Source organism: Corythoichthys intestinalis, chromosome 13, assembly GCF_030265065.1.
Source record: "Corythoichthys intestinalis isolate RoL2023-P3 chromosome 13, ASM3026506v1, whole genome shotgun sequence".
NCBI classification, from domain to species: Eukaryota; Metazoa; Chordata; class Actinopteri; order Syngnathiformes; family Syngnathidae; genus Corythoichthys; species Corythoichthys intestinalis.
This window is the reverse complement of record NC_080407.1, coordinates 17,303,889-17,592,246: the sequence shown is the minus strand read 5'-3', so window position 1 is coordinate 17,592,246 and position 288,358 is coordinate 17,303,889. Positions and strand designations below refer to the sequence as shown.

The following is a 288,358-nucleotide window of genomic DNA, read 5'->3' as shown; positions in this document are numbered from 1 at the left end:
GTATGGTGTTCTTCGGATGCAATTCAGTATTCTTTCTCCTCCAAACACGAGAACCTGTGTTTCTACCAAAAAGTTCTATTTTGGTTTCATCTGACCATAACACATTCTCCCAGCCCTCTTCTGGATCATCCAAATGCTCTCTAGCAAACACCAGACGGGCCTGGACGTGTACTTTCTTCAGCAGGGGGACACGTCTGGCAGTGCAGGATTTGAGTCCCTGCCAGCGCATTGTGTTAATGATAGTCACCTTTGTTACTGTGGTCCCAGCTCTCTGTAGGTCATTCACTCGCCCCCCCCGTGTGGTTCTGGGATTTTTGCTCACCGTTCTTGTTATCATTTTGACGGCACGGGGTGAGCTCTTGCATGGAGCCCCAGATCAAGGGAGATTATCAGTGGTCTTGTATAGAGATGTCCCGATCGATCGGCATCCCGATCGATGGGGTCCGATCACGTCATTTTCAAAGTATCGGAATCGGCAAAAAAATATCTGACATGCCTTTTTAAAATATATATATATGTATGTATTTCAATTAAAACTTTTTCTAATTGTATTTGACGTTACAGACATAATATGTTACACTCATCCAGAGTCTTTAGTTTAGGCTTAAGGTAGGGTTATCAAATTTATCCCGTTAATGGCGGTAATGAATTTTTTTTTAAATTTATCACGTTAAAATAATTAACACATGCGCTGCACGACCCACTCACGCATTGTCGCGTTCACTCTGTAATGGTGCCGTTTTACCTATATATAGAACTAAAAGACAGCGTTAAATGAGTAGAGTGAATTTTGGCAGCCTTTGGAGCCTTTTTTAATTGGCTAAAGCCTTACAATCCCTGTCCCTTCGATTGGAAAATCGTGGGAAGCAATGTGGGGAAGGAAGGTAGTCATTGATCTATTTCTTAACACGCTATGTTATTTCCCAACGCAGAGAATATATATCAATTGGTACCACTACGCACAATCATGGTTGCACTTCCCATCATGCATTTGGGCAGAACAGTTAAATGGCTACAGTATCATTTACTGAAAGCTCAACAAATACACTAGATGGCAATATTTAGTCACAATATACAAAGTCACATTTCTCCTTTAAGAATTACAGGTCTTTCTATCCGTGGATCCCTCTCACAGAAAGAATGTTAATAATGTAAATGCCATCTTGAGGATTTATTGTCATAATAAACAAATACAGTACTTATGTACTGTATGTTGAATGTATATATTTGTCCGAGTTTTTTTCATTTTTTTCTTAATGCATTGCCAAAATGTATATGATAGGGAAAAATTATCGGGAATGATTGGAATTGAATCGGGATAAAAAAAAAAGCCATCGGATCTGGAAATATCGGGATCGGCAAATACTCAAAGTAAAACGATCGGGATCGGATCGGGAGCAAAAAACATGATCGGAACAACCCTAGTCTTGTATGTCTTCCATTTTCTAATAATTGCTCTCACAGTTGATTTCTTCACACCACGCGTTTTACCTATCGCAGATTCAGTCTTCCCAGCCTGGTGCAGGTCTACAATTTTGTCTCTGGTGTCCTTCGACAGCTCTTTGGTCTTGGCCATAGTGGAGTTTGGAGTGTGACTGACTGAGGTTGTGGACAGGTGTCTTTTATACCGATAATGAGTTAAAACAGGTGGCATTAATACAGGTAACGAATGGAGCCTTGTTAGACCTCGTTAGAATAAGTTAGACCTCTTTGACAGCCAGAAATCTTGCTGGTTTATAGGTGACCAAATACTTATTTTCCCCTCTAATTTGGAAATAAATTCTTTAAAAATCAAACAATGGGATTTTCTGGGTTTTTTTCCCACATTCTGTCTCTCATGGTTGAGGTTTACCCATGTTGACAATTACAGACCTCTCTACTTGCACAATTGGAGGTTGACTAAATTCTTATTTGCCTCACTGTATCGATTTGACGGGATTCTAAAACTACAAATTCTGTTAAGCTCAACATACTAAATTGACTAAGCTTAAAATGCAAATTAATGTAAAATTAAAGGGTGAACATGAAGGAAACTGTAGCATGCCAACGAGCGTTTGACGTAAAAGCTAACATTTAAACAGATTTGCAAACCCGCTCAAATACATTTTGGCATATTTGTTGTACCATCGCTGAGCTAATCAAGCTTTTGCTAGCATGTAGCATAAAATCAGAAAACGAAGCCCCTTTTACACACACGCCACGCCACACCCGCTCTCTTTTATGTGTCTGAACCTTCGATAAAAGGGTGCCTTGGCTGCGTCCCAGTGTGCAATGTGTGGCTTTGGTAGTAAAAGCTTCAGACGGTTCTGATCCGCAGACTATTTACTATCAACCTCTCTCTGTTTCACTCTCTCTCTCGCACTGCTGTTGTTGTGCATCCCGTCTGACAGCTTTGGCGGCTCGTCAAGTCCACTCCGCGCACATGCCAATCATAGCCCAGCCTAGCAAATAAGCAATTAATCATTAGTATTCACAAGCAGCTGACGCAGGGTGGAGGAAGGATGAAGAGAAGGAGGAGGGAAGGGGAAGGAGTTCATACGTCCTAATATGACCCCACCTCGCTTTTAAACAACCCCCTCCGTTCCCTGGTGAATTCCTCAGTGGCGACCGTGTAACAAAGGGATTATCCTCTTAATAAGTCAGTGAACGAATTATGGAAATGAGAACGAGGGGTGTTTAAAAAAAGGAACAAGTTGACAGCATCTGTTGACGAATAAACAAAACAATTGTCCCCGTCCTCGCCGTAATGGCCATCGGATGATTAGTGCGCGACTTGGGATGATTAAATGAGCCACGGGGCATCGGTGTGTGTAATTCCGACAGGATGGGGGTATTTTAAGCAGCGCTAAAATAATTTTACAGCAAAGGTCAAGCGAAGGCGACGCATTAATAGCACTGATGACGGTTACGATTAAAGGCTAAGCTTTGCATTGAAAAGCATTGTCCTAAAAAGATTGCACCGTGTGGATTACTGTTATTATTAATCCAAATAGTGATATAGTCCATGACTGTGAGCTCTGTACAGACTTGAAGTATTGAGAGGGAGTGCCTCAAAATCTGTAGAAATTTGTGTTATTAATAGAGTAGCATCCAAACTGTCTGGAAAATGCACCAGGATGGACGATGGAAAAAATTAGCTTCACATTAGCTTTAAATATTTACATAAAATGGATGATAACTGCGCGGTTTTTGCTTTTAACCAAGAATCTAGACTGTTTTACGTTCATATCGATGGAAATTCTGGGATTTACGCAGTTATTTACGAGAATTTTCAACCTAAAAAGCTCCTTGTGACGCCGCCATTTTGGATTTTCATCCTTAAACAATAGCATAACTTTAGCTTGAAATATTTACATAAAATGAATGATAATTGCCCGTTTTTTTGCTTTTAACCAAGAATCTAGACTGTTTTACGTTCATATCTATAGAAATTCCAGAATTTACGCATTCATTTATGAGAATTTTCAACTTCAAAAGCTCTTTGTGATGACCACCATGTTGTATTTTGCATCCATACACAATAGCCTAACTTTAGCTTGAAATATTAATGTAAAATGAATGATAACTGCCAGTTTTTTTCTGCTTTTAACCAAGAATCTAGACTGTTTTACGTTCATATGTATAGAAATTCTCGGATTTACGCATTTATTTACAAGAATTTTCAACTTAAAAACCTCTTAGTGACGGCCACTATTTTGGATTTTGCATCAATCCACAATAGCGTAACTTTAGCTTGAAATACTGACGTAAAACGAATGAAAACTGTCCAGTTTTTTTGTTTTTAACCAAGACTGTAGAATGTTTTACGGTCATATCTATAGAAATCCCAGGATTTATGCATTTGTTTACAAGAATTTTCAACTTAAAAAGCTCTTTGGGACGGCCGCCATGTTGTATTTTGCATCCATTCACAATAGATTAACTTTAGCTTGAAATGATAATGTAAAATGAATGATAACTTCCTGGTTTTTTGCGTTCAACAAAGAATCTTGACACTCATATAAATAGAAATTGCGGGATTTAAGCATTTATTGACACACATTTTCAACTTAAAAAGCTCTTTGTGACGCCATGTTGTATTTTGCATCCATACACAATAGCCTAGCTTTAGCTTGAAATAGTTGCATAAAATGAATGATGACTGTGCGTTTTTTTGCCTTTAAACAAGAATCTAGACTGTTTTACAGTCAAATATAAAGAAATTCCGGGATGTACGCGTTTATTTACAAGAATTTTCAACTTAAAAAGCTCTGTTTTGTGATGGCCGCCATGTTGTATTTTGTATCCATACACAATAGCGTAACTTTAGCTTGAAACTTTTATGTAAAATGAATGATAAATGCCCAGTTTTTTGCTTTTAACCAAGAATCTAGACTGTTTTATATTCATATCTATAGAAATTCCGGGATTGACGCATTTATTTACAAGAATTTTCAACTTAAAAAGCTGTTTTGTGATTGCCGCCGTGTTGTATTTTGTATCCATACACAATAGCGTAACTTTAGCTTGAAATTTTTATGTAAAATGAATGATAAATGCCCAGTTTTTTGCTTTTAACCAAGAATCTAGACTGTTTCATATTCATATCTATAGAAATTACGGGTTTGACACATTTATTTACAAGAATTTTCAACTTAAAAGCTCTGTTTTGTGATGACCGGCACGTGGATTTTGTATCTATATACAATAGCCTAACTTTAGTTTGAAATTTTTATGTAAAATTAATGATAAATGCCCTGTTTTTTGCTTTTAACCAATAATCTAGACTGTTTTATATTCATATCTATAGAAATTCCGGGATTGACGCATTTATTTACAAGAATTTTCAACTTAAACAGCTCTTTGTGACCGCCGCCATGTTGTATTTGCATCCATACACAAATACGTAAAATGAATGATAACTGCCAGTTTTTTTTGTTTTTTTTGCTTTTAACCAAGAATCTAGACTTTTTTACGTTCGTATCTAGGGAAGTTCGGTAATTTACGCATTTATTTACAAGAATTTTCAACTTAAAAAGCTCTTTGTTTTGTGAGGCTGCCATGTTGGATTACACAATACCGTAACTTTTGCTTGCAATATTTACGTGAAATGAATGATAACTGCCCGTTTTTTTTGTTTTGTTTTAATTTTGCTTTTAACCAGGAATCTAGACCGTTTTATGTTCATATCTTTAGAAATTCAGGGATTTGCACGTTTACTTACAAGAATTTTTCACTTTAAAAGCTCTTTGTTTTGTGATGGCCTCCGTGTTTTATTTTGTATCCATACACAATCGTGTAACTTGAAATATTTACGTAAAATGAATGATAACTGCCTGTTTTTTTGCTTTTAACCAAGAATCAAATTAGCTACAAAGCTTCATTGCTTCAAGAACTTTCATTTGGCCATCCCTGCTCTTTTGGGCAAGACAGTCAACCTCTTTTGCCTCCTACTGTCAACACTGTTGGCATACAACATGCCTCCTAGCATGTATTGCACCGTGACAGATGTAAATAGCAATTAAAATTAATGTCTGTGCTAATTATTTCTTCAGTTACTGTTCTAGTTGTTTCATTCATTGCTAGCTATGGTATTTCATAACACTTTATTTGACATTGGCACCATAAAACGGTCATAAGACCATCATGACACTGCCATGAGCATTAATAAATGCTTATGACATGTTGTATGTTGTATCCATACACAGTAGCGTAACTTTAGCTTCAAAATTTTACGTAAAATGAACGATAACTTCCCCGTTTTTTGCTTATAACCCAGAATCTAGACTTTTTGACTTTCATATCTTTAGAAATTCCGGGATTTCAGCATTTATTGACATGAATTTTCAACTTTAAAATCTCTGTTTTGTGATGGCTGCCATGTTGTATTTTGTATCCATACACAATATCGTAACTTTACATTCAAATAATCAGGTAATTTTTGGCCAGCTGCCCGTTTCTTGGCAAAAAAAATAGATTAAATTTAGACATTTCTGCGTCCATACCAAAAAAAAAAAAAAAATCGGCTTTTACATGTTTCCTGTTAACCACTAATTAAGTCTATGACATCAGCACATTTATGTATAAGTGAAACGATAAATTTAGCTTGGCTTTAGTTAGCTTAATTTCGTTCTTCCTCCTCGCGGAACATGTTTGTTTACATGCAATTCCTGAAATACTAAGTGACTTAGTGATTGGAATTCCTGCGTGGGCGTTAGTACATTTTACCACCTTGAGTCACTCTCGCCAAGTTGCTTTTTACAACCTCTTATCACTTCCTCTTTCTGTTTGCGCGGCGTCACATTGTTAGCAGCCTTGCTGATACCAGCGCCATTCCTTAACTAAGCGACCTCTAATTGGTCGCGTCGGCGCGCCCTCGTCCCGCGTGTCACCGGGGGCCGCCGTCGCCCAAGGTGCCTCGGGAGGAACTCTGACCCTTGCAGATAATGTCCCCGATCTAATTATATGCATCTGTCAGGTAGTCAAGTGGGGATTTGATGCGACGGAGGAGGATAATGATTTTGCCGTTGTGTCAATGAGACGGTCGAGAGGGATATCGATCGTTTGTGGTTTGCTGGGGTATAGAGAAACACATTTGTCACACTTCATTAAGTACGCTAGACTAGAATCGCGAGGTGCTAGAAAATACCGCAATACCTCACTGTAAAATTACCGTAATTTTCGGACTATAAGCTGCCACCCACCAAATTTGACATGAAAACGGCATTTGTTCATAGATAAGCCTCAATGGACTATAAACCACAGCTGTCCTCACTGTATTATTGGATATTTACGCAAATATTAACCAGTAAAACTTTATTTGACAGTGGCATCATAAGACTGTCCAAGACTAAATGAACCACCATGAAGCTTTGAACTGATTTGCTTCAAAGCTTCATTGCTACAAGAAGCTTCATTTGGCCATCACTGCACTGTTGTCGTCCAACATGCCTCCTTGCATGCATTGCAGTGCTACAGATGTAACCAGCAATCAAAATTCATGTTCTGTGCTAATTGTTTCTTCAATTACTGTTCAAGTTGTTTCATTAATTGCTAGCTATGGTATTTCATAGCACTTTATTTGACAGTGTCACCATAAGACCATAAAAATTATGACATGACACTGCCATGAGCAAATGATCTAACTTTTGAATGGCTATAAAAGATCCGAGCTGGACATAAATGGAGTTAATGACTTAATGACATCTGTCATAAGCATTCATTAATGCCCATGATATAGTCATGACATAATTAGGACTGTCTTATGCCAGTCTTATGACGCAGCCGTCAAATAAAGTGTTACTTATTACACCAAATCAACAGACATGAAGCTTTGAATCATTTTTCTGCAAAGCTTCATTGCTTCAAGAAGCTTCATTTGGCCATAAGTGCCCTTTTGGGGGAGACAGTCAACCTTTGCTGCCCCCTGCTGTCAACGCTGTTGTCATCCAACATGCCTCCTAGCATGCACTGCAGCGCTACAGATGTAAATAGCAATCAAAATTCATTTCTGTGCTAATTATTTCTTCAGTTACTGTTCTAGTTGTTTCATTAATTGCTACCCACGGTATTTGATAGCACTTTCTTTGACATTGGCACCATAAAACAGTCATAAGACCATCATGACACTGCCATGAGCATTGATAAATGCTTATGACAGATGTCATTTTGTGTCATCCGGCAAATGATCTCACTTTTGAATGGATGTAAAAGATCCAAGCTGGACATAAATGGAGTTTCATAATTTGCCGGATGATACTTAATAACATATGTCATAAGCAGTCATTAATGTCAATGATAATTTCATGCCATAATTATGACGGTCTTATGGCAGTCTTATGATGCCGCTGTCAAATAAAGTGTTACCTATTGAACCAAATGAACCACCATGAAGCTTTGAACCAATTTTCTGCAAAGCTTCATTGCTTCAAGAAGCTTCATTTGGCCATAACTGCTCTCTTGGGGAAGAGAGTCAACCTCTGCTGCCTCCTGCTGTCAAAACTCTTGTCATTTAACATGCCTCCTTGCATGTATTGTCGCGCTGCAGATGTAAATAGCAATCAAAATTCATGTTCTTTGCTAATTATTTCATCAGTTACTGTTCTAGTTGTTTCATGAATTGCTAGCTATGGTATTTGCACCTTTTTCCGGATGATACTTAATGACATAAGCATTCAATAATGCCTATGATTGTGTCATGTCATAATTATGATGGTCTTATGGCTGTTTTATGGTGCCAATATCAAATAAAGTGTTATCAAATACCATAGCTAGCAATTAATGAAACAACTAGAACAGTAACTGAAGAAATTAACCCAAATCAAGAACTAAACTGCACTGCAGGATTCAAAACGAGGGTAAAAAGTAGCGGCTTATCGTCCGAAAGTTACGGTAGACATTAATTTAAATCTGTGTTAGCTTTTGAAGGGCGAACAACGGCTAAATCAGGCCACCCAATGTGTTTGTGACCCCCACCTGCCAACACACACGATTAAGTCAGTGAACCCAGTGACAGTGCCACATCTCTTAGACGTGATAACTCCGGATAGGCGGCTTGTAACAATGACTTCCTCCTTCCATCCCCCTCCCAACGCTACAGTCATGCCTGTCAGCTATCAGGGCCAGGAGTGTGTACGCGCACAAAGAAGGCACAAATTGATGTAAGAAAACACAGCTCTTACACTTAAAAGGACATTATCTGTCTAGTTTGTCCCTCGAGTGTCGTGACACATGACAATGCAGACGGGTGATACCGACAATCTTAAAATCGGCTTGTTTGCGGCATGCAAAGAATGAAGCTCATCTCTTGTTTGACATGCCTGGGATGAAGACAGCAGATAAGGTGGGGGGGCGACATTTTTGAGGAGCCATTGGGATTTGCAACATGTATCAAATTCCAGAGTCTATGTTCAGATTTATACTAATTTATACTCAGGTGAGACTTGTAATCTGTAAAATATGTTCGAAATTAAGCAAACGGTTATTTTATGATTTTTTTTTCCCCCCTAAAATTTTTGGAACACCCAAAAGATATTTTAGTGGTTTTGGTTGCCCAAAACACAGCTGACTATCTAAGTTATGCTGTTTCTTTTAAGATATGACGCATCTCCTGTTGCTTTAACCTTCAACCGCCTGATGTGTTCGCGTACACAGGGCAGACATTTACTTTTGATATGGGGCTTTGCCAATTTTTGACCAAATTACATAATTTGGACATAAAAAATTCTAGCACGGTGAGAGGCATAAAAGTTCTATGCAGAATTTGGAAAAAAAATTACGGTTCCCCAGAAATTTGCCAAAAACAGTCCCATTCATTTCTAATGGGAAGCCATTGACAGCCATGTATGTCCAAATTTTCCGTTTATTTCCAATGCCATTTACATCGCATTGACCCCAAGGTACACACATTCCAATGAGGTCTATGCACGTGCATGCCATTGACGGCAAAGTTTGTCGACTCTTGAAATTTACTTGGACTCCATTGACACATATTTAAGTCGATGCCATTGACAACCATGTACGTCCAAATTTCCCATTCATTTCCAATGGCATTTAAATTGCATCGACGCCCAAGTACACAGATGTCAATGAAGTCTATGCACGTGCATGCCATTGACAGCCATGTATGTCAATTCTATTGATGCCAATGTACTTGGATTCCATTGACACATATATAAGTCGATGCCATTGACGGCCATGTACGTCCCAAATAACCCATTTCAAATGGCACTTACATCGCATTGACGCCCTTGTACACGATGCCATTGATGGCCATGTATGTCAATTCTATTGTTACCAATGTACTTGGATTCCATTGACGCATATGTAAGTCGATGCCATTGATGGCCATGTACGTCCAAATTTCCCCTTCATTTCCAATGGAATTTACATTGCATTGATGCCCTTGCACACAGATGCCAGTGACGGCCATGTATGTCAATTCTATTGATGCCAATGTACTTGGATTCTATTGAAGCATTTGTAAGTCGATGCCATTGACGACCATTTACGTCCAAATTTCCCATTCATTCCCAATGGCATTTACATTGCATTAATGCCCATTTACACATATGCCAATGAGGCCTATGCACATCCATGCCATTGACAGCCATTTATGTCAATTCTATTGATGCCAATTTATGTAAGTCAATGCCATTGAGGGCCATGTACGTCCAAATGTCCCATTCATAACCAATGGCATTTACTTTGCATTGACGCCAATCTACACGGATGCCAGTGACGGCCATTTATGTCAATTCTATTGATGCCAATGTACTTGGATTCCATTGACGCACATGTAAGTCAATGCCACTGATGGCCATGTACGTCCAATTTTCCCATTTTTCAATGGCATTCAAATTGCATTGACGCCCTTGTACACTGATGCCAGTGACAGCCATTTATGTCGATTCTATTGATGCCAATGCACTTGGATTCCATTGATGCCTATGTAAGTCGATGTCATTGATGGCTATGTACGTCCAAATTTCCCATTCATTTCCAATGGCATTTACATGGCATTGACTTGATATCACCAGGACATCCCAGAAATGTCCCCAAATCAACAGGAAAATACCTGATATCAATAAGAAGTGTCCTTCAAATGTCCCCATATCAACCTGATATTGTCCCCGAAATATCCCCAAATAAACCTGGGCGGGACTTAGATCTGTTTTCGACCACAGCAAAGGCCCATCGTAATTTCTCCAGACATTGCAGTCTTGATATTATTGGACCAAAAACTGGAGCGACAATCATGATAATAAGTTTTATCTGGACTATAAGTCGCACCTGAGTCATCTGAGGTTGCAAAACATCATCACAATAAGCGTATAAACTTGTTCAACTGCATTCTCCATGTTACATATGAAACTCGTGACCCTGCTGACGCAGCCAATTTCCATCAGATCAATTCAAAGCGATAAATGTCACAATAAACAATGAATCCGAACCTAATCCCCCGCACACATTCGGCTCGGTTGCAGATGAAAGTTTTCTTGAAGAATTGACATTCAAAGGCAGAAGCCGCGTAAAATATCGGCTGCCGCCTCTGTGGTCTCGTACCCCGCCCCTCCCCTTTCGTTCTCCCTGAAGCAAAGGGGACATCTGCTTATCCCAGATAAATGCCTGGCATTTGGCGCCAAGAGACAGGGGCGAGATAGGGGAAGAGGAGGAGCGACGGAAGGTTTAGACGGGCGGCGTGCATCGATCAAGACGGCGAGGAGTGAAAAAGGCAGTGCGGGATTAAAGATTTTTGGCAGTGGTCACGGCAGGAGTGGAAGGAGAGAGGGAGGGTGGAAAAGATGAGGTTGAATCCTGACCTAGATTCCAAGATGCTCAGACATAATAGGCAGGGCCTTACCCCCATCGTGAACCCGCTCACCCCCCCACCCGAACTCAGTCAAAACAATAACAAGGGAGGAGAGGAGCTGCTGGAGGAGAGAGGGGCCCCATTCTGGGATGCTTCCAAGCCACAGCATCGGGCCCTCTCTCTTTCTTTCACTAACTTTCAACATCTGTATGCTGCTGTAGTCCACAAAAGTCTTGGAGGAGAGTCGATCCAGCAAAACAACTCCACGTGAAAGCATTCAACTGTCAACTTTAGGTTCTTTATTTAACTGTTTTCCCAATGTACAGTGGGGCAAATAAGTATTTAGTCAACCACCAAGTGTGGAAGTTCTCCTACTTGAAAAGATTAGAGAGGCCTGTAATTGTCAACATGGGTAAACCTCAGCCATGAGAGACAGAATGTGGAAAAAAACAGAAAATTACATTGTTTGATTTTTAAAGAATTTATTTCCAAATTAAAGTGGAAAATAAGTATTTGGTCACCTACAAAAAAAAGCAGGATTTCTGACTGTCAAAGAGGTCTAACGAAGCTCCACTCGTTACCTGAATTAATGGCACCTGTTTTAACTCATTATCGGTATAAAAGACACCTGTCCACAATCTCAGTCAGTCACACTCCAAACTCCACTATGGCCAAGACCAAAGAGCTGTCGAAGGACATCAGAGACAAAATTGTAGACCTGCACCAGGCTGGGAAACTGAATCTGCAATTGGTAAAACGCTTGGTGTTAAGAAATCAACTTTGGGAGCAATTATTAGAAAATGGAAGACCACTGATAATCTCCGTCGATCTGGGGCTCCATGCAAGATCTCACCCCGTGGCGTCAAAATGATAACAAGAACGGTGAGCAAAAATCCCAGAACCACACGGGGGGACCTAGTGAATGACCGAAAGAGAGCTGGAACCACAGTAACAAAGGCTACTATCAGTAACACAATGCGCCGCCAAGGACTCAAATCCTGCACTGCCAGACGTGTCCCCCTGCTGAAGAAAATACACGTCCAGGCCCGTCTGTGGTTCGCTAGAGAGCATTTGGATGATCCAGAAGAGGACTGGGAGAATGTGTTATGGTCAGATGAAACCAAAATAGAAATTCTTGGTAGAAACACAGGTTCCCATGTTTGGAGGAGAAAGAATACTGAATTGCATCTGAAGAACACCATACCCACTGTGAATGGGGATGGAAACATCATGCTTTGGGGCTGTTTCTCTGCAAAGGGACTAGGACGACTGATCTGTGTAAAGGAAAGAATGAATGGGGCCATGTATCGAGAGATTTTGAGTGAAAATCTCCTTCCATCAGCAAGAGCATTGAAGATGAGACGTGGCTCGGTCTTTCAGCATGACAATGATCCCAAACACACAGCCAAGCCAACAAAGGAGTGGCTTCGTAAGAAGCATTTCAAGGTCCTGGAGTGGCCTAGCCAGTCTCCAGGTCTCAACCCCATAGAAAATCTGTGGAGGGAGTTGAAAGTCCGTGTTGCCCAACGACAGCCCCAACACATCACTGCTCTAGAGGAGATCTGCATGGAGGAATGGGCCAAAATACCAGCAACAGTGTGTGAAAAGCTTGTGAAGAGTTCCAGACAACGTTTGGCCTCCGTTATTGCCAACAAAGGGTACATAACAAAGTATTGAGATGAACTTTTGGCATTGACCAAATACTTATTTTCCACCATGATTTGCAAATGAATTCTTGAAAAATCAAACATTGTGCACATTTTGTCTCTCATGGTTTAGGTTTACCCATGTTGACAATTACAGGCCTCTCTAATATTTTCAAGTGTGAGAACTTGCACAATTAGTGGTTGACTAAATACTTATTTGCCCCACTGTATATGAATGGTCTGCTTGCAAAAAGCACATAGAAAAACAACTTTCGGATGCAAACTCTGAAGTGAAAGTTTCTGAGGTGTTAGTTTACTCGTAAATGGTTTTACATTATCAATTCTTTATTTTTTTATATATACAATACAACAAGTGTCATTTAACTCAAGTACTTTACTTGTTTAAATGATATACTATTGTAAATATAACTATCAGTAGCTAGAAAGTAATTACACCGTCTCTCTGGGACGCATCACGTGACCAGAATCCGGCCCCCATGAGGTGTATCCTCATTTCGAACCCAAACAGTCTCGCTTTGACCTCGGAACTCTGGTCTGGTGCGTGAACCCAACAAGCTAACATTCAGTTGCCCCTTCTTTAATGTTAGCGCTGTAATATTCAAGCGAATATAATTACAAAGAAAATCAAAGCTTTGCGAATGTTTATGCAAACGCTGCTATTTTGCTTCACAGACTATTTACTCGCCCACTCACCGCCACTATGCAGCAACAACTAGTGTTGCCGCCCACTTCCTTGACTGGGAGCAAAAGTAGACAACCACATAATGAAGATGGGACGAAAATGTGAGAACGTCTACACGCCCCTCACGCTTTTATAAATATCGTAGAATTGTCTGCAATGTGGTTTCAGCAAGGCTTCTGACAGAACTATGGTACTTCAATCCAAACTGGAAGCACAAATGAAGTGCTATGCTATGGTACGGTCGAGTGTTGATCTTTTACGAGGAAATATTGAACGAAAGAAAATGCAAAAACATGCTCACAATGCTAACTAGAAACTGCCATTTCTGGAGAAATTACAATGAGCCTTTGCTGTGGTATGTACAGATCTATCAGGTCACTTTGCGGACATTTCTGGGACACGTCTTGTTGATATCAGGTCATTTCAATGGCATCGACTTACTTGGCCGCCAGCTGAATGTCAAGTTTTGGTCAAAAATCATAACCACACTGGTTTTCCTGCCATTGAAAATGAATGGGAAATTTGGACATACATGGCCGTCAATGGCATGGACGTGCATGGCTCTCAATGGCATTAACTTACTTGGGTGCCAGTTGAATGTCAATGGGCTGTCATGGTAAATGGTGAAAAATCACAAGGACCTAAGATTTCCTGCTATTGGAAATGAATGGGAAATTTGAACGTACATGGCCGTCAATGGCATGGACGTGAATGGCTGTCAATGGCATGGACTTACTTGGGCGCCAGTTTAATGTCAATTAGCTGTCATGATAAATAGTCAAAAATTACAAGGACCTAAGATTTTCTGCCATTGGAAATGAATGGGAATTTTTTGACTTACATGGCTATAAATGGCATCCCATTAGAAATGAATGGTAGTTTTTGGCGAATTTTGGGGGAAATCATAGGTTTTTGCCAAATTCGGTATACAACTTTATGCCCTTACCGTCTTGGAATTTTTTATGTGCAAATTATGCAATTTGGTCAAAAAATTGTCAGACAAGATACATTTTGAAAAAGAAAATTTCACAAAAACTGCGTTTACGAGTGAAGGAAAAATACAAATAAAATTTTCTGTTCACCCGTAAACGCGTTTTTCGGGGGGGGGGGGGGGGGCGGAATTCACTGGCTCAAAATTGGCCAAAAACTTGCCCATTCATTTCTAATGGAGATGCCATCGATGGCCCTGTACATCGTTCCATTCATTTATAATGGCAAACATTCCCTCTACCTTTTTCAATGGCAGTCAAACATAGGTGGTTGTGATTTTTGACTGCTTATAGCCCATTGACATTCAACTGGGGCCCATGTAAATCAGTGCCATTGACAGCCATGGACGTCCAAATTTCCTATTCATTTTCAATGGCAGAAAAACATGGATGGTTTTGATTTTTGACCATACACTTACCATTACAGCCCACTGACATTCAACTAGCGCCCAAGTAAGTCGATGTCATTGGCAGCTATGCTTGTCCATGCCATTGACAGCAATGTACGTCCAAATTTTCCATTCATTTTCAATGGCGGAAAAACCTATGTGATAGTGATTTTTGACCAAAAACATACCATTAAAGCCCATTGACATTCAACTAGCACACAATTAATTTGATGCCACTGGCAGCCATACACGTCCATGCCATTGACAGCAATGTAAGTCCAAAATTTTTCCATTCATTTTCAATGGCGGAAAACTTATATGGTTGTGTTTTTTTTTTTGTTTTTTTTTTACCAAAAACTTACCGTTCCAGCCCGTTGGCATTCAACTACCGCCCAAGTAGGTCGATGCCATAGACAGCCATGCAAATCCATGACATTTACGGTCATGCACGTCCAAATTTCCTATTCATTTTCAATGGCAGAAAACCACGTATGGCTTCGATTTTTGACCATACACTTATCATTACAGCCCACTGACATTCAACTGGCGCCCAAGTAAGTCGATGTCATTGACAGCTATACATGTGCATGCCATTGACGGCCATGCACGTCCATGACATTGACAGCCATGTACGTCCAAATTTCCTATTCATTTCAATGGCAGAAAAACATGTATGGTTTTGATTTTAGACCATACGCTTACTGTACAGTTAATGTCAACTGACATTCAACTGGCACACAAGTAATTTGATGCAACTGACAGCCTTGCACGTCCATGCCATTGACAGCAATGTACGTCCAAATTTCCCATTCATTTTCAATGGCGGAAAAACCTATGCCGTTGTTTTTTTGTTTTCTTTTTTTTTTTTACCAAAAACTTACCATTCCAGCCCATTGGCATTCAACTGGCGCCCAAGTAAGTTGATGCCACTGACAGCCATGCACGTCCATTCCATTGACAGCAATGTACGTCCAAATTTCCCATTCATTTTTTAATGGCGGAAAAACCTGTGTGGTTGTGATTTTTGACCAGAAACTTAACATTAAAGCCCACTGGCATTCAACTGGCGCCCAAGTAAGTCGATGCCATTGACAACCATGCATGTCCATGCCATTGACGGCCATGTATGTCCCCGAAATGTCCCCAAATCAACAAAGCGCCCAAGTAAGTCAATGCCATGGACAACCATGCATGTCCATGCCATTGACGGCCATGTATGTCCCCTAAATGTCCCCAAATCAACAGGAAGTGATCGAATAGATCTGTATCTACCACAGCAAGGCTCCATCGTAATTTCACCAAAAATTGCAATTTTTAGTAAACAATGATGACTCCAAAATGTTGGTCATTGGCTCGCATGCCACGGGCGGATCAGAGGACTATACACAAGGCCGAGGTCAGTGGGTTGGTTTGGGACAGAACAGAATTTGGTGTAGTGAGTCAGTGACGGGGAGTTAGTGAGTGCAGGCGTGGGAGGATTGCGGCTGTGTTGCTCCCAGAGGGGGCGAGCGAGCCAGAGACAGTGACCAGCCATTGGATTTGAAATGTGCAATCATTCCAAATAGACGCATCCATAATAAGCACTCAGGCTAAGGGATCATTTGCAAGCGTTGGACAATACGAGGTTCTGTTTTTGACTTGCGGTCGCACCACGGCGCAAAGGATTGTCATACAAGTGGATAAGACAGTGTTAATATTAACGGCCAAAAAACTAGGTGACCTTAGGGTACACTGCTAAGGATGTGTCCAGAAGCGTTAGAAGAAAAACTAACATGTCAAATAAAATCCAGCGTGCAGAACATCACATCCAGAGGCTTCCACTGAGAAGCCATTATGCAACAGGGAGAGAGAATCTGGCACGAGTCGGAGTATCAAACTAAAAAAGCGAAAGATCACGAGGATCGCGAAGGGAATCGGCCCAGCTCGCTTGTACAATAAAACTCTGAATAACCCCAACGAGTCGCGCTCAAAGCCAAGTGATTGTGCTCCAAACGACAAGCTCCTCAACAATCACCCGCCCCGTGGTTCACATCTAAATCTGGCAGAATAGCGCTGAATATAACCCAAGGACTAAAAATAACTTTGTAAGAAGCTAATGGCAGGGGCACTTCCTCCCTTTGTTCGACGCTGACATGCCTTTGGGTAAAAATAAAGCGCGAGTAGGCCGGGAAAGACTAACTAAAGAGGAGGGCACTGACTGCTAATGATGCTTGTGTCAATTTTTTGCCTGAAATAAACAGCTAGCGAGCCAACCGGGCCGGGCGCGCTCTTTAATTAGATGAAACAAAGACCGGCTCGAATGATGCCGGTGGTCTGCAGCAGGAGCTTGGCTGGATATGTATGTATTATCCATTCAAAACCACATGAGCATGTCCGCTCATAAAAACAGACACGCTGGTGCTCATTCGACTCCGCCGAAAGCCAATAAAAGTGACAACATGCTGGCAGTCAGCTGACGATATAATTTGACCGGATTTGAAGCCAGCCGGCGGACCGAAATAGCGCCGCCAAATAACTAAAACTGCTCCACATGCCGATTTTCTTTGTCTTGCGTTGCCTTAAAATAGGGGAAAACAGTTTTCAAAGTAAATTGAGTCCAGAACTGAACAACATAAGCATTTTCAACAATCCTATGAACTGTTTATAGTGTGACAACCTGGCTAAAAGCTAAGCTAATAGTTAACTCATTCACTCCCAGCCATTTTCACCGGAGCAAGGCCCTTAGCTCCCGGCCGTTTTACTGGATTTTGACTGATTTTGCAAGGCCCACAGAAAATTCTGTTCTATTTCTATATAAACATGGAACTAGGGTTGTTCCGATCATGTTTTTTTGCTCCCGATCCGATCCCGATTGTTTTATTTTGAGTATCTGCTGATCCCGATATTTCCCGATCCGATTGCTTTTTTTTGCTCCAGATTCAATTCCAATCATTCCCGATAATTTTTCCCGATCATATACATTTTGGCAATGCATTAAGAAAAAAATGAATAAAACTCGGACGAATATATACATTCAACATACAGTACATAAGTACTGTATTTGTTTATTATGACAATAAATCCTCAGGATGGCATTTACATTATTAACATTCTTTCTGTGAGAGGGATCCACGGATAGAAATACTTGTGACTTTGTATATTGTGACTAAATATTGCAATCTAGTGTATTTGTCAGTAAATGATACTGTAGCCATGCCCAAATGCATGATGGGAAGTGGAACCATGACTGTGCGTAGTGCTACCAATTGATATATCTTCTCTGCGTTGGGAAATAACATAAGGTGTTAAGAAAAAGATCTATTGCTACCTTGCTTCCCCACATTGCTTCCCATGATATTTCTAATCGTAGGGAGAGGGATTGTAAGGCTTTAGCCAGTTAAAAAAAAGGCTCCAAAGGTTGCCAAAATTCACTATTCATACTAATTTCACGCTGCCTATATAGGTAAAACGACGCCATTACAGATTGAGCGTGAGTCCTAAACTAAATACTCTGGATGAGTGTAACATATTATGTCTGTAACGTTAAATACAATTAGAAAACAATTTAATTAAAAAAATATATATATATATTAAAAAAAGGCATGGCCGATATTTTTTTGCTGATTCCGATACTTTGAAAATGACGTGATCGGACCAGATCGATCGGGACATCTTTAGATGGAACCAACCAAAAAAAAGATTAGACTCTCTTCGTTCAACAGGAAAAAAAGTAAGTTCATATCTTTTTCAATTCTTTAGAAATCAGCATTAGAAAATAACTTAGTTTGAGTAATTTTCCAATTTCTAATGAAAAAAACGGAGAAATTGAGCTTTTGTGAAAGCATACATTTCAAACATAAATTTGACTTATACACAGCGATTTTTTGCTTTAGTTACATCCCAAACATCTGAATAATGTTTTCCTTTTACAAAATAAGATAAATAACAAGACAAATAGAGCTTTTGATCGTGTTGAAATTCACTTCCCCTGACAAGCCGCACGGAAACAGCGACAGCTGAACAAAGTGCCGCTCTGCCGATGCTGCCTCCACGCGCGCTAACCGGGAAGGCGGAACTTCGTGCGTTCTCTTCTTATTTTAACCCTTTGTACTGACTCCATGTTTCAAAAGTTGGAAGAAGACTCGCCGAAAGCAGGTTGACAATTTATTCCTCAACAATGGTTAAAAACAACGCAAAAATAGACAACGGAGGGACAATTCTGTATCCAAAACAAGGCGACATAGCAAATGTTTTTGAGCAGCAAAATCTGTCTTATCTCGGTGTCCAGTGTTTTTTCAGTCTGTGGGCCGGCCGAAGGTGTGTCCGGGCGTTGCTTTGGGATCATCCCTCTCTGGCCGGTTTCGGGCTGTTTAGGTTCGTGCGTGGATGGGATGTGGTTGCCACAGCGACCGCTGGTCTTGACGTCACAAGCGCCTGCTATCAACTCTGTTATCCGGGCTGGCACTACTTGTTTTAGGACAAAGCCCGCTGGTCTTGTTCGTTTGTCGGGAGGACTGATTGCCAGAGTTGGTGCTTCAATCATGCTCGCGGCGCACACGTTTGGGCTTCTGTGATAAGATGGCGTTGTGTATCTATTCTGTTTCTTTAAACTATGGTGTGCTATTGATTTTACATTAGGTGTGTTAGAGTAGTGCAGTCCTACAGTGAATATGAGAAATGATACTATTCCCTGATTGATTATATTACGTGTGTTCGAGTAATGCAAACAGTTAGACGGTGCCTACGAGAAACGATACCATTTTTCCTTTTCCCCCTCATGAGCGCCGATAAGGTGATTAACTTTACTGTGTCAAGGGCACTGAGTGAAGTCTGCCTAAAATATAGTTCGATGAATGTGTTAGACTAATGCAAACAATAATATGGTGTGTGCGAGAACGGTACCTTTTCCCTTCAATAGCAAAGTAACAATTTATTTACACATAACTAACTGAAAGATGACGCTGTTCTGGCTGTGACAGTCGGTTAAACTTTTCCCTCATCGCTGTCTGTCTCATAAAGATGAATTTTTTTGAGTCTCTGTAGGCTCTGCTCGCGAGCAGCACGGACTCAAAGGCATCGTCCGCTGCACTAGTGGTCCCGGTCGTTCTGCTCGGTTGTCCAGCGCCTGGCATCCTTGGCGTCCTACCGGTTGTTCTGCTCGGTCGTCCGCCGCCTGGCATCCATTCGGTCGTCTTCCGCCGGTGCCCGGCCGTGCGGCTTGGCCGTTCGTTGCCGTTGAATCGGGTTGCGGGTCTTACCGAATGCGCTACTGCCCTCCAGTGGCCAGTTTTATTGCTTTAAAATGAAATTTTAGCTTTGTGCTTTGGAGCTAAATTGAATCAGAACCCAGAGATGTCTTTTTTGAAATAAATAAAAAAAAAAAAACATAAAAGACGTATCAATACGTCTTTGGGACACTGAAACAATTAAAAATAGAACATATTTATTGTTATAGTCATTTGTAGTTATATGTTTTTGGGAGCAAATGAGTTAGCAAGCAACTTGGTAGCTGTTAAACACTACCCTAATTTTCTGACTTTAAGCCGCTACGTTTTTCCTTCATTTTTAATAGTCCAGTGCGGCTTATTGGTTGATTTTTTTGGGGGTGCTAATAGGTAACACCTGCCTCCTAGCATGCATTACATGTGTAAATAATAGGGCTACCGGAACATATTTCCTCCACACCCTTCTCACCTTTTTAACCCCTGACCCATTTTCATTCCTGGTATTACGGTTAATTAATCGTTTCATTTCAGATTCTCGAGAACTCCTCAAGTCTTAAAGTGCGCAATCGGGTCACCGCGATTCTGCAGCGACTCGTTCTGGGTTTGCTGGTTAACACGGGAATGGGCTCGTCTGATATTCTGCTGCTGAGTCATGGTCTCATCAGTCAGAGCTTGCCTCTGCTTACTAAAAATGACAGGTAAGCATTAAAATGCATGACGACTCTACAATTTGTTTTGATTTGTTACATTACAACTAGGGCTGTCAAAATTATCGCTTTAACGGGCGGTAATTAATTTTTTAAATTAATCACGTTAAAATATTTGACGCAATTAACGCACATGCCCCGCTCAAACAGATTAAAATGACAGCACAGTGTCATGTCCGCTTGTTACTTGTGGTTTTTGGTGTTTTCTCGCCCTCTGCTGGCGCTTGGGTGCGACTGATTTTATGGGTTTAAGCACCAATTACACCATTGTGTAATTATTGACATCAACAATGGCGAGCTACTGGTTTATTTTTTGATTGAAAATTTTACAAATTTTATGAAAACGAAAACATTAAGAGGGGTTTTAATATAAATTTCTATAACTTGTACTCACATCTATCTTTTAAGAACTACAAGTCTTTCTATCCATGAATCGCTTTAACAGAATGTTAATGTTAATGCCATCTTGTTGATTTATTGTTACATTAAACAAATACAGTTCGTCTGTACAGTATGTTGAATGTAGTATATATCCGTCTTGTGTCTTATCCATTCCATTCCAACAATAAAGAAAGATATTTATATATTTTATAGATGGTTTGAATTGCGATAAATTACGATTAATTAATTTTTAAGCTGTGATTAACTCCATTAAAAATTTTAATCGTTTGACAGCCCACATAAATAACAATCAAAATTTATGTTCTGTGCTAATTATTTATTCAGTTACTGTTCCAGTTGTTTCATTAATTGCTAGCTCTGGTATTTTGGTAACACTTCATTTGACAGTCTTTCCTGTCTGCCAGCCTAGCTTTTTTATATCTCTGGGTCAGAAGTGGGGTCTTCCTGGGTATCCTACCACAGAGTCCCTTTTCATTCAGACGCCAACTGACACTGTTGTACCCTCGGACTGCAGGATAGCTTGAGCTTGTTTGGATGTTATTCAAGGTTCTTTATCAACCATCTGTACAATCTTTCATTGAAATCTCTCGTGAATTTTTCTTTTCCGTCCACATCTAGGGAGGTTAGCCACATTGCCATGGGCTTTACACTTATTAATAACACTGCCCACGGTAGACATAGGAACATTCAGGTCTTTGGAGATCGAGTTGAGGTTGCCCGTGCTTCCTCACAATTCTGCTTCTCAAGTCTCAGACAGTTCTTTGGTCTTCTTTCTTTTCTCCATGCTCAATGTGGTACAACGACACAGGACAAAGGTTGAGTCAACTTTAATCCATTCTAACTGGCTGTAAGTGTGATTTAGTTATTGCCACCACCTGTTATGTGTGACAGGTAAGTAACAGGTGCTGTTGATTACACAAGTTAGAGAGGCATCACATGATTTTTCAAAGGGTGCCAATACTTTTGTCCGGCCCTTTTTTGGAGTTTTGTGTAAAAGTATAATGATTTTTTTTTTTTTTTTTGTCATTCTGTTTTGTGTTTTTTCAATTCAAGCAAAATAAATGAAGATTGCAGGGGTGCCAATATTTTTGGCCAGCACTGTAGGTGCATTTTATTCTGAATTAGTTCAGTGTAGAATAATAAAACGGGAAAGAACAAAGGTGCTTTTACATGTACACTCACTCACGCTGGCTTGTTGAACCCAAAATCCGAAGGGTATAATCAGGACATTATGTAAATCTAATGGCGCTTCATCAGCGAAGAGTGACGCTAAGCCTTCCACCATCTACCTGAGCAGCCATGTGTCCCATCAGTAAGCGATGGATGCTGATTGAAGGTCATTACTTAGCTACCCGCTGAACTCCTGACCTGAAAGCGCCCACCGTTGCAAGGTCGGGCGGCGGAGTTGTCTCTATCCAGGCACAGGGACCCCCCTCAATCCCCCGCTGGGGCAGCTTTAAACACTCACACAATAGCTACAGACCAAAGAGGATTCAATATCATATGCCGTAATCGGCCTCTAAGCCTGAACAAGGGGAGGGGGTTCCTACGATAGATGGGCTTAGAGCACAGCAATCCTATTTTATCTGCTTATATTTCCTACACTCATAACTTTTAGGACTTATAACAAGCTTGGGTCAGTGTCAGGTCAACCTGGAGATGACCCCACTCACAAGTGAGTCAGCAGTTGGTGGGGGTGTCCTGACTCTATTTGCTTCTGTTTACCCGCAGGATAACATCCACTATTCTATTTCTCTGTTTTGAATTCTAGGAAATGAAACTGCTGTTTGTATCTACTCGCGCACTCACGTTACCCTGCCACACCGTAATCTACCGTAATTTTTGGGCTATTTACCCCAAAAAATATGAACCGGTAACACTTTATTTGACAGCGGCATCATACGACTGTCGTCATACAAAATGAACCACCACGAAGCTTTGAACCAATTGGCTGCAAAGCTTAATTGCTTCAAGAAGCTTTATTTGGCCATAATTGTTCTCTTGGGGGAGATATTCAACCTTTGTTGCCCCCTGCTGTCAACACTGTTGTTGTCCAACATGCCTCCTAGCATGCATTGCAGCGCTACGGATGTATATAAGTATTTAGTCAACCACCAATTGTGCAAGTTCTCCTACTTGAAAAGATTAGAGAGGCCTGTAATTGTCAACATGGGTAAACCTCAACCATGAGAGACAGAATGTGGGGGGGGAATCACATTGTTTGATTTTTAAAGAATTTATTTCCAAATTAGAGTGGAAAATAAATATTTGGTCACCTACAAACAAGGAAGATTTCTGGCTGTCAAAGAGGTCTAACTTCTTCTAACGAGGCTCCACTCGTTACCTGTATTAATGGCACCTGTTCTAACTCATTATTGGTATAAAAGACACCTGTTCAGAACCTCAGTCAGTCACACTCCAAACTCCACTATGGCCAAGACCAAAGAGCTGTCGGAGAACACCAGAGACAAAATTGTAGACCTGCACCAGGCAGGGAAGAATCTGCAATAGGTAAAACGCTTGGTGTAAACTGGGGTGCCCAAACTTTTTGCAAGGGGGGCCAGATTTGTTGTGGTAAAAATGTGGGGGGGCCGACCTTGGCTGACGTCCTTTATGTAGAACAATATATTTAAGCAAATTTTAGCAAGCCATTCAGTGTGGCACATTTGCTTTATTTTATTTTTTTTTTAATGAATGATTTCAACAATCTTGCAACTAGCCTTTGTGGCGTTCTCTTTCGACTCTCGAGCATTTGCGAAATACTGCTGCTGTGAAATCAAACTAGCTTCAAGTTGCTTCAATTTCTCGCTGCGTACCTTCCCTGTAATCTTGTCGTACATGTCAGATAGTCTTGTTTGGTAATATCGCCTAACATTGAAATCTTTAAAAACAGCGACTGTCTCTTTGCAAATGAGGCAGACGCAGTTGTTGCGTATTTTAGTGAAGAAATAGTCCAATTTCCACTTGTCTTTGAAGCGTCGGCCGTCACAGTCAATTTTCTTTTTTTTGTTGATTTTTGCTATTTTAGAAAATGGAAGTAATGGGTCATACGGGGTCATGTTGTTTAGCCCTTAAATAACTGCAGCATGAAGCAATTATCAGAGAATCCCAAAATTTGAAAAATAAGGTCCTAATGAAACCTTTTTTTCAAATTTGTAAAAAGAGAAGTCAAAATGAATATGTGTAATAAGCGCTCTAATATCTATAACCCATGCTAAATCATGTTTTTTTTTCTCATGGAACCTGCAGATGCATGTGTTGACTTGCATCCATCTTTTTTTTTTTTTTTTTTTTCAAAAAGAAATGTCAAAATTCTAAATTAGTCTCAAAATCATTCAATTTTAGGTGTATCAAATGTGATATACCTAACAGGCAGTGCTGCTGCCTTTTAGTGGGTAAATGAGAAGCAGCATTTCATGTGTAAGTTACTTCATATGCTGGTTGCAGTACTGCTGACCAATTTATTAAGTCTGTGTGCGGGCCAGACATTATTGATTTTATGACAGAGGCTGGGGGCCGGATGAAATTTGACCACGGGCCGCATTTGGCCCCCGGGCCGGACTTTGGACATGCCTGGTGTAAAGAAATCAACTGTGGGAGCAATTATTAGAAAATGGAAGACATCCAAGACCCCTGATAATCTCTCTCGATCTGGGGCTCCATTCAAGATCTCACCCCGTGGCGTCAAAATGATAACAAGAACGGTGAGCAAAAATCCCAGAACCACAAAGAGGACTGGGAGAATGTGTTATGGTCAGATGAAACCAAAATAGAACTTTTTGGTAGAAACACAGGTTCTCGTGTTTGGAGGAGAAAGAATACTGAATTGCATCCGAAGAACACCATACCCACTGTGAAGCACGGGGGTGGAAACATCATGCTTTGGGACTGTTTTTCTACAAAGGGACCAGGACGACTGATCTGTGTAAAGGAAAGAATGAATGGGGCCATGTATCGAGAGATTTTGAGTGAAAATCTCCTTTTGACAGCCAGAAATCTTGCTTGTTTGTTGGTGACAAAATACTTATTTTCCACCATGATTTGCAAATAAATTCTTTAAAAATCAAACAATGTGAGTTTTTTCACACATTCTGTCTCTCATGGTTGAAGTTTACCCATGTTGACAATTATAGGCATCTCTCATATTTTCAAGTGGGAGAACTTGCACAATTAGTGGTTGACTAAATACTTATTAGCCCCACTGTAACTATCAAAATTTATGTTCTATGCTAATTATTTCTTCAGTTACAGTTCCGGTTGTTTCAGTAATTGGTGGTTATGGTATTTGGTAACACGGAATTTGACCCATTAGTTACAAAACTGAATTTGTCCACTGCAAGAAAACGAAACAAATTTTGATGTGTACCGTAGTTTTCGGACTATAAGGCACACATGACTATAGCACTTTATTTGACAATTTGACTGTAAGACTGTATTAGGCTGAGGGTGCCAATACTTTTGTCTTTTAGGACTTATAACAAGCTTGGGTCAGTGTCAGGTCAACCTGGAGATGACCTTGCTCACAAGTGAGTCAGCGGTTGGTGGGGGTGTCCTGACTGTATTTGCTTCTGTTTACCTGCAGGATAACATCCACTATTCTATTTGTCTTGTTTTGAATTTTAGGAAATGAAACTGCTGTTTGTATCTACTTGTGCACTCACACAACCCTGCCACACCCGAATCTACCTCAGCCTAATACTTGTTAGTACAACCTTTAGACAAAATAACGGCGAACTGCGAAATTTGCCAAAAACTTTCTCATTCACTTTTAATGGGATGCAACGTTGGTTCAAATTTCCCATTCACTTCCAATGGAATTTACAGTGCATTGATGCCATTGACGGCCTGTATGCCGAATCTATTGATGCCAATGTACTTGGATTCCGTTGACATATATGTAAGTCGAAGACATTGACGGCCATGGATGCCCAAATTTCCCATTCATTTTCAATGACAAAAAAATTAATGTCCCCAAATCAACAGGATATGACCAGATATCAATAGGGCGTTTCCCCCAAATGTCCCAGATTCCATTGACGCATATGGAAGAATGTTTGTCGATTGTATTGATGCCTATTTACTTGGATTCCATTGAAGCAACTGTAAGTCGATGCCATTGACGACCACAGACGTCCAAATTACCCATTCATTTTCAATTGCAAAAAAACAAATGTCCCCAAAACCCACAGGAAATTACCAGATATGATTAGGACAAGCCCCCCAAATGTCCCCAAATGACCTGATATAACCAGGACACCCCCCCAAATGTCCCCAAATGACCTGATATGACTAGGACACGCCCCCCAAATGTCGCCAATTGACCTGATATGACTAGGACACGCCCCCAAATATTCCCAAATGACCTAATATGACCAAGCCACGTCCCCCAAGTGTCCCCAAATGACCTGAGATAACCAGGACCCCCCCCAAATGTCCCCAAATGACCTGATATGACTAGGACACGCCCCCAAATGTCGCCAATTGACCTGATATGACTAGGACACGCCCCCCAAATGTCCCCAAATGATCTATGACTAGGACACGCCCCCCAAATGACCACTTATGACCAGGACACGCCCCAAATATCCCCAAATGACATAATATGACCAGGCCACGCCCCCCAAGTGTCCCCAAATGACCTGATATAACCATGACACCCCCCCAAATGTCCCCAAATGACCTGATATGACAGGACACGCCCCCCAAATGTCCCCAAATGACTTGATATGACTAGGACACGCCCCCCAAATGTCTCTAAATGACCTGATATGACCAGGATGTGTCCCCCAAATGTACCGAAATCAACAGGAAGCGACCTGATATTGTCCCCAAAATGTCCACAAATCAACCTGGGCGGGGCTAAGATCTGTACCTTCACACAGTAAAGGTCCAAACTAATTTCTTCAGAAATTGCAGTTTCTAGTTATTTAGTTTTTTCATCACAAGCAAAATAAATGAAGACATTAATACCAAAGCATTTGTAATTGCAATCATTTTCTGGGAGAAATTGAGCATTATCTGACAGAATTGCAGGGGTGCCAATACTTTTGGCCAGCACTGTAAATGTCACAGAAAACCCAAACGGTTTTAGTCTAAGCCGGTGTTTAGCCGTAAACACACGGTACAGGTTGGTCTGACACTAGAGGCGGGCTTTTTCGATTTGGCAGACGCCGGCGTACGCTGACTGATTTACAAGGTTATGTCACGCTCTTGTAAACTTTAAAATGCTGTAAAAGCGCCTGATTGACAGGTCAACTTGAACTCTTGAGCGGTGACACCTTTTTGTTTGAAACGTTGCCATCTCAACTGAAATACAACGGCGGCCAAGTCATGACTCGCGTTCGGAGAGGAAAGTTTCAAGTTTTACTATAAAACGGGAACAGAAATTTGGAAACAATGACTGAGTTTGCTCACTTAAGGTCTTACAGCAATAGTTATTGCATTGTAAAAGAAGAGAAAGCGGAATATGTTAAACCGGTGACCTTTATATCGACTTCTTTCAAGAGGCGTTTTGTCTTTCCTGGAATTTAGCTGGAAAATAGAGTTAGCGTCTCTGCTCTTCATGTGGTGGTGGGCAATTTTTTCCTACACGGTCCCCTTTGCTTGGAAGATAATGTATGGGTGGGGGCGAGGAGGCATTACTGTGGTTAAAGAGTGGCCTGGTTTTCAATTTCAGTCCTGCAGCACACGCACGCTGAACTTTCCTGCACCTGTTGCTAATTGTTGACCAGTCGCTCACCAATGGGGGTTGTGTGTATACAGATCGTCGCTTTGTGTGTTTCTAGCTAAAACATACGCCATTGCAAGGATTTGTAGGTTGATGAGCAGTGATCGTATGACGCCGTAGCCTGGTTTACGTGACGCTTTGGCTAAAAAAAAATGAACTCGGGCGGCCAATCATCCATTATTCAGTGCCAACCTCTGTTTAGCCAATAACAGCCTGTACAAACTCCCGCCCTGTAATAAGAGCGTTTACTGCAAAACACATGTCAAACTATGTCATGCCACACATACATCAAAGTCGAACCATTTTCAGGAAAGAAACTCAACTTTATTACCATGTGTTTAAATGCCAGCAGGGTTTGATGAGACATGACCAGAATATCAGTATTGAAATGATCAGTGAGGGGACAAAGCTAATTTTGATTACCGTAATTTTTGTACTATAAGGCGCACCTGACTATAAGCCGCCACCCACCAAATTTGAAAACTGCATTTATTCATAGACAAGCTGCACTGGACTAAAACCCAAAGCTATTATGGGATATTTACACCAAAAGATATTCACAAGTAGCACTTTCTTTGACTGTCATAAGACCAAATGAACCACCATGAAGCTTCAAGAAGCTTCATTTGGCTTCATTTGGCCATCACTGCTCCCTTGGGGGAGACAGTCAACCTCCTGCTGTCAACACTGTTGTCGTCCAACATGCCTCCCAGCATGCATTGCAACGCTACAGACAGAATTCATGTTCCGGGCTAATCATTTCTTCAGTTACTGTTCCAATTGTTTCATTAATTGCTAGTTATGGTATTTGGTAACACTTTATTTGACAGTGGCACCATAAGAAAATTATAATTATGACATAACACTGTCATAAGTGACATACCGTAATTTTCGCACGATAAGGCGCACCTGACTGTAAACCGCAACCCACCAAATTTGATGTCAAAACGACATTTGTTCATAGATAAGCCGCACTGGACTATAAGATGCAGCTGCCCTCATTGTATTATGGGATATTTACACCAGAAGATAATAACCGGGAACACGTTATTTGACAACGGCATCATACGACTGTCCAAATGACCAAATGAACCACCATGAAGCTCTGATCCAATAGGCTGCAAAGCTTCATTGCTTCAAGAAACTTCATTTGGCCATCACTGCTCCTTTGGGGGGGGGGGTCAGTCAACCTCCTGCTGTCAACACTGTTGTCGTCTAACATGCCTCCTAGCATGCATTGCGGTGCTACAGATGTAAATAACAACCAAAATGTTCTGTGCTCATTATTTCTTCAGTTACTGTTCCAGTTGTTTCTTTAATTGCTAGTTATGGCAGTAGCGCCATAACACAATTATAATTATGACATGACACCTTCATGAGTGACATGCCATAATTTTCGCGCTAAAAGGCATACCCAACTATAAGCCGCCACCCACCAAATTTGTTCATAGATAAGCCGTATTGGACTATAAGCCTCAGCTGTCCTCACTGTATTATGAGATATTAAGACCCAAAGATATGAACCGGTAACACTTTATTTGACAGCGGCATCATACGAATATCATAAGACCAAATGAACCACTATGAACCACCATCATTGCTTCAAGAAGCTTCATTTGGGGGAGACAGTCAACCTCTGCTACCACTTGCTGTCAACATTGTTGTCGTCCAGCATGCCTCCCAGCATGCTTTGCAGCGCTACAGATGAAGCTCACAATCAAAATCCATGTTCCGTGCTAATTATTTCTTCAGTTACTGTTCTGGTTGTTTCATTAATTGCTAGTTATGGTAGTTATGGCACTTTATTTGACAGTGCTGCCATAAGACTGTCATAAGACCAAACGAACCACCACAAATCTTTGAACCAATTGTCTGCAAAGCTTCATTGCTTCAAGACGCTTCATTTGGCCATCACTGCTCCTTTGGGGGAGTCAGTCAACACTGTTGTCGTCCAACATGCCTTCGAGCATGCATTGCGGCGCTACTGACAGAATTCATGTTCTGTGCTAATAATTTTTTCAGTTACTGCTCCAATTGTTTCAGTAATTGCTACTTATGGTATTTGGTAACACTATATTTCACAGTGGTGCCATAAGTGTTAGGTTTTGTGTTTGTTTTCTCCTAGTGTGACTTGTCCCTGTGATTGCCCATTGCTCTCACCTGTGTGTGTTCTCCCAGTGTATCCTGCAATCTGCATCCACCTGTCTTACCCAGCTGTTCCTCATCTCGTTACCCCTTGTCTGCGTGTGTGTATATAATGACCCAGTTTCTTGTCACTCCTTGTTGCGTCATTGTCAATGTCAGCGTCTATGTATTGTCAATGTCAATGCCCATGTGCTTGTCGAATTCAGTCTCCGTCAATGTCTATGTCAGCGCCAGTTTCAAGTCCTGTCCAAGCCCTCGTGTTCGTCTCAGTAAGTTTTTGATATCCAGCCTTTGTTAGTGACCTGAGTTATTTGTTGATAGTTTTTTGATCACCACAGCCTTTGTTTTGTACTTTGTGCCTTTTGTTAGTTATCATTAAAGCCTTTTTGAGTTCTCTGCCACCTGCCTTGCATTTTTGTTTCACTGCTTTTGGGTCCACACAACCTGCCTGCCCACGCCCTCCCTGACAATAAGACTGTCATAAGACAATAATAATTATGACATGACACTGTCATGAGCATTAATTAATGCTTATAACATGTCTTTTAGTGTCTTCCGGCAAATTATCTCACTTATGAATGGATGTAAAACATCCAAGCTGGACATTAATGGAGTTAGTGACATACCGTAATTTTCGCACTATAAGGCGCACCTGACTATCAGCAACCACCCACTAAATTTGACACCAAAACAACATTTTTTCATAGATAAGCGGCATTGGACTATAAGCTGCAGCTGTCATCATTGTATTATGAGATATTTACACCAAATGACATTAACTGGTAACCCTTTATTTGACAGTGGCGTCGTACGACTACTGTAAGACCAAATGAACCACTATGAAGCTTTGAACCAATTGGCTGGATAGCTTCATTGCTTCAAGAAGCTTCATTTGGCCATCACTGCTCCCTTGTGGGGGACAGTCAGCCTCCTGTTGTCAACACTGTTGTCGTCCAACATGCCTCCTAGCATGCATTGCGGCGCTATAGACAGATTTCATTTATTGTGATAATTCTTTCTTCAGTTACTGTTCCACTTGTTTCATTAAATGCTAGTTATGGTATTTGGTAACAATTTATTTGACAGTGGTGCTATAAGACTGTCAGAAGACAATCATAACTATGACATGACACTGTCATGAGCATTAATGAATGCTTATAACAAATGTCTTTTCATGTCATCCGGCAAATCTCACTTTTGAATGGATTTGAAAGATCTGATCCGAACATAAAGGGAGTTTGTGACATAATTCCGGTAGACACTGAACGACATATGTCATAAGCATAAGCATGACATAATTATGACTATCTTTTGATGCCACTGTCAAATAAGGTGTTCCCTATTAACGCAAATAAATCCACAAATAAGATGCACCAGACTATAAGCCGCAGGATTCAAAATGAGGAAAAAAGTAGTGGCTTATTGTTGGAAAATTACGGTAACCTATTCTTCCAGGGTATTGAATTTTCATATCTGGGTCTTCAAGTTTATGATGTATGTAACTCAGTGTCTCATTTCTCCTCTCCTCATTTTGATTAAATAACATAGACTAAATAAATCAACGGGGTGGAGGAGCCAATCATTGAGAATGAAACCCAGCCCCGGGTCAAACCCATGTTAAATTGTCCAAGCACATAACCTGCATGAGAGGAGAGAAACAAACTCCCTCCATTGCTGGCGTTTTTCAATCTGCCTGTATCAGACAGCCAGCTGCTCACAGCAAGTTGCTAATGTAAGCGAAGCAACAGCAGCTAACACTAGCCAGCTAGTTGCTAGTGCTATATACTCCTGCAATCCAGCCCAGCTACGATTGCTCGTGAATTTGCAGGAGTGGATCATTTGGGTCCACAGCAACCATGAAAGCAGAGGTGTTGTTCAAGATGACGCTCGCCACGCTAAATGCTAATGCTAACGAGAACACCTCTACTTGGCCTGTAGTCTGTGTCTGCACTGAGGTGGTGTCGTCTATTCAATACGCTGCAAGTTTATTCGGTCTTCGCTTCGCTCTTCCTGCTCACTCACCCTGCTCTGCCACACCCTAATCTGACCTATATTTTCTGTGACTTTGTTCAACCTCACATAGGCAGCTTGTGCCATCCTGGGAACCTGTTTAAACAAAACAACTGAAAATAAGCTCCCAACTTCTTCATTTCCTTATCTATTTTTTTCTCTTACCCCACTATAAGCTCCCTTCACGTGAGATAGCGGGACTTGGGTTAATCTGACTGCGGACCCCCAAGAGGAGAGCGGAATATGATGGGGGATAGTCAAACATGGGAGTTGGAGCGATATCAAAGGTATCCTCCCTGAGCTGTTTATCAAAGCCTTTCTGTCTTTTAGGAATACCTTTGCAATACTGTATCTTATTCCTGCCGCTTCTCCTCCCCCTTAATGGACCTTGGGATCATTTCTTTCCCCTAAATAGACAAGCTGGCTTCCCTGCATACTCACCATTTACTCAAACACACTCATGCAGACCGCTGCATACTTAGTGGCTATATGGCCAGAGACTGTAACAACATCTCATTTCTCTCCCATGAGACACTGCCGCTACCTTATAAGGCAGAGAGAGGTGAGCCAGGCTTTCCATGATGCATCAGCCTAAACAAAACTCCCCCTATACATGTTCGCACACAAAAAAGCTTTGCAGGAATAAATCAAAGATCCAACAGTTCCAATGATGCACGTGTAGGAGGCACTTATGCAAGAGGTAACCTCACGCAGAGAGAGAGTTGCGGGGAGTCCAGCAAAATATAAAATGTCTAGACTGACCAGCGGGCCTCTATTTTAACGTTTGGTGTGGTCATGAGTTCCAATAGTGCGTGTCATCACGGCTATGAGCAGTGTAAACAAGCGAGTGTGTGTTCTATTTCTCTTGTATTAGTTTACCATTACTAGAGAGAGGTGTTCTCTGGTCCAAAAGTGCAAGGCCCATAGATGTAAGGTTGTTCCTTGCAGAACTACAAGATCAGACATGAATCATTGCTCAGTGATGTCATACTTGATAGTTGGAAATCTGAATTTTGAATTACCACCAGTCAGCTTTGAACCAATTGGCTATAAAGCTTCATTGCTTCAAGAAGCTTCATTTGTAAATTTCCTGCTGTCAACACTGTTGTCGTCCAACATACCTCCTAGCATGCATTGCAGTGCTACAGATGTAAATAACAATTAAAATGTATGGCCTGTGCTATTTATTTCTTCAGTTGCTGTTCCATTTGTTTCATTAATTACTGGTTATGGTATTTGGTAACAATTTATTTGACAATGGCACCATAAGACTGTCATTAGACAATCATAATTATGGCATGACATTGTCATGAGCATTAATAAATGCTTATAACTAGGGCTGTCAAACGATTAAAATTTTTAATCGAGTTAATTACAGCTTAAAAATTAATTAATCGTAATTAATCGCAATTAATCGCAATTCAAACCATCTATAAAATATGCCATATTTTTCTGTAAATTATTGTTGGAATGGAAAGACACAAGATGGATATATACATTCAACATACGGTGCATAAGGACTGTATTTGTTTATTATACAATAAATCAACAAGATGGCATTAACAGTATTAACATTCTGTTAAAGCGATCCACGGATAGAAAGACTTGTAGTTCTTAAAAGAAAAATGTTAGTACAAGTTATAGAAATTTTATATTAAAACCCCTCTTAATGTTTTCGTTTTAATAAAATTTGTAAAATTTTCAATCAAAAAATAAACTAGTAGCCCGCCATTGTTGATGTCAATAATTACTTACACAATGCTCATGGGTGCTGAAGTCTATAAAATCAGTCGCACCCAAGCGCCAGCAGAGGGCAGCAAAACTCCATAAAACACAATTAACAAGTGTGCGTTTCACTGTACCGTCATTTAAATATGTCTGAGCGGGTCATCTGCGTTAATTGCGTCAAATATTTTAACGTGATTAATTAAAAAAATTAATTAACACCCGTTAACGCGATAATTTTGACAGCCCTACTTATAGCAAATATTTAGTGACATCCGGCAAGTTATTTCATTTTTTAATGGACGTAGAAGATAATAAACTCCATTTATGACATACCATAATTTTCGCACTATTAGGCGCATTTGACTATCAGCCGCCACCCACTAAATTGGACACAAAACGACATGTGTTCAAAGATAAGCCGCACTGTACTATAAGCCGCAGCTGTCCTCATTGTATTATGGGATATTTACACCAAAAGATATTAACTGGTAACACTTTATTTGATAGCAGCCTCATCAGACTGTCATAAGACCAAATGAACCACCATGAAGCTTTGAACCAATTGGCTGCAAAGCTTCATTGTTTCTAGAAGCTTCATTTGGCTATCACTACGGGGAGACAGTCAACCTCCAGCTGTCATACAGCATGCCTCCTAGCATGCATTGCAGTGCTACAGATGTAAATAACAATTAACATTTATGTTCTGTGCTAATTATTTCTTCAGTTACTGTTCTAGTTGTTTCATTAATTACTAGTTGTGGTATTTGTTAACACTTTCTTTGTAACGCTTTATTATTCCATAAATGGAGTTTATGACAAACCATAATTTTCGCACTATTAGGTGCATTTGACGATAAGCCGCCACCCACTAAATTTGACACAAAACGACATGTGGTCAAAGATAAGCCGCACTGGACTATAAGCAGCTGTCCTCATTGTATTATAGGGTATTTACACCAAAAGATATTAACTGGTAACACTTTATTTGATAGCAGCGTCATAAGCCTGTCTAAAGACCAAATGAAACCCAATGAAGCTTTGAACCAATTGGCTGCAAAGCTTCATTGTTTCAAGAAGCTTCATTTGGCTATCACTGCTCCCTTGGACGAGACAGTCAACCTACTGCTGCCAAAACTGTTGTCGTCCAACATGCCTCCTAGCATGCATTGCGGCACTACAGACAGAATTCATTTTCTGTGCTCATTATTTCTTCAGTTACTGTTCTAGTTGTTTCATTAATTTCTAGTTATGGTTTTTGGTAACACTTTATTTGTAATACTTTATTATTCCATAAATGGAGTTTATGACATACCATCATTTTGGCACTATTAGGCGCACTTGACTATAAGCCACCACCCACTAAATTTGACACAAAACGACTTGTGTTCAACGATAAGCCACAGCTGTCCTCATTGCATGATGGGATAATTACACCAAAAGATATTAACCGGTAACACTTTATTTAACAGCGCTATCATACGACTGTCAAAAGACCAAATGAACCACCATGAAGCTTTGAATCAATTGGCTGCAAAGCTTCATTGCTTCAAAAAGCTTCATTTGGCCATCACTGCTCCCTTGGGGGAGGCAGTCAACCTCTGCTGCCATCTGCTGTCAACACTGTCTAACATGCCTCCTAGCATGCATTGCAGTCCTACAGATGTAAATAACAATCAAAATGTATGTTCTGTGAGAATTATTTCTTCAGTTACTGTTCCAGTTGTTTCATTAATTACTACTTATGGTATTTGGTAACACTTTATTTGACAGTGGCACCATTAGACAATCATAATTATGACATGACACTGTCATGAGCATTAATTAATGCTAATAACAGATGTCATTTGGTGTCATCGGGCAAAATATCTCACTTTTGAATGGATGTGAAAGATGGAGTTAGTGACATACAACGCTGGCCAAAAGTATTGGCACGCCTGCAATTCTGTCAGATAATGCTCAATTTCTCCCAGAAAATGATTGCAATCACAAATGCTTTGGTACTAATATCTTCATTGATTTTGCTTGCTATGAAAAAACACAAAACAGAATGGGGGGGGATCATGATCATTTTACACAAAACTCAAAAAATGGGCCGGACAAAAGTATCGGCACCCTTTGAAAAATCATGTGATGCTTCTCTAATTTGTGTAATTAACAGCACCTGTTGCTTACCTGTGGCACATAACAGGTGGTGGCAATAAGTTAATCACACGTGCAGCCAGTTAAAATGGGTTAAATTTGACTCAACCTCTGTCCTGTGTCCTTGTGTGTACCACATTGAGCATGGAGAAAAGAAAGAACACCAAAGAACTGTCTGAGCACTTGAGATGCAAAATTTTGAGGAAGCACGGGCAATCTCAAGGCTAGAAGTCCATCTCCAAAGACCTGAATGTTCCTGTGTTTACTGTTCACCGTGTCATCAATAAGTGTAAAGCCCATAGCACTTTTGCTAAACTCCCTAGATGTGGACGGAAAAGAAAATTTGACGAGAGATTTCAACGAAAGATTGTGCGGATAGTGAATAAAGAACCTCGACTAACATCCAAACAATTTCAAGCTGTCCCGCAGTCCGAGGGTGCAAGAGTGTCAACCCGTATTATCCGTCAGAGTCTAAAAAGGGACTCTATGGTAGGAGACCCAGGAAGACCCCACTTCAGAGACATGAAAAAGATAGGCTGGAGTTTGCCAAAACTTACCTGAGAAGAATGTTCTCTGGTCAGATGAGACAAAAGTAGAGGTTTTTGGGAAAAAACAAGGCCATCAGTCAAACACGGTGGAGGTTTCCTGATGTTTTGGGGTTGCTTTGCTGCCTCTGGCACTGGACTGCTTGACCGTGTGCATAGCATTATGAAGTCTGAAGACTACCAACAAATTTTTCAGCATAATGTAGGGCCCAGTGTGAGAAAGCTGGGTCTCCCTCAGAGGTCTTCTAGCAGGACAATGACCCAAAACACACTTCAAAAGCACAAGAAAATGCTTTGATAGAAAACACTGGAGACTTCAAAAGTGGCCATCAATGAGTCCAGACCTGAAACCCATAGAACACCTGTGGAGAGATCTGAAAATGGCAGTTTTATAGCCTTATAGTCCGAAAATAACGGTAGTGAATAACTGTAATTGAAGTACTAGTTCCAGATTTATGACATTTAAAGTAATTTACCTTACAAGACTACTCGTTGTGTACTTTTTTGCAAGCCCAGAAAGGTACAAAATGTCCGTGAAGAGCAATATATTGTTGTGGATTTGGGTTGTTCTTGCATTTCAGTCTTGCTTCAACTGAAAATCAGTTGGAGGTGTACTGAAAAAAAAAATAAGAACAACCTTAATCCCGACCAAGAATACCATATGCTGCATGGTGGGGGTGTTTCCACGATGGAAGAAGAAAAAAATGGCAACATACTCGCGGGAAAAAAGAGTCGAGAGACAAGTGAGAAGAGATTAAGATAAAAATAATAGACAGAGAAAGGGAACGATAAGGGGGAGGAACCACAGGACGACTAGCGAGAAGAGGCTTACGATGCAGAGAGATAAGGTCGAGCAACACCTCGGGTTAGATGGGGTTAACTAATCCGCGCCTCAGTTCCTCCCCAGGGAGATTGACCACATTCGAACCAACCCTCACCTGAAATAAAGCTATTGAACCTAACGAGATTCCGAGTGATTTCTCTCCAATTCGCTCTTTCCCCCCGATGCATCCTGACTGACGGATGAGGGAGGGATCAGGGATGATGTTCTGACGGCCTCAGGCTGGACGGTTCTCCGCCTGTGGATTGATTCCAGGCCAAAAGAAAATTTGCAAGCTGTAATTGCACTTTGCAAGATCAATGGAAGGTTTTAGGACATATCTTTGCACGTTAAATCACACTTAGAAAGACGGTTCAGGGATTTTAAAGGCGTTGGTTTTGAACATTTCCTTTGATGCTGATAATTAATGTATTCTTCCAGTCAGTGTTTTAACACATCAATCTCATTTTGTTTGTCTTTGGAGTATATCTCAGATGATTTAGTGTCGCGTGAAGTCGTTGCAGCATATTTTTAACACGTTGTTTCAATTTCTTTTGTCCATAGTGTCATCTCAAGACAAACTCAAGACCCAAACAAGACCAAGACCTTCAAAATGCCCGGTCTACGGCTTAAGGTAAATTGTTATCAGACAACCTCCTGACGCTTCTGTTCAAGCAGAACATTTAGACCATTTACAGTTGTATGAAACAGTATCTGAATTTTTTGGAATTTATCAGATTTATTGATAAAATCACAATCAAATTTGATCTGATCTTTGTCAAACTCACACAGATGAAAAAACTGTCTGCTTGAACTAAAACCACCCAAACATTTATAGGTTTTCCTATTTTAATGAGGATACATTCAAACAATGACAGAAGGGGGAAAAATAAGTAAGTGAACCATCACATTTAATATTTTGTGGGGCCCACTTTGGCAGCAACAACTTCAACCAGACGTTTCCTGTAGCTGCAGATCAGTCTGGCACATTGATCAAGACTAATCTTGGCCCGTTCTTCTCTCCAAAACTGCCGTAGTTACATCAGATTTCTGGGATGTCTGGCATGAATCGCTGTCTTTAGGTCATGCCACAGCATCTCAATAGATCTCAAGTCAGGACTTTGACTTGGCCACCCTAGAACGTGTATTTTGTTCTTCTGAAGTTGATTTACTTCTGTGTTTTGGATCATTGCATTTTGATCACTTTTTAGCTTCAACTGTCTGATAGACAGTTTCCTGAAAAATATCCTGATCAACTTTTGTATTTATTCTTCCATTAATGATTGCAACCTGTCCAGGCCCTGAGGCAGCAAAACAGCCCCAAATCTCATTAAAATTTTCATATTTCAATGAGGGCGGCACAGTTCTGAGATCAAAGGTTCAATCCCGGGGTCCGGCCTTCCTGTTTGGAGTTTGCATGTTCTCCCCGTGCCTGCGTGGGTTTCCTCCGGGTACTAAGTTTTCCCTCCACATCCCAAAAACATGCATTGATAGGCTGATTGACTGTCCTTAGGTATAAGTGTGTGCGTGACTGATTGTTTGTCTATTGTGCCCTGTGATTGGCTGGCAACCAATTCAGGGTGTACCCTGCCTCCTGCCCGTAGTTAGCTGGGATAGGCTCCAGCACCTCCGCGACACTCATGAGGATAAGCAGCATAGAAAATGAATGAATGAATATTTTAATAAGGATAGCATGCAAACAATGACAGAAGTAAGTGAACCCTCTGCCTAGGGAGACTAAAAGAGCAATAGAAACCAATTATAGACAGTAACTGAAGAAATAATTAGCACAGATCATGAATTTTTATTGTGATTTACATCTGTAGCGCTGCAATGCATGCTAGGAGGCATGTTGGATGACAACAGTGTTGACAGCAGGTGACAGCAGAGGTTTACTGTCTCCGCCAAGGGAGCAGTGATGGCCAAATGAAGCTCCTTGAAGCTTTTGAACCAATTGGCTGCAAAGCTTCATGCTGCTTCATTTGGTCTTATGACATTGGCGTCATAAGACTACCATAAAACTGTCATTATTATGACTTTTGGTGTAAATATCGCATAATACAGTGAGGACAGCTGCGGCTTTTAGTCCAGTGTGGCTTATCTATGAACAAATGCCATTTTGGTGTCAAATTTGGTGGGTGATGGCTTATAGTCAGGTGACTACTAACAGGTAATAGCTGACTCCTACAGGTCAGTAAAGATGGTGGAGGGATTATTATGACTATCCATTGATGATAATCATACGTGAATGAGCTCAGCTCCTGTACTCATCTATGTGTAAAGTGAGAAACACAGCTGATGCTCCAGAATGAAGTCACCCCAAAAAGTGCACACTTAACTCTACTAGGACCTTCACAATGCATTTCAGACTAATTAGCAAGCAGCAGCTAAGTAGCAGCGTTATTTAAGAGCTGGGATGTAACTTTTGACCGCAAAACAACAAGGTAAGACGTGCGCAGGGATTGTCTTTAGTGTGCAAGCCAGGTTTTTATTTGTCAAACACGGAGCATTTTGTTTTATTAATTACAGTGGTATGGAAAAGTATCTGAACTTTATGGAATTTCTCACATTTCTGCATGAAATCACATTTAAATGTGATCTAATCTTTGTCAAAATCACACAGATGAAAAAACAGTCTGCTTTAACTAAAACCACCCAAACATTTATAGGTTTTCATATTTTAATGAGGATGGCATGCAAACAATGACAGAAGTAAGTGAACCCTCTGCCTCAGGAGACTTAAAGAGCAATTGAAACCAAGTTTTACCAAACAACAGAAGTCAGGTATGTTCTCACTCACTAATGAGTGGTTTAAAGCTGCTCTTCCCACTATAAAACACACACCTGGTAAAAATTGTCTTGATGAGAAGCATTGTTTGATGTGCATCATGGCTTGGTTAAAAGAGCTGTCTCAAGGATCAAGGATTGTGGATTTCTATAAAGCTGGGAAAGGATACAAAACCATCTCTAAAAGTCTGGATTTTCATCAATCGACAGTCAGAGAAGTTGTCCTCAAATGGAGAGAGCTTGACACTGTTGCGTCTCTCCCAAGGAGTGGACGTCCACCAAAGATGATGCCAAGAGTTCAGCGCAGAATACACAGAGAGGTAAAAAAGAACCCTTACAGAAATCACTGGCACAGTGCAATATCTGCACACATCAACTAAATATAAAACTATGCCCAAGAATGGTGTACATGGGAGGACTCCACTGAGGAAGCCACTGCTGTCTAAAAAAACATTGTTGCTCGTTTCTTGTTCGCAAAAAAGGCACACGGACACTCCACAGATGTGTTGGCAAAATATTTTGTGGACTGATGGAACCAAAGTTGGTTTGGGAGGAACACACAATGTGGAGGAAAAATGGAACAGCTCACTAACATCAGCATCAATTTGAAGCATGGTGGAGGGAGCATCATGTTTTGGGGCTGTTTTGCTGCCTCAGGGCCTGGACAACTTGCAATCATTAATGAATGAATGAATTCAAAAGTTTATCAGGATGTTTTGCAGGAAAACCTGAGGCCGTCTGTCAGACAGTTGAATGACTGATGGATGCTGCAACAAGACAATGATCTAAAACACAGAAGTAAATCAACCTCAGAATGGTTTCAGAAGAACAAAATAAACGGACCGATGAAACCAAATTTGAATTGTTTGGGAGTAACACACAACATCATGTGTGGAGGAAAAATGGAAAAGCTCACCAAATTCAACACCTCATCCCCATTGTGAAGCATGGTGGAGGGAGCATTGTGTTTTGGGGCTGTTTTGCTATCTCAGAGCCTGGACAAACTTCAAACTATAAATTTGTGGGTGGTTTTAGTTAAAGCAGACACTTTTTTTTTTCATTAGTGTGACTTTGACAAAGATCAGTTCACATTTGGTGGTGTTTATGCAGAAATGTGAGAAATTCCAAAAGGTTCAGATACTTTTTCATACTACTGTAGATCTCTGTCAGTCAATTTAACTTGTACAGCTCATACCGCCAACTGTTTTAGTCCAAACAGCATTTTGATGGTCCCACTCCGCCTCTCTCATGCCGTAATTTGGCTGCCTTGCTTTATCCTTCTGTTGTGCACACACAAGCGAGAGTTGACCAGACGTAGAGTCACCGACCCGGAGCGAGACTGCGAAAATAAAGGGGGAGTGGTAGTCACCGGCGCCTGGTCACTTTCTACTGTTGATCTTGGTCGTGGTTGTACAGAGCTAACAGCTGAGCACATACAGTGTAAACGTCAGCGAGACATGAGCCAGTGTCATGCCTCCCAGTCACAAATGAGCAGAGAGCTGTTTTGACGCATTATTAGCAAAGACATGAGCGCTCCCGCAGTGGAAGCCTGTCCAACTGCTGTATTAGCTCTTCATAAAGAACCAGTGGGCAAATAACATTAGAGGCAGCCTCGTAATAGCCCAGGAAATTCAACATGACAGATGGCTGCATCTCTCTACCATCCATGCTCAATAAATTGAATTGCCCCATAAATGTTTTTATTGGCTGTAAACAGTCACGTAGAGCTACACGGTAAGCATGATCTTCTTCCTATATATCTACAGGATCGTGTTCAAGTCCGTCCAAATCCAGATTGTGACGGCTCAAGCGTGCCAGATGAACTTATTTAATAAAAGCATCCACGGATAGAAAGACTTGCAGTTCTTCAAAGATAAACGTTATTATGAATTCCAATTATATGACTTTAAAAACCCTCTTGATGTTTACGTTTACATTGTTGTTGACGTCACTAGATTACGCTCCCAGCGTCCAGAGTATGACTCAAATGACATAAAAAACATGTCATCTGTTCAACCCTTTGAAGGAGGGTCACCGCAAACAGGTTGACAATTTATTCGTCGACCATGGTCAAAAAACAAGGCAAAAACAGACGACGGAGGGACCCTGCTGGATCCAGGGTCAGCAAACAAGGCTATATAGAAATGTTCCCGAGCAGCGACCGTGTTATCTAAATGTTCAGTTCTTTTTGAAAGCTGCGGTGGAGTGGGCTGGGCTGAAGGCGTGGCTGGGTGTTGTCTTGGGATCATCCCTCTGTGGCAGGTCAGGTTCGTGCGCCATCCTTCGTGGCTGGGACATGGTTTCCACGGCGACCGAAGCAGGTCTTGATGTCCAAGGCACCCGCTCTATCAACTTGTTATCCTGGTTGGGCGGCCGATGCTACTTGTTGTAGGACAGAGCGCCCTGCTCTTTGTCCTGGAGTGCCCGGGAGAACTGATCACAAGAGTTGGTGCGTCAATCTTGCTCATGACGCGTGGGGCTTCTGTGATAAGATGGCGTTGTGTATCTTTTATGCCCTCTATTCTGCTTCTTTTCATTAAACTATGTTGCAAGCAGGGGTCGCGTTAACCGAATATTTTCCGTCGTTGACCGGTTTTTTAAAACGGTGACGGAAAAAACTGAAGTCTGTCCGTCATTTTGACAGGTTGCAATTCACACCCCAGACCACAGGCTGGCGAGCGAGCATATTAATTAGCTATTGTCTCTCTTAATGCATGACGTCGTTGACTATTCTGTCAGAATATTGTAGCATCACCGGGGTCTGGCGGCAGCACCGTGATTGACACATCAACGCGAGGTTCTTATTGGTGCACCTGGTGTGCCAGCGCGTCATCCAATTGGTGGACTAGATTGCCGCCTGTGTATAGACAAGTTTCCGAGGTACTTCCGGTTTACTTCCTTATGTCTTCCTTCCCCTTCCGTTTCCGCCTGTTTACCATTGAAGTCAATGGCGGTGGAATCGAAGTTGTAAGGTCTTTATACAAGATCCCGGGAATGTTATTTTGATGTAGGCGGGTGGAGAACCAAGCCAAGGCCTCCATGCTTCGTACCATGTCGATTTCCAAACCATGGGTGCTTGTACTCGTCATACAGGAGGGAGGGACGGAGATGTACAAAACTGACAGCTCCTGCAGTCATGCCCCCGCTGTTATGGAAGGTAATGTGCTCTAAAAATACGAAACCTAAAATCTGGCGCATGAAACGACTTGTTACCTTTGCTATTGATATTACGATGATGATTGTAATTACGAAGTTTAATCATTTTTACAACAACTAGCTTCTGCTACTGCTGCTAGCCGCCTGTTGCTAATCGTGTTTGAATGCACTGCATAAATCCAAGTGTTGCAAGTTTTTATTCGTTTGTTTACAGCTGGGAAACGCTGTTATAAAAGGGAAGACAACTTGGCTTGTACGTTGATGGACATATATCGAACATATATCGTTTGCGTTCCACAATGATGATGACAGCTCGACTCCCGGGACAGGCCGAGAGAGAGGCAGGAATTGTGACAGACGGTGGTTCGCCGAGATCGCCGTGATCCAACTACGAACTTGTGAACGGTAGCATCTTTAAATATATGCTATTGGAGCTGGAATTACCGAGAACGGGAAAAAAGCACATCTAAATGCCGCCGAGGGCCTCCGTGATGTCGCTATTTGTTCACGAGGCTCCGAAGCTCTGCGGTCTGATATCAAATTCTCGTATGCTATTTTTGCAATACTTTTATAAATGTGATTTATTGACCTGTTTTGGAGTGCACCAATCGTTTTAAATAAAACAAGAAATGGAATTATGTCTAAATGTTTTATTGCGATCAATGCCTGCAATAAAAAAAAGAATGACATACTATTTGTGTTTACATCATATGTACATAACCTTGTAGCATTTCCTTGAAGCAAAACAATCCATGTCAGCCCTTCTGCAGTCGGCAAATGTAATATAACTTGTAATTTCACCATATTTTGGTCACTAATGGCCGTAGTATCAATCCATTCCTCACGTTAACACAGGCTGACCGTTGTTAATAATTTTGTCCACGAATGATCAACGAAGTGACACGAACTGCCATCCAATCTCATCTACGTCATCTAGGTCGTGCTGAATCAATTTTTGAAGATTCCATGGGTTGCTCTGGCTTGATTTCGTAGTTTTATCATCGTCAATACACTGCTAATACACTGATACTCAACCGGACCGGAAGTGCGAAGCCCATATTTCGCTCAGGAAACTTGTCTATAGACCCCAATCACATGACGTCACAACTCCGCCCCCTGACTGGAGCAGCCATATTGTCCGTCAGCTCGTCGTGTTTACACATTACCGCTACGTACATGCCTCCTATTACGGCGTGTTTTTCTGCTCGTTAACATTAATAATCAAAATGGCGAAGGCGTGTGTGGCGGTTGGTTGCAGTAACAGAGAAGATAGACGGAGAGACTTGAAGTTCTACCGTATTCTGAGAGACCCGAAGAGGAGAGCGAGATGGACTGCTGTAATTCGACAAGAAATCTGGGCACCAAACGATCACCACAGACTATGTAGTAGTCATTTTATATCTGGTAAGATGCATTTAATATATATTTAGAAGATTTTGGGCTGACAACCACAATTAAGATCATTGTGTGACGTTGGTGATTGGGGTCTATATAGTTGCCTCTTTTTCTTTGGGAGTGGAGTTGTTTTGTTGGTGTTGTTGGCAGTAAGCAGAGTAAAAAGAGGGAGAAAAATACAACTTCCGTGTCTAATTTTTTGCCGCCAAGCAAGCGTTACAGTATTAATTAAAAATGAATGAAAACTAAATACTATTGAATATGTCATCATTATCATTTTAAAAATTTAAGTGACTGGTAAAAATAGATTATGACCGGATTTTTATGACCCTGTCAGTCAAAATGACAGACAACGAAAATGTCTAGCGCAACCTCTGGTTGCAAGTGCTATTTATTTTATATTAGGTGTGTTAGAGTAATACAAACAGTCCTACAGTAAATATAAGAAATAATACTATTCCCTGATTGATTATATTACGTGTGTTAGAGTAATGCAAACAGTTATATGTTGTGTCCGAGAAAGGTAACTATTCCCTTCAACAGGAAAGACGGGATGAGACGAGACGAGAGTAGGACCAAATCAGTGTTCTGCCAAAATGTGCTACACCGGCGAAATGTACTCCAAGAGGCAAATTTGACACCCAGGGTGAGAGTATGAGGGAATACAACAGACAATTGGGCAGCATGGTCTTAAATTTTGACCTGGGAGAAAGCGAGAACCAAAAGTGGTATTTACCATGTGTTAAAATGGATTTGCCATGTGGCAAAATGAATTTTGCCATGTGGCAAAATGGATTTTGGACGTAAAATGAATGTAAGGTGTATGGTCAAAAATAACAGCTACACATTTTTGTGCCATTTAAAATGAATGGACAATTTGGATGTGCACAGCCGTCATTGGCATGGACGTGCATGGCCTGCAAAACTACCATATACCCCTCCAAAAAAAATGCCACATGGCAAAATCCATAACGCCACGTGGCAAAAGAATGCCACATGGCAAAATCCATTTTGCCACCTGGCAAAAAAATGCCACATGGCAAAATCCATTTTGTCACATGGCAAAAAAAATGCCACATGGCAAAATCCATTTTGCCAAATGGCAAAAAAATCCAACATGGCAAAATCCATTTTTGCCACATGGCAAAAGAATGCCACATGGCAAAATCCATAATGCCACCTGGCAAAAAAATGCCACATGGCAAAATCCATAATGCCACATGGCAAAAGAATGCCACATGGCAAAATCCATTTTGTCACATGGCAAAAAATGCCACATGGCAAAATCCATTTTGTCACATGGCAAAAAATGCCACATGGCAAAATCCATTTTGCCACCTGGCAAAAAATGCCACATGGCAAAATCCATTTTGCCACCTGGCAAAAAAATGCCACATGGCAAAATCCATTTTGTCACATGGCAAAAAAAATGCCACATGGCAAAATCCATTTTGCCAAATGGCAAAAAAATCCAACATGGCAAAATCCATTTTTGCCACATGGCAAAAAAATGCCACATGGCAAAATCCATAACGCCACGTGGCAAAAGAATGCCACATGGCAAAATCCATAATGCCACCTGGCAAAAAAATGCCACATGGCAAAATCCATAATGCCACATGGCAAAAGAATGCCCCATGGCAAAATCCATTTTGTCACATGGCAAAAAATGCCACATGGCAAAATCCATTTTGTCACATGGCAAAAAAATGCCACATGGCAAAATCCATTTTGCCACATGGCAAAAGAATGCCGCATGGCAAAATCCATTTTGCCTTATGGCAAAAAATAAATAAAATGCCACATAGAAAAATCCATTTTGCCACCTGGCAAAAAAATGCCACATGGCAAAATCCATTTTGCCACCTGGCAAAAAAATGCCACATGGCAAAATCCATTTTGCCAAATGGCAAAAAAAAAATATTGCCACATAACAAAAACAAATGCAACATTGCAAAAAAACATGGCAAAAAAATGCCACATGGCAAAATCCATTTTGCCACATGGCAAAAAATGCCAGATAGCAAAATCCATTTTGCCACATGGCAAATACCACTTTCGGTTCTCGGCCCTGCTGCAAATTTTGACCTGTTTATAAAACATGCTGTCAAAATGAGAAGAATTTTGAACAGGGATTTGCTAGCTTATAAATATCGGTTTAGAATTTGGAGGGAAAAAAACGCTTCATTATCTAATTCCGAAGAGTTCGGTGAATCCACATGTGAAACTTGTGTGGCTCAGTACCTTTAATAAGGTTAAGAACCACTGGTCTAGTGACAGTGACAAACTACGTCATCACCCTGAGCGTCCATTGCGCGCATAAAACATGGCGCCCTCCGTAGATCAAAACATTTACTACTGTATATATTTTAAGATTTTTAAATCAACGGCAATATTTTATGTGTTTCTAATAACATATTAGAGCCTACAAGTCTTCATATCCGAGATTCCCTTTCACTTGTTTTGCATGGACGAACTTTGCCAGAGTGTGTTTGAAAAGCACGACTTCTTGGCCTAGATTTGGATGCCCTGGATACACCAGAGGGGGCTTTAATGGGAGCATAATGATATCAGTGCAGATTTACCTGAGCAGAATCCTGCAGTTAAATGGGTCGTGGGGATGAAGCATAGCCGAGGGGTTGCAAAATGGGGGGAAGGAACATCAGGGCGGGATGGTTAAGCAAGAAATCACATTTCATATTGATGGAATTAGCGTTAGTTCAGCTCTTTTGTTAACACTTACACTTATCCACTGGAATCCAAGTGTTGTCGTAACACTTTTTTGATGTCAATTGTGTTGTGAACATGACTGAGTACTCAAGTACTGAAACAAAATTCACTAAACTCAGCAGCATGTGGTCATCATTAGCCGCATTGCGCAATCTTTTGGCAAAATACTCTTTTGATTCAAGCAAATTTTCCCCTCCAAGTCCAATTGGATTTGTTCGATTTAGCCCATCGCATCTCAATTCCCTCTTTGATGTCAGCCAAAGATAGCATTATTTGAGCCGTCAACTCAAGCTGTGTTAGACACAGGGGGTCTTTTATGTAACATAATCACAGCCTCTGACTTGTTGGCATGCCTTTAAGTCGGTCAGTCTATCTGTGTTGGGCCTTGTTATGGCCCACATTGGTGCCATTCCAGACCCCGTTCTCCGGGAGGACAGACAGAGACATTGTGCGTCTCAGATCGGTTAAATATAGTCGTGACATTTACAAAGGCCTGTCGTTTAGCATGTCAATTCATTTTGGCAGGCGCGGGACAATTGCAGAATGAATAAAAAACACTGAAATGAGAGAAGGTTGCATAATAAATCAAACTAGACTCAAGTGGGGTAGAAATACAGGAATCGTATAGACATAGTATACCTGGTAGTAGAAACAAAGTGAATGTATAGGAAACACACAAAGGTGTGGGTTTGTTTTACAGTCTTGGGAAATCACACATGGCTTGTACAAACATGTGTCTGTAGCGTGTTCAATTTGGCAGTAGATGTGAGAGAAGCTCACGAGTGAAGTTTGTGAGTGTTAATGAGTTATGTGCGCAAATTGAATACAGCTAACAGAGGACAGGCAGAGACGACGCCAGCTTACAAAACCACTTTTTCTCGGTATCGTAATTTTTGGACTATAAACCACTACATTTTCCCCTCATTTTGAATCCTTGGCTTATAGTCCACTGCGGCTTTTTTTTTTTTTTTTTTTGTAATACTTAATACGGTCATAAGATTGTCATAATTATGACAAGACACTATCATGGGCATTACTGAATCCTTATGACAGATGTCATTCAGTATTTTCTGGCAAATTTTGTCACTTATGTCATTTATGTCCAGTTCGGATCTTTTACATCCATTCAAAAGTGAGGTAATTTGCCGGATGACACGAAATGACATGTGCTATAAGTAGAGATGTCCCGATCGATCGGGTCCGATCACGTCATTTTCAAAGTATCGGAATCGGCAAAAAAATATCGGACATGCCTTTTTTCAATATATATATATATATTTTTTTTTTTTAAATAAATCATTTTCTAATTGTATTTAACGTTACAGACATAATATGTTACACTCATCCAGAGTCTTTAGTTTAGGCTTAAGGTAGGATTATCAACTTTATCCCGTTAACGGCGGTAATTAATTTTTTTTTTTAATTATCACGTTAAAATATTTAACGCAATTAATGCATGCGCTGCACGGCCCACTCACGCATTGTCGCGTTCAATCTGTAATGGTGCCGTTTTACCTATATAAGGAGCGAAAAGGCAGCGTAATATGTGCAGAGTGAATTTTGGCAGCCTTTGGAGCTTTTTTTTTAATTGGCTAAAGCCTTACAATCCCTCTCCCTACGATTAGAAACATCGTGGGAAGCAATGTGGGGAAGAAAGGTAGTATGAATTGATACCACTACGCACAGTCATGGTTGCACTTCCCATCATGCGTTTGGGCAAAATAGTTAAATGGCTACAGTATCATTTACTGATAGCTCATCAAATACACTAGATGGCAATATTTAGTCACAATATACAAAGTCACATTTATCCTTTAAGAATTACAAGTCTTTCTATCCGTGATTCTTCTCACAGAAAGAATGTTAATAATGTAAATGCCATCTTGAGGATTTATTGTCATAATAAACAAATACAGTACTTATGTACTGTATGTTGAATGTATATATTCGTCCGAGTTTTATTCATTTTTTTCTTAATGCATTGCCAAAATGTATATGATCGGGAAAAATTATCGGGAATGATTGGAATTGAATCAGGAGCAAAAAAAAAAGCAATCGGGGCGGGACATATCGGGATCGGCAGATACTCAAACTAAAACGATCGGGATCGGATCGGGAGCAAAAAAACATGATTGGAACAACCCTAGTTATAAGCGTTTATTAATGCTCATGACAGTGTCAAAATTATGATTGTCTTATGGCGCTACTGTCAAATAAAGTGTTACCAAATACCATAACCAGCAATTGATGAAACAACTGGAACAGTAACCGAAGGAAAAAATAGCACAGAACATGAATTTTAATTGTTATTTACATCTGTAGCCATCTCTCGTGCTGCAATGCATGCTAGGAGGCCTGTTGGACAGCAACTGTGCTGACAGCAGGTGGCAGCAGAGCTTAAACGTTTCACCTAACGGAGCAGTGATGGCCAAATGAAGCTTCTTGAAGCAATGAAGCTTTGCACCCAATTGGTTCAAAAGCTTCATAGTGGTTCATTTGGTCTTATGACAAATGACAGTCGTATGATGCCACTGTCATAAATAAAGTGTTACCGATAAATGTCTTTCAGTGTAAATATATAATTGTACAGTTAGGACAGCTGCGGCTTCTTCTCGGATCTTTTACATCTATTCAACAGTGAGATAATTTGCAGGATCTGTTATAAGCATTCATTAATGCTCATGACAGCGTCATGTCATAATTATGATTCTCTAGGTTTTATGGCGCCACTGTGGAATAAAATGTTACCAAATACCATAGCTAGTAATTGATGAAACAACCAGAACAGTAACTGAAGAAAAAAATAGCACGAAACATGAATTTTGATTGTTATTTACATGTGTAGCCATCTCTAGCGCTGCAATGCATGCTCGGAGGCATGTTGGATGACAACAGTGTTGACAGCACAGGTTGACTCTCTCCCCCAAGGGGGCAGTGATGGCCAAATGAAGCTTCTTGAAGCAATGAAGCTTGGCAGCTAATTGGTTCAAAGCTTCATGGTGGTTCATTTGGTATTATGATAGTCGTTTGATGCCGCTGTCAAATAAAGTGTTACCAGTTAATATCTTTTAGTGTAAATATCTAATAATACAGTAAGGACAGCTGTTGCTTATAGTCCAGTGCAGCTTTTTATTTCTATTTTTGTTTTATCTGTCCAGCTCGAATCTTTTACATCCATTCAAAAGTGAGATTATTTGCCGGATGACACTAAATGACATCTGTTATAAGCATTCATTCATGCTCATGACAGTGTCATGTTATAATTATGATTGTCTAATGACAGTTTTATGGCGCCACTGTGGAATAAAATGTTACTGAATACCATAGCTAGTAATTGATGAAACAACCGGAACAGTAACTGAAGAAATAATTAGCACAGAAATAAATGTTGGTTTTTATTCAAATCCATAGCGCTACAATCCATGGTAGGAGGCATGTTGAACGACAGCGGTGTTGACAGCAGGAGGTTGACTGTCTCCCCCAAGGGAGCAGTGATGGCCAAATGAAGCTTCTTGAAGCAATGACGCTTGGCAGCCAATTGGTTCAAAGCTTCATGGTGGTTCATTTGGTCTTATGATAGTCGAATGATGCTGCTGTCAAATAAAGTGTTACCGGTTCATATCATTTGGTGTAAATATCTCATAATACAGTGAGGACAGCTGCGGCTTATACTCCAGTGCAGCTATGAACAAATGTTGTTTTTGGTGTCAAATTTGGTGGGTGGTGGCTTATAGTCAGGTGCACCTTCTCGTGCGAAAATTACGGTATGTCACTAATTCCATTTTTGTCCAGCTCGGATCATTTACATCCATTCAAAAGTAAGATAATTTGCCGCATAACACTAAATGACATCATTTATAATTATATATAATTATACAGTATATATATAATAATTATATATAATTATACAGTTAGGACAGCTGCTGCTTCTTCTTCTTCTGTCCATCTCGGATCTTTTACATCTATTCAACAGTGAGATAATTTGCAGGATCTGTTTTAAGCATTCATTAATCCTCATGACAGTGTCATGTCATAATTATGATTGTCTTATGGCGCCGCTGTCAAATAAAGTGTTACCAAATACCATAACTAGCAATTAATGAAACGACTGGAAAAGTAACTGAAGAAATAATTAGCACAGAATATTAATTTTGATTTTTATTTACACCTGTAGCAATCTCTAGCACTGCAATGCATGCTAAGAGGCATGTTGGACAACAACAGTGTTGACAACAGGTGGCAGCAGAGGTTGACTGTCTTCCCAAGGGAGCAGTGATGACCAAATGAAGCTTCTTGAAGCAATGAAGCTTTGCAGCCAGTTGGTCATAGTGGTTCATCTGGTCTTCATCTGGTCTTATGACAGTCTTATGACACAGCTGTGAAATAAAGTGTTCCCAAATACCATAACTAGCAATTAATGAAACGACTGGAAAAGTAACTGAAGAAATAATAAGCACAGAATATTAATTTTGATTGTTATTTACACCTGTAGCAATCTCTAGCACTGCAATGCATGGTAGGAGGCATGTTGGACAACAACAGTGTTGACAACAGGTGGCAGCAGAGGTTGACTGTCTTCCCAAGGGAGCAGTGATGACCAAATGAAGCTTCTTGAAGCAATGAAGCTTTGCAGCCAGTTGGTTCAAAGCTTCATAGTGGTTCATCTGGTCTTACGACAGTCTTATGACACAGCTGTCAAATAAAGTGTTCCCAAATACTATAACTAGCAATTAATGAAACAACCGGAACAGTAACTGAAGAAATAATTAGCACAGAACAGGAATTTTGATTGTTATTTACATCTGTAGCGCTGCAATGCATGCTAGGAGGCATGTTGGACGACAACAATGTTGACAGCTGGAGGTTGACTGTCTCCCCCAAGGGAGCAGTGATGGCCGAATGAAACTTCTTGTAGCAATGAAGCTTTGCAGCCAATTAGTTCAAAGCTTCTTGGTGGTTCATTTGGTCTTATGACAGTCTTATGACAACGCTGTCAAATAAAGTGTTACCAAATACCATTACTAGCAATTAATGAAACAACCGGAACCAGAACTGAAGAAATAATTAGCACAGAACATTAATTATCATTGTTATTTACATTTGTACCGCTGCAATGCATGCTAGGATGCATGTTGGACAACAACAGTGTTGACATCAGGTGGCAACAGAGGTTGATTGTCTCCCACAAGGGAGCAGTGATGGCCAAATGAAGCTTCTTGAAGCAGTGAAGCTTTGCAACCAATTGGCTGCAAAGCTTCATGGTGGTTCATTTGGTCTTATGGCAGTCGTATGATGGCGCTGTCAAATAAAGTGTTACCGGTTAATATATTTTGGCCTAAATATCTCATAATACTGTGAGGAAAGCTGCGGCCTATAGACCAGTGCGGATGATCCATGGCGCCGCTGTCAAATAAAGTGTCACCAAATACCATAACTAGTGATTGATGAAACAACCGGAACAGTAACTGAAGAAAATAATTAGCACAGGACATGAATTTTGATTGTTATTTACATCTGTAGTGCTGCAATGCATGCTAGGGAGCATGTTTTATGTTGGACGACAACAGTGTTGATAGCAGGTAGCAACAGAGGTTGATTGTCTCCCCCAAGGGAGCAGTGATGGCCAAATGAAACTTCTATTAAGCTTTGAACCAATTGGCTTCAAAGTTTCATAGTGGTTCATTTGGTCATATGGCTGTCGTATGATGCCGCTGTCAAATTAAGTGTTACCGGTTAATATCTTTCGGTGTAAATATCCCATGATATAGTGAGGACAGCTGCAGAATTGCGCAAATTAGGGTATGTCACGAACTCCATTTGTGTCCACTGTGCCACTGTCAAATAAAGTGTTACCAAATACCATAACTAGCAATTAATGAAACAATTGGAACAGGAACTGAAGAAACAATTTGCACAGAACATGAATTTTGATTGTTATTTACTTCTGTAGCGCTGCAATGCATGTTAGGAGGCATGTTGGACGACAACAATGTTGTTGCTTGTGCAAATTCAACTTAAAATAAGCTAGGCTGATGCCCAGCTTCCCTTCACTGAAAGATTCATAAAACATCACATAAACCTCCATGCTGATACTGTCAATACATAGGAAAATTACAGTAACAGTGTTAAAGCGAGTCGAAAGCTGAATATCAACATCACGTCCGAAACCTATGTTTGTCATCCTTTGAACTGTTAATGGTGTTACAGCCAACGCTAACTGGTGTTTTTTTGGCTAAATGCTAAAATAACAGCTAGCGCGGAACACACTATCTAGAAAATGTCACGCTCGCATAACTCGAAATGCATGGGTAGCATGTAAAGTGAGTGTCACTGAGAGGTCTGACTAAAGCATACATAATTGAGGTCAAGGCCATTTCACGCTGTAGCCTTGACGTAAAGTTGACACAAAGCTAATTCAATTTGCGCACATGACTCATCGGATGGATCAGCATTGTATGTATATGCATCAGTCAAACAAGTGCTAGTGTTTCATTATTGGTAAAGGTGAGTCATAGTTTAGCTACTGTATGTTTATCCAGCTAGCGCTGACACTCGATAGGGATATCCCCAGGAATCGGGACACTCCTTGGACCAACTTCTCCCCCTCCTCCTTCACCACCCGGCGGCTTTGTTTTACTTTATTTATCCTGGGAGGGTACACATGAGCACGCCCAGCACACACCACAACTGCTTAGCTGTAGACATAGCTGAGCTAGCCATAAAATAGGACATAATGCAATAAACGATAACTGAATCATCTTGAAGGAAGTGATTAATCTTTGACTTTAGATAACAACAGGTAAAACAAATAAAAACGTTGCTAATTTTTATTGAGATTGCCATGTAAAACAATGAACTGTATTTTAACTGTATGACAAAAGAGAAGGAAAACGGTGTGTTTTGTCGTCCATTGTGTTTTGTTAAAATATCGTAGTGGAATATTTGCGTCGTAAACGTCATGTCATGTCAACATGGGCTATTGTGGCAGCAGTTAGCCCAAGGCTCGTATCTGCATCACTTGGTGCAACCTTTATGTAGTCCCTGCTTGTTTGTTGCCACATCACACATGGGAGACAGTGTTTTATTGACATTCAACATTACTTGGAGTGGAGATGTCGTCAATAGGTCTCTTGGAGAAGTTTGATCAATTTCTTTCCAACTTTCTGGACCTTCTGTGTGCTTGAGTGCCAGTTCCAGTCCCTCAAGGTTGACTAGATAGCACACATGCCTCAGCGACATATAATCGAGGGTTGTGCCAGTGGCGTTGTTAGGGGGCTTCAGCTGACAGTAATAGTTACAGTGGTATAAAATTTCTCAAATCACCATCAAATGTGACCTGATCTTTGTCAAAATCACACAGATGAAAAAACAGTGTCTGCTTCACCTAAAACCACACAAACATTTATTGGTTTTCATATTTTAATGCGGATAGCATGCAAACAATGACACAAGTAAGTGAAGCCTCTACCTAAGGAGACGTAAAGAGCAATTCAAACCAATTTTTACCAAATATTTTCAGTCAGGTGTGTGCCCAATCACTGATGAGTGGTTTAAAGCTGCACTGTCCACTCTAAAACATACACCTGGTAAGAAATGTCTGATGTGTGCATCATGGCTCAGTTAAAAGAGCTTTATGAAGACCTGTGATCAAGGATTGTTGATTTGTATAGAGCTGGGAAAGGAAACAAATCCCGCCATCAAATGGAACCTGATCTTTGTCAAAATCACACAGATGAAAAAACTGTCTGCTTCAACTAAAACCACCCAAACATTTATAGGTTTTCATATTTTAATGAGGATAGTATGCGAACGATGACAGAAGTGGGAATTATAAGTAAGTGAACCATTACATTTAATATTTTGTGCCCCCCCCCCCCCCCCCCCCCCCCCCCCCCGTCCCCCTTTGGCAGCAATAACGACAACCAATTTTTTCCTGTGGCTGCAGATCAGTCCGGCACATCGATCAGGACTAATCTTACCCCATTCTTCTCTACAAAACTGCGGTAGTTCAGTCAGATTCCTGGGATGTCTGGCATGAATCGCTGTCTTTAGGTCATGCAACAGCATCTCAATGGGGTTAAAGTCTGGACTTTGACTTGGCCACTCCAGAACGTGTATTCTGTTCTTCTGAAACCATTCTGAAGTTGATTTAGTTCTGTGTTTTGGATCATTGTCTTGTTGCAGCATCTATCCTCTTTTAAGCTTGAACTGTCTGACAGACGGCCTCAGGTTTCTCTGCAAAACTTTTGAATTCATTTGTCCATTAATGATTGCAAGTTGTCCAGGCCCTGAGGCAGGAAAACAGCCCCAAATCATGATGCTCCCTCCACCATGCTTCACGGTGGGAATGAGGTGTTGATGTTGGTGAGCTGTTCCATTTTTCATTTGCACATGACGTTGTGTGTTACTCCTAAACAATTCAACTTTGGTTTCATCAGTCCAAAAAATGTTTTGCCAAAACTTCTGTGGAGTGTCCAAGTGCCTTTTTGCAAACATTAAACCAGCAACAATGTTTTTTTGTTTTTTTTTAGACAGCAAGTCCTCCGGGGAGTCCTCCCATGAACATCATTCTTGACCATCGTTTCACATATAGTTGATGTGTGCACAGACATATTGGACTGTGCCAGTGATTTCTGTAAGTCTTTAGCAGACACTCTAGGGTTCTTTTTTATCTCTCTGAGTATTATGCGCTGAACTCTCAGCGTCATCTTTGGTGGACGGCCACTCCTTCAGAGAGAGGCAACAGTGCCAAACTCTCTCCATTTGTAGACAACTTCTCTGACTGTCGATTGATGAACATCCTGACTTTCAAAGATGGTTTTGTATAGTTTCCTAGCTTAGGGTTAGGGTTACAACAACAATTCTTGATCGTAGGTCTTCAGACAGCTCTTTTGACCGAGCCTTGATGCACATAAGACAATGCTTCTCATCAAGACAATTCTTACCGGGTGTGTGTTTTTTAGTGTGCAGGGCAGCTTTAAACCACTCATCAGTGATTGGGCACACACCTGACTCAAATTGTTTGGTAAAAATTTATTTCAATTGCTGTTTCAATCTCATTAGGCAGAGTGTTCACTTATTTTCCCCCTTCTGTCATTGTTTGCATGTTATCCTCATTAAAATATGAAAACCTATAAATGGTTGGGTGGTTTTAGTTTAAGCAGACACTGTTTTTATATCGTTGTGATTTTGGCAAAGATCAATCACATTTGATGGTGATTTTATGCAGAAATGTGAGAAATTCCGAAAGGTTCAGATAATTTTTCATACCACTGTAATTAATAAACCAAATGCCCCGTGTTTGACAAATCAAAACCTGGCTTGCACACTAAAGACAATCCCTGCGCACGTCTTACCGTTGTTGTTTTGCGGTCAAAAGTTAGATCCCAGCTCTTAAATAATGTTATTACTTCGCTGCTGCTGCTGCTGCTAGCTAGTTAGTCGGAAATGCATTGTGAAGGTCCTAGTTGAGTTAAGTTTGCACTCTTTTACCTCTTTTGGGTTACTTCCTTCTGGGGCATCAGCTGTGTTTCTCACTTTACAAATGGATTAGTACAGGAGCGTAGCTCATTCATATATGATTATCATCAATGGATAGTCATAATAATACACTAATAATAATTCATCCACCACCATTATTGACCTGTAGGAGTCAGAGCAGAGGAGCAAAGACGGTGACAGGGGAGAGGTGTCGACTGGTGAGTAGAAGAGTAATGATTAAAAAGTGGAGAAAGCCAAGAAGATGATTATATATAGCATAGAGACACACATATACTGCGATTTTGAATGTATGTCTGGATATATGTTTGTGTGCATGTGTGTGTGTAAGGCAAATTACCCTCACCCAGATATTACTAAAATGTAAGTAACGTAATTTTCGGACTATAAGGCGCACCTGACTATAAGCTGCCACCCACCAAATTTGACACGAAAATGGCATTTGTTCATAGATAAGCCGCACCAGACTAAAAGTCGCAGCTGTTCTCAATGTATTATGCGATATTTACATCAAAAGATATTACCGGTAACACTATATTTGGCAGCGGCAGACTGTCATAAGACCAAATGAACCACCATGAACCACCATCATTGCTTCAACAAGCTTCATTTAGGGGAGACAGTCAACCTCTGCTGCCACCTGCTGTCAACACTGTTGTCATCCATCATGTCTCCTAGCATGCATTGCAGCGCTACAGATGTAAATCACAATCAAAATTCATGTTCTGTGTTAATTATTTCTTCAGTTACTGTTCCAGTTGTTTCATTAGTTGCTAGATATGGTATTTGGTAACACTTTGTTTGACAGTGCTGCCATAAGACTGTCATCAAACCAAATGAACCACCATGAAGCTTTGAACCAATTGGCTGCAAAGGTTCATTGCTTCAAAAAGCTTCATTTTGCCATCACTTCTCCCTTGGTGGAGACATTCAACCTCTGCTGCCACCTGCTGTCAACACTATTGTAATCCATCATGGCTCCTAGCATGCATTGCGGCGCTACAGATGTAAATCACAATCAAAATTCATGTTTTGTGTTAATTATTTCTTCAGATACTTTTCCAGTTGTTTCATTAGTTGCTAGTTATGGTATTTGGTAACACTTTATTTGACAGTGGCCTGCCATAAGACCATCATAATTGTCATAAGACCATCATAATTATGACATGACACCATCATAGGCATTAATGTGCTTATGACAGAGGTCATTTTGTGTCATCTGGCAAATTATCTCACTTTTGAATGGCTGTAAAGATCCATGCTGGACATGAACAGAGTTACTGACATGATTCATCATGTTATTAATTCCAATGATAGTGTCATGTCATAATTATTATAGTCTAATGGCAGTCTTATGACGTGAATGTCAAAGAGTTATTTTTGTTACATACAGTATGTGCCCAAAATGTATGTGTTCTTGAAACCTAGTGACGCCCCTGTGTTGTACCATAGCTTTTCACACCTCAAACATAAGAGCTTATGATATCGTAGTAGGTGTGGAAAGAGGTAATGGGTTTATATCGGGGCAGGCATCGTTTTTGGATGCCTGTTATGGATGTCTGGGTTCTATACATAGTGACATCAAGCCATAGAAGGTAGGTCGCAGCTGTTGCTTTTCAGGGAATCATCAATGTTGCATGTTCTACTATTGAGCAGTCTACGGGTGTTGGCCAAAATGAGCCAAGCATAACATACTGAGTGTGACAATATCTCGTAATGGTGATGTATCGCAATACATCGAATCCCAAAAGGTTATTAGTATCTATATATGGTTTTAAAAAGGCTTTACTGTATGAAAATAATAATAATAAAACGAACTAACAGTTTGCGATCAAAATCTTTCACTCAAAAATTGTCTGTGTTAGCTCATTAGCCGCCATTGACGGCGCGAGACGTGCAATCTATTTTGACTCAGTGGGCCAAAGATTAGGTCGTCGATAACGCCGTGGCACTGAAACAGAGCATTCACAGCCGGTTTGCCTGGTTTTAGGGGCATTTCTAGGTCACTTCATGTTCATTTTTGGCATTTACAGGTCACTTATTGTTGATTTTTGAGTCACTTCCTATTCATTTGGGGACATTCCTGGGTCACTTCATATTCCTTAACCCCATATCAACAAGAATTGACCTAGAGATGTCCCAAAATCAACCGAAAATGACAAAAAAAAAAAAAAAAACAATTGTACCGTCATATCGTTATTGTGAACTTTGTATCGCAAATCGTATCATATCGTGAGGTACTCAAATGTTCCCACCACTAGTAGAAACCAAACATACTATAGCACAGAGTCAAAAACTAAATTACTGTAATTATGGGAGTATAAGCCGCTACTTTTTTCCTTCATTTTGATACCTGTAGCTTATGGTCCAGTGTGGCTTATTTGTTGATTTTTTGGGGGGGTTAATAGGTAACACTTTATTTGACAGCGGTGTCATAAGACTGTTATAAGACCGTCATAATTATGACATGACACGATCATGGACAATACTGAATGCTTATGACGGATGTCATTAAGTATCATCCGGCAAATTATGTCACGAACTCCATTTATGTCCAGCTTGGATCATTGACGTCCATTTAAAAGTGAGATAATTTGCCAGATAACACTAAATAACATCTGTTATAAGCATTTATTAATGCTCATGACAGTGTCATGTCATAACTATGATTCATCTCATGGTGCCACTGTCAAAAAAAGTGTTACCAAATCTGATAACTAGCAATTGATGAAACAATTGGAACAGTAACTGAGGAAAAAATGAGGACAGAACATGAATTTTGGTTGTTATTTACATCTGTAGTGCTGCAATGCATGCTAGGAGGCATGTTGTATGACAGCAGTGTTAACAGCAGGTGGCAGCAGAGGTTGAATGTCTTCCCCAAGGGAGCAGTGATGGCCAAATGGAGCTTCTTGAAGCAATGAAGCTTTGCAGCAAATCCGTTCAAAGCTTAATGGTGGGTCATTTGGTCTTAGGCAGTCTTATGATGCCACTGTCAAATAAAGTTTTACCGGTTAATATCTTTTGGTGTAAATATCCCATAATACAGTGATGACAGCTGTGGCTTATAGTCCAATGCGGCTTATTTGTTCATTTGTTTTGGGTTAACAGGTAACACTTCATTTGACAGCGGTGTCATAAGACTGTCATTAGACCGTCATAATTTTGACATGACACTATCATGAGCAATACTGAATGCTTATGACAGATGTTATTAAGTATCATCCGGCAAATTATGTCATTAACTCCATTTGTGTCCAGCTTGGATATTTTAGCTCCATTCAAAAGTGAGATAATTTACCAGATAACACTAAATGACATCTGTTATAAGTACAATTAATGCTCATGACAGTGTCATATCATAATTATAATCGTCTAAGGACAGTCTTATGGCGCCACTGTCAAATAAAATGTTATCAAATACCATAGCTCGCAATTTATGAAACAACTAGAACAGTATCTGAAGAAACAATTAGCACAGAACATGAATTCTGATTGTTATTTACATCTTTAGCGCTGCAATGCATGCTAGGAGGTATGTTGGATGACAGCAGTGTTGACAGCAGGTGGCAGCAGAGGTTGACTGTCTCTCCCAAGGGAGCAGTGTTGGCCAAATGAAGCTTCTTGAAGCTTTGCGGCCAATTGCTTCTAAGCTTCATGGTGGTTCATTTGGTCTTATGACAGACATATGATGCCACTGTCAAATATAGTGTTACCGGTAAATATCTTTTGGTGTAAATATCCCACAATGCAATGAAGAGAGCTGTGGCTTTAAGTCCAGTGCGGCTTATCTATGAAAATAAACCAACAAATAAGTCGCACTGGTACGATTCAAAATTAAGGAAAAAAGTAGCGTCTTATAGTCCGAAAATTACGGTATTACATAATACAGTGAGGACAGGTGCGGCTTATAGTCCAGTGCGGCTTATTTATGAACAATTGCTCTTTTAGTGCCAAATTTGGTGGGTAGCGGCTTATAGTCAGGCGTGCCTTATCAAGCGAAAAGTGTTACCAAATACCATAACTAGCAATTAATGAAACAACTAATGACAGCACAACATAACTGAAGAAACAATTAGCACAGAACATGAATTTTGATTGTTATTTACATCTGTAGCGCTGCAATGCATGCTAGGAGGCAGGTTGGATGACAGCAGTGTTGACAGCAGGTGGCAGCATAGGTTGACCGTCTCCCCCAGAGTAGCAGGGATGGCCAAATGAAGCTTCTTGAAGCAATGAAGCTTTGCAGCAAATCGGTTCAAAGCTTCATGGTGGTTCATTTGGTCTTATGACAGTCGTTCGGCGCTACTGTCAAATAAAGTGTTATCAAATACCATAACTGGAAATGAATGAAACAACTAGAACAGTAACTGAAGAAAGTATTAGCACAGAACATAAATTTTGATTGTGATTTACATATGTAGCGCTGCAATGCATGCGAGGAGGCATGTTGGATGACAGCAGTGTTGACTGCAGGTGGCAGCGCGGTTGACTGTCCCCCAAGAGAGCAGTGATGGCCAAATGGAGCTTCTTGAAGCAATGAAGCCTGCCAGTTTATAGTCAGGTTTGCCTTATAGTGCGAAAATAATCTGTCTAGGAGGATATTCAGCTTCTCACCCACAACCTAAAAAAAAAAATCACTGTTCTAGATCCATCTCAAATTGCCTATGATCATAACAAACTGAAATTAGCTCTCATGTGGGCTCCGTTCATAATTCAATTTGCGAAGACAATCCATTTTTTGCTCATTAGGGTGATGAACAGAGTGATGACGCTCAGATGATCCGAGCACGTTTTACAGGGTGACCGAAGACACGTGTTAGCGACGAAGGACGGTGCTACACGCGTATGTGAAAGGTCACCAATGCCGGCCCCTGTTCAATAAATACATGAAGACCGTGGCATAATCGCGCGCTTGAAGAGCTTCACTCAGCGATACGGCGGCTCACCAGCTTGCCTGTGACATCCGCGACCCCTTTATGCTAGCGTCTGGGGACACAGAAGAGGCACTTAAAGGCAGACACAGTGTTTACAATGCGTCTTTATGAAAAAGGGTGTTACCATGTTCTGTCAGATGTTCACATGATGGATAGAGGAGGCACATGAGGTTAAACACATGCTCTAGACATATAGTACACTCTTGCACAAAAATAAAATGTACAGCATGTTCTTTTGTGCTGAAGCACAGATAGGATGGTTCATTGGTTTTAAATTAGCAGGAGATAAATTCAAGTTGTGGCATCAAGATGCTCATATACTGTATATATTAGGGTTGTGACACTATACTGGAAAGGTGGTACTATATATAATGATACTTTGTAGCCCAAAACGTTGAGATGCTAACACCAAGAATCGAAATATTGTTATGAAAATGTGTCAGTTTTTTTTTTTAAAAAAAACAATGATTGCTATCAAAATCTTATCCATTTGAAAAGTGTCTAAGTTAGCTCACTAGCTGCAATTGACGGCGCTAGACAATTCATTTCGACTGGGTTAGACGTCTAGCGCCGTCAAAGGCACTGACCCAGAGCTTCCTATTCACTTCCTATTCATTCGGGGGAATTCTTGAGTCGTTTCCTTTTCAATAAGCCAAAATTAACAGAATGAGGCCTGTTAATGTCCGAAAAATTAACAGGAAGTGACCCTCAAATGCCCCAAAAGGAAAAAAAGGTCCAAAAATCAATAGGAAATGTTGATTTTGAGTCACTTCCCATTCGTTTGGAGACATTCTTGAGTCACTTCCTTTTCAATAATCCAAAATCAATAGGAAGTGACATGTAATGCCCCAAAGTCAACAGGAAGTGACCCGTAACTGCCCCAAAAATGGAAAAGGATGTAAACGAAAATAAATCGGAAATGTTGATTTGGGACATTCTTGAGTTACTTCCTTTTCAATCACCCAAAATTAACAGGAAGTGACCTGCCAATTGCCCAAAATCAACAGGAAGTGACTCACTAATGCCCCAAAAGGAAAAGAAAGTCCAAAAATCAATAGGAAATGTTGATTGTGACAACACTCTGTGTTGAGTGATCATCACACACTAAATGTAACTCGTAGCGTTAGCATAGCATTCACGTTCGCGTTAGCATCAGGCTATTGCTAACGGTAAGCGTCCTCTTAAATTCTCTGTGTTGAGTGATCATCACACACGAAATGTAACTTGTTGCGTTGGCATAGCATTCACGTTCGTGTTAGCATCAGGTTATTCCTAACGATAAGCATCCTCTTAAACTCCCTGTGCTGAGTGATCATCACACACGAAATGTAACTCCTAGTGTTAGGATAGCATTCACATTAGCATCAGGCTATTGCTAATGGCAAGCGTCCTCTTAAACTCTCGGTGCTGAGTGATCATCACACACTAAATGTAACTCGTCGCGTTAGCATTGCATTCACGTTCGCGTTAGCATCAGGCTATTGATAACGGTAAGCGTCCTCTTAAATTCTCTGTGTTGAGTGACCATCACACACTAAATGTAACACGTAGCATTAGCATAGCATTCACGTTCTCGTCAGCCGCAGGCTATTGCTAACTGTAAGTGTCCTCTTAAACTCTCTGTGCTGAGTGGTCATCACACACTGAATGTAACTTGTAGCATTAGCATAGCATTCACGTTGGCATCAGGCTACTGCTAACGGTGAGCGTCCTCTTAAACTCTGTGTTGAGTGATCATCACACACTAAATGTAACTCATAGCGTTAGTATAGTGTTCACATTAGCATCAGGCTATTGCTAATGGCGAGCGTCCTATTAAAATCTGTTCTGAGTGATCATCACACACTTAATGTAACTTGTAGCGTCAGCATAGCATTCACATTCGCGTTAGCATCAGGCTATTGCTAATGGTAAGCGTCCTCTTAAATTGTGCTGAGTGATCATCATACACAAAATGTAACTCGTAGCATTAGCATTGCATTCACGTTAGCATCAGGCTATTGCTAATAGCAAGCGTCCTCTTAAACTCTCTATGCTGAGTGATCATCACACACTAAATGTAACTCGTCGCATTAGCATAGAATTGGCGTTCTTGTTAGCAGCAGGCTATTGCTAACATAAGCGTCCTCTTAAACTCTCTGTGTTGGGTGATCATCACAAACGAAATGTAACTCGTAGCGTTAGCATAGCATTCACGTTCACGTTAGCATCAGGCTATTGCTAACAGTAAGTGTCCTCTTAAACTCTGTGCTGAGTGATCATCACACACGAAATGTAACTCGTAGCGTTAGCATAGCATTCACGTTCGCGTTAGCATCAGGCTATTGCTAACAGTAAGTGTCCTCTTAAACTCTGTGCTGAGTGATCATCACACACGAAATGTAACTCGTAGCGTTAGCATAGCATTCAAATTAACATCAGGCTATTGCTAACGGCAAGCATCCTCTTAAACTGTGCTGATTGATCACCACACACTAAATGTAACTCATAGCGTCAGCATAGAATTGACGTTCTTGTTAGCAGCAGGCTATTGCTAACGGTAAGCGTCCTCTTAAACTCTGTGTTGGGTGATCATCACAAACGAAATGTAAGTCGTAGCGTTAGCATTGCTTTCACGTTCGCGTTAGCATCAGGCTATTGCTAACGGTAAGCGTCCTCTTAAACTGTGCTGAGTGATCATCACACACGAAATGTAACTCGTAGCATTAGCATAGCATTCAAATTAGCATCAGGCTATTGCTAACGTCAAGTGTCCTCTCAAACTGTGCTGAGTGATCATCACACACTAAAAGTAACTCGTAGCGTTAGCATAGCATTCATGTTCACGTTAGCGGCAGGCTATTGCTAACGGTAGGCGTCCTCCTAAACTCTCTGTGCTGAGTGATAATCACACACTAAATGTAACTCGTAGCGTTAGCATAGCATTCACGTTCTCATTAGCATCAGGCTATTGCTAGCGGGTGATGTGTGAAGCACAGAACCAAGAATATGAATAATATGTCAAGGGCTTTTAATTATATTCCGAGGTGTATAATCTAACTGGACCCGCCCGTATTTATTAATCCAAAAGACATATTTACTCAAAGCAGGGTGAAAAAGAAGCTATTGAAAAGTGTCTGTTGGTTTTGTTACAGTGAATTTTTTGGTCAGATTAAAAAGGAAACTTTGAACAGTGTGATACAATTAATAGGACATCTCGTTCTCTGCAGCTGGTGAATGGTTTGTCAGCTATCTCTCGACATTCATTTTGATGAGGCAATGTGTTCTCATGACATTTTAACAAGGAATCTTGGAGATTCACCAGTTTGTGAACATTGTTTTACCACTTTTCTTCCCCCCCGGACCTAAAAGTAGCCTGGCTTTTATAGAGAAGAGAATGAATGAAGAAATCAAAACCTCCGTGAGGCCGTCACTCTTTTTACCGCAGCATCAAACGACACGGTGGCGCTGCGCGAGCTTTGATCATGAGGCCGGAGGTGAGGGAAAGGGGTTTCTGGCGGGAGATCTCCCCTGCAATGAGCTCATAAAAAGACACTAACACAAAGGTGCGGGGACGTACCGTGAGAGGACACTTTTTGGTCCTGCTCAGAACATGTGGCGTTTGCTTTGATGTCCATGTGTGTGCTTTTACCTGAGGCTATGTCCTGCAGTGTAATGGTTCGCTAAGGACTGTTAATCTACCAAGGGTCGGCATGGTCTTGATTAAATGTTGTGCTAAATGGTGAAAAAAGTACATGAGATGTTTTAGGACAGATTCAACATTTTAGTTCAGAAGGTCTTTTTGACCAATTTTCTGATCTGTTTTTTCAATCACGTCAGCCTCAAGTCAGAATTAACCCTTTAAGTCCTCCAAAATAACTATCAAAAAACTCCAAAAGTATTGTATTTTGCAGTGTTGTTTTCATCAACGAAAGTGGATGCCAGCTGTCATCTGACGACGCGAGAACGAGATGAAAATTTGCCATAGTTTCCGTCATCAATTCACAATGTGTGGTGTTTTTTTTATTGTATGTGTAATTAGAACGCGTTTAGCAGTGTTTGGTCGTGTCACTTATGTGACATTCTGCGCCTCCTGTGCCCATTCCAGGCCATTTTGTGAAAGATATGTGTCAAATGCTGCTTGGTAAGTTTTGCTTTCTTATCTTGGCTAGATATGCCATGTTGCTTTAGGCAATGTCTATGCTGAGTGATCATCACACAGTAAACTAACTTGTAGCGTTAGCATAGCATTTCGCGTAGTGACTCGGTGTCTTCTGAAACTCTCGGGAAAAAAATTACATACAGTTCGTGGCGTCCAGGTGAATTTAATTAATTGTAAATAAAACACAAAACATTTTGAGAATCGGCGAATAAAACTAGACGAAATTCGTCTGAGTTTTCGTTGACTGAAACTAGACGAAGATGAACACATTTTGAAATGACTGAAATATGACTAGTAAATATTTTCGTCCAAAAGACTAAGACCAAGACGAATTTTAAAATGGCTGCCAAAAAAACACTGGTATTTTGTTTAATGATGGAGGATACACTGCCCACTGGTGGCAGCGTTGGGCCTCGCTAGACTTTCGCCTTGTATGACTTAGCTGACTCCAACATCTGACATGTACTGCACTCTGATTTGGTCCGCATCAGGCTGTAAGTTGTTTCTGCTAATATATGTTTGTGTATGCATTTGTAATTAGGTTCAGAGCTACAGTTTGTGGAGTTATGTGTGAGCGATTTGCTATGAGAATTGTAAATAGGTTAGCATTCGTAGCATTCAAGCTAGCGGACTTTTGTTCGGCAAATTAGGCTAATTTACAACAATTGACACTTTTCAAATATTCACACCTTTGAACAAAAAAATTACTGGCAAGCATGAAACAAGCATTGTATATTTAACAAAGAGTACGGCAACTGTAATGCCATACCAGTTCTTATGTTAAAGCAACACAAGGTAACTTTTCAGTTTTAGTCAATTTTAGTGACTCCGGTGGACAAAAGTGTCGTGTTTTGCCCAGTGCTTAATTTGTAAATGGAACGCAAAGTACATATAACAGCACATGGATGACGAGACGGGCACAGGTCCTGGAACATACGCAGAAAATGGTGCTGAAAACAACACGCAAATGCCAACTTGCCATGCTGTGGGACTTACAAGCCTCAATTTCAGATAATATCAACGGTATAAATGTTATGACAACAATTGACAACTATTTACGCAATTGCCCACGTAACCACAGGTGGGACTTACAGTAATGTACAGTCTAATTTGTTAAATAAAAAAATAAAAAAATCTGAGATTACAATAAATAACACAAACCCATTCTTTTGCGAGTTTCATCCTCCCGTCTTCTGTGGCCCCAAAGTTCCCACCACCTTAAAAATTGTGTAGCCCAAACCCGAATTTCCTATAAAGGTACTGGCCTGTTTCCAGAACCTCACCTGTTGGTCCACCTGGCTGACTGCTGGCGCTGTAGCCGCCTCCCACTCCGGGTGGCCATGAACCTGTCCAGCTGCTGCTACGGTAGCAGCCTCCTGCCCCGGCTTGGCTGGCTGTCCGTGAACCTGGCTAGCTGCTTCGACGCTAGCTTCCTACTGCATCCGGTTCTGCCCATCAGCATGATCGCTGCAGCTGCCCTCATCGCCGCTTGTTGCTTTTCTGACTCGTTTTGAACCATTTTCCTTCTTTTTGAAAAAAGTAAATGCAACTTTCTTTTTGGCATGTTGAAATACCATTTGATCCTGGCTGCTTGCTCCCCCGCATTTTGTGTGTGATTATCACTCAGCACAGGGAGTTTGAAAGGACACTTAATGTTACCAATAACCTGATGCTAACGCGAACGTGAATGCTATGCTAGCACTATGAGTTACATTTAGTGTGTGATGATCACTCAACACAGAGTTTAAGAGGACGCTTACCGTTAGCAATAGCCTGATGCTAACTGGAACGTGAATGTTATGCTAACACTACGAATTACATTTAGTGTGTGATTATCACTCAGCACAGGGAGTTTAAAAGGACACTTACTGTTAGCAATAACCTGATGCTAACGCGAACGTGAATGCTATGCTAGCACTACGAGTTACATTTCGTGTGTGATGATCACTCAGCACAGAGTTTAGGAGGAGGCTTACAGTTAGCAATAGCCTGATGGTAACGCGGACGTGAATGCTATGCTAACACTACGAGTTACATTTAGTGTGTGATTATCACTCAGCACAGAGAGTGCTGATGCTAATGCTATGAGTTACATTTAGATCCAGCAAATTTCCAAGGTTTTTTTTTTTTCTTAATGTCAGGTGCGTGATTTGTTGGTCCAACTTTTCAGTGCATCAGCAAATTTCTGACTCTTTCAAATGACGTTAATTTTTTTATAAACAACATACAATTCTTGGGATTTGTTCTGTAAATGAATATATGCATATTATTATTTTATTTTATATTGTAATGTCCGTAACTATGCACGGTCCCTTTAAGAGACACTGGGACTGGAGAGCTGTGAGGTAGTAGGAAGCGAGGGGGAGACGAGCGAGAATTAAAAGTTAATGGTCAAATTTGGCGGAAGTCCGCTGTTATTTCACTCCTCTCCTTCTTTCCCACCATTTGGGGCTATTACAATACATTTTTAAAAAACGTTTTTATATTAATATTAGTTTCTGTACACGAGAGGTGCTGCATCTGCCCAAATAAGTCCCGGAACACAGGGAGGCCAAAATCAAGAGGTGCCAGATCTTGTTCCGGCAGGATCCGGCACTTTTTTTTTTGACACGGAGAATGGACGTCTAAGTGTCCGGTTTGTCTGAACAATTTTAATGTTTCACATTGAAATTATGACATACTCCCATTGTGATCATTCAACATACCTCGTTTATCATGACAAAGCAGCGGACAGGAAGAGGTTATGGGGTAACAGAAAAAAAGAATAGAAATACAAGAAAAGAAAAAAGAAATACAAACAACAACAAGAATGTCAGGAAATAAAACACACAAGAGTATTCCATTTAAATGACAGTCACAAGGAGAGAAGCCTCCCACCTATCGGGGATGAAATCACTTGCAGTCAGGAATCACTCAAGTTTCGTTCAAGGTTTAACGTGCACACGAAGTTCGGCAGATGCGAAGCCGGTCGCGTCACCAAGGCTTTCCCACCTGTCGAATCACGCCCCGCCTTTTTATTTAACAAAGTCACATGGTCAGAACAGTGGGTGTGTGGTGCGCGATAATTGGTTGGTTCAGAGTCAGCTCTAACTGCTTCTCCTTATTTGATGTTGTTTCTCAAAACTGTATGCTTACTGTGAAACAGAAGTGAAACTTGTTACAGTTCAACTTGGGAATTTTCCATAGAAAAACATCGTACGTTACGTAGGCCTGTCGCGATAACAAATTTTAGTGTGCGATAATTTATCTAATAAATTATTGCGAGATGTGATATTATTGCGCCCCCCCCATTTTTTTTTAAACCAATTTACACTAACACAGTTAGAATACAGTATATATTAATAGATCAAGTAAACCCATATAAACGCGATAAATATTTACTCTTAAATTCAAAAATACTTTTTAAGAAATCACAACTAAAAACGGTAGACCATGCCTCTTAAGTAAAAGACAACAATATTAATACCGCACAGAAACAGAATAAATAAAATAAATTTCAAGAAAGAAAAAATAAAATTGCACTTAATAACTTAAGCATTTAGGCAAATGAAAACTTTTCCCCTCATAGCTTCTGCAATAGTGTTCCATAGGGATGCAACGATACAGTTAAGCCACAGTTCGGAACGATTTTCGAAACGGGGACACGATTTTCGATCTGATTCAATACATTTAATGCTCTGAAAAAAAATATATATATATTTTTTTTGTTTAGTTTTTTTTTTTTTTTTTGCTAACGAGCAAAAATTAAATTGCCATCATATAAACATGCATTTTAGTGCATAATATTTATGTGCTTACTTCTTCCTGATCTGAAGAAATTTTGTATAAAAGTGCTGAGAACAATCTTTACTGTTTGTAAAGTGAGGCGGGGCACACTGTTGATTGCTACAGCTCTCTTAGCAGCTAGGTTTACTACATGAGCAAGACATCCTATTTGTGGTCCGAATCGATCTGTGTCACGTACTGAATTAAAAATATTTGCAGCATTATCTATAGTAACTGGTATGGATTGATTTGGCCTTCTTAACTTCCATTCAGTCATGGCGGTTCATAATTCATCGATGTAGTATATGGACTACGTGTTCGATAATCACTCTGGGCTCACGTAGCCAATAACATGGGACGTAGCACATCTAGTTTGCTATTTCATGATATCTAGTGTTTGCGTGCATTAAAAAAGTTAGCAAACGCCACAGAAGTCACGTCTGCTCATTACTGCACAACACCAGCATATGACAATCGACTTTCATAAACAGGACAAGTTTGAAGCACAGCGCTCTGAATTTGCCAATCAAAGTCCATTCAGCTGCCCGTTGTCAAAGCGAGGTTGTTCGTAGCAGCCAAGTCGGTAACAATGTTTTGGCGGACTTAGCGTAAATATCTGGTATTGGGCCGAAAAATAGCCGCACCGCGTGAAATGTCACCCCTGACGGGAGCGCCCACACGTCAACAACACCGGCACGCCAGAGATGGTCCGCAGTCAATTCGGAGCACTGATGTGGCCGGTATACGTTGAACAATAGGATATAATGGGAACGATTGGCTCTGGTGCACGTGCACGGGAGGCGATATATCGCAGCAGAAAAATTACCGCCTTCATTTTTATTTATCGTGCGATAAATGGAATTATTGCATATTGCGACAGGCTTAACGTTACGACGACCTTGGGAATTTAGCTGTAGCTGGCACGAAAGGGAGTGAAGATCAGATAAGAGTCCACAGAATCTAGAGTCTCACATGCAAGCATATAGTTTCACAGCACTTAATAATTGTGTTTTATAAGCATGAATAAAATATATTCCTTCACAAAGAAATACATTGAACGCCGACACTAACTATGAATATGTTGATGCTATTGTCAGCTAGATGTATTTCCGGTTGACACCATGTGGGGGGCCTAAAAGAAGTAGAGCAGGGTGGGGAAGTTTATAGGATAAGTGATTGAAAGGGGTGGAGTGTACACAAATCATCTCTGTCATCTAGAAACCAATAATCGTGTGAATCCCTTGTGAGTGTAAGCCCGTCGGCAACCGACCCTACGCCGCCCCATTGCCAATCCCGGCACCAGGGGTGGTAGTAGTTTTTTTATGTGGCAGAGCTCCTGCCACCCACCTCTAAGTTAATTAGTGGCGGTGAAAGCGATACAGACGCCCTTAAGATATTAAAGAGGTGTCATTCAACTAGCTTTCAGTCGAAATATGATCACATATGTTTTGAAAATATTTTATCAAGGTTGAAACCTAGTGCTGCTTTATTTTACTACATTTATGAATGATTGAAATGAGTTTTTCTTACAGGGCTATTTCAAGTTCAACTGTGTTGAAAATGACATCTATGTGATTTTTTTCCTCTGTGAGTGTGCTGCGTAATCTAAATGGAACTTGAACTTTGCCATGGCAGCTTGCCATTTATCAGACTTTCGCACATGTGATGTTTTGATTGGGCCGGCGAGAACAAAGCTGCAGCTTATGTCAAAAACGGCGACAGCTCAGCAAAGATTTCTATTACTTTTCCCCGAAACCTTGTTACGGGCGCTTTCATCAATCAGCTCGCCCGCAGAGCTTGAGAGTGTATTGACCCCCTACCCCTTCAACACGCACCGCGGTGCTAATCCGCGTCCGGTAATACACTGCTGATATTGCTATGTAGCCAGTTATTGGACATGTGAGGGCACTGAACGGCCTGGAATGATGAACTTCCGAGTGCCAATACATCCGGAACAATCCGCGTGTCTTTCCAATGGAGTTTTTCATTGACCTGCAGCACCTCTGCTTCCTGAAATGAACCTAATAATACTTGATGAAAGCGAAGTTGTAGTAGCTTCTATATACTCTTTTTGACATTAAGCTACAACCCCTAGCAAAAAGTATGGAATAACCACCACTCACTCAGAAATTTTATCATGTAGAACAAACTCAGATAAAAAGCTTGAAAAAATAATGAATTAGTTAAAAAGTGCAACTCTTTAGCATTCAGAAACAGTAAAAGAAATGAATAAAAAACATTGTGGTGGTCAGTAAACGTTACCTTTATAGAACAAGTGTAGGGAAATATATATGGAATCACTCCATTCTGGGGGAAAAAATACGGAATCATGAGAAACAAACAAAGAAATAACAATCAAAACACATTTGTAGTATTTAGTAGCACCGCATCTGTTTTTTATGACAGATTGCAGTCTCTGAGGCCTGAACTTGATGAGTATTCTTAATCAATTTGGCGTAGACTCTCTTTGATTGCAGTTGTCAGATCATCCTTGCAGGTCAGAGCCTTGCTGTGGACCATTTTTTTCAATTGCAATTTCAATTCAATTTTTTAATGCACATTCTTGACTCTTGACAAGGTGATGATGCTGGAACTTTTGTTTGGTGCTGTTCCAGTGAGGTTTAAAAAGATGACTGCCTGGAGAAAACATCAAAATCCTTGATCCATGTGTTGTTTTTTTTTGCAATGTGTTTTGTTTTTTTGGGTCATATGGCATTTTTTTTGCCATGCGGCAAAATTGATTTTGCCATGTGGCATTTTTTTTGCCATGTGGCAAAATCGAATATGCCATGTGGCATTTTTTTTCTGCCATGTGGAATTTTTTTGCCATGTGGCATTTTTTTTTTTGCTATGTGGCAAAATTTATTTTGACATGTGGCATTTTTTTCAGTATGTGGCAAAATGGATGCGCTGTATGGTCAAAAATCACAACCACACGTTTTTCTGCCATTCAAAATGAATGGAAAATTTGGACACGACTAGCCGTCAATGGCATACCCTGACTCGGGGGCCAGTTGAATGTCAATGCGCTGTAATGGTAAGTCTATGGTCAACAATCACAGCCACACGTTTTTTATTGCCATTTAATATGAATGGAAAATTTGGACGTGCATAGCCATCAATGGACTAGCCTTACTTGAGTGCCAGTTGAATGTCAATGTGCTCTAATGGTAAGTGTTTAGTCAACAATCACAGCCATACATGTTTTTTTTCTGCCATTTAATATGAATGGAAAATTTGGACGTGTATAGCCGTCAATGGACTAGCCTTACTTGGGTGCCAGTTGAATGTCAATGTGCTTTAATGTTAAGTGTATAGTCAAAAATCACAGCCACACATGTTTTTTCTGCCATTTAATATGAATGGAAAGTTTGGACGTGCATAGCCGTCAATGGCATGGACGTGCATGGTCTGCAAAAATGCCATATACCGCCAAAAATGCCACATACCGCAAACAAATATGCCACAAACCAAAATCCATTTTGCTACATATCAATAAAAAATGCCAAATGGAAAAATACATTTCGCCACATGGCAAATATGTGGCAAATATATATGGCAAAAAAATGACACTTGGCAAAATCCTCTTTTGCCACATGGCAAAGAAAAAATGCCACATGGCAAAATCCATTTTGCCATGTGGCAAAGAAAAAGGCCACATGGCAAAATCCATTTTGCCACATGGCAAATACCACGGCAAATCCAAAGCTTCATGGTGGTTCATTTGGTCGTAGACAGTCTTATGATGCCACTGTCAAATATAGTTTGACTGGTTAATGTCTTTTGGTGTAAATATCCCATAATACATAGGACAGCTTCGACTTATTGTCCAGTGCGGCTTATCTATGAACAAATGCCATTTTTGTGTCAAATTTTGTTGGTGGCGGCTTATAGTCAGGTGCGCCTACAGTGCGAAAATTATGGTAACCCTCAAAAAATTTAGAGAAATTGCGTTTGCTAGTATTATTATTTGTATCCTGACATACAGAGGTTAGAGCAATACCAACACTTGTGTCAATGGAAAAATCCCATGAGAGTCAGTGTTTGTATTGTTGTCGCAAACAGTGGGTGTTTTAGGGTGGGCTCAGCCTGTGAAATGGAAAATTGGTCGGATAGATTCAAGTGAGCGGGAGTGTTTACCCGCCAACACTGAAAGACAAACACAAAGCCACGCATGTCAAGGTGTTTTCCGTGTTGGAGGAAAGTTTGCGATAACCTTACTTGTAGTTTCCTAATCAGCTGAGGGGGGGACAGCGTGGCCCGCTTTGGAAAAATTTGGCCCCGCTCCGCATGGTCGCACACCTCTACTGGTTTTGATGGCTGTGTGTGACTTTCCGTGTATGTGTTTTGTGGGGTCCTGGACAAATAGAGGCAGGGGGTCCTGTTGACGAACCAATTAAAAAGCAGGGAAAATGGGGGTGGACACGCCGGGCCAACGTGTTTTGCCCATCACTCAAATTCAACTTGGCAAGCAGAGGAAAAAACAATCCGGTTGTTATTGAGTGGTGAAAGGAAAATCTAGTGGAATTATGAACAGAGGTTGAATCTCAAGTATTTGAACAAAGGTCAAATTAAAAGTCGAAGTTTAATTTTCATTTGCTTGTTCAATATAGATAGTACCAGTAGCCACTTTTTCCACTTTTCAAACGATTGTTAGAACCCAAAAATTTCTGAAGATAACAGATATCCCGACAGACGTATGTAGACAACTGAGCTAAACACTCAAGTTCGCAATGCTAACTTTATAAAGTTAGTGAAACTGACCATTTCAATGAGTTGATTACACTGTCAATGGCAATTCACACCCGCAGCAGCCTGGTTTTGAGTAAATTTTTGTTAAAGGGGCGGGGCTTAAAATAGAAACTTGTTCAATTTTTAAAGCGTTGCCCCGTTGACTTCGATAACATGTCTAATACCAGGGGGCAGGGCTATTGGCTCGTTTCGGTAGATGGATACGCACAAATCATGGCCAATGAAACCTTGACAAATGCACTTTCCTGGAGGTTTCGGACACTCGAAAAATGGGTCTCAAGCCTCTAACTGCTAAGCTAAATGAGATCTCGAAGTACGTTTGTGTGGAACTGTAGTTCATAAGAAGCAAATTTATATATTTCTTTGATACCTTAAAATGGACATGTTGGTTGTGAGCCAGTAGTGTTAGCGAGACAGCCTCAGCTAGCATGTTGCTGTGTTTTGAGTACGTCATCACTAGGGTTGGGCATTGTTTGAATTTGAGCAGTTCCGATTCCGGTTCCAAACGATTCTGGATTCCGATTCTTTTAATAGGCAGGGTCAACAAAATTGTATAATTTATATTAATTTCTTAACTTCTCAATTATTTTTTTAAAGCATATGAACTTTCAATTAACTTCGCTATGAATTTCTCACAGGGCTATTTTAACTTGAATATGTGAAGTTTTTTTCCACAGGAGTGCACTTTCACAAAGATGTTTATTTTTCAACACCTCACGGAGAAAACATTTACACATATTCTTTTGCCTATGTTTTAGAGCGTCTTATGCTTCAGGCATTTATTGTATTGCATCGTTTGTTTGAGGTGGTATTTCTACAAGTTAGTTAAGGGCTGAAATCTTGCAGATGTTAGGCAGGGGTGTTATATCCCATGATATTAAGTTGACAACTTTTTGTGCTTACTCGTTTTTTTGCTAAGCTAAATTAGCCACTTTATTTGATTTGCTCATAACTGAGCTAGTCTTCTTGTGGCTTCTTCTTCGTTGTGTTCGGCAGCTATTTTTTCCAGTTGATGCTCGTTGCTCAACCCTAGTCATCACAAGAGGACTAAGGTTCTTCACACTATTTGGTGGGAAACTGTCAGTCTTCAAAACCGCAAAACTGATAACGTATTTTTAGCTACACTGCTGGCCAAAAGTATTGGCACCCCTGCAATTCTGTCAGATACTGCTATGTTTCTCCCAGAAAATGATTCCAATTACAAATGCTGTGCTTATAATATCTTCATTTATTTTACTTGCAATGAAAAAACACAAAAGAGAATGGGGGGGGGGGGGGGGGGGGGATTTTTCTCATTTTACACAAAAATGGGCCGGACAAAAGTATTGGCACCCTCAGCCTAATATCTGTTAGCACAACCTTGAGACAATATAACTGCGAACAACTGCTTCCGGTATCCATCAATGAGTTTCTTACAATGCTATGCTGGAATTTTAGACCATTCTTCTTTGGCCAACTGCTCCATGTCTCTGAGATTTTAAGGATGCCTTCTCCATACTGCCATTTTCAGATCTCTCCACAGGTGTTCTATGGGATTCAGGTCTGGACTCATTGCTGGCCACTTTTGAAGTCGCCAGTGCTTTCTTTCAAACCATTTTCTAGTGATTTTTGAAGTGTGTTTTGGGTCATTGTCCTGCTGGAAGACCCATGACTTCTGAGGTAGACCCAGCTTTCTCACACTGGGCCCTACGTTATGCTGCAAAATTTGTTGGTAGCCTTCAAACTACATAATGCCATGCACACGGTCAAGCAGTCCAGTGCAAGAGGCAGCAAAGCAACCCCAAAACATCAGGGAACTCCGCCATGTCTGACTGTGGGTATCGTGTTCTTTTCTTTTGTCTCATTTGCCCAGAGAACATTCTTCCAAAACGTTTTTGGCTTTCTCGGGTAAGTTTTGGCAAATTCCAGCTTGGCTTTTTTATGTCTCTGGGTCAGAAGTGGGGTCTTCCTGGGTATCCTACCATAGGTTCCCTTTTCATTCAGACGCCAACGGATAGTACAGGTTGACATTGTTGTACCCTCAGACTGCAGGACAGCTTGAGCTTGTTTGAATGTAGGCGAGGTTCTTTATCCACCATCCGCACAATGCTTCGTTGAAATCTCTCGTCAATTTTTCTTTTCCGTCCACATCTAGAGAGGTTAGCCTCAGTGCCATGGGTTTTACACTTATTGATAACATTGCGCACGGTAGACACAGAAATATTCCGGTCTTTGGAGATCGAGTTGAGATTGCTTGTGCTTCCTCACAATTCTTCTTCTCAAGTCCTTAGACAGTTCTTGGTCTTCTTTCTTTTCTCCATGCTCAATGTGGTACACACAAGGACACAGGACAGAGGTTGAGTCAACTTTAATCCATTTTAACTGGCTGCAAGTGTGATTTACTTTTTGCCACCACCTGTTCTCTGACACAGGAAAGTAACAGGTGCTGTTAATTACGCAAATTAGTAGGGGTGCACGATATCCATTTTTTGAAACCGATACCGATATCGATAACTTCCTGCTCCTCAAGGCCGATACCGATATGATAACCGATAATATATATATCATTTTTCAATGTATATTCACTTGAGTTTTTTAAACACTTGTAGGTCAAAAACACTAGTGGTTGATTCAGCTTAGATTTGCCTGTGACCGAACCAGAATTTTCATGACGACATGAACATTATTATAATGAACAATACAAGGACAGTAACAAAACTTTGCATACTGGAAAAACAGGAGTGGAAACAAACACACAAATCCCAATCCGACACTATGCCAAAAATATTATTGATAGGGCCGATAATATATTATGTTATCGGATTTTTTGGGATGACGTCATAATTCGGACCGATAATTATCGTACACCTCTACAAATTAGAGAAGCATCACATGATTTTTCAAAAAGTGCCAATACTTTTGTCCAGCCCATTTTAGGACCAAAGCATTTGTAATTACAATCATTTCCCGGGAAAAATTGAGCATTATCTGACAGAATTGCAGGGGTGCCAATACTTTTGGCCAGCAGTGTATTTTCAGCCAATAGTTTTCGGCGTCGAATTTTCGGTCACATCTCTTAGGATAACCTTTTGGGCTACAAAGTATCCCGATATATCACACTTTCAATATTATTGTCACACCCCTATGAACTATAGTAAATATGCTTGCTACGTGGCTCCTCCCATTTTGCGCTAGAATTTAGAAGTTACAGTGGGGCAAATAAGTATTTAGTCAACCACTAATTGTGCAAGTTTTCCCACTTGAAAATATTAGAGAGGCCTGTAATTGTCAACATGGGTAAACCTCAACCATGAGAGACAGAATGTGGGGGAAAAAAACAGAAAATCAACATTGTTTGGTTTTTAAAGAATTTATTTGCAAATCATAGTGCAAAATAAGTATTTGGTCAAAACCAAAAGTTCATCTCAATACTTTGTTATGTACCCTTTGTTGGCAATAAAGGAGGCCAGACGTTTTCTGTAACTCTTCACAAGCTTTTCTCACACTGTTGCTGGTATTTTGGCCCATTCTTCCATGCAGATCTCCTCTAGAGCAGTGATGTTTTGGGGCTGTCATTGGGCAACACGGACTTTCAACTCCCTCCACAGATTTTCAATTGGGTTGAGATCTGGAGACTGGCTAGGCCACTCCAGGACCTTGAAATGCTTCTTACGAAGCCACTCCTTTGTTGCCTTGGCTGTGTGTTTGGGATCATTGTCATGCTGAAAGACCCAGCCACGTCTCATCTTCAACGCCCTTGCTAATGGAAGGAGATTTTCACTCAAAATCTCTCGATACATGGCCCCATTCGTTCTTTCCTTTACACAGATCAGTCGTCCTGGTCCCTTTGCAGAAAAACAGCCCCGAAGCATGATGTTTCCACCCCCATGCTTCACAGTGGGTATGGTGTTCTTCGGATGCAATTCAGTATTCTTTCTCCTCCAAACACGAAACCTGTGTTTTGGCCAATAAGTTCTATTTTGGTTTCATCTGACCATAACACATTCTCCCAGTCGTCTTCTGGGTTCTGGGATTTTTGCTCACCGTTCTTGTTATCATTTTGACGCTACGGGGTTAGATCTTGCATGAAGCCCCAGATCGAGGGATATTATCAGTGGTCTTGTATGTCTTCCATTTTCTAATAATTGCTCCCACAGTTGATGTCTTTACACCAAGCGTTTTACCTATTGCAGATTCAGTCTTCCCAGCCTGGTGCAGATCTACAATTTTGTCTCTGTCCTTCGACAGCTTTTTGGTCTTGGTCATAGTGGAGTTTGGAATGTGACTGACTGAGATTGTGGACAGGTGTCTTTTATACCGATAATGAGTTAAAAGAGGTGCCATTAATACAGGTAACGAGTGGAGCCTCGTTAGACCTTGTTAGAAGAAATTAGACCTCTTTGACAGCCAGAAATCTTGCTTGTTTGTAGTTGACCAAATACTTATTTCCACTCTAATTTGGGAATAAATTATTTAAAAATCAAACAATGTGATTTTCTTTTTTTTTTCCACATTCGGTCTCTCATGGTTGAGGTTTACCCATGTTGACAATTACAGGCCTCTCTAATATTTTCAAGTAGGAGAACTTGCACAATTGGTGGTTGACTAAATACTTATTTGCCCAACTGTATATCAACAGTTGGATCGACAGTAAATCCCTGCCTGACCGTTCCACCTCTGATGCACCAATTTACCTGGAAACCAGCGTGATAGAGGGATCAGAGGCCGACTCAAGGGTTCATAGGTGAGGCGAGAAGAAGACGTGAAGTGGAAACTGGGAGAAAAGGTTGTGAAAACAGAGATCCAGCAGAGGTAGTAAAACAGAAATTGGGGAGTGGGGGTTTGACTCGCAGGTGTTTCTTCCCTTTGAAGAGGGGATTCCTCCCTTGCCTTCACGGAAGAAAATAATTAACACCTTCGTGGTTGCTATGCCAACACGGGGCTTCTCATTGGCTTCTCAGCTGCGCGCATTCCTGGCTGTAATTACCCACAGTTCAAGGGCCTACAATCCATCTGCACCACTATCCAAGGAATGAGGCGGCAGCATTGATTTGCATGTGTCATAAGACAGCGGCAAAGATAAAACGATTGAAGCGGCGGGCGTGGCATCGCGTTCCCATCAAAACCTTTATTTTGAAAGCCGACTCCTCCCAGCGCATTTAGGTGAAGATTGAATTACTGCTGCTAATATTGCTTGGGGAATAATTGGATCCTTTGCATAGAATTGTTACATAAGCACAGTGTCTTATTTTGATTACACGGCGAAAAAAGGAGACTTCTGTTCCAAACTGCTGAGTGCGCAACGCCCATCGACGCGCAATTAGTCAGCCCTTCGTTAGGAGATGTTTCATCACCGGGGCTGACGCTTCCCGATGCGTTCTCATTAACTCGGACAAGACGGAGAAAAGTGTGGCTTCTTTCAAAGCGGAAGGTCACTACGCTAATCAGCATCATTAGCCCTAACGACCCAAATGAAGTATGACAAAGAGAACTCCACGCGCCTTTAGCACTTTTTCCAAAATTAGAAGAAAGCAACCAGGACATTAGTCTTGCTGGTTAAACTGGACAAATATGTTCAAAAACTCAGGAATAATTATATTTTTGTCAATGAAACATGTTTGGTCCATTGTCATGCAGTTTTAGCAACACCTCAGCAACACCTCAAGACTCAGTTTCCCACAATTCAAGTTGTATTAACCTCTAGCTATGCCAATTTTGCTGCGTTATGGCAATTACCGTAATTTTCAGACTATAAACTGCTGGTTTAATAGGTAACACATGCCTCTTAGCATGCATTGCAGCGCTATAGATGTAAACAGCAATTAAAATTCATGTTCTTTGCTAATTATTTCTTCAGTTACTGTTCCAGTTGTTTCATTAATTGAAAGATATGGTATTTGGTAACACTTTATTTGACAGTGGCGTCATAAGACTGTCATAAGACAGTCATAATTATGACATGACACTATAATTGGTATTACTCAATGCTTATGAGAGATGTCCTTAAGTGTCATTTGGCAAATTATGTCACTAACTCCATTTATGTCCAGCTCGGATCTTTTACATCCATTCAAAAGTGAGATAATCTGCCAGATAACACTAAATGACATCTGTTATAAGCATTCATTAATGCTCATTACAGTGTCATGTCATAATTATGATTGTGTAATGACAGTCTTATGGTGCCCCTGTCAAATAAAGTGTTACCAAATACCATAACTTGTAATTAATGAAACAACTGGAACAGCAACTGAATTAATAATTAGTAGAGGTGTGCAAAATTTCCGATTCTTAGATTATTCGAGATTCGGCCGTGGAAGATTCGAGAACGATTCACAAACATCCAAATTCCGATTATTGAAATATGCCAAGTAAAGCGGAAGTACAACACACTCAGCGCGCCGCGCGGTCAATGAGCAACGGAGCGAGAGTAGCTAAACATCATGCTTCTCATTACCCGGCCCCTCGGGTAATGCCAATGCTCAACTCACGGCTCTAGCTCAACTCATGCCACGAGATAAAAAAACACAACAACATACCTGAAGCTGCTACAAAAGTACGTCATCCACATAATGTTACGGTAGATATCATTTATATAAGACTAGATGCACTACGGTAGCGGTAGCGTTTGCAGCACATCTACAAAAAGCTAGATGCAGACGTAGTAAACGGCCGCCATCTTAAAGCAGTACACTTCTCTGCAAGGCTGTTGTAGCGAACCTTCCTAGCAAACCTAATTAACTTTTTATCTAAAATACTCCTAAATCGGTAAAATATTGACTTGAATCTATCTTAAAAATAGTGTAGCGGACCGTGTGGGTTGCTGTGGGCACACTCTTCGTGGTAGACAAAAACTCAGTAGACTTGTGCTCTTTTGGGCGAAGCCGTCCCGACTCTTTATTGAACCGCCAACAACTCAACAACAATCACTTTCTCCCTCTCTTTTTGCACTCCACTACCGCGCTTGCGCACGTCATCAACACGAGACATATTTGAACGTTACAGGAGTCTCCCCTTACAAAAAGAAATGTCCTCATTTCTATGCACAATATATTCTTTTTTTGTTATGTTTTGTTTTGTCCACTTAGATAACAAATACAACAAAACATTTGTACATAAACAATAACAAATCCCACACTAAAGAACATGTGAAAAACATTTTTTTTTTTTTTTTAATTAACCCGGGGCCGCACATCACAGCATCAGCAAACAAAAGATCCAATGAAAGCAGAAGAACATTACTAGTTACCCCATACATAATCCCTCGACCGGACAGGGGGTATTATTAGCCTACCAGTCCACGACAGACTCGACCCCGTGTCTGTCAAGGCCGGAGACACATTGGAAACCGAGCACGGTTTTAAAACGCCGTATGAGTCCCCACCAAAGAGACGCACACCAGTAGGACGTCCTGGTGCAGCAGTACCCCTTGGTGGCACTTCGGATGGTGAAGGGGAGAGACACGCTGCCTCCAAAATTCACGCGGGAACAACCACCGGCAGGCTGTAACGTCGCAACCGGTCATAATGAATTGTTTGCAAGGAATTGTTCACCCCGAATGGACAGCCAATCACATAAGTGACCCCAACCTCATCATCCTTATCCATACATCGCTTTACCACGAAAGGTCCCTTCCAATGGGGATCCCTCTTACGACGGAGCTCTGGAGGGTCATTTAACCAAACGAGATCCCCAACCTCATAAGGTTCATGTTTTAATTTAGCGTCGTACAAGGTTCTTTTATTTTCACACGTAACAATATTGTTACTTTTAGCTTGGCAAAAAGCAGTAGCTAATTGCTGGTCAGCCTGTGAGGTTCGCTTAGGGTCATGATGTTTGGGACTTGGCGACTTACTTCGCTGACAGTCATAACACTGTTCACACCAGGTTTTGATATCGTTAGACATGGTGGGCCAATAACAAACACTCCTGGCGCGCGACACGACACGTTCATAGGCAAGGTGAGCAGTTAACGGGGTGCCATGTAAACGTTTGAGGACCTCGGGAACTAACACAGTGGGGACAACCACCTGAGAAGTCTGACCCCCTTCAGACAGCCACACGCACCTGTACAAAAGCCCGTCAATGGAAGCCAAACGGTGGAATTCCTGCCACAGCCTCCTCAAAGACGGCGAGGCAGCCTTCAACTTCCACCGAGGGGGTCGCCAGCCCTCTGCCAGCCAGCCCAAAACCTGGCCAATGTCAGCATCACCCTGTTGGAGTGCCATGATATTGGAGCCATCATGGGTCAAAGTATAAATTAGAGATTGATCCCCAGAAGACGGGGAGGTTGAATTTGGTGGACAAAGACCGGGACTCGAACAGGGATTGGCAACAGGGGCAGGAGACACCACACTGCACACCAGCGTAGGGGGTTTTTCAATCCCTGTCTGAGTGCCCGTATTAACAAGGACCTTGGGCGCAACTTGGGTATTGTCCCTAATCGATTCTGAATTGAGGATGGGTCTGGATGAAGTACATTCAGCATTCGTATGTTGAGCGCCCACTTTGTGCACGACTACATTAGATCCAGACTCAATTAGTACAATCACATCAACATTTTTGACCAGTCCTTTGACATGAACAGTAGGCTCAGACTCACCCACCAAACGATGGGGCGTAGCCGCAGTCATTACGCTTTGACCCTGTGATGATAACGCTGGCATCTGGGTCTCGATACCAGCTACTGGAAGTTTCCCTGTCCATGTCCATGTCCATGTGGGGAAGGGGAGCGACGAGAGGGTGACACGAACCTGACACCGCGCCTTGCACGTTGCTCCTCCCTAGTGCCCGAAAAGCTCCCGCTGGCGTGCTGGTATGCAGGAGAACCCGAATCAGCATCATGGGACCTCTGGACATGTGGAGACCACCGCTCGTCCAATCCACGATGAAATCCGCGTTCTGGCGACCGTCCACGACCGTCTTCCTCTGCACGGAAGCCCTCGAAAGTGGAACTGCAGCCAACTCCGCCGCAATCACAGCGACAGGCACGACGTAGATCACGACGCTCTACTGGGCTCTGTTGACGAACCTCCGGAAAAGCGGAACGCCGACCACCATGCCCCATCTCGCGTGACCGCGTCCTCAGCTCTCTCACCTCCAACTGCAAGTCATCCATCCTTGATTTGAGCAGCTCCAGCATCTGAACCAACTTCTCCGTCGAATCCACCTTGTAGTCCTCAACCCTCTTAGAAGATAAATCGAGGGTTGCCACAACAGCAGGTTGCTGGATGGAGTTCGTAAAAGGAGTCGTGTTCGACTTCAGAGCTAGCCTCGCACGTTCACAACGGCCCGCAATTAACAAGGCCTCATCAACGTCAGTGGCCCCCTGCTCGTGGCATTTGGCCTGCAGTGCAGGATCGAGACCGGCAAGAAAGCGCCTAAAAATCTCACCATTTCTGGCAACTTTGTCATAGTCCGGGAACGCTTCGGCCACCAGCCTGGAGATATCAGCCGCGTAGACGTCCAAACTCTCATTAGGCTGACGAGGCCGCGCAGAAACGCAAGTTTGGAAAAACAAAAGGAATTGCTGTCGGCCGAAAGCCTCCTTCAATTTCTCCTTCACTCGCCCATAGTCACATTGAATGTCCAGTCCCAAGCTGTCCCACAGCAGAAAAGCCGCGCCATCCAACCTCGTGGGAAGAAGACGCACCAGAGCAGCAGCAAAACTCCCGGGCCTCGTCTGCGCGCGCACGGCGGCCTCAAACTGCTTCGCCCACGTAGCAAAAGGCTTTGCGCCGTCCCCGCGAAAAGGCGCTGGGAGTTCGACTCTCACGCCACTCGAGCCATCAGTCCATGAAGCCGAACAATCCATGTCGAAGTCGTAATCCATGCGTTCGCGTTTGAACGCGCCGAACATTCCGCCCAAAACAGGAGCACAGCTAGCCAGGTAGCAGCCGACTAGAAAAGTCCCGTAATTGTCCGAAGAGGCAAAAGTACCCACTATCAGGAAACACACTAAAAACACCGCTGCCACCAATGTAGCGGACCGTGTGGGTTGCTGTGGGCACACTCTTCGTGGTAGACAAAAACTCAGTAGACTTGTGCTCTTTTGGGCGAAGCCGTCCCGACTCTTTATTGAACCGCCAACAACTCAACAACAATCACTTTCTCCCTCTCTTTTTGCACTCCACTACCGCGCTTGCGCACGTCATCAACACGAGACATATTTGAACGTTACAATAGTTTTAAAACTTTCACATGTCGAAAGTTGACAAAAGGGAAATTATGGATTAACGGGAGCAATTTTAACAACTTTAACGGTTGATTCACAACATTAAATTAATTGAATGTAGTTTAAAGCTGCTGATACAGAATGGGGACTGGAGTTTTTTATTTACTGTTATTTTTGTATATTTGTTTACTGCTATATGTTAACTTGATACTGAAATAGTAGTTTGGTTTAGCCTGAGAGTATTTTTGAACAATTTTGGAACAAATGTACAAAATATTTAAAAAAAAAAAAAAAAAAAAAAAAAAAAAGGGGGGGGGGGGTGCATCAATAATCGTTTTAGAATCGAATCGGACCATCTGAATCGTAATCGTAATCGAATCGTTAGGTGCCCAAAGATTCCCAGCTCTAATAATTAGCACAGAACATGAATTTTGATTGTTATTTCCATCTGTACCCTTGCAATGCATGCTCGGAGGCATAATGGGCAACAACAATGTTGGTAGCAGGTGGCAGCAAAGGTTGACTGTCACCCAACAAGGGAGCAGTGTTGGCCAAATGAAGCTTCTTGAAGCTTTTTGGCCAATTGGTTCAAAGCTTCATGGTGGTTCATTTGGTCTAATGACAGTCATATGATGCCGCTGTCACATATAGTGTTACCAGTTCATATCTTTTGGTGTGTATACAGTGGGGCTAATAAGTATTTAGTCAACCGCCAATTGTGCAAGTTCTCCTACTTGAAAAGATTAGAGAGGCCTGTAATTGTCAACATGGGTAAACCTCAACCATGAGAGACAGAATGTGGGAAAAAACAACTGAAAATCACATTGTTTGATTTTTATTTCCAAATTGGAGTGGAAAATAAGTGTTTGGTCACCTACAAACAAGCAAGATTTCTGGCTGTCAAAGTGGTCTAAATTCTTCTAACGAGGTCTAACGAGGCTCCACTCGTTACCTGTATTAATGGCACCTGTTTTAACTCATTATCGGTATAAAAGACACCTGTCCACTACCTCAGTCAGTCACACTCCAAACTCCACTTTGGCCAAGACCAAAGAGTTGTCGAAGGACACCAGAGACAAAATTGTAGACCTGCACCAGGCTGGGAAGACTGAACCTGCAATAGGTAAAACGCTTGGTGTAAAGAAATCAACTGTGGGAGCAATTATTAGAAAATGGAAGACATACAAGACCACTGATAATCTCCCTCGATCTGGGGCTCCATGCAAAATCTCGCCCCGTGGCGTCAAAATGATAACAAGAACGGTGAGCAAAAATCCCAGAACCACACGGGGGGACCTAGTGAATGACCTACAGAGAGCTGGGACCACAGTAACAAAGGCTACTATCAGTAACACAATGCTCCGCCAGGGACTCAAATCCTGCAATGCCTGACGTGTCCCCCTGCTGAAGCCAGTACACGTCCAGGCCCATCTGCGGTTCGCTAGAGAGCATTTGGATTATCCAGAAGAGGACCGGGAGAATGTGTAATGGTCAGATGAAACCAAAATAGAACCTTTTAGTAGAAACACAGGTTCTCGTGTTTGGAGGAGAAGGAATACTGAATTGCATCCGAAGAACACCATACCCACTGTGAAGCAGGGGGGTGGAAACATCATGCTATGGGGCTGTTTTTCTGCAAAGGGACCAGGGCGACTGATCTGTGTAAAGGAAAGAATGAATGGGGCCATGTATCGAGAGTAGGGCTGCAGCTATCGATTATTTTAGTAGTCGATTAATCGATGAACTAGGTAGTTCAAATAATCGAGTAATCGGATAAGGAACATGAAAAATTCAAATACTCGAGCTGAGCCTCAAACGTTATAAAAAAAATTTTTTTACAATGCTCTTAACAAATGGTTCGGACACATATTCCCACAGAAAATGGCTAAACATACTTGTAAACTAAATTACGAATGCATTAGAAAACATTAGCTCAAACAAAAACTTAGCTTATGTTGGTCTTCACATGGACCAGCTGGATTCAGCCATGTGAAATGATTCAGACTAGAGGGCAGTGTAGCCACCCAAATCAATAAAACTCAATGCAAACACTTTTGAAATAAACCATTACAACCCCACTTTAATTAAACGAATACTCGAGGCAGCAAAATTTAATTAGAATCTTTTTTTTTTAATCGAATACTTGAGTTAATCGATTAATCGTTGCAGCACTAATCGAGAGATTTTGAGTGAAAATCTCCTTCCATCAGCAAGGGCATTGAAGATGAGACGTGGCTGGGTCTTTCAGCATGACAATGATCCCAAACACACAGCCAGGGCAACAAAGGAATGGCTTCATAAGAAGCATTTCAAGGTCCTGGAGTGGCCTAGTCCAGTGCGGCTTACCAATGATCAAATACTGTTTTTGTGTCAAAATTGGTGGGTTGCAACTGATAGTAAGGTGCGCCTTATAGTGCGAAAATTACAGTATTTGAGTGTTCACTGCTTAATTTTAGATCATAGCAATTTAGAATTATTAAAATGGATGTATGCTGTCATTCCACGACAAGCAAACGCAAGCTAACAAACAAGGAAATAGCTGCTAAATAGGGGTGTAACAGTACACACAAGTCACGGTTCGGTACGTACCTCCGTACAGGGGTCACGGTTTGGTACAACCGGGAAAACAAAAAGGCATTTTTTAAATCACAGCATTTGTTCTATTGGCTAAAACTAAAAAACAGCTCTTTTTAAAGTGCATTATTAAAAGAAGAAATATTTAAAGTTTGCGTTTTTATTGTTCTAACATTCTGAAATTCAAAGTTTATGTGCAAAATTGGACAACACAGCCTGTTTTGTAGGGATCAACGGAGGTAACTGTTAAAGTCAGGTAGCACTCATAAGCTTAGTATAAAAATAAGATACTGGCATTTTCAATGTTGGATTACACACACTGAACTGTAAAGCATTACCAGTGAACGTATGCTTCTACGTAAGATATGTTTTTATATTGGCTAAAATAAAATTTAGAGCATAATAAATATTTCCTGATTTGACAATATAAAATATACACTCTTGAAAAAGTGTTAGTAATACTGGATTTGATATGTCCCCGCTTTGTACGTTCGCCATAACTCTACTAGTAGTGCGCAATGATCACGTCTTCGTCTGTTTTGGGTTGTTGGTTGGTTTTTGATTTCTGTGCATTAACTCTACCGCCCCCTGGATTAGAGGAGGACTAACCCCGATTTTGGATTGTTTTTATTTTTTCTTTAACTCAGACGTATTCGCCGTCTGACTGCGTGCAACGAACCGCGATGATACGGGACGAATACAAAGACACAGACACTCTCACCTAACTTAACCTTCAGCGCTCCTCCATCAGACTTTACAACGGCAGAGGACTGTGCTCACATTTAATTGTCCCTGAAACAATGACAATCACACTCTTATGTTCTTTTGTCGTAGTGCTGATCTGCAGTCATTTTACATTCCAATTATACTTACCTTAGTTGTATATACCGTAATTTTCAGACTATAAGCCGCTACTTTTTCCTTTCATTTTGAATCCTGCGGCTTATAGTCCAATGGCAACACTGTCAAATAAAGTGTTACGAATACTAGCAATAATGAAACAAATGGAACAGTCAATAAAGAGAAAAATAGCACTCAACATGGATTTTGATTGTTATTTAAATCTCTAGAGGTGCAGTGCATGCTCAGAGGCAGGTTGGACAACAACAGTGTTGACAGCAGGTGCCAGCAGAGGTTGACTGTCTCCCCCGAAGGAGCATTGATGGCCTAATGGTCTAATGACAGTCGTATGATGCCGCTGTGAAATTTTGTGCTACCGGTTAATATGTTTTAATGTAAACAGTAAACTATTTGATAGCTGCATCATATGACTGTCATAAGGCCAAATGAACCACCATGAAGCTTTGAACCAATTGGCCAAAAAGCTTCAAGAAGCTTCATTTGGCCAACACTGCTCCCTTGGGGGTGACAGTCAACCTTTGCTGCCACCAGCTGTTGTCCATTATAATGTCTTTTGGTGTAAATATTCCATAATACCGTGTAAATCCCGTAATTTATGCACTATAAGGTATACCTGACTATAAGCCGCCACCCACCAAGTGTGACACGAAATCGGTATTTGTTTATAGATAAGCAGCACTGGACTATAAACCGCAGCTGTCCTCACTGTATTATGGGATATTTGAACCAAAAGATAATAAACGGTAACACTTTATTTGACAGTGGCATCATACGACTCATAAGACCAAATGAACCACCATTCATTGCTTCAAGAAGCTTTATTTGGCCATCACTTCTCCCTTAGGGAAGACAGTCAACCTCTTGTGCCACCTGCTGTCAACACTGCTGTTGTCCAACATGCCTCCTAGCATGCATTGCAGCGCTACAGATGTAAGTAACAGTCAAAATTCATGTTCTGTGCTAGTTATTTATTCAGTAACTGTACCCGTTGTTTCATTAATTGCTCGTTATGGTATTTTGGAACACTTCATTTGACAGTGGCGTCCTAAGACTGTCATAAGACCCTATGACACTATCATGGGTATTACTCAATGCTAATGACAGGTGTCATTAAGTGTTATCCGGCAAATTATGTCACTAATTCCATTGATGTCCAGCTCATATCTCTTCATATCTATTCAAAAGTGAGATGATTTAACGAATAACACTAAATGACATGTGTTATAAGCATTCATTAATGCTCATGACAGTGTCATCTCATACTTATGATTGTCTAATGTCAGTTTTATGGTGCCACTGTCAAATAAAGTGTTACCAAATACCATAACTTGCAATTAATTAAACAACTGGAACAGTAACTGAAGAAATAACTAGCACAGAACATGGGAATTTTGACTGGTATTTACATCTGTAGCGCTGCAATGCATGCTCGAAGGCATGTATGACAACAGCAGTGTTGACAGAAGGTGGCAGAAGAGGTTGGCTCTCTCCCCCAAGGGAGCAGTGATGGCCAAATGAAGCTTCTTGAAGCAATGAAGCCAATTGGTTCAAAGCTTCATCGTGGTTCATTTGGTCTTATAACAGTCGTATGATGTCTTTAGACAATCATAATTATGACACTGTCATGAGCAGTAATGAATGCTTATAACAGATGTCATTTATCGTTAGCCAGCAAATTATTTAACTTTTGAATTGATGTAAAGGATCCAAACTGGTCATAAATGGAGTTAGTAACATAATTTGCAGGATGACACTTCATGACATCTATCATAAGCATTCAGTCATGCCCAGGATAGTCTTATGACAGTCTTATGATGCCATTGTCAAATGAAGTGTTACTAAATACCATAACAAGCAATTAATGAAAAAACTGGAACAGTAACTGGACAAATAATTAGCACAGAACATGAATTTTGATTGTTATTTACATCTGTAGCGCTGCAGTGCTTGCTAGGAGGCAGGTGTTGCCTATTAACCAAAATAAACAAATTTTCGTGCCAAATTTGGTGGGTAGCGACTTACAGCCAGGTGCTCCTTATCGTGCGAAAATTACGGTAACGTGTGATTACCGTTTATATACTGTAGTTTTCATAGTTTCTCTATATTTTGTACTTTTGACTGTACATTGTTGGATGCTGCCTCAATATAAAGTATTATCTTATGCTAGCTAAGCTAACGTAGATAAACTGTCAATCACGCAAGCACCTTCCACCCAATAATTACTACGATCATGTAAACCAGGCTAGAACCAAATTGAGTTAGAGGATAATGCGCACCCGCCCAACCCCTAAGCACCTCCTCCGACTCGGTTGTGTTGTTCATTTCAGTGTGAGCACTCAGGTGTGAAGGATCGCAAGCTAGGCGTCACATAGAGGGGCTCCCAAGCTGCTTTTCTTGCTTTTGTCACCGCTATCGGAACCGGCGGATTAAGGCCAGGGTTACAAACTCGGCCGTGACATGTGGCTATTAGCCACGCCGTTGAATTAATAATGAGCTTCAAATTGAGTAGGGTGCGATATTTCTATCAGTTCTTCCCGGCGCGAGAGTCAAATAAATGTGTGTGTGGCGACAAGACTGCTGACCAGGCAGCTTGTGTCCAAACTCGGGCCCTCACAGACACGCAGTCAGCAGTATGCTCGTCAAAGCAGGGAACCAATCACGACCGTCGGCCGGCTTCAAATTTGGAAGTCGGAATCAAAAGGTGACTTTTGACTGCTGCGTTTTATAATCCGGAAAATTCGGCACTTGTCTAATTTTAAACACAAGCCCACCCTTACTAGGGTCACCGACCGGGTGGGTGGATTTAAAGCTTTGGTCTCGGTATCCTCTTAAGACAGGGATGGACAGTTAAATGGATCAAATCAGTGAAGGGAAGTGGAGCACTTAGCTTCAACTTGTACATTTACGCTATGTGTAAATTATATACAGGCGCTTCGCCGCTAAGGATTAAGATTATTTCTCTTAACGGTTCGAGCAAATAGATTTAAAGAGTGATTACCGACTGGTAAATAACAATCCCTTAATAAGGATAAGAGGGGAAATTCCATTTCGAGACCATTTATGTCAACTGTAATGTCAAATTTGCTGCGTCACTATGATCCTTATAATTAAAGACATATGTTCACCTTGAGGGCAATCCATTAAAGGGACATCAGCAAAGAAAAAAGGACTTGTGTGCTTTCCCACTGGAAAAATGGGGGTGATTTATGTAGTGTGCTTGCAGGGTCATTCCTGAATGGAAATTGGATTCACTTTTCATGAAAGATACGAGATCAAATAATCAAGTGAAAATTGTCAGATAGCAAGAATATAGTCATGATTTCAATCAAAAGCAAGTGTGAACATTCTCCCTGTATTTGTTCTTGAGTTATCTTGAACACAAACCTGCAGACAAACAAATAAATACTGTAATTTTCGGACTATAAGCCGCCACTTTTTTCCCTCATTTTGAATCCTGCAGCTTATTTGTTGATTTATTTGGGTTAATAGGAAATGCATGTCTCCTAGCATTCATTGCAGCGCTATAGATGTAAATAACCAATCAAAATTCATGTTCTGTGCTAATTATTCATTCAGTTACTGCTCTAGTTGTTTCATTACCTGCTAGTTATGATCATTGGTAACACTTTATTTGACAGCGGCATCATAAGACTGTCGTAAGACCGTCATAATTATGACATGACACTATCGTGGGCATTACTGAATGCTTACAACAGATATCATTAAGTGTCATCCGGCAAATTATGTTACTAACTCCATTTATGTCCAGCTCGGATCTTTTAAATCCATTCAAAAGTGAGATAATTTGCCGGATAACACTTAATGACATCTGTTATAAGCATTCATTAATGCTCATGATAGTGTCATGTCATAATTATGATGTCTTATGACAGTTTTATGTTGCAGCTGTCAAATAAAGTGTTACCAAATACCATAACTACCAATTAATGAAACAAGTGGAACAGTAACTGAAGAAATAATTAGCACAGAACATGAATTTTGATTGTTATTTACATCTGTAGCGCTGCAAAGCATGCTAGGAGGCATGTTGGACGACAACAGTGTTGACAGCAGGTGGCAGCAGAGGTTGACTGTCTCCCCCATTGGAACAGTGATGACTAAATGAAGCTTTTTGAAGCAATGAAGCTTTGCAGCCAATTGGTTTAAAGCTTCATGGTAGTTCATTTGGTCTTATGATAGTCTTTTGACACCTCTGTCGTATAAAGTGTTACCAAATACCATAACTAGCAATTAATGAAACAACTAGAACAGTAACTGAAGACATAATTAGCACAAAGCATGAATTTTGATTGTTATTTACATCTGTAGCATTGCAACGCATGCTAGGAGGCATGTTGGACAACAACAGTGTTGACAGCAGGTGGCAGCAGAGGTTGACCGTCTACAGCAAGGGAGCAGTGATAGGCAAATGAAGCTTTTTGAAGCAATGAAGCTTTGCAGCCAATTGGTTCAAAGCTTCATGGTGGTTCATTTGGTCTAACCACAGTCTTTTGACAATGCTGTCAAAAAAAAAAAGTGTTACCAAATACCATAATTAGCAATTAATGAAACAACTGGAACAGTAACTGAAGAAATAATTAGCACAGAACATGAATTTTGATTGTTATTTACATCTGTAGCATTGCAATGCATACTAGGAGCCATGTTGGACGACAACAGTGTTGACAGCAGGTGGCAGCAGAGGTTGACTTGTCTCCCCCATGGGAACAGTGTTGGCCAAATGAAGCTTCTTGAAACTTTTTGGCCAATTTGTTCAAAGCTTCATGGTGGTTCATTTGGTCTTATGACAGTCTTATGACAACGCTGTCAAAAAAAAGTGTTACCAAATACCATAACTACCAACTAATGAAACAAGTGGAACAGTAACTGAAGAAATAATTAGCACAGAACATGAATTTTGATTGTTATTTACATCTGTAGCGCGGCTATGCATGCTAGGAGGCATGTTGGACAACAACAGTGTTGACAGCAGGTTGCAGCAGAGGTTGACTGGCTCCCCCAAGTGAGCAGTGATAGGCAAATGAAGCTTTTTGAAGCCACGTAGCTTTGCGCCCAATTGGTTCAAAGCTTCATGGTGGTTCATTTGGTCTTATGATAGTCTTATGACACCGCTGTCAAATAAAGTGTTTACTGTTAATATCTTTTGGTGTAAAAATCCCATAATGTAATGAGGTGCGAATCGTGCGAAAATGATGGCATGTTACTCACTCCATTTATGTCTTATACATCCATTCAAAAGTGAGATAATTTGCCTGATGACACTAAATGACATCTGTTATAAGCATTAATGAATGTTCATGACAGTGTCATGTCATAAATATGATTGCCTTATGGCGCCACTGTCAAATAAAGTGTCTCGTAATTGATGAAACAACCGATGGCCAAATGAAGCTTTTTGAAGAATTGAAGCTTTGCAGCCAATTGGCTCAATTGGTTCATGGTGGTTCATTTGGTCTTATGATAGCCTTATGACGCCGCTTTCAAGTAAAGTGTTTCCGATTAATATCTCTTGGTGTAAATATCCCATAATACAGTGAGGACGGCTGCGGTTTATAATCCAGCTCGGCTTATAGTCCGAATATGACGGTAATAAACGAAAAGCTGCCATATTACAACACTACTACTACATGAATGTTGAGAACATTAGAATGAAAACAAAGTTGTTTTGATTGATACGGTCGAAAGTTGGACGATGGCCATTCTGATTACATGAATTACCATTACAAAATGAAAATATTAGGAAGCGAGACCAAGTATGTACACTTGTTATGTTTAATGTTGTTTGCGTGGATGCCGGAAGCTGCTTTTACTCACTCATCCACCGAGGGCATCATTAACCTGGTTGGCGGTGACGCATAAATTAAACAACCCCCGGCCGGCCGACACAATATTTTAATTTGTCTTTTCGCTCAACCTATTATTGTTCTGCTGCTCTACACAAACGGCGATAAGCAAGGCTAGGACTAGAAAAGTCACTTTGCCCCACGTTTGACCCCGACGCCTGATAAATTTAAACACAGGTACAGCTCTTGCTGAGCCGACTCCGTCGATGTTATTTATTTAACACAAAATTCCAACGTCAGTTAGCATAACATAAGTCTGTGTGAGGAATTAAACATATAATATTTTAAATCTGCATACCGAGAAGGTGTGTTAAAAGCACTAATGAGCAGTTATGCAATGTGCCCGACAGATTACCAGACTGACCAGGCTGGCAATGTTGCGTAATGTTGAGACGGGACAGTAATCCATACAGCAACCTGGCCGCTGTTCAGTCATATGCACTGTCACTAAACACGAAATGATTTATAATCGCAGAAAATTGTGATGAAAGGTTCGTAAGAAGTCCCTTTGACTTCCTAAATATTGCTTTTTTATTTTTAAAACCATTTAAAGCAACACTAGGTGACTTTTCAACCTTTATAAAATATTCTTATAACATTTGTAATAATACGTTAACTGGCAACTACTGTAATTTTCTAACTATAAGCAGCTCCTTCTCTTCATTTTGAATCCTGCTGCTTAAAGTCCAGTGCAGCTTATTTGTTAGGTTATTTGGGTTAATAGGTAGCACTAAGAAATAGGTACTGGCACCACTGTCAAATAAATTGTTACTAAATACCATAACTAGCAATTAATGAAACAACTGGAACAGTAACTGAAGAAATAATTAGCACAGAACATGAATTTTGATTATTATTTACATCTGTAGCGCGACAATGCATGCTAAGAGGCATGTTGGACGACATTTGATAGCGGCGTCATAAGATATCAGACCATCATAACTCCGACATGACACTATTATGAGTATGACTCAGTACTTATGGCATATGTCATGAAGTGTCATCCGGCAAATTATGTCACTAACACAATTTATGTCCAGCTCAGATCTTTTACATCCATTCAAAAGTGAGATAATTTGCCTGATGACATTAAATAACATCTGCTACAAGCATTCATTAATGCTCATGACAGTCTCATGTCATAATTATGATTGTCTTATGAGACTGATATGGCCCCAATGTCAAATAAATTAGTACCAAATACTATAACTAGCAATTAATGAAACAACTGGAACAGTAACTGAAGAAATAATTAGCACCGAACATGAATGTTGATTGTTATTTACATCTGTAGCGCTGCAATGCATGCTAGGAAGCATGTTGGGCGACAACAGTGTTGACAGCAGGAGGTTGACTGTCTCCCCCAAGGGAGCAGTGATGGCCAAATGAAGCTTCTTGAAGCAATAAAGCTTTGCAGCCAATTGGTTCAAAGCTTCATGGTGGTTCATTTGGTCTTATGACAGTCTTTCATTTGGTCTTATGACAGTCTTATGACGCCGCTGTCAAATAAAGTGTTACCAGATACCTTAACAAGCAATTAATGAAACAATTGAAACAGTAACTGAAGAAATAATTAGCACAGAACATGAATTTTCATTGTTATTTATATCTGTAGCGCTGCAATGCATGCTTGGAGGCATGTTAGACGACAACAGTGATGACAGCAGGTGGCAGTGGAGGTTGACTCTCTCCCCCAAGGGAGCAGTGATGGCCAGATGAAGCTTCTTGGAATAATGAAATGACGGTTCATTTGGTCTTATGACAGTCGTATAATACCGCTGTCAAATAAAGTGTTACCAAATACCATAACGAGCAATCAATGAAACAATTGGACTAGCAACTGAAGAAATAATTAGCACAGAACATGAATTTTGACTGTTATTTACTTCTGTAGTACTGCAATGCATGCGAGGAGGCATGTCAGACAACAACAGTATTGACAGCAGGTGGCAATGGAGGTTGACTGCCCCCCCAAGGGAGCAGTGATGGCACTTTATTTGACAGCGGCGTCATAAGACTGTCATAAGACAAAATGAACCACCATGAAGCTTTGAACCATTTGGCTGCAAAGCTTCATTGCTTCAAGAAGCTTCATTTGGCCATCACTGCTCCCTTGGGGGAGACAGTCAACCTCATCTGCCACCTGCTGTAAACACTGTTGTCATGTAACATGCCTCCTAGCATGCGTTGCAGCACTACAGTTATAAAAATCAAAATTCATGTTCTATTCTAATTATTTCTTCAGTTACCGTTCAAATTGTTTCATTAATTGCTCATTATGGTATTTGGTAACACTTTATTTGACAGTGGCGTCATGAGACTGTCATAAGACCAAATGTACCACCATGAAGCTTTGAACCAATGGCTGCAAAGCTTCATTGCTTCATTTGGCCATCACTGCTCCCTTGGGGGAGACAGTCAACCTCTGCTGTCAACACTTTTGTTGTCCAACATGCCTACTAGCATGCATTGCAGCATTACAGATGTAAATAATCAAAATTCATGTTCTGTCCTAATTATTTCTTCAGTTACTGTTCCGGTTGTTTCATTAATTGCTCGTTATGGTATTTGGTAACACTTTATTTGACAACGGCATTATACGATTGTCATAAGACCAAATGAACCACCATTTCATTGCTTCAAGAAGCTTGAATAGGTCATCACTGCTCCCTTGGGGGAGACAGTCAACCCCTTCTGACACCTGCTGTCAACACTTTTTTTCGTCCAACATGCCTCCTAGCATGCATTGCAGCATTACAGATGTAAATAATCAAAATTCATGTTCTGTCCTAATTATTTCTTCAGTTACTGTTCCGGTTGTTTCATTAATTGCTCGTTATAGTATTTGTTAACACTTTATTTGACAGTGGCATCATAAGACAGTCATAAGACCAAATGAACTACCATTAAGCTTTGAACCAATTGGCTGCAAAGCTTCATTGCTTCAAGAAGCTTCATTTGGCCATCACTGGTCCCTTGGGGGAGACAATCAACACCTTATGACACCTGCTGTCAACACTGTTGTCATCTAACATGCCTCCTAGCATGCATTGCAGCATTGCAGATGCAAATAACAATCAAAATTCATGTTCTGTGCGAATTATTTCTTCTGTTACTGTTCTGTTTCAATAATTGCTCGTTACGGTATTTGGTAACACTTTATTTGACAGCGGCGTCATATGATTGTCATAAGACCAAATGAACCACTATGAGGCTTTGAACCAATTGGCTGCAAAGCTTCATTGCTTCAAGAAGCTTCATTTGGCCATTACTGCTCCCTTGGGGGAGACAGTCAACCTCCACCTCAACCTGCTGTCAACACTGTTGTTGTCTAACATGCCTCTTAGCATGCATTGCATCGCTCCAAATGTAAATCACAGTCAAAATTCATGTTCTGTGCTAATTATGTCTTCGGTTACTGTTTTAGTTGGTTCATTAATTGCTAGTTATGGTATTTGGTAACACTATTTGACAGTGGCGCCATAAGACTGTCCTTAGACAATCATAATTATGACATGACAATGTCATGAGCATTAATGAATGCTTATAACACATGTCATTTAGTGTTTAGTGTAATGTTTGAACTCTCAATGCAGAGAGTTGCAAATGCACTGGAGTGTGTCGCGTTCAGGCACAACTCCAGTAAGTCCTCCGCATAAATCCGAACGTACGGCCACCCGAGAGAGCGCGGAGAGTCAAGCTGGATCCATTTCAATCGTCGGCTTACCAAAATGATGTGGCCGCTACTAACCAACGTGGTGGGGACTGAAAATAACCACGGGTGACTCCAGGACTGTGATGTGGCCACGCGCCCTCTGGTGCGTTTGGTTTTATGTGTCCCTAGTGAAAGCCATCAAATTAGAGATGCAAATGCCGTCGGACCCCTCATGGGCTGGCTGACACCGTTTACTAAGGCGGCAAAGGAAAGTGGGCGGCATCCCAGGCATGTGCGGGAATACACAAATGACGAGAAGAGGCCGGACAGTGACAGCTCATCATGGTGCCACGAGCCGTTTTTCTTCCTCGTGGCTTTTCTCTGAGAAGTGGCGCACATAAATAATAAAGGGGAAAAAACGACCTGATGATGATTTCCCATGAGAGCTGTGAATGACTGCATAGCAGGCAGAAAAAAATACTATCATGAATACTTCATAAACTTGACTGATCCTTGTCCAGGGCAAAAGATTGGATTTACCCCAATATAATACCCTCCAACATTCCGGATCAGAGGATTGAGAGATGCATTCTGTCTATTGAATGCATTATTTAGTGTGTATATGTATTTTTAGGGGCTGCAAGACGAGCCATGTCGGGGGCTTTTGAGGTGAATGATGTATTTTAATTTGCTTGTTCAGTCTGAACATCAACACTTACAAATGAATTCCCGATCATATGCACGTTTTGCCTATAAGCACACCACAAGACATTATTCACACGGACCATTTCGGGTACTCCGCTTTACCTCAGTCCACCCTCGTCCCCATTTATACTTTGCACACTCTGGGCTATCAATTTCGGATATTATGTTGCATCTCCAAGACTGTTATAGTTATGGAATGAGGGCATACAAACTGTCTTGTACCTCTTCAGACACTGAGATCTTTGGTAGAAATTCCAGTCATGAACTACAAGGTTACAAAAACATACTTTGTCTATGTCCTTCAAGTCAAAATCGAGCATTTAGAGCATTTTAGCACCAGTGCTAAGAGTCATAAAAATGACAAATAGGTTCAAGAAGGGATACACAACTACCAGTAAGTTTCACACTGTAAGGTGCACTTGACAATAAGCCGCCACCCACCAAATTTGACACCAAAACGACCTTTGTTCATAGAGAAGCTGAAGCTGTCCTAGCTGTATTACGGTGTATACTGTATATACACCAAAAAGATATTAACCAGTAACATTTTATTTGACAGCGGCATAAGACAAAATGAACCACCATGAAGCTTTGAACCAGTTGGCTGCAAAGCTTCATTGCTTCGAGAAGCTTCATTTAACCATCACTGCTCCCTTAGGGGAGACAGTCAACCTCCTGCTGTCAACACTGTTGTCGTCCAACATGCCTCCTATCATGCATTGTAGCACTATGGATGTAAATAACAATCAAAATCATGTTCTGTGCGAATTATTTCTTCAGTTACTGTTCCAGTTGTTTCATTAATTGCTAGTTATGGTATTTGGTTACACTTTATTTGACAGTGGCACCATAAGACTGTCATAAGACAATTATGTCATGACACTATGAAGCAGATAGTACCTTTTCTCATAGGCACTGTCTAACTATTTGCATTATTCTAACACACTTAATATAATCAATCAGGGAATAGTATCGTTTCTCGTATTTACTGTTTTTTTTATTACTCTCACACACCCAATATAAAATAAAAAGCACTTATACCATAGTTTTTAGGAAAACAAGCAGAATAATGGGAAAGATTGACGCTGACATCTACAAGCCCACGTCTGCACCACCAACTCTCGCAATCAGTTCTCTTGGACAGTCCAGAACAAATGGCGGGATGTCTTGTCCCAACACAAGGAACACTGGACAACGCCAGATATTCGACTGATAACACGACTGACAAGACTCCAAGAGCCACTTTGATGCTGAGGTGGCAAAATCCACAACCCTCGTTGCCCTGACAACAGTAACTCCCGATTCCTCCTGTCCAATCCACAAACAGACTATAATCCTAAACAATCCCCAAACACACCCTTCCTCCTGCTCACGTCCCGCCCAGCGAGAGCCCCCAAAAGACAATGTTTAACGAAGAATTGTGATTTTTTTCTCTCGGGAACCTTTTGTTGACTTGTGATATGCTGACCTTGGATCCTTGCCTGGGTTCTTCTGTGCTGTATGATTGCTGTCAACTTTTTCCAGCTATCAAAATGGAGTCAGTACAAAGGTTTAAGACTAAGGTGAACGCGCGGAGTTTGGCCTTTTGGCCGGGTTGTCGGTATTTGGAGCTGTGCCAGCGCTGGTCCGGCGGTTCGGCTGCCGTGATTCCGTCAGTCTGGCTAAAGGGTCAGATTCCTTCAGTTGTCATGAGCATTAATGAATGCTTATAACAGATGTCATTTCGTGTCATCCGGCCAATTATCTCACTTTTGATGTAAAACATCCAAGCTGGACATAAATTGGGTTTGTGACATAATTTGCCGGATGACACCTTATGACATCTGTCATAAGCATTCAGTACTGCAAATGATAGTGTCATGTCATAATTATGACGGTCTTATGACAGTCTTATGATGCCACTGTCAAATAAATGGTTACTAATTAACCCAAATAAATCAACAAATAAGCCGCACTAGTCTATTAAAATGCAGGATTCGAATCGAAAGAAAAAAGTAGCAGCTTATAGTCTGAAAATTACGGTAGTCCTTAAGTTGCATTTGAACGCAACACACTCCAGTGCAGTGTTGTTTTCGTCAACAATGACGATCACGAAAATATTGCGTCAACGAACTATTTGTTTCATGACGATGACAAGATGTAACGACCTAGAAACGTGTCTTGGGTAGGGATTTCGGACTGGTGGAAGCAATCTTGGATTCTGTTCTGGAGCTACGTAAAAACATCTGAATGTTCTTGCGTTTAAAGTAGCGGTGCAACAACTACTCGAATAATCGACAACGAATCGATTAGCAAATGAATCGACAATTATTTTGATAACCAATAAATGTGAGGCTGTGCGATTGCATGCCAGTTATTAGAGCAAGAGAGAGAGTTCACTGCTACACTCGCGTTGGGTTGCTGAATCAATAATATTACAAAATGCCGAGAGACTGATGTGAGCAAATGAAGCTAATTGCATTGTTTGCATTGCTTGTTGATGAGACGTTACTACTTATCACGAAGGTCTAAGCTAGTTATCGATGATGCTAATTAGTGTCCTAAGTATCCGTTTGTATTGTGTTTTGGAGAAGCATATTAGCGCTTAAGTTATTGTTATATAGTAAAGTTTCAACACAAACTCCCATTCAAACTGTAAATTGTCTTACAAGAGTTTGCTTTGAAATTGGATTTTGTCTTCATTGTTACTTACAACATGCCTCAAGTTAAACTGTGAAGGTAATTGTAAAAAGTGACATTCATCCAATTAATCGATTAATAGTTTAATTAATTGGCCGATTAATCGATTATAAAAATAATCATCAACAGAAGTCATTAAATGTCATTCGGCAAATTATGTCACTAACTCCATTCATGTCCAGCTCGGATGTTTCACATCCATTCAAAAGTGAGATAATTTCCCGGATAACACTAAATGACAAGTTATAAGCATTTATTAATGCTCATGACAATGTCATGTCATAATTATGATTGTCTAATGACAGTTTTATGGCGCCACTATCAAATAAGGTGTTACCAAATACCATAAATAGCAATTAATGAAACAACTGGAACAGTAACTGAAGAATTAGCACAGAACATAAATTTAGATTGTTTTTTTTACATCTGTCACGCTGCAGTGCATGCTAGGAGGAATGCTGGACAACAACAGTGTTGACAGCAGGTGGCAGCAGAGGTTGACTGTTTCCCCCAAGGGAGCAGTGATGGCTAAATGAAGCGTTCTGAAGCAACAAATCAATGTGAGGATTGAAGTACTCACAAGAAGTGAACCCTTTCCAAGAGGAAAGACTTTACATAGGAAATGATGTCATCAGATCACCACACGTTAAGCTTTGTTTACATTTTATTGAACCAATGATATTGGACGCTTTTAATTGAAGCCACTCTTGGCTAATCACAGACCAGTTGTGCCAATCGTGGGGCTGAGTTGCGTCACGTAAACTTAACCGCGGCCCATTTTCTTTTAAAACTGGACAAATAGCGTCCAGCTAATGGGTTGTGTTGGACATTGGACACTTCAGTTGAGTGTCTGTCCTAAAACCGGACAGGTGGGCACCCGAGTTAGCATGCTAACAATTGTTATTATGAAGTAGAAAATTGTGTTGTTACTCATCTTAGTATGAATTTTGCCGATCAATACATTACTCAAAATTAGAGCATCAAAGCAGGTTACAGCCTAGATACAGTTTTCTTGTTTGCAGTGTAGATTTACATAACTTTGCACTGGCTCGGCTTATGGCCCGATAACGTTCCGTGGAACTTTTCAAACGCTTCTTGTTTGGTTAGCGCTCAAAAATACACACATACACGCACAGGTTATCGGAGGATGGAGGAGATAAACAGTGGAAAGTTCACTGTTCGCCAAGGTCATGTTGCCATGTGTGACAGTAAATGTGGAAAGTTTGAACTCCAGAATTGGACGTTTGCAAACTTCGATCCGAGTTTTGTTTTCATCTCGCTAACCTATTTTGTTCCCTGTCAATTGTGAGTCATGCTGCGTGGAAAAATATATTTCTCAATGCAGCAAACACATTGGAGTGTGTTGCGTTCAGGTGCAGGAGAAAGCATTTCAATTCGGGGCTCTGCTGCATAATGCATGCTACATTTACAGTGGTATGAAAAAGGATCCGAACCTTTTGGAATTTCTCCCATTCATGCATAAAATCACCATCACATGTGATCTGATCTTTGTCAAAATCACACAGATGTAAAAACAGTGTCTGCTTTAACTAAATTATACTATAATTAGTATAGCATGCAAACAATGACAGATGGGGGAAAAATAAGTAAGTGAACCCTCTGCCTAAGGAGACCTTTGAAACACTTCAAAATTGAAACCAATTTTTACCAAACAATTTAAGTAAGGTATGTGCCCAGTCATTGATGAGTGGTTTAAAGCTGCCCTGCCCACTATAAAACACACACCTGGTAAGAATTTTCTTGATCAGAAGCATTGTCTGATGTGCATCATGGCTTGGTCAAAAGAGCTGTCTCAAAACTTACGATCAAGGATTGTTAATTTGTATAAAGCTGGGAAAGGATACAAAACCATCTCTAAAAGTCTGGATGTTCATCAATCCACAGAGACGTTGTCTACAAATGGAGAGAGTTTGGCACTGTTGCTTCTCTCCCAAGGAGTGGCCGTCCACCAAAGACGTTGCCAAGAGTTCAGCGCAGAATACCCGGAGAGGTAAAAAAGAACCCTAGAGTGTCTGCTAAAGACTTACAGAAATCACTGGCACAGTCCAATATCTCTGCGCACACATCAACTATGTATAAAACTTTGGCCAAGAATGGTGTTCATGGGAGAACTCCACGGAGGAAGCCATTGCTGTCTGTTTAATGTTCGCAAAAAGGCACTTGGACACTCCACAGAAGTTGTGGCAAAATGTTTTGTGGACTGATGAAACCAAAGTTTCTTTTTTGGGGGGGGAGTAACACACAACGTCATGTGTGGAGGGAAAATGGAACTGCTCACCAACATCAGCACCTCATCCCCACCGTGAAGTATGGTGGAGGGAGCATCATGATTTGGGGCTGTTTTGCTACCTCGGGGCCTGGACAACTTGCAATCATTAATGGAAGAATGAATTCAAAAGTTTATTAGGATGTTTTGCAGGAAAACCTGAGGCCGTCTGTCAGACAGTTGAAGCTAAGAAGAGGATGGATGCTGCAACAAGACATTGACCCAAAAACAGAAGTAAATCAACTTCAGAATGGTTTCAGAAGAACAAAATACACGTTCTGAAGTGGTCAAGTCAAAGTCCGGACTTGAACCCCATTGAGATGTGGTGGCATGACCTAAAGACAGCGATTCATGCCAGACATCTGAGGAATCTGACTGAACTACAGCAGTTTTGTAGAAAAGAATGGGCCAAGATTAGTCCTGATCGATGTGCCAGACTGATCTGCAGCGTCTGGTTGAAGTTATTGCTGCCAAAGGAGGGGAAGCACAAAATATTAAATGTGATGGTGTACTTATTTATTTTTTTCCCCCTTCTGTCATTGTATGCATACTATAGCCTTCTCATTGAAATATGAAAACCTATAAATGTTTGGCTGGATTTTAGTTAAAGCAGACAGTTTTTTCATCTGTGTGATTTTGAAGATCAGATCACACTTGATGGTGATTTTATAATGAAATATGAAAAATTCCAAAAGGTTCAGATACTTTTTCATAGCACTGTAAATGGAGTTAGTGACATACAGTAATTTTTGCATTATAAGGTGCACCTAACAATAAGCCGCCACCCAACAAATTTGACACAAAAATGACATATGTTCTTAGATAAGCCACACTGCACTATAAGGCGCAGCTGTCTTCACTGTACTATGGGATATTTACACCAAAAGATATTAAAAAATTTTTGGACGGCGGCATCATACGGCTGTCATAAGACCCAATGAACCCCCATGAAGCTTTGAACCAACTGGCTGCAAAGCTTCATTGCTTCAAGAAGCTTCATTTTGCCATCACTACTCCCTTGGGGCGACGGTCAACCTCCACTGCCACCTGCTGTCAACACTGTTGTGGTCTAACATGCCTCCTAGCATGCATTGTAGCGCTGCAGATGTAAATAACAATAAAAATTCATGTTCTCTGCTAATTATTTCTTCAGTTACTGTTCTAGTTGTTTCATTAATTGCTTGTTATGGTCTTTGGTAACTCTTTATTTGACAGTGGCGCTGACACATGACACTGTCATGAGCATTCATGAATGCTTATAACACATTTAGTGTTTAGTGTCGTGCTTTAACTCTCAGTGCAGAGAGTTTCAAACGCACTCGAGTGTGTCGCGTTCAGGTGGGAGGGACAAGTGAATTCCCTCGCATAATTCCGGACGTACGGCCACTCGAGAATACAAAATATTAAATTTGATGGTTCAGTTATTTATTTTTCCCCCTCCTGTCATTGTTTGCCTAATACGCTCATTAAAATATGAAAACCTATAAATGTTTGGGTGGTTTAAGTTAAAGCAGTCTTTTCATCTGTGTGATTTTGACAGAGATCGGATCACATTTGATGGTGATTTAGTGCAGAAATGTGAGAAATTCCAAAAGGTTCAGATACTTTTTCATACCAGTGTAGGTGTCGTGCAAGCTTTGTATGTGAATATTCATACGATTTAATCAATACATTTGCACACCTCAACGTTAGCAAACATTGTTACTGACAATTACTGGCTCATTTGCGTTGCTGAGTGGTTTACTGTACTGTATATTTGGGCTCCACACACCCCTGAACAAAGAACAGTGGGGAGACATGTTTATGAGTAATTTGCTATGGGTTGTCGACAAAATGAGCTTTTCTTTTCCAAGCAGACTGTCTGTCTCTTGCTGCAGAGCTGCATCGGGGCGGGTGGAGGATACAAATAAAGGGGAGGGCAACCCAAAATTGCCGCCACGTGCACTCAAACGTCTGCTTTATTACAACAACTTTTACCTGATTGGCCAGCGCCCAGAGCCTAGTATTTATATACGACATCTGATTGGTTGCCGCCTCCGAGTGAATAGTGAAGTAGTGCAAATCTCCCAGACGAGATTCTTGCGCGTCTAGTACTATCAGAAAGTAGTCCCGGGATGCAAATCGATTTTACGAGGATGTTTTTGAGTCAAAATGTGTTTAAATCGCACGTTTTTTCGAGAGAGGGTCTTTAGACGCGTGTTCAGCGGTAGGTGGGTGTTTATCGGCTCTATTTGAGTGAAACCGTCGAGCAGTATTGGAGGCGGAGGGATATCTAACGTCCTACTGCGCGTCAAAATATTGGCTCTGGGAAACCGCGTCAAAGCTCAGACAGCGGCAACTGCTCAGGATAACAACAACACTTTGCGGAGGATATACTCATCTGTTAAACTCGCGTGCGATTTCAGTTAAGTCAGGAATCCACGCGTGGTGTTTCTTGGGACTTTTATTCGTCGTCAGCGGCACTTCAACCTACTTTCATGTTGGTTTTCGGGCACCGGTGTGCGACTTCACTGTCGTGACACGAATTGGACGGGCGCGGTGCGGCCGAGTTGGCGCACTGCAAGACGGTCAACACCACTATTTAGACGGCGCCCGAACCCCTTCAGTCACTTTCTAGAAACCTCAACTTGGCTGCCTTTGGATAACAAACACCTGCTTTTTTGTGAGTCTTTTTGTTTTTGTTTTTTTTTAATATGTTGCTGTCAAAGTTAGGGTCATTTTCCCACATTTGCAACCCTTCGAGCATGGACCACCTACCAGTGAAATTACAGCTTCAACCGGGTAGGTAACGCATAAAAGGCGGGGGGAAGAGTTAACGGTTGAATTTCAAATGGTTAGTTTTTAAATCATTTTGTCGTTATTTTTTCGAAAAACAGTGAAAGTGGAGAAAGAACCATTCGAAAAGGTGTACCAGGTAGGCTCCGTGCTGGGGAGCGGAGGCTTCGGCACCGTGTACGCCGGAAACAGGCTCTCTGACGGGGCACCGGTAAGTCGCGGACCCGGGGGTGTAAAATTCCAACTTTAACGTATAATTAAGTGATTAAATGTTTATTTTTCGTGTGTTTTCTACTAGGTGGCGATAAAACACGTCGCTAAGGAGCGAGTCACCGAATGGGGCTCGATTGTAAGTGTTTTATTTTTATGTTTATGAAACGTTCGTAGCTGTTTGTAACGGGATTTTTTTCCACCTCAGAACGGAAATATGGTCCCGCTCGAAATCCTCCTCCTGAAGAAGGTCAGCTCATCTTTTCGCGGAGTTATCAAATTGCTGGATTATTACGAGCGCGCCGACGGTTGGCTCATGGTTATGGAGAGGCCGGAGCTCGTCAAGGACTTGTTCGACTTCATAACCGAGAAAGGCGCCCTGGAAGAGGACGAGGCTAAGGGGTTCTTCCGCCAAGTCCTGGAAGCGGTGCGGCATTGCTACAGCTGCGGGGTGGTGCACCGGGACATTAAAGACGAGAACCTGCTGGTGGACCTCCGAACCGGGGAGCTCAAGCTTATCGACTTCGGTTCCGGGGCCATACTCAAGGACACCGTCTACACCGACTTTGACGGTAAGCTTTTTCGGGGGTTTGCCCTTGATGTTGCGTGCTATTTTCAGGCGCGGAGGTGTATTTTGGGGGCGGAGGGATTTCCTCACGTCATAAATATATATTGGTGACAAATCCGTGACGCACGGTTGTCGTTTTCGTGCGTTGCTGGCTTTGGAAAGTGCACGGCGTAAGTCAAGAGTGCCACGTAACGTGTTTGTTGTGACACCCGAATCGAGGCGTCACATGATCGGATCACGTTTCCTTCTCTGTTGTGGTGGGAAGGGAGGGGGTGGCTAGTTTGTTGTGGTTGTACAGGGAGCGTCTTTGATTTAAAAAAACGTCAATGGATATCAATGACGTCAATGAGGGACAAACACTTGGAGAGTTTTAATCATAATCAATGACGCTGAACTAACCCATTCCTGTTTTTTGTGCATTTTTTAGGGACCCGCGTGTACAGCCCACCCGAGTGGATCCGTTACCACAGATACCACGGCCGCTCCGCCACTGTGTGGTCGCTCGGCGTGCTTCTTTACGACATGGTCTGCGGCGACATTCCCTTCGAGCAGGACGAGGAGATTCTCAGGGGGAGACTGTACTTCAGAAGGAGGGTTTCAGCCGGTGAGTGCCAGCCAAATATAGGTTGACTGTGTCGCCTCCTAGCGGCGATGAGTGGTAGCTAATTATCTGGGTCTCTGCTTTGCAAAGTCCAAGATAGTGTTGATCTGCACTTTAACCTAGATTATTTTTTGTTCAATATAAATGGCGATTTTCTGGGGGGGGAGTTTCAAAATGTATCTAGTCCTACAGTTTTTGACCAAATCACATAATTTGGACATAAAAAATTCCAGGGGGCATACAAGTTGTATACAGAATTTGGAAAAAAAAAAATTTTTACTGTTCCCCGGAAATTTGCCAGAAACTTTGCCATTCATTTTTAATAGGATGCAACGTTGGTTCAAATTTCCCATTGACTTCCAATGGAATTTACATTCCATTAATGCCATTGACAGTCATGTATATTGAATCTATTGATGCATATGTAAGTCGATGCCATTGACGGCCATAGACGTCCAAATTTCCCATTAGTTTCCAATGTCATTCGCGTTGCATTGACGCACAAGTACACAAACGCAAATGAGGGCTATGCACGTCCTTGCCATTGACGGCCATGTATGTCAATGCTATTGATGCCAATGTACTTGGACTCCATTGACGGTCATGGACGTCCAAATTTTCCATTCATTTCCCATGGCATTTACATTGCATTGAAGCCAATTTAGACATAAGCCATTGACTGCCATGGATGTCAATTCTATTGATGCCAATGTACTTGAATTCCATTGACACATATGGAAGTCGATGCCATTGACGGCCATGGAAGTCCAAATTTCCCATTCATTTTCAATGGCAAAAAAACAAATGACCCCAATTCCATTGACGCATATGGATGTCAATGCCATTGTCGCCCATGGACGTCCAAATTTCCCCATTCATTGCCAATGGCATTAACATTAAATTGAGGACAATTTAGTCAGATGCCGTTGATGGCCATGTATATAAATTCTATTGATGCCAGTGTACTTTTGATTCCATTTACACATATGGATGTCGATGCCATTGACGGCCAGGGACGTCCAAAATTCCCATTCATTTTCAGTGGCATTTACTTTGTTTAATCCCATTGATTGCCATGTTTGTCGATGCCATTGACTGCTATGGACGTCCAAATTACCCATTCATTTTCAATGGCAAAAAAAAAAGTCCCCAAATCAACAGGAAATGACCAGATATCAATAGGACACGCCCCCCCAAATGTCCCCACGTGACATGATATGACCAGGACACGCCCCCCAAATTTCCCCAATGCAACAGGAAAGTGACCTTATATTGTCCCCGAAATGTCCCCAAACATACCTGGGCGGGGCTAAGATCTGTATCTCCACACAGCAAAGACCCAGAGTAATTTCTCCATAATTTGCTGTTTCTAGTAGTAAATGAGTTGTTTTGGTTGTAGATTCATCGTTTCGAGATGTTATTAAGATGAAAATTGTGAATGAGTTGACTTTTGGCTCATTTTTTTCATATCTCTTGATGACACAGAGTGCCAGCAGCTGATCAAATGGTGCCTGGCTCTGCGACCTTCCGACCGGCCCACACTGGAGCAGATCGGCGACCACCCGTGGATGCGGACGACGGCCCAAGCGCCCGAGTCCAGCCCCGAAGAACCCGCCGGTGGCGAAATCCGCCTCCGGACCATCGCCATCGATTCGTCGTCGAGCACAACTTCGAGCAAGGAGAACTTTTAAGAAGTGCTCTGAAAGACTGTTTTTTGGAGGGGGTGGGTACACTGTGGCCCAGCTGGCTGTTCAATGGCCACGGACTTGTTCTGTTCAACAACTTTTGTTGCTTCATCTTACACCCCCCCCCCCTTCCTTGTTTCCTGTTTTCGTTCATATAAAGGGGAGTATTTTGCTGTCCGGGTGGTCTTACCAGCACTATTCCCCTTCTCAAATTTTTTTTTTTTTTTTCTTTTGTTAGAAGGCTAGTTAATGCAAAAGCCTTCTTACTCAGATATGGATGCTCTCATAGAGCTTTGGACAAACATTTGTTGTTGTTTTTTTTTTTTTTTTAATTCAATGTTTAAAAAGTTTAATTTTGGAGTGCCTTTTTTTGGAACGCTGCTTTTTTCTGGGGGCTTTTTCATCTCAACCGTTGTTTCGGTCGGACTCGACACGACAAGCCAAGTTTGCCCCCAGCGGAGAGGCTGCACGAGCATTAAGAGAGGAGAGAACGGAATACTTGAAACACATCACTCTTCGAAGCTGCTCACTCACTCACTCTATAGCCTGAACAGGTGTTTTTTTGGAAACTGGATCCTGTCTTTTTCTGAATGTCTACAACATGTTAACACACGTACACCTCGACTCGCGACCCCGTTCTGCCTTTCTCTCGTTCTCCCGCTCTGTTGCGAGGCCGTTCGCCTCCCGCCATTTCACAGCTCGACACGTCACGCCCCCTCCCGTCCCCGGAGACCCTCCGCGGGATGTGAAATGCACAATCAATGCAATATTCATCACCTATGTTGTTTATTTTTTCTTTTCGGGCGAATATTGTACAGTGTGTTCGGCCTCTTTTAGTGTGTTTTTTTTTTTTTTCCTTCATTTGCATTTAATTTATTTGTAAACGTGTAGACATTCCACATTCAGTGGTTATTTATTTTATTTATTGTCTATGCTTAAACTCCCCTCCCTTTAAAAAATGAGTTTTTTTGCATATCCTACTTGGCCTTTAGTTTGCATTCCTAACTTATTTTTACATATCGACAATTTTTTTTTTTTTAGATTGTGGAGGATGCACTGACAGTTGTCGATGTTAAGCAGAATAAAACAAGTTTACTTAAATTTGAAAGCATTTTGAATGTTATTTAACTACTTTGGAATTTAAATCCAAGTTCTGTACTTTCAAGTTGAAGTTTTTTTCAGTTGTTTGGGAAGCTAAACAATTGCAGTTTTAACACAGCCTCGCCACATTCGACACCTTCGGGCTCACTGTTGCCACTCGGGGCTCCAAAGGATGGATATTGCTATTTTTTTTTTTTTTATACTAAATTTTCAATTAAAGTCCCACTTTTATGTACTGAAAAAAACTGGTGTGATTATTGTGACTGGTGTGAAAATGAGGTATCTTGGAACCCAAAATGGTGGAGGTCATAATACAAGTAGTAATATTTAATTTCAAAGTCCCTCTCACGACACTCAGTGACACTTTGAAACTGAATATACCAGACAAACATAAACACAAGTAAAATATTGACATAAATATAAAAAAAAAAAAAAAAAGGCCAAATAGTCTTCTTTTAAACACTCTTAAGTCTTAACGTGCTATGCAGCTAACATCCAAAACAAACGAGCGTGTTGCGTTCAGGTGCAACCCAAAAAAGCATTTAAGTCCTGCTCGCCAACGCTCTTCCGCATAAATCCTAAACGTTTTTTTTTTTTATTTCCATCAATGGCAATGAATGAGTTATAACTGCGAACAGTGAGTATGCAAAGCAGTTCCGACAAGTTCAAGCGACTTTCGTTAGGTGACAAGTCGCCAGACACAAGAGGAAGATGCCAGATGGACTCCTGGGGCCCCGGTGGGCGCAGATGGGACGGTGGGTGTCAACCCACACAGGCAGCACAGTCTGCGGCGTGGAGAAGAGGAAAAGACGAGAAAGGAGAATGCACTGGTGCGATCGAGTGATACTACACTTAACACTAGCGTCTTTGTTTCTCAATGTACGAGTGTCCATAAATGTGACCCTGTTTTAAGGACACGCTGCTATTAGAATGAACGAGTTAGCAATTTGGCAAATGTGTTATAAACGTGTGTGAAATAACAAACACAAAACCAGTTGTAAAAGAAAAAAATATATATATAAAACACTTTTTTCATCCAGGTGTGGTCACGTGAGGAGCGCAGGTGGTGCTGATTGATTGCCGAACCGGACCGCTTGCTAGGTATACCGCTCGCACTTATCGTCGTTTTTATTTATTAATTTCCGTTTCTTGGACCGAATATGATTTATGAATAATGACTTTGATGACTTATGAAGCGATAGTGGACATATTAATCAAGCGCACGGTCATTAAATTGTGCTAAAAAAGGCGTTCGTAAACATGATAGCGTTAGCAATAACGCTACCGTATTGCGGTGCGTTCACGAGCTAATTGAACAACTGGTTTTGTTTACAAACCGCTTAACTTTAAAGCGGTCGCGTTTGCGTAATTGGTACTTTGATGTTCACATATGTGTGTCGCTCAAATAGCGCTTTGGTCTGTAAATCGTCGGCTGCTATTGATGACGTCGAGCACAAAGTAATTTTGTCAGTTGAACTCTTAAAGGAATCCACGGATAGAAAGATTTATAGTTAACAGATAAACGTTATTATGAATTAAAATAATTTGATATTAAAAACCCTCTTTATGTTTTTGTTTTTATACCATTTTCAAAGTTAATTTAACTAGTAGGTCACCATAAGCGGATTTTAAGGGGGGGCATGGTCCCTCCTGGTGGCCGAAAAGTGTCATTGTATGTAATTTACTTCCCTATATATATAAAAGTTGTAAAGCAAAAAAACTGCAACAAAAATGAATGAAATGAACAAAAAAATATATTTTTATAATAGATCAAAATTATTTTTTGAACAGATCACGTGACTAGCACCTTACACGGTCATTTGCTTTGCATATAATAAAAAAAAAAAAACTAATTGTGCAAGTTCTCCCACTTGAAAATATTAGAGAGGCCTTTAATTGTCAACATGGGTAAACCTCAACCATGAGAGACAGAATGTGGGGGAAAAAAACAGAAAATCACATTGTCATATTTTTTATGAATTTATTTGCAAATCATGGTGGAAAATAAGTATTTGGTCAGTACCAAAAGTTCATCTCAATACTTTGTTATGTATCCTTTGTTGGCAATAACGGAGGCCAAATGTTTTCTGTAACTCTTCACAAGCTTTTCACACACTGTTGCTGGTATTTTAGCCCATTCCTCCAAGCAGATCTCCTCTAGAGCAGTGATATTTTGGGGCTGTCGTTGGGCAACAAGGACTTTCAACTCCCGCCACAGATTTTCTATGGGATTGAGATCTGGGGACTGGCTACGCCACTCCAGGACCTTGAAATGCTTCTTACGAAGCCACTCCTTTGTTGCCCTGGCTGTGTGTTTGGGATCGTTGTCATGCTGAAAGACCCAGCCACGTCTCATCTTCAATGCCCTTGCTGATGGAAGGAGATTTTCACTCAAAATCTCTTGATACATGGCCCCATTCATTCTTTCCTTTACACAGATCAGTCGTCCTGGTGCCTTTGCAGAAAAACAGCCCCAAAGCATGATGTTTCCACCCCCATGCCTCACAGTGGGTATGGTGTTCTTCGGATGCAATTCAGTATTCCTTCTCCTCCAAACACGAGAACCTGTGTTTCCACCAAAAAGTTCTATTTTGGTTTTATCTGACCATAACACATTCTCCCAGTCCTCTTCTGGATCATCCAAATGCTCTCTAGCGAACTGCAGACAGGCCTGGACGTGTACTGGCTGTAGCAGGGGGACATGTCTGGCAGTGCAGGATTTGAGTCCCTGGCGGCGCATTGTGTTACTGATAGTAGCCTTTGTTACTGCGGTCCGAGCTCTCTGTAGGTCATTCACTAGGTCCCCCCGTGTGGTTCTGGGATTTTTGCTCACCATTCTTGTTATCATTTTGACGCCATGGGGTGAGGAGGGAGTTGAAAGTCCGTGTTGCCCAACGACAGCCCCAAAACATCACTGCTCTAGAGGAGATCTGCATGGAGGAATGGGCCAAAATACCAGCAACAGTGTGTGAAAAGCTTGTGAAGAGTTACAGAAAACGTTTGGCCTCCGTTATTGCCAACAAAGGGCACATAACAAAGTATTGAGATGAACTTTTGGTATTGACTAAATACTTATTTTCCACCATGATTTGCAAATAAATTCATTAAAAATCAAACAATGTGATTTTCTGTCCCCCCCCCCCCCGCCCCCCCCCTCACACATTCTGTCTCTCATGGTTGAGGTTTACCCATGTTGACAATTACAGGGCTCTCTAATATTTTCAAGTGGGAGAACTTGCAAAATTAGTGGTTGACTGAATACTTATTTGCCCCACTGTACAAGGACACAGGACAGAGGTTGAGTCAACTTTAATCCATTTTAACTGGCTGCACGTGTGATTTAGTTATTGCCAACACCTGTTATGTGCCACAGGTGATTAACCCTTGCTGTTAATTACACAAATTAGAGAAGCATCACATGATTTTTCAAAGAGTGCCAATAGTTTTGTCTGGCCCATTTTTAGAGTTTCGTGTAAAATGATAATGATTTAATTTTTTCCGGTCTCTTTTGTGTTTTTTTATTGCAAGCAAAATTAATAAAGTTATTACGACCAAAGCATTTGTAATTGCACTCATTTTCTGTGAGAAAGCAGTGTATGTCATCACCCCGAGCGTCCATTGCGCGCATAAAACATGGCGCCCTCCGTAGGTCGAAACATGTACTCAATATTAGAGATATTTCAATCAATGGCATTTTTTTTTGTTCTCATAAGATTTTAGTGAAAGAGAACAACTTTGTCAACAACCTTCCTGTTTCTGTAACGGCTTGTTTGTATTTGTCCTCAAATGAGTTCATTGCCTGACACTGGCGGCGATCATCAAAAAAATGACATTATTTGTGTGAAATTTTCTGTTCCAGTCCAAAAAAACATGGGCGAGTTTGGTGTGGAAGAACTCGTCTAGAAGATCCCAAAACCCTCAAGAAATATGAGTATGTGTTTTTTAATGTTTTCGTGTCTTAAAGTCAAATTGTCAACTCTTCTGGCTGTTGTGTCCCATTTTTTAATGTTTTTTGTACTTGTGTAGATGCTTTCTGCTCATTCTGGAGACCTCCTGCCTAGTCCTGGTGTTCATTAAAAACTCCACCACTGCCAGCAGAGGACGTGGCTAGAGGGAACCTGCTGCTTACCGTGAAGGAACTCTTTGTTCTGAGGAACACCGTGTATCTACGCCGTAAACATGGTAAGTGCACGGAGACAAAATGTCGAGGCGTTTTTATGAGGGCACATGTTGAAGCACAAAGGGATCTTTGGGTGATCCAAAAGAACAGCAACAACAAAGCGTTTGGTCATTAGAGGTTTGCGTTTTATGGTGAGTCATCAAAACTGGATGCCATGCTGCTAAAATTTGTGCACTAAAGCATTTTCAAAAACTGAAAACAAGCCATGACGTTATCAAGTCATTTGATAATCATGTTGAGAAGAGTCCAGGTCAGATTCCTCCAAACTAGTCGCGTTTTTTTCCCGATAATTGAAGTACGACGTTTTAGAATGGCGAATGCGTCAGTTTCTTCTATGGCACAATGCATGCTGGGATCCCAACCCAGCCGGCCGTGACCTCCCAACAAACAGGTGAAAAGGAAGAATGATTGCCGTCACGGTTGAAGGACTCCCCTGTCAGTCAGGCTTTGTTTGGACGATCCCGAAGACGACTCACGTGCGTATTAAAAATTCATTTTGATATTCTTGTGGTGGTTCCCTGCTACATCTTTCCATTTCGGTTTCGGTTAACGCAAGCGAGGCTCGCATAGTAAATGCCAAGATTAAGGGGGAAAAAAGTGTTTTAACAGCAAAATCTGGCGCGCCTTCTCGATTAAAGGGCCAGCGTTGGCCACAGGTATGCGGCAACCACTTGAGGTTCAGTGCAGCAACCAGGAATGTATGGGAGTGTTATAACTGTACTTTCACCATGAGAATATATGACCGTGAACAGCTTGGGAATCTGTACTCAAAAGGGGATGGTACAGTCAGGGATGAACATTGGCGTTCCAAGAATGTTTGGGAACTGAAATTATATTATTTTGTACTGAAAGTAATGCAGTAGGACCGCTACATCGGGATTTAATTCGTTCCAGAACCTGGTTTGTAAGCTGAAATGGTCGTATGTCGAGCGGGTTTTTTCCATTAGAGTACATTACAATTTGATTAATCGTTCAACAGCCCAAAAACCTATGCTAAATCCTTCATTAAACTGATAGCATAGACTTCATAATGTGTTGACGGGGCACAGGGCAGATACATTGGGGGCCTGCATTGTTGGCGAGGCCGTCAAACCCGACCGAGTGGAATCACAAAGAGATTTTTTTGTTGAAAATTCTCATGAGTAAATGCTTAAATCCTCAAATTTTTTATAGTTATGGACGTAAAACAGTCTCAATTCTTGGTTAAAAGCAAAAAATACGTACAGTTAGCGTTTATTTTACGTAAATATGTCGAAGTACAATGCTAGTCTGTTGGTGACTAGCTAGCAGCCGGCTGATGGAAACGGATCTTTTCCAGTGAAAATTCTTGTGAATAAATGCTGAAATCCCGGAATTCTTTATAGATATGGATGTAAAACAGTCTCGATTCTTGGTTAAAAGAAAAAAAAGAAACGTGCAGTTAGCGTTTATTTTACGTAATGTTACGTGCCAAAGATGGCTCGCGAAAGGCGTAACATAAAACAATCCACACAAATGGACAAGTGGACACAAATTTATTTACACAATAATCAAACTCGCAATGAATATGTACAAAATGCCGAGGAAGCGTGACTTCAGGGTAAGCCCAGGCCAAAACAACAAACAAAAGCAACTACACTTAAACCCCACCCGCTAACTAAGCCCTGATCATGTAAAAGGAACAAAGAAAAGACAGCTTCTAACCTAACTTCCTACTCTATACAAAACAGGAGAAAACGGGTTGAACAGAAATGGCGACTTACCCTTACTTGCTTCAGTGCTCTTATTTACAGTGGTGAACAAAAACGATCCAATAACGAATAAACACAAAAGACCTCACCGAAAAAGCGGGAGTGTATCAAACTAGCGATCAAAATGCAAACGAGCGTGAATGGCGAGCAAATAGCTAGCGGGGAGGAACGCGACAGAATGCTGCCAAATTGCGACCTCCTAGAACGTTGACAGCGGCAGGTTTATGAAGCTTGGCGCCTTTTTCTTGGCCAATCAGCTGCGGCGACGTCGTTGGTCCGTCCTGCGTCGATCAGCTTCCGTCACAGTGGGAGGGGAAGCAGCCAGCTGGTGGAGGCGACGATCAGCTGACTGGAAGAACCTCAGAAAATTAACCATTAAACGGCCAGGGCCGTCACAGTAAATATGTCGAAGTACAATGCTAGTCTTTTAGTGAATGTAGCTAGCGCCCCCCTGATGTAAACAGAGCTTTTCCTGTGAAAATTCTTGTGAATAAGTGCTTAAATCCCCGAATTTTTTATAGATATGGATGTAAAACAGTCTCGATTCTTGGTTAAAAAAAAAAAACCGCGCAGACAGCGTTTATATCAAAGTATAATGCTAGTCTGTTCGTGACGGTCGCTAGCAGCCGCCTGATGTAAACAGAGCTTTTCCGGTGAAAATTCTTGTGAATAAATGCTTAAATCCCCCAATTTTTTATAGATATGGATGGAAAAATAGTCTCGATTCTTGTTTGATAGCAAAAAAAATGTACAGCTAGCATTTTTTTTACGGAAATATGTCGAAGTTCAATGCTCGTCTGTTAGTGACTGTGGCTAGCAGCCGCCTAATGTAAACAGAGCTTTTCCGGTGAAAATTCTTGTGAATAAATGCTTAAATCCCCAAATTCTTTATAGATATGGACGTAAAACAGTCTCGTTTCTGGTTAAAAGCAAAATAAATAAATAAATAAATGTGCAGTAAGCATTTATTTTACGTAAATACGTCAAAGTACAATGCTAGTCTGTTAGTGAATGTAGCTAGCGCCCGCCTGATGTAAACAGAGCTTTTTCGGTGAAAATTATTGTGCTTAAATCCCCGAACTCTTCATAGGTACGGACGTAAGAGAATCTCGATTCTTGGTTAAAAGCAAAAAAAACCGTGCATTTAGCGTTTATTTTACGTAAATATGTCGAAGTACAATGCTAGTCCGATAGTGAATGTAGCAAGCCGCCGCCTGATGTAAAAAGAGCTTTTCCAGTGAAAATTCTTGTGAATAAATGCTTAAATGCCCAAATTCTTCATAGATATGGACGTAAAACAGTCTCAATTCTTGGTTAAAAGCAAAAAAAAAAAGTGCAGTTAGCGTTTATTTTACGTAAATATGTCGAAGTACAATGCTAGTCTGTTAGTGACTGTAGCTAGCAGCCGCCTGATGTAAACAGAGCTTTTCCGGTGAAAAGTCTTGTGAATAAATGCTTAAATCCCCCAATTTTTTATAAATACGGACGGAAAAATAGTCTCGATTCTTGGTTGAAAGCAAAAAAAAAAAAAAAATGTACAGCTCGTGTTTATTTTACGGAAATATGTCGAAGTACAATGCTAGTCTGTACGTGACTGTAGCTAGCAGCCGCCTGATGTAAACAGAGCTTTTATGGACGTAAAACAGTCTCGATTCTTGGTTAAAAGCAAAAAAAAAAAAAAAAAAACATGCAGTTAGCGTTTGTTTTACGTAAATATGTCCAAGTACAATGTTAGTCTGTTAGTGAATGTAGCGAGTGTGTGACGTAGGGACAAAGTTTGTCGTAGCCAGTGACGTTTCCACAGTTAAATCTTCGGTTATCAGTGTCCTCATGGTGGCGCCACAAACGTGGAATTCGCACATCTTCACTGTGGGTGCAGTTTTCAATAACCCTCGCTTAAATGTGCGTGTGGATGGTAGGCTAAACCGTAGAAAATGTAATTTTTTGCCAAATACCCTACAACGTGTAGACATGGCTTATGAGAGGTGCGAACCCCAAAAGGGTCAAAATGAAATTAAAAGAAAAAAATTTGACATTAATACCATTTTGATAAATAATTGACAAATTGTGTGATATGGCTCTCAAATTGTAAAATAAGGTCATATTATTAGGTAAGGATTTTACAAGATAAAAAGCATTTTTCACTGTCATTTTTTTATATCATAATGCCATCTTCCACAGTAGCCTTTTCATTTAATAATGTCATTTTTCAGCACAATGAGATTTTACAAGATAAAAAGCGTTTTTCACATTTTTGAATTTCATAATTCCTTTTTCCACATCAGCCTTTCCAGCATTTCATGATGTTTTTCAGCCCAATTAGAGCTTACAAGATAAAAAGCCTTTTTCACAGTCATTTTTTTCATAATGTCTTTTTCCACAATGGCCTTTTTATTTCATAAAGTCGTTTTCCAGCATAATGAAGTGTGCACTGTCAATCAAATACATGAGGCGAGGTCAGTTAAGGGATTGGCTAGATCGTAGAGTGTGGCTAGCTGCGCTAGCATTCAGTAGCATCACTTTTAGAGTTAGTCAGAGAAGTTGCGAACCAGTTGGATAGTAACAAAAGGCCTTTAGCTCAGCCTGAGAGAGGATTTCAGCAGGAGTGTGTTTTTGATTAGATGCTTTCTGGAAGTTGACCTCACAGTTCATCGACGCTACCAAATGCTAGCGGCTAGACTCGACAATCCAGCCGATCACTTAAAGCTGGGGTCGGCAACCCAAAATGTTGAAAATTGGACCAAAAAAATTAAAAGCCTTAAATAAGCCTCATAATGAAGGCAGCACTTACTGTATGTATTTGGATTAGCTATATTAGCCTACTATTAAAATGTGTAAGTCGGCTAAAGATAGATAATGAGCCTTCATGATTTAATGTTTATTTTCCCTGCAATGCATCCAACGTGGTGCACGTGACTACTCTGTTTTATGATGCCACCTCAAAATTAACTTCATGACAATATTAATTGTTTCATTGATTTTTTGAAATGATAGAAATGCAACAAAGAAATCTGATTTTTGATGTTTTTATTTTGAGGTGTCGAAAAACAACAATGGAACTTGCAAAACATGCCCCTTATCTGGGCATTTGATTTTCTTTATTATCTCGGATTTGTTTTTGAAGTCTGCAAATAGGTGTTCTGATATGTTGACGAACGTCTCCTTCATGTACTCGCCATCTGTGAACGGTTTCCCACACTTTATCATGCCATTATCCCCCGGCTTTCAACAAAACTTGCAGCAGTAGTGGAGTTTGGTGATGAAATCCACTTCTTAAATCTATTTTTTGCGCTAAGGGTAGGTTCATACCGCAGGTCTTAACGCACAAATCCGATTTTTTTGTCAAATCTTTTTTTTTCAATTTTCAAACTTTATATGGATCGATAGCATGCACGCACTGTCTGTGCATGACACACACACATACAGACGGTTTGCCCCGACTCTTGGCCGTGTAAGCAATCTTGCTCATATGGAGCAGAAAGAAAAACGAGCATTCTCAGGCTTATCCTCAACCCATTTTATTTTTTTTATGACTGTTTTGAGCCTGATCCTTCCTCAAAAGCCATGTTCAAGGCAAGCTAGGCGCTAACGCACAGGTGCATCGCTACCGTAGCGCCCTGTCTCTCTCGCTCTTTCCTGACGTAATTGTTGCATATATTCCAATTCGGGAGACTTGACAGTTCAGACTGCCCACTACATTCTGGACTTTTTTCGAACGACCCAGAAAATTTTTCCGTTCGCCCGGAAACGCCGATTTTTTGAAAAAAAAAAAACAAATTTTCAAAATGTATGTAGTCCTACAATTCTTGACCAAATCACATAAAATTATGGGACGGTGAGGGGCATAAAAGTGGCGTACAGAATTTGGAAAAAAATTTCGGTTCCCTGAAAATTTGCCAAAAACTTTCCCATTCATTTTTAATGGGATGCAGCGTTCAAATTTCCCATTCACTTCCAACGGAATGTAAATTGCATTGATGCCATTGACAGCCATGTATTTCAAATTCATTGATGCCAATGTACTTGGATTCCATTGACGCATATGTAAGTCAGAGGTTGCGACTACTACTAAATGACTACTACATAGTCTGTGGTGATCGTTTGGTGCCCAGATTTCTTGTCGAATTACAGCAGTCCATCTCGCTCTCATCCTCGGGTCTCTCAGAATACGGTAGAACTTCAAGTCTCTCCGTCTATCTTTTCTGTTACAGCAACCAACCGCCACACACACCTTCACCATTTTGATTATTAATATTAACGAGCAGAAAAACACGCCGTAATAGGAGGCATGTACGTAGCGGTAATGTGTAAACATGAACAGCTGACACACAATATGGGGGCTCCAGTCAGGGGGGCGGAGTTGTGACGTGATTGGGCGGCAATCTTGTCCATCAATTGGATGACGCGCTGGCACACCGGGTGCACCAATAAGAACCTCGCGTTGATGTGTCAATCACGGTGCCGCCGCCAGACCCCGGTGACGCTACAATATTCTGACAGAAGAGCCAATGACGTCATGCATTAAGAGAGACAATAGCTAATTAATATGCTAACTCGCCACCCTGTGGTCTGGGGTGTGAATTACAACCTGTCAAAATGACGGACGGACGTCAGTTTTTTCCGTCACCGGTTTAAAAAACCGGTCAACGACGGAAAATATCCGGTTAACGCGACCCCTGATGTAAGTCGATGCCATTGACGGCCATGGAAGTCCAAATTTCCCATTTATTTCCAATGGAATTTACATTCCATTGAAGCCAATTTAGACGGATGTCATTGACGGCCATGTATGTCAATTCTATTGATGCCAACGTACTTGGTTGACCAGATATCAATAGGACGTGTCTCCCAAACGCCCCAGATTCCATTGACGTTTACGGAGGGTGCTTCCATTGACAGCCATGGACGTCCAAACTCCCCATTCATTTTCAATGGCATTTATATTGCATTGAACCCAATTTAGACAGATGCCATTGACGGCCATGTTTGTCAATTCTATTGATGCCAACGTACTTGGATTCCACTGACGCATATGTAAGTCGTTGCCATCGATGGCCATGGACGTCCAAATTTCCCATTCATTTTCAATTACAAAAAAACCAAATGTCCCCAAATCAACAGGAAGTGACCTGGTGTTGTCCCCGAAATGTCCTCAAAGCAACCTGGGCGGGGCTAAGATCCGTATCCCCACACAGCAAAGGCCCAGAGTAATTCATCCAGAAATTGCAGTTTGTAGTTTACAATAAACATCTGCCTGGCATCCCGGCCTGCTGACTGAAACGTGTGTCGCAGGCTATGACGCAAATCTTCGTTGACAGAAATGTTGAAATTAAATATTTTTTCCAGCATTGGAAAATGTTAAGAATGTTCGTGTCATTTTTGTCCTCCTACTGAAACCCTATCAAAACAAAAAATGTATTTCCTTCAACCATGTTTGTCCATTTTCAAACATTTTTGAAAATGCTCCAGGGAGCCACTAGGGCAGCGCTATGTGGCTCTCAAAACACAGGTTGCCGACTTAAAGCAAAATTTGATAACTTCTCAGTTTGGTCGATTTTAGCGACGCCGGTGGACAAAAGCGGTAGTGTTTTGCCTTAAGGAAAACTTGTGTTTCCCTCGAGGACCAGCGCACACCCGAAAAGTGTCGTAAAATCATAATTGGATCGAAAATCAATCACCCGGTCGCCTGCAGAAGGAATAAACAACATTTCTGTTTCCAGCGGCTGTGTGATGAATAGTATTAACTGGTAATGTATCTAGTTTTAGCTAAACAATAGCATATGATGGTTAGCAACCGTGTGGCTTAGAGTGGTCGGGTAGGGTGTGTGTATGTGTGAGCATGTTTAGACAAATAAGTCAAATTTTACGTCTGATGTCGAAAGGATCGTATTTCGATGCGATCGTATGTCGAGGTACCACTGTGTAAGACTCAGCAATACCAGATGTGAACAAAATCACCAAGACTTTTAAATCCTTAAACAAAATAAAAACAAATTATTGAACATAGCGATCCTGTTGTAGTGTGGTGACAGTTTCGCTGACCTTAGTCTTTGAATTGGAAGAAATATGAGAATGTTTTGCACCCTCGGGCTCATCAATGCGCCAATTGTGTCGGCTACTCGGCACCAATTTCACTATGAGACTGCTGTCGGAACAACACAAGGGATAAACATTATGAATTAAACACCCTTGAATTCACGTTTTACAGTCACTGCAGTCATTGTGCTTGTACAGAGTAAGCTTTGACTCCTCCCCTCACCACCTCTGTTGTTTACCTGTGGCTCCGTATCCATGGCGATGGCCGCTGTCATCCCAGTGATTATGTTACAACCATTTCCCAGGCGCGGGGCAAACATGGGATTCCCGATAATGATGAGAAAGCAACTTAAAGCTTGCCACATAGGGGAGAACAACGTTGGTGGCCACATTTGCTAGAACCCGAACGCCAAAGGGTGTCATTGTGCAATATCGGTATTGGAATGATCAGAATTTATAAAAATTAAAAATCGAAAAGTTGGCTTGGTGTTTCTCATTAAAACAAGATTGATGCCTAAATAAAAATAAAGACTAATAAAAATACAGTGTTATGAAAAAGTATCTGAACCTTTTAGAATTTCTCACATTTCTGCATAAAATCATCAAATGTGATCTTATATTTGTCAAAACCACACAGATGAAAAAACAGTGTCTGCTTTGACTAAAATCACCCAAACATTCATAGATTTTCATATTTTAATGAGGATAGTATGCAAAGAATGACAGAAGGGGGAAAAATAAGGAAGTGAGCCATCACATTTAATATTTTGTGGGCCCCCCTTAGGCAGCAATAACTTCAACAAAACGATTCCTGTAGCTGCAGATCAGTCTGGCACATAGATCAGGACTAACCTTGGCCCATTCTTCTCTACAAAACTGGTGTAGTTCAGTCAGATTCCTGGGATGTGTGGCATGAGTCGCTGTCTTTAGAACATGCCACAGCATCTCAATGGGGTTCAAGTCTGGACTTTGACTTGGCCACTCCAGAACGTGTATTTTGTTCTTCTGAAATCGTTCTAAAATTGATTTACTCCTGTGTTTTGGATCATTGTCTTGTTGCAGCATCCATCCTCTTTTTAGCTTCAACTGCCTGACAGACGGCCTCAGGTTTTCCTGCAAAGCATCCTGATAAACTTTTGAATTCATTCTTAGATTAATGATTCCAAGTTGTCCAGACCCTAAGGGAGCAAAACAGCCCCAAATCATGATGCTCTCTCCACCACGCTTCACGGTGGGGATGAGGTTTTGATTTTGGTGAGCTATTCCATTTTTCCTCCACACATGACGTTGTGTGTTACTCCCAAACACTTCAACTTTGGTTTCATCAGTCCACAAAATATTTTGCCAAAACGTGTGTGGAGTGTCCTAGTGCCTTTTTGCGAACATAAAACGAGCAACAATGTTTTTTTTTTTTTTTTTAGGCAGCATTGGCTTCCTCAGTGTCCTGCCATGAACATCTTGACCATGATCTTGGCCATAGTTTTACATATGGTTGAGGTGTGCACTGAGATATTGGACCATGCCAGTGATTTCTGTAAGTCTTTAGCAGACACTCAAGGGTTCTTTTTTTACCTCTGAGTATTCTGCGCTGAGCTCTTGGTGTCATCTTTGGTGGACGGCCCTTTCTGGCAGAGAAGCAACAGTGCCAAACTCTCCATTTGTAGACAACTTCTCTGACTGTCAATTGATGAACATCCAGACTTTTTGAGATGGTTTTGTATCCTTTCCCAGCTTTATACAAACCGACAATTCTTGATCGCAGGTCTTCAGACAGCTCTTTTGACAGAGCCATGATGCACAAAAGACTTAATTTTCCCCTTACTGTAATTGTTTGAATGCTATCTTCATTCAAATATGAAAACCTAAAAAATTTAGGTGGTTTTCGTTAAAGCAGACCGTTTTTTCATGTGTGATTTTGACAAGATCAGATCACATCGGATGGTGATTTAATGCAGAAATGTGAGAAATTCCAAAAGGTTTACTTTTTCATACCACTTTAAGTGGTAATTACTTTTTTCTACTGTTTTAAATGACTTTAGCTAGCTCACCAGCTAGCTCTCTGTCAGTTTAGCTTTTAGTTGTCAATCAAATTGCTTCCCAACAGACAGTTTTTAGCTCTCCGTCAAGATGTCGATATCGAATGAATGCTAGCCCAGCGAGAAATCCCACCGCTAAAGCGAGCGCTCCAGTTCTCTTGGAGCAAATAGTGCATCACAACGAAACGTAACCTGCAGCCTAGAAACTCGCACGCGGGCCAAACACAACTAGGTCACATTCGGCATCATAACGCGCAGGCACGCACAAAAGTGCAAACACGGTTGTGTGCGAGGAGGTCGCCGCTCTCGGCCTACTTTGCCGCTGCCTTTGTAAGGCACGTAATAAAGATAGGGAAACACGGGCGACTAATTACGATGGTAACCTTGCACAATTTGTTGATAAAAGGACAATAATGCTTGGTTTTTGATAAGAATGGAGAAAATGTGATGAGATTATGCTTTTGTTGGTTTGTTTGCATATGGGCCAATAGGAGCGTATGTCTCGGCTTTTTCATGGGTATCTTTTTTTTTTTTTTTTTTTTGAAGAACAAACTTCATATTTTCCTGTTCAAAATTTAAGAAAAAAATGGATAATTAGATATTTTAAAAGAATGGCTTCCCAAATTTTGCCATGACATAGCTCTCAGTCGCTACACCAACACCAATAAAGCTTCCCAGAAGCTCGTCAGACTTACTCAAATACCCACGATTTTATAGTTAGGGCTTCATCTGATACAATATGCTGCTACAAAAGAACAATTTTAAATGGATAGGCATCCAGTATTTGCAACGACAAGACAACTCAATGCTAGCGTTGATTAGCCGTTTTCAACCGGCATTCCAAGGACTTTATTGCCACAGTATGCTACAACAAAGCTGCTATATAAGGTATATACAGTCCCTGACAAAACTCTTGTCGCTTATCCATTTTGTAGAAACAGTTGCTAATAACCTGACTTTTAATTCTTCAGTTGGTTTCAGAAATGATTCATAAGAAAGCTAAGACTCTCCCAAATGATGTTAAATGTACAAAAATATATTTGTTTCACTGGAAAAAGATTTATTTAATGAAGACATAAAGTTCAAATTTTGGCAACACAAAAGTTTTGTCGCCTACAGAAAGTAGTGTGAAAATTGAACAAAAATGTACTTCAAATACAAAAATATGTTACATATCATAAGCGAATTAAGTAGTAGTGCTGTGAGATCCAAATTTAATTTTTTGTACGACTTCCATGGGCTTGCATCCGTGCGGTTCGGCAAGGTTCATAGAAGTCATCACGAACATCAAAGAAAGCAGTTTTGCATGCCTCCTGGAGTTCATCAACATTGTTGGGTTTCGTCTTCCATGCTTCCTCTTTCATCCTACCCCAGACATGCTCAATGATGTTCATGGCTGGGGACTGGGCTGGCCAGTCCTGGAGGATCTTGATCTTCTTTGCCTTGAGAAACTTTGAGGTAGAGATTCAAGTATGCGATGGAGCACCATCCCGCTGCAGAACTTTTTATGGTTAGGAATGTAAGAGGCAGCTAAGATTTGATGATATTTCAGACTATTTATGTTTCCTTCCACCCTGCAGATCTCTCGTACACCCCCATACTGGATGTAACCCCTAGACCATGATTTTGCCACCACCAAACTTCACTTTTTTCTGAGTGAATCTTTGATCCATGCAGGCTCCAGTAGGTCTCCTGCAATATTTGCTGCGACTGTGGTGTAATTCAATGGAAGATTCATCCGAAAAATGCACCTTTTGCCAGAAAACAGTGAAGTTGCAGGCTCCTCTTCTGGCTCAGCAGGTGGCCTTTTCCCCGTAAAAAAGCTGTCCAAGACGTCGCCGCCCGCAGCACACAGCCAACAGCAGCTAAAGTTACTGTTTACATTGCCTGGCTGCCATAGGTGTGCAAACACCCTAGTAATTGCGGCCAACCACTACACAAATCTTTACCCGGATTAGTCTATAGAGTAGACAGAGATATTGATGTGTCAAGAGCCACAGGCCAGATTGCAGTCGTTAATAAATTATTTATTTCTCTGCGGCCCGGTAGCAAATGAATATAACTGTATATAACCCCTTTTGTACTGTTTATTGCGCGTTTTCAGTTGTGGTTGAATACCTGAGGCGAGTTTATGTGATTGTTTTTAATGATGTGCGGACGCTAACTGATACATGCTAATCGTTTGTTGTTGCTGTATCAGCAGCTACTTATAACTGCAAATATGAATTGCTCTTATTAAAGATGAGATTGATTTAATTTCATTTTATTTGAGTTTCATTCTGCAAGTGTTGATTTCATGAGCAGCTGAATAAAGTCAGCAAATCACACGGACGTCTGACATCGTCATTTCGGAGCTTAGCTCACTGTCTAGCTAGGACTTAGCTTCGACGTCTTGGAGAGGACAGTACAATGACGTATAATACATGTTTTTGGATAGTTTTTTTTTTTAATTTAGAAGGTGCTTTGAAAGGTTAATTCAGGCGCGGAAATTCGAGTTACATCGTAAGCGCAGAACCAGCGCAACAACTCGTACGCTAACCGAGGTCCACCTGTGTAAATACATATTTTGCATTATGTTATCTACTTCATTAAAGGTATTCACGGTTAGGTATTAGGAATTATTCAAATGTGTTTGTCTGTTATTTTACCCCGATTCTAAAATTTTTAATGTGGCGTTTCAGTTGGGCTTAGAACAAATTAGGGCATTTACCAGGAAAACTCATCTGTACTGACAGAATTTTCGGGTTTTCGACTTCCAGAACCAGTTCATGACGTAAGTACAGGTACCACAAATACAGCTCCGTGCATCATTTTACTTTTGTTTGACCCTCCCCTCGCCCAACCACGTTCACTTTACACCCACAAATCGAGCCCATTTGAGGCCCAGGTGCGGTCGCTCCTCAGCATGTGCCAGTATGATATTCTGACGGTTAAGCCAAAATATCACGGTTTCACGGGATAGCATTTTCGGCTCTCAAAAACTTTGAAATATCTGGGGATGAGAAAAAAAAACTTTTTCCATTGAACAGCATTTTTATTTTTCAAAACATATTAGCAAATTGGAACATAGGTATAATGTTAAGTTTAAAAAAATACAAATACCTGAAATATTCCAAATAAGATTAAAGTAAATGCTGTCCTTGAGATAAGCCCACAGCCCCACCCAAGATTATTACAATCAGAACAACAATAATTGATTTTATATAATAAGCACATGTGTATGACTCTCATCATGTTTATATTATACACACACAGTTGCCAGAGAAAAAAAAAACGTGTTTTACCACCGCTAGACATACTAAACCCGTTGAAGTTAACTCTCGTAGCTGGTGGGAAACGTTCATGACAGTGTTTACTAACCTTTAATTTTGTATAAATGTGAAATCACATTGGAGTTATTGACTCCTCGGCAGCCACCATCCACACACGTTTTACATGTTGGTAGGCCCTCCTCCTCTAAGCCGCGGCCGCGTTTAACTTTTCTGGAGCTGAAGTATTCCCATACCAGCAATTTCGTTTTCTTCTGTGGGGGAAAAAGTTCAGGAGTTTCACCTCCTCCAGCCATCATGTAGCACAGCTGACTCACTGACACTGAGCAACAACCGGTGGGGGAGGATTGAGCCTCACAGCTGCTGCCGGAACAGGATCCGGCACCTCTTGAATTTGGCTTCCCTGTGTTACAGGACTTATTTGGGCAGATCCGGTGCTTCTCGTGTCTAGAAAATAATAATAATATAAAAATCAGGGCTGTCAAATTTATTGCGTTAACGGGCGGTAATTGATTTTTTAAATTAATCACATTAAAATATTTAACGGATTTAACGCATGCGCGGAATGACACACTCATGCATTGCCGCAAACAGACTACAATTTTATGTACATTGAGAGCTAAGAGGCAGAGAAAAGCGAGTGGACACAGACATTCGTTATGGTCGCGCAATTTATTGGCATAAGCCTTGGCAACTCTTTCACAACCATCATAACTATTGTGGCGAGCGGCATGGGGAAGAATGACAGGGGATGATCTTTTTCTTAATACTCTTAAATGAAACACAACGCAGAACATATACCATTTGCAGGCACCACTGACAGTCATGGTTGCCCAACTTCCCTTCATGCATTTGGGCGGAACTGTTAAGTCGCTACAGTATCATTTACTGAAAGCACAACAAAAATATTTTCCTATCCCTCCAAAAAAATAATGTTCACAAAAAGAAAAGCTGGCATTCACAATCAAAATGGCTATGCAAATTACATGTAAAACTTACTCAGACTTTGGTCAAACTCTATTCAAACATTTTGTTTAGCTCAACAAATGCACTAGATGGCAATATTTAGTCACAATATACAAACTATCAGAGGTCTCGTACGTTGTGAAGTCAACACTCAAATGAACATAAGGTACAATGAATCCAGAAACTACGGCAACAGTCGAGGAGCAAAACACACTCTGATTTCTAAGTAATTTAAAACTCGCCATTGACACCTTGACAACTATATCTTTTAAGAACTACAAGTCTTTCTATCCGTGGATCCCTTTAACAGAAAGAATGTTAATAATGTTAATGCCATCTTGTGGATTTATTGTTATAATAAACAAATACAGTACTTATGTACAGTATGTTGAATGTATATATCCGTCTTGTCTTTCCATTCCAACAATAATTTACAGAAATATGGCATATTTTAGAGATGGTTTGAATTGCGAATAATTACGATTAATTTATTTTTAAGCTGTGATTAACTCTATTCAAAATTTTAATTGTTTGACAGCCCTGATAAAAATGTTTTTAAAAAATGTATGAAATAGAATAATATGCATAAATTCATTTATAGAACAAATCCCAAAAATTGAATGTTGTTTAGAAAAAATTCAAAAAATCATTTGAGGACGCTGTGATTTGCTGATGCTCTGAAAAGCTGGACCAACAAATCATGCCCCAGACATTAGGGGGGGGAAAAAAATTGCAGCATCTGGGGAGCAAGCATTTGCGTGTTGTTTTCAGCACCATTTTCTGCGTATGTTCCGGGACCTGTGCCCGCCTCGTCATCCCTGCGCTGTCATATTTACTTTGCGTTCCGGCACCTTGTGATTTCCAAATTAAGCTCTGAAAATAGCTAGTACCTTAACTTATTCACTCCCAGCCATTTTCACCCCCTTCGCTCCCGGCCGTTTTACTGGATTTTGACTGATTTTGCAAGGCCCGCAGAAAATTCTGTTCTATTGCTATATAAACATGGAACCCACCAAAAGAAAGATTAGACTCTCTTCTTTCAGCAGGAAAAAAGTTAGTTCATATCGTTTTCCATTCTTTAGAAATCAGCATTAGAAAATAGCTTAGTTTGAGCAATTTTCCACTTTTTGATGAAAAAACTGAGAAATTGAGCTTTTTGTAAAAGCATACATTTCAAACATAACTTTGACTATAACACAGCTACTTTTTGCTTTAGCTACATCCCAAACATCTGAATAATGTTTTCCTTCTACAAAATAACATAAACAACAAGACAAATAGAGCTTTTGATCGCAAGTAACAATTTATTTACACATAACTAAACTATTGAACTGAGAGGTGACGCTGTTGTGGCCGCGACAGTCGGGTTAAACTTTTCCCTCATCTTCGCCTGCCTCATCAAGAAGGACTTTTTTGAGGCTTTCTTTTGTGGTGACCACTGCCTAATGGCGGAGTTCACCTGGGGAACTTGTGTGGGGCATGTTGTATTCCTGGGAGGGAACTGGTTTGGCCGTGTGCGTTTCCGGCTGAGTCGCGGGACACTGGAGGGTAACGGGGGATGCGAGCAGCCGAGCACGGCGGTGCAGGATCTGCTCGACGAGCAGCATAGGCTCAATGGCATCGTCCACTGCACTGGTGGCCCCGGTCGTTCTGCTCGGTCGTCCAGCGCCTGTCATCCCGGGCGTCCTCCCGGTTGTTCTGCTCGGTCGTCTGCCGCCTGGCATCTTGGACGTCCTCCTGGTCGTTCATCGCCTGGCGTCCCGGACGTCCTCCCGGTCGTCCTGCTCGGACTTCCCGCACCTGGCGTGCTGGACGTCCTCCTTGCCGTCCATTCGGTCGTCTTCCACTGTCGCCCTGGCCGTGCGGCCCGGCCATTCGTTCCGTTGAATCGGGTTGCGGGTCTTACCAAATGCGCTACTGCCCTCCAGTGGCAATTTTTATTGCTTTAAAATGGATTTTCAGCATTGTGCTTTGGAGCGAAGTTGCATCAGAACCTAGAGATGTCTCTTGCGAAAAAAAATTGTAAAAGACGCACGAATACGTTTTTGGGACACTGAAACAAAAATAGAACCTATTTATACGTTTTTGGGAGCAAATGAGTTGAGGACGGTATGACGGAAAATTTTGCGGTTTTGAAACCTTGACGTTTTCATACACGGTATACCTTAAAACCTGTAATTGGCACATGTCAAGTCGCCCCCTTAGCATCCCCCCCTAACTTCTGCCCCTGATTTTAACAGTTAATTCCGGGATTATTCAGGTTTGATCTTTTGTAATTTTTTTTTTTTTTTTTAAAGAGCCAATGTGTAATTTACAAGCCTTTTTCTTTTAACTATAAGCAATTTCCGTTCAAACTTGAAAATAGACTGTGCGAGAGGTCATCCGATCAATAAAATGTGCCAGAAGGCTTCCTTAGAGTTGTAATTCTTTTCCCTGGCAAAGCACAAAGTAGTGGCTGTGATCCAAACGTGGGTGGCGAGAGGCGCTCAGGTGGATGCCAAAGGTCCCGAGAGGACTTGGTTACTCAACAAGCCACGATGATGCTGCTTCTGCCAGGGACACTTTTTTGTTTTTTGTTTTTTTACTTGTTTTGTTTTATAAGGAAGGAGGAGGAAGCCATTAGCTCAGTAGCCTAAAAGAATGCTCTCAATGAGCAGCTGAGATTACTTCCGCTCTGGCAACTCTGTGTTGAGTAGCACGGCAACACAGGCAGCGGCCCCCTGATTAGCGGAGCACGCTCGGCTTCCCGTAGTAACCGCCGCTGAAAATAAGCGCGTTTATTCACGTTTTACGTCCCGCCGGATTATCTGCAGTGACGTCGCCGCAGAAGGTTACGACTATCAAGTGACTGTTGTCATATGTCACGTCCGCGTCGGGCCGTTTCCATTGTGCGTAAACAATGTGCTTAATCTCGTCAATTTGTGTTGGCAGATACGTGATAAGGCGGCTGCGGGCGCGGCGTTATTGCGACCTTTAAAACGATACGGGCGACCATCTTAGTGAGGTCATCGTCGTCGATGAATTAATTTGTTGCTACGCGAGTGACATCATTTCTGGTCAACAGGAGCTAGAGGTTCGTTCGCAAAGAGCCAGCTGTCACTGAATATACAGATGACAACATGGAGAGGCACATTTGCATTCTGTGGACATAAATTTTGGGACACCTGATCACATGTTGAATTGGGGTTGTTTCTTGGTGGCGGTTTCCAAACGCCTTAAAATGCATTGAATATGTTTGTCTTACGTTGAAAGAATTAAAAAAAAAATGTCTGGAAAAATCTTCTGATATTCTAAGTTATCGATTTTCGGAGAGGTTCACTATCTGCCCTAGAAATGGCATTAAATTCAGTTCTGAGTTGTCCTTAGTTTCACTCGAGGAAACCTGTAGTAACCCTGATTATTAATTCCGTTAGCATGATGTGTTCAAAAACGCAGAAGTAGATCAACTTCAGAATGGTTTCAGAAGAACAAAATACACGTTCTGGAGTGGCCAAGTTAGCTCATTCACTCCCAGCCATTTTCACCAGTGCAACCCCCTTCGCTCCCGGCCGTTTTACTGGATTTTGACTTGATTTTGCAAGGCCCACAGAAAATTCTGTTCTATTGCTATATAAACATGGAACCCACCATAAGAAAGATTACTCTCTTCTTTCAGCAGGAAAAAAAGTTAATATCTTTTTCCATTCTTTAGAAATCAGCATGAGAAAATAGCTTAGTTTGAGCAATTTTCCAATTTCTGATGAAAAAAGAGAAATTGAGCTTTTTGTAAAAGCATACATTTCAAACATAACTTTGACTTTAACACAGATATTTTTTGCTTTTGTGACATCCCAAACATCTGAATGTTTTCCTTCTACAAAATAACATAAACAACAAGACAAATAGAGCTTTTGATCGCAAAGTAACAATTTATGTACACATAACTAAACTATTGAACTGAGAGGTGACGCTGTGGTGGCTGCGACAGCCGTGGTAAACTTTTCCCTCATCGCCGCCTGACTCATTAAGATGTTTTTTTATAGTCTTTCTTTTGTGGTGACCTCTGCCTCGTGGCAGAGTTCACCTGGGGAACTTGTGTGGGGCATGTTGTTCCTGGGGGGGGGGACTGGTTTGGCTGTGCGCGTTTCCGGCTGAGTAGCGGGGGACGCAAGTGGCCGAGCACGGTGGCGCGGGGTCTGCTCAGCAAGCAGCACGGACTCAACGGCATCGTCTGCCGCACTGGTGGTCCCGGTCATTCTGCTCGGTCGTCCAACGCCTGGCATCCCGGGCGTCCTCCCGGTTGTTCTGCTCAGTCGTCCGCCGCCTGGCATCCTGTCGTCGCACATGGTCATCTTCCGCCGGCGCCCCGGCTGTGCGGCCCGGCCGTTAGTTAGGTTGGGTCGGGTTGCGGGTCTTAACAAATGCGCTACTGCCCTCCAGTTGCCAGTTTTATTGCTTTAAAATGGATTTTTAGCATTGTGCTTTGGAGCTAAGTTGCATTATAACCTAGAGATGTCTCTTGTGGAAAAAAAACGTAAGGTACGTGTAAATACGTCTTTGGGACACTGAAAGAATTAAAGAAAAGATCGTATTTATACATTTTTGGGAGCAAAGGAGTTAATTGCTCTTTGTCTCCTTAGGCAGAGGGTTCACGTAGTTATTTTTCCCCTCTTTGTCATTGTTTGCATGCTATCCTCATTAAAATATGAAAACCGATAGATGTTTGGGTGGTTTTAGTTAAAGCGGACATTGTTTTTTCATCTGTGTGATTTTGACAAGATAAAATCACATTTGATGGTGAGTTTATGCAGAAATGTGAGAAAGTCCATAAGGTTGATACTTTTTCATACCACTGTATGTCTTTTTGTAAAGACCAGATTCAATGCCGACATTTATTTGGTCTTTTCTCCTGAGTTTATGGTCAGAAATGTAATGTTAGGACTGTTTTAACAACTTTTCTATGGATGCTTAAGGTAAAACAACCAATTGATCAGGAATATTTTAATGTCTCTGAGGCGGAATACTGAAGTTGCTGATAGTTTTTGGCTTACAAATGCATGGCAGTGGACTGAACTAGCAAAAGCAGCGAATTAGTTACTAAAGGTTATGAAATATGGGATTAACCCATCTTCACCCGTATCCTCTATTTCCCCTTGTGGATTTCCATTGAACTTAAGATAGTCCAAGATATATATATATACGTACGCTGAGATGATGTGAAGGATTTTTTACCCAGGAGGCTTTTGGGGAGGAGGGGCAAGGATGGGGTTCAGTAGTAGGCCAGAGCACAAGTGCCGGTCACCTTAAGCTTAGGGCTAATAAGATAGCGTCTCGGACTGTATAGGTCACTCATATGCAGATTTAATACGGTCACGGTTGAATGTACGTCTTTGAATGCACTTCAGCGTGAAGCGTCATTTGTGGCGTCTAATAAGAAACAAAGTTTCTCAAGCCAAATTGTTACACAGTGTGACTTAAAATACGGCCTTTGAAGAGACAGAAGCATCTTTCTTCTGTCCGGCTCTGCTTTTATGAGTTGTTCTTTTGGTGTGTTAGCAAGTACTTTAGTTCCAGTAAAAAGAAAAATGTTCCATGCAAGACAAACTTAATCAAAGTGCTCTGTCAGTCACTGACATTTATTGCTTGGCTGAAGTTTATTTTAGAACAAAGTCGATCCATTTTAGCAGTGTAGAAAGTGTCATTAGAATGCCTCGGGGAGTAAGTCGTCTTGTATTTGATGTCGTTTCGACTGCAGGCATCATGTGACGTCGTGTTTGCCCGTTTTACACATGTTTGTCCAGCTCGTGTTGCCCGTGCCGGCTAAAAATAGACTTGAAGCCGTTCGCTTGGTGCTTGTTTAATTATTCAAGAGCTGGAAAAGGCTAAACTGCTATGACTGCCGGGTTTCCAGTGCGTGTCACTTTGTTATTCGCTGGCCACTGGGTGATAACAATATCTTCTATCTCCGAATTATGCTCAGTAGCCGCATGCTGAATAACATCCCACGTCACTGGAGTAAGAGCGTCACATGTTCTTTCCATATTTGCCTCCTTAACTAGCACCTGCCGTGACGAAGCGTTTATTTGGTCTAGTTTATTATGTTGTCAACGTACACACTTAATGCTGTGTCTTATAGTACTTGGGAAAATGACATTTTAAAGAGAAAAATATTGGAATTTTCGGACTGTATGCTGCTACTTTTTTCTTTCATTTTGAATCCTGCGGCTTATTTGTTGGTTTATTTTGGTTAATAGGCAACACATGCCTCCTAGCATGCATTGCAGTGCTACGGATGTTAATAATAACTAACAAAATCCATGTTCTGTGCTAATTATTTCATCAGTTATTGTTCCAGTTTTTCATTAATAGCTAGTTATGGTATTTGGTAACACTTTATTTGACCGCGGCATCATAAGACTGTTATAAGACCAAATGAACCACCATCAAGCTTTGAACCAATTGGCTGCAAATCTTTATTGCTTCAAGAAGCTTTATTTGGCCATCACTGCTCCCTTAGGGGAGACAGTTAGCCTCTTATGCCACCTGCTGTCAACACTGTTGTTGTCCAACATGCCTCCTAGCATGCATTACATCCCTACAGATGTAAATAAAAATCCAAATTCATGTTCTGTGCTAATTATTTCTTCAGTTACTGTTCCAGTTGTTTCATTAATTGCTCGTTATGGTATTTCGTAACACTTTGACATCGGCATGATAAGACTGTCATAAGACCAAATGAACTACCATGAAGCTTTGAACCAATAGGCTGCAAAGATTTATTGCTTCAAGAAACTTCATTTGGTCATCACTGCTCCCTTGGGGGAGACAGTCAACCCTTTCTGCCACCTTCTGTCAACACTGTTGTTGTCCAACATGCCCCCTAGCATGCATTGCAGCGCTACAGATGTAAATAACAATCAAAATTCATGTTCTGTGCTAATTATTTCTTCAGTTATTGTTCCAGTTGTTTCATTAATTGCTAGTAATGGTGTTTGGTAACACTTTATTTGAAAGCGACATCATAAGACTGTCATAAGACCAAATGAACCACTGTAAAGCTTTGAATCAATTGGCTGCAAAGCTGCATTGCTTCAAGAAGCTTCATTTGGCCATCACTGCTCGCTTGGGGGAGACAATCAACCTCTTCTGCCACCTGTTTTTAACTGTTCTTGTCCAAGATGCCTCCTAGCATGCATTGCAGCGCTACAGATGTAAATAACAATCAAAATTCATGTTCTGTGCTAATTATTTCTTCAGTTATTGTTCCAGTTGTTTCATTAATTGTTAGTTATTTTATTTGGTAGTACTTTATTTGACAGTGGCGTCATTAGACAATCATAACTATGACATCACACTTTCATGAGCATTAATGAATTCTAATGACAGATGTCATTTAGTGTTATCCGACAAATTGTCTCACTTTTGAACAGATGTCAAAGATCCAAACTGAACATAAATGAAGTTAGTAACATAATTGGCCGGATGACACAAAATTACATCCGTCATAAACATTCATTAATCCCTATGATAGTGTCATGTCATAATTATGATTGTCTCATGACAGTCATATGATGCCACCGTCAAATAAAGTGTTACTAAAGACCATACCATGACAAGCAATTAATGACACAACTGGAACAGTAACTGAAGAAATAATTAGCACAGAACATAAATTTTGATTGTTATTTACATCTGTAGCGCTGCCATGCATGCTAGGAGGCATGTGTTGCCTATTAACCCAAATCAACAAATAAGCCGCACTGGACTATAAACTGCATAATTCAAAATGAAACAAAAAAATTAGTGGCGTATAGTCCGAAAATTACGGTAAATATGTTGACTTTTCCCATTTATGAGTGCAAAAACAAATCGCCCACCTGCGCTCTGTTAAATAGCATCTGCATGGGTAAGTTCAGACAATATGAAGTTGTAGGTCATCATTGACAACGATCATTCTAAAATATGTAAAGCAGCAACCAACGTCTGGATAAGGAATGTGGGACACATGCAAATTCACTAGAATAATACTTTACCACATTGTCCATTTTATTGATGTTATCTTTGTTGGTTGGAATAGGGAAGTACAGTTCATGGGAATTTAATATGAACTGCACAGTAAAGCTGCTGGATTTAATTATCACACTGTGACGCTTTTAAAAGCAGAAGTGAATGTGACTTTGATATAAATCTTGTTTTGATTAAACAAGTTCACATAGGCGCACACGAGGCAGTTTTAAATTTTAAAAGTCATGACTGAGTCATGCTTGAACATTATTATTGTCATGATATCTTCCAAGTTGGTAAACAGGTAATTGTGCCTTTTTTGGAAAGAAGAACTCGTGGGAAAAATACAATTTCAACTTAAAGTGCCTGTGAAACAGGAAAGCATATTTCATATTGCACACGGTATTTTAGGATGTGTATGGAAGCGATCGATATTTTTAATGAGTTTTTTTTTAATCCCGTGCCATGAAAATGAGTGACTTCTGCCCATAGCCTGGATTGAGGAAGAAGGCGACTGTGACGTCAGCGAACTAATCATTTTCACAATACAGCCATTACTCTCGTATGCAGAATGACTGCGAATTCAGCGGATTTTGCAGATTAATTAGTTTATTTTTTGCCTCACGCCAGCCCAATGCGCTGCAGGCTTTTGTTGCTACCCCAGGGAGAGTGGTGTGAGGCTTTTTGGATTTCCAAAAGATCCTGTTCACTGCGAAGAATAGAGAAACCAAGTCCGACAATTAGGAGACCATTGGACGGATGATGAAGTGACTAAGCTACGTGTCAAATACTGGAATCATGGCAAATGTATGAATAAGGACGTGGCTTGCATTTTGTGGGTGACAATGGTCCCTGTACACCGAGAAGGCCACTCGGCCGACGACCAGCGGCTTGTCGCACACCATGATCGCCGGCCGATAAAGGCGTGCCCGCCTATAGAGCGCTATCTTTGGCTTGGGCCCAGGCAGCCACGAGCTCCAACGTCGGCCGGTTTGTCCACCGAGAATGCACCATTTTCGGCGTTCATTCCCCTCTGCGTCCCCGACGACAAACACTGCCTGCCTGCCGGGGCCGCAGCAGAACGACGAACCGAAACTTGCTCGCCGCCGACAGCTGGCCGATCGGTGAAGACAATCAACCTCGCCGCCGTGTGTGACATGAGTCGGGGTTGTTTTGTGTGATTTTTCATTTTCGAAAGGCGAGGAAAAGACTTCGAAGTCGCCTGGCGCTCGGGCCTCCATTTTGTTTATGCTCTTTCCTCGGTTTTCGAAGCTGGGGCAGGGAAATGACAAAAGCCGGACTAGCTCCGATGGCATAAAATACCGTTCGGGAGGTTTAAGAAGTCGGCAGTTTTGACCATTATGCAGTAATTTAGCCCTGTCGTACTGAATAAATGCATTTTTGATATTTCATATTCCATTGAGAACAAGACTGTTATTTGTCTTGACCTTACAATTTATTTAGCAATTGGGGAAAATACTGAAATAAAAAGAATATCCTGTAAAAATATTGGAGTAGAGAGAAAATAACGATGACATTTTGCTGTTCTCTGTCGCATTTTCTTCGTTCTGAATCTTCCCCCTCAATGGGCTGAATTCTAAATCAGCTGAAATCGTTCCTCTGCCGACGTCTTCACCCAGATGGCGGCGCTAGAGCGCTATCATGACAGGCGAGGCTAAACAGATTAAACGACTTATTTCTCATTTCTCATCATCTGCGCTTTGCCAAATTGTTGTTGTTGTTGTCGAATCGTCTCAAAATATGATTTTAATTCACATCATAATGCTATTGAAGATTTTTTTAATGTTGTCACAGGCACTTTAAAACACGTCCCTGCTCAAGTGGCCATAGTGCCATAGTGTAGACTGAATTAAAATGTGCCGCTGTGTCCGACAAAGAGTGCATTTTTGTCCTCAGTCCAGCGTTCTAGGGAGATTCATCTGTTTTAATGTGTGTAAACTTCCTGTAAATTAGTGCGACTGTCTGTAAAATGGAAGTCAATCTTGGTGTGGATCCCGTCATTTACAGTCGGTAGAGCAACAAGCCCACATGCATTCAGTTGGCGAGGTCACCCAGGTCGGTGGTTGGCAGCACCCATTAAAGCCGTTTGCTCTCTATCACATGCACACACAAATGTATGAACCTCTCTGAACCCCCCGGACCACGTAAACAGCGAGGCATGCCAGGAATGCCCACGTGCATTGACAGACGGGTTTTTGTGCCACCGGTGGCATTTGTTTGGTTAAACACGTCGGCGTCCATTGTTATTGGACAGGCCGGGGGCGGGGCCTTCTCCCTCTACTGAAAGAACCTATGAGCATCAGCAAGATAGTGCATCGCTTTCAACGAGGGGTTATGGGATGCGAGCGCGGCAACGCTGTAATCTGGCACTCGGAGAAGTGCCATCACTGTCACGCATCACTTCCTTTCCATAGATCTTCGGTTTTAGGGCTCCGCTTTTGAATTGGAGGCCTGAAACGATTTCATAAAATGTGGGACAGGCACGTTTGCCACGGCATGACATCGCTTTATATGTTGAGAAATATTTTCAACTAGTGCTCCAACGATTAATCAGTCAACTCGAGTAATTCGATTAGAAAATAGATTCGTATTTTGCTGCTTCGAGTATTAAAGTGGCGTTGTAATGGTTTGTTTGAAAGTATATTTTGTTTTAGTGATCTGGGTGGATACATTGCCCTCTAGTGGCAACAATGAATATGACATATTTCACATGGCTGAATCCAGCTGCTCCCTGTTAAGACCAACATTCGCGAAGTTTTTTTAATGCATTTGTAATTTATTTTATAGGTATATTTAGCCGTTGCGTTGTTAAAAAAAAAAAGAACAACAACAAAAAAATCGCATTTAATAATATTTAAGCTAGCGGACTTTTGCTATGTACAGTGGGGCAAATAAGTATTTAGTCAACCACCAGTTGTGCAAGTTCTCCAACTTGAAAAGATTAGAGAGGCATGTAATTGTCAACATATGTAAACCTCAACCATGAGAGACAAAATGTGGAGAAAAAAAAAAGAAAATCACATTGTTTGATTTTTAATTTTTAATTTTTAATTTATTTCCAAATTAGAGTGGAAAGTAAGTATTTGGTCACCTAGAAACAAGCAAGATTTCTGGCTGTCAAAGAGGTTTAACTTCTTCTAACGATGTCTAACGAGGCTCCACTCGTTACCTGTATTAATGGCACCTGTTTTAACTCATCGGTATAAAAGACACCTGTCCACATCTCAGTCAGTCACACGCAAAGCTCCACAATGGCCAAAACCAAAGAGCTGTCGAAGGACACCAGAGACAAAACTGTAGATCTGCACCAGGCTGGGAAGACTGAATCTGCAATAGGTAAAAAGTTTGGTGTAAAGAAATCAACTCTGGGAGCAATTATTAGAAAATGGAAGACATACAAGACCACTGATAATCTCCCTCGATCTGGGGCTCCATGCAAGATCTCACCCCGTGGCGTCAAAGTGATTACAAGAACGGTGAGCAAAAATCCCAGAACCACACGGAGGGACGTAGTGAATGACCTACAGAGAGCTGGGACCACAGTAACAAAGGCTACTATCAGTAACACAATGCGTCGCCAGGGACTCAAATCCTGCACTGCCAGACGTGTCCCCCTGCTGAAGAAAGTACACGTCCAGGCCCGTCTGCGGTTCGCTAGAGAGCATTTGGATGATCCAGAAGAGGACTGGGAGAATGTGTTATGGTCAGATGAAACCATAATAGAACTTTTTGGTAGAAACACAGGTTCTCGTGTTTGGAGGAGAAAGAATACTGAATTGTATCCGAAGAACACCATACCCACTGTGAAGCATGGGGGTGGAAACATCATGCTTTGGGGCTGTTTTTCTGCAAAGGGACCTTGACGACTGATCTGTGTAAAGGAAAGAATGAATGGGGCCATGTATCGAGAGATTTTGAGTGAAAATCTCCTTCCGTCAGCAAGGGCATTGAAGATGAGACATGGCTGGGTCTTTCAGCATGACAATAATCACAAGCACACAGCCAGGGCAACAAAGGAGTGGCTTCGTAAGAAGCATTTCATGGCTCTGGAGTGGCTTAGCCAGTCTCCAGATTTCAACCCATATAGAAAATCTGTGCAGGAAGTTGAAAGTCCATGTTGCCCAACGACAGCCCCAAAACATCACTGCTCTAGAGGAGATCTGCATGGAGGAATGGGCCAAAATACAAGCAACAGTGTGTGAAAAGCTTGTGAAGAGTTACAGAAAACGTTTGGCCTCCGTTATTGTCAACAAAGGGTGCATAACAAAGTATTGAGATGAACTTTTGGTGTTGACCAAATACTTATTTTCCACCATGATTTGCAAATAAATTCTTTAAAAATCAAACAATGTGATTTTCTGGGTTTTTTTCCACATTATGTCCCTCATGGTTGAGGTTTACCCATGTTAACAATTACAGGCCCTCCTAATATTTTCAAGTAGGAGAACTTGCACAATTAGTGGTTGACTAAATACTTATTTGCCCCACTGTAAGTTAGCCAATTGTTCTTTTGTTGTAATTATCGTAAGTTTCGCACTGTAGAGTGAACCTGACAATAAGCCGCCACCCACCAAATGTGACACGAAAACAGCATTTGTTTGTAGATAAGCTGCACTGGACTATAAGCAGCAGCTGTCCTCACTGTATTATGGGATATTTACACCAAAAGATATTAACCGGTAACACTTTATTTGACAGCGGCATCATACGACTGTCATAAGACCAAATGAACCACCATGAAGCTTTAAATCAATTGGCTGCAAAGCTTCATTGCTTCAAGAAGCTTTATTTGGCCATCAATGCTCCCTTGTGGGAGACTGTCAACCTGTACTGACACCTGCTGTCAACGTTGTTGTCCAGCATGCCTCCTTGCATGCATTGCAGCACTCCAGATGTAAATAACAATCAAAATTCATGTTCTGTGCTAATTGTTTCTTCAGTTACTGTTCCAATTGCAATTAATTGCTAGTGATGGTATTTCGTAACACTCACTGACAGTGGCGCCATAACACTGATTAGACAATCATAATTATGACATGAAACTGTCATGAGCATTAATGACTGCTTATAACAAATGTTTTTTAGTGTTATTCAGCGAGTTATCTCACTTTTGAATGGATTTAAAAGATCCGAGCTGGACATTTATGGAGTTAGTAACATAATTTGCCAGATGACTGTCATAAGCATTCAGTAATGCACCTGATAGTATCATGTCATCATTATGACAGTCTTATGGCGCTGCTGTCAAAGTGTTACCAAATACCATAAATAGCAATTAATGAAACAACTGGAGCATTAAAAGAATAAATAATTAGCACAGAACATGAATTTTGATTGTTATATACAGTACATCTGTAGCGCTGCAACGCATGCTGGGAAGCATGTGTTACCTATTAACCCAAATAAATCAACAAATAAGCCGTAGGATTCAAAATGAAGGAAAAAAAGTAGTGGCTTATAGTCTGAAAATTACGGTAGATCATTATTTTTTTATACCTTTTTAGGCTCAGCTAAGGTATTCTAATTTTTATGTTCCTTATCCGATTATTAAACTAACTAGTTTATTGATTTATCGTCTACTAAAAAATCGATAGCTGCAGCCTAATTTTCAGCATTTGCTCACGCAGTTGTTCACGTAGTGTTGGCCCTTGCCCCGTTTTTGTCTATGGTGGCTTCCTCAGTTTAATTTGGTTAAAGACACCTCTGGAAATCCCTTTTAAGCCCATCTGGCTTCTGCTTGTTTCGTGGGCATTGAACACCTGTCGGGCTCCCCATCCGAGAGACGCCTACAAGTCGTGTGGTTCTCCAGAAAGCATCCAAAGCATGTTTTCTTGTCAGGTTCAGTGAAGAGATTGCGTGGGTTAGTGAGTAGAAAGTGGACGCAGGTGCAGGAAGCAAGGGTTGTGGGTGGTACTTAAAAAATGTTTATTTGACCAAAATAGAAACAAAATGCAAACTAAATAGAAAATCACTATAACAAACAAAACAGAAGAACATAGGAACGAGGCATGATATAACATTCTCTCAGGACCATGTCATGTCCAGGTGCTCCTCCATATCTCATTTTGTCTGAAGTTAGTTCTCAGCTTTCTCTCGAGCTCTGTTTCTTTTAATTTTGCGCAAAATGAAAGCAATACAGGTAGTTTCAACGTACTCGACTTGCGCGATTGCATTTGACAATTTGTAAAGCTGTACCGCACATACAGTGCTGCGCAAGTATTGGCACCCCTGCAATTCTGTCATGTAATGCTCAATTTCTCCTAGAAAATGATTGCAATTACAAATGCTTTGGGAGTAATATCTTCATTTATTTTGCTTGCAATGAAGAAACATAAAAGAGAATGAAAAATCATTATCATTTTACACAAAACTCCAAAAATGTATTGGCACCCTCAGCCTAATATTTGGTAGCACAACCTTTAGACCAGTGTTGTTTTTGGCAGCCATTTTAATATACGTCTTAATTTTCGTCTTTTGGACGATAATACTTATTAGTCTTAGTCATATTTGAGTCATTTCAAAATGTGTTTGCCTTTGTCTAGTTTTTGTTGACAAAAACTCAGATTAATTTAATCTAGTTTTAGTCGACGTTAACTCAATATTTTCTTCTGTAAAATTCTAAAGTTTCACTCCAAAAATAAGGAAGAAAAGGCTTCCAATGAACGTTGACGGACGAGCAAATATTGTAGCATCTACAAATCTATCACGTGATACTACACACTCAGCAGGAAAACAGTAGGCTACATTATTTTCAGTTAGTTATACCCGCCTGGACGCCACGACCTGTATGTAAAAAATGTTGTCTGAGAGTTTAGGAGGACGCTCGCTGTTAGCAATAGCCTAATGCTCTAACGTGAACTTAAATGCTATGCTAATGCTATGAGTTACATTTAGCACTCAGCACAGACCTTGCTAGGCTAAAACAACATTGCATATCTTCTGTTGCCGAGATAAGAAGACAAATCTTACCGTGTGTGTCTCAAAACAAGCAATGGGGAGACTGGAGAGTCACTAGACTAGTGGGTGAGTTGGGGGGGGGTCCCAGCATGTCTCATGAGTGACACAACCTGGCAGGCTAACAACACATAAAATGTCACACATTGTGAACATGCGACGAAAACTATGGCGCATTTTTGTCTCGTTGTCGTCTCGTGAGACGAAAACCGGCATTATTGCTGTTAGGTTTTAGTCTCCCAAGATACGTTTTTAGCTCGTTATCGTCTCGTCATCGTCATGAAAAAAATTGTCCGTCGCCGAAATATTTTCGTTATCGTCATCGTTGACGACAACAACACTGCTTTAGACAAAATAACTGCAAACAACCACTTCCGGTATCCATGAATGAGTTCCTTACAATGCTGTGCTGCAATTTTAGACCATTCTTCTTTGGCCAACTGCTCCAGGTCTCTAAAATTTGAAGGGTGCCCTCTCCAAACTGCCATTTTCAGATGTCTCCACAGGTGTATATGGGATTCAGGTCTGGACTCACTGTTGGCCACTTTAGAAGTCTCCAGTGCTTTCTCTCAAATTATTTTCTATTGCTTTTTGAAGAGTGTTTTGGGTCATTTTTCTGCTGGAAGACCCCTGACATCTGAGGGAGACCCAGCTTTCTCACACTGGGCCCTACATTATGCTGCAAAATTTGTTGGTAGTCTTCGGACTTCATAATGCCATGCACACGGTAAAGCAGTCCAATGCCAGAGGCAGCACAGCAACCCCAAAACATCAGGGAACTACCGCCATGTTTGACTGTGGGGACCGTGTTCTTTTCTTTGAAGGCCTCGTTTTTTTCCCTGTAAACTCTTATCATGATTCCTTTTTCCAAAAAGCTCTAATTTTGTCTCATCTGACCAGAAAACATTCTTCCAAAAAGTTTTTGGCTTTCTCAGGCAAGTTTTAGCAAACTCCTGCTTGGCTTTATGTCTCTGGGTCAGAAATGGGGTCTTCCTGGGTACCGACGGACAGTATGGGTTGACACAGTTGTATCCTCGGACTGTAGGAATGCTTGAACTTGTTTGGATGTTAGTCGAGGTTCTTTATCCACCATCCGCACAATCTTTCGTTGAAATCTCACGTCAATTTTTCTTTTCTGTCCACATCAAGGGAGGTTAGCCACAGTGCCATGGGCTTTACACTTAATGATGACACTGCACACGGTAGACACAGGAACATTCAGGTCTTTGGAGATGGACTTGTAGCCATGAGATTGCCCATGCTTCCTCATAATTTTGCTTCTCAAGTCCTTAGACAGTTCTTTGGTCTTCTTTCTTTTCTCCATGCTCAATGTGGTACAAACAAGGACAGAGGGTGAGTCAAATTTAATCAATTTTAACGGCTGCAAGTGTGATTTAGTTATTGTCACCACTTTTTATGTGCCACAGGTAAGTAACAGGTGCTGTTAATTCCACAAATTAGAGAAGCATCACATGATTTTTCAAAAGGTGCCAATACTTTTGTCCGGTCCATTTTTGGTGTTTTGTGTAAAATTATTTTTTTCCATTCTCTTTTGTGTTTTTTCATGGCAAGCAAAATAAATTAACATATTGCTACCAAAGCATTTGTAATTGCAATCATTTTCTGGCAAAAATTAAGCATTAGCTGACATAATTGCAGTGGTGCCAGAACTGTATGTACACTTATGTTCAAAACGATACTTTTTGCCAATAAAACCTTACACGAAACAATTGGTGTTCAAACGTCCATCTCGTCTGATCAAACTATATATTTAGTAGATTAAATTAGACCAAATTGCCTCATAAAAGTGCTAGCTTAAATGCTATGAATGCTAATGTATTTACAGCTTTCATAGCAAATCAACTGTAGCTCTCAAATTACAAATGCATCTAAATATGTGAGCTGAAACAACTTACAGCCTTAAATGGGCCAAACAGGAGGGCACCTGTCCTATATCCATGTCAGACGAGTCTCCTATTCAGTCAGACAAGCCAAGGCGACAGTCCAGCCACACCCAATGCTACCATCAGAGGGCAGTGTATCCTCATTCATTAAACAAAATACAATACTTGGACTTTTTGGATAGTTATATTTTTCAAAAAGGGTTCTTTCCGACTTACGCGAAAACGTAGCGTAGGAACGAAAACCCGTGGGCTACCTGTATTTGACAATTTTCGGATGCATGTTTCAATTGGATTTTTTTCCCCCGAAAGTCTCGTAACTCTCGTCCAGCGAGGTTTTACCGAAGAAATATGGACGCTGAGAACCTGCTAAATTTTGCTGCTTCGAGTATTCGTTTTATTAAAGTGTCGTTGTAATGGTTGGTTTTGAAAGTGTTTGCATTTTTTTATTAATTTGGGTGGATACACTACCCTCTAGTGACAACAGTGAATATGACATAACTCATTCCACATGGCTGAATCCAGCTGCTCCCTGTTAAGAACAACTTTAGCTAAGTTTTTGTTTGAGCTAAGGTTTTTTTTAATGTATACGTAATTTATTTTGTAGGTATATTTAGCCGTTTTTTTTGTCGGAATATGTGTTTGAACCATTTGTTCAGAGTAAAAATAAAATGTTAGCATTTTTATAGCATTTAAGCTAGCGGACTTTTGCTATGTAAGTTAGCCAATTGTTCTTTTGTTGTATTTTAAATCTTCATTTATTTATTGCATTTGAGGCTCAGCTCAGTTATTACCTTGGTCTTTCTGAAAGAAAGAACAAGGTATTGTTATTGTGCAACTTTATTACCTTGGTCTTTCCTATGGAAAGAACAAGGTATTGTTATTCTGCAACTTTATTCGCCTTATTATTACCTTGGTCTTTCCTATGGAAAGAACAAGGTATTGTTATTCTGCAACTTTATTCGCCTTATTATTACCTTGGTCTTTCCAAGGGAAAGAACAAGGTTATGTTGTTGTACAACTTTATTGTACTTCTTTATTATTATTCTTTATTATTATTATTATTCAATAATTGTTGACGTTTTTTTCGGCGCGCCGCGCAGCCCGAACCATAGCACCGATCGGCACCGTTCAAGTATCGGCACGACCGGAATTTTCGCGCGACGATGGGAATTTTTCAAACGGCCCCGAAAAATTTTCCGTTCGCCCGTAAACGGCAAATTTCCGAAAAAAAAAAAAAGTTTCAAAACGCTACTTGTCCTACAATTTTTGACCAAATCACATAATTTGGGTATCAAAAATTCCGGGACGGTGAGGGGCATAAAAGTTGTATACAGAATTTGACAAAAATTTACGGTTCCCCGGAAATTTGCCAAAAACTTTCCTATTCATTTTGAATGGAAAAAAAACGTGCGCTTCACAGCCCGAACCATAGCACCGATCGCCATCGTTCAAGTTTTGGCATGACCGGAATTTTCGTGCGACGCAGGGTCTTTTTCAAACGGCCCCGAAAAATTTTCCGTTTGCCCGTAAACGGCAATTTTCCGTAAAAAAAACAAAAGTTTCAAAACGCTACTTGTCCTACAATTTTTGACCAAATCACATAAATTGGACATCAAAAATTCCGGGACGGTGGGGGGCATAAAGATTGTATACAGAATTTGGAAAAAAATTACGGTTCCCCGGATATTTGCCAAAAACTATCCCATTCATTTCTAATGGGAAAATTTCCCATTCACTTCCAATGGGATTTCCATTGGAATTTACATCATTGATGCCATTGACGGCCATAAATGTCGAATCTATTGATGCCAATGTACTTGGATTCAATTGACTATATGGATGTCGATGCCAATGACGGCCATGGACGTCCAAAATTTTTCCCATTCATTTTCAATGGGGAAAAAACTACATTTCCCCAAATCAACAGAAAATGACCAGATATCAATAGGACGTGTCCCCCAAACGTCCCCAACTCCATTGACGCTTATAGGGGGTTCTGCCATTGACGGCCATGGACGTCCAAAATTTTTCCCATTCATTTTCAATGGGGAAAAAACTAAATTTCCCCAAATCAACAGAAAATGACCAGATATTAATAGGACGTATACCCCAAACGTCCCCAACTCCATTGACGCTTATGGGGGGTGCTGCCATTGACGTCCATGGACGTCCAAAATTTTTCCCATTCATTTTCAATGGGGAAAAAACTAAATTTCCCCAAATCAACAGAAAATGACTAGATGTCAATAGGACGTGTCCCCCAAACTTCCCCAATTCCATTTACGCTAATGGAGGGTGATGCCATTGACGTTCATGGACGTCCAAACTTCCCATTCATTTCCAATGGCATTTCTTCATGTTTGTTCATTCTATTGATGCCAATGTACTTGGATTCCATTGACGCTTATGTAAGTTGATACCATTGACGTCCATGGACGTCCAAAATTTTTCCCATTCATTTTCAATGGGAAATTTTTTTTTTTCCCTAAATCAACAGAAAATGACTAGATATCATTCGGACGTGTCCCCCAAATGTCCCCGATCGCATTGCCGCTTAAGGAGGGTGATGCCATTGACGTCCATGGACGTCCAAACTTCCCATTCATTACCAATGGCATTTCTTCATGTTTTTTCATTCTATTGATGCCAATGTACTTGGATTCCATTGACGCTTATGTAAGTTGATACCATTGACGTCCATGGACGTCCAAAATTTTTCCCATTCATTTTCAATGGGAATTTTTTTTTTTCCCCCAAATCAACAGAAAATGACTAGATATCATTAGGACGTGTCCCCCAAATGTCCCCGATTGCATTGCCGCTTATGGAGGGTGATGCCATTGACGTTCATGGACGTCCAAACTTCCCATTAAATCCCAATGGCATTTCTTCATGTTTGTTCATTCTAGTGATGCCAATGCACTTGGAATTCCATTGACGCTTATGGGGGGTGCTGCCATTGACGTCCATGGACGTCCAAAATTTTACCCATTCATTTTCAATGGGAATTTTTTTTTTTTCCCCAAATCAACAGAAAATGACTAGATATCAATAGGACGTGTCCCCCAAATGTCCCCGATTGCATTGCCGCTTATGGAGGGTGATGCCATTGACGTCCATGGACGTCCAAACTTCCCATTCATTTCCAATGGCATTTCTTCATGTTTTTTCATTTTATTGATGCCAATGTACTTGGATTCCATTGACGCTTATGTAAGTTGATACCATTGACGTCCATGGACGTCCAAAATTTTTCCCATTCATTTTCAATGGGAATTTTTTTTTTTTTTCCCAAATCAACAGAAAATGACTAGATATCATTAGGACGTGTCCCCCAAACTTCCCCGATTCCATTAACAATTATGAAAGGTGCCGCCATTACCGTCCATGGACGTCCAATTCTCCCATTCATTTCTAACGGCTTTTACTTTGTTTTTTGCCAATGACTGGCATTATGATCCATTCTATTGATAGACCTGAGTGGGGCTAAGATCTGTATCTCCACAGAGGAAAGACCAAGGTGTGTAATTTCTCCCGAAATTGCAGTTTCTAGTTATTATTTATTATATCTTCATCTTATTCTCCGCGTTTTTTCGGCGCGCCGCGCAGCCCGAACCATACCACCGATCGGCACCGTTGAAGTATCGGCACGACCGGATTTTTCGCGCGACGCAGGGACTTTTTCAAAATCCCCCGAAAAATTTTCCGTTCGCCCGTAAACGGCAATTTTCCGAAAAAAAAAAAAAGTTAAAAAATGTATCTAGTCCTACAATTTTTGACCAAATCACATAATTTGGGTATCAAAAATTCCGGGACGATGAGGGGCATAAAAGTTGTATACAGAATTTGGCAAAAATTTACGGTTCCCCGGAAATTTGCCAAAAACTTTCCTATTCATTTTGAATGAAAAAAAAACGCACGCTGCACAGCCCGAACCGTTTGACCGATCGGCACCGTTCAAATATCGGCACGACCGGAATTTTCGCGCAACGATGCGAATTTTTCAAACGGACCCGAAAAATTTTCCCTTCGCCCGTAAACGGCAATTTTCCGGAAAAAAAAAAAAGTTTCAAAATGTATCTAGTCCTACAATTTTTGACCAAATCACACAATTTGGGCATCAAAAATTCCGGGACGGTGAGGGGCATAAAAGTTGTATACAGAATTTGGAAAAAAATTACGCTTCCTCGGAAATTTGCCAAAAACTATCCCATTCATTTCGAATGGGAAAAGTCCCATTCACTTCCAATGGGATTTCCAATGGAATTTACATTGCATTGATGCCATTGACGGCCATGCATGTCGAATCTACTGATGCCAATGTACTTGGATTCAATTGACTATATGGATGTCGATGCCATTGACGGCCATGGACGTCCAAAATTTTTCCCATTCATTTTCAATGGGGAAAAAACTAAATTTCCCCAAATCAACAGAAAATGACCAGATATCAATAGGACGTGTCCCCCAAACTTCCCCAATTCCATTGACGCTTATGAAGGGTGCCGCCATTGACTTCCATGGACGTCCAAAATTTTTCCCATTCATTTTCAATGGGGAAAAAACTAAATTTCTCCAAATCAACAGAAAATGACCAGATATCAATAGGACGTATACCCCAAACGTCCCCAACTCCATTGACGCTTATGAAGGGTGCTGCCATTGACGTCCATGGACGTCCAAAATTTTTCCCATTCATTTTCAATGGGAAATTTTTTTTTTCCCCAAATCAACAGAAAATGACTAGATATCAATAGGACGTGTCCCCCAAATGTCCCCGATTGCATTGCTGCTTATGGAGGGTGATGCCATTGGCGTCCACGGACGTCCAAACTTCCCATTAATTTCCAATGGCGTTTCTTCATGTTTGTTCATTCTATTGATGCCAATGTATTTGGATTCCATTGACGCTTATGTAAGTTGATACCATTGACGTCCATGGACGTCCAAAATTTTTCCCATTCATTTTCAATGGGAATTTTTTTTTTTTCCCCAAATCAACAGAAAATGACTAGATATCAATAGGACGTGTCCCCCAAATGTCCCCGATTGCATTGCCTCTTATGGAGGGTGATGCCATTGACGTCCACGGACGTCCAAACTTCCCATTCATTTCCAATGGCATTTCTTCATGTTTGTTCATTCTATTGATGCCAATGTACTTGGTATCCATTGACGCTTATTTAAGTTGATACCATTGACGTCCATGGACGTCCAAATTTCCCATTCATTTCTAATGGCATTTAATTATGTTTTTTCATTTTATTGATGCCAATGTACTTGGATTCCATTGACGCCTATGTAAGTTGATACCATTGACGTCCATGGACGTCCAAAATTTTTCCCATTCATTTTCAATGGGAATTTATGGGACGTCGGCGTCATCCGCACGTTGGACTTCGTCGACTGGACGTCGGCGTCATCCGCATGTTGGACGTCGGCGACGTTTGCTAGTTGGACGTCATCACCGTCCGCTCATTGGACGTCGGCGCCGTCCGCTCGTTGGAAGTCGGCGCCGTCTTTATGTTGGATGTCGGCAGCGTCAGCACTTTGGACGTCGGCAGCGACAGCAATTAGGACGTCGGTGACGTCCGCTCGTTGGACGTCGCCAAACTTTGGACGTCGGCGTCGTCCACTCTTTTGACATCGTCACCATCCGCTCGTTGGACGTAAGACGGCGCATTCTGCACTTTTGACGTTTGCTTGTTGAACGTCGTCATTGTCCCACGTTGGACGTCGGCACCGTCCGCTCGATGGACGTCGGCAGCGTCAGCACTTTGGACGTCGGTGACGTCCGCTCGTTGGACGGCGCATTCTGCACTTTTGACGTTTGCTTGTTGAACGTCGTCACTGTTCCACGTGAGATGTCGGCACCGTCCTCTCGATGGACGTCGGCGTCATCTGCTCTTTTGACGTCTTGGACGTTGGTGACGTCCGCTCGTTGGACGTCGCCAAACTTTGGACGTCGGCGTCGTCCACTCTTTTGACATCGTCACCATCCGCTCGTTGGACGTAAGATGGCGCATTCTGCACTTTTGACGTTTGCTTGTTGAACGTCGTCATTGTCCCACGTTGGACGTCGGCAGCGTCAGCACTTTGGACGTCGGTGACGTCCGCTCGTTGGACGTCGGCGCCGTCAGCAGTTTGGAAGTCGGTGATGTCCGCTCGTTGGACGGCGCATTCTGCACTTTGGACGTCGGTGACGTCCGCTCGTTAGACGGCGCATTCTGCACTTTTGACGTTTGCTTGTTGAACGTCGTCACTGTTCCACGTGAGATGTCGGCACCGTGCGCTCGATGGACGTCGGCGTCATCTGCTCTTTTGAGGTCTTGGACGTCGGTGACGTCCGCTCGTTGGACATCGTATTCTGCACTTTTGACTTTTGCTTGTTGAACGTTGTCACTGTCCCACATGGGATGTCGGCGTCATCTGCTCTTTTGACGTCGGCCTCTCACGCTAACTTTTGACGTCGGCGCCGTTTGCTCGTTGGACGTCGTCACCATCCGTTTGTTGATCGTCGGGGACGTCGGCGTCATCTGCTCTTTTGACGTCTTGGACATCGCATTCTGCACTTTTGACGTTTGCTTGTTGAACGTTGTCACTGTCCCACGTGGGATGTCGGCATCATCTGCTCTTTTGACGTCGGTGACGTCAGCCTCTCGCGCTAACTTTTGACGTCGCCGCCGTTTGCTCGTTGGACGTCGTCACCATCCGTTCGTTGATCGTCGGCGCCGTCCTCTCGATGGACGTTGGCGTCATCCGCTCTTTTGACGTCGGCGACGTCCAATCCACTCTGAGGTATACGCATAAAGTAGGAAACTGACCGGGGATCGAACCACCATCCTCTCGTACCAAGGTCAGCGATATTAACACTGAGCTATCCATCTGCTAAATGCAGTGTTGTGTGATATGTATATAAAGTTATCATGTATGTGATACAGGCATTGACAAAAGCTAACTTGGTATTGACAGAGGTTCGATCCTACGACCTCCCGCATCAAAGTCATTTTCAATTGGAATTTTTTTTTTTTCCAAAAATCAAAAGAAAATGACTAGATATCAATAGGACGTGTCCCCCAAACTTCCCCAATTCCATTTACACTTATGGAGGGTGATGCCATTGACGTCCATGGACGTCCAAATTTCCCATTTATTTTTAATTATGTTTTTTCATTCTATTGATGCCAATGTACTTGGATTCCATTGTAAGTTGATACCATTGACGTCAATGGACGTCCAAAATTTTTCCCATTCATTTTCAATGGGAATTTTTTTTCCCCCCAAATCAACAAAAAAACGACCTGATATCAAAAGGACGTGTCCCCCAAACTAGTCCAATTCCATTGACGCTTATGAAGGGCGCCGCCATTGACGGCCATGTACGTCCAAATTTCCCATTCATTTCTAATGCCATTTAATTATGTTTTTTCATTCTATTGATGCAAATGTACTTGGATTCTATTGACGCTTATGTAAGTTGATACCATTGACGTCCATGGACGTCCAAAATTTTTCCCATTCATTTTCAATGGGAATTTTTTTTTTTTCCCCAAATCAACAGAAAATGACTAGATATCAATAGGACGTGTCCCCCAAATGTCCCCGATTGCATTGCTGCTTATGGAGGGTGATGCCATTGACGTTCATGGACGTCCAAACTTCCCATTCATTTCCAATGGCATTTCTTCATGTTTGTTCATTCTATTGATGCCAATGTACTTGGATTCCATTGACACTTATGTAAGTTGATACCATTGACGTCCATGGACGTCCAAAATTTTTCCCATTCATTTTCAATGGGAATTTTTTTTCCCCCCCAAATCAACAAAAAATGACTACATATCATTAGGACGTGTCCCCCAAATGTCCCCGATTGCATTGACGCTTATGGAGGGTGCTGCCATTGACGGACATGGACGTCCAATTCTCCCAATCTTTTCTCATGGCTTTTACTTTGTTTAGTGCCATTGACTGGCATTATGGTCCATTCTATTGATAGACCTGAGTGGGGCTAAGATCTGTATCTCCACAGAGGAAAGACCAAGGTGTGTAATTTCTCCCGAAATTGCAGTTTCTAGTTATTATTTATTATATCTTCATCTTATTCTCCGCGTTTTTTCGGCGCGCCGCGCAGCCCGAACCATACCACCGATCGGCACCGTTGAAGTATCGGCACGACCGGATTTTTTGCGCGACGCAGGGACTTTTTCAAAATCCCCCGAAAAATTTTCCGTTCGCCCGTAAACGGCAATTTTCCGGAAAAAAAAAAAAGTTAAAAAATGTATCTAGTCCTACAATTTTTGACCAAATCACATAATTTGGGTATCAAAAATTCCGGGACGATGAGGGGCATAAAAGTTGTATACAGAATTTGGCAAAAATTTACGGCTCCCCGGAAATTTGCCAAAAACTTTCCTATTCATTTTGAATGAAAAAAAAACGCACGCTGCACAGCCCGAACCGTTTGACCGATCGGCACCGTTCAAATATCGGCACGACCGGAATTTTCGCGCAACGATGGGAATTTTTCAAACGGACCCGAAAACTTTTCCCTTCGCCCGTAAACGGCAATTTTCCGGAAAAAAAAAAAAGTTTCAAAATGTATCTAGTCCTACAATTTTTGACCAAATCACACAATTTGGGCATCAAAAATTCCGGGACGGTGAGGGGCATAAAAGTTGTATACAGAATTTGGAAAAAAATTACGCTTCCTCGGAAATTTGCCAAAAACTATCCCATTCATTTCAAATGGGAAAAGTCCCATTCACTTCCAATGGGATTTCCAATGGAATTTACATTGCATTGATGCCATTGACGGCCATGCATGTCGAATCTACTGATGCCAATGTACTTGGATTCAATTGACTATATGGATGTCGATGCCATTGACGGCCATGGACGTCCAAAATTTTTCCCATTCATTTTCAATGGGGAAAAAACAAAATTACCCCAAATCAACAGAAAATAACCAGATATCCATAGGACGTGTCCCCCAAACTTCCCCAATTCCATTGACGCTTATGAAGGGTGCCGCCATTGACTTACATGGACGTCCAAAATTTTTCCCATTCATTTTCAATGGGGAAAAAACTAAATTTCTCCAAATCAACAGAAAATGACCAGATATCAATAGGACGTATATCCCAAACGTCCCCAATTCCATTGACGCTTATGGGGGGTGCTGCCATTGACGTCCATAGACGTCCAAAATTTTACCCAGTCATTTTCAATGGGAATTTTTTTTTTTTTCCCCAAATCAACAGAAAATGACTAGATATCAATAGGACCTGTCCCCCAAATGTCCCCGATTGCATTGCTGCTTATGGAGGGTGATGCCATTGACGTCCAGGGACGTCCAAACTTCCCATTCATTTCCAATGGCATTTCTTCATGTTTGTTCATTCTTTTGATGCCAATGTACTTGGATTCCATTGACGCTTATGTACGTTGATACCATTGACGTCCATGGACGTCCAAAATTTTTCCCATTCATTTTCAATGGGAATTTTTTTTTTTTTCCCCAAATCAACAGAAAATGACTAGATATCAACAGGACGTTTCCCCCAAATGTCCCCGATTGCATTGCCGCTTATGGAGGGTGATGCCATTGACGTTCATGGACGTCCAAACTTCCCATTCATTTCCAATGGCATTTCTTCATGTTTGTTCATTTTATTGATGCCAATGTACTTGGATTCCATTGACGCTTATGTAAGTTGATACCATTGACGTCCATGGACGTCCAAAATTTTTCCCATTCATTTTCAATGGGATTTTTTTTTTTTTCCCAAATCAACAGAAAATGACTAGATATCATTAGGACGTGTCCCCCAAATGTCCCCGATTGCATTGCCGCTTATGGAGGGTGATGCCATTGACGTTCATGGACGTCCAAACTTCCCATTCATTTCCAATGGCATTTCTTCATGTTTGTTCATTTTATTGATGCCAATGTACTTGGATTCCATTGACGCTTATGTAAGTTGATACCATTGACGTCCATGGACGTCCAAAATTTTTCCCATTCATTTTCAATGGGAATTTTTTTTTTTTCCCAAATCAACAGAAAATGACTAGATATCAATAGGACGTGTCCCCCAAACTTCCCCGATTCCATTAACAATTATGGAGGGTGCTGCCATTGACGGACATGGACGTCCAATTCTCCCAATCTTTTCTAATGGCTTTAACTTTGTTTAGTGCCAATGACTGGCATTATGGTCCATTCTATTGATAGACCTGAGTGGGGCTAAGATTTGTATCTCCACAGAGGAAAGACCAAGGTGTGTAATTTCTCCCGAAATTGCAGTTTCTAGTTGTTCTTATTACCTTGGTCTTTCTGAAAGAAAGAACAAGGTATTGTTATTGTGCAACTTTATTGTACTTATTATTTATTCATCTTATTCTCCGCGTTTTTTTGAGCCAACGCACAGCCCAAACCGTAGCACCGATCGGCACAGTTCAAGTATCGGCACGACCGGAATTTTCGCGTGACGATGGGAATTTTTCAAACCGCCACGAAAAATTTTCCGTTCGCCCGTAAACGGCAATTTTCCGAAAAATAAAAAAAGTTTCAAAATGTATCTAGTCCTACAATTTTTGACCAAATCACATAATTTGGGCATCAAAAATTCCGGGACGGTGAGGGGCATAAAAGTTGTATACAGAATTTGGCAAAAATTTACGGTTCCCCGGAAATTTGCCAAAAACTTTCCTATTCATTTTGAATGGAAAAAAAACGCGCGCTTCACAGCCCGAACCGTTAGACCGATCGGCACCGTTCAAGTATCGGCACGACCGGAATTTTCGCGTGACACAGGAAACTTTACAAATGGCCCCGAAAATTTTTCCGTTCGTCCGTAAACGGCAATTTTCCGTGAAAAAAAAAAAAGTTTCAAAATGTATCTAGTCCTACAATTTTTGACCAAATCACATAATTTGGGCATCAAAAATTCCGGGACGGTGAGGGGCATAAAAGTTGTATACAGAATTTGGAAAAAAATTACGCTTCCTCGGAAATTTGCCAAAAACTATCCCATTCATTTCGAATGGGAAAAGTCCCATTCACTTCCAATGGGATTTCCAATGGAATTTACATTGCATTGATGCCATTGACGGCCATGCATGTCTAATCTACTGATGCCAATGTACTTGGATTCAATTGATTATATGGATGTCGATGCCATTGACTGCCATGGACGTCCAAAATTTTTCCCATTCATTTTCAATGGGGAAAAAACAAAATTACCCCAAATCAACAGAAAATGACCAGATATCAATAGGACGTGTCCCCCAAACTTCCCCAATTCCATTGACGCTTATGAAGGGTGCCGCCATTGACTTCCATGGACGTCCAAAATTTTTCCCATTCATTTTCAATGGGGAAAAAACTAAATTTCTCCAAATCAACAGAAAATGACCAGATATCAATAGGACGTATACCCCAAACGTCCCCAACTCCATTGACGCTTATGAAGGGTGCTGCCATTGACGTCCATGGACGTCCAAAATTTTTCCCATTCATTTTCAATGGGAATTTTTTTTTTTTCCCCAAATCAACAGAAAATGACTAGATATCATTAGGACGTGTCCCCCAAATGTCCCCGATTGCATTGCCGCTTATGGGGGGTGATGCCATTGACGTCCATGGACGTCCAAACTTCCCATTAAATACCAATGGCATTTCTTCATGTTTGTTCATTCTTTTGATGCCAATGTACTTGGATTCCATTGACGCTTATGTAAGTTTATACCATTGACGTCCATGGACGTCCAAAATTTTTCCCATTCATTTTCAATGGGAATTTTTTTTTTTTCCCCAAATCAACAGAAAATGACTAGATATCAATAGGACGTTTCCCCCAAATGTGCCCGATTGCATTGCTGCTTATGGAGGGTGATGCCATTGACGTCCACGGACGTCCAAACTTCCCATTCATTTCCAATGGCATTTCTTCATGTTTGTTCATTCTATTGATGCCAATGTACTTGGATTCCATTGACGCTTATGTAAGTTGATACCATTGACGTCCATGGACGTCCAAAATTTTTCCCATTCATTTTCAATGGGAATTTTTTTTTTTTTCCCCAAATCAACAGAAAATGACTAGATATCATTAGGACGTGTCCCCCAAATGTCCCCGATTGCATTGCCGCTTATGGGGGGTGATGCCATTGACGTCCATGGACGTCCAAACTTCCCATTCATTTCCAAAGGCATTTCTTCATGTTTGTTCATTCTATTGATGCCAATGTACTTGGATTCCATTCACGCTTATGTAAGTTGATACCATTGACGTCCATGGACGTCCAAAATTTTTCCCATTCATTTTCAATGGGATTTTTTTTTTTTTCCCCAAATCAACAGAAAATGACTAGATATCATTAGGACGTGTCCCCCAAATGTCCCCGATTGCATTGCCGCTTATGGAGGGTGATGCCATTGACGTTCATGGACGTCCAAACTTCCCATTCATTTCCAATGGCATTTCTTCATGTTTGTTCATTTTATTGATGCCAATGTACTTGGATTCCATTGACGCTTATGTAAGTTGATACCATTGACGTCCATGGACGTCCAAAATTTTTCCCATTCATTTTCAATGGGAATTTTTTTTTTTTCCCAAATCAACAGAAAATGACTAGATATCAATAGGACGTGTCCCCCAAACTTTCCCGATTCCATTAACAATTATGGAGGGTGCTGCCATTGACGGACATGGACGTCCAATTCTCCCAATCTTTTCTAATGGCTTTAACTATGTTTAGTGCCAATGACTGGCATTATGATCCATTCTATTGATAGACCTGAGTGGGGCTAAGATCTGTATCTCCACAGAGGAAAGACCAAGGTGTGTAATTTCTCCCGAAATTGCAGTTTCTAGTTATTACCTTGGTCTTTCTGAAAGAAAGAACAAGGTATTGTTATTGTGCAACTTTATTGTACTTATTATTTATTCATCTTATTCTCCGCGTTTTTTTGAGCCAACGCACAGCCCAAACCGTAGCACCGATCGGCACAGTTCAAGTATCGGCACGACCGGAATTTTCGCGTGACGATGGGAATTTTTCAAACCGCCACGAAAAATTTTCCGTTCGCCCGTAAACGGCAATTTTCCGAAAAACAAAAAAAGTTTCAAAATGTATCTAGTCCTACAATTTTTGACCAAATCACATAATTTGGGCATCAAAAATTCCGGGACGGTGAGGGGCATAAAAGTTGTATACAGAATTTGGCAAAAATTTACGGTTCCCCGGAAATTTGCCAAAAACTTTCCTATTCATTTTGAATGGAAAAAAAACGCGCGCTTCACAGCCCGAACCGTTAGACCGATCGGCACCGTTCAAGTATCGGCACGACCGGAATTTTCGCGTGACACAGGAAACTTTACAAATGGCCCCGAAAATTTTTCCGTTCGTCCGTAAACGGCAATTTTCCGTGAAAAAAAAAAAAGTTTCAAAATGTATCTAGTCCTACAATTTTTGACCAAATCACATAATTTGGGCATCAAAAATTCCGGGACGGTGAGGGGCATAAAAGTTGTATACAGAATTTGGAAAAAAATTACGCTTCCTCGGAAATTTGCCAAAAACTATCCCATTCATTTCGAATGGGAAAAGTCCCATTCACTTCCAATGGGATTTCCAATGGAATTTACATTGCATTGATGCCATTGACGGCCATGCATGTCGAATCTACTGATGCCAATGTACTTGGATTCAATTGACTATATGAATGTCGATGCCATTGACGGCCATGGACGTCCAAAATTTTTCCCATTCATTTTCAATGGGGAAAAAACAAAATTTCCCCAAATCAACAGAAAATGACCAGATATCAATAGGACGTGTCCCCCAAACTTCCCCAATTCCATTGACGCTTATGAAGGGTGCCGCCATTGACTTCCATGGACGTCCAAAATTTTTCCCATTCATTTTCAATGGGGAAAAAACTACATTTCTCCAAATCAACAGAAAATGACCAGATATCAATAGGACGTATATCCCAAACGTCCCCAATTCCATTGACGCTTATGGGGGGTGCTGCCATTGACGTCCATGGACGTCCAAAATTTTACCCATTCATTTTCAATGGGAAATTTTTTTTTTTCCCCAAATCAACAGAAAATGACTAGATATCAATAGGACCTGTCCCCCAAATGTCCCCGATTGCATTGCTGCTTATGGAGGGTGATGCCATTGACGTCCAGGGACGTCCAAACTTCCCATTCATTTCCAATGGCATTTCTTCATGTTTGTTCATTCTATTGATGCCAATGTACTTGGATTCCATTGACGCTTATGTAAGTTGATACCATTGACGTCCATGGACGTCCAAAATTTTTCCCATTCATTTTCAATGGGAAATTTTTTTTTTTCCCCAAATCAACAGAAAATGACTAGATATCATTAGGACGTGTCCCCCAAATGTCCCCGATTGCATTGCCGCTTATGGGGGGTGATGCCATTGACGTCCATGGACGTCCAAACTTCCCATTCATTTCCAAAGGCATTTCTTCATGTTTGTTCATTCTATTGATGCCAATGTACTTGGATTCCATTGACGCTTATGTAAGTTGATACCATTGACGTCCATGGACGTCCAAAATTTTTCCCATTCATTTTCAATGGGATTTTTTTTTTTTTCCCAAATCAACAGAAAATGACTAGATATCATTAGGACGTGTCCCCCAAATGTCCCCGATTGCATTGCCGCTTATGGAGGGTGATGCCATTGACGTTCATGGACGTCCAAACTTCCCATTCATTTCCAATGGCATTTCTTCATGTTTGTTCATTTTATTGATGCCAATGTACTTGGATTCCATTGACGCTTATGTAAGTTGATACCATTGACGTCCATGGACGTCCAAAATTTTTCCCATTCATTTTCAATGGGAAATTTTTTTTTTTTTCCCAAATCAACAGAAAATGACTAGATATCAATAGAACGTGTCCCCCAAACTTCCCCGATTCCATTAACAATTATGGAGGGTGCTGCCATTGACGGACATGGACGTCCAATTCTCCCAATCTTTTCTCATGGCTTTTACTTTGTTTAGTGCCATTGACTGGCATTATGGTCCATTCTATTGATAGACCTGAGTGGGGCTAAGATCTGTATCTCCACAGAGGAAAGACCAAGGTGTGTAATTTCTCCCGAAATTGCAGTTTCTAGTTATTATTATTATTCATCTTATTCTCCGCGTTTTTTTGAGCCAACGCACAGCCCAAACCGTAGCACCGATCGGCACCGTTCAAGTATCGGCACGACCGGATTTTTCGTGTGACGATGGGAATTTTTCAAACCGCCACGAAAAATTTTCCGTTCGCCCGTAAACGGCAATTTTCCGAAAAATAAAAAAAGTTTAAAAATGTATCTAGTCCTACAATTTTTGACCAAATCACATAATTTGGGCATCAAAAATTCCGGGACGGTGAGGGGCATAAAAGTTGTATACAGAATTTGGCAAAAATTTACGGTTCCCCGGAAATTTGCCAAAAACTTTCCTATTCATTTTGAATGGAAAAAAAACGCGCGCTTCACAGCCCGAACCGTTAGACCGATCGGCACCGTTCAAGTATCGGCACGACCGGAATTTTCGCGTGACACAGGAAACTTTACAAATGGCCCCGAAAATTTTTCCGTTCGTCCGTAAACGGCAATTTTCCGTGAAAAAAAAAAAAGTTTCAAAATGTATCTAGTCCTACAATTTTTGACCAAATCACATAATTTGGGCATCAAAAATTCCGGGACGGTGAGGGGCATAAAAGTTGTATACAGAATTTGGAAAAAAATTACGCTTCCTCGGAAATTTGCCAAAAACTATCCCATTCATTTCGAATGGGAAAAGTCCCATTCACTTCCAATGGGATTTCCAATGGAATTTACATTGCATTGATGCCATTGACGGCCATGCATGTCGAATCTACTGATGCCAATGTACTTGGATTCAACTGACTATATAGATGTCGATGCCATTGACTGCCATGGACGTCCAAAATTTTTCCCATTCATTTTCAATGGGGAAAAAACAAAATTACCCCAAATCAACAGAAAATGACCAGATATCAATAGGACGTGTCCCCCAAACTTCCCCAATTCCATTGACGCTTATGAAGGGTGCCGCCATTGACTTACATGGACGTCCAAAATTTTTCCCATTCATTTTCAATGGGGAAAAAACTAAATTTCTCCAAATCAACAGAAAATGACCAGATATCAATAGGACGTATATCCCAAACGTCCCCAATTCCATTTACGCTTATGGGGGGTGCTGCCATTGACGTCCATGGACGTCCAAAATTTTACCCATTCATTTTCAATGGGAAATTTTTTTTTTCCCCAAATCAACAGAAAATGACTAGATATCAATAGGACCTGTCCCCCAAATGTCCCCGATTGCATTGCTACTTATGGAGGGTGATGCCATTGACGTCCAGGGACGTCCAAACTTCCCATTCATTTCCAATGGCATTTCTTCATGTTTGTTCATTCTTTTGATGCCAATGTACTTGGATTCCATTGACGGTTATGTAAGTTGATACCATTGACGTCCATGGACGTCCAAAATTTTTCCCATTCATTTTCAATGGGAATTTTTTTTTTTTCCCCAAATCAACAGAAAATGACTAGATATCATTAGGACGTGTCCCCCAAATGTCCCCGATTGCATTACCGCTTATGGGGGGTGATGCCATTGACGTCCATGGACGTCCAAACTTCCCAATCATTTCCAAAGCCATTTCTTCATGTTTGTTCATTTTATTGATGCCAATGTACTTGGATTCCATTGACGCTTATGTAAGTTGATACCATTGACGTCCATGGACGTCCAAAATTTTTCCCATTCATTTTCAATGGGATTTTTTTTTTTTTTTCCCAAATCAACAGAAAATGACTAGATATCATTAGGACGTTTCCCCCAAATGTCCCCGATTGCATTGCCGCTTATGGAGGGTGATGCCATTGACGTTCATGGACGTCTAAACTTCCCATTCATTTCCAATGGCATTTCTTCATGTTTGTTCATTTTATTGATGCCAATGTACTTGGATTCCATTGACGCTTATGTAAGTTGATACCATTGACGTCCATGGACGTCCAAAATTTTTCCCATTCATTTTCAATGGGAATTTTTTTTTTTTCCCCAAATCAACAGAAAATGACTAGATATCAATAGGACCTGTCCCCCAAATGTCCCCGATTGCATTGCTACTTATGGAGGGTGATGCCATTGACGTCCAGGGACGTCCAAACTTCCCATTCATTTCCAATGGCATTTCTTCATGTTTGTTCATTCTTTTGATGCCAATGTACTTGGATTCCATTGACGGTTATGTAAGTTGATACCATTGACGTCCATGGACGTCCAAAATTTTTCCCATTCATTTTCAATGGGAATTTTTTTTTTTTCCCCAAATCAACAGAAAATGACTAGATATCATTAGGACGTGTCCCCCAAATGTCCCCGATTGCATTACCGCTTATGGGGGGTGATGCCATTGACGTCCATGGACGTCCAAACTTCCCAATCATTTCCAAAGCCATTTCTTCATGTTTGTTCATTTTATTGATGCCAATGTACTTGGATTCCATTGACGCTTATGTAAGTTGATACCATTGACGTCCATGGACGTCCAAAATTTTTCCCATTCATTTTCAATGGGATTTTTTTTTTTTTTTCCCAAATCAACAGAAAATGACTAGATATCATTAGGACGTGTCCCCCAAATGTCCCCAATTGCATTGCTGCTTATGGAGGGTGATGCCATTGACATCCAGGGACGTCCAAACTTCCCATTAAATCCTAATGGCATTTCTTCATGTTTGTTCATTCTATTGATGCCAATGTACTTGGATTCCATTGACGCTTATGTAAGTTGATACCATTGACGTCCATGGACGTCCAAAATTTTTCCCATTCATTTTCAATGGGAATTTTTTTTTTTTCCCCAAATCAACAGAAAATGACTAGATATCAATAGGACATGTCCCCCAAATGTCCCCGATTGCATTGCCGCTTATGGAGGGTGATGCCATTGACGTCCATGGACGTCCAAACTTCCCAATAATTTCCAATGGCATTTCTTCATGTTTGTTCATTCTATTGATGCCAATGTACTTGGATTCCATTGACGCTTATGTAAGTTGATACCATTGACGTCCATGGACGTCCAAAATTTTTCCCATTCATTTTCAATGGGAATTTTTTTTTTTTCCCCAAATCAACAGAAAATGACTAGATATCAATAGGACATGTCCCCCAAATGTCCCCGATTGCATTGCCGCTTATGGAGGGTGATGCCATTGACGTCCATGGACGTCCAAACTTCCCATTAATTTCCAATGGCATTTCTTCATGTTTGTTCATTCTATTGATGCCAGTGTACTTGGATTCCATTGACGCTTATGTAAGTTGATACCATTGACGTCCATGGACGTCCAAAATTTTTCAAATTCATTTTCAATGGGAATTTTTTTTTTTTCCACAAATCAACAGAAAATGACTAGATATCAATAGGACGTGTCCCCCAAATGTCTCCGATTGCATTAACAATTATGAAGGGTGCCGCCATTGACGTCCATGGACGTCCAATTCTCCAGTTCATTTCTAATGGCTTTTTGTTTTGTGCCAATGACTGGCATTATCATCCATTCTATTGATAGACCTGAGTGGGGCTAAGATCTGTATCTCCACAGAGGAAAGACCAAGGTGTGTAATTTCTCCCGAAATTGCAGTTTCTAGTTTTAGTTTATGTTCCTTATCCAATTACTCGATTTTTCGAACTAACTAGTTCATCGCTTAATCGATAGGGTTGGGCATCGTTTGAAATTGAATGATTCCGGTTCTGATTCCGATTCCACGTTTCGATTCTGGTTCCGAACGATTCCCAATTCCGATTCTTTGAAGAGGCAAGGTAAAAAAAAAAATGCGGGGTCCAAAAAATTGCATAGTTTATATTAAAGTCTTAACTTCTCGACGTTTTTTTTTTATTTAATGAACTTCTCACAGGGCTAATTATAACTTGTATATAAATATCAGTCTTTAAACTCGAGCAATTTTTTTCCGCTCGGCTGTTAGGGCATCGAAACAACGAATCGAAATTTAAAAATTCGAACGATCCCGGGAGCATCGGAGTGTTAGAACCAGTTCCCATCGATGCTCGATGCCCAACCCTATAAATCGACTACTAAAATAATCGATAGCTGCAGCCTAATTGAGTTATATTGTTTTTGGAAAATTCAGGCATTTCCATCACCAGTTTCTAATTGCGAAACAAAACACAAACTATGACAGACGTTAAGAACATCTGTTGGCTAATATTTCTGTCGCAAGTCAGTGTAGCTAAATCCTCAGAATGACTCGATACATGATGAATCATATAATTGTTAGAGTGATGATTGCATGTCTAAGTTAATTATACTTGTAGAAAAGACTGTTTGTTCTAATTCTCTTTTTTTTTTTAAATCGCAAAACACCTGGATTGGGTAAGACATGTAGAGTAGTGTAGCTGGTGACAGCGCAATCCCCATATTTCCCTCCCGAGCAGTTGTGCCAACACAACAGGGCTATTGTGTTCCTTTCCGTGTGATGTGGCCAGGTTGGAGGGGGACAAAAAAATCGCCACAACACACATATTGTTTCACCTGCGGGCAGGTGTGCCCGCAAGCGTGTTACAAAACACACACAAATTTGTCCCAACAAGTCTTTAAGATTATTCCCAGTTTCCCATAATCTCCAAGTCGGGGTGGTTCCCCTTGAGCCGAACAGAGTTGCCAGTGTCCAGTGGAGGAGCAAGGTGACGCCAGTGGGCCACACTGAAGCCGTTGTTCAAAGGAGCATACGCGGAGCAGGGGGGTGCAAGGAGAGGGCCTGGGAATGCGCTAGTGGTGATGGCAGGAATTTAGGGGCGCGTGAAGAAGGGGAGGACGCCATTGAGACGCGAGGATTAGCGCATGTGAGCACGCCGTGTCAGTGTGGGGGGTAAAAGTTACATCTGCTCCTAGTTAGCCTCCTGCCCTGAGACTTCCAGTTGCAAGCCCCCCTTAGCTTGTAAGTAAATGGTAGCATTCTGTCAGAGCCATGTGGGGCTCGGAAGGCAGCAAGTTTTCTCTCTTGGCGGGAGATCAGCATCCATTGGAGTGACGGTCCATTCTTAGAGACAGCGAGAACCAAAAGTGGTATTTGCCATGTGGCATTTTTTGCAATGTGGCAAAATGTATTTTGACATGTCATTATTTTTATATGTGGCAAAATGAATTTTGGTTTGTGGCTTTTTTTTTTTTTGGTATGTGTTTTTTATTTATTAATTTTTTTATGAAATTTGTGCAGGCCTTACACATCCATGCCATTGACGGGTATGCTTGTCCAAATTTTCCGTTCATTTTAAATGGCGGAAAAATGTGTGGCTGTGATTTTTGACCAAACATATGGAAAGTTTGGACGTGCATAGCCGTGAATTGCCTGCAAAAAATGCCATATACCCCGCCAAAAAATTCCACATGTCAAAATTAATTTTGCCACATGGCAAAAAAAAATCTACACTGCAAAAGAAAAATAATTCCACGTGGCAAAATCCATTTTGCACATTACAAAAAAAAATAATTCCATGTGGCAAAATCAATTTTGCCACATCGTAAAAAATGCCACATGGCAAAATCGACATTGCCACTTGCCAAAATCCATTTCCCCACATGGCAAAAATGCCACATGGCAAAATCCACTTTGCCACATGGCAAAAAAAATCCACATGGCAAAATCCACATGGCAAAAAAAATGCCACATGGCAAAAAATGCCACATGGCAAAATCAATTTTGCCACATGGCAAAAAATGCCACATGGCAAAATCCACATTGCCACATGGGAAAATAATTTCCACATGGCAAAATCCATATTGCCACATGGCAAAAAAAATGCCACATGGCAAAAAATGCCATATGGCAGAATCCATTTTGCCACATTGCAAAAAATGCCACATGGCAAAATCAATTTTGCTACATGGCAAAAAAATACCACATGGCAAAATCCACTTTGCCACATGGCAAAATAATTCCACATGGCAAAATCCACATTGCCACATGGAAAACAAAAAATGCCACACGGCAAAAAAAAAAAAAAAAAAAAAAAAGCCACGTGGCGAAATGGATTTTGCCATGTGGCATTTTTTGCAATGTTGCAAAATGGGATTTTCCCATGTGGCATTTTTTTTGCCATGTGGCATGTTTTTTAAAAGTGATTTTCCCATGTGGCTTTTTTTTTTTTTTTTTTTGGTATGTGGATTTTTTGGGGGGTATATAACATTTTTCAAAAATTTCCATTCATTTTAAATGGCAGAAAAACAAGTGTGGCTGTGATTTTTGACCAGACCCTTTACATTACAGCACTTTGTCAATTAACTGGCACACAAGTACGGCCATGGCATTGACGGCAATGAACGTTCAAATTTTCCATTTTAAATTGCAGAAAATCATGTGTGGCTGTGATTTTTGACCATACACATGGAAAATTTGGACGTGCATAGCAGTCAATGGCATTTACGTGCATGGCTTGCAAAAAATGGCATATACCCCCCCCCCCCCCCCCCCCCAAAAGATGCCAAAAAAATGCCACATGGCAAGATCAATTTTGCCACATGGCCAAAAAATGCAACATGGCAAAATCCATTTTGGCCCATTGCAAAAAAATGTCACATGGCAATAAAAAAATGCCACATGGCAAAATGGATATTGCCATGTGTTTTTTTTTTTTTTTTTAATTGATTTTGCTATGTGGCATTTGTTTTGCCTTGTAGCAAAATGTATTTTGGCATGTGAAATTTTTTTGGTAATTGGCAAAATGGATTTTGGTTTGTGGGGGTTATGGCATTTTTGCATGCCATGCATGTCATTGCCATTGATGGCTATGAACGTCCAAATTTTCCTTTCATTTTAAATGACAGAAAAACTTGTGTGGCTGTGATTTGGCACATGCCAAAAAAAAAAAAAAAAAATGCCACATGGCAAAATACATTTTGCCACATGGCGAATACCACTTTTCTTTCTTGGCCCTGCTGGAGAGATCCAATCTTGTCCAACTTTTTAAAATATTTTTTAAAAGTTTTGTAACCACCTACTTGTAGGGGTCAGAGTTCACGTCTTTTGGTCCTACTCAGCTTTTGCTGGAGTGATTTACGACTTGAGTGAAAGTTGGGCCGATGGATGCGGAACTGGGCTTGCTTCCATCTGGCAGCACCTGCGACCTCTTTCACAACCGGCGTTGCCGGGATGTAAAAGCAGTCTTCCACATTAAATTGCCCTTTTCCTGGGTGCATGTTGAATAGTGTGGAGAATATACGTTCCAGATCCAATGGTGATACTGTATGTGAAAATCTGCAATAGAAATTAGCAAAACACTTTTTTTTTAAATCCTTGCTAGCATAAAATATACAGTCCATAAAATATATAATAAATAAGCCGCCACCCATTAAATTTGACATGAAAATGGCATTTGTTCATAGATAAGCCTCACTGGACTATACAGTAAGCTGCAGCTGTCCTCACTGTATTGAAAGATATTACCGATAAAACTTTGACAGTGGCATCATACGACTGTCATAAAACCAAATGAACCACCGTGAAGCTTTGACACAATTGACTGCAAAGCTTTATTGCTTCAAGAAGCTTCATTTGGCCATCACTGCTTCCTTGGAGGCGACAATCAACCTCTGCTGCCACCTGCTGTCAACACTGTTGTCATCCAACATGCCTCCTAGCATGCATTGCAGCGCTACAGATGCAAATAACAAATAAAATTCATGTTCTTTGCTAATTATTTCTTCAGTTACTGTTTCAGTTGTTTCATTAATTGCTAGTTATGGTATTCGGGGACAATTTATTTGACAGTGGCGTCATAACACTATCATAAGACCGTCATAACTATGACAGGACACTATCATAGGCATTACTGAATGCTTATGACGGATGTCATTTAGTGTCATTCAGCAAATTATGGCAATAAGTCCCATTTATGTCCATCCAAAAGTGACATAATTTGCTGGATGCCAAAAATAACATCTGTTATAGTCTTGCAACGATTATTCGATTAGCTCAAGTATTTGATTAGAAAAAAAAATATTCAAATTAAATGTGATTGCTTCGAGTATTTGTTTAATTAAAGTGGCATTGTAATGGTTTGTTTGGAAAGTGTTTGAATTTAGTTTTATTGATTAGGGTGCATACACTGCCCTCTCGTCCGTCTCATTTCTCACAGCTGAATCCAATTGCTCCCTGTTAAGACCATTGTAAGCTAAGTTTTTTTTTGAGCTCATGTTTTTTAATGCATTAATAATTTAGTTTATGGGAATATTTTGCAGTTTTTTTGTGGGAATATGTGTCTGAACCATTGGTTCAGAGCATTGAAAAAAAATGTTAGCATTCTATAGCATTTAAGCTAGCGGACTTTTGCTACCGTATGTAAGTTAGACAATTGTTCTTTTGTTGTACATAGGTGCTCTTTTTTTTTTAATACCGTTTGAGGCTCAGCTCAGGTATTTTAATTTTGCATGTTCCTTATCCGATTACTCGATTATTTGAACTAACCAGTCCATCGATTAATCGACTTCTAAAATAATCGGTAGCTGCAGCCGTAATCTGTTATTAACATTCATTAATGCTCGTGACAGTGTCATGTCATAATTATGATTGTCGTATGACAGTATTATGGCACCACTGTCAAATAAAGTGTTACCAAATACCATAACTAGCAGTTGATGAAACAAGTGGAACAGTAACTGAAGAAATAATTTGCACAGAACATGTATTTTAATTGTTATTTACATCTAGCGTTGCAATGCATGCTAGGAGCCATGTTGGATGACAACAGTGTTGACAGCAAGTGGCAGAAGAGGTTGACTGTCACCCGCAAGGGAGCAGTGATGGCCAAATGAAGCTTCTTGAAGCAATGCAACTTTGCAGGCAATTGGTTCAAAGCTTCATGGTGGTTCATTTGGTCTTAGAAAGTCGTATGATGCCATTGTCAAATAAAGCATGACTGGTTAATATCTTTAGGTGTAAATGTCCCATAATATAGTGAGGACAGCTGCGACTTAAAGTCCAGTTTTATGAACAAATGCCGTTTTCGTGTCACATTTGGTGGGTGGCGGCTTATAGTCAGGTGCGCCTTATTGTGCAAAAATCCGGTAGTTACCTATACACAGGAATAGAGTTTTGTGCCTCAAATTCTTTTGCTAATCCACTGTAATGTGTTGGTACTCGTTTGAAGATGACAAACGTGCATCCAAGTTCCGATTGTTACATAATTCCCGCTCTGCTGGTATCCATCTGGGAATACTCTTTTTGGCACGTACCAGCGTGTGTGAGTGTGCGTAGGCGAGGAAAAGATGGGAAAAAGTCAAGTGGGTTACCGCGTGTGTACGGGCATCAACCTCGTGCGCTTGAGCTGCACGGAGGCAATGTATAAATACGTCGGAGTGTTGAATCGAGTCACCACTTGGTGTGGCAGTGAAGCAACACATGAGCATCTCTGTGAATGTAAACCTCAATGCGTGTGCGGGGGCGGCGAGCAGGCTGGTGCGTGGGCTCCCCGCTCCTTGTGAGACACTTCCACTCGGCCGCACCATTCACAGGCATTCGCTAAAGCGCTCCAGAAAAGCAGAAGCGAGGCCAAGCCGGAACCACGCTGTCGCTTTGGCCACGGGAACGCGTCTCCGCTCCAGCGTTATGTAAACCCGCCAGATCAAGCTGTGCAGTCATTCGGTCACACGCTTCATTTACATTTCAAGTGACGAGAATGGGCAGAGGAAGCTTCTCTTCCTCCAGTCAACGGCCAATCGATGATGTTTCACCCTAATCCTGGTAAAGGAAGCAATTTTACCTCTTGACCTGAACTACTTTGGAAATATTGGGTCAGATCGAACGGATAATCAATTGGTTTCCTGCTTCGTAGGCTGAACTATAATCCGGGAAGGTTGGCTGTTTATACACCATCCGGAACTTTTGACTCTCATTACTTCAAATATAATGAGGGCTTTAGTGAAGATCATTGAGGTTCCCGGTTTCAACGCTTACACTCCCATTGACGAGTAGGGGTGTGACAAAATATCGAAATGGTGATATATCGTGATACTTTGTATCCCAAAAGCTTATCGATATATATTAAAAAAAAAAAAAAGGCTGCCATTGACGGTGCTCGACGCCCAATCCATTTAGACTGGGAGCGTTCGTTCATTCAAACCCAGAGCATTCACAGTCATTCGGTCCAATTTTCAGGGCATTTTCAGGTCATTTCCTGTTGAGTTTGAGTCACTGCCTATTCATTTGGGTGATTCCCGGGTCACTTCGGCTAGGTTCATACTACAGCTCTTAATGCACAAATCTGTCCGTGCATGTCACACGCACATACGGGCAGTTTGCCCCGACTCTCGGCCGTGTAAGCAATGTTGAAATATTGCTTATATGGAGCAGACAGAAAACCAATCATTCTCAGGCTTATCCTCAACCCATTTTAATTTTTTTCATGAATGTTGTCCAGTCCGACCCTTCCTTAAAAGCCGTGTTCAAGGCAAGCTAGGCACTAATGACGCACAGCTGCACCGCTACCGCAGTGTCTCTCTCGCTTTTTGATGACGTAATTGCTGCATGAATTCCGATTTGAGAGACTGGACAGTACAGACCGCCGCGACAGTCTGGAAAAATGTGGCCCAGATCGGATTTGAACCACATACGATAGTGACCTAGATCGGATTTGAAATGGTCCAGTTCTATGCGACTCGTCACGTTCAGACCGTCTAGTTAATGCTTCACTCGAGTCGGAAAAACACGAAAAAATCGGATTCGTGCATTAAGATCTGTGGAATGAACGTAGCCTTCCTGTTCTGTAACGCAAAATAAACAGCAAGTGACCCATAAAATACCCCAAAATCAACAGGAAGTAACTGAAAGTCAACAGGTAAATGATCTTAAATGGCCCAAAATTACTCATTGCCTGGCATTGGCTGCCACTGACGGCCATAGACGTTCAATCCGTTTGAAGTGGGAGGGATGGCAGCGAATGAACGAATGTTCATTCGCTGCCACCCTCCCAGTTCAAATGGATTGGACGTCTACTAGTGATAAACTCATTCCAATTCACAGCAGAAGCTTGTTTTTCTGTTTATTAGGTTTTTGTAGAATATCCTAGAATGATTTCCTGACGAATGTATCGAAAATTGTTGTATCGCTATATCGTCAGATCATCGTTTTCGTGAGCTTTGTATCGCAAATCGTATGTTATCGTCAGGTACCAAGAAGATCCCACTCCTATTGACGAGTATAGTCGTCAGTTACTGTATAGCCCCTTTCACAAACATATCCCGCTAAATTCCCGTGCAAGGTGACGCGGGATTTGCTCGCGTCATTGCTTTCACACATGGAGAGATCCCGGGAATAACGCGGGTTGGACACTTTCACATATTTGTCCCGTGTTGCCCACTCTGCGCGCTCTGTTCGGGAAGGGCTGCTGGTGCGATTTTATAACCCGGACATTACTATGGTATGAAAAAGTATTCGAACATTTTGGAATTTATCACATTTCTGCATGAAATCGCCATCAAATGTGATCTGATCTTTTTCAAAATCACACAGATGTAAAAACTGTGTCATCTTTCACGAAAACCACCCAAACATTTATGGGTTTTCATATTTTAATGAGGATAGGATGCAAACAATGACAGAAGGGTGGGAAAAACTGCTGTAGTTCAGTCAGATTCCTGGGACGTCTGGCATGAATTGCTGTCTTTAGGTCATGCCACAGCATCTCGATGGGGTTCAAGTCTGGACTTTGTCTTGGCCACTCCAGAATGTGTATTTCGTTCTTCTGAAACCATTTTGAAGTTGAATTACTTCTGTGTTATGGATCATTGTCTTGTTGCAGCATCCATCCTGTTTATAGCTTCAACTGTCTAACAGGTTTTTTCAGGTTTTCCTGCAAAACATCCTGATAAACTTTTGAATTCATTCTTCCATTAACGATTACAAGTTGACCAGGCCCTGAGATAGCAAAACAGCCCCAAATCATGATGCTCCCTCCACCATGCTTCACGGTGGGGATGTAGTGTTGATGTTGGTGAGCTATTCCATTTTTCCTCCACACATGACGATGTGCGTTACTCCTAAACAATTCAACTTTGGTTTCAGTTCACAAAGTATTTTGCCAAAACTTCTGTGGAGTGTCCAAGTGCCTTTTTGCCAACATTAACAATGTTTTTTTTTTTTTTAGACAGCAGTGCCTTCCTCCGTGGAGTCCTCCCTCGAACGCCATTCTTGGCCATCGTTTTACAGATCTGTGCACAGAGATTTTGGACTGTGCCAGTGATTTCTGTAAGTCTTAAGCAGACACTCTAGAGTTCTTTTTTACCTCTCTGAGTATTCTGCACTGAACTCTTGGCATCATCTTCGGTGGACGGCCACTACTTGGGAGAGAAGCAACAGTGCCCAACTCTCTCCATTTGTAGACGACTTCTCTGACTGTCGATTGATGAACATCCAGACTTCATCCAGACATCGTTTGGCCTTTAAGTTTCCTGAGGCAGAGGGTTCACCTATTTATTTTTCCGCCTTCTGTCATTGTTTGCATGCTATTCTAATTAAACCTATAAATGTTTGGGTGGTTTTAGTTAAAGCTGGCAGTTTTTTTCATCTGTGTGATTTTGATAAAGAATGCAAAAATGTGAGAAATTCCAAAAAGGTTCAGATACTTTTTCATACCATTGTACATTTTCATGCAAAAACAATTCTTTGGGTCTTTGAAAATCTGTCAAAATGCCCAACAACGGCTGAACGCGAAACAAACGTAAAACCACTGACTTAATAGCTACCTGAAATGCGTTGACTCAGATCTCATTTACAATCTGTAACATATCTTTCGGCATTGAATTAGCAGGTTGAAACAAGTCTCGAGGCGGCTGGAACGATTAAAACAACCATCAACCCATAGTGTGACCAATATTGTACCAGAGCCTTTGGAAGTGTGAGCAGAAAGAGTTGTCATCGTAAATTTTTAATGTAAAAAAGAAAAATCTTGGCGTAAATTCATATTGAGGCAGCTCAATAAACTGGATCCGTCACTGCTCGAGTGTGCACGCTAATTAAACACACAAACAAGCATTATCTTAGTGCAGATCACCACTGGAGGGCTTGTTCCTACCAGAGGAAACCATAAAGGGAAGTCACAGTGTTGTTTATGTAACTACAGAGAGGATCGATGTCTTTTTACTGGCACCACTGTAAACTAAAAAATGGGGACCTGAGGCGACGCAGGCACCAGCTTGGGATACTAAATCAAAGACGCCAGCCTACAGCTGTGTGAGACTCTAGTGTCCAGATGTTTCTCGATTTTTCGAGCTATTTTACATAAAACTCCAAGAAATGGGCAGGAACAAAGTATTGGCACAGGCAGCCTAATACTTGGTAGCACAACTTTTAGACAAAATAACTGCGAATAACCGCTTCCGGTATCCATCGGTGAGTTTCTTACAATGTTCTGCTGGAATTTTAGACTTTTCTTCTTTGGCCAACGCCTCCATGTCTCTGAGATTTGAAGGGTGCCATCTCCAAACTGCCGTTTTCAGATCTCTTCACCGGTGTTCTATGGGATTCAAATCTGGACTCATTGCTGGCCACTTTAGAAGTCTCTAATGCTTTCTCTCAAACCATGTTTTAGTGCTTTTTGAAGTGTGTTTTGCGTCATTGTCCTGCTGAAAGACCTATGATCTCTGAGGGAGACCCAGCTTTCTCACACTGGGCCCTACATTATGCTGCAAAATTTGTTGGTAGTCTTCAGACTTCATAATGCCATGCACACGGTCAAGCAGTCCAGTGCCAGAGGCAGCAAAGCAACCCCAAAACATCACCGCCATGTTTGACTGTGTGGACCGTGTTCTTTTCTTTGAAGGCCTCGTCTTTTTTCCTGTAAACTCTATGTTGATGCCTTTTCCCAAAAAAGCTCGACTTTTCTCTCATCTGACCAGAAAACATTCCTCCAAGACGTTTTTGGCTTTTCAGTTAAGTTTTGGTAAACTCCAGCCTAGCTTTTTTTATGTCTCTGGGTCAGAAGTTGGGTCTTCCTGGGTATCCTACCATAGAGTCCCTTTTCATTCAGAAGCCGATGGATAGTACGGGTTGACACTGTCGCACCCTCAGACTGCGGGACAATTTGAACTTGTTTGGATGTTAGTGGAGGATCTTTATCTACCATCCGCACAATCTTTCGTTGAAATCTCTCATCAAATTTTCTTTTCCGTCCACATCTAGGGAGGTTAGCGACAGTGCCATGGGCTTTACACTTATTGATGACACTGCGCACGGTAGACACAGGAACATTCAGGTCTTTGGAGATGGACTTGTAGCCTTGAGATTGCCCTTGCTTCCTCACAATTTTGCTTCTCAAGTCCTCAAACAGTTCTTTGGTCTTCTTTGTTTTCTCCATGCTCAATGTGGTACACACAAAGAAACAGGACAAAGGTTGAGTCAACTTTAATCCATTTTAACTGGCTGCAAGTGTGATTAAGGGGCCGTTTACATGGTGACTCTCCGAGAATACATAATATTCAAATTTGCGTTTGCGTCACCATTCGAACAATTGCGCAATTCCACATAAAAACGATGTCGTATTCATGCCAGGCCCTAAGGGGCAGTGCAGATTTACAGGGGGACAGAGAATGATGCACTTTGACCCCACCAAGCTCCCTCAGCCCGGAAAAAAATATGCCCGCCCACTCAAAGCAATGGCATTTTTCTTTTGTTCAAAAAGGCACAAAAATGGAAATATTCAACATATTTAATTTTAAAATATTATTAAAACAGTAAATTAAAACCGACATTCTGCCATATTTGCTGTTTTTAATATTTAGTAGCACCGCTGCGCACGCCCAATGTGACGTGTACGAGTGCTGACGTTATCGCCGCGGTCTCGCTGCGCGGGAGCCTTTGATATGCATGCCAAGGAAGCCCCCCCCCTCAATCCCCCATAATCGGCTTCTTCCACTTTGGAGGCAGGATTCAGAATTTTTCGTCTTCTCCTTCCGTCTTCAACACCATATGCACGCGAGGCGAGTCCGCTACTCAGTCATTTAGTCTTTGTGTCGCAAAGTCGCCATGTAAACTGCCCCTTAGTTATCGCCACCACCACCGATAAGTAACAGCTGTGAATTGCACAAATTAGAGAAGCACCACATGATTTTTCAAAGGGTGCCAGTACTTTTGTCTGGCCCATATTTAGAATTTTGTGTAAAATGATAATGATTTAATTTTTTTTTTTTTCATTTGTGTTTTTTCATTGCAAACAAAATAAATGAAGATGTTACTACTAGGGTTGTTCAGATCATGTTTTTTTGCTCCCGATCATTTTAGTTTGAGTATCTGCCGATCTCGATATTTCCCGATTCGATTGCTTTTTTTTTGCTCCCGATTCAATTCCAATCATTCCCAATAATTTTTCCCGATCATATACATTTTGGCAATGCATTAAGAAAAAAATGAATAAAACTCGAACGAATATATACGTTCAACATACAGTACATAAGTACTGTGTTTATTATGACAATAAATCCTCAAGATGGCATTTACATTATTAACATTCTTTCTGTTAGAGGGATCCACGGATAGAAAGACTTGTGACTTTGTATATTGTGACTAAATATTGCCATCTTGTGTATTTGTTGAGCTTTTAGTAAATGATACTGTAGCCATGCTCAAATGCATGATGGAAAGTGCAGCCATGACTGTGCGTAGTGCTACCAATTGATATATCTTCTCTGCGTTGGGAAATAACATAGGGTGTTAAGAAAAAGATCAATTACTACCTTGCTTCCCCACATTGCTTCCCACGTTATTTCTAATCGTAGGGAGAGGGATTGTAAGGCTTTAGCCAATTAAAAAAAGGCTCCAAAGGCTGCCAAAATTCACTCTACTCATTTTACACTGCCTTTTATCTCTCTATATAGGTAAAACGGCACCATTACAGATTGAGCGCGGCAATGCGCGGGTGGGTCGTGCAGCGCATGCATTAATTATGTTAAATATTTTAACGTGATACATTTTTTTAAAAAATTAATTACCGCCGTTATCGGGATAAATTTGATAACCCTACCTTAAGCGTAAACTAAAGACTCTGGATGAATGTAACATATTATGTTTGTAACGTTAAATACAATTAGAAAACGATTTAGTTAAAAATATATATATATTTAAAAAAGGCATGGCCGATATTTTTTTGCCGATTCTGATACTTTGAAAATGACGTGTTAGGACCCCATCGATCGGGATGCCGATCGATCGGGACATCTCTAGTTACTACCAAAGCATTTGTAATTGCAATCATTTTTTGGGAGAAATTGAGCATTATCCGACAGAATTGCAGGGGTGCCAATACTTTTGGTCACAGTGTAAATATCTCATAATAAAGTGAGGACAGCTGCATCTTATAGTCCAGTGCAGCTTATCAATGAACAAATGCCTCTTTCGTGTCAAATTTGGTGGGTGGCGACTTAGAGTCCGAAAATTCCGCTAATTTTATTTCCAAATTGTTGCCCCTTAGAATTGATCATTGTATTTGGACTGACAAGGCCCAATGGGTCAAATACCATGTGCCAATGTGGAATGAGTGGCATGTGATTGCCCAGATCTACAGGATGTCCAAAAAGTGCTGAGCGGACAGAGGCGCTGTGGCTAATGTGCTGAGCTAGCATCCGTCATCACTATTTGTCTGAATGTAAACTCCAGCGACACACAAAATGTCTACTCCTATCAGGTTCAGCTTTTATTGTACCGCTTATATCCAAGGAAGAAAAAAAACTCGGAAATGACTCTCAGGTCTGTTTCATATCTGCTCCAGTAACGAGGAAACGAGTGGAATTGATGCCTGTTGTTGTTGTTGTTACCCTGACAGGCCACTTTTTTGCTCCCTTAGGGGCCCGTGTGGATTTTCAAGCATCACAGCAGTCTCATGTTCTCTCTTATGTGGCAGCCAGACGCCCACTGAGCGGCACTATCAAATAAAAGAAGGATCAGATGATGACCCGAGCGAGCAATGCAGGGGGGCCGGGGGAAAAAAATAGCGATATGCAATTTAAGGCTATATTAAGCAAACAATAACAACAACAGAACGCCACAAAATACGTGTTATTTGCAAGCAACTCATCTGAAGTAGAGCCAGTACGCATGTCTCAATTACCAGTGATTTCTATTTCAATTCTTAACCTCAGCACGTTTTGGCTGTCAGTGATCCGGAAAGTTGCACTTGAATGCACCATGAAAATGACAACTAACACAGCTACTTTCTCTTTATGCATGTAAAGATGCCACACCAACAGGGGGCAGTAGTTTGAAATGGTGGCTTGCAAAATGTAATAAGTTTCTTTTTTGGTATTCTACTTTGGTTCAGTGGTATGAAAAAGTATCTGAACCTTTTGGAATTTCTCCCATGTCTGCTGAAAATCACCATCAAATGTGTTCTGATCTTTGTCAAAATCACACAGATAAAAAAACGGTGTCTGCTTTAACTATAACCACCAAAGCATTTATAGATTTTCATATTTTAATGAGGATAATCTGGAAACAAGGACAGACGGAGGAAAAATAAGCAAGTGAACAATCTCATTTAATATTTTGTGCCCCCCCCCCTTGGCAGCAGTAACTTCAACCAAACGCTTCCTGTAGCTGCAGATCAGTCAGGCACCTCGATCAAGACTAATCTTGGCCCATTCTTCTACGAAACTCCTGTAGTTCAGTCAGATTCCTGGGATGTCTGGCATGAATCGCTATCTTTAGGTCATGCTACAGCATCTCAATGGGGTTCAAGTCTGGACTTTGACATGGCCACTCCAGAATGTGTATTTTGTTCTTCTAAAACCATTCTGAAGTTGATTGACTTCTGTGTTTTGGATCATTTGTCTTGTTGCAGCATTCATCCTCTTTTTAGCTTCAACTATCTGACAGACGGCCTCAAGTTTTCCTGCCAAACATCCTGATAAACTTTTGAATTCATACTTCCGTTAATGATTGCTAGTTGTCCAGGCCCTGAAGTAGCAAAACCGCCCCAAATCATGCTTTCCCCACCCTGCTTCACGGTGGGGATGAGGTGTTGATGTTGGTGAGCCATTTTTCCCCCACACATGACGTTGTGTGTTACTCCCAAACAATTCAACTTTGGTTTCATCAGTCCACTAAATATTTTGCTAAAACTTCTGTGGAGTCTCCAAGTGCCTTTTTGCAAACATTGAACGAGCAACAGTGTTTTTTTAGACAGTAGTGGCTTGGCCATAGTTTTACGTATAGTTGATGTGTGCACAGAGAAATTGGACTGTGCCAGTGATTTCTGTAAGTCTTTAGCAGACACTCTAAGGTTCTTTTTTACCTCTGAATATTCTGCGCTGAACTCTTGGCGTCATCTTTGGTGGACGGCCACTCCTTCAGAGAGAAGCAACAGTGCCAAACTCTCTCCATTTGTTAACAACTTCTCTGACTGTCGATTGATGAACATCCAGACTCTTCGAGATGGTTTTGTATCCTTTCCCAACTTGATACAAATCAACAATCCTTGATCACAGGTCTTCAGACAGCTCTTTTGACCGAGCCATGATGCATATCAGACAATGCTTCTCATCAAGACAATTCTTACCAGGTGTGTGTTTTAGAGTGGCCAGGGCAGCTTGAAACCACTCATCAGTGATTGGGCACATACCTGACTTCAGTTGTTTGGTAAAAATTGTTTCAATTGCTCTTTAAGTCTCCTGAGGCAGAGGGTTCACTTACTTATTTCTCCCCCTTCTGTCATTGCTTGCATGCTATCCTCATTAAAATATGAAAACCTATAAATGTTTGGGTGGTCAGGGTTAAAGCAGACACTGTTTTTTCATCTGTGTGATTTTGACGAAGATCAGATCACATTTGATGGTGATTTTATGCAGAAGTTTGAGAAATTCCAAAAGGTTCAGATACTATCATGGGCATTAATCAATGCTTATGACAGATGTGATTACGTATCTTCCGGCAAATTATGTGACTAACTTGCCTGGCACAGCCAGACTATTCTCCCTGTATTTTTCAAACACCGTGAGAAATAGTCTGGGACCCAGCCCATTAACGGCCTTTCGAGCAAGGTACAAAATCAATCGTCCAATCAGATTTGTTTATTTGCGTGACGTGTTCTTAACGAGTAATGTCACTCTTGCGCGCCGAAAGTGGTCTCTACAACAACACAGATGGCGAACGGGAGAATATGTTCCAATCCGCAGTTAACCAGTTTTAAATTACCAAAAACACATCGAAAAAGTCATTGACAACAGTCAACATGGCTCGAGCTAGCCATGTTGAATAAACTTCTCCATTCTCCGCTCACGCTAGTTACTTGTCGCTTTAACAACGTCACGTCTGCCCATCGCTGACTGGTCCACTCCGCTGTCAGTTTGCTATGGCTTGCTCCGCCCTCGGAATTTGATCCCCCGGACGGTCGCCAGACTCAATCGCTGGAACAGCATTCATTGAAGCAATGAATGGTGGTTCATTTGGTCTGATGACAGTCTATTGACGCTGCTGTCAAAAAGTGTTACCAAATACTATATCTAGCAATTAATGAAACAACTGGAACAGTAAGTGAAGACATAATAAACACAGAACATGAATTTTGATTTTTATTTACATCTGTAGCGCTGCAATGCATGCTAGGAGACATGATGGATGACAACAGTGTTGACAGCAGGCGGCAGCAGAGGTTGACTGTCCCCCCAAGGGAGCACTGATGGCCAAATGAAGCTTCTTGAAGCAATAAGGCTTTGCAGCTAATTGCTTCAAAGTTTCATGGTGGTTCATTTGGTCTTATGACAGTTTAATGGCGCCACTGTCAAATAAAGTGTTACCCGTTCATATCTTTTGGTGTAAATATCCCATAATACAGTGAGGACTTATAGTCCAATGCGGCTTATCTTTTAACAAATGTCATTTTCGTGTCAAATTTGGTGGGTTTCGGCTCATAATCAGGTGCGCTTTATAGTCCGAAATTTAAGTTAATTTCCTGTTCACAACTTTTCCATGATTGCATTGACAACGCTGCAGTCATAAGATGACTCAACACAAGCGAATCTCTGAGCACGTGATTTTTGCTTTACCGTCTACAAACGCGCTGGAAAATCCAACACATGTCCCTTCAAGCAAGCCTAATCCACCCTGACGCCCGTCGCTTGTTTCCTCACTGAACCCTCCGCGCGTGTTTCTACTGTACGTCCCCGTTTCCACCCACAGAATCCCCTTCAGACCACCACCTCCGTCCCGCTCCTTGTCTATTTACACCCTCCGGTATCAACAAGGCCCGAGCGCCATGGCAGCGAACGGAGCAAAACGCATGCCTTCCAACCAGGCTTTGCGGCCGGTTTATGGGCAGCGAGAGGTGGGGGGCGAGGGCAGAAAAGAATGTTGACGCCAAGCCTGTCAGTGAGTTCAAAAAATGCTTTTGATGTGAAGGGGCCCTCGCTCCTGCAGGTGCTAAACGGGGTCAACGATGCAGAATAGTGCCTATTCATACAAAAAAAGATGGAAGTAGGTCAGAATACTGGACTTGAACACCCGAAATGGATAAAAAAGCTGGGACTAGCGGGCAACTTAAGGTTAACTTAGAAAATGGGATTTTGATATATTAGTAGAGTTGTCCGATAATGACTTTTTAACCAAAAAACCAATATCACGATATTGTCCAACTCCAAAAATCCGATACAGATGAAGAACCAAGAAGAATCATTACAAAGATCTATGAGAAATATTCATAAGCCAGGCTAATGCTCTCAGCTATGGTACATACAGTTGGGCAAATAAGTATTGTCAACCACCAATTGTGCAAGTTCTCCTACTTGAAAAGATTAGAGAGGCCTGTAATTGTCAACATTGGTAAACCTCAATCATGAGAGACAAAATGTGGAGGGAAAAAAAAACAGAAAATCACATTGTTTGATTTTTAAAGAATTTATTCCCAAATTAGAGTTGAAAATAAGTATTTGGTCACCAACAAACAAGCAAGATATCTGGCTGTCAAAGAGGTCTAAATTCTTCTAACGAGGTCTAACGAGGCTCCACTCGTTACCTGTATTAATGGCACCTGTTTTAACTCATTATCGGTATAAAAGACACCTGTCCACAACCTCAATCAGTCACACTCCAAACTCCACTATGGCCAAGACCAAAGAGCTGTCGAAGGACACCAGAAACAAAATTGTAGACCTGCACCAGGCTGGGAAGACTGAATCTGCAATACGTAAAACGCTTGGTGTAAAGAAATCAACTGTGGGAGCAATTATTAGAAAATGGAAAACATACAAGACCACTGATGATCTCCCTCGATCTGGGGCTCCATGCAGGATCTCACCCCGTAGCGTCAAAATGATCACAAGAACGGTGAGCAAAAATCCCAGAACCACACAGGGGGACCTAGTGAATTACCTACAGAGAGCTAGGACCACAGTAACAAAAGGCTACTATCAGTAACACAATGCGCCGTCAGGGACTCAAATCCTGCACTGCCAGACGTGTCCCACTGCTGAAGAAAGTACACGTCCAGGACCGTTTGCGGTGCGCTAGAGAGCATTTGGATGATCCAGAAGAGGACTGGGAGAATGTGTTATGGTCAGATGAAACGAAAATAGAACTTTTTGGTAGAAACACAGGTTCTCGTGTTTGGAGGAGAAAGAATACTGAATTGCATCCGAAGAACACCATACCCACTGTGAAGCATGGGGGTGGAAACATCATGCTTTTTTCTGCAAAGGGACCAGGACAATTGATCTGTGTAAAGGAAAGAATGAATGGGGCCATGTATCGAGAGATTTTGAGTGAAAATCTCCTTCGATCAGCAAGGGCATTAAAGATGAGACGTGGCTGGGTCTTTCAGCATGACGATGATCCCAAACACACAGCCAGGGCAACAAAGGAGTGGCTTCGTAAGAAGCATTTCAAGGTCCTGGAGTGGCCTAGCCAGTCTCCAGATCTCAACCCCATAGAAAATCTGTGGAGGGAGTTGAAAGTCGGTGTTGCCCAACGACAGCCCCAAAACGTCACTGCTCTAGAGGAGCTCTGCATGGAGGAATGGGGCAAAATACCAGCAATAGTGTGTGAAAAGCTTGTGAAGAGATACAGAAAACGTTTGACCTCAGTTATTGCCAACAGAGGGTACATAACAAAGTATTGAGATGAACTTTTGTTATTGATCAAATACTTATTTTCCACCATGATTTGCAAATAAATTCTTTAAAAAATCAAAAAATGTGATTTTCTGTTTTTTTTTTACCACATTTTGTCTCTCATGGTTGAGGTTTACCCATGTTAACAATTACAAGCCTCTCTAATATTTTCAAGTGGGAGAACTTGCACAATTCGTGGTTGGCTAAATACTAAGTGGAGCCTCGTTAGACCTCGTTAGAAGAAGTTAGACCTCTTTGACAGCCAGAAATCTTGCTTGTTTGTAGGTGACCAACGACTAATTTGGAAATAAATTCTTTAAAAATCAAACAATGTGATTTTCTTTTTTTTTCATATTGTCTCCCATGGTTGAGGTTTACCAATGTCGACAATTACAGGCCTCTCTAATCTTTTCAAGTAAGACAACTTGCACAATTGGTCGTTGACTAAATACTTTTTTGCCCCACTGTACGTGTTTTTGAATATTTTAAGATTTCGGGGGTATTTAGGGGTACTTAAAGGTTTAATTCCAATTTACACGGAACTTTGGGTTACTTCGTCAGCATAGGAACGGAACTCATTTGTAACCCTGTAGTTTTCAGAGTATGCGCTCTGGAAGTTAAATAATGTTAAAAACAAGAGTCCAATCCATTTGGACTAGGAGGAATGGCAGCAAGCGGTAGGGAATTACAGTACTTCAGCCATGTCTCCAGCTGCAAAGTGACTCGAAATGAGCACGACCGCATCACAAGGCAGCAAATTGAAGGAGCGCCCAAAGATCAGAGGCAAAGTAGGCCCGCTGACAGGCGAACGAAAAAAAAAAAGCACGTTGTGCCACATCTGGCGCGCAGTTTAGCCTCGTTGCAGCTCGTCTCCTGTGATTAGCGCTCTCTTCCACTCGCCTTGCATCGGAACAAAGAGGATTGTTGTTGAAGGACACCCATGGGAAACAAGTAGGAGAATCACTCCCGATGCCAGGGAGGAGAAGGCTAAGTGTTCCGGTCGGTTCAAGTTTTAAAAAGTTCCTGAAAGGAGATTAAAGGGCTAACAGCGCACTTTGTTTCCCAGCATGCTTCAGGGTTTCCCCAGAAACCCCCGTCCATCGCTGTCCTTATTCTCACCCCTGTGAAGCATGTGCTCCGCAGATGAGATTTACTGGAAACCACCACAAAGTCTATGAGAAAAGATCCCGCCGCTGGCTGTTAATGCATACGACGTGGATTCCGATGGGTTTAACTGAGAGGGAAGGCCAATATGATGGTGAGGACAGGCCAGTTTAAACACAGGGCAAGCCCAGTGCTTGCAGGAGGTCTTACTCGCAATCTTCTGTCCAAAATAACACGAGAACAATAGCCTACAGTCAGGAAAACCGCCTGATCACAGTATTTATATAACTAAAGATGGAAAATAAAATCTTAATAATATAAACACAAACATACAGTGTATCACAAAAGTGAATACACCCCTTGCATTTCTGCAGATATTTAAATATATACAGTGGGGCAAATAAGTATTTAGTCAAACACCAATTGTGCAAGTTCTACTTGAAAAGATTAGAGAGGCCTGTAATTGTCAACATGGGTAAACCTCAACCATGAGAGACAGAATGTGGGAAAAAAAACCAGAAAATCACATTGTTTGATTTTTAAAGAATTTATTTCCAAATTAGAGTGGAAAATAAGTATTTGGTCACCTACAAACAAGCAAGATTTCTGGCTGTCAAAGAGGTGTAACTTCTTCTAACAAGGTCTAACGAGGCTCCACTCGTTACCTGTATTAATGGCACCTGTTTTAACTCATTATCGGTATAAAAGACACCTGTCCACAACTTCAGTCAATCACACTGCAAACTCCACTATGGCCAAGACCAAAGAGCTGTCGAAGGACACCAGAGACAAAATTGTAGACCTGCACCAGGCTGAGAAGACTGAATCTGCAATAGGCAAAATGCCTGGTGTAAAGAAATCAACTGTGGGAGCAATTATTAGAAAATGGAAGACCAAGACATACATACAAGACCACTGATAATCTCCCTCGATCTGGGGCTCCATGCAAGATCTCACCCTGTGGCGTCAAAATGATAACAAGAACGGTGAGCAAAAATCCCAGAACCACACGGGGGGACTTAACGAATGACCTACTGAGAGCTGGGACCACAGTAACAAAGGCTACTATCAGTAACACAACGCGCCGCTAGGGGTTCAAATCCTGCACTGCCAGACGTGTCCCCCTGCTGAAGAGAGTACACGTCCAGGCCCGTCTGCAGTTCGCTAGAGAGCATTTGAATGATCCAGAATAGAACTTTTTGGTTAGGGTTGTTCCAATCATGTTTTTTTGTTCCCGATCCGATCCCGATCGTTTTAGTTTGAGGATCTGCCGATCCCGGTATTTCCCGATCCGATTGCTTTTTTTTTGCTCCCGATTCAATTCCAATCATTCCCGATAATTTTTCCCGATCATATACATTTTGGCAATGCATTAAGAAAAAAATGAATAAAACTCGGACGAATATATACATTCAACATACAGTACATAAGTACTGTATTTGTTTATTATGACAATAAGTCCTCAAGATGGCATTTACCTAATTAACATTCTTTCTGTGAGAGGGATCCACGGATAGAAAGACTTGTGACTTTGTATATTGTGACTAAATATTGCCATCTAGTGTATTTGTTGAGCTTTCAGTAAATGATACTGTGGCCATCCCAAAAGCATGATGGGAAGTGGAACCATGACTGTGCATCGTGCTAACAATGGATATATCTTCTCTGCTTTGGGAAGTAACTTAAGGTCTTAAGACAAAGATCAATTGCCACTTTGCTTCCCCACATTGCTTCCTACGATATTTCTAATCATAGGGAGAGGGATTGCAAGGCTTTAGCCAATTAAAGAAAGGCTCCAAAGGCTGCCAGAATTCACTCTACTCATTTTGCGCTGCCTTTTATCGCTCTATAAAGGTAAAACAGCGTCATTACAGATTGAGAGCAACAATGAGTGAGAGGGTCGTGCAGCGCATACATAATTTGCATTAAATATTTTAACGTGACACATTTTTTAATAAATTAATTGCTGCCGTTATTGGGATATTTTTGATAACCCTACCTTAAGCCTAAACTAAAGACTCTGGATGAGAGTAACATATTATGTCTGTAACGTTAAATACAATTAGAAAACGATTTAATTAAAATATATATACAGTATATATATTAAAAAAAAGGAATGGCCGATATTTTTTTGCCGATTCCCATACTTTGAAAATGACGTGATCGGACTCAGCAGGGGCATTGAAGATGAGACGTGGCTGGGTCTTTCAGCATGACAATGATCCCAAACACACAGCCAGGGCAACAAAGGAGTGGCTTCGTCAGAAGCATTTCAAGGTCCTCCAGATCTCAACCCCATAGAAAATCTGTGGAGGGAGTTGAAAGTCCGTGTTGCCCAACGACAGCCCTAAAATATCACTGCTCTAGAGGAGATCTGCATGGAGAAATGGGCCAAAATACCAGCAACGGTGTGTGAAAAGCTTGTGAAGAGTTACAGAAAATGATTGGCCTCCATTTTTGCCAACGAAGGGTACATAACAAAGTATTGAGATGAACTTTTGTTATTGACTAAATACTTATTTTCCACCATGATTTGCAAATAAATTCTTTAAAAATCAAACAATGTGAATTTTTTTCCCCCCACATTGTCTCTCACGGTTGAGGTTTACCCATGTTGACAATTACAGGTCTCTCTAATATTTTCAAGTGGGAGAACTTGTACAATTAGTGGTTGACTAAATACTCATTTTCCCCACTGTATTTTCATGGGACAACACTGACAAAATGACACAATGAAAAGTAGTCTGTGTGCAGCTTATATGAGTTCATTTATTCTCCCCTCAAAATAATTCAAAATATAGCCATTTATATCCAAACCCCTGGCAACAAAAGTCATCCCTTAGAAACTACATCCCTAAATGTTTAAATCGAGTACTGCTTGTCATTTTCCCTCCAAAATGTCATGTGACTCGTTACAGGAGTGCTGTCAATATTGCTGCAGAGATTAAAAAGGTGGGGGGTCTGGTTGTTAGTGCTCAGACCAATTGGTGTGCATGGCTGTCACCCCAAGAGGAAGCCTCTTCTGAAGACGGTAAACAAGAAAGCCCGCAAACAGTTTGCTGAAGACATGTCAACAAAGCACATGGATTACTGGAACCATGTCCTATGGTCTGATGAGATGGGCGGGCTTTCTTGCATACCGTCTTCAGAAGAGGCTTCCTCCTGGGTAAACAGCCATGCACACCAATTTGATGTAGAGTGCGGCGTATGGTCTGAGCACTAACAGGCTGACCCTCCACCTCTTCAATCTCTGCAGCAATGCTAAAAGCACTCCTGTAACGAGTCACATGACATTTTGGAGGGAAAATGACGAGCAGTACTCAATTTGGACAGTTAGAGGTGTAGTTTCTAAGGGGTGTACTCACTTTTGTTGCCAGGGGTTTGGATATTGATGGCTATATTTTGAGTTATTTTGAGGGGAAAATAAATATACTCGATTATATAAGCTGCACACAGACTACTTTTCATTGTGTCAAAGTGTCATTTTGTCAGTGTTGTCCCATGGAAAAATAACCTTAAATATCTGCAGAAATGCGAGGGGTGTACTCACTTTAGTGAACACGTCACTTTTGCTCCTTAATATTCATGACATTAGCAATTGTTGCTAGGCGGGTCAAGCTCGCGTTTGTAGTGTACGAACGAGATGTTTACTGAGCTAAACCTACCAATTCTGTCCGAAAATGATGTCCCTGGTGCCAAATTCACTGGTAAAGATGTGGAATAACATACGCTCAGTTAAAAAGATGGCTTGAATGTCGAGGGCTGAAAAAGACCGGGAAAAAGAGCCGACCTGATCCACAGTAAGCTTTTTTTATCGACACCATTTTCTTGTGTGCATTGCCAAACCATATGCCATGTCTATCTTATATATTATATCCTCTGGTTGTCTTACATCTCTGACTGTTCTTGGGGGTAATTACATTGCTATATGGCTTCACCTTGCTGTCGCTAAAGTGGTCTTTTGGACGTCCGCGTAAGTTGATCCATTCTTCACATTTTTTTCTCCGAGTTTTTGGCTTTGGGAAACGTATGAAGAAAACATCGTTCATATGTCGTAATGTCTAGAGTCGTTTCTACAAGTTCCATAGCATCAGTGTTTGATCGGCATGGTCTTTTTTGAAAGATTACCGGTAGAAAACAAGCACATGGATTGTATGCAAGGGTGTGTCTATGTTCACTCACTTCCGAGTTAGGATGGCGACGTCACTTTTGGTACACTATTCCTTCTACGTGGCGAGACGTCCAACACATGCGCACGTAGGTGAAAAGCGGCGAGTACTTGCTATTTGCGTTTTTATTGAGTCTTTTATTACCTTTTCATTGCCTTTAACATACTTTTTGTATGTGATTCCCTCTCATACTTTTAAGCATTGTGTTTTCTTGTGGTAGCTAACAAATTAATAAACATAACACAATGACAAAACATGTCGGTAATCACACACAAAATCCAGATTCTGGACACGTACACCAAATATTGGAAGCTTGCAATTCTATATTTTGTCTCACTTCTATACACGTGATTATAAAAAGTCTGACTTCCACTATCAAGATCCCAACCCCTTCCTCCATCTGTCATCCACGTAACATGAACTCATTTCATCAACACGGACACGCGCGTTATCAGTCACTACGCTGACTCATGGCTACCGCCGTCTCTGTTTTCCGCGTAGGCTCCCCGGCCGACATGTTCACGCTGACAAAAATATGCCGTGATGCAACCGGGATGAGACGTGGATTTTTCAAGGTGACTGCGGACTTTGTTTACGGGGTCTGTTTTGGAACAGTTGCTTAGTAGGCTGATGTAGGTCACCGTCACTTTATTTTCGTACGATAAAATGTCCCAGTTGGTACATGGTAAAAAATGTGATTGTCGAATAGAATGTGTTATGTGGTGCGCCATAATGTGCACTACATAAAACAAAAAGTACAATAAGGCAATACAGTGGTACAGTGGTATGAAAAAGTATCTAAATCTTTTAGAATTTCTCACATTTCTGCATAAAATACCAATCAAATGTGATCTGATGTCAAAATCACGTAGATGAAAAAAAGTCTGCTTTAACTAAAACCACTAAAAAATTTATAGGTTTTCATATTTTAATGAGGTTAGTATGCAAACAATAACAGAAGGGGGGAAATAAGTAAGTGAACCATCACGTTCATATATTTTGTGCCCCCCCTTGGCAGCAATAACTTGAACCAGATCCTTCCTGTAGCTGCAGACCAGTCCGGCACATCGATTAGTACTAATCTTGACCCATTCTTCTATACAAAACTGCTGTAGATCAGTCAGATTCCTGGAATATCTGGCATGAATCGTTGTCTTTAGGTCATGCCACAGCATCTCAATGGGGTTCAAGTCTGGACTTTGACTTGGCCACTCCAGAACGTGTATTTTGTTCTTCTTAAACCATTCTGAAGTTGATTCACTTCTGAGTTTTGGATCATTGTCTTGTTGCAGCATCCATCGTCTTTTTAGCTTTAACTGTCTGACAGACGGCCTCAGGTTTTCCGGCAAGATATCCTGATAAACTTTTGAATTCATTCTTCCATTAATGATTGCAAGTTGTCCAGGCCCTGAGGTAGCAAAACAGCCCCAAATTATGATGCTCCCTCCACCATAGTTCACGGTGGGGATGAGGTGTTGATGTTGGTGAGCTGTTCCATTTTTCCTCCACGCATGACTTTGTGTGTTACTCCCAAACAATTCAACTTTGGTTTCATCAGACCACAAAATATTTTGCCAAAAAATCTGTGGAGTGTCCAAGTGCCTTTTTGCGAACATTAAACGAGCAACAATGTCTTTTTTGGACGGAAGTGGCTTCCTCTGTGGTGTCCTCCCATGAACACCATTCTTGGCCATTAAGGGTGTAACGGTACATGTAATAGTATTGAACCGTTTCGGTACGTGGTAGTCGGTTCGGAACGGACGCGTACCGAACGAGTTTCTGACGTAATATTCCCCTTACTTTTCGAGGCTGTGAGTCGGTCGGGTTACAGTTTCTTTGTGTAGATTATATTTACTCCGTCTTCTCTACTATAATGAGGACCAACACGGTAGGACAGTATAACCCAGAAACGTCAACTGCGCGACGAAGTGGCCGCCGCGAGAACACAGTGAAACGCGGGTGTTAGAGTCAATCAGCCAATGCACACCAGTCGCAGTGCGGCCGCGTGTTAGATGCGTCCCAGAAGCTGCTCAACGCGACGCACACGGAAAGAACGGCAGAGTTTATTATTAGACGCGAGATGCGGCCCTCCTGCGTCAATACTACTACCGGTGTTCGGCGCAGAACACCAGTCGCTAGTATTGGGCCGGAAGTCACTCGTCTCGAAGCCCGCCCGTCTCATCAGACCATATGACATGGTTCCAGTAATCCATCTGCTTTGTTGACATGTCTTCAGCAAACTGTTTGCGGGCTTTCTTGTGTACAGTCTTCAGAAGAGGCTTCCTCCTGGGGTGACAGCCATGCACACCAATTTGATGGAGAGTGCAGCGTATGGTCTAACCACGAACAGACTGACCCCCCACTTCTTCAATCTCTGCAGCAATGCTGACAGCACTCCTGTAACGAGTCACTTGACATTTTGGAGGGAAAATGACAATCAGTACTCAATTTGGACATTTGGGGATTTAGGTATTTACTAAGGGGTGTACTCACTTTTGTTGCAAGGGTTTTAGATATTAATGACTATATTTTGAGTTAAATTGAGGGGAAAATAAATTAACTCTATTATATAAGCTGCACACAGACTAATTTTCATTGTATCAAAGTGTCATTTTGACAGTGTTGTCCCACGAAAATACAGTGGGGCAATTAAGTATTTAGTCAACCACTAATTGTGCAAGTTCTCCCACTTGAAAATATTAGAGAGGCCCGTAATTGTCAACATGGGTTAACATCAACCATGAGAGACAGAATGTGGAAAAAAACGTTTTCTGTAACTCTTCACAAGCTTTTCACACACTGTTGCTGGTATTTTGGCCCTTTCCTCCATGCAGATCTCCTCTAGAGCAGTGATGTTTTGGGACTGTCGTTGGACTTTCAACTAACTCCTTAGATTTTCTATGGGGTTGAGATCTGGAGACTGGCTAGGCCACTCCAGGAGCTTGAAATGCTTCTTACGAAACCACTCCTTGGTTGCCCTGGCTGTGTGTTTGTGTTCATTGTCATGCTGAAAGACCCAGCCACGTCTCATCTTCAATGCCTTTGCTGATGGAAGGAGATTTTCAATCAAAATCTCTCAATACATGGCCCCATTCATTCTTTCCTTTACACAGATCAGTCGTCCTGGTCCCTTTGCAGAAAAACAGCCCCAAAGCATGATGTTTCCACCCCCATGCTTCACAGTGGGTATGGTGTTCTTCGGATGCAATTCAGTATTCTTTTTCCTCGAAACAAGAGAACCTGTGTTTGTACCAAAAATTTCTATTTTGGTTTCATCTGACCATAACACATTCTCCCAGTCCTCTTCTGGATCATCCAAATGCTCTCTAGCGAACCGCAGACGGGCCTGGACGTGTACTGGCTTCAGCAGGGGGACACGTCTGGCAGTGCAGGATTTGAGTCCCTGGCGGCGCATTGTGTTCATGATAGTAGCCTTTGTTACTGTGGTCCCAGCTCTCTGTAGGTCATTCACTAGGCCCCCCCGTGTGGTTGTGGGATTTTTGCTCAGCGTTCTTATCATTTTGACGCCACGGGGTGAGATATTGCATGGAGCCCCAGATCAAGGGAGATTATCAGTGGTCTTGTATTTCTTCCATTTTCTAATAATTGCTCCCCCAATAAATTTCTTTGCACCAAGCATTTTACCAATTGCAGATTCAGTGTTCCCAGCCTGGTGCAGGTCAACAGTTTTTTTCTCTGGTGTCCTCCGACAGCTCTTTGGTCTTGGCCGTAGTGGAGTTTGGAGTGTGACTGACTGAGGTTGTGGACAGGTGTCTTTTATACCGATGAGTTAAAACAGGTGCCGTTAATACAGGTAACGAGTGGAGCCTCGTTAAAAGAAGTTAGACCTCTTTGACAGCCAGAAATCTTGCTTGTTTGTAAGTGACCAAATACTTATTTTCCACTCTAATTTGGAAATAAATTCTTTAAAAATCAAACAATGAGATTTTGTGTTTTTTTTTTTTCTCTTTGTTGAGGTTTACCCATGTTGACAATTACAGGCCTCTCTAATCTTTTCAAGTAGGAGAACTTGCACAATTGGTGGTTGACTAAATACTTATTTTCCCCACTGTATATACTTAAATATCTGCAGAAATGCGAGGGGTGTACTCACTTTTGTGATACACTGCATATATATCGATGTAATGGTGCAAAAATACCATAATGTAACAGTGCAAATATTGCTTATGTAGTACCCAGATTGAGGTACATGTCTGAGAACATTTTACGTCGTGGGATACAGGTGACAATTTTGTGGCATTAGCAGTGCAATGACATTGTATGGGTGGTGTAGCATGTCAGTTTTTCAGTTGAAACTTGAGTATGGTGACAGTTCTTGGAAAGAAACTCTCCCAAGCTTTGTTTTAGCTGCTAGCGCCAGCCAGAGGGAAACAGATTGATAGGGGGGGGGGGGGGGGTGTATAGTCTTTTATGATGCTAGTTGTCCTTCCGAGGCAACGAGAGTTGTAGATGGTGGACAAGACAAGCGAGGAAGGGGGAATTCGATGATCTTTAGTGCTTTTTTTAATTACCCTCTGCAGTCTTCTCTAATCAGCTGGCTGTCACGGTGGCAGTCGAGCGTGCTGACTGCTGAGGTATCCATGTACACCTGTTTGTCATTTTGAATTGGCCTTAAGAGTCATAGGAATTCCTCACTTTAAAAAAATCTGAGGCCCGAAATGTTTCAGAACCGCTCGTGTGATCATGCGGTCTCATTGGATCGGTCTTCAAACAGGCCATTGTCAAGGGAATGTACATACAGTATGAGTTAGGTTACCTGTTGCAACAGCTTTGGACCAGATGTCTCCCTCCCTCTGTACAAAAACATCAGATTCTAGATTCCTACACCCGGGGAATCCCAGAATGGTCTTGTTTAGGACATTCCTGCAAGAGCAGCTCAGGTGTCCAGATGATGACCTCTTATGCAGGAGCCGGATTTCAGAAGGTTCTCTTAATTCTCGTGAGGCGATCAGACTTGAAATAGGCATGAAATGGAAAGGACTGGGGACAAAGGGGGTTTGGATTACATCGGAGTTCAGGCAGGTCTTGACTGGTTGCTCCTGCAACTTGGCGGGCCTGTCAAGTCAAAACAGCTGACATCACTGCGCAGGAAGCGGGGTAACCGGGGTTAAGAAAATATGCTTTGATCAAAACAAACACACCTTGTAGCACTCCACTGGGGACACCTGGACACAGTAAAATAGCTCAATTTTAACTGACACAATTATTAAGATGTTCATTGAACAAGTCGCAAAGTTAATTGTGGATTTGTAATTGCATTGGTTTAAACGGAGGGGGAAATTGCAGTTTTTTCTAGTAAGCTTTAATTGGTAGATGCTGCCCTCTAGCGGAGAATAAAAATAAAGGAGTGATTGTAATTTAATGCTCTAATGCGTTTTTAAATGAAATATTAACTTATTGCCGTTTGACACCAAAAAGCATGTTTATTTCATATTTCATGTGGTGTTTTATGCTCCTGAATGAAATGGACAGCTTGGATGTGTGTGGAAACAATCGTTTTATACACTCACCGGCCATTTTATTAGGTACACCATTCTAGTCACGGGTTGGACCCCCTTTTGCCTTCAGAACTGCCTCAATTCTTCGTGGCATAGATTCAACAAGGTGCTGGAAGCATTCCTCAGAGTTTGGTCCATATTGACATGATGGCATCACACAGTTGGTGCAGATTTGTCAGCTGCATATCCATGATGTGAATCTCCGGTTCCACCACATCCCAAAGATGCTCTATTGGATTGAGATCTGGTGACTGTGGAGACCATTGGAGTACAGTGAACTCATTGTCATGTTCAAGAAACCAGTCTGAGATGATTCCAGCTTTATGACATGGCACATTTTCCTGCTGAAAGTAGCCATCAGAAGTTGGGTACATTATGGTCATAAAGGGATGGACATGGTCAGCAACAATACTCAGGTAGGCTGTGGCATTCCAACGATGCTCAATTGGTACCAAGGGGCCCAAAGAGTGCCAAGGAAATATTCCCCACGCCATTACACCGCCACCACCAGCCTGAACCGTTGATACAAGGCAGGATGGATCCATGCTTTCATGTTGTTGACGCCGAATTCTGACCCTACCATCCGAATGTCGCAGCAGAAATCGAGACTCATCAGACAAGGCAATGTTTTTCCAATCTTCTATTGTCCAATTTCGATGAGCTTGTGCAAATTGTAGCCTCAGTTTCCCGTTCTTAGGTGAAAGGAGTGGTACCCGGCGTGGTCTTCTGCCGCTGTAACCCATCTGCCTTAAAGTTCGACGTACTGTGCGTTCAGAGATGCTCTTCTGCCTACCGTGGTTGTAACGGGTGGTTATTTGAGTCATTGTTGCCTTTCTATCAGCTCGAACCAGTCTGGCCATTCTCGTCTGACCTCTGGCATCAACAAGGAATTTCCACCCACAGAACTGCCGCTCACTGGATATTTTTTTCTTTTTCGGACCATTCTCTGTAAACCCTAGAGATGGTTGTGCGTGAAAATCCCAGTAGATCAGCAGTTTCTGAAATGCTCAGACCAGCCCTTCTGGCATTAACAACCATGCCACGTTCAAAGTCACTCAAATCACCTTTCTTCCCCATACTGATGCTCTGTTTGAACTGCAGGAAATTGTCTTAAACCATGTCTACATGCCTAAATGCACTGAGTTGGCGCCATGTGATTGGCTGATTAGAAATTAAGTGTTAATGAGCAGTTGGACAGGTGTACCTAATAAAGTGGCCGGTGAGTGTATATTCAACTTTTGAATCCCACGCTATGAAAATTAGTGACTTCCGGCTTCAGGGTTTAGGACGAATGCGAATGTGACGTCCCCCGGGTCAGCATCTCACAATACAGCATTGCTTTATAGCATGCAGATGGACTGCGGATTCAGCCGATCTTGCGGATTAATTTAAATTTCGCATCACGCCAGCCAAACGGCTGCAGAACATTGTTGCTGCACCAGGGAGATGCGTGTGTGCCTTTTGGGGTTTCAAAAAAGTTCCCGTTCACAGCGGAGATTGGCCGAAACAAGTCCGACAATCAAGAGACCATTGGACTTACGAGGAAGTGAGTACCGAGTGTCCACCGAGAATGCCACTTGGCCGACGACCAGCGGCTTGTTTTCTCACCCCCCTCTATACTCGGCTTATTGCCCCCTTCGTGTGCCTGGTGTTCTGTCAAATTTTCAACCCCGTCAGAAATTGCAACTTTGTGTTAAAAATGGCCGCGAATACAGCAACTACAAAGTAAACACAACAAACTTTCTTTAAAAAAAGACTTTTTACTCACGTTTGATTATACACATTCTGCCATGTTAGCTGCACAACAACTGCACAAGCCGCTCTCTAGACTCTTACTGTTTACGTCTTCGCCGTGTAGTAATGCATTATTTTACGCCATATTCGTGTTGAGCATGTGGCAGCTACGTGCTCCTCCGATGTCTGCCGTTTTGTCCGGCGGTACTCTGCAGCTGCTTGGCCGGCGAGCTCTCCTGTCCGCAGCCGGGTGGGTTGTCGATCGTCTTCATCGATCGGCAACCCACCCGCCGCCGTATGATATAATCCGGGCTAGTTTTATGTGATTTTTCACTTCGAAAAGCGAAAATAAAACTTTAAGACGTCACTCTGTTCGGGTTAGCATGTTGGGTACCTCTCACTTCTCTTGGTTTGTATACATTCTACGAAGCCGGGGAAGGGAAATGACAAAAGCCGGACTAACTACGGTGGCATAAAATATCGTTCGGGAGGTGCGACAGTAATGGTGAAGTCGACAGTTTTGACCATTATGGAGTAATTTTGCCATGTTGTACTGAATAAATGCATTTTTATAATTTCATATTCCATTGAGCACAATACTGTTATTTGTCAGGACCATAACATTTATTTAGCAATTGGGGAAAAAGAATATTGGAGTAGAGCAACTGAAACAAGATTTTGCAGCTCTCTTCGGGGCATTTTCCTCGTTCTTAATAATTTGCCGTCAATCCCAGGAATCTGACTGTACTACAGCAGTTTTGAACAGAAAAATGGGCCAAGATTAGTCCTGATCGATGTGCCAGACTGATTTGCAGCTACAGGAAGCGTCTGGTTGAAGTTATTGCTGCTAAAAAGGGGGGCCACAAAATATTAAATGATGGTTCACTGACATATTTTTCCTCCTTCTGTCATTGTTTGCATGCTAACCTCATTAAAATATGAAAACCTATAAATGTTCGGGTGGTTTTAGTTAAAGCGGGCACTGTTTTTTCATCTGTGTGATTTTGACAAAGATCAAATTTGATGGTGATTTTATGCAGAAATTTGAGAAATTCCAAAGGTTCAGACACTTTTTCCACTTTCTAACCGTTACTCTCTTACTCACCTTTCCAGTCGAGGTCTCTAACCTGTCATCCTCTCTGCTCCTCTGCTCTGACTCTTACTGGTCAATAAAGGTGGTGGAGTGATTATTATTAGCGTATTATCATGACTATCCACTGATGATAATCATACGTGAATGAGCTCAGCTAAAAAACACAGCTGATGCTCCAGAAGGAGGTCACCCCAAATATAATGGTAAAAAGAATGCACACTTAACTCTATTGGGACTTTCACAATGCATTTCAGACTAACTAGCTAGCAGCAGCTAAGTAGCAGCATTTTTTTTTTTTTATAGCTGGGATGTAACTTTAGACCACAAAACAACAAAGGTAGAATGTGCGCAGAGATTATCTGTAGGATGTAAACCAGGTTTGTCAAACACAGAGCATTTGATTTATTAATTCGACTTTCTGGTGTGAGCTGGGGCTGGAGCCAATTAACATTTACAACCAGCAGTGTTAAATACTCACTTTCTTGAAAAAAAACATCTTATGAAGGCGTGAAAATTGCTCACCAAATTAAAGCATGGATTTCAGGCCAGCGTGGAAAATGCGCGTCGTGGTACTGTTTAATTTCATCGTCGGGGAGCTGCGAGGAAAATGACGACAAAAACTGCGTTGTTCAATATAAACACTGAGTAATTGGCTACCATTGATGACGATAGATAATTGATTGAACGTTTATTGCCGTCAATGGCAGGAGTTCGTCATGTGATCGTGACCTTTGTGCATCTGTTGTTTTTTTGTTTTGTTTTTTAAACCTCAGTCGCTATTTTTAGATGTCAAAAGTTGAGGACATGCACTTGAGGCATTTCTCCACTAGAGGACGCACAAAGACCTGCTAAATAAACAGTGATGGTGACTGCAGCCGTTATATGACAGTATACAGGATAGACAATATATCTATTTTTTCCAGTGCGACAATAACGATAATAATGTTGATTTGAACTTTGTTGTTGTTGTTGCTTTTTTAATGCTTTTTATGTGGTCGTTCTTAACCAAATTAGTACTACTTCAAACCAATAATCAAACTCTTGCACAGATCGCTTGGCAATTGTGTTTTGTTTGTGTATGTCATGTGTGACTATAAGGCGCACTGGACGATAAGCCGCAACTGTCCTCATTGTTTAATGGGATATTTACACCTAAAGATATTAACCGGTAACACTTTGACAGCGGCATCATAAGACTGTCATAAGACCAAATGAACCACCAGCTTTGAACCAATAGGCTACAAAGCTTCATTGCTTCAAAAAGTTTTGTTTGGCCATCACTGCTCCCTTGGAGAGACGGTTAACCTCTGCTGCCACCTGCTGTCAACACTGTTGTCATCCAATATGCCTCCACGCATGCGTTGCAGCGCTACACATGTAAATAACAATCAAAATTCATGTTCTGTGCCAATTATTTCTTCAGTTACTGTTCCAGTGGTTTCATTAATTGCTAGGTACGGTATTTGGTAACACTTTATTTGACAGCGGCATCATAAGACTTTAATAAGACCAAATGAACCACTATGAAGCTTTCAACCAATTGGCTGCAAAGCTTCATTGCTTCCAAAAGTTTCATTTGGCCATCACTGCTCCCTTGGGGGAGACGGTTAACCTCTGTTGCCACGTGCTATCAACACTGTTGTTGTCCAACATGCCTCCTAGCATGCGTTGCAGCTCTACAGATGTAAATAACAATCAAAATTCATGTTTTGTGCTAATAATTTCTTTAATGTTCCAGTTGTTTCGTTAATTGCTAGTTATGGTATTTGATAACACTTTATTTGAGAGTGGCGCCATAAGACTGTCATAAGATAATTATGACCTGACACTGTCATGAGCATTAATTAATGCTTATAACAGATGTCATTTAGTGTTATCCGGCAAATTATCTCACGTTTGAATGCATATAAAAGATGGCGTTAATGACGTAATTGGAGCCAGAGGCAGCTACATTAATGCTTATGACAGTGTCATGTCGTAATTATGATTGTCTAATAACAGTGTTATGGTGTCACTGTCAAAGTGTTACGAAATACCATAGCTCGCAATTAATGAAACAACTGGAACAGTAACTGAAGAAGAGAACATGAGTTTTGATTACTATTTACATCTGTAGCGCTACAATGCATGCTAGGAGGCATGTTGGACAACAACACTGTTGACAGCAGGTGGCAGCAGAGGTTGACGGTCTCCCCCAAGGGAGCAGTGATGGCCAAATAAAGCTGCTTGGTTATGACGGTCTTATGACACTGTTGTGTCATAATTATAACAGATGTAATTTAGTGTCATCCGGCAATTTATCTCATTTTTGAGTGGATGTAAAAGATGGAGTTAGTGACATAATTTGCCAGATGACACCTCAAGACATCTGTCATCAACATTCAGTAATGCAAATAATAGTGTCATGTCATAAATATGGCGCTCTTATGACCCCACTGTCAAAGAAATGGCTACTAATTAACTTAAGTCAATCAACAAATTAGCTACACTGGACTATAGGCCGCAGGATTCAAAATGAGGGAAAAAGTAGTGGCTTATAGTCCGAAAATTACGGTACAGTGCTGTTCAAAAGTATTGGGACCCCTGCAATTCTGTCAGATAATGCTCAATTTCTCCCATAAAATGATAGCAATTACAAATGCTGTGGTAGTAATATCTTCATTTATTTTGCTTGCAATGAAAAAACACAAAAGTGAATGGGAAAAAAATTAATATCATTTTACACAAAACTCAACAAAAAATGGGCCGGACAAAAGTATTGGCACCCTTTGAGAAATTATGTGATGCTTCTCTAATTTGTGTAATTCACAGCACCTGTTACTTACCTGTGGCACATAACAGATGGTGGCAATAACTAAATCACACTTGTATCCAGTTAAAATGGATTAAAGTTGACCCAACCACTGTCCTGTGTCCTTGTGTGTACCACATTGAGCATTGAGAAAAGAAAAAAGACCAACAAACTTGTCTGAGGACTTGAGAAGCAAAATTGCGAGGAAGCATGGGCAATCTCAAGGCTACAAGTCCATCTCCAAAGACCTGATTGTTCCTATGTCTACCGTGCACTGTGTAAACAATAAGTGTAAAGCCCACGGCACTGTGGCTTGCCTCCCTAAATGTGGACGGAAAAGAAAAGTTGACGAAAGATTTCAACGAAAGATTGTGAGGATGGTGAATAAAAAGCTTGTCTAACATCCAAACATATTCAAGCTGTCCTGCAGTCCGAGGGTACAACAGTGTCAACCCTTATATCTGTCAGCGTCTGAATGAAAAGGGACTCTATGGTAGGATACACAGGAAGACCCTACTTCTAAGAGACAGAAAACATAAAAAAAGCCAGGGTTGAGTTTGCCAAAACTTACCTGAGAAAGCCAAAAATGTTTTAGAAGAATGTTTTCTGGTCAGATGAGACAAGCGTAGAGCTTTTTGGGAAAAGGCATCACCATAGAGTTTACAGGGGGAAAAAACAAAAGGACATGGTCCCCACAGTCAAACATGGCGGAGGTTCCCGGATGTTTTGGGGTTGCTTTGCTGCCTCTGGCACTGGACTGCTTGACCATGTGCATGGAATTATGAAGTCTGAAGACTGCCAACAAATTTTGCAGCATAATGTAGGGCCCAGTGTGAGAAAGCCGGGTCTCCCTGAGACGTCATGGGTCTTCCAGCAGGTCAAAGACCCAAAACACACTTCAGAAAGCACTACAAAATGGTTTGAGAGAAACACTGGAGACTTCAGCTATGAGTCCAGACCTGAATCCTATAGAACACCTGTGGAGAGATCTGAAAATGGCAATTTGGAGAAGGCACCCTTCAAATCTCAGAGACCTGGAGCAGTTGGCCAAAGAAGAATTGTCTAAAATTGCAGCAGAGCATTGTAAGAAACTCATTGAGGGATACCGGAAGCGATTGTTCAGTTATTTTGTCTAAAGGTTGTGCTACAAAGTATTAGGCTGAAGGTGCCAATACTTTTGTCTGGCCCATTTTTGGAGTTTTGTGTAAAATGATGATGATTTTCATTTTTTTTTCCATTGCAAGCTAAATAAATGAAGACATTACTACCAAAGCATTTGTAATTGCAATCATTTTCTGGGAGAAATTGAGCATTATCTGACAGAATTGCAGGGGTGCCAATACTTTTAGCCAGCACTGTGTATGGGAATGCTGTCATGATGCCTGTCTCTTCCCTCTCAAGGGAAACCATAACTATGCAGGGCACTTGCTCATGAACAGATTGACAACAGAACGTCAATACAAAAAGGTTGTCATGTTAACAGTGACCTCCTCTTCGCATGAGTACGTGAGTGTGTGCGCGAGCAGGCGCCTCCCTCTTACCGATTGGGGTTGTGCATGGGCTTGTAACAGCAGCATTCCTCCTCTCAGCTGCTTCTGAACGCTGCATTCCAGAGAGCGAGAGAAAGAGAGAGAGGCGGAAAGATGGGAGGGGAAAGACGATGGAGGGAAAGTAAAGGAGGGATGATTCGGGAGCCATGTCAGCAGCTAGCTGTCGTGGGGCCCCGCCGCACCACTGAGGTCAAAGCGGGCGTTGAACTCGGAAGGCTACTTCATGATAAACTGTGAAAGTTAGTCATCTTAATGGAAGACTTTAAATTAGCCAAGGTTTTTAAGTCAGTTGTCTGCGTCCCTCACTGCCACTGTGTGAAAATTCAAGTCAAATTAGTTTACTTGGCCTGTCGTTTTTCTTCTTGACCTGAAGAAAGAAACTTGTTTGCACAGTTACGTGGAACAAAAGAGGAGGATTAGTCACGACAAATGTTATGATGACGTCATGTGTTAGAAGGATTTTTTTCAGTGAGTGTTCCTGGTAAAGAAGAGTGCAAGTGAATAGACGCTTTGCTGTTGTCTAAATCGGTCAAAACAAATACGGTATTTCTGCGCTATAAGTCACACTTTTTTATTGGTTTGGCTGGGCCTGCAACTTACTGTGTAATGGGATATTCAGTGTTGTTAATCTTACTTCAAAAAAGTAATTAATTACTAGAGATGTCCCGATCGCCGATCGATCGGGTCCGATCACGTCATTTTCAAAGTATCGGAATCGGCAAAAAAATATCGGCCATGCCTTTTTTTAATGTATACTGCATATATTTTTTAATTAAATCGTTTTCTAATTGTATTTAACGTTACAGACATAATATGTTACACTCATCCAGAGTCTTTAGTTCAGGCTTAAGGTAGGGTTATCAAATTTATCCCGATAACGGCGGTAATTAATTTTTTACAAAAATGTATCACGTTACAATAGTTAACGCAATTAATGCGTGTTGCACGACCCACTCACGCATTGTCGCGCTCAATCTGTAATGGCGCTGTTTTACCTATATAGAGAGATAAAAGGCAGCGTAAAATGAGTAGAGTGAATTTTGGCAGCCTTTGGAGCCTTTTAAATGGCTTAAGACTTACAATCCCTCTCCCAACGATTAGATTAATCATGGGAAGCAATGTGGGGAAGCAAGGTAGCAATTGATCTTTTTCTTAACACCTTATGTTATTTCCCAACGCAGAGAAGATATATCAATTGGTAGCACTACACACAGTCATGGTTCCATTTCTCATCATGCATTTGGGCATGGCTACATTATCATTTACTGAAAGCTCAAATACACTAGATGGCAACATTTAGTCACAATATACAAAGTCACAAGTCTTTCTATCCGTGGATCCCTCTCACAGAAAGAATGTTAATAATGTAAATGCCATCTTGATGGTTTATTGTCATAATAAAGAAATACAGTACTTATGTACCGTATGTTGAATGTATATATTCGTCCGAGTTTTATTCATTTTTTTCTTAATGCATTGCCAAAATGTATAGGATCGGGAAAAATGATCGGGAATGATTGGAAATGAACCGGGAGCAAAAAAAAGCAATCGGATCGGAAAATATCGGGATCGGCAGATACTCGAACTAAAACGATCTGGATCGGATCGGGAGCAAAAAAACATCGGAACAACCCTATTAATTACAGTTACAAATTAATTCTCCCCAGGGATGAAAGTGGCTAGAAATTCTTGCCGGAACTCTCCGACGTGAAGGTCGCCACAGAGCCAGAAATGTTATTTATTTATTTTCTTTCAATTTTTTTTTTTTTTTTTTTGGGGGGGGGGGTGTCAAACCTTTTAAACTACTGAAATGCAAAGAAAGTTGTTTTAGCACAGTTATTTCTATAACATACAAAAACGGATTTTCTTTCAAGATTGTATTTTTTTCAGTGATTTGCAAAATAAAAGTTAACAAAAACACCAATAACCCCAACCTCCATCTCCTAATTTTTATTTTCCCTCATTTCCTCACATACTAAATGCCAAATCTCAATTTTAACTACTTAAGAACATCGGATGTATAATAAAATTGAAGTTAATGTAAACATTTACTTTTTTTTTTTTTTTTTTTAATAATAAAGATATAAGTAACATACATTTAGAAAAATAAGTACAAATGACATATTATGCAGAGTGAAATGGAATATATTTTGAAGATCGCGCAAACATTGACTTGAAATCATAAGGAAATGAATAAGTAGCCTAACATAAATGACCAAATATAAGTCCAAAGTGCACATTGACAGCTAAGATGTTCTGAACCTCCTCATCAGAGCAAATAAAACTAAATATAATAAATAAGCCTCCTCTAGGGGTCGCGTTAACCGAATATTTTCTGTTGTTGACCGTTTTTTTAAAACGGTGACGGAAAAAACTGAAGTCCATCTGTCATTTTGAAAGGTTGCAATTCACACCCCAGACCACAGGGTGGCGAGTGAACATATTAATTAGCTATTGTCTCTCTTGATGCATGACGTCGTTGGCCTTACTCGGAAAAATGTCAAGGCAACTGAGTGTTCGAAGTTTCTTCAAAAAGCCCCGAAAACGACGATGGTGTTGATAGGTGAAAAAAGAGGGACTGATGCAGTGGTGGATGAAGGATGACAACGAATCAATGGAATCGCCGGTTCACTCCTCACTGCGGCGAGCAGTTGAAAACGCCGCCAATTACAAAGAAGGGCAGAATTGGTAACACGGTAAAAGCGGCATAAAGCCAAAAAAGCGGACCAGACCAGACTAGCCAGAGCCTGAAATTATTTCAAGGAAAATATGGAGGGTGCCACCACTGTGTGTACTCTTTTTGCTAAGCTGAGCTCGCATACCACGGTAGCACGTCGGCTATGTACGAACACTTGACGCGCCGTCATCCAAGTGTATTTTGGAAGACAACAGGAAACAACAAGCTAGCGGATTGTAAGTCCATACAATTTTCTAACGATTGTTTAAAAAAATTGAAGTTTCCTTTATGTGCGTCGTATCAACGTGCATTTTTATTTAATAATAATAATTTAAAAATATATATATAAATATATATATATATATATATATATAATGGAATTAAATAATATTTTATTATTAAATGTATTAGGATCATGGAAGGTCCCACTTGGGGGGGTGTATATATATATATATATATATCCTGTATATACATAATATAATAAAAATATATATGGAAACACAGCACTGGCCTGCTTACTGTAATCCATGACTGCACTAATGTTAGTTACTTTATATTATAAAGTATTATTGTATTATTGTGTATATACATATAGTGACTGCATCAAGATATAGTCATTTTAAAAATTTAAGTGACGGGTAAAAATAGATTATGACCGGATTTTTATGACCCTGTCAGTCAAAATGACAGACAACGAAAAAGTCTAGCGCAAACTCTGGCCTTCTCAACTCTTTCGTTGCTCTTAAAGATTTGATCTATTTTAGGTTGCATTGCCTTTTTTTTTGTCGCATCCTACAACCTTTTTTTTTTTTTTTTTTTTTTTTTGCTGTTCCAGAAAACATGCACATTTGAACCAATCAGAGCTAACTATCTCTGCTGATCACATGTCAGTATGTCAGCCAATTGAGCGGATAAATGAGCCCAGGGTTTTTGCTTTGCTGCGTGAGTTCGCACATTGACATGACTCATCATCGTCAGACTCAGATAACTTCAGCAGCTGGGGAAACCTCCATGCCATCCGTGGAATAAAATAGATGATAAATATTGGTGGAAACAGATTATGTTACACAAGCACTTTATTATGCTTCTTGTTAACACTTGTGTATGTAAATCTGATGTTGGTAGATTGTATTTTTCTTGGAGATTAAATGAATGTGTGGCAGTTTAGCATTTTTTTACATAGCGTTTTGACAGTTGCCATCATATTTTCGGAATCAAAGCACCTTGTACCGGAACAGCATTCGAGCCCTCAATCTTATACCAGAACAGCATTCGGGCCATGAATCTTATACCGGAACTGCGTTCCTGACCGTTCTGGCCCACTTTCACCCCTGCTTCTCCAAACAAAAAGTAATTGCGTAAGTAACTCAGTTATCTGAATGTAAGTGTAATTAGTTACTTGGCAAAGTAACTGGTGATAATTTTCATGTTGCGTTTTGTTTTTCCTCAAAAAAAAAAAAAAAAAAAAACATAGGTGACACTATGTGAAGTTTAAAAGGTTTTTGGGACAATTGGCCCTAGCCCATTTCTTCACCCTAATTTACCCTTTACCCTGAATCAACCGTTAAAAGTTGTTAAAATTGATCCCATTATTGCATTAGTTCCCTTCTGTCTACTTTTGACCTGTGTAAGTTTTAAAACTGTTTCATCATTTCAAGATATTCAAGTCAAGATTTTGCTGATTTAGGACTGTTTTAGATAAAAATTTACTTAGGTTCGCTAGGAAAGTTCTCTACGACAGTCTACTGCTTTAAGATGGCGGCTGTTTACTAACGCATCTAATTCCTAAACTGCACATGTTGCTAACGCCGCCGTGTCTGTCATTTCGCATCTAGTTCTATATATATGTGATATCTACCATGTCTACCATATCTACCATATCATGTGGGCGTAGTTTGTAGGTTATCGGCTGCAGTAAGGTATTATCGGAGCCACCTAGCATCGTGTTTGCTCGGCGTCACAACACACCTGCTCTGCTCTGTCGTCTCGGTGAGTCCATCTCCCTCAGACTTATCCTGCATCATTCATCCAATATAGTAACGCACGCCTTTCCATCCACAGTAACGGTAACGGCGTTGTCAAGTTGAGAAAAGTAATTAATAGGGTTGTTCCGATCATGTTTTTTTGCTCCCGATCCGATCCCGATCGTTTTAGTTTGAGTATGTGCCGATCCCGATATTTCCCGATCCGATTCCAATCATTCCCGATAATTTTTCCCGATCATATACATTTTGGCAATGCATTAAGAAAAAAATGAATAAAACTCGGACGAAGATATACATTCAACATACAGTACCTAAGTACCGTATTTGTTTATTATGACAATAAATCCTCAAGATGGCATTTACATTATTAACATTCTTTCTGTGAGAGGGATCCACGGATAGAAAGACTTCTAATTCTTAAAGGATGAATGTGACTTTGTATATTGTGACTAAATATTGCCATCTAGTGTATTTGTTGAGCTTTCAGTAAATGATACTGTAGCCATTTAACTGTTCTGCCCAAATGCATGATGCGAAGTGCAACCATGACTGTGCGTAGTGGTACCAATTGATATATCTTCTCTGCGTTGGGAAATAACATAGGGTGTTAAGAAAAAGATCAATTACTACCTCTCTTCCCCACATTGCTTCCCACGATGTGTCTAATTGTAGGGAGAGGGATTGTAAGGCTTTAGCCAATAAAAAAAAGGCTCCAAAGGCTGCTAAAATTCACTCTACTCATTTTACGCTGCCTTTTCGCTCTATATATAGGTAAAATGGCGCCATTACAGATTGAACGCAACAATGCGTGAGTGGGTCGTGCAACACATGCATTAATTGCGTTAAATATTGTAACGTGATAAATTTTTTTTTTAATTAATTACCGCCGTTAACGGGATAAATTTGATAACCCTAACTTAAGCCTAAACTAAAGACTCTGGATGAGTGTAACATATTATGTCTGTAACGTTAATTACAATTAGAAAACGATTTAATTAAAAAATATATATATATTAAAAAAAGGCATGTCCGATATTTTTTTGACGATTCCAATACTTTGAAAATGACGTGCCGATCGATCGGGACATCTCTAGTAATTAATTAGATTACGCCGTTAGTAACGCCGTTATATTGTAACGCCGTTATTAACAACACTGGGGATATTTACACCAAAAGCTATTAACCGGTAACAATTTATTTGACAGCGGCATCATACGACTGTCATACGATCAAATGAACCACCATGAAGCTTTGAACCAATTGTCTGCAAAGCTTCATTGCTTCAAGAAGCTTCATTTGGCCATCACTGCTCCCATGGGGGAGACGGTCAACCTCTGCTGCCACCTGCTTTCAACACTGTTGTTGTCCAAAATGCCTCCTAGCATGCATTGCAGCGCTAGATGTACCGTATTGGCCCGAATATAAGTGTTTTTTGCATTGAAATAAGACTGAAAAAGAGGAGGTCATCTTATATTCGCAGTCTAGACATTATACCCATTCACGACACTAGATGGCGCCAGATATCATTGTAGCGATGTTCTGTCATGCCAGATCTCAGCTACTCTCCCCATTCACGACGCTAGATGGCGCCAGATATCATTGAAGTGATGTTCTGTCATGACAGATCTCAGTTACTCTGAAGTTTAACCAGTTTGCATTATTTTATTGCAATGTTTTTCCTTATTCAGATTTGTTTCAAGACTACAGTTACAGTTACACTTCACTTTGATGGTTAATGCAGTTATTGCAGTTTTGTTGTTCTATCACAATAGATTGGTTTATTTCCATTTCGAAAACCAGAAGCCATTCATTTACGAATGTGATTGCACTTTAGTTTACAAATTTAAATGTTCAGATATTAAGATTTGAATGAGGCAAAATAACATGCTTTTTCTCTCAAATATATTGTTACAATCATTTGTTTCGGATGTACTCTAATTTTCTGTATAAAAATTTATTTTGTGTTCAAAAAGTCTTTTTTTTTCAAACTTGAGTCTTGAAAAAGTGGGGGTCGTCTTATAATCGGGGCCGTCTTATATTCGAGCCAATACGGTAAATATAATTTTATTGTTCTATGCTAATGATTTCTACAGCTACTGCCAGTTGTTTGATTAATTGCTAGCAGTGTTGTTTTTGGCAGCCCTTATTATAGTCGTATTTGTCATTGTCTTTTGGACGATAATACTTATAAGTCATATTTTAGTCATCTCAAAATGTGTCTGTCTTCGTCTAGTTTTTCTTGACAAAACCCAAGACTAATTTGATCTAGTTTTCGTCGACGTTTACAAAATGTGTTCGTCTCGAAAATGTAGAAAAAAATTACTCCAACAATAAGTTTCCAACTATTTCGAATGAACATTGACAGACATGCACATGTTGTAGCATCTACAAGGACAACACCACCTTGGTGATAATACACACTCAGCAGGAAAACAGTACATAATTTTCAATGAATTATACCCACCTTAATTGTATGTAAAAAAAGTACGAAAAGAGGATGCTTGCCGTTAGCATTAGCCTAATGCTAACGCAAACGCTATGCTACGGGTTACATTTACTGTGTGATGATCACTCAGCACAGACTTTTAAAGCCTAAAGCAACATTTTATATTCTCTCTGGCCAAGATTAGAAAACAAATCTTACGGTGTGTGCAAGCTTGGGAGACTGGAAATGACACTGGTGAGTCGGTGGGGCGGGGGAGACACGTCACAGGAGTGACACAACCAGACACTCCTATGATGCTGGCTAACCACACATAACACACAATGTGAACATGTGATAGACTAAAATGCATCATAGTTTGCATTAGGACACGTTTTTAGCTCATTATCGTCTCGTCATCGTCATGAAAAAATTGTTCATCAACGAAATATTTATGTATTTTATAGTCATCAGTCACGAAAACAACACTGATTGCTAGTTATAGGATTTGGTAACACTTTATATGACAGTGGCGCCATAAGACTCATTAGACAATCATAATTATGATATGACACTGTTGTGAGCATTAATGAATACTTATAACAGGTGTCATTTAGTGTTGTCTAGGAAATTATTTTACTTTTGAATGGATGTAAAAGATCCGAGTAAGTGAGATAATTTGCCGGATGTCACTTAATGACATCTGTCATTAGCATTCAGTAATGCCCATGATAGTGCCATGTCATACTTTTGACGGTCTTTTGACAGTCTTATGACGCCGCTTTCAAATAAAGTGTTTAATCAACAAATAAGCCACACTGGACTATAAACCGCAAGATTCAAAATGAAGGAAAAAGTAGCTGCTTACAGTCCGAGAATTTAGGTAGTTTGTTTGAATAATCGAGTAATCGGATGAAGAACATAAAAAATTAAAATACCTGACCCATGCCTCAAACGGTATAAAAAAAAAATAATAATAATAATAAATGAGTAAGTACTACAAAAGAACAGTTGGCTAACTTACATAGCAAAAGTCCGCTAGCTTAAATGCTATAGAATGCTAACATTTTTTTTTACAATACTCCTGACGAATGGTTCAAACTAGGCCTGCAGCTATCGATTATTTTAGTCGTCGATTAATCGACGAACTAGTTAGTTCGAATAATCGAGTAATCAGATAAGAAACATAAAGTACCTGACCTGAGCCTCAAATGGTTTAAAACAATAAATAAATGAGGATATATGTACAACAAAAGAACAATTTGCTAACTTACATCGCAAAAGTTCGCTATCTTAGGGTTAGGGTTAGGGTTATCTTATAAAATGCCAACTTTTTTTTACAATGCTCTTAACAAATAGTGCAAACGCATATTTCCACAAAAAACAGCTAAATATACCTTTAAATTAAATCACGAATGCATTAAAAAAAACATTAACTCAAACAAAAACTTAGCTTATGCTGGTCTTAACAGGGAGCAGCTGGATTCAGCCATGTGAAATGAGTGACTAGAGGGCAGTGTATCTACCCAAATCAATGAAACTAAATGCAAACACGTCCAAAACAAACCATTACAACGCCACTTTAATTAAACGAATACTCGAGGCAGCAAAATTTTAATTCGAATACTTTTTTGTAATCGAATACTCGAGTTAATCGATTATTCATTGCAGCACTAGTTCAAACACACATTCCCACAAAAAAAAAAAAAAAACGGCTAAATATACCAAGAAACTAAACTACGAATGCATAAAAAATTTTTTTAAAAAACTCTTATGTTGGTCTTAACAGGGGAGCAGCTGAATTCAGCCACGTGAAATGAGTTATTTCATATTCACCATTGCATTAGAGCAGGGGTTTTCAACCCAGTCCTCAAGGCACACTGTGGGTCCTGGTTTTTGTTCCAGCCGATCCAGCAGAGACAGTTGAACCAATGAGGCTTCTGCTAAAACAAGCCACACCTGACTGCAATCAACTGATTGCACTTGTAAAACACCAGATTGGGGAAAAAGTGTTGTCATCTTGTTTGGTAAGAATGAAATCCTGCACCCACAGTGTGCCTTAGTGGAATAGGTTGGGAACCCCTGCATTAGAGGGCAGTGTATCCACCCAAATCAATAACACAAAATGCAAAAACTTTCAAAACAAACCATTACAACGCCACTTTAAACGAATACTTGAAGCAGCAAAATTTAATTCGAATCTTTGAATCGATTAATCATTGCAGCACTAAAATTAATTAATCGAAAGAGAAAATCTGACTTTGCGAATGTAATGCATTGGTTTCATGTTATTTGTGGAGTGTTTTAATCCAGAGGAGACATTTGACCTACTAATCTGCGTTTTAATTCTGGTTTTCACGTAATATCTAGCCACGCATCCCTACATCGTTAGTGGTGGAGATTAAAAGTCTATAATGGCTTCTTGACCGGATTATCTGAGCTTTTGCTTCTGATTTTAGATCATGGAGGGGATTAACCTGCTCCCTTGTCTATTGTTGATCACCTGTCGTAGCATCTGTTAATGTTGGCGTTAACAGTGATTGCTGGCAAATAGTTATTAAATAGATTTTTGTTTAGCTTCTCTAGACACATTAGTATTATGATTAATGTTTTTACCAGTGCTTAATTTGTAAATCATAAAATGCCGGAACGCAAAGCACATATGGAAGCACAGGGATGATGAGATGGGCACACGTCCTGGAACATACGCAGAAAATGGGACTGAAAACAACACTCATTCGCCACTTGCCATGCTGTGGGACTTACAAGCCTCAATTTCAGATAATATCCATGGTATAACTGTTATGACAACAATTTATAATTTTTTAGGCTATACTCTGCACAGCATGGGCCCACATAACCATAGGTGGGACTTACAGTAACGTTCAGTCGAACTTGTAAAATATAAAAAAAAAAAAAAAAAATCAAAGATTACAATAAATAAATAAATCACACAAACCCTTTCTTTGGCTGGCTGTCCGTGAACCTGGCTAGCTGGTGAGGCGCTAGCCCTCTGCTGTTAGCATGCCTCTTCCGTTAGCATAATCGTTGCAGCTAGCCTCATCGCCGATTGTTGCTTTTCTGACTCGTTTTGAATCTTCCTTCTTTTTGAAAAAGACCGTAAATGCAACTGTCTTTTTGGCATGTTGAAATATCGTTTGAAATCTGGAGACTGGCTAGGCCACTCCAGGACCTTGAAATTCTTCTTACGAAGCCACTCCTTTGTTGCCCTGGCTGTGTGTTTGGGATCATTGTCATGCTTAGAGACCTAGCCACGTCTCATCTTCAATGCCCTTGCTGATGGAAGGAGATTTTCACTCAAAATCTCTCGATACATGGCCCCATTAGTTCTTTCCTTTACACAGATCAGTCGTCCTGGTCCCTTTGCAGAAAAACAGCCCCAAAGCATGATGTTTCCACCCCCATGCTTCACAGTGGGTATGGTGTTCTTCGGATGCAATTCAGTATTCTTTCTCCTCCAAACACAAGAACCTGTGTTTCTACCAAAAAGTTTTGGTTTCATCTGACCATAACACATTCTCCCAGTCCTCTTCTGGATCATCCAAATCCTCTCTAGCGAACCGCAGACAGGCCTGGAAGTGTACTGGCTTCAGCAGGGGGACACGTCTGGCAGTGCAGGATTTGAGTCCCTGGCGGCGCATTGTGTTACTGATAGTAGCCTTTTTTTACTGTGGTCCCAGCTCTCTATCGGTCATTCACTAGGTCCCCCCGTATGGTTCTGGGATTTTTGCTCACCGTTCTTTTTATCATTTTGACGCCGCGGGGTGAGATCTTGCATGGAGCCCCTGATCGAGGGAGATTATCAGTGGTACATTTTCTAATAATTGCTCCCACAGTTGAGTTCTTTACACTAAGCATTTTACCTATTGCAGATTCAGTCTTCCCAGCCTGGTGCAGGTCTACAATTTTGTTCTCTGGTGTCCTTCGACCGCTCTTTGGTCTTGGCCATAGTGGAGTTTGGAGTGTGACTGACTGAGGTTGTGGACAGGTATCTTTTATACCGATAATGAGTTAAAACAGATGCCATTAATACAGGTAACGAGTGGAGTCTCGTTAGACCTCGTAAGAAGAAGTTGGACCTTTTTGACAGCCAGAAATCTTGCCTGTTTTTAGGTGACTGAATACTTATTTTCCACTCTAATTTGGAAATGAATTCTTTAAAAATCAAACAATATGATTTTCTGTTTTTTTCCCCACATTATGCCTCTCATGGTTGAGGTTTACCCATGTTGACAATTACAGGCCTCTCTAATATTTTCAAGTGGGAGAACTTGCACAATTAGTGGTCGACGAAATACTTATTTGCCACACTGTATATACATGACACAAATTCCAAGCTAATAAAGTTTGCTGATAAAATTTGGATAATTTTACTGGTAATTTTCCCACAGCAAAATTGCATTTCAAAAGAAAATCTAAACCACCCACAATTCTAAATACATTGTGCGGAATAAAATTCCAGAGCGTGTAATACATGTGTTAATAATACCGATTCAAAATGATGACGTGCCACAGGCGTCAAAACGACAGACGGAAATTCTATCCAATCGTAATTGTTGTATTTGTGGAGCGACTTTCTGTTCCGCCAATGAGATTTCGTGATGTATTCTCTACCACCAATCAGCAGCCAGACCTCTTGAGAAGAGGTCGGGGCTTCTTCTCGCTGGTTTCGCCTAGTCCGGATGTTCCCCAGTAGCAAGTAATGTGGAAATCGAGCTAGACAGGGAGGGGTAGATAGACTTACTGGACCGGGTTTCTCATTTTTAAAGTATTATCGCTTTATTTTTCATCTAATCTACAACTGCGTTTGGATATCTTATGTAACGCTGCGGTTCTAAACTTCATCGTTGTGTGTTTTTTTTAACCGCAGCTCCAGTTTCCTTTGGACTACTGTAAAGCATTGTGAAAACAGCCAAGACTAAAGCAGGAGAACCAACATGGGGCGATAATAATTTTTAGAATACCTAAAAGAAAGGAAAAAGAAGCCTTGTGAACCGACGATGACTCCTTGGGAGGATCCGTGAAGCCTATTTATTTTTTTATTTATTCCCCCCAACCCCCTCGCTTCCTTTTGTCTTTTTTTTTTGTGTGTGTTGCTTTTTGACTGTTTTTTAACGAGGTTGCGGGACACCTTGATAGAAATCGAGCACCAGCATGATGGACCAAGCCGGCATCCTGAGAAAGTTTATCCAGGACGTGAAAGACATGACCGACGGGGACGACGACAGGGGAGAGGACAACTTCGGCAGCGACTTTATGGTGGGTGGAAATGAGCTACCAAACTCCCATTCAACCGATTTGATCCCTTATTAGCGTGCTTCTCGAATCACACCACGTCCCGGTCAGATTTGTCCCGCGGGGGGGCGGCAAGCTGTCCTCGCCCTCCCATTTCCAGGCTTTAGACGGCGGCCTAGCTTTGTCTCCCAGCCGCAGACACGCCGAAGGCTTTACTGTCTTTAAAATTGAGCCCAGCCTTCCACATTGACGTTATTTAATGGTGATTACGTTTAGAAGCGTTATTGTTAGTGCAGTTGTAATGGTGGATGTTTACTTCCTGTTATTGACATAGGCATTTATTCACAATGACAATAAACTGATAATACGACTACATCAACTCATTGACTATATTCATGGTGACGGATGAAGTTGAGTTTAAAAATTTACTTTTTTAACATTGACAACTCTGACTTTGAAAAGTTACCTTAAAAAGTCAAACTCCAGGAAGAAATTATCTACCTTCTTACTGTTCTAACAAGGGGTGGGAACGACTTCATACCTCACGATACGATACGATTTGCAATACAAAGCTCACAAGGGCGTACGATGAACTAGTTAGTTCGAATAATCGGATAAGGAACATAAAAAATGAAAATACCTGAGCTGAGCCTAAAACGGAATAAAAAATAAATGGGGACCTAAGTACAAAAAAAGAACAATTAGCTAACTAAAAACCACTAGCTTAAATGCTTTTTTTTTATCTGCATGGAGAAATTATCAACATTTTATCAGCAAGCTTTCTCAGCTTGAAAATTGTGTCATGTACAGTGGGGCAAATAAGTATTTAGTCAACCACCAATTGTGCAAGCTCTCCTACTTGAAAATATTAGAGAGGCCTGTAATTGTCAACATGGGTAAACCTCAACCGTGAGAGACAGAATGTGGGGGAAAAAAAGAAAATCACATTGTCTGATTTTTAAAGAATTTATTTCCAAATTAGAGTGGAAAATAAGTATTTGGTCACCTATAAACAAGCAAGATTTCTGACTGTCAAAGAGGTCTAACATCTAACGAGGTTCCACTCGTTACCTGTATTAATGGCACCTGTTTTAACTCATTATCGGTATAAAAGACACCTGTCCACAACTTCAGTCAGTCACACTCCAAACTCCACTATGGCCAAGACCAAAGAGCTGTCGAAGGACAGCAGAGACAAAATTGCAGACCTGCACCAGGCTGGGAAGACTGAATCTACATTAGGTAAAATGCTTGGTGTCAAGAAATCAACTGTGGGAGCAATTATTAGAAAATGGAAGACATACAAGACCACTGATCTCTGGGGCTCCATGCAAGATCTCACCCCGTGGCGTCAAAATGATAACAAGGACGGTGAGCAAAAATTCAAGAACCACACGGGGGGACCAAGTGAATGACCTACAGAGAGCTGGGACCACAGTAACAAAGGCTACTATCAGTAACACAATGCGCCGCCAGGGACTCAAATCCTGCACTGCCAGACGTGTCTGCCTGCTGAAGCCAGTACACGTCCAGGCCTCTCTGCGGTTCGCTAAAGACTATTCGGATGATCCAGAAGAGGACTGGGAGAATGTGTTATGGTCAGATGAAACCAAAATAGAACTTTTGGGTAGAAACACAGGTTCTCGTGTTTGGAGAAGAATACTGAATTGCATCCAAAGAACACCATACCCACTGTGAAGCATGGGGGTGGAAACATCATGCTTTGGGGCTGTTTTTTCTGCAAAGGGACCAGGACAACTGATCTGTGTAAAGGAAAGAATGAATGGGGCCATGTATCGAGAGATTATGAGTGAAAATCTCCTTCCATCAGCAAGGGTATTGAAGATGAGACGTGGGTCTTTCAGCATGACAATGATCCCAAACACACAGCCAGGGCAACAAAAGAGTGGCCTCGTAAGAAGCTTTTCAGGGTCCTGGAGTGGCCTAGCCAGTCTCCAGATCTCAACCCCATAGAAAATCTGTGGAGGTAGTTGAAAGTCCGTGTTGCCCAACGACAGCCCCAAAACATCACTGCTCTAGAGGAGATCTGCATGGAGGAATGGGCCAAAATACCAGCAACGGTGTGTGAAAAGATTGTGAAGAGTTACAGAAAATGTTTGGCCTCCGTTATTGCCAACAAAAAGTACATAACAAAGTATTGAGATTAACTTTTGGTATTGACCAAATACTTATTTTCCACCATGATTTGCAAATAAATTCTTTAAAAATCAAACAATGTGATTTTCTTTTTTATTTCCCACATTCTGTCTCTCATGGTTGAGGTTTACCCATGTTGACAATTACAGGCCTCTAATATTTTCAAGTGGGAGAACTTGCACAATTAATGGTTGACTAAATACTTATTTGCCCCACTGTACATTTCAAACATAACTTTGACTTTCACACAGCTATTTTTTATATTTAATTTAATTTTAAATTTAATTTGAATCTTTTTTCTGAATCGATTAATCGTTGCCGTACGAGGTTGATCATTACGTGTCCACTCTGTTAAAGCTGTATATCAAAGATAGTCATGGAATTGAATCATTTTAAAAGGTTTGTTAGTAAAATTATTGATTTCTCATCAAGATTCCAAAGTCATATTCGCTATAATCCTAGCAAAACGAATATGAGGGACCAACTTTAGCACAATTTATCCCTTCTGTTTGTATCCACTATGTTATACTGTATTTCATGTCTATGAATGTTCCCAAGGTAAACGTTTAACTGCTGAAAAATGAAATGTATTTTACTTCAATGTGTCTTTAGCGTCACAGTTAACCTCAGCTCGAGTACAGGGGTATGGAAAAGTATCTGAACTTTTGGGAATTTCTCACATTTCTGCATAAAATCACCATCAAATGCGAGCTGATCTTTTAAAAAATCACACAGATGAAAAAACAGTGTCTGCTTGAACTAAAACCACCCAAACATTTATAGGTTTTCATATTCTTTGATGAGGATACCATGCAAACAATGACGGAAAGGGGAAAATAAGTAAGTGAACAATCACTTTTAATATTTTTTGGCTCCCCCCTTTGGCAGCAACAACTTCAACCAAACACTTCCTGTTGCATATCAGTCTGGCACATCGATCAGGACTAATCTTGGCCCATTCTTGTCGACAAAACTGCTTTAGTTCAGTATGTCAGGCATGAATCACTGTCTTTAGGTCATGCCACATCATCTCAATGGGGTTCAAGTCTGGACTTTGACTTGGCCACTCGAGAACGTTGATTTAGTACTTCTGAAACCATTCTGAAGTTGATTTACTTCTGTGTTTTGGATCATTGTCTTGTTGCCGCATCCATCTTCTTTTTAGAACCAACTGTCTGACATAGGGCCTCAGGTTTTCCTGCAAAACATCCTGATGAACTTAAAATTAATTCTTCCATTCATAATTGCAAGTTTTCCAGGCCCTGAGGGAGCAAAACAGTCCCAAATCATGATGCTCCCTCCACCATGCTTCACGGTGGGGTTGAGGTGTTGATGTTGGTGAGCTGCTCCATTTTTCCTCCACATATGATGTTGTGTGTTACTCCCAAACAATTCAACGTTGGTTTCATCAGTCCACAAAATATTTTGCCAAAACATCTGTGGAGTGTCCAAGTGCCTTTTTGCGAACATTAAACGAGCAACAATGTCTTTTTATTTTTATTTTTTTTTTTTTTGGACAGAAGTGGCTTCCTCTGTGGTGTCCTCCCATGACCACCATTCTTGGACATAGTTTTACATATAGTTGATGTGTGCATAGAGATATTGGACTGTACCAGTGATTTCTGTAGGATTCTTTTTTACCGCTCTAAGTATTCTGCGCTGAACTCTTGGCGTTATCTTTGGTGGACGGCCACTCCTTGGGAGAGAAGCAACAGTGCCAAACTGTCTCCATTTGTAGATAACTTCTCTAACTGTCGATTGATGAACATCCAGACTTTTCAAGAGGTTTTGTATCCTTTCCCAGCTTTATACAAATCAACAATCCTTGATCGAGGGCTTCAGACAGCTCTGTTGACCAAGCCATGATGCACATCAGACAATGCTTCTCATCAAGACAATTCTTAACAGGTCTGTGTTTTATAGTGGGCATGGCAGCTTTAAACCACTCATCACTGATTGGGCACACACCTGACTTAAAGTTTTTGGTAAAAATCGGTTTCAATTGCTCTTTAAGTCTCCTTAGGCAGAGGGTTCACTTACTTTTTTTCCCCCTTCTGTCATTGTATGCATGCTATCCTCATTAAAATATGAAAACCTATCAATTAAGTGCTGCAACGATTAATTGATTAACTCGAGTATTTGATTAGAAAAAAATATTCGAATTAAATTTCGTTGCTTGGATTATTTGTTTAATTAAAGTGGTGTTGTAATGGTTTATTTTGAAACTTTCCATTTAGTTTTATTGATTAGGGTGGATACACTGCCCTTTGGTCTGCCTCTTTTCACATGGCTGAATCCAGCTGCTCCCTGTTAAGACCAACGAAAGCTAAGTTTTTGTTTGAGCTAATGTTTTTTTAATGCATTCATAATTGAGTTTTTAGGTATATTTGGACGTTTTTTTGTGGGAATATGTGTCTGAACCATTGTTAGGGGCATTGTAAAAAAAAAAAAACTTTAGCATTTTATGGCATTTAAGCTAGCGGACTTTTTCCTATGTAAGTTAGCTAATTGCTTTTGTTGTACAGAGATCCTCATTAAAAAAAAAAAAAACGTTTGAGGCTTAGCTCAGATACTTTAATTTTTTATGTTCCTTATCCAATTACTCGATTATTCTAACTAGTCCATCGATTCATCGACTACTAAAATATTCAATAGCTGCAGCCCTACTATCAATATTTGAGTGATTTTAGTTAAAGCAGACACTGTTTTTCCATCTGTGGGATTTTGACAAAGATCAGATCACATTTAATGCTGATTTTATGCAGAAATGTAAGAAATTCCGAAAGGTTCAGATACTTTTTCAAACCACTGTATAATAAATTTGGATTTGGTTTCTGCATGGAATAATTTGTTAAGTTGAAAAACAGGTGTCAGACCCAAAAAAAAAAAACAACAACAACAAATGTGTTACACAGTGTTACACATTTAACGATCCCCATACATTTTACCTATCGTAATTCTTATAAACTCATATGCAGTTTGCGATTCAGCGCCTTTAGGGACACTTTTGCACAAATTGCATGCATATATGAGAAGCACTTTAGATTTAATGTTTCCCTTCAGGCCAGTCGGTTAGATCTCCTACTGCGAGGATTTCATCTTTTTCTTTCTTGGATTTATTTCGTCGGCCTATCGGCATTTGTTGCGATGACGGTAATGGCCTACTCCACGTCTGCTTCAGGCTCAGTTCATATCATGAGTCACTCATGTTCTAGCAGCAAACGCACATTGCCAGTAGTTGATGATGACGCCAGGAAAAGAAAAGCATTCTGGATTTAAAAAGCACACCGTGTGTGAATATTTCAGATTCTCCCACAGTATTTGGCCAAGCATATCATCTCTGACTCGTTGACCTACCGAGGCACTGTAATTATGCGTGTACAACACATTCTAAATATAAGCAACAATAGACAGTTAAATTGGGTGTTAAGTCGGGAGTGGAGAGCCCATGGAACTGAGGTCCAAGTCTGAAAAACTGGTGCAACCTGCTAAAGCACTTAGTTGCGCTGGGCAAGCGGCCTAACTAACTTTCTTGTCGACAGGCTGCTGTCTGATGAATAATTAAAGAAGAAGAGCGTACAATGTTGCCAGATGAGCGCAAAGTCAGCCAAAGGCCTCGGATTAATGAATATTTAGCATGCGTGCTTCAGTTGAAGCATTTCCTTCTATATTAAAGGCTGTTTGAATGGATTACGATTGACATTAAGCTAAAGCTAACTTTAGTTAACTCGTTTTGATTATTCAGGTATCTATCACAATGCGTTGAAAAGGTAATGAAACAAGCACTTACAGTGTATCACAAAAGTGAGTACACCCCTCGCATTTCAGCAGATATTTAAGTATATCTTTTCATGGGACAACACTGACAAAATGACACTTTGACACAATGAAAAAGTACCATAATTTTTGGACTATAAGGCGCATCCACCAAATTTGACACAAAAACAGCATTTGTTCACAGATAAGCCGCACTGGACTATAAGCCGCAGCACTCCTCACTGTATTATGGAATATTTACACCAAAAGATAGTAACCGGTAACACTTTATTTGACAGCGGCACCGTAAGACTGTCATAAGAACAAATGAACCACCATGAAGCTTTGAACCAAAGGGCTGAAAAGCTTCATTGCTTCGAGAAGCTTAATTTGCCCATCACTGCTCCACCTGCTGTCGTCCAACATGCCTCCTAGCATGCAATGCAGCATTACAGATGTAAATAACAATCAAAATTCATGTTCTCTGCAAATTATTTCTTCAGTTACTGTTTCAGTTTCATTTATTGCTAGAGAGGGTATTTGGTAACTCTTTATTTGAAAGTGGCACCATAAAACTGTCATTAGACAATCATAATTATGACATGACACTGTTATGACAATTAATGAATGCTTATACCAGATGTCATTTAGTGTTATCCGGCAAATTATCGCACTTTTGAATGGATGTAAAAGATCCGAGCTGAACATAAATGGAGATAGTGACATAGTTTGCCGGATGACACTTAATGACATCTGTCATAAGCATTCAGTAATGCCCATGATAGTGTCATGTCATAGTTATAACACTGTTGCTGTCCAACATGCCTCCTAGCATGCATTGCAGCGCTACAGATGTAAATAAAAATCAAAATTCATGTTATGTGCCAATTATTTCTTCAGTTGCTGTTCCAGTTGTTTCATTAATTGCTGGTTCTGGTATTTGGTAACATTTTATTTGACAGTTGTGCTATATGACTATCGTAATTATGACATGACACTGCCATGAGCATTAATGAATCCTTATGACAGATGTCATTTTGTGTCATCTACAAATTGAATCTAAAAGATCCGAGCTAGACATAAATGGAGTTAGTGACATAGTTTGCCGGATGACCATGACATTTGTCATAATAAGCATTCATTAATGCCCTTGATAGTGTTATAATTATGAAGGTCTTATGACGCCGCTCTCAAATAAAGTGTTACCTGTTGAACCAAATAAATCAACAAATAAGCCGCGCTGGACTATAAGCCGCAGGATACTGAGGGAAGGAAAAAAGTAGCAGCTTATTGTCCGGAATTTACGGTAGTCTGTGTGCAGCTTACGGTATATAATTACTTTCCTCTCAAAATAACTCAAAATATAGCCATTAATATCTCAACCCCTAGCAACAAAAGTGAGTACACCCCTTAGAAACTACATCCCTAAATGTTCAAATTGAGTACTACCTTATTGAAAGTTGTCAATATTAACATCCAACATGTCAACTGTCAATATTTTGTGTGGACACCACTATTATCCAGAACTGCCTTCACTCTCCTGGGCATGGAGTTGGCCAGAGTTTCACATGTTGCCACTGGAATGCTCTTCCACTCCTCCATGACGATGTTGCAGAGCTGCCGGATATTTTAGACTTTGCGCACCTCCGCCTTCAATTTGAGGATCCCTCAAAGATGTTTTATTGGGTTCAAGTCTGGAGACATGCTTGGCCAGTCCATCACCTTTACTCCCAGCCTCTTCAGGGAGGGGAGGGGATCATGCTCTGCTGCAGTATTTCACAGTACATGTTGGAGATCATGTTTCCCTCAATGGAATGTACAGTAACTCTCCAACACCTGCAGCACTCATGCAGCCCCAGACCATGACATTCCCACCATAATGCTTTACTGTTGGCATGACACACTTATCTTTGTACTCCCCACCTGGTCGCCGCCACACATGCTCGAGACCATCGGAACCAAACAAATGAATCTTCTTCTCATCAGACCATAGGATATGGTTCCAGTAATCCATGTGCTTTGTTGACATGTCTTCAGCAAACTGTTTGCTTGCTTTCTTGTGTACAGTCTTCAGAAGAGGCTTCCTCCTAGGGGTGACAGCCATGCACACCAATTTGATGTAGAGTGCGGCGTATGGTCTGAGCACTAACAGGCTGACCCCCACCTCTTCAATCTCTGCAGCAAAGCTTCACCACTCCTGCGACAATCTTTCAAAGAAAACATTTGGATGTGATGCTCCGTACACGCGCTCAGCTTCTTTGGACGACCAACCTGTAGCCTGTTCTGAGTGGACCCTGCTCTTTTAAAACACTGGATGATCTTAGCCACTGTGTTGCATCTCAGTTTCACGGTGTTGGCAATCTTCTTGTAGCCTTGGCCATCTTCATGTAGCGCAACAATACGTCTTTTAAGTAGGGCTGTCAAAATTATCGCGTTAACGCGCGGTAACTAATTTTTTAAAATTAATCACGTTAAAATATTTGACGCAATTAACACACATGTCCAACTCAGACAGTATTCTGCCTTTTGGTAAGTTTTAAAGCAAGGTTTTTTGTGCTGTCTAACAGCGAACTCTTGTGGTCGCTTTGCAACATGGTTTATTGCTTTCTTGCCAGTTCAATATGGCTGCACGACGTCTCGGGCTGACGCCTACGTGGTAATGTTGTGCTTATATGATCCTTGGACAAGATTTGTCCGTAAGTATGGTTGTTGTAAAGAATGTACATATTATGTTAGTAAGCGAAATGTTATATTTTTTGTATGAGACGCTTTTTGTTTATGTTTAGTGAACCTGTATAGCGTGCTAAGCTAATGTTGTTGCTAATGCAATTCTTGTGTACTTTTTTGGGAGTTTTACTACGGTCTAAAGAGGACAATGGTTTGAGGCCATTTTATTAATAAATCAGATGAAAAAGGAAGAAGTCTGATTATTAAGGCGTCGTTCACTAGCTTTGGAAAAAGTAGACGCTTCGGAGTGAGGACAGCATAGACAGATTTAAATGACAGTAGAGTGAAATGCCCACTACAGTCCTTATGTACTGTATGTTAAATATATATATATCCATCTTGTGTCTTATCTTTCCATTCCAACAATTTATTTTACAGAATATATATATAATTTACGGAAAAATATGGCATATTTTATAGATGGTTTGAATTGCGATTAATTGCGATTAATTACGATTAATTAATTTTTAAGCTGTAATTAACTCGATTAAAAATTTTAATCGTTTGACAGCCCTACTTTTAAGATCTTTAGAGAATTCTTTGCCATGTGGTGCCGTTTTGGAACTTTCAGTGACCAGTAGGAGAGAGTGTGATAGCTGCACTGCAAATTTGAACACACCTGCTCCCTATGCACACCTGGACCTAGTAACACTAACGAGTCACATGTCATTTTTGTGGGAAAAGGACAAGCAGTACTCAATTTGAACATTTAGGGATGTAGTCTCTAAGGGGTGAACTCACTTGTGTTGCCAGGGGTTTAGATATTAATGGCTATATTTTGAGCTGTTTTAAGCGGAAAATAAATGACTTCTCTTATATAAGCTGCAGACAGACTACTTTTCACTGTGTCAAAGTGTCATTTTGTCAGTGTTGTCCCATGAAAAGATATACGTAAATATCTGCAAAAATGCAATTGGTGTACTCACTTTTGTGGTACACTGTAAAGGCAGGCCATGTTATGAAATAGGCCCAAGAAAGAATGTTGCAAGCTCCAGCAAGCAAGTAACTACCACGAAGTTCACAAAAGGGTGTGTGATGTGTGGGTTCCCAATGCCGCAATCCCCAATCAATAAGTCATCATGAAACAAACACGAGTCAGTTGGCAGATGAAAACACAAACTCATTCATAGTTCATTGAAATCATAGACTTTGAAAATACGCTCTTAACATCTCAAGTGTGATCCCAGACGTTTCAGGTATTTTGAATTTTCCCGACCTGTCGAACTGCCAAAAAACATTGTTTTATAGACTGCAATAACATTTTTGCAATTATTTGATTTCACTGTCATTGGCAGTCCGTCATGGACCATAATTTTGACTACTTTTACGGTGCAGTACATGCTAGCGATGGACAGTTATACTTCAAGTGCCTATGACATGATTTTAAAAAAGTCTTAAAATGCATTTTATGTGAATTAGAATCATATTTTGAGACGATTCAACTGTGTACAACAATTTGGCAAACCGCAGATGACGAGAAAATAGTCTTTTAATCTGCCGTTCAGCCCCTACCTGTCATTATAGCGCTCTAACGTCCCCAACAGGAGGCTGACGTCGACAGGGTCATGGTTTCATCTGAAATAAATATTTTTTATAATTAATAAAAATGTATTTATTCTGTACGAAAATTACTCCATAATTGTCAAACTTGTTGACTTCTTATGCCACCGGAGTTAGTCCGGCTTTAGTTATTTCCCTTCGGCTTCGGCGAGCGTAAACAAACCAGGAGGCGTGACACCTAGCAGACATGCTAACCCGAACCGAGTGATGTTTCAAAGTCTTATTCTCGCCTTTCGAAGTGAAAAATCATACAAAACTACCCCGGACCATTTCACACGGCGACAGGGTTGACGATTGACTTCGCCGATTAGCAACCCGTCTGGCGGCGAGCAAGTTACAGCTATTCGTTCCCCTGCTGCGGGCAGGAGAGCTTGTTTGCTGGGGAAGCAGCTGGAGAACGACCGCCGGACAAACCGACTGATGTCGGAGGAGCGCTTAGCTGCCACATGGTCAACACGAATATGACATAAATGAATGTTTAACTAGTTTTAAGTACATATGAAATAAACATGCTTTTTGGTGTCATATGCACTTTAAAGTGGCGTTGTAATGTTTTTTTTTTTTTTTTTTATCGATTTGGGTGGATACACTGCCCAACAGTGACGATGACATAACTCATTTCTCATGGCTGAATCCAGCTGCTCCCTGTTAAGACCAACATAAGCAGACGTTTTGGTTTAAGCTAGTTTTTTAATGCATTCGTAATTTAGTTTTTTTTGTGGGATTATGTGTTTGAACAGCATTGTTTAAAAAAAGATGGTATTTTTTAGCATTTAAGCTATCGGACTTTTGCTCTATAAGTTAGCCAATTGTTCTTTTGTTTTATTTAGGTCCTCATTTATTTTTATGCCGATTGAAGCTCAGCTGTGGTGTTTACATTTTTTATGTTTTCTATTTAGTTTTATAAAAAGATAAATTCCCTCTCATAATTTCCCGCCCGTGGTGTGATGTTATTGCAGAATAGTGACGTCATGATTTTTTTTTTATATTTGAAAAAAAACACATGATAAAAGGTATTTCATCCAGGACAAAAAAAAATCATAAGTTTCTGGGATTTTTTTCTACTTATATTTACTGAATTTGAAGGAAATACACTGGGGACATGGTAACATTCCAAAACAACCTAAATTGAAGTAAATTTAGTTAAAAAAATTATAATTTACCCTTGAATTTATAACAGACGGCAATGAGAATTTGTCCAACTTTACTAAAAATACAGCTGAATTTATACTGGGGACCCAAATGGCACCCTATAAAAAAATGACACAACAGTCTTATGGTCTTTTTACGCAGTCAAAAACAAGTCTTACCCACAAAACTAGTTGTTTTAACCAAGCACTCAAGTCCAAAATAATGGTATTCCTAACTCAAAAACGTGTACATTCCTGTTAAGGTTGCTTTAAAAAAAAGTTTTTGTATCAACCCAAAATGTAACACCTTTACCCACAAAAGTTTGTTGTGTGCAATTTTTTATAAGCTTAATGCTGACTGAGGTTTTTTTTGTTCTTCGCCCACGGACTCCGGATGTTTTTCACGGCAAAGATGAAAGATGTTCAAACTTTCGAGTCTCTCAGGTAAAACTCGAGACTCCTGCTGGTTGCTGAAGGAGTTTTGGCCTCGGTGCTTGTCATCTCGTTAAAGCCGAATCTGCCGTCCCTTGCCAAAGCGATGTTGCGATTATTCATTAGCCTGCTTTTCGGTTTGGGTGCACATCAGGGGCTCTATTGCTGTTCTCGTGCCTGCCTCATATTACTGTAAAAAAAACCTTCCAATTTCAACAATATCACTTTCTAACCCGCCCCCTCTTTGGGATTAACCCAAAAAAATGGGTCTTTCGCCCCAGAGCTAGCTTGTTCTTACAGGAGAAGCCAAGGCGTATTTCCGCAATGTCAAATCATAGTCTTCATAATGTATTGACAGGACGCAAGGCCGTCAAAGCTGACCGAGTGGAATCACAGACAAATATCTTTTTTTCATTGAAAATTCTTTATAGATATGGACGTAAAACAGTCTTGAATCTTGGTTAAAAGCAAAAAAAATAAAAAGTGCAGTTAGCGTCTTTTTTCCGTAAATATGTCAAAGTACAATAGTAGTGAATGTAGCTAGCAGCCACCTGTTGTAAACAGAGCTTTTCCGGTGAAAATTCTTGTGAATAAATGCTTAAATCCCCAAATTCTTTCTCGATATTGACATAAAACAGTCTCCATTCTTGGTTAAAAGCAAAAAAAAAAAAAAAAACCAAAAAAACGTGCAGTTAACTTTTTTCCGTAAATATGTCAAAGTACAATGCTAGTGAATGTAGCTAGCAGCCGCCTGATGTAAACAGAGGTTTTCCGGTGAAAATTATTGTGAATAAATGCTTAAATCCCCGAATCATTTATAGATATGGACGTGAAATAGTCTTGATTTTTGGTTAAAAGCAAAAAAAAAAAAAAAAACATGCAGTTAGCGTTTATTTTACGGAAATATGTCAAAGTACAACGGGAGTGAATGTAGCTAGCAGCCGCCTGTTGTAAACAGAGCTTTTCCGGTGAAAATTCTTGTGGATAAATGCTTAAATCCCAGAATTCTTAATAGATATGGACGTAAAACAGTCTCGATTCTTGGTTAAAAGCATTAAAAAATAATAATAATAATAATAATAAACGTGCAGTTTGCATTTATTTTACGTAAATATGTCGAAGTACAATGCTAGTCTGTTAGTGATTGCAGCTAGCGGTTGCCTGATGTAAACAGAGCTTTTCCGGTGAAAATTCTTGTGAATAAATGCTTAAATCCCCGAAATCTTTTTTATATTGATGTAAAACAGTCTCGATTCTTGGTTAAAAGCAACAAAAAAAAAGTGCATTTTGCGTTTTTTTTTTAATGTAAATATGTCCAAGTACAATAATAGGTAATGTAGCTAGCAGATGCCTGATGTAAACAGAGCTTTTCCGGTAAAAATTCTTGTCAATAAATGCTTTAATCCCCGAATTCTTTATACATATGGACATAAAACAGTCTCGATCCTTGGTTAAAAGCAATAAACCATGCAGTTAGCATTTATTCTACGTAAATATGTCGAAGTACAATGCTAGTCTGTTAGTAAATGTAGCTAGCAGCCGGCTGATAGAAGCAGAGCTTTTCCGGTAAAAATTCTTGTCAATAAATGCTTAAATCCCCGAATTCTTAATAGATATGGACATAAAACAGTCTCGATTCTTGGTTAAAAGCATTAAAAAATAATAATAATAATAATAAACGTGCAGTTAGCATTTATTTTACGTAAATATGTCGAAGTACAATGCTAGTCTGTTAGTGATTGCAGCTAGCGGTTGCCTGATGTAAACAGAGCTTTTCCGGTGAAAATTCTTGTGAATAAATGCTTAAATCCCCAAATTCTTTTTTATATTGATGTAAAACAGTCTCGATTCTTGGTTAAAAGCAAAAAAAAAAAAAAAAGTGCATTTTGCGCTTTTTTTTTATGTAAATATGTCCAAGTACAATAATGGGTAATGTAGCTAGCAGCTGCCTGATGTAAACAGAGCTTTTCCGGTAAAAATTCTTGTCAATAAATGCTTTAATCCCCGAATTCTTTATACATATGGACATAAAACAGTCTCGATCCTTGGTTAAAAGCAATAAAAACATGCAGTTAGCATTTATTCTACGTAAATATGTCGAAGTACAATGCTAGTCTGTTAGTAAATGTAGCTAGCAGCCGGCTGATAGAAGCAGAGCTTTTCCGGTAAAAATTCTTGTCAATAAATGCTTAAATCCCCGAATTCTTAATAGATATGGACATAAAACAGTCTCGATTCTTGGTTAAAAGCATTAAAAAATAATAATAATAATAATAAACGTGCAGTTAGCATTTATTTTACGTAAATATGTCGAAGTACAATGCTAGTCTGTTAGTGATTGCAGCTAGCGGTTGCCTGATGTAAACAGAGCTTTTCCGGTGAAAATTCTTGTGAATAAATGCTTAAATCCCCAAATTCTTTTTTATATTGATGTAAAACAGTCTCGATTCTTGGTTAAAAGCAAAAAAAAAAAAAAAAGTGCATTTTGCGCTTTTTTTTTATGTAAATATGTCCAAGTACAATAATGGGTAATGTAGCTAGCAGCTGCCTGATGTAAACAGAGCTTTTCCGGTAAAAATTCTTGTCAATAAATGCTTTAATCCCCGAATTCTTTATACATATGGACATAAAACAGTCTCGATCCTTGGTTAAAAGCAATAAAAACATGCAGTTAGCATTTATTCTACGTAAATATGTTGAAATACAATGCTAGTCTGTTAGTAAATGTAGCTAGCAGCCCGCTGATAGAAGCAGAGCTTTTCCGGTAAAAATTCTTGTCAATAAATGCTTAAATCCCTGAATTCTTTATAGATATGGACATAAAACAGTCTCGATTCTTGGTTAAAAGCAAAAAAACATGCAGTTAGCATTTATTCTACGTAAATATGTCGAAGGACAATGCTAGTCTGTTAGTAAAAGTAGGTAGCGGCCGCCTGATGTAAACAGCTTTTCCGGTTAAAATTCTTGTGAATAAATGCTTAAATCCCCTAATTCTTTCTCGATATTGACATAAAACAGTCTCCATTCTTGGTTAAAAGCAAAAACAAAAACATGCAGTTAGCTTATATTTTACGTAAATATGTCGAAGTACAATGGTAGTCTGTTAGTGAATGTAGCTAGCGGCCACCTGATGTAAACAGAGCTTTTCCGGTGAAAATTCTTGGGAATAAATGCTTAAATCCCCGAATTCTTTATAAATATTGACGTAAAACAGTCTCGATTCTTGGTTAAAAGCAAAAAAAAAAAAATTTGCAGTTAGCATTTATTCTACGTAAATATGTCGAAGTACAATGCTAGTCTGTTAGTAAATGACGGTAGCGGCCGCCTGATGTAAGCATTTCCGGGAAAAATTCTTGTGAATAAATGCTAAAATCCCCGAATTCGTTTTAGATATGGACGTAAAACAGTCTCCATTCTTGGTTAAAAGCAAAAAACTGTGCAGTTAGCTCTTATTTTACGTAAATATTGCGAATTATGATGCAAATGCAGTTTTTTTCCCCCCCACAATGTTTCAAAATGCATGCATGGTACAAAAAAATATAATACCTTGACTCCTCGAACAAATCAAAAACAAATATATGCGGTACAACTTTCGTACTTTTTCAACAGAAACCCGGCGTTAGATCGCTGCGTGCGTGTTTCTGAATAGCTGCTCTTCATGTGAGCGGCCCCCTACTTGAATGCGAGGCTCAATGCTTGACAGATCTGAGCCGTCAATACATTATGATGTCTATGGTCAAATTTACATGATGGAAGATACAAGAAGTTCATTGATCCGGACGTCACGGTCAGGTGTGAAGCTTTAAAAACCAAGCACTCGGTCAAAATGTGTTAAAGTGGGGACGCACGTCGCCGAGAATGACAGATGCAGCTTATGAGTACAAGGTTAGCAGGTTGGTGCTTTATGAGTTGCGAATATCCGAGTGACTGATGCGTGCACGACCAACACACTACCAGCTCCCATCCCGGATGATTAGGATTACGTGCAGTTGGTCCACATCTGCTTCCTGCTGCAGGGGGAACAATACTGGCAAACTGTTTGCAAAGTATGACCGAGATGTCTGCGATTTTAATTACAACATGAAAACGTACCGACTCTCTCGGTGGTAGGGACTTGTCTTTAAACAGTTTTGATTTTTTTGCTCCAGTAACATTTACATAACAAGAACCGCGGAAATTGTGTCAGACCGTCTTAAGACATGAAAATTAAAAGTGACAGGAAGAAAAGCAAACCCCAGTGGCTAATTAAAAGGAAGCACATTGCGGTCCTTGCTACTGTGTATCTTCTGTAGCAGTGCTCCACTGACCTATATTAGCTTTCAGGGGATGCCATTCCAAGTCGGAGGGTCCGAAACACATTGTGCAAACTTTCCGACTTGGATTGGGAGCGTTTTACTTCTCTGACAGGGCATCTTTGTTTGAATGTGTTTCTTCCGCCAAGCATTTTAAGTGGTGACCCATTTAACCAAGTGTGTCTGCGTGAAAGGTGACCATCAGACAGTGCAGCTCGACACCCCCGTTTCCTGACCACACAAATACAAAACCTCGATCCCCCACACAAATGCAGGAAGAACACATGCTCTGCCAATCAGTGCTTACGGCTGAACTGAAGAAAGAGAAGTGTGTGTTGTGTGTGTATGTGAATTATTCAGCGTGCCAGGCGAGCGCGCCGATGCTTATTCAGCCAGGAGACAGAAAGTAGGTTAGCTCTGCTGCATCTCTGGATCTCGTTACCTTTCTGTGTATCCGCGAGATAGGGGAGAACGGGGTCATTTTAAATATATTGTCATTAACAAGTGTTTGTAATCTTAATACATAATGAATATTAACAAAAATACATTATACTGTTAGTGATAAACAGGTTAACAATGTTGCTTCAACAGAAAAGCTCAACTAAAAGCTAGCTAGATAGCTAATATTAGCAGTGTTGGTAATCTTAATACATAAGGATCATTAACAAGAATGCATTATACCGTTAGAAACTGCTTAACAATGTTGTTTCAACAGAACAGCTCCGCTAACAGCTAGCTAGCTAATGTTAACAGTGTTGGTAATCTTAATACATAAGGAACATTACCAAGAATACATGATACCGTTAGAAACTGGTTAACAATGTTGCTTCAACAGAACAGCTCAACCAACAGCTCGCTGGATAGCTAATGTTAACAGTGTCGGTAATCTTAATACATATGGAACTAGGGGTGTGACAATATATCGAAATGGTGATATATCGTGATACTTTGCATTAGGGCTGCAGCTATCGAATATTTTAGTAATCGACTGAAAATTCTATCGATTAATCGAGTAATCGGATAAAACATTTTTTTTTAGGTAAAGAGCAATCGTACATATAGATGAGAAAACAAGACATTTCATGTAATATTGAACCATTTTCAGTCAATCAATGTCTTTATTTTCGATGTCCATTGTTGAAAACAGCAAAAAATATCATCTCAAATGTGACTAAAAAAGACTAATTCACTGCTTTCACTCCAAAAACTTTTAGATCTTGTAAAAAAAATCTATATATATTTCTTACCTAAAAATGTCATTACGCTTGATAACACACGACTTAAAAGTTAAAAATGTCATTACGCTTGATAACACACGACTTAAAAGTTAGGTGTTTTCCCTTCGTGTTTCAATTGAATTTTCACTTGTGTCAAGCTATAAGTTCTAGTTAAGTTTTAAGTTAGTCTAAACTGTAAGTCCTGATAGGATTTTGAGGTTTTCGCAGTGTTCAAAATATATGCTGTGCTGTATTGGAGCTAGTGCTGCAACGATTAATCGATTAACTCGAGTATTCGATTAGAAAAAAATATTCGAATTAAATTTTGTTGCATCGAGTATTCGTTTAATTAAAGTGGCGTTGTAATGTTTTATTTTGAAAGTGTTTACATTTGGTTTTTTGATTGGGGCGGATACTTTGCCCTCTGGTCTGCATCCTTTCACATGGCTGAATCCAACTGCTCTCTGTTAAGACCAACCTAAGCTAAGTTTTTCTTTGGGCTAATGTTTTTTAATGCATTCGTAATTTAGTTTATATGTATATTTAGCCGTTTTTTTTTTTTTTTTTTTTTTTTTTTTGTGAATATGATTCTGAACCATTTGTTAAGAGCATTGGAAAAAATTTTTTTTATTTTATAGCATTTAATCTAGCGGACTTTTGCCATGTAAGTTAGCCAATTGTTCTGTTGTTGTACATAGATAGATAGATATTTATTAACAGACTCAAGGTCCAACAACACAACACAGTAATCGATTAAAAAAAATAAAGAATAAAATAAGAATGAAGAAATAGTAAAACAACTATAACATAGATCCTTATTTATTTGTTTTTAATACCATTTGAGGCTCAGCTCAGGTATTTTAATTTTTCATGTTCCTTTTCCGATTACTCGATTATTCGAACTAACTAGTTCATCGATTATTCGACTACTAAAATAATCAATAGCTGCAGCCCTAATGTTAAATACTGGGATCATTTTAATATGTAGGTGGCTTGCATTTTGTGGCTGACATGCTCCTTGCCCCCTCGGCCAATGACCGGCGGCATGTCGCACATCCCCCCGCCGGGAGAGCACTATCCTCTGATTTTTCCCCTTTTCATGTGCCCAGTGTTCTGTCAAATTTTCTGACCGATCAGAAATTGCAACTTTGAGTTAAAAATAGCCGCGAATACAGCGATTACAAAGTAAACACTACAAAATTTCTTTAAAGGACTACTTACGTTTAATCATGGATGGGCACGTAAAAAGCTCTCCTCATACACATTAGCTGCACATGTTAGCTGCACAACAACTGCAGCAGCTCGCCTATGACTCTCTCTGGCTTTTTACAACTTCGATGTGTAGGAAAGCATTATTTTGCCATATACGTGTTGACCATTTGGCAGGCACATGCTCCTCCGACGTCGGTCGGTTTGTTCAGCGGTCATTGTCCAGCTGCCTCCCTGGCGAGCTCTCCTGTCCGTATTAGCAGGGAAACGAGCTGTAAATTGCTCTCCGCCGGGCGGTTTGCCGATCAGCACAAACAATCGACAATCCAGTCGTCTTGTGAAATAATCCGGGCTAGTTATGTGTAATTTCCCGCTTCGAAGACTTTGAAACATCACTCGGTTCGGGTTAGCATGTCGGCTAGTTGTCACGCCTCATGGTTTGTTTACATTCTCCGAAGCCGGGGAAGGGAAATTACATAGGCCCGATTTAGGTGGCATAAAATACCGTTCGGGAGGTGCGACAGTAAAGGTGAAGTCGACAGTTTTGACCATTATGGAGTAATTTTGCTATGTCGTCTTGAATAAATGCATTTTATTATTTCATATTCCATTTAGCACAAGACTATAATTTGTCATGACCATGCCATTTATTTAGCTATTAGGGAAAAATACTTGGATAAAAAGAATATCCTGTAAAAATATTGGGGTAAAGAGACTGAAACAATGACATTTTGCGGCTCTCTTCATCACATTTTCCTCGTTCTGAATAATTCCCCCTCAACGGGCTGACTGGTCCTTCTCAAGCCATTTATTGGGGAAAAATACTTGGCTAAAAAGAATATCCTGTAAAAATATTGGGGTAGAGAGACTGAAACAATGACATTTTGCAGCTCTCTTCGTCACATTTTCCTCGTTCTGAATAGTTCCCCCTCAATGGGCTGCATACTAAATCAGATAAAATTGTGACTCCGCTGACATCATCCACCTGTTGGGGATGTTAGAGCCCTATAGTGGTAGGCGTGGCTAACCAACAAATTAAAAGACTAATTTCTCGTCATCTGCACTCTGCTAAATTGCTGTATATAGTCGAATCTGATCGAATCGAATATGATTCTAATTCACATAACAATCCTATCTAAGACTTTTTTTTTCCCCGTCCTACGCACTTTAACTTCAGCACTAAATGTCCCCTCTGTTAGTGTCCACTCTGTTATGTTCAAATGCCACCTTCAGGAAAAAAAACGACCCTTATTTCTTTTTTTGGATCTGGTTGTCGAGTTATAGCAAGTGTGACAACAAACCCTTTCTTTGTCCCTTGCTCTTTGGGGTTCTTCACATTATTTCCACAGCATCCCTGGCATCCACAAGTTATTTTAGACCCAAGTAATGTGTCTGTAAATGTGGTGACTCACCCTGACGGGGGTCTGTGGAGGTGGGATACGCCCTGCCTCTGCTTGTGCGCGCTCGTGGACATGGAGCATGTACAGGAAACGTTCAGTTATTGTGGTTTGCTGCTCTATGATTGGCCTCCGGGAGGGAACCACGTCATCTCAGCTAGCGCATGTTGTCATTTAGGAGGCCCTTATTTATTCTTTTTTTAGTCTCCCATTCAAGGGAGTGTGTGAATGAATGCAGAAAGCGGGAATAAAAGACGCCATTAGCCTCAAAATTTTTTCTGCTTCCTTATCTCCTTGTTCATCCTTTATGCTCTTGTTCGGCCATTCCACAGCTCCTAATAGTTGGTTGGCTCAAGAGAAGGTCTGCTTAATTTTTCCTTTTCCGCCCTCCAGGCTTCTATTATTCGTACGGGTACACATGTGCATGTGAGCTTTATGTAACAGGAAGTAAGAGTAATTACAAGCAGGGTCTCTGCAGACGGTAGCCGGCTAGTCGTTTATGTGAAGATTGGAACCGACTGTATGACTGATTTACATGACTTTGCAAATTGGTATGCTAATATACCATATTTTCCCCGTAGTTTGAGTGGTGCGACTAATACGCCGGTAAAAAGTCATGTCTTTTTCAAAATAAAAGCAGCAAATTTGAATACGACGTTCGCAGAGATAAAATCAAATGCAGCTTTCTCAGACTCTTTATAAAAAGGAAGTGAGGGGGCGTGAGAGGGGCTGATATATTGCGTTCTTCCTTAAATATTTCTTCTTCACTGTCAACTAAAATGAGAACTATTTGAGTCTATTTTTGTTTTGTTTATTTGCAGCGGCTGCGGCGGCTATCCACAAAATACCGCACGGAGAAGATCTACCCGACCAACATAGGCGAGCGAGAAGAAAATGTCAAGAAGAACCGATACAAGGACATACTGCCGTGTAAGACACCGATTGAACGCGTAGACGTTAGGGCGACTCCTATTTTTGGTGCTTTGGATTGCCGCCATGGGAACTGACTGCGCCATTAGCGTGAACCTTTGTGGGAAAATACTTGACGTCACACTGCTTTGAACACTGGAAAGGAAACAAAGAAAGATATTGTCTACATTACATATATTCTAAATATAACAGCAGTTAGATATGAATGATATGTAGAAATCTGCAAACAAGAGCTAATAATGTACATTCAAAATTCCTTTAGACGTCAGCATCATTTCTTAAAGTTACCATTACACATCATTGTTTTATGTCCATTTACAGCAAACCAAGGGTGTAATAAGCCACCACACAATGCAAACACATGGTGCATAAAAAATAGAGCTAATTGTGTACTGTTAAAATTCCTTAAAATGACAGAAAAAAATTCTTCGAAGTTGCCATCACACATCAGTTTTGTGTCCCTAAACAGCAAACCAACAGTGTAATAAGTCACCACACAGTGCACGCACATTGTGCATAAAAAATAGCTAATTGTGTACTGTCAAAACTTCTTAAAATGGCAGAATATTTTCTTTAAAGTTGCCATTACATGTCATTGTTTTTGGCCCTAAACGGCAAACCAACAGTGTAATCAGTCACCACACAGTGTAAACACATGATGCATAAAAATGCATACTATAGCTAATTGTGTATTGTCAAAATTTCTTAAAACGACAGAAAACTTTATAAAGTGCCCATTACACATCAGTTTTATGTTCCTAAACAGTAAACCAACAGTGTAATAGGTCACCACATAGTGCAAACACATGATGCATAGAAATGAATGGAGCAAATTATGTATTGTCAAAATTCCTTGAAACATCAGAATTCTTAAAGTTGTCATTACAATTGTTTTATGTCCCTAAACAGCAAAACAACGGTGTAATAAGTCACCACACAGTATAAACACATGGTGCATAAAAATGAATATAGCAAGTTGTGTATTGTCAAAATCCCTTAAAACTGCAGAATATATACTTTAAAGTTGCCATTACACATCAGTTGTATGTCCCTAAACAGCAAACAACCGGTGTAATAAGTTACCACACAATGCAAACACATGGTGCATAAAAATAAATATAAGCTAATTGTGTATTGTCAAAATTCCTTAAAACGACTGAATAATTTCTTTAAAGTTGCCATTACACTTCAGTTTTATGTCCCTAAACAGCAAACCAGCGGTGTAGTAAGTCACCACACCGTGCAAACACATGGTGCATAAAAATGAAAATAGCTATTTTGGATATTGTCAAAATTTCTTCAAACAGCAGAATAATTTCTTTAAAGTTGCCATTACACATCATTGTTTTTGTCCCTAAACAGCAAACCACCGTTGTAATAAGTCACCATACAGTCCAAACACATGGTACATAAAAATGAATATAGCTATTTGTGTATTGTAAAAAAACTCCTTAAAATGGCAGGATACAGTACTTTCTTTAAAGTTGCCATTACACGTCCATGTTTTTGTCCCTAAACAGCAAACCAACGGTTTAATAAGTCACCACACAGTGCAAACACATGGTGCATAAAGTGAATATCGCTTGATTGTTTATTGTCAAAACTTCTTAAAATGGCAGGATACAGTACTTTCTTTAAAGTTGCCTTTACACGTCATTGTTTTTGTCCCTAAACAGCAAACCACCGGTGTAATAAGTCACCACACAGTCCAAACACATGGTGCTTAAAATATAGCTAACTGTGTATTGTCAAAATTACTTAAACAGCAGAATAGTTTCTTTAAAGTTGCCATTACACATGATTGTTTTTTGTCCCCAAACGGCAAACCAACTGTGTAATAAGTCACCAAACAGTGCAAACACTCTGTGCATAAAATGAAGAGTATAGCTAATTGTCTATTTTTAAAATTCCTAAAAATGGCAGAAAAATTTGTCAAAGTGGCCATTACATGTCAGTTTTATTTCCCTAACAGCAAACCAACTGTGTAATGAATAAGTCACCACACACTGCAAACATACGGTGCATTAAAACATATAATACAATATAGCTATTTGTGTATTGTTAAAATTCCTTCAAAAGGCAGACTAATTTCTTTATAGTTGCCATTACACGTCATTGTTTTTGTCCCTAAACGTCAAACTAACAGTGTAATAAGTCACCACACAGTGCAAACACATGGTGCATAAAAATGAAAATAGCTATTTGTACGTTGTCAAAATCCCTAAAACGGCAGAATAATTTCTTAAAGTGGCCATTATACATCATTTTTTTGTCCGTATACAGCAAACTCTTGGTGTAATAAGTCACCACATAGTGCAAACAGATGGTGCATAAAAATGAATATCACTTATAGTGCAAACAGATGGTGCATAAAAATGAATATCACTAATAGTACATTGTCAAAATTTCTTCAAAAAGCAAAATATTTTATGTAAATTTTCCATTACACGTCATTGTTTTTGTCCTTTAACAGCAAACCACCAGTGTAATAAGTCACCACACAGTGCAAACACATCGTGCATAAAAAATATAGCTATTTGTGTATTGTGAAAATTCCTAAAACAGCATAAAAATTTCTTAAAGTGGACATTACACATAATATTGTCCCAATACGGCAAACCAACGTTGTAATAAGTCACCACACAGTGCAAACACATGGTGCATTAAAAAATATAGCTAATGGTGTACTGTCAACATTCATTAAAACGGCAGAATAATTTCTTAAAGTAGCCGTTACACATCATTTTGTACCTATACGGCAAACCAATGGTGTAATAAGTCACCACACAGTTCAAACACATGGTGCATAAAATGAATATAGCAAGTTGTGTATTTTCAAAATTCCTTAAACGACAGAAAACTTCTTAAAGTGGCCATCACACATCATTGTTTTTCGTCCCTAAACAGCAAACCAATGGTGTAATAAGTCACCACACAGTGCAAACATATGGTGCATAAAAATGAACGTAGCAAATTATGTATTGTCAAATTTCCTTAAAACCTGAGAATTCTTAACGTGGCCATTACAAATTGTATTATGTCCCGAAACAGCAAATCAAGGGTGTAATAGGTCACCACATAATGCAAACACATGCTGCATTTAAAAAAAAAAAAAAAAAAAAAAAAATTTTCTTGACTATACTCATATTTTTTTTTTCTTTACCCTAGTTGATCACACTCGGGTGAAGCTGACATTAAAAACAACCAATCAGGATACAGATTACATCAATGCCAATTTCATCAAGGTATGAAAAAAAACTGTCATTTTTTTCTATTTTTTCTTATCTTCTATTATCATCATTTGAATTTATTTTGCTTTTTCCAGGGCATGGATGGCCCAGAGGCCTATATAGCAACTCAGGGTCCTCTACCCAACACTGTGGTAGACTTCTGGAGGATGAACTGGGAATACAATGTAGCTGTGAGTATCCCCGCCAGGCTTATAAAACACAGGGAAAACCCTGCAGTATTTCTATTCAAATATGTTCAAAACAATTAGATCCTCCATTACAAATAAGTGTCTGACTCATTTAGTTTAAGTATCTACCAGTTTTAAAGACATATGTTGTCAATAATTGAAAAATGCTGGTAATGGCGTTGGTAATAAATAAATATTTAAGCGAGCGAAAACGAAGAGGCAGATGGGGGGAACCAGATGGGTTCCATGCTGGGTGCGAGCGACGATTAGGCCGTCCAAATGTGTGAGCTGCTCCATTGTAACCACTGTAATCCTTCCTGCAGGTTATTGTGATGGCCTGTCGAGAGTTTGAGATGGGAAGGGTAAGCCTTTTTTTATTCACGCGCATGAATTCAATCTCGTATTACAGTGTATCACAAAAGTGAGTACACCCCTCGCATTTCTGCAGATATTTAAGTATATCTTTTCATGCGACAACACTGACAAAATGACACTTTGACACAAAAGTAGTCTGTGTGCAGCTTATATAATAGAGTTCATTTATTTTCCCCTCAAAATAAATTATAGCCATTACTATCTCAACCCCTGGCAACAAAGTGAGTAGACCCCTTAGAAACTACATCCCTAAATGTCCAAATTGAGTACTGCCTTAGTGAAAGTTGTCAATATTAACACACAACATGTCAACTGTCAATATTTTGTGTGGCCACCACTATTATCCGGTACTGCCTTTACTCTTCTGGGCATGGAGTTGAACAGAGCTTTACAGGTTTCCACTGGAATGCTCTTCCACTCCTCCATGACGACGATGTGGAGCTGCCGGATATTTGAGACTTTGTGCACCTCCACCTTCCGCTTGAGGATCCCCCAAAGATGTTCTGTTGGGTTCAAGTCTGGAGACATGCTTGGCCACTCCATCACCTTTACCCCCAGCCTCTTCAGTAAAGCAGTGGTCATCTTGGAGGTGTGTTTGGGGTCGTTGTCATGCTGGAACACTGCCCTGCGACCCAGTTTCTGCAGGGCGCTCTGTCCTAAAACAAATAGAACACCCTCGTCCAACCAGGATAACAAGTTGATAGCGGGCCCCTGGGACGTCAAGACCGGCGTCGGTCGCCGTGGCAACCATGTTCCAGCCACAAAGAATGACGCACGAACTTCACCGCCCAAACCTGCCACAGAGAGATGATCCCAAGACGACACCCAGCCACGCCTACGGCCTGGCCCACTCCACCGCAGCTTTCAAAAGGACTGGACACGAAGAAAACAACTGTCGCTTCTTTAGAACATTGCTATGTAGCCGTTGTTTTGCCGACCCTGGATCTAGCATTGTCCCTCCGTCGTCTGTTGTGCCTTGTTTTTTGACCACTGTCAATGAATAAATTGTCAACCTGTTTTTCACTGAGCGTTCTTCAAACTTTTAGAACGTGGAGTCAGTACAAAGGGTTAACACAGGAGTGAACGCGCGGAATTTCGGCTCCTCCCGGTTGACTCGCAGGAGTGATGCTAGCGGAGCACCATTTCCGTTTAGCTGTCACTGTTTCCGTGGCTTGGCCGGGAGGGGGGCAAATTCCTTCAGTTGGTGACCGGACGTGAGAGCCCATACGACGGAGGGGATGGACGAACAAAGCATTTGGACGAGATGCTCAGCACGTGCGTTCTGCTTCTTTGGACGACCAACCCAAGGCCTGTTCTGAGTGGACCCTGCTCTTTTAAAACGCTGGATGATCTTAGCCACTGTGCTGCAGCTCAGTTTCTGGGTGTTGGCAATCTTCTTGTAGCCTTGGCCATCTTCATGTAGCACAACAATAAGTCTTTTAAGATCCTCAGAGAGTTCTTTGCCACTTGGTGCCATGTTGGAACTCTCAGTGACCATTATAAGAGAGTGTGAGAGCTGCTCTACAAATTTGAACACAGCTGCTCCCTATGCACTCCTGGACCTAGTAACACTAACGAGTCCCATGACATTTTGGATTGAAAATGACAAGCAGTACTCAATTTGGACATTTAGGGATGTAGTTTCTAAGGGGTGTACTCACTTTTGTTGCCAGGGGTTTAGATATTAATGTTTGACACATTGTGTCTGTCATTTTGTCAGTGTTGTCCCATGTAAAGACATACTTAAATATCTGCAGAAATGCGAGGGGTGTACTCACTTTTGTGATACACTGTCACTAAATGCCAATAAAAATGTTTTTGCTCGAATTTCTCGACTACTCTGTGATGCTAATCTTTTTTTTTTTTTTTTTTTTTTGGCAATGTTTTCAAGTTGTTGGCTAACTGTTTTATTCCCTCCTCAGAAAAAATGCGAGCGGTATTTCCCGCTGTTCGGGGAGCCCATGAGTTTCGGGCCATTCCGAATCTCGTGTGTAAGTAGATTTGTATGCACCAGCACAGCTGCACGACGGGATGGGGTGGAGCATTTCTCACATTTCGTATGAATCGCGTCTGTCTTTCAGGAATCTGAGCAGACCAGGACGGACTACTCTATCCGTACACTTGTAGTGGAGTATGAGAATGTAGGTTTGCGCTCACCTATTGTCTTCCACAATCAGGGCTATGCTGAGCGTCCCTTGTGTCTTGCAGGAAACACGGAGGATCACCCAGTTTCATTACATTAACTGGCCCGATCATGACGTCCCTTCGTCGTTTGATTCCATCCTGGACATGATCGGACTCATGAGAGAATACCAAGAAAATGACGACGTCCCCATATGTGTGCATTGCAGGTACGCGTTCACTTGAAGTACACATTGGCGAAAAAAAGCATTTTGTTATTGGCACCAGATATATATTTAAATTTCGAAACTACAGAAGGTGAAGGTAATGTATTCAATTCTGTATGTTTGCATTCAAGATAACTTAAGAACGAATAAAGGGATTATCAAACTTGGATAATGTTTGTAAAATGAAACGGAAGAGATGAAAAAATTGAGTACGGCAATTTATATTTACGTAGAGGAAACTGGGGGTGTTAAAAAAATCGAAATGGTGAAATATCGCGATACTATGTATGCCAAAAGGTTATCGATAAGGCATGTGCCGGTATGATAACCTCATGCAAAAATACCGCAGTAAATAACTAAAATACTTTAAATTAGGGCTGTCGAACGATTAAAATTTTTTAATCGAGTTAATCACAGCTTAAAAAGGAATTAATCATAATTAATCGCAATTCAAACCATCTCTGAAATATGCCATTTTTCTGTAAATTATTGTTGGCATGGAAAGATGAGCCACAAGACGGACATAAATACTGTAAATAAGTACTGTATTTGTTTATTATAACAATAAATCCACAAGATGGCATTAACATTATTAACATTCTTTCTGTTAAAGGGATCCACGGATAGAAAGACTTTAAGTTCTTAAAAGATAAATTTGAATTTGAGTAATAGTAATTTTATATTAAAACCCCTCTTAATATTGTTGTTTTCAGCCGCGTCGCTTTTCTTTCTGTGAACATTATTTTTTTGAGGGATAGGAATATTATTTTTGTTGTTCTTTCTCTAAATGACACTGTAGCGACTTAACTGTTCCGCCCAAATGCATGATGGGAAGTTGGGCAACCATGACTGTCAGTGGTGGCTGCAAATGGTATACAGTATGTTCTGCGTTGTGTTCATTTAGGCGTTTTAAGAAAAAGAACGTTTCCTGCTCTGCCCAAATGCATGATGGGAAGTTGGGCAACCATGACTGTCAATGGTGGCTGCAAATGGTATACAGTATGTTCTGCGTTGTGTTCTATTAGTCGTGGGAAGAAAAAGATCGTCTCTTGCTCCGCCCATATGCATGATGGGAAGTTGGACAACCATGATTGTTAATAGTGGCTCCCAAACCTTAAGCCAATAAAAGGCGTGGTCCAATGGACGCCTGTGCCCACTTGCACATCTCTGCCTTTTTGCTCTCAATGTGCTAAAACGGCGTCATCGAAAACTATTTGAGGCAACAAATGAAGGGGTCATTCCGCGCATGCGTTAATTGCATCAAATATGTTAACGTGATTAATTAAAATGATTAATTACCGCCTGTTAACGCGATAAATTTGACAGCCCTACTTTAAATAGAATTGAAATAAATAAAATTTATAGACGAAACCTACAGCTCGAGTTGGTAATATAGAACTGAACTTAAACAATATATGATCAAATTGATTTTAAGTAAAACACATGACTACTATAAATATTAATTAGTTGAATATTAATAGTGAGAGCAAGAGACAGAGCGCTTGTGTATGACTCGTATCATTATTTACACATTATATGCACACACACCCTCTCTCAATACAAAAAATCGCGAGAGAGAAAAACACCACAGGCTGTATTATGAAAATGTTATTTTGAACAGTTGTTATGGCGGAAGACTTTTCAAAAGTAGGCTAATGGTAGAGAGGAAAGTAGTTAGCAGTCTTGCCATGCTAACTAGCCACATTATCTGCCTTGTTAACAAGCTTACGTTATAATATTTGTTTTACCATCACAAGAAACACTTAACCCCGCTGGAGTGAACTCTCGTAGCTGGTGGAAAAAGTTCATGACAGCGTCTGCTTACCTTAAATTTTGTGTAAAGTGACGGACGATGGTCACGTAAATGTGAAATCATGTTGGAGGTGTTGCTTCCCTAGGCAACCATCCTCTGCAAGAATGTCGACTGTCCTTCCTCCTCTGAACCGCGGCCATCTGTTTCTTTTCGGTAGCCAAAGTACTTCCATACTAGTGACTTTCTTTTTTGAGGGGGGAAAAAGCTCAGGTGTAGTGTCACCAACAGACATAGGACAGAGCAACAACCGGAGGGGGAGGGGTGAGCGCTGCCGCTTCAAGCCACGGATTTCTCCCTGCATTTTTGGTAACGTGACAAATAGCTACAGAAACAATTTGTGGTTTTGAAACCGTAACATTTTCATACCACGGTAAACCTTGAAACTGGTAACCGGCACATGCCTAATATCGATACATAGTTTTAAAAAAGGAGTCACTGCTTAATAATTGGAAAAAAAAGGAACCAATAGGTTGCGACCGACCAAAATTTGCCAGTAGAATAGTGTCGATGTGAACTCATTGGCCGCCATACATCCGTGCTAGATGTCGTTGGCACTACAACCAAAATCATTCACAGTCGGTCTTCCCACTTTTGAGGGCATTTACAAGTCACTGATGATTTTGGAATCTTCCCCGAAGAGCTGAAACAATAACTCAATTTGAAAAATTGGTCGAGGCATTTTGTCCGCCTTGAGGAATCGTTTAATTTTACCAGCTCTAAACATGACGTTTTGCCCGGACTACTTTTAATGCGGCACAACGCACTGTCGTCACTTGCATATAATACAGTACCTGACTGCAGCCGACAGCCGCTACAAACTGCGCCAACGTGATGCTACATGTAGCATTTGATGCGTCTCATAGGTATCACATGTATACAGAACAAGATGCGAAATGACAGACTCGCTGGCGTTGGTAAACAGCTGCCATCTTAAAGCAGTAGACTCCTCAGCGCTAATAAGATTAACCTTACTGTACCATGCTAACGTAACGTTAGCGCGCCAGTGCAACTAATCCAAAAAGTGTGTAGCCTTGGCAATTTTTATCGCAATGTTAATTTTTTTCCCAGTATCATTCAGGCCTAATTTATTTTAAGGGTTTGCCAAAAAATCGATTATTAGATGCATCGCGATTCGACACGTGATGATTCGATTACGATTCATAAATGTTCAAAAAACAGCGATTTTCCCTAAAGACTTTATGACAGCAGCTAGTGGCGGAACGAAATTCAAGACACGTCTGCCACCCGGACACCTTAAACGGAGGCACACACAACGTTATGATGGATCTAGCTGGTTACTGAGCGAGAGATTTACTCCTTTTCAAAAAACTTGAAAATAAATTTGTGTATGAGACAGGCAAGAACCCGGCGGTGATGCTTCTGTGCGCAAGTTATTTTTAGAGCTCAGAGGTGCGTACACAAAGTGTCTTGTACTGTTAAGCTTTTACTGTTGTTGTTTTTTAGACATTACTAGTTAGCACCGAGCGCTATGCTAATTAGCGACTTGGCTAACATGTATTTCCATGTCAAGTTGTGCGTTGTTTGGTGGTGTACAAAAGTTATTCCAGTTGCAGAACATTTAAAACCAGGGTTAAGTACAGCGATAACACTACAAACACGTGAAATAGTACAGAAATCTGTGGAAACAAAGTATATTGGTTAAAAGTATTATTTCTGAAGACACTTTGTTTGTTTCCAGAAAATGTGGAATTCATTCCACTAGTGTAAATTGTATTGTATTGTTGAGAGAAATAAGTACTGCCTTTGAAACATCTAATGTTATTGCACCTTCTTTTAAAAAAAGAGCATCTCAAGGTCAGCTGTGTGTTGTATTGGTATGTTGAGAAGTAAGTACGTCCTTTAAAATGGTTAAAGTTTTTGCACTTTCAAAAAAAAAAAAAAACAGTTTAAGGGCAGCTTTGTGTTGTATGGGCATGTTTTCATCATCCCTGTTGAATGTAATGTACGATGCGTCGATAATCGTCAATCATTTGATCATCGTTCAATAATTGAATAGTAGCGCCCTGAATCGTGATCGAATCGCGGGGTGTCTAAGATGGCATACCCCTAATATATATATTTTTACTTTTTAAGGGCTAAAAAGTAACACAATAATTAGGGCTGCAGCTATCGATTATTTTAGTAGTTGATTAATCGATGAACTAGTTAATCGAGTAATCGGATAAGGAACATAAATCCCTTAATTGAGCCTCAAATGATATTTTTTAAAAAATGAGGATCTAAGTATAAAAAAAGAACAATTGGCTAATTTACATAGCAAAAGTCTGCTAGCTTAAAATGCATTTTATTTTTCCACAATGCTCTTAACAAATGGTTCAAACACATATTCCCACAAAAAAAAACGGCTAAACATACTTTAAAAACTAAATTACGAACGCATTAGAAAAACATTAGCTCAAACAAAAACTTAGCTTATGTTAATCTTAACAGGGAGCAGCTGGATTCAGCCATGTGAAATGAGTTATATCATTTGACTGTTGCCACTAGAGGGCAGTGTAGCCACCCAATCAATCAAACTAAAACCATTACAACTCCACTTTAATTATATGAATACTCGAATAAGCAAAATTTAATTCAAGAATCTTTTTTTTTTCTAATCTAATTACTCGAGTTAATCGATTAATCATTGCAGCACTGAAAATAATCCTGAAATACAATGGCATTGCCAAAAGATAGAAAAATAAATACGTTTTATACTCCGCAACACTCCTGGAAAACGTGGACGAGAAAGTACCAGAAAAAGTTATGTACTTTAACATATTCGGAACTTCATCATATCCAAGCCAATTGGATCGCAATATTGTGGGACAATCGATCTCAATTGTGAGGTACCTAGAGCTTCCCACTTCTTGAGCTAACACTGATTACGATGTTGGTAAACCATCACATTTTGCTTATTCCCGCACTATTCGTTCCAATAAAGATGCTCTCGTGGTGAAAGAATAAGCGCACACTGTGATCCTGATGACATACACAGTCTCCATGTGTGTGCAATAAGCCGTAATGAGAAGCCCGAGGATGCTTCCTGGTTGAGCAACGAGGCTTCAAGTGTGTGAGTGCATGTGTGTGTTTGACAGCTGTGTGACACCGTGAGATTGAGTTTTATGATATTTTGGGGGCACTCCAAATGTGATGTCATATCATTTTAGCTTCTGCAGAGACCCAGTCTCCATTTTGTCTGACATTTTTGTATCTGTATGTGATATAATGACAAGAGTGCGCTTACAGTGGATATAAATTTTACTGTGCAGTGCTGGCTGTGGGAGGACAGGAGCCATCTGTGCCATTGATTACACATGGAATCTTCTCAAAGCTGGGGTAGGCCAATGCACGACACTACAAATCTATTTACTGTATTCTGCGGACTGTAAGTTGCACCACATTAGGGATGTGATAATATATTGAAGAGGTGATATATCGTGATACTTTGAAGATTATTCTTGAAAATGACATATCAAAAGTGAAATGCAATATGGCATGAAGTTGGGTGGTGGCGGCAATTTCCTATATACTTAATATTGTATTAAATAATATGCTGCTACCAAAATCTACAAAATGTACTAATTGACTGGCACTGGCTGCCACTGACGACCATAGACGTCGAATCAGTTTGATGTTTCGTTCCAGTTGAAACAGATTGGCTGTCTCCTTAGCCCCTTTCAGACATACACTGAACTCCGTTTAAATCCCGGGACTTAAACGGGTATTGCTTAACTCATTCACTCCCAGCCATTTTCACCGGAGCAAGGCCCTTCACGTTTGACTGGACAGAAAATTCTGTTCTATTGCTATATAAACATGGAACCCACCCAAAAAAAGATATGACTCTCTTTTAGGGCTGCAGCTATCGATTATTTTAGTAGTCGATTAATCGATGAACTAGTTCGAATAATGGAGTAATCAGATAAGGAACATAAAAAAATTAAAATACCTGAGCTGATTCTCAAACTGTATAAAAATTTTAAAAATGAGGACCTATGTACAACAAAAGAGCAATTGGCTAACTTAAATAGCAAAAGTCAGCAAGCTTAAATGCGATAAAATGCTAACGTTATTATTCATTTTTTTTTACAATGCTCTTAAATGGTTCAGACACATATTCCCACAAAAAATGGCTATATATACCTATAAACTAAATTATGAAAAAACAGTTCAAACAAAAACTTGGCTTATGTTGGTCTTAACAGGGAGATACTGGATTCTGCCAAGTGAAATGAGGCAGACTAGAGGGCAGTGTATCCACCCAAATCAATAAAACTAAATGCAAACACTTTCAAAACAAACCATTACAGCACCACTTGAATTAAATGAATACTCGAAGCAGCAAAATTTAATTCGAATCTTTTTTTCTAATCGAGTACTCGAGTTAATCGATTAATCGTTGCAGCACTACTCTATTCTTTCAGCAGGAAACCCTACACCACCTGGTATTTATGGTTTCTTTTGGAAGCCGTTCTAACGAAGATTGCCATGATAATCGACAACTCATGAACGATCAAACAAATTGACAGTCAATCGATCTTTTCTTGAACACTGCAGAAATAGTGATGGAATTTTATTTTAGCCAAAAAACATGAAGCCAATGCACATGATTTAATTTCAAGGGCCACACAAAATGTGATCTGGCCTTCAGGCCTTGATTTTGACACAGTCCGAAGAATACTGTATTTTCCAGTCCTATTTGCAGAAGCGCCGAGAACGAAAAGTGTTTTTTGCCATGTGGCAAAATTGATTTTGCCATGTGGCAAAATTGATTTTACCATGTGGCATTTTTTTTTGCCATGTGGCAGAATTGATATTGCCATGTGCATTTTTTTGCCATGTGGCATTTTTTTTCCATGTGGCAAAATGAATTTTGCCATGTAGCATTTTTTTGCCATTTGGCAAAATTGATTTTGCCATATAGCATTTTTTGCCATGTGACAAAATTGATTTTCCCTTGTGGCATTTTTTTGCCGTGTGGCAAAATTAATTTTTCCATTTGGCATTTTTTGCCATGTGGCAAAATTGATTTCACCTTGTAGCATTTTTTCGCCATATGAAAAAAATGATTTCGCCATGTGGCATTTTTTTGCCATGTGGCAAAATTGATTTCGCCATGTGGCAAAATTGATTTCGCCATGTGGAATTTTTTTTTTTTTTTTTGCTTTGTGGCAGAATTGATTTTGCCATGTGGCATTTTTTTTGCCATGTGGAAAAATTGATTTCGCCATATGGCATTTGTTACCATGTTGCAAAATTGATTTTGCCATGTGCCATTTTTTTGGCATGTGCCATTTTTTTATTGCCATGTGGCAGAATTGATTTCTCCATGTGGCATTTTTTTACCATGTGGCAAAATTGATTTCGCCATGTGGAGTTTCTTTTGCCATGTGGTAAAATTGATTTTGCCATGTGGGAAAATTGATTTTGCCATAATAAAACGCCACATGGCATGAAAATGCCACATTGCAAAATCAATTTTGCCACATAGCAAAAAAAATGCCACATTGCAAAATCCATTTTGCCACATTGCAAAAAATGCCACATTGCAAAGTCCATTTTGCCACATGGCAAAAAAAATGCCAAATGGCAAAAAAAAAATGCCAACTAGCAAAATCCATTTTACCACATGGCAAATACCACTTTTAGTTCTCACTGTCTCTCTCTATTTGATGCATCGAGTAACAAATGCTGCCCTTTTTTTACCCCATTGAAGAAAATCCCAGAAGATTTCAACGTTTTCCAGTTGATCCAAGAAATGAGAACGCAGCGACACTCGGCTGTTCAGACTAAGGTTTGTGATTCGATTTGTGACTAAATCTAATATTCAGACGAGTTTTGCTCGAAATGCTCTGCGTGTTCATCAAAATATTATGTTTAACAAAAGCTAAAGCCTTTTCCAGGAAGCATGTAATGAAATTTCCAGGGGAAAAAAACTGCATGCACTTCCTCTCTCACAGGGGGAGGTAATGAGTTTAGCGTTCTTCTGCCAGAGCTTGTCAGAATGCCTTGTAAATGAATGTTTTTTTGAGTGCCAAAATGTTTACGTTTCGGTATTGATTTGTTGCCTCTCTTCTCATTAACAATGTCCATTTGGCTTTTTTATGACACAATGTTCTCCCTCTTCTGGGCTTCATTCCTCTCTTCCTCCTCTCTTCCTCGTCATCTGTCTCATTCTTTTTCTCCCCCCCTTTCCCAGGAGCAGTACGAGTTAGTCCACAGAGCGATAGCGCAGCTCTTCCAGAAGCAACTGCAGCTACTGGAGAGCCCCACAAACGTGCAGATCCACGATGTCACGGTACGAAGCGCAGGCATTGAATGTTGCTGAGTAACACTTTAAAAGGGAGCAAAACACAAATAATTAGTCACATGGGATCAGAATGTCAGAGTTGTCCTCCAGAAAACTCTCCGAGAGTTGTGACCTAAAAGAGCGTGAAAGTGGAGCCTCCGAGGACTTCAATTTAAAGGAACTCTGGGCTCTGTTGTTATTTACTCTTGCTCACTGCTAACAAGCTCAGTGTCCCCGGTTGTTCCTCTTCCTTCTCACGTCCCAGAAGTGCAACCGAGGCGAAAAGTTTGCAAGCAAAACATGTTTAGAAACTTCAACATTTCATCATCCCACGTTTGTAAAGTCCACCAAACGTTCACGTAACACCAGACGGTACTGACGGACCATTATTTCGTTAATCAATGATGCGGAACAGCCGCTAGCTGGAGTGTGATAAATCACCACACGACACAAACACATGGTGCGTAAATCAGTTACATCATTGGACGCCATATACAGTATGTCTCATCCAGGGGTCGGCAACCCAAAGTGTTGAAAAAGCCATATTGGAGCATAAAAACAAAAAATATGTCTGGAGCCACAAAAAATTGAAAGCCTTATAAAGAAGGCAACACATGCTGTATGTATGTATCTATGCTATTTTAGCTTACTATCAAAATGACTTAAGTTGGCTACAAATACATAATGAGCCTTCACAATTACCGTATTTTCCGCACTATAAGGCGCACCTGAAAGCCTTCAATTTTCTCAAAAGTTGTTATAATCTGATGTGCCTTATATCAATATTGGTTAATAATGGCATGGCATTCCATTTAGCTCAGCTTCATCTTGTGGATGCATAATGCAACACAACGCCAACCACTACTACTACTACTGCGCCTTATAATGCTTCCATGACATAAAACAAAAGGACAAAAAGGCTAATGTATACGCACAGGTTACAGTGTACACAGACTGAGAAAAAAGTGAATAAGTGACTAGCAGCATGTGATAACGTGATGGTAATATAACTAGAGCTTAAACGAATACTCGAGTAACTCGAGTTTAAACTGATCCGAGTAATTTTATTCACCTCGAGGAATCGTTTAATTTTGCCAGCTCTAAGCATCACGTTTTGCCCGGAGTACTTAATATACAACACGCAGACGTCACGTGCGTAGAGAAAGAAGCCATAAATAAATAAAAAAACTTACTGCAGCCGACAACCGCTACAAAATACGCCGACATTGCTAAAAACTACGCCCGCAGGATGCTAGTGTGGTAGCAGGTAGTGTCCGATGCGTCTCATAGATATCGCATGCATTTAGGACTAGATGCAAAATGATAGACTCGGCCGCGTCTGGGCAGCATTAGTAAACAGCCGCCATCTTTAAGCAGTAGACTTCTCATCGCTAATAAATATAACGTTACTGTCACTCGCTCACGTAACGTTAGCCCTTCGGAGGGCTAGGTTTCTATTGATTATGACCAATGTCGATGCGTGGCTAACGTGTCTTACATACAGGTTTTATTTAATCTGTAAAAACACAGCGCTGTAGAGTGATGAGGGTGTAAAATTAAAACATAATGAAGCTAACTGTCAGTTTTAGCTCAGTAGTCATTGCTGAATAAAACACCAAGTAGCAACCAGGAATCATAAATTTATTTTGAACACTGCAAAAACTCAAAATCCTATGAGTACTTACAGTTTAGACTAACTTAAAACTTAACTAGAACTTAAAAATAGCTTGACACAAATGGAAATTAAATTGAAACACGTGGGAAAAACACGTAGCTTTCAAGTGATGTGTGTTATCAAGCGTAATTACATTTTTAGGTAAGAAATATGTTTTTTTGTTTTTTTTTAAAGATCTAGAAGTTTTTTGAGTGAAAGCAGTAGAGATCTCCCGATCGATTGGGTCCGATCACGTCATTTTCAAAGTATCGGAATCGGCAAAAAAATATCGGCCATGCCTTTTTTTGATATATATATATTTTTTAATTAAATCATTTTCTAATTGTATTTAACATTACAGACATAATATGTTACATTCATCCAGAGTCATTTGTTTAGGCTTAAGGTAGGGTTATCAAATTTATCCCGATAATGGCGGTAATTAATTTTTTTCAAAATGTATCATGTTAATAAATTTAACGCAATTAATGCATGCGCTGCACGAATCACTCACGCATTGTCGCACTCAATCTGTAATGGCGCCGTTTTACCTATATAGATAGATAAAAGGCAGCGTAAAATGAGTAGAGTGAATTTTGGCAGCCTTTGGAGCCTTTTTTTAATTGGCTAGAGCCTTACAATCCCTCTCCCTACGATTAGAAATATAATGGGAAGCAATGTGGGGAAGCAAGGTAGCAATTGATCTTTTTCTTAACACCTTATGTTATTTCCCAACGCAGAGAAGATATATCCATTGGTCGCACTACGCACAGTCATGGTTCCACTTCCCATCATGCATTTGGGCATGCCTACAGCAGTACTTCTCAAATAGTGGGGCGCGCCCCCCTGGGGGGGCGCAGAGCGATGCCAGGGGGGGCGCGTGTGACCTCGGGGAACATGCTTTTTTTTTTTTTTTCTGCCGTACTGGAATAAAGTGTACTTGCGCATCCACTCAGTGGGTGGCAGTGGCGCTCTCATTTTCAGAGTGCGTGCAGTATTTTTGAACTAAGGAAGAGCACTCATCACACAGAAAACAAATATGAAGAGCAGTGCGCCGCCGCCGTTTTCGAAAGCCGTTTTCCGACCGGACTCACTCACGCAGCGACCCACTGTCTTGTCCGGTTCTCACGCCGCCGCCCGATAAGTGCCATTTTCGGCTTGGGATCGTAACGACGACCGCCCTCACCTACGGTTCTACCTCGGCCGCCGAGAATGCGCTTTATTCGTGCCGTTTGCCTTTTAGCTTTGACTTTTAATACTGTGGGTGATGAGGAAAGACTGTTTAATGTGTCTAAAAATAATTATAGCGGACTGCCAGAAGCCAAATCAATTAAGACGCCACTTAAAGACATTCGACCCCAATCTCATTGATAAGCCGCTTGCTTGTTTTTCAGCGAAAACGTGCCGAATATTGCCAACAATCGTCCTGCTTTGTCAGTGTTATATCAGTAAACCAGTGAGCATTGTTAGCATGCTCATTGCAATATGACTCCACACCATTGCAAAGGAGGTAATACTGAGTGTGAGCAGCAAAAATAAAAACTGTCCTTCTGTCCAAGGACACTCTTTTTTTCCTTTATTCATTTTTGTTTTTTCGGTCAAATTTTTTGGCATATTGTCCTCATGAGTGAATGTTTCGAATCATTTTGAATTTTTTATTATTTACTGATTTTATTACATTTTATTTTTCTGTATCAAATGGTCAAAAATGTACCTTGAGTGTATTTTTACAGTTTGAATGTGACTTTTTTTTTTTTTTTTAATTCAGGCAAATTGATGCACGTCAAGTCTTCTCTGTTACAAACAAAACAATTTTAATAAAGTTATACTTTATTATAAGTTGATCTATGTTACTTTTTTTCTTTATTAGAAAAAAAGGACACAATATTAGGCAGATGCGTATTTATAATAGTAATTTTATAGACAAATAATACTATTTACAGTGGCGGCAGAGAGTTTGGGGGGGCGCGAAACATTTACGTCTTGCTTGGGGGGGCGTAGCAGAAAATAATTGAGAAGCACTGGCCTACAGTATCATGTACTGAAAGCTCAACAAATACACTAGATGGCAATATTTAGTCATAAGATACAAAGTCACAAGTCTTTCTATCCGTGGATCCCTCTCACAGAAAGAATGTTAATAATGTAAATGCCATCTTGAGGATTTATTGTCAGAATAAACAAATACAGTACTGTATGTTGAATGTACTGTATGTTGAATGTATATATTCGTCCGAGTTTTATTCATTTTTTTTCTTAATGCATTACCAAAATGTATATGATCGGGAAAAATTATCGGGAATGATTGGTATTGAATCGGGAGCAAAAAAAAGCAATCGGATCGGGAAATATCGGGATCGGCAGATACTCAAACTAAAACGATCGGGAGCAAAAAAAACATGATCGGAACAACCCTAGAAAGCAGTGATTATTTTTTTCTAGTCACATCTTAGATGCAATTATTGGCTGTTTTCAACAATGTACATTGAAAATAAAGACATTGATTGACTGAAAATGGTTCAATTTTGGATTAAATGTCTTTTTTTTTTTCTCAAGTATACTTATAATTGCTCTTTACCTAAAAAAATGTTTTATCCGATTACTCGATTAATCGATAGAATTTTCAGTCAATTACTCGATTACTAAAATATTCGATAGCTGCAGCCCTAAATATAACACAGCGTAACAATGCGCATATGACAATTTACAGTACTTGGACAGAAATCCATCTGAAGGCGACTGTGAGATTGATTTTGGATTGACTGATGATTTTATGACACTGCGGGTGTGTGCTGGTCCCCATGAGAAACAGTCTTCCTTTAGCCAAAACACTACCGCTTTTGTCCAGTGGCGTCTCAAATCAAGCAGAACTAAAAAAGTTACCAAGTTGGTTTACCAAGTTGCTTTAACAATTGTTTGGTTTCCTAATTTAAACTCATGTCCGGGTGTGAATGACTACCGTAATTTTCGCACTATAAGCCACCACCCATTAAATTTGACACGAAAACGGCATGTGTTCATAGATAAGCCGCACCGGACTATAAGCCGCAGCTGTCCTCACTGTATTATGAGAATTTACACCCAAAGATATTAACTGGTAACACTTTATTTGACAGCAGCATCATACGACTGTCATAAAACCAAATGAACCACCATGAAGCTTTGAACCAATTGGCTGCAAAGCTTCATTGCTTCAAGAAGCTCCATTCGGCCATCACTGCTCCCTTGGGGGAGACAGTCACTCTTCTGCCACCTGCTGTCAATACTGTTGTTGTCCAACATGCCTCCTAGCATGCATTGCAGCACTACAGATGTAAATAACAATCAAAATTCATGTTCTGTGCTAATTATATATTCAGTTACTGTTCCAGTTTTTTCATTAATACTAGTTATGGTATTTGGTAACACTTTATTTGAAACTGGTGCCCTAAAGTGCCTGTGACAGCATAAAAGAAATCTTAAATCGCATTATTATGTGAATTAGAATCATATTTTTCAGACGATTTGTCTATATACAACAATTTGGCAAAGCGCAGATTACGAGAAATTAGTCTTTCAATCTGTCATTATAGCGCTCTCGCGTCGCCAGCTGGTGGATTACGTTGGCAGGGTCATGATTTCATCTGATTTAGAATTCAGCCCGTTGAGGGGGAATTATTCAGAACGAGGAAAATGCGACGAAGAGAGTAGCAAAATGTCATTGTTTCAATCTGTCTAATATTTTTACAGGATATTCTTTTTATCTAGGTATTTTCCCCAACTGCGAAATAAATGGTATGGTCATGGTCAAATAACAGGCTAGTGCTAAATGTAATATGAAAAATTAAAAATGCATTTATTCAGTACAACATGGCGAAATTACTCCATAATGGTCAAAATTGTCGACTTCTTGCACCTCCCAAATGATATTTTATGCCACCGGAGTTAGTCAGGCTTTTTTCATTACCTCGCTTTGGAGAGCATAAACAAACCAAGAGGCGTGACAGCTAGCTGACATGCTAACCTGAACCAAGCGGCATTTCCAAGTCTTATTCTCACCTTTCGAAGCGAAAAATCACACAAAAATACCCCGGATCATATCCAACGGCGGCAGGGTTGTCATTTGTCTTCGCCGATCGGCAGCGAGCAAGTTACAGCTTGTCGTTTCCCTGCTGGGGGCAGAAGAGGTCGTTTGGCTGGGAAGCAGCTGGAGAATGACCGCCGGACAAACCGGCCGATGTCCGAGGAGCGCGTAGCTCACCGAGCCCAACCCGAGGATAGTGGTCAATTGCCGGGCACGCGAAGAGGGCAGAGGGGGTTGGAAGTCTGGACTACTGGTCCTTCTCAAAAGAATTAGCATATTGTGAGAGTTCATTATTTTATATAATGTACTGATAAACATTAGACTTTCATATATTTTAGATTCATTACACACAACTGAAGTAGTTCAAGCCTTTTATTGTTTTAATTTTGATGATTTTGGCAAAAAAGTCAAGAAAAACCAAAAATCCCTATCTCAAAAAATTAGCTTATCATGAAAAGGTACTCTAAAGAAGGTACTAACCTAATCATCTGAATCAACAAATTAACGCAAAACACCTGCGAAAGATTCCTAAGGCTTTTAAAAACTCCCAGCCTTGTTCATTACTCAAAACCGCAAGACTGCCGACTTGACAGCTGTCCAGAAGGCCATCATTGACACCCTCAAGCAAGAGGCTAAGACACAGAAAGAAATTTCTGAGCGAATAGGCTATTCCCAGAGTTCTGTGTCAAGGCACCTCAGTGGGAAGTCTGGCTGCACCCTGAGAAAGATTGTGGAGAAGGGCCGATTCCAGACCTTGGGGGACCTGCAGAAACAGTGGACTGAGTCTGGAGTAGAAACCTCCAGAGCCCACTTGGAAGCCATTGTGTCCTTATCCTTCTACTTTAGGACAGATAGTAAATGAATTATGTCATGATTGCCTTTGAATCCTGTTTGTTTTTGCACCCGCAGGACGAAAGCAGTCCGGACAAAGCAGGCCATCAATCAGATGATGAGCGATGGGACACCCCGCCTCCTAAACCACCTCGTATTCGCAGGTAAGAATTTTTCTATGGACATCTTAGCCTACCAACACAAACTTGTTGGGAGGGTGCGTGTTGGCCAGAGAAAGAACTACCGTGAGTGTCGCACTAAAAGGCCCACCTGTCTATTAAGGGTGTGCCAAAAATTCGATTATTAGATGCATCGCGATTCAACACGTGACAATTAATAACTCTATGACAGCTGCTAGTTGCGGAACGAAATTCAAGACACGTCTGCTGCCCGGACAGCCTTAACGGACGCACGCACAACGTTGTGATAGCTGCAGCTGGTTACTGAGCGAGAGATATACTACTTTTCAAAAGACCTGAAAATAAATTTGTGTATGAGACAGGCAGAGACCCGGCGGTCGCGCTTCTGTGCGCAAGTTATTTTTTAGAGCGAGAGGGGAAGAGAGATAGTTAATTGCTTCTTGCCTTTCAGTTGTCCAGAAGTAGGTCCAAGTCGTGTTAACTGGAAGATGTCCCTAGTGTGTTGCTAAGTCCCGTGTGCGTCTATAAGAGGTGAGGACACGAACCCTTTTGTACTGTTCAGGCTTTATTGTTGTTGTTTTTGAGATTTTACTAGTTAGTGCCGAGCGCTATGCTAATTAGCAATTTCGCTAACATGTATTTCCATGTCATTTTGTGCGTTGTTTGGTGGTGTACAAAAGTTATTTCAGATGCAGAACGTTTAAAACCATGATTAGGTACAGCGGTAACACTACAAAGATGCGAAATAGTACAGAAATCTGTGAAAACAAAGTATTTTGGTTAAAAGAAGTCTTATTTCTAAAGGGACTTTGTTTGTTTCCAGATAATGTGGAATTCATTCCACCAATAAATAAATAAATAAGCACTGCCTTTGAAACGGCTAATGTTTTTGCACCTTCTTGTGAAAAAGAGCATCTCAAGGTCAGCTGTGTGTTGTATAGGGATGTCGAGAAATGTGTACTGCCTTTAAAGTGGTTAATGTTTTTGCACTTTCTTGTTCAAAAAAAAAAAAAAAAGGAAAACGGTTTACGTGCAGCTTTTTGTTGTATGGGCATGTTTTTATCGTTCCTGTTGAATCATTAGGATATTTTAAATAAATAATGGGCATAGATTTGTTTGGCTACTTTATTAATTAGTAATGTATGATGCATGGATAATCATGATCATCGTCCATACCGTGATCACCGTTCAATAATCGAATCGTGGCACCCTGAATCTTAATTGAATCGCATCGTGGGGTGCCTAAGATGGCACACCCCTACTGTCTATAAGCCGCCACCCACCAAATTTGACACAAAAATTGCATTTGTTCATAGACAAGCCGCACTGGACTATAAGCCGCACCAGTCCTCAATGTATTATGGGATATTTACACCAAAAGATATTAACCGGTAACACTTAGTTTGACAGCGGCATCATTAGACTGTCATAAGACCAAATGAACCATAATGAAGCTTTGAACCAATTGGATGCAAAGTTTCATTGCTTCAAGAAGCTTCATCTGTCCATCACTGCTCCCTTTGGGTGAGACAGTCAACCTCTGCTGCCACCTGCTGTCAACAGTTATTGTCCAACATGCCTTCTCGCATGCATTGCAGTGCTACAGATGTAAATAACAATCAAAATTCATATTCGGTGCTAAATAGTTAAGTTCCTGTTCCATTTGTTTCATTAATGGCTAGTTATTGTATTTAGTAACAATTTATTTGATAGCAGCATCAAACGACTTTCATAAGACCAAATGAACCAACACGAAGCTTTGAACCAATTGGTTGCAAAGCGTCATTGCTTCAAGAAGCTTCATTTGGGCATCACAGCTCCCTTGGGGGAGACAATCTCTACTGCGACCTGCTGTCAACAGTTATTGTCTAACATACCTCCTAGCATGCATTGCAGCGCTACAGATGTCAATAACAATCAAAATCATGTTCTGTGCAAATTATTTCTTCAGTTACTGTTCCAGTTGTTTCATAAATTGCTAGTTATGGTATTAAGTAACAATTTATTTGATAGCCACATCAAACGACTGTCATAATAACAAATGAACCACCATGAAGCTTTGAATCAATTGGCTGCAAAGCTTCATTGCTTCAAGAAGCTTAATTTCGCCATCACAGCTGCCTTGGGGGAGACAATCTCTGTTGCCACCTGCTGTCAACAATGCTATTGTCCAACATGCCTCCTAGCATGCATTGCAGCGCTACAGATGTCAATAACAATCAAAATCATGTTCTGAGCAAATCATTATTCAGTTACTGTTCCAATTGTTTCATAAATTGCTAGTTATAGTATTTAGTAACAATTTATTTGATAGCCGCATCAAACGACTGTCATAAGACCAAATGAACCACAATGAAGCTTTGAATCAATTGGCTGCAAAGCTTCATTGCTTCAAGAAGCTTCATTTGGCCATCACTGCTCCCTTAGGGGAGACAGTCAACCTCTGCTGCCACCTGCTGTCAACACTGCCATTGTATAACATGCCTCTTAGCATGCATTGCAGCGCTACAGATGTAAGTAACAATCAAAGTTCATGTTTTGTGCTAATTATTTCTTCAGTTACTGTTCCAGTAGTTTCATAAATTGCTAGTTATGGTATTTCGTAACAATTTATTTGACAGCAGCATCAAACGACTGTCGTAAGACCAAATGAACCACCATGAAGCTTTGAACCTATTGGCTGCAAAGCTTCATTGCTTCAAGAAGCTTCATTTGGCCATCACTGCTCCCTTAGGGGAGACAGTCAACCTCTGCTGCCACCTGCGGTCAACACTGTTATTGTATAACATGCCTCCTAGTATGCATTGCAGCGCTACAGATGTAAATAACAATCAAAATTCATGTTCTGTGCCAATGATTTCTTCAGTTACTGTTCCAGTTGTTTCATTAATTGCTAGTTATGGTATTTGGTGACACTTTATAGTTCGAAAATTACGGTAGTTTCTTTTTTTTAAGCTGTAACTCTGTATGATGGATAATAATAGTTAAAAAAAACAAACTCCAAACATTCAACTGACTTCACAGAATCATACTTTTCGTCTCTGATTAGCCTGGAGCATCATTGAAACACTACTTCTGGCCTTATAATGCACGCAGCCTCCCAACTTATCTTCCTGTTGTCGCCTGAGGGCCAGCTGTATTTTTAGATCATTTTTTGCAACTCTTTGCAATAGTCTGCAACTCTTCCCACTCTTGGATATTCCGCACCCCAATCGGAGACAAAAGTAGGAGCTCTCTACCTTCCCTGCAGGCATTTAAACTATGTGTAGCCCGCCGCTTCCCCATACTGGAGTGCCGCCTGCTGAGCCGGAGTCGCTCGTCTCCGCTTTTCCCTCCCCTTCTCCGTTTTAATTTTGCTATATGAGCCCAGCAGGGGTTGTGCGCTCTCTGTTCATCTCTTGTTTCTCATTCACTTTTATGATCTGTACGCAAAAAGAATCACAGCCGCTCCCATGATTAATGCACGTACATATAGACGGATATACTTTTATTACTGCCAGGAGGGGAATGAAGACGTTAGTATGAAAAGACTATAAGCAAATTTAAATGTGGGTCGTCTTGGTTGCATCTCTCATAAAAACAAACATCTTTATCTGACCAAAACGGATGATGGGGAAGCAAACATTTTTCAAAGTATGTACTTGGGATTGCAGCTCCAACCAAAATACACAAACGCGTAGTTAAAAATGCCACTTAAATAGGACACTGTCAACATATATGGTAATATATAGCAGTTTCCCACAAATTCATCCCTCCGCTTCCTAAATATTCACCCTTGAGTGCATGTTTTAAGCCTCCTAAGACCATCCTAGCAGCTATTTTTACTAGCATAGTCCTCAATCTGCCCAGTCACATACACTCCCTTTGAAGCTTGAACGTCAAGGTCATTGATGGTGAGTCAGTGCATACTCAGACACACCCCGAAGAGTCAAATCCTTTGCATGTTTTACCGCGGAGTGTCTTAAAGCGCCTAAAGGCAGCGCTTAATCCTTTATTAACACACTCATTTGCATACAGTATATACTAAATCCTTTTTGTGCTGCTGAATTTGCCTTGGTTCGGGGAGAATGGGGTTTGTTGGAATGTCACACTTGCTATAAATTCATCACCAGGGGGCAGTGTAGCGTAATATCAGTATTGAAATAAACGGAATTGCGCTACTGCAGAGTAGGGGTTTGACAGTATATCGAAAAGGTGATACAGTGGTATGAAAAATTGTCTGAACCTTTTGGGATTTCTCACATTTCTGCATAAAATCACCATCAAATGTGATCGGGTCTTTGTCAAAATAACCCAGATGAAAAAACTGTCTGCTTTCACTAAAACCACCAAAACATTTTTAGGTTTTCATATTTTAACTCATTCACTCCCAGCCATTTTCGTTTTACTGGATTTTGACTGATTTTGCAAGGCCCACAGAAAATTCTGTTCTATTGCTATATAAACATGGAACCCACCAAAATAAAGTTTTGACTCTTCTTTTAGCAGGAAAAAAAAGGTAGTTCATATCTTTTTCCATTCTTGAGAAATCAGCATTAGAAAATACCTTCGTTTGAGTTATTTTCCAATTTCTGATGAAAAAACAGAAATTGAGCATTTTGTAAAAGCATACATTTCAAACATGACTTAAACACAGCTATTTTTTGCTTTTGTGACATCCCAAACATCTGGATAATGTTTTCCTTCTACAAAATAACAAACAACAAGACAGATAGAGCTTTTGATAGCAGTCACAATTTATTTACACATAACTAAACTATTGAACTGAGAGATGACACTAGCCACGTTTACATGCTGACTTTTATTGATACCGATTCAAATCATTCCGAATGGAAATTTCACATCAGCTGTTTACATGTCACTTCATCTATTCCGATCCAGCGTTTACATGTGACTGCCTTTATTCCAAAAGGACGTTTGACAACTGCCGTCTGACATGCGCAGATTAATCAAAACAAAGCGTCACGTTGCAAAACATGGAGATCGATCGTCAGATCAGCTGCTGGTTTAACTTTTCGAGTGGAAACAAAACTTCAGAATGATACGCCGTTCATTTAAAAAGTTGTGTGGGCGCGCTGTGCGTGTGCTTGGAAGCCATGTTGCAAGTGACGTTACCACGTCAGTACGGAGCATGCGCAGAAAGAACGCAACCAGACACCATTCCGCTTCCCTGTTTACATGATATAATTTTACTTCTAATCGGTTTGGGAAAAGGAATATTCCAGCCCTGTGAATCGGAATGAAATTCCATTCGGTTTGGGCCTGTTCATTCCGAATTAGGTGTTTATATGGAACACATTTATTCGGTTTGAACAAATATTCCGATTGTAATTGGAATATTTGGCTCCATGTAAACGTGGCAACTGTTGTGGTTGCGACAGCCGGGTAAACTTTTCCTTCATCGCTGCCTGACTCATCAAAATTGATTTATTGAGTCTTTCTTTTGTGGTGACCACTGCCTCGTAGCGGAGTTCGCCTGGGGAACTTGTGTGGGGCATGTTTTGTTCCTGGGGGGGAAATTGGTTTGGCCAAGCACGGCGTTGCGGGCTCTGCTCAGCGAGCAGCACGGACTCAACGGCATCGTCCGTTGCACTGGTGGTCCCAGTCATTCTGCTCGGTCGTCCAGCGCCTGGCATCCCGGACATCCTCCCGGTTGTTCTGCTCGGTCGTCCGCCGGCCTGGTATCCTGGACGTCCTTCTTGTCGTCGCACTTGGTCGTCTTCCGCCAGCGCCCCGTCCGTGCGTTCCGTTGAGTCGGGTTGCGGGCCTAACCAAATGCGCTACTGCCCTTCAGTGGCCAGTTTTATTGCTTTAAAATGGATTTTCAGCATTGTGCTTTGGAGCTAAGTTGCATCAGAACCTAGAGATGTCTCTTGTGGGAAAAAAAACCGAAAAAGACATAAATACGTCTTTGGGACACTGAAACAATTAAAAATAGAACGCATTTATACGTTTTTGGGAGCAAATGAGTTAAAGAGGATAGTATGCAAACAATTACAGAAGGGGGAAAAATAAGTAAGTGAACCATTTCATTTAATATTTTGTGGCCCTCCCTTTGGCAGCAATAACTTCAACCAGACGCTTCCTGTAGCTGTAGATCAGTCTGGCACATCGATCAGGACTAATCTTGGCCCATTCTTTTCGACAAAAACTGCTGTAGTTCAGTCAGATTCCTCAGATGTCTGGCATGAATCACTGTCTTTAGGTCATGCCACCGCATCTCAATGGGGTTCAAGGCCGGACTTTGACTTGGCCACTCCAGAACGTGTATTTTGTTCTTCTGAAACCATTGTGAAGTTGATTTACTTCTGTGTTTTGGATCATAGTCTTGTTGCAGCATCCGTTCTCTTTTTTAGCTTCAACTGTCTGACAGACAGCCTCTGGTTTTCCTCGCAAACTTTTGAATTCATTCTTCCATTAATGATTGCAAGTTGTCCAGGCCCTGAGGCAGTAAAACAGCCCCAAATCATGATCCTCCCTCCACCATGCTTCGCGGTGGGGATGAGGTGTTGATGTTGGTGAGCTGTTCCATTTTTCCTCCACACATGACCCAAACAATTCAACTTTGGTTTCATCAGTCCACAAATTATTTTGCCAAAACGTCTGTGTAGTGTCCATGTGCATTTTTGCGAACATTAAACGAGCAACATTGTTTCTTTTTATACAGCAGTGGCTTTATCCGTGGCGTTCTCCCATGAACACCATTCTCGGCCATAGTTTTATATGAAGTTTATGTGTGCACAGAGATACTGCACTGTGCCAGTGGTTTCTGTTAAGTCTTTAGCAGATACTCTAGGGTTCTTTTTTACCTCTCTGAGTATTCTGCGCTGAACTCTTGGCGTCATCTTTGGTGGACGGCAACAGTGCCAATCTCTCTCCATTTGTATACAACTTCTCTGACTGTCGAGTAATGAACATCTAGACTTTTCGAGATTGTTTTGTATCCTTTCCCAGCTTTATACAAATCAACAATTCTTGATCGCAGGTCTTCAGACAGCTCTTTTGACTGAGCCATGATCCACATCAGACAATGCTTCTCATCAAGACAATTCTTACCATATGTGTGTTTTATAGTGGGAAGGGCAGCTTTAAACCACTCATCAGTGATTGGGCACACACCTGACTTAAGTTTTTTGGTAAAAATTGGTTTCAATTAGGGCTGTCAAATGATTAAAATTTTAATTGAGTTAATTACAGCTTAAAAATTGTAATTAATCGCAATTCAAACCATTGATAAAAAATGCCATATTTTTCTGTAAATTATTGTTGGAATGGAAAGATAAGACACAAGATGGATATACACTTTCAACATACGGTACATAAGTACTGTATTTGTTTATTATAACAATAAATCAACAAGAGGGCATTAACATGATTAACATTCTGTTAAAGCGATCCATGGATAGAAAAACTTGGTAGTTCTTAAAAGATAAATGTTAGTACAAGTTATAGAAATTTTATATTAAAACCTCTCTTAATGTTTTCATTTTAATAAAATTTGTAAAATTTTCAATCAAAAATTAAACTAGTAGCCCGCCATTGTTGAAGTCAATACACAATGCTCATGGGTGCTGAAGCCCATAAAATCAGTCGCACCCAAGCGCCAGCTGTGGGCGACAAAATTCCCAAAAACACAAGTAACAAGTGGACGTTGCACGTTGCTATCATTTTAATCTGTTTGAGCGGGGCATGTGCGTTAATTGCGTCAAATATTTTAACGTGATTAATCAAAAAAAGTAATTACCGCCCGTTAACGCGATAATTTTGACAGCCGGAGTTGCAATAGCTCTTTAATTCTCCTTAGGCAGAGGATTCACCTATTTTCCCTCTTCTGTCATTGTTTGCATGCTATCCTCATTAAAATATGAAAACCTATAAATGTTTGGGTGGTTTTAGTTAAAGCAGACACTGTTTTTCCATCTGTGTGATTTTGTCAAAGATCACATCACATTTTATGGTGATTTTAGGCAGACATGTGAGTAATTCCAAAAGGTTCAGACACTTTTTTATTCCACTGTACCTCAGAATCATTTTTAACAACTCTAGTTTGTAGTGTCGTATGTACAGCAACTGTTGCTGATGAAAAGATATTCATGAAAGAGTAAAAATTGTGACCAACAAACCCGTTCTCTCCTACTCTTATTTGTTTTTCAGCATCTTATTTGTCTTGGTTTCTTTTAGCCCCTGAGCAGATCATAAAAGTTTCATCTTATCTTTGAAGGACGAGGGTCTTGGATAAACTCTGGTGCTTTAATAATTCATATCCCCATGGAAACGATCCGCTCCAGCGGTGGGAATCATCCGTTATTGTGTAATTTGTGTGTTATTTGCTCTTCCGAGGAAGCCAATATTCAAGTTGTTTGGAGAGAAATTCCAAGTGTGGCCCGGCGAGGTCTTTTTATAACATTGTTTATCTAATGGAAGTGGAATTGGCATAACTCTGTGAATGACCAAGTCACGACTGCGATGAAGAGTACTGGAGCAGGACACTAAATTTATGATCGCATGCAATTTGATCTCCCTGAGGAGGAGACTTATTATTCCCCTTAATCAAGTCAAATCGCATTTGGATCATCCCGGAAGTCAAAGTGTGGTCGCGTAGAATCATTAGCTCCATTATGTCTTTCCTTAATCTCATTGGTTGGAGAAACAATCCAAATAATTGATATTGTGTCGGAAGGTGACCTCTAGTGGTGACAAATAAGAGTAAAGCTTGGACCACATCAATAACGTCTTTCTCTTTTTTTCTTTAGTACCCAGGTGGAAGGCGACGTCAAAGAGGAGATACTTCAACCCCCCGAGCCTCACCCCGTGCCCCCTATACTGACCCCGTCGCCCCCGTCGGCTTTCCCCACCGTCACAAACGTCCGTCAGGATAATGACCGCTACCATCCCAAGCCTGTCATACACGTCCTGGTCACCGCGCAGCAGAACGTCACTCAGGTGAATGATGTACCGTAATTTTCGCACTGTAAGGCACACCTGACTAAAAGCCGCAGCTGTCCTAACTGTATTCTAAGTGTCTTTCATAAGACCAAATGAACCACCATGAAGCTTTGAACCAGTTAGCTGCAAAACTTCATTGCGTCAAGATGCTTCATTTGGCCATAACTGCTCCCTTGGAGGAGACAGTCAACCGCAGTTGCCACCTACTGTCAACACTCTTATTGTCCAGCATGCCTCCTAGCATGCATTGCAGCGCTACAGATGTAAATAACAATCAAAATTCATGTTCTGTGCTAAATATTTCTTCAGTTCCTGTTCTAGTTGTTTCATTAATTGCTTGTTGTTGTATTTGGTAACACTTAATTTGACAGTGGGGCCAAAAGACTGTCATTAGACATTCATAATTATGATATGATGCTGCTATGAGCATTAATGCTTATAACAGATGTCATTTCGTGTTATCCGGCAAATTATACTATAAGTTCCAAACTGGACATAAATGTGACATTAGTGACATACAGTTTGTTCCAAAAGTGAGTACACCCCTCGCACTTCTGCAGGTATTTAAGTACAGTGGGGCAAATAAGTATTTAGTCAACCACTAATTGTGCAAGTTCTCCCACTTAAAAATATTAGAATGGCCTGTAATTGTCAACATGGGTAAACCTCAACCATGAGAGGCAGAATGTAGAAAAAAACCCAAAAAATAACATTGTTTGATTTTTAAAGAATTTATTTGCAAATCATGGTGCAAAATAAGTATTTGATCAATACCAAAAGTTCATCTCAATACTTTGTTATGTACCCTTTGTGTACCCTTTGTTGGCAATAACGGAGGCCAACGGTTTCCGTAACTCTTCACAAGCTTTTCACATAGTGTAGCTGGTATTTTCCCCCATTCCTCCATGCAGATCTCCTCTAGAGCAGTGATGTTTTGGGGCTGTCGTTGGGCAACACGGACTTTCAACTCCCTCCATAGATTTTCTATGGGGTTGAGATCTGGAGACTGGCTAGGCCACTCCAGGACCTGGAAATGCTTCTTACGAAGCCATTCCTTTGTTGCCGTGGCTGTGTGTTTGGGATCATTGTCATGCTGCAAGTCCCCCAGCCACGTCTCATCTTCAATGCCCTTGCTGATGGAAGGAGATTTTCACTCAAAATCTCTCGATACTTGGCCTCATTCATTCTTTCCTTTACACAGATCAGTCGTCCTGGTCCCTTTGCAGAAAAACAGCCACAAAGCATGATGTTTCTACCCCCATGCTTAGCAGTGGGTATGGTGTTCTTCGGATGCAATTCAATATTCTTTGTCTTCCAAACACTAGAACCTGTGTTTCTACCCAAAAGTTCTATTTTGGTTTCATCTGACCATAACACATTCTCCCAGTCCTCTTCTGGATCATCCAAATGCTCTCTAGCGAACCGCAGATGGGCCTGGACGTGTACTTTCTTCAGTAGGGGGACACATCTGGCAGTGCAGGATTTGAATCCCTGGCGGCGCATTGTGTTACTGATATTAGCCTTTGTTACTATGGTCCCACCTCTCTGTAGGTCATTCACTCGGTCCCCCCGTGTGGTTCTGGGATTTTTGCTCACCGTTCTTGTTATCATTTTGACGCCACGGGGTGAGATCTTGCATGGAGCCCCAGATGGAGGGAGATTATCAGTGGTCTGGTATGTCTTCCATTTTCTAATAATTGCTCTTTACACCAAGTGTTTTACTTATTGCAGATTCAGTCTTCCCAGCTTGGTGCAGGTCTACAATTTTGTCTCTGGTGTCCTTTGACAGCTCTTTGGTCTTGGCCATAGTGGAGTTTGGAGTGTGACTGACTGAGATTGTGGACAGGTGTCTTTTATACCGATAATGCGTTAAAACAGGTGTCATTAATACAGGTAACGAGTGGAGCCTCGTTAGACCTCGTTAGAAGAAGTTAGACCTCTTTGACAGCCAGAAATCTTGCTTGTTTGTAGGTGACCAAATACTTATTTTCCACTCTAATTTGGAAATCTTTAAAAATCAAACAATTTGATTTTCTGTTTTTTTTCCCCACATTCTGTCTCTCATGGTTGAGGTTTACCCATGTTGACAATTACAGGCCTCTCTAATATTTTCAAGTGGGAGAACTTGCACAATTAGTGGTTGAGTACTTATTTGCCCCACTGTAAATCAACAAATAAGCCGCACTGGACTATAAACCGCAGGATTCAAAATGAAGGAAGAAAGTCGCGGTTTTATGCTGTCTTTTTCTGTGGCAGTTGGTGTGCTGAATACTGAGCTAATAGCCCAGTCTAGCTTTAGGTGCTAGCGCGATCTTTTAAGTTCTCTGGGAGCTATGTAGGAAGTAGAAAAGATTATCTATGGATCACAATGTCAAAAAAGTGCAGTGTTACATTTTCCGTTTGAAAAAAAATCATGGTTATTGAAGCATTATATTATTCTTTCGTTCTAGAATGAAGGCACCGAAAAACAGAAGAACCAGTCTGAAGAAAATCCCAAAACGCACACCAGTCCATCAGAATCCAAAGACCAAAATCTCTGTCAAAAGCAGCAGATGTCCAATCTGGATCTCAACGAAAACTACAACAACAAACTATCCGCAGCAACGGCGAAGTCCGAAAGCATGACTCCTCCCATGCCGATATCCCCCACGGCCGATTGCTGCGTGGCGCCACGCATCGAGAGGAAGTTAAGCATCGAGATTAAAAAGGTGCCTTTGCAGGAAGGACCTCGTAGTTTCGAGACGTCCTCCTCCGGGAGCGCGTCCGGCGGTTGTCCGGCCAATAGCGGCAGCCCGCTGCAAAGATGTCACGCCTTCAAGGCCCGCTCCGGACAGCCGCTACTCACGTCCAGCTCCTCGCTGTCCGAGGACTCCGGCACGGAGGGCGGAGTTGGCGGGGAGAACCAAGGAGACGGCGGCGTCCTCGCCAGACCCAACCACCTCCCCGTGAAGAGCGACTGCGGGGAAAGAGCGGCGCTAAAGGCCAGACACGCCATACGGACGCAACACTGCGCCAGCCCTGACAAACCTTACCCAAAGACCTCCTCCTCTTCGTCGTCCTCCGATCGAGTCGCCCCGTCCTCCTCGTCTTCCTCGCACCTCTCCTCCTCCTCGTCATCCTCCTCCTCCACACCAGTTCGGACTGCGCTGAGCTTCACCAACCCGCTACACTCCGACAACTCCGACGAAGAAGGCGACGGGGAGATGTCGTCGGGCAGGGAGGGTCATCACACCAGCGTTTCCACGGCCACAGTCACTTCCCTTCACTTTGGAGAGAACCAGCTGATACGGAAGGTGTCCCCTATGTCCATCGCGGGGCAGAGCTCCTCTTCACCCACTGCAGCCACAGCAAGTATGTGATCAACGTTAAGCTCCGCCTATTTGTACAAATTCAATTACGCAAACTACTGATCGGGTTGTCTAAACCAGAAGTTCTCAAACATTTTGGGGTCAGGGGTGGGTTAAAATGTCACACTCACAAAACCATAGTCTTTCCGACTCTTCCTCTTGGGCCCGCCAGGCTTATAAAGCACTAGGGGGAAAAACTGTTGTAAAATCACTTACTGTCCAAAAATGGCGATCAATCAGGACAAAAACTAACGTGAACCATAGACTTCTTAATTGTATTGACGGGTCGCATCCGTCAGCCGCTGCCTTCAAGTAGAGGGCCGTCCTACAGTCCATTTCAGTTATTCGCAGTTACGTCGCAGTTAGGCAGCACATTCAGCGATTCAACGCCGGATTTAGGTTGAAAAAGTACGAAAGCTGGACTGCATACAAACAGGAAGGATTGTCTCAGTAAAGATTAGTTCAAGGACTCAAGGTAATATATTTTTCGTATCATGCATGCATTTTATAACATTATGAAAAAAATCAATGGGAGAAATTATCCGCTACGGACTAGCATCATTCTTCGACATATTTCCATGAAAATAAATGCTACATGCGCGTTTTTTTTTAAATTTTTAATTTTTTGCTTTTAACAGAGAATCGAGACTGTCCATATCTATAAAGAATTCAGGGATTTAAGCATTTATTCACAAGAATTTTAACCAGAAAAGCTCTGTTTACCGCAGGCAGCTGGTAGCTACATTGACTAACAAGCTAGCATCGTACTTCGACATATTTACGTAAAATAAATGCTAACTGCACGTTTTTTTTTTTTTTGCTTTTAACCAAGTATCGAAACTGTTTTATGTCCATATCTATCAAGAATTCGGGGATTTAAGCATTTATTCACGAGAATTTTCACTGGAAAAGCTCTGTTTACAAATGGCGGCCGCCACATTGACTGAAAAACTAGCATCGTACTTGGACATATTTACGTAAAATAAATGCTAACTGCACATATTTTTATGCTTTTAACCAAGAATCGAGACTGTTTTACGTCCATATCTATAAAGAATTCAGGGATTTAAGCATTTATTAAAAGAATTTTTACCGGGAAACCTCTGTTTACATATGGCAGCCGCCTCACTGACTGACAGACTAATATCGTACTTCGACATATTTACGTACAATAAATGCTAACTGCACATATTTTTATGCTTTTAACCAAGAATCGAGACTGTTTTATGTCCATATCTGTAAAGAATTCAGGGATTTAAGCATTTATTAAAATAATTTTTACCGGGAAAGCTCTGTTTACATATGGCAGCTGCCACACTGACTGACAGACTAGCATCGTATTTCGACATACTGTATTTACGTACAAAATAAATGCTAACTGCACGTTTTTTTGTTTGTTTTTTTGTTTTAACCAAGAATCGAGACTGTTTTATGTCCATATCCATAAATAATTCAGGGATTTGAGCATTTATTCACAAGAATTTTCACCGTAAAAGCTCTGTTTACATATGGCGGCCCCCAAATTGACTAACAGACTAGCATTGTACTTCAACATATTTACGTAAAACAAACGCTAACTGCATTTTTTTTTTTTTTTTTTTTTTGCTTTTAACCAAAAATCGAGACTTTACATCCATATCTGCAAAAATTCTTGGATTTAAGCATTTATTCACAAGAATTTTAACCAGAAAAGCCCTGTTTACCGCAGGCGGCTGCTAGCTACATTCACTAAGACTAGCATCGTACATCAACATATTTACGTAAAATAAATGCCAACTACACGTTTTTTTTTTGTTTTGTGTGTTTTTTTTTTTTTTTTGCTTCTAACCAAGAATCCAGACTGTTTTATGTCCATATCTATAAAGAATGTAGGGATTTAAGGATTTATTCACAAGAATTCAACGGAAAACGCTCTTTGTTGACATATGACGACCACTAATTTGCTTACCAACTAGCATCATATGTCGCAATATTTACGTAAAATAAATGTTAACTGCGTGTTTTTTTTGTGTGCTTTTTAATCAAGAATCGAGACCGTTTTACGTCCATATTTATAACGATACCAGGGATTTAAGCATTTATTCACAAGAATTTTCAACGAAAAAAGCTCTTTGTGATTCCACTCGGTCAGCTTTGACAGCCACACCAACAATGCAGGCCCCCTATTAATTGGCCCCGCGCCCCGCCAATATCATAATGAAGTCTTATGTGTGGCTATAACTACTCATGCCAACTTAAACCTGATAAAAATTATTTTCGGAAAGACTTGTGATGTATTTGTGGCCACGGAATTAGCAGCACTCGGTGGAAATGTGAGTTATTGATTAAATAGTTGTTGTTTTTTTAGAAAACCTAATAAAACAAGCTGCTATACTTGGAGCCCAAGTTTGAGAACAACTGGTTTAGATCTTTACACGTCAGTGACAGTTGGAAAAAGTCCTTGCAGAAAATTTGGGATTGATTAACCACAAACGTGGCTTTCATTTGGCACAATTTAATTAAGGGTTAATCTTATAAACTGCCCTCATTATCCACACTCAACCTACACTTTCTGGATCAATGAGGATTAAAGTGCTTGTGACAGCATATAAAAAATCTTAAAAAGCATTATTATGTGAATTATATTTTGAGACGATTCGACTATATCCAATAATTTGGCAAACAGCAGATGACGAGAAATTAGTCTTTTAATCTGCTGTTTACCCGACTGTCGTCATAGCGCTCTAGCGTCCCCAGTTGGATGATGATGTTGGCAGGGTCATGATTTCATCTGATTTAGAATTCAGCCCATTGAGGGCTACTCTCATATTTTTACAGGATATTTTTTTTATCCAAGTATTTTTCCCCAATTCCCAAATAAATGGTATGGTCAGGACAAATAAGTCTTGTGCTAAATGGAATATTAAATATTAAAAATGCATTTATTCAAAATGACAGAACAAAATTACTGCATAATGGTCAAAACTGCAGACTTCTTCCTCTGCCGAACGGTATTTTATGCCACCGGAGATGGTCCGGCTATTGTCATTTCCCCACTTCGGACAGGAGGAGTGACACCTAGCCGACATGCTAACCCAAAACGAGCAGCTTTTGCAAGTCTTATTCGCGCCTTTCGAAAACGAAAAATCAGACAAAACTACCCCCGGGCTGCTCGTGCCAAGCTGAGGAAAGCGCATTCTCCGCGGGCAGACGAATATGACCGAGGGGGTGGAAGTGACCATGGTGTGTGACCAGCCGCCGGTCGTCGACCGAGTGGCCTTCTCGGTGGACAAGGAGCATTGTCACCCACAAAATGCAAGCCACCTCCTTATTAAAATATGTGCCATTATCCCAGGATTTGACATAATATCAAACACTACCTTCCTTGTCGCTCCAATGGTCCCACAGTTGTCGGACTTGTTTTGGCCATTGTTCGCGGTGAACAGGAACTTTTTGAAACCCAAAAAGGCTCACACGCCTCTCCCTAGTGCAGCAACAAAAGCCTGCAGCACATTGGGCTGGCGTGATACAAAAAATAAACGAAATAATCCGCAAAATCACAGCAGGCCCGACAACGAAAAGTGGTGTTTGCCTTGTAGCAAAATGGATTTTGCCATGTGGGATTTTTTTTTGCCATGTGGCAAAAATTGATTTTGCCATCTGGCATTTTTTTAGCCCGTGGCAAAATGGATTTTGCCATGTGGCATTTTTTTTTTGCCAGGTGGCAATTTTTTTGCCATGAGTCAAAATAGATTTTGCCATGTGGCTTTTTTTGCCATGTGGCAAGATTTTGCCATTTGGCATTTTTTTTGCCGTGTTGCAAAATTGATTTTTGCCATGTGGCATTTTTTTGCAATGTGGCAAACTTTATTTTGCCATGATGCAAAACGTATTTTGACATGTGACTTTTTTTGGGGGGGTACGTAGCAAAATGGAAGCGCTGTAATGAAAGTGTATGGTCAAAAATCACAGCCACACGTTTTTCTGCCATTTAAAATGAATGGAAAATTTGGACATGCATAGGCGTCAATGGCATAGCCTTACTTGGGTGCCAGTTGAATGTCAGTGTGCTCTAGTTGTAAGTGTATAGTCACAAATCACAGCCACCCGTTTTTCTGCCATTTAAAATGAACAGAAAATTTGGACGTGCGTCGATGGCATGGACGTGCATAACCTGCAAAAATGCCATATACTTCAAAAAAAAATTCCACCTACCAAAAAAAAAAAAAATGCCATAAGCCAAAATCCATTTTGCGACATACCAATAAAAATGCCACATTTCAAAATACATTTTGCCACAAGGCAAAAAAATGCCACATGGAAAATCAATTTTGCCACATGGCCAAGAAAAAATGCCACATGGCAAATCAATTTTGCCACACGGCGAAAAAAATGACACATGGCAAATTCCATTTTGCCACATGGCGAAAAAAATGACACATGGCAAATTCAATTTTGCCACATGGCCAAGAAAAAAGCCACATTGCAAAATCCATTTTGCCACATGGTAAAATCAATTTTGCCACATGGCAAAAAAGGCCAAGAAAAAAATGCCACATGGCGAAAAAAATGCCACATGGCAAAATGAATTTTGCTACATGGCAAAAAAATGCCACATGGCCAAGAAAAAATGCCACATGGCAAAATCCATTTTTCCACATGGCGAATAAAATGCCATATGGCAAAATCAATTTAGCCACATGGCCAAGAAAAAATGCCAGATGGCAAAATCCATTTTGCCACATGGCGAAAAAAATGCCAGATGGCAAAATCAACTTTGCTACATTCAAAAAAAAAATGCCACATGGCAAAATCCATTTTGCCACATGTCAAAAAAATGCTACATGGCAAAATCCATTTTGCCACATGGCGAATAAAATGCCACATGGCAAAATCAATTTTGCCACATGGCCAAGAAAAAATGCCAGATGGCAAAATCCATTTTGCCACATGGCGAAAAAAATGCCAGATGGCAAAATCAACTTTGCTACATGGCAAAAAAAAAAAGCCACATGGAAAAATCCATTTTGCCACATGTCAAAAAAATGCCACATGGCAAAATCCATTTTGCCACATGGCGAAAAAAATGCTACATGGCAAAATCCATTTTTCCACATGTCACAAAAATGCCACATGGCAAAATCAATTTTGCCACATGGCAAAAAAAAATGCCACATGGCAAAAATTCTTTTTGCCACATGGCAAATACCACTTTTGGTTCTCGCAGTCTCTCCAAAATCAGCTGAATCCGCAGTCGTTCTGCATACTGTAGTATTGGCTGTATACTGAAGATGATTATCCCGCTGATGTCACATTCGCATTCTTCGTCAATCCAGGAAGTCACTCGTTTTCATGGCGTGGCATTAAAAAAATTGAATAAATATATCAATCGCTTCCACACGCATCTAAGTGGTCCATTTCATTCAGCGTAAAATACCGTGTGAAATATGAAATAAACATGCTTTTTGCTGTCATAGGCACTTTAATTGGTCTCGGAATATATGGTAATGAGGTGAAGTGCTTTTATTTTGAAAGTATGTGTGCGGTGGACGCATGTGGCATGGTGAAGGATCAATATGCATGTTAAGCACACTGGATTGCGGTGGCGTGTTGCAGTTTTGAAGCGGCTTGGGTGTCACGACGATGTCGGGAAAGGCGTTCCACAGGGCTGATTATCTTAAACTTTCACGTTTATCGCCGTCAATTAAGTCCCCAAAGATTTGCTTTTTTGGCGGGTGGCGCTTTGCTAATCTGCTTTGTGAGGCACAGGCTTAGTGGCTGCGTGTTTACTTACTCACCGATTGCTTCTCAACCCACCAATCAATCCGTCCGTATTGACTTTGGTTGCGTCTCATTTTGACCTCTGACCCTTTTAACCCAGACAGCTGGGACAGCGATGACTCCCCTCCCCCTCTCCCAGAGAGGACTCCCGAGTCCTTCATACTGGCCACAGGTGCGTTTGTCTCAGTGGAACAAGAACGGGGCTTTCAAATCAGATCTTCAAGTGACGTTCATACAAGCATTTGTACAACAGAGGGCGCTCTTGATCCTTGTGTGAGGGAATATTGCACGGACAATGGTTTTTAAACAAGTAGGATATTTTGTCTGAATTGGTTTGCTTTCTGAAGCAAGGAATCAATTTAATGATTCAGAATGCGTGAATTCGGTTTTGAAGGGATGACTGATTTCCAAGTTCTCGCTCTCTTTCCGGCAGACCCTCTGGATGTCAGGACGCCCGCCACAGCTGAGTGGAGCGGTTCACACAAAGGTCACTGTCATTTTTAATGCTGCTGTTTTTAAAACTCATTTTGTACAAATAGAAATAAGAGGATTAAATCTGTGTTTACTTGGTCTATAAACTTGACATTTACAGTAGCCCTTAGGCCTGTCGCGATAACAAATTTTAGTAGGCAATCTATTGTCTCATAAATAATGCAGATAAGCGATATTTTCGTCAATTTTTTTTTTTTTTTACAAATTCAACCACTCATGTTGTGACAATACATCCTAATAAATCACCCATTCAAATGCAATTGCTATTATTAAATATGAATATCAGATGAGAAATCCAATGCCATTTTTGTTCTCTGCCAACAAAAGTGTTTACACATGACAATATTTGGTCAAAAATGACTGTAATCTTTTTCTGCAAAGTGTGCGTTGGCAAATTTGAAGCCAAAATATTCATTGCCAATCAGATTATTCATAAAGGGTGTCATTTTAAAGTTATTCTTAGTGTAGAATCAGACGTATGTGAGATTGACTCCAGAAATTGTTATTTATATGTTGAACATGACGTGCTTTTATTTTGAAATGCTCACCGGAAGTACGTTCGCTAAACCGCTAACCTTAAGGCGCTTTACACTCCGTAAAAAAGGCACTTTTCGTCATTGCATGTGGTGTCAGGAATACATTTTTTTGTGTTTGAAGTGTCACCTTTTCGCATTTTGGAGAAGACCGCCAATGTTTTAATAGCAGGCTAAAGTTGTTAGTACGTTGTCTTTATTCCCCATTAGCCTTAATGTAGCAATGCTAACGTTTTACAGTGTTAAATATAGATGTGTTCCCTTGATTTATATTTCTGAACTTTAATTCTATGGCGTGTTGATGACCAATAAACATCTGTGAAAGGAACTGGAGTCTCATATTGCATCAACACGTACATACACGCGGCGATAAAACGCAACTTTGAAAATTAACGCCCTCATTTTTATTTACTGTGCGATAAATGGACTTACTGCACCCTGTAAGAATGTAAAATTCTTGGCAATGATCAGAATATTTAATCGCACAAGATCCTGATGATCGCATTGTTATCCGCGATACCAATAGATTTATATAGCACATTTTTTCCATTCTTAACACAATTGCCAAATTAAGAGCTTTTTTTGTGTGCTTGTTTGCATACAGATTTTTCGACATCTGACCCTCAATCTTCTAGCACCACAGCAGCCAACAGCAAGGCAGAGCTGAGTGGGTAAGTGCATTTGGTTACTGGGGGGCTGACACTCAACCTTTGCTGCCACCCACTGTCAACACTGTTGTTGTCCAACATGCCTCCTAGCATGCATTGCAATGCCAGAGATGTAAATAACAATCAAAATTCATGTTCTGTGTTAATTATTTCTTTAGTTATTGTTCTAGTTGTAGATGTAAAAGATCCAAGCTGGACATAAATAGTTACTGACATTTGCCGGATGACACCTAACGAAATCTGTCATAAGCCTTGAGGAATCATGATAGTGTCATGTCATAAATATCTCACTCATATGACTCCGCTGTCAAATAAAGTGTTACCAAATACCATAACTAGCAATTAATGAAACAACTAGAACAGTAACTGAATAAATAATTGGCACAGAACATTAATTAGGGCCCGAATACTAACTGGCGCTAGAGCCATACTGGAATGCAATGGATTTTTTTTTTTCATGGCAAATGAAAATGGCCAATTTGAGGCCTTAAATGCACAAAAACTCCAAAATTGCACATTTTACATGTGGCTTTGCGTAGATTTTGATAATCTAGCAACGTTGTGAAAAAATGTAACAAAATGGCTCAGTGGCGCCCCCTTGAATTTTTCAAAAAGGCCTCTCCTATTAGGTTTTTCCAACGTAGAGTGATGAAATTTGGGGAGTCAGTAAGATCCGCAACACAGTTCTAAAAAGTCTCCTGCACCCATATTCCAAACTCAACAGGAAATCAGGTATTTTGAATTGAATGTGAAATTTTTATCGATTTACAGGGTGCACATTTGATACATAGGCGCCTAAAGAGTTAGTTGGATCCTCTTTAAAATTAGTGAGACTGTTCATGAGACATATGAGATCTTAAGTTATCAAAATGGTGAATTTTCGTTTACGGGCCTGACCTGGGCGGGTTGCCAAAGGCAATATGCCATATTTAATAAATGACTAATAACTCCCTTATAAAAGGTGCAGTCTTTTTCATATCTGCCATGTTTGAAAGGTATCCCAGCCTGAACAGGACTGCATGGAAATATTTGCTTTTCCGTGAAAATACAGCAAAGATTTTTTTAGCTGTAGACCTTCGTTTTTCGCGGTAAAGCGGGAGAATACAGTGCAAATTTTTTTCACTGTATTCCCCTGGTTTGTCAGAGGTGATTGTTATTTACATCTATAGCGCTGCAATGCATACTAGGAGGAATGTGTTCCCTATTAACTCAGATAAATCAACAAAGAAGCCGCACTAGAGGACCGCAGGATTCAAAATGAAGGAAACAAAGTAGCGTCCAATAGTCCGAAAATTACTGAAGTCCTCCCCCCTATTTAATTATTCCTGTCTTCTGTCTCCAGTGTTCGATAACATTCCACCCAAAGACCCTCCACAACACCCCCTGGAGTGAACACGACAGAGCGCTCTATCCACAACGCCGCCGCCCTTCGGAGATAGACCAAAAACTCACTTGGGTGGTCCCAAACCGAATTTAGGCGTTGCGTTTTTTACAAGCCATCTCCTTACTTGTCATCCTCTTCAGTTCCTTCTCCAACACAGGAGGATAGAGGCTCATCCATTCAGAACAAGGAACGGCATTGTCCTCCTCAGCTCGCTGATGTTCCAAGACGCTGACATGGGTTCCGTCTGCTTTTTCCCCCCGTTTAGTTCAAAGCAAATAAGGACCACAATCTTCTCTTGAGCAAATGGAACTGTTAGATGCTAGGTGGTGTCATTCAACTACATGAGCAACAATCTTCAAGGCGAAGTGCGATAATCTTACCCATAATTCAACTTCAATCTCCGTGTGCTGGTGCTAAATGACTGAGGATGAGCGTAGAAACTGAACACGACAGGAATGAGTAGTGTATGACTGCGACATTTTAACTCATTGACTGCGATGGACAGGAAAGACGGGGTGAAAGTGACATTTTAACTAGCGCACCATGGTTTTAATTACGGACTATTTATTTCCGTAACTACCACAACGGACCTGTAAAGCTTTGCGAAGATACTCATTTGGTAAATAAGTCCACTTTCTGAAACTGCAGTACTGTATATGTGATTGAACCTCAGACCAATCTGACCATGGTTCAAGCTTCACCACCACGTCCATTATTTAAAGCTGTCAAAACTGAGTTTGAAGACTCAGGTTCTCAGTGCTGGGACCATGAGCCGGCCTTACCCGCCTCTCCGAGAAGACTGTCAACCACAATCCTCAGCTTTTATTTCACGTCCTTTCTAATCACACTTGGGGTTTTATTTGCGCTTAACTGTCCGGTTCTGTTTTTTCTTGGTACATGTCACGGGGGGAGCCTACAAATCCACTTATATGGGAGCAACCTGTTCATAGACTTCATGATATATTCGCGGGGCCGTTTAATAGGGGGCCTGCAATGTTGGCGCTGCTGTCAAAGCTGAATGAGTGGAATCACAGACAGATTTTTCCGTTGAAAATTGTGAATAAATGCTTAAATCCCTGAATTTTTGACAGATATGGACGTAAAACAGTCTTGATTCTTGGTTGAAAGCAAAAAAACGTGCAGTTAGCATTTGTTTTGCGTAAATATTGTAAACTATGATGCTTGTCAGAACGCAAATGTAGCGGCGAAAATGGAAACAAATATCTTTTTCCGTTGAAAATTCTTGTGAATAAATAGTTAAAATTTGAATTCTTTATACACTGCTGGCCAAAAGTATTGGCACCCCTGCAATTGTATCAGATAATGCTCAATTTGTCCCAGAAAATGATTGCAATCACAAATGCTTTGGTAGTAATGTCTTCATTTATTTTGCTTGCAATGAAAAAACACAGAAGATAATGGGGGGGGGGGAAATCATTATCATTTCACACAAAACTCCAAAAATGGTCCAGACAAAAGTATTGGCACCCTTTGAAAAATCATGTGATGCTTCTCTAATTTGTGTAAATAACAGCACCTGTTACTTACCTGTGGCACATAACAGGTGTTGGCAAGAACTAAATTCCACTTGCAGCCAGTAAAGATGGATTAAAGTTGACTCAACCTCTGTCCTGTGTCCTTGTGTGAGTACCACATTGAGCATGGAGAAAAGAAAGAAGACCAAAGAACTGTCTGAGGACTTGAGAAACAAAATTGTGAGGAAGCATGAGCAATCTCAAGGCTACGAGTCCATCTCCACAGACCTGAATGTTCCTGTGTCTACCGTGCACAGTGTTGTCAATAAGCGTAAAGCCCATGGCACTGTGGCTAACCTCCCTAGATGTGAACGGAAAAGAAAAATTGAGAGATTTCAACAAAATACTGTGCAGATGGTGGCTAAAGAACCTCGACTAACATCCAAACAAGTTCAAGCTGTCCCGAATGTAAAGGGACTCTATGGTAGGATACCCAGGAAGACCCCCACTTCTGACCCACAGACATAAAAAAGCCAGGCTGGAGTTTGCCAAAAACGTTTTGGACAAATGTTCTCTGGTCAGATGAGACAAAAGTAGAGCTTTTTGGGAAAAGGCATTAACATAGTTTACAGGAAAAAAAAGCTTTCAAATAAAAGAACACGGTCTCCTCAGTCAAACATAGCGGAGGTTCCCTGATGTTTTGGGGTTGCTTTGCTTCCTCTGGCGCTGGACTGCTTGACCGTGTGCATGGCATTACGAAGTCTGAAGACTACCAACAAATTTTCAGTGTGAGAAAGCAGAGTCTCCCTCAGAAGTCATGACCCAAAACACTTCAAAAAGCACTAGAAAATGGTTTGAGAGAAAGCACTGGAAACTTCTAAAGTGGCCAGCAATGAGTCCAGACATGAGTCCCATAGAACACCGTTGGAGAGATCTGAAAATAGCAGTTTGGAGAAGGCACCCTTCAAATCTGAGACCTGGAGCAGTTGGCCAAAGAAGAATGGTCTAAAATTCCGGCAGAGCATTGTAAGAAACTTATTGATGGATACCGGAAGCAGTTGTTCGCAGTTATTTTGTCTCAAGGTTGTGCTACCAAGTATTAGGCTGAGGGTTCCAATACTTTTGTCTGGCCCATTTTTGTAGTTTTGTGTAAAATGATTTCATTTTTCACAATTTCATTGCAAGCACAATAAATGAAGATATTCCTACCAAAACATTTGTAATTGCAATCATTTTCTGGGAGAAATTAAGCATTATCTGACAGAATTGCAGGGTTACCAATACTTTTGGCCAGCAATTTAGATATGGACGTAAAACAGTCTCGATTCTTTGTTAAAAGCAAGAACACCCGGCAGTTAGCATTTATTTTACGTAAATATTGCTAACTATGATGCTAGTCAGTAAGCAATTGTAGCGGCCAACTTGTGAACACAAAGAGCTTTTTCAGTTGAAAATTCTTATGAATAAATGCATAAATCCCTCAATTCTTTATAGATATTGACATAAATCAGTGTCCATTCTTGGTTAAAAGGGAAAAAAACCATGCAGTTAGCATGTATTTTAGGTAAATATTGCGATAAATGATAAATAAAAAAAATGTGAACTATGATGCCAATGCAGTAGCGACTAATTTTTCCCATTGATTATTTTCACGACGTCTCAAAATGCATGCATGGTACGAAAACTATCATAATTACCTTGAAGTTTCGATCAAATCACTCTTGAGACAATCCTTCCTGTTTGTATGCGGTACAGCTTTCGTACTTTTTCAACCTAAATCTGGCGTTCAATCGCTGCGTGTGGGTGCTTGAGAATCACTCCTCTTGATGCTGGGTGTGGGCAGGCCCCCTACTTGAAGGCGTCACAGTGTGCGGCGGAGTGACCCGTCAATATAATTATGAAGTCTATGAACTGTTTTATGTTGCACGTTTGATACTTTTCAAAGTTGACCGACACCAGAGCGTACAAAGGATCTCAAATCCGCAGCAGGGCCGAGAACGAAAAGTTGTTTTTTCCATGTGGCAAAATGGATTTTGCCATGTGGCATTTTTCTTGCCATGTGACAAAATTGATTCTGCCATGTGGCATTTTTGTTTTTTTTGGCATGTGGCAAAATGGATTTTGACATGTGGCAAAATGGATTTTGGCATGTGGCATTTTTTTTGGAAATGTGGCAAAATGGATTTTGCCGTGTGGCATTTTTCTTGCCATTTGACAAAATTGATTTTGCGATGTGGCATTTTTTTTGCCATGTGGCAAAATTGATTTTTGCAAGTGGCATTTTTTGGACATGTGGCAAAATAGATTTTGCTATGTGGCATTTTTCTAGCCATGTGACAAAATTGATTTTGCCATGTGGCATTTTTTTTGCCACTTGGCAAAATGGATTTTGGCATGTGGCATTTTTTTGGACATGTGGCAAAATGGATTTTGCCATGTGGCATTTTTCCTTGCCATTTGACAAAATGGATTTGCCATGTGGCATCATTTGCTAGGTGGCAAAATTGTTTTTGCCATGTTGCAAAATGGATTTTGCCATTTAACTTTTTTTTTGCCATGTGGCATTTTTTCTGCCATGTGACAAAATTGATTTTGCCATTTGGCTTTTTTTTGCCAAGTGGCAAAATGTATTTTGACGTGGCATTTTTTTGGGTATGTGGCAAAAGCACTTGTAATGTAACGTGTATGGTCAAAAATCATAACTACACATTTCTCTGCCATTCAAAATGAATAGGAAATTTGGACGTGCACAGCCGTCAATGGCATAGCCGGACTTGGGTGCCCGTTGAATGTCAATGCGCTGTAATGGTAAGTCTATGGTCAAAAATCACAGCCACACGTTTTTCCGGCCATTTAATATGAATGGAAAATTTGGACGTGCATAGATGTCAATGGCATGGACACTCATGGCCTGCAAAAATGCCATCTACCCCCAAAAATGCTACATGGCAAAATCCATTTTGCCACATAGCAAAAAAAAAAAAAAAAAGCCACATGGCAAAAAAAAAAATGCCACATGGCAAAATCCATTTTGCCACTTGGCAAATACTACTTTTGGTTCTCGCTGTTTCTCCAAATCTGACCGAGGACTAACTTCTATGACAGTTTATAGTTTTGACTTCCTTTCCGTTCAAACAGAAGATCTAAGAAAGCTCATAAAAAATATTTCAGGGTTGTATTTTAATTTCATGCTTAAAGATTATTTTATTTCATATAGCTGCCACAAATGGGCTCGGAATAAGACTGTAATAATAATAATGCTAATATTGCTTTTTTTTTTGTAAATGGTTTGAAATGTTATTTTTGTACGTGCCGTTTCTCGTTTACGTTCACGTCACTCCTCATTGCTTTCTTACCTCTCGTTCATTGTATTTATCGTTTCCTCGACCAACAGTATGCACACTGTCCTCGATCTCAGAATGAGCCCACCTGTGCCTTTAAGAGACAGCCTTGCCCCCCCCCCGTCACCATCCACTTATTTTAGTAGCGCCGATATTTGCTGCTAGTGCTCTTTTTGCCCGTTTACCCCCATTGTAACTCACTTTGTTGTCCTACAAAAAAAAGAAAAAAACAACACAATGTTTCTATGTTGCAGAAATCAATCAGTAAAATGAACATTATATAAAAACATGCCTCATTTGATGTTGATTTTGGGCTGTGATATCACATTTCTGGTCAAACCTTTTGACTTTTATACAGGAATAGACATTTTAAATAGAGTACAGTGGCAAAACTCCAGTCAAGCACTTTTAAGAGTTGTTGGATGCCTTCCATTTGTTTTGCTCATGTAAACTGATAATGTCATGACTTGCTGGAAATGTCTGCATGTGTCAGATGTCTTCACCACCTACACACACACACGATAATAGCTAGCATTAATTAATCACTGCAGGTTGTTTGGAATTCATGCTGTCTTTCGCGACACTTGACAATGTCATATTTGTTGACAAGGCACAGCAGATGGGCAAACACAGCAATTGCTGCTGCTAGCATAAAATTAGTGCTAACAATGCAGCCATGTTGGTGTAGTCGGAGCAATTTCAACTGGATGTGACCTGAAAATGCCTCAAAATCAACAGGAAGTGACCGGCTAGAGTCTACCAATCAGGTGAGCGAAGCATCCTCAAGCAGTTTCTCCCCAGTGCTTAAACTTATTTGTAATGTAAATCAAGCAAGGTTGTTCTGATTACTTGGTCACCTCATTTTCACATGTTATGCAATATCATGAATACAGTGGTATTAAAAAGTATCTGAACCTTTTGGAATTTCTCACATTTCTGCATAAAATCACCATCAAATGCCATCTTTGTCAAAATCACACAGATGAAAAAACAGTGCTTTAACTAAAACAACCCAAATATTTATAGGATTTCATATTTTAATGAGGATAGTTTGCAAACATTGACAGAAGGGGGGAAATATATAAGTGAACCATCACATTTAATGTTTTGTGTCCCCCCTTTGGGAGCAATACCTTCCTGTAGCTGCAGATCAGTCTGGCACATCAATCAGGACTAATCTGGACCCATTCTTCTCTTGAAAACTGCTGTATTTCAGTCAGATTCCTAGGATGTCTGGCATGAATCGCTGTTTTAAGGTTATGCCACAGCATCGAAATTGGGTTCAAGTCTGGACTTTGACTTGGCCAATTTTGTTCTTCTGAAACCATTCTGAAGTTGAGTTACTTCTGTGTTTTGGATCATTGTCTTGTTGCAGCATCCATCCTCTTTTTAGCTTCAACTGTCTGACAGACGGCCTCGGGTTTTCCTGCAAAACATCCTGACAAACTTTTGAATTCATTTGTTGTCCAAGTTGTCCAGGCCCTTAGTTAGCAAAACAGCCCCAAATCATGATGCTCCCTCCACCATGCTTGACGGTGGGGATCAGGTGTTGAATTTGGTGAGCTGTTCCATTTTTCCTCCACACGTGACGTTGTGTATTACTCCCAAACAATTCAACTTTGGTTTCACCAGTCCACAAACTATTTTGCCACAACTTCTGTGGAGTGTCCAGGTGCCTTTTTGCGAACATTACACGAGAAAAAAATGTTGTTTTTTGGGTTTTTTTGAGACAGCAGTGGCTTCCTCCGTGGAGTCCTCCCATGAACACTACTTGGCCATAGTTTTACATGTAGTTGATGTGTGCACAGAGATAATGGACTGTGCCAGTGATTTCTGTAAGTCTTCAGCAGACACTCTAGGGTTCTTTTTTTTACCTCTCTGAGTATTCTGCGCTGAACTTTGGAGTCATCTTTGGTGGACAACAACATTTTCAACAATCGTTCTCATCAAGAAAATTCTTAAGTGTGCGTTTTTATGTAGGGCAGGGCAGCTTTAAACCACCCATCAGTGATTGGGCACACACCTGCCTTAATTGTTTGGTAAAAATTGGTTTCAGTTGCTCTTTAAGTCTCCGTAGGCAGGGGGTTCACTTAGTTATTTCGCCCCCTTCTGTCATTGTTTGCATGGTATCCCCATTAAAATATGAAAACCTATAAATGTTAGGGTGGTTTTAGTGAAAGCAGACACTGTATTTTTCATCTGTGTGATTTTGACAAAGATCAGATCACATTTCGTGATTTTATGCTGAAATGTGAGAAATTCCAAAAGGTTCAGATACTAACCCTATGCGTGTATACAGAGTTTAGACCAGGGGTAGGCAACCCAAAATGTTGAAAGAGCCATATTGTAGCAAAAAAAAAAAAAAACATAGATCTCTGGAGCCGCAAAAAACAGAAAGCCTTATAATGAAGGCAACACATGCTGTATGTACATATCTTTGCTATATTAGCCCAAGTTGGCTACAAATACATAATGAGCCTTCATGATTACCGTATATAAGGCGCACCTGAAAGCCTTTAATTTTCTCAAAAGTTGCTAGTGCGCCTTATAATCCGATATGCCTTATATATGGATTAATATTGGTTAATAATGGCATGACATTCCATTGAGCTCAGCTTCATGTTGTGGATGCATAACATAACATAACACAACCCAAACCAGTACTACTAAGACTACTACTACTGTGCCTTATTATGCAGTGCGCCCTATACATGAAAATTTCTCTAATAGGCAATCCATTGAAGGTGCGCCTGATACTCATATATGGTCAACATGTATTTTCCTTGCAGTACATCCTATCCAAAATGATGTGACTATACTATTGTACAATGCCGCCCAATGTTTTTCATTCCAATATTAATGAATTAGAAGAATGTTAGTGTCATGTTCGTCCTCCTACAGAAACCGTATAAAACTAAAAGTATATTTCCCTCAGACGCAGAGTTTAAGGGGGGCATGGCCCTCCCTGGTGGCTGAAAAGTGTCATCGCATGTAATTGACTTTCCCATATATGATTTTAAAATTAAGAGTTTTCCGGTAAAATTGTCAATAAAAGTTGTAAACTAATAAAACAAGCAACAAAAATGAATGAAATGAACAAAAATTATAATGGGTCAAAATTATTTTTCGAACAGATCATGTGACTATCACCTTAGACGGTCATTTTGCTTTGGTTAGCTAAAACCACCTGTGGACCAAAGAAGCAAGATGGAAATAGGTAATTTTTTCAAACCTAAGCTTTCAGAAGCGACAACAACTACTGAGCCAGAACCAAGGATTGAAAATGCGGACCATGAAACGCCGGAGAGCACTGCCAAAATGGTGAGCGGAGTTTCAATATGCCCCACTGAAGACGCTAATTCATAGACTTCATAATGTATTGACGGCGCGCTGGGCCGATAAATAGGGGGCCTGCATTGTTGGCGAGGCCGTCAAAGCTGACAGAGTGGAATCGCAGACAAAGAGCTTTTTTGTTGGAAAATTCTTGTGAATAAATGCTTAAATCCCCGAATTCTTCACAGATATGGACGTAAAACAGTCTCGATTCTTGGTTAAAAAAAAAAAAACGTGCAGTTAGCGTTTATTTTATGCAAATATGTCGAAGTACAATGCTAGTCTGTTAGTGAATATAGTGAGCGGCCGCTTTATTTAAACGAGCTTTTCCGGAAAAATTCTTGTGAATGAATGCTTTAATCCCCGAATTCTTGATAGATATGGACGTAAAACAGTCTCGATTCTTGGTTAAAAGCAAAGAAAACGTGCAGTTAGCGTTACGTAAAAATGTCGAAGAACAATGCTAGTATGTTGGTGAATGTAGGTAGCGGCCGCCTGATGTAAACAGCTTTTCCGGTGAAATTTTTTGTGAATAAATGCTTAAATCCCTGAATTCTTTATATATATGAATGTGAAACAGTCTTGATTCTTGGTTAAAAGCAACAAAAAAAACAACAAAAAAAACATGCAGTTAGCGTTTATTTTACTTAAATATGTCGAAGCACAATGCTAGTCTGTTAGTAAATGTAGCTTGCGGCCGCCTGATGTAAACAGAGCTTTTCTGGTGAAAATTCTTCTGAATAAATGCTGAAATCCCCGAATTCATTATAGATATGGACGTAAAACAGTCTTGATTCTTGGTTAAAAGCAAAAAAAAAAAAAAATGTGCAGTTAGCGTTTATTTTACGTAAACATGTCGGTGTACAATGCTAGTCTGTTAGTGAATGTAGCTAGCAGCCACTTTATTTAAACAGAGCTTTTCCGGTAAAAATTCTTGTGAATAAATGCTTAAATCACCGAATTCTTAATACGGTAGATATGGACGTAAAACAGTCTTGATTCTTGGTTAAAAGCAAATACAAAAAAACGTGCAGTTAGCGTTTATTTTACGTTAATATGTCGAAGTACAAGGCTAGTCTGTTAGTGAATGTAGCTAGCGGCCGCTTTATTTAAACTGAGCTTTTCTGGAAAAATTATTTTGAATAAATGCTTAAATCCCCAAATTCTTTATAGATATGGACATAAAACAATCTCAGTTCTTGGTTAAAAGCAGCGTTTATTTAAGTATGTCGAAGTACAATGCTAGTTTGTTAGCATTTTCAACTTACTATCATAAATATTCTTGTTAATTTTATTGTTGATACTGCGTTTCTGGGTCATCAACATGTTGTGCCCCCCCTGCCCAAAAGTCAAACTATGGTTTCCCTCCCCCATCTTTTTCCATTTTCAGACAGCCACTAGGGCAGCACTAAAGGGGCCGCATGCGGCTCTAGAGCCTCAGGTTGCTGACCCCCAGTTTAGACAATGCTTAAATGTATTTTATTTCCACAGTTGAATTTTGACTTCACAACAACTGCAATTTGCAGTTCAATTTATACTATTATCCCATCACAACACATATTTCCTTGTTCCTCCGCTAATCGTCTCGCTTGGCTGCCTTACACTGATATAACAGGTCTTTAATCCAATGAATCAAAGTGTACACAAGGCCCGGACGGTTCATGAGACGGTCTATAATGATGTGTTTTCTGTGTGTGAAAGGGAGATAAGATAATCCTCTTGGGGAGATTTGATCAAAGAGGCAAACAGATCCCTTGGATGGTTCAGACTCACCATCAACGCCTTCTCAAGAGGTTGTTTGGGCCAGTTGATGGTGAAATAATTAGTAAATATTTTTCATACAGTGGTGTTTATGTAAAATCTATGTAATTACGAGTCATGGATATAGGGTACTTGTATTTTAAGTTTTTTTTCCTGCTAATATCAATTGAAATTGTCAGTTTTGGCCGTCTCAGGTAACATGCAGAGGTGGATAGAATCAGAGACTTCATAATGTATAGACGGGACACGGGGCCAATCAATAGGGGGGCCTATCTCCTTCAAAGCTGACCGAGTGGAAACAGAGATTTTTCCGTTGAAAATTCATAGGAATGAATGCTTAAATCTCTGAATTCTTTATAGATATAGACGTAAAACAGTCTCGATTCTTGGTTAAAAGCAAAAAACTGGCAGTTAGCATTTATTTTTAGTAAATATGTTGAAGAATGATGCTAGTCCGTCTGTCAGTCTGGCGGCGCCATATGTAAACAGTGTTTATCCGGTAAAAAGTCTTGAGAATAAATGCTTAAATCCCCCAATTTTTTATAGATATGAACGTAAAACAGTCTCGATTCTTGGTTAAAAGCATAAAAATACGTGCAGTTAGCACTTATTGTACGTAAATATGTCGAAGTACAATGCTAGTCTGTTAGTGAATGTAGCTAAATGTAGCTAGCGACCGCCTGATGTAAACAGTGCTTTTCCGGGAGAAAATTCATGTGAATAAATGCTTAAATCCCCGAATTCTTCGTAGATATGGACGTAAAACAGTCTTGATTCTTGGTTAAAAGCAAAAAAAACAAAAAACGGACAGTTAGCATTTATTTTACGTAAATATGTTGAAGTACGATGCTAGTCTGTTAGTCAATGTGGCGGCCGCCATATGTAAACAGAGCTTTTCTTATGAAAGTACTTGTGAATAAATGCTTAAATCCCCAAATTCTTTATAGATATGGACGTAAAACAGTCTCAATTCTTGGTTAAAAGCAAAAAAAAAAAAAAAAGGGCAGTTAGCAATTATTTTACGTAAATATGTTGAATGTGGTGCTACTCTTTAATAAGTCACTGTGGTGCCACCTTATCACCACAAAGAGGTTTTTACGTTGAAATTCTTGTGAATGAATGCGTAAATCCCTGAATTTATAGATATGAACGTAAAACAGTCTCTGTTCTTGGTTAAAAGCAAAACAAAAAAACAAAAACAGGCAGTTAACATTTTATGTAAATATGTCGAATGCTGCTAGTCTATAAGCTGTCATATCACCACAAAGAGCTTTTTACGTGGAAATTCAATTAAATAAATGCTTAAATCCCTGAATTCTTTATCGATATGGACGTAAAACGGTCTCGATTCTTGGTCAAAAGCAAAAAAGTTAGCATTTTCATAAATATAGCCAAGTACAACCCATTGATTTTTTTTCACATTTCAAAGTGCATGCATGGTACGAAAAATATAATAATTCCCTTGAATCCTCGAACAAATCACTCCTGAGACAATCCTTCCTGTTTGTATGCGGTACAGTTTTCGTACTTTTTCAACCTAAATCCAGCGTTGGGTCGCTGCATGTGTTTGAGAAGAACTAAGACCGACTGCGAATAACTGAAGCGGAGTGAGGGACAGCACCCGACGAAAAGGCGTGCCTGATTTCTGGGGGATTTTATGGGTGAAACATGGTAATATAACAAGGGTCGCAATGCAGAAATCGCAGACATTAAGTATTGGTTGAGATTTTCATGTATTTATCCTTTCAAACTTTTTTTTTTTCTATTTTGATGGATTTTTCATCATCTAACTTATTGGAGAAAATGTGACAGTAACAAAAAAAATACAATGAAGCGATAGTTATGCGGTAGACATTGTGACGTAATTTGTTTTAAAGTTTAAAATAATGCGAGTGAAAAATTGTTTAAAGTCGTTTTTAAAAAAAATTTTAAGCTAAATATTAGACATCAATTAATGATTCCAAGCTAAAAATCACAGATATTTCAAATAATAAATATGATTACTTACCTTTTTATGGCTGGGTTGAAACAAAAGCGGTTGCGCGACGTCTGTAAAGAGCAGAAGAGCAGAAACTGATTTTTCAGCCTTGTCTGTTTTCCGCTATATATACAGTTGTGGTCAAAAGTTTACATACACTTGTGAAGAACATAATGTCATGGCTCTCTTGAGTTTCCAGTTAGTTCTACAACTCTGATTTTTCTCCGATAGAGTGATTGGAACAGATACTTCTTTGTCACAAAAAACATTCAGGAAGTTTGGTTCTTTTATGACTTTATTATGGGTTAACAGAAAAAGTGATCAAATCTGCTGGGTCAAAAATATACATATATGGATTTGAAAAAGCGAATCATTGACTTGAACAAGTCAGGAAAGTCACTTGGAGCCATTTCAAAGCAGCTGCAGGTCCCAAGAGCAACAGTGCAAACAATTGTTTGTAAGTATAAAGTGCATGGCACTGTTTTGTCACTGCCACGATCAGGAAGAAAACGCAAGCTATCACCTGCTGCTGAGAGAAAATTGGTCAAGAGGGTGAAGATTCAACCGAGAATCACCAAAAAGCAGATCTGCCAAGAATTAGAAGCTGCTGGAACACAGGTGTCAGTGTCCACAGTCAAGCGTGTTATGCATCTCCATAGACTGAGAGGCTGCCGTGCAAGAAGGAAGCCCTTGCTC

At 40.5% G+C, this 288,358-nt stretch overlaps 2 protein-coding genes across 8 annotated transcripts; both read left to right on the top strand.

Annotated features, from left to right (window-relative positions):
* Nucleotides 1-105,414: 105,414 nt before the first annotated feature.
* LOC130927808 (serine/threonine-protein kinase pim-3-like) lies at nt 105,415-110,568 on the top strand. The gene is made up of 6 exons (XM_057853853.1): nt 105,415-106,164; nt 106,260-106,369; nt 106,457-106,507; nt 106,577-106,940; nt 107,364-107,540; nt 109,023-110,568. The coding sequence occupies exons 1-6, from the start codon at nt 106,077-106,079 to the stop codon at nt 109,226-109,228; spliced, it is 996 nt and encodes a 331-aa protein (XP_057709836.1). The 5' UTR covers nt 105,415-106,076; the 3' UTR covers nt 109,229-110,568.
* A 144-nt stretch (nt 110,569-110,712) lies between these two features.
* ptpn12 (protein tyrosine phosphatase non-receptor type 12) lies at nt 110,713-287,795 on the top strand. Of its 7 annotated transcripts, none has more exons than XM_057853845.1 (22): nt 110,713-111,153; nt 111,364-111,424; nt 114,183-114,254; nt 114,350-114,505; nt 212,808-212,927; nt 233,602-233,710; nt 236,879-236,955; nt 237,036-237,131; nt 237,452-237,490; nt 239,426-239,494; nt 239,585-239,644; nt 239,712-239,854; nt 244,937-245,003; nt 247,384-247,461; nt 247,867-247,965; nt 254,583-254,668; nt 263,398-263,587; nt 266,041-266,941; nt 272,798-272,869; nt 273,131-273,184; nt 274,327-274,393; nt 275,733-287,795. In XM_057853845.1, the coding sequence occupies exons 4-22, from the start codon at nt 114,503-114,505 to the stop codon at nt 275,740-275,742; spliced, it is 2,340 nt and encodes a 779-aa protein (XP_057709828.1). In that variant the 5' UTR covers nt 110,713-111,153; nt 111,364-111,424; nt 114,183-114,254; nt 114,350-114,502; the 3' UTR covers nt 275,743-287,795. The 7 variants fall into 7 exon arrangements, with proteins under 7 accessions (XP_057709828.1, XP_057709831.1, XP_057709830.1 ...); XM_057853848.1 differs by having other exon boundaries at nt 212,539-212,927; XM_057853847.1 differs by lacking the exon at nt 111,364-111,424.
* Nucleotides 287,796-288,358: the final 563 nt, after the last annotated feature.

Bases quoted from the DNA above. Each gene is read 5' to 3' on its own strand.
- ptpn12 (XM_057853847.1), top strand. The intron at 239,645-239,711 runs GTAGGTTTGCGC...TGTGTCTTGCAG, and splicing joins TTGTAGTGGAGTATGAGAAT to GAAACACGGAGGATCACCCA. The intron at 254,669-263,397 runs GTAAGAATTTTT...TTTTTTCTTTAG, and splicing joins AAACCACCTCGTATTCGCAG to TACCCAGGTGGAAGGCGACG.
- LOC130927808 (XM_057853853.1), top strand. From the start codon at position 106,077: ATGTTGCTGTCAAAGTTAGGGTCATTTTCCCACATTTGCAACCCTTCG. The intron at 106,508-106,576 runs GTAAGTGTTTTA...TTTCCACCTCAG, and splicing joins TCACCGAATGGGGCTCGATT to AACGGAAATATGGTCCCGCT. The intron at 107,541-109,022 runs GTGAGTGCCAGC...TTGATGACACAG, and splicing joins CAGAAGGAGGGTTTCAGCCG to AGTGCCAGCAGCTGATCAAA.